The 284216-nt window shown below is 51.8% G+C and overlaps 3 protein-coding genes and 1 long non-coding RNA gene across 27 annotated transcripts; 2 read left to right on the forward strand and 2 right to left on the reverse strand.

Annotated features, from left to right (window-relative positions):
* Window positions 1–12920: 12920 nt before the first annotated feature.
* DISP1 (dispatched RND transporter family member 1) lies at window positions 12921–198842 on the forward strand. 16 transcript variants are annotated; one of them, XM_042976974.1, is made up of 11 exons: window positions 12921–13035; window positions 34945–35106; window positions 45014–45091; window positions 46024–46156; window positions 146350–146815; window positions 179388–179417; window positions 185006–185129; window positions 185867–185994; window positions 186655–186752; window positions 188856–188953; window positions 195331–198842. In XM_042976974.1, exons 5-11 carry the CDS (start codon window positions 146367–146369, stop codon window positions 198817–198819), a joined length of 4416 nt encoding a protein of 1471 aa, XP_042832908.1. In that variant the 5' UTR covers window positions 12921–13035; window positions 34945–35106; window positions 45014–45091; window positions 46024–46156; window positions 146350–146366; the 3' UTR covers window positions 198820–198842. The 16 variants fall into 16 exon arrangements, with proteins under 16 accessions (XP_042832908.1, XP_042832910.1, XP_042832907.1 ...); XM_042976976.1 differs by having other exon boundaries at window positions 45018–45091; XM_042976973.1 differs by lacking the exons at window positions 45014–45091; window positions 46024–46156 and adding exons at window positions 79600–79636; window positions 82810–82961.
* LOC122236027 lies at window positions 175982–195834 on the reverse strand. 2 transcript variants are annotated; one of them, XR_006214232.1, is made up of 6 exons: window positions 195748–195834; window positions 189795–189954; window positions 186547–186684; window positions 176736–176833; window positions 176558–176605; window positions 175982–176263 (listed from the first exon to the last, which is right to left on the reverse strand). It is a non-coding gene; the product is annotated as an uncharacterized LOC122236027 (long non-coding RNA). The 2 variants fall into 2 exon arrangements; XR_006214233.1 differs by lacking the exon at window positions 176558–176605.
* A 33062-nt stretch (window positions 198843–231904) lies between the features above and the next one.
* LOC122236002 (proline-rich protein HaeIII subfamily 1-like) lies at window positions 231905–234242 on the forward strand. Its single transcript, XM_042976844.1, has 2 exons — window positions 231905–232288; window positions 233778–234242. Exons 1-2 carry the CDS (start codon window positions 231905–231907, stop codon window positions 234240–234242), a joined length of 849 nt encoding a protein of 282 aa, XP_042832778.1.
* Window positions 234243–239940: 5698 nt separating this feature from the next.
* TLR5 (toll like receptor 5) lies at window positions 239941–256190 on the reverse strand. Of its 8 annotated transcripts, none has more exons than XM_042975754.1 (7): window positions 254566–256097; window positions 249750–249886; window positions 249236–249328; window positions 248319–248484; window positions 247758–247881; window positions 244124–244198; window positions 239941–243857 (listed from the first exon to the last, which is right to left on the reverse strand). In XM_042975754.1, the coding sequence occupies exon 7, from the start codon at window positions 243484–243486 to the stop codon at window positions 240667–240669; it is 2820 nt and encodes a 939-aa protein (XP_042831688.1). In that variant the 5' UTR covers window positions 243487–243857; window positions 244124–244198; window positions 247758–247881; window positions 248319–248484; window positions 249236–249328; window positions 249750–249886; window positions 254566–256097; the 3' UTR covers window positions 239941–240666. The 8 variants fall into 8 exon arrangements, with proteins under 8 accessions (XP_042831688.1, XP_042831686.1, XP_042831687.1 ...); XM_042975752.1 differs by having other exon boundaries at window positions 247758–247886; XM_042975753.1 differs by lacking the exon at window positions 249236–249328 and having other exon boundaries at window positions 247758–247886.
* Between the last annotated feature and the right edge of the window lie 28026 nt (window positions 256191–284216).

A 284216-nucleotide genomic window follows, 5' to 3' on the forward strand; every position in this document is an offset into this window, starting at 1 on the left:
ATCATGACCTCAGCTGAAATCAAAACTCAGACGTCTAACTGAGCCACCCAGGAGCCCCAAAGCCATAGGTTTTCAATTTACAGAAGTAGGGCTTTAGGTTTAATGGGGATAATCAGGAGAAGCTGACTCTCCAACCTTTCTGAGTCTTCAAATGTGGTTTATATGGATCTAGATGAGGTTTGGATGAAACGGGCACACTGGCCGTGAGCAAACCTATAGGATCTAAGTACTGAGGAGCGAACCCGGAGGGGCTGAATGGGAACCACTAACTACAAGTCTAACATTTTCTGCCCTCTGGAAATGCGGCCTCTCTTCCGGAGGTGATTTTCCCCTTTTCCCGAGGTCTGCCTTCACCTTCAAACCCGAGGGAGCCCAGAGAACAGCTTCAGAAATCCCCCCCCTCATTCTCAATCACAAACAAGTGGTTTCACCCCTAAACGTTCTCCTCTTCTCCCCTGCTGGCTAAACCTTTATTTTAAAACTGTAATTACAATATCTCTCAGAAATGTCAAGAACTCAAGCATGAGTAATCCTGGAGTTCAACAGGAACAGAGGCCGTATTGCTCTATTGGGCTCGTAACACGGTCGTCTTCGTGTAAACTGAAGCTGGGAGACCCTGTGCTCGTCAACTCGGGGGAATTCTGCCGCACAGTGAAAACGTGAACCACAGTTACGTCCGACGGTGTCAGCGAATCTCACGGACCTGACGTCGAACGCAAGAAGCTGCTCACAGAGTCCGTGCTATACTATTTCATTATTACCAAGTTCGAGAATAGGCAAAGGGAATCTCCCGTGACGGTGAGGTTTACATGAGCAGATTCACGTAAAGTCCTCGGAAAGTGAACGACTGGAAATCAATCCGTAAGCGTGAGCCACTTTTGTTAGAATGAGAGACGTTCAGTGAAACCTCTCTGAAATGAGTGATGCTCCTTAAACGGTCTTAATGAGGAGCCTGAAGGTAACCTTGTGGGAGAACTGCACAGGAGCCTCACTGAGGAACTCGGCTCTGGGAAGCAGGACCCCTGGACTTGCAGGCAGAGGTGAGGTCAGGAGGGAAATGGGCTCCCGGAAGGGCAGGAGGCAGAGGGGTCGGGAGAACAACAGGAACCATCGCATGGCTCGGGCAAGGGGTGGGACGGGGGTGGTAGCAAGTTATTTCTGAGAGGAGTGGGACGGAAGGAGCAGAAAAGCTTGTAGCAGAAGCTCCAGAGAGGGATTTCGGGGACACCCACGCCCCGAATAAGTAAAATCTAGGGTCGGGACTTGTTATAGCTTCAGAAAGCCACATCCTTGCTTTGGAAACAGCTCCAGGAAAAGCCCCCCAGCCTGTTCCAACCAGATCCCTCCCTCTTGAGATTCAGGAACGGCCCTGGGCCTCTGCTCCCTTATTTTCCTGAGGCATCTTCACGCCCCAGCCTCGCTTCGTGTTCTCCAGGAAGAATGCACACATGCTCAGGAGTGTTGAATTTGTTTCAAAACTTTGGAACATTTCTTTCTACTTACTGCTCTTTCCCGCCTACTCTCCTTTTACTCGGGAATTTTCTGATCCAAAGAGACTTAAAGAGTGGCTTGGGAGTTGATAGCAGATGTTATCAAGAAGGCTTTGATACTGGTTTTTAAAGTACTATTTTCTTCAGATTTATCTTTCCATACATAAATGTAAAAGTGTCTCCGTAAAGTGCCCCACTGCACTTATAGACTATCATTCTCAAATTAATGGACAATCATAATGAAAAAGTAATTAGAACCCTCTGTAATTATCACGGCACCATTAAGTTCTTCACGCCTCAAGATTGTTCTACATGAGAATGAGGGTTTCAACGGCGTGGCTCATCACACAGTTGCACAGATGCTATTTGATGTTCTCACCCTGATTGTGTTTCCTTCTTCCTCACCCCCAGATAAAAGAAGTATGATGCAGGAAAGACATGAGCACAGAGGATCGAGTATAAACTATTCACGAATTTTTTCAAAAGAAAGAACTAATTCAAATTATGTTTTGGTAGTAGAAAAGGGGACGCTTAGGCAAAACTTGCGGACTCGTTGGCATTCCTCTAGATAAATAGGTGAAGCCTGGATCTTTCACTCCGCAAACCACGAAAATCGCTAGGGTGAGGAGACACACTGGGTTGGCTCCAACAGTGTGTGTTTCTGAGAAGCCGTCTCACAAAACCTGACCCCAGTGAACTCCTGAGCCATTCATCACAAAGACTTTAAAAACATAGGGTATACTTTGTCTCTGATATATTGGGTCAACTTTGTCTATATAGTTACGGTTTTGTATGATAAGACCCAAACGGAGAGATTTCCACGAGCACACTAAAATTGTATGCAAAATCGTGCGTGTACATGCATGTGCGCGCTTTGTCTTGTGGGGATGGATGTATATCCTTCATCACGTTCTCAAAAGGAGCCACAACTGAAATAAGGTTAAGAATCACTGACCTCCGGGTGAGGTTCAGAAAAACAAGACAAACCAAACCAAAACAAACCCGGAGAGCCCAAGAGCAAAGCCCACAGTTCACACAAAGACAGTCACAGGGTGGGTGGAGGGGAGCACACAATAAAGGTGCTGAAGCATTAAACTAGCAAATAGCTGTGCAGCCGTCAGTCCCCACCAGACCCCGTCAGTCCCCACCAGTCAGGGTTTGCATATTGTGGATGCTCTGAGCTCAGTTTGCCAGAATTGATTTTTTCGAGTCAGGCTCCCAAATCATTCGGGTCAAGACTGTCCTCCCAAGCCCTTGGAGAAAGGGAGAAAGCCCGCGTGGACCGCAGGTGGGGAAACAGTCCAGCCAGGAGGGAAAGGTTGCTGGGGGGACGTGGCCTGGAACAATGCCGGGCTTAAACCTTATGGAGGCATGAGACAGGGCACCCATTGTTTAGACGGATCATTTCAAGCCTTTTCAGTTTGTGGTGTGCCTAGAGGCCGTCCTTCCCAAGTGGCACCTTTTCTTGAGGGATGGGTCTCAGGAACCTGGAGGGGTGAGGGGAGGAGAAGGATTCACCTCCCCCTGGGCTTACCTCCCCCTGGATTCACCTCCCCCTAGATTCACCCCCCACCGCCCTGGATTCACCTCCCCCCCGGACTCATCTGCCCTGGATTCACCTCCCCCTGGATTCACCTCCCCCTAGATTCACCTCCCCCTGGACTCACCTCCCCCTGGATTCACCTCCCCTTGGACTCACCTCCCCCTGGATTCACCTCCCCCTGGACTCACCTCCCCCTGGATTCACCTCCCCCTGGGCTCACCTCCCTCTTGGCTCACCTCTCCCTGGACTCACCTGCCCCTAGATTCACCTCCCCCTGGATTCACCTCCCTCTGGACTCACCTGCCCCTGGACTCACTTCCCCCTGGTTTCACCTCCCCCTGGACTCACCTCCCCCTAGATTCACCTCTCCCTGGACTTACCTGCCCCTAGATTCACCTCCCCCTGGACTCATCTCCCCCTGGACTCACTTCCCCCTGGTTTCACCTCCCCCTGGACTCACCTCCCCCTAGATTCACCTCTCCCTGGACTCACCTGCCCCTAGATTCACCTCCCCCTGGACTCATCTCCCCCTGGACTTACCACCCCTGGACTCACCACCCCCTGGACTCACCTCCCCCTGGACTCACTTCCCCCTGGTTTCACCTCCCCCTGGACTCACCTCCCCCTAGATTCACCTCTCCCTGGACTCACCTGCCCCTAGATTCACCTCCCCCTGGACTCATCTCCCCCTGGACTCACCACCCCCTGGACTCACCACCCCCTGGACTCACCTCCCCCTGGACTCACCTCCCCTTGGACTCACCTGCCCCTGGATTCACCTCCCCCTGGACTCACCTCCCCCTAGATTCACCTCCCCCTGGACTCACCTCCCCCTAGCACCTCACTGCTGATTATCTCTTGTTTCTGGTTCTCCTGGCATTTTCGTAGCCCTGAACTTGGAGCACTCGCCTCTCTTCTCCCACCACCTTATCCTTCTTCCTCCGAGTTTGACTTTTGTAGTAAGAGGAATAGGTTACATTTGCATTTTTCAGACCCCTTTGGAGGAACGACCCTTGCGTGAAACACTAGTGTATTGAGCTTCCCTGATGTGAACTTGTACAAAACTAATCATCTTGAGGACCAACCTCTAGTACGTGCTGTGTATTTATACATGTTTGTAGCATAATTTTTTAAAAAGTAGTAGGATGAACTGACAACATTGGGGTCCAATTAGAGTTTATTTGCATCACAAGTGACCTGGCCCAAAGGCTCACCTACTGTCAAGCGAGCAGTAGGCAACAGCGGCAGGTGAAGGCAGCAGGTGGTGAAGGTGACAGGTGAAGGCAGCAGGTGAACAAGGCGGCAGGTGAACAAGGCGGCAGGTGAAGGTCTCTACGCCTCTGTCCGTTCTGAGTTGCTCTTACTCGATCAGTTCATTTACTTGTTCATTAACTGAACACATAGTAGGCACCGGAGTCCTCTTTTTGGGGTATATTTCCTGCCTTCCAGGGATGGAAGGTTCCTGTAAGGAGAGACAAGTATGTAACTGTGTGAGGTGGTGCACAAGGGGGCTATTGGCTCATCAGGTATGAAGTCTCCCATTGGCCTAGAGGACATGAGTCGTTTCCTCTCTATGAAGTCACATCTGGGAGGGGCTTGAGGGTCGAGTAGGGATGTGTGGTGGAGGGAGAGGCAGAAGGAGAACATTCCAGTGCCGAGAAAAACACATGAAGACACTCAATAAGAAAAGACTGGGAAGACAGTGGTGCTAGAAAGTCCATCCCTCGGAACCTTCTAGCAAGGAAGTAGATTTTGTCAGAGGGGTGAGGAGACAGGTAATGATGGGTAGAAGTAGAGAGGGAAAAAGTGGAGGGTGAGTCTGCAAAGATAGCTGGAGGTTCCTAGTAGGAAAACCCATATCTGCTACAGAATTGCATTTTATCCCCAAAGCAACATGAGGATAACAGCGTTTTCAAGTGTAGCAATGATGGCCATCACATGTTTCATTTTGTCCTAAGTACTTGTCTACATTAACTTATTTAGACCTTATACCAATTTTATGAGATAGGTACTATCGTCCCCATTTTAAGATAATGAAACCAAAGCACAGAGAGGTTAACCAAATTACGAGGCCACACAGCTAGTAAGTGATGAAGCTGTGTGAATTAGTTAAGAGAGATTTGGACAAATACCGGAGAGCAATGTGCTGTGTGTCCCAAGCTAGTGGCAAGGAATCCAGTCTGGAGGATGTTATGGCAATCCAAAAAAGGGATCTTGTGTCGAGACAGAGCTAAGATGTAAAAGTGCATCAAAAGTATTCTGTGTGGGGGCACCTTGGGCTCAGTAGGTTAGCACTCGACTTTGGCTCAGGTCATGGTCTTGCGGTTCATGGATGGAGCCTCACGTCAGGCTCTGTGCGGACAGCTCGAAGACTGGAGCCTGCCCCCTCTCTCTCTCTGCCCCTCTCCTGTTGTGCTCTCTCTCTTTGTCTGTCTCAAAAATAAATAAACATTTAAAAAAAGCATTCTGTGTCAAAATCCTGCCTCTCATCTGCTTGTTACCGGATCCAAAGCAGTCTGAGTTTTCCAGGATGACTTTATCATAGATTAAAGCTTTGATAAAGAATGTCGACTGAACCTGGGTGAGCATCGACTCTTGATTTTGGCTCAGGTCATGATCCCAGGGTCATGGGATGGAGCCCCGAATTGGGCTCCTTGCTGAGTGTGGACCCTGCTCAAGATTCTCTCTCTCTCTCTCTCTCTCTCTCTCCCGCAGCCCCACTCCCTGGCTCGCGCACACTCTCTCTAAAAAAATAAAATAGTAAAATAAAAAAATAAAGTGGGGTGTGGTATTTCCTTAGTGCGTGAATATAAAAGAAAAGATGTTCTTTTATAGGGGTTCAGGCAGGGGTGCTGCTCACAAGGAGACCTTGCATTTGCTCTGCCGAAGAAGGTGGCTTTCTGAGAGCTTAATGAGCAAGTTGGGGTTGGATGTCACGCCTTCAGGCACTGGTCTCAATTTACTTAGCTGGTGCATAGAGAGGATGTTTTTGCCTTATTCGTTCGACAAACCTTGTTTGGGCACTGTCACCTGCTGGGATTGTGCTGAGTGCTTGCAATGGGAGCCAAATAAAACGTGGTTGGTGACTTCAGGAAAGTTCTCTCTGGCCCCTTTATCAGTCAAGCTCCAGCCAGGAATAAGAGGCAACACCAGTTATCCTAACGAAGAGGAATTTGTGCAGGGGGTTGGTTTCCTGGGCGATGGGCATCTGGGGAGGCAAGGGAGGCATGGCTGGGAAACCAGGCAACACGAGTGAAGCACGAGGCCGGGGAGCAGGGTCGAACCTGGGAACCCGTCCCAACAGCCATTCCCAAGGCGAAGGGTCACCCCAGGTGATGCGACAGAGGAGGAGGCAAGTCCCGTCAGCCTCCAGGCTGCAGTCTTCCCTCATGACCCCTGCGATGCCCCCGGTGGGGGCGGGGGGGGGGCAGTGTGCAGAGGGGAAGAGTCTGCAGGGCTGAGGCGGGGAGACAGAAAGGCCAGCAAATCAGTCATTCTGGAAGAGAGTCCAGTCTGGGTCCCGTCTTGATGATTGTAATCGAAACCCTACCACTGCCCCCATTCTTTTATCTTGCCTTATTTTTTCCTAGAATATTTATCATGGTGGAAAATAAACATGTCACGTCATAACAAATAAACATTTGTCATCATGTTGCAATTTCACATATTCATTTATTGCTTTCTTGTTTATTTTTTGCCCCCCCCCCCTTGGAACACAAAATCCTCCTGGGTGGGAATTGTTGTCTCTTGTTTCCCCACGGGCCGGGAGCAGTCGATGCCATCCGGATGGCTGTTGAACGAACACGGGAATGAGGGGACGCTTAGTTGAGGAAGAATAAGAAGGTTGTGTGGGGCAAAAGGCTAATAAAACTAGTAAGAAAAGACTCCTAAGGAAAGTGCTGTGTCTGTCGAGATACCTGATCGCTCTCCCACGTAGGAAGGAGCAGCCGCAGGAAGAAAATGCAGGAGGTGTGTCGCAAACAGTATCTACAAGGTGAGCCCAGGTGCCAGAGCGGGATCGGGGCCGGGGACAGGACACCTGCCAGCGACTCCACATCGAGGCCTTGGACATTGTAGGTACACAGGTTTCTGGCCAGGCCAGCGGCACGGTCTCATAAACCGTGCGCGCTTGGGTTTGTTGGAGCGAACGATGAAGAAGGTGTGAAGGGGGAGGGCTCGGCGGAGGCCACCCCTCTTTGTAAATGCAGGGCCAGTGTTCCGTTTGCCAGAGATCCTTCCAACATTCTTTGGGCCACACTCCGCTAATACGAAAATTCTACCCGACTGCCACGAGGAAAAAAGAGTAAAAGATACAGAACACGACTCAAAAAAAAAAAAAAAAAAAAAAAGAAAAGAAAAAAACAACAACAGCCCGCTACAGAAAAGTACTTTGAAAGTACCTGCGGTGAAGCGAGCAGTGTGGCCCAACGGCACCTCCTGCTTTGTTCTCAGGTAAAATCCCAGACCCCTGCACCTGTAAGTTATTCCCCACAAGCATGTGGACATCATCTCAGCCTCTCTGATTCAGTCCTACGCATTGTCCATTTAATTTTTTAAATGTTTTCATTTATTTTTGAGACAGAGACAGAGCGTGAGCAGGGGAGGGGCAGAGAGAGAGGGAGACACAGAATCCGAAGCAGGCTCCGGGCTCTGAGCTGTCGGCACAGAGCCCAACGCGGGGCTCGAACCCATGAATGGTGAGATCATGACCTGAGCTGAAGTCGGACGCTCAGCCGGCTGAGCCCCCCAGGCGCCCCTCCATTTAATTTTTAACAAAACCCTTCGCACATCTGTGGTCTTGCTTTCTGTTTCTGTTTCTCATCGTAACACGTCAAGGAAAGTGTACAAAGACGCATAGTGTCGACACAGTATATTGACAGTCCAAAGTTCTATGCATACTTCTGTAGGAGGAAAAAGTTGTATTGCTGTATTTAAGGAACCTTTCTTTTAGAAAGGTTTACGGAACGTTGCTTATGTGCAATGGGGTTGCCAGATTTAGTAAATAAAAATACAGGATGCTCAGTTAAATTTGAACTTCAGATCAACAGTCAATACTTTCTTACTAGAACTACGTCCCATGCAACGTTTGCGATGTACTCGTGATGTAGGTGGGCCAGGTCCCAGGACCCAGAGGGGACCCCACAGGACCAGCCAAGAGGGTCCGTGGCTGCGTGCGGGATGGAAATCAGATGCCAGCCAGGAGGCAATGAGGGCAGAATCTACCGAATAACGCCAAGTGGTGTGAGTACAGTAGGCAGAGCGTCTGGGAGACTCAGATGGAAGGGAGTCTCCCCACCACTTGGGGTTGGGGGTTCATACTGGAAAGGGGTCCAGGGTAAATGTTCTTTCAGGAATCCAGGGTGGGGTCCAATCGAAAGCAAGTGGCAGGTGAACAGCAGGTGTTGTAACATAAATCACTGAAGCCGGGGGGGGGGTACTGATGCCAGTGTCAGCCGAGTTTGACAGACACAGAGCTGGAACAGGCTTGGGGGCCGGTCTCTTACGTTATCAGGTGTCGGGGGCCTAGGACGAAACACAGAGAACGATGAAGTTCTTACTCCCCCCCTTGGGGTGGGAACACAGCTTTTTCGGTTTACTCAGATACAAGGTGAAATATGGCGCATGAGTAAGTGGGGCCTCGCAGAGAAACAGATGGAGCCCGTCGTTCAGCTTCCCTACCTTATTTGTACTGAAAATAATAGGACATTCCAAGTTTACTGGGCAGCCTGTGTTTTATGTGGCAACTCAATATTTGCAATGTGGTCTGTCTCAGGATAGAAACACAGAAGAATCAGAACAAACTCTAGGCTTCTGCCACGCCTACTCAAGGCAGATATAACCGCCCTGTACTGTGCTTGATTTCAAATGTTTTTAAGAGTGTGCTAACTGCACAGGAAGTGACTTCTTACTAACTAATGAGGATCCTGTTACAGGGAAGGCGTATTCCTTCTCTTTAAGGCTTACATCCACTGTTTTTACAGGTTAAGTTTTGCCTTGACCTTCCCAGCCTGTAGTTAATTTCTTCATAGGAAATTAAGTTTGTATCACCGAGACTCAGAGCTGAAAATTCATTTTATTGTTTACCTGGTGGTTAGATTTGCAAGTCGGGAGCAGTGCTGTGTGTCTATTTCAGTTACCCAACCTTGAATGAAACCTGTATTCAAGAGGAAAGGCTTGCTTTCCGGCCCCTGTTGAGGTTTAGCAGGTGAAGCTTTCTCTGGCCTGAGCATTTCTGCTTAGCGGTGATGTTAGGAGGAAAACACGGGGAGGCTCGCGCACCAATCAGGTGTGTGGATTGCTCGCTGGTTTTGCAGAAAGACAAACAAGGTTTGGCATTTGCAGTTACGAACTTGTATACAAGCCCTTCAGAACACACCCACACAAACCGTTCAGTTAAGGAGTACCACGCCAAATTTCCCTTTTGTTTTACAGGTGGAATTTCACTGGTGTAGGCCTTAAAGAGGTCTGAAATAGAAGTATCTGATTATTATACGACGTGTCCCTGTGGAAATCGCATTTCATTTGAATTCCACAAGAGAAAAGAGGTGAACAGACCCTATGTTACTTCTACTCGCAAGTGTTTACTTGCAGAGGATATGAACCCATGTTGAACATATTTCCATGGGATGCAACACGGACAAACCTACCCTGAAAGTGGATTTAGGGGAGGTGGGGGAAATGGAGAGATGCTGTTTCACGGGTGTTGAGTTTCAGCCTGGGGAGATGAGCAAGTTCTGGGGAGGGACGGGAGTGATGGGTATACGCACCGCAGTGTGCGTTTGGACGTAGCCAAAATGGCAAATTTTATGTTTTATATATTTTGCCACAATAACGAATTAGACCAGAATACCAAAAGTTACATTTTTAAGTATTCTGGGTAACCTGAAACATTTCTGGGGCGGCTACCCTTTTAGGAAGAAAGCGCCACCTTAAATGTAGTTAGGAGTCATCTTTCCCGTTCAGTGATACTGTTGGATCATAGGAGATTGAGATCTTCACAAAAGCACCTTGCATACGGGGCCTTGCAGCAGTTGGGAATTATTAACTGGAGAGCCCTGGCTGACCTTAACTACCACTCAGTACATGATCTTTAATTAATGTAACTCTACACTAAGTGGTTAGCGTTCCAAGGAACATGCTGCCGTGACTGCCTCCAAGTAGACTGGTTCACTGTGCCACGTGACTACATTAGTGTGTGTCCAAACGGTGGAAGGCACACTTGTGGACCTGCGGCTGCCGCGGCCCTTGGTGATGCTGGTTGTTTACATTTATGTTTATGAACAAATAAGGATAAGGAAAACACCCAGGTATGAATGGGAGTGTAGAAAGTGTAAGTAAACTTTTAAACTAACCCTATTAGCTCTGCTAATTAACCCACTTATCTGTCGGAGCCAGGTGGTGAGTAAGGAGGGAACAAAAAGTATTTTTCCTTAAAACGTTTTCTCCCAGGTCTGAATACAACTACACAGCGGTCATGATTTTGCAAAGGCTGATGCCGAAGGCCAGGTGGCGGGTGGGAGGGAGCTCAGCAGCACACTGGGGGGCCTCACGGGGGTCTGGGGGGGTACCGCACTCCCTCCACACCAGAAAAATTGGGGAGCCCACTGGGAGGGAGATCAATAGTCCTGTCTCTGGGACCACTGAACTCCATCCAGGTGGACTCTCTTCCTCGCCTGTGCCTGACAAGGAATTTGGAATAGGCCATTTCCCAAGTCTCCTTCCAGATTTATATGCTGATTATACAATTTGCCCCACCCGCCAGCCCCATAATAACCGAGGCAGTTTTCCTGATGGGACCGGGCAGCAGTGGCCCTCCTGTCCTTGGCCTGGAAGGACATGCTGACTCCAGAGCTCTGGTGACAAGAGATGGAGGCTGTAGAGTGAGCGGGGGACTAGTGTCTTAGGGAGTGGTGTCGTTTCACTGGGAACAGGAACCGACTACAACTAACCCAAGTAACACGGGGACTTTACCGGAAGGACACAGAATTTTCAGAATTTAAGGACAGGAAGTTGAGCTGGACCCCACAAGGGACTGGAAATCCAATGCTGGAAAGCTGGGCACAAAGATGGAACACCGCTCCGAGAACTCGGTCTTCCCTTCTCCCCTCTTTCCTCTGGCATCTCCTGCTTTCGTTCCACCAGCTCCAACACCCTGCTCATGCCTAGAACCTAATTCCAGGTTTACAGGGCATTTCTACCTCAACATGAAAGAGACCAACTGCAGCTCCACTGGTGACCAAAACCCATGCTGCAGAGACTCTCAGCTGTTTGGGTTTGAGACAGATCGACTTCAGTTTGCTACGCCAGTGAGTATGGAGCACGTGGCTCAGTGTCCACTCAGCAGGGGCTCTGGGAGCAGATGCCCTTGAACAAGGACGTGCTATGCACACGCTCCTCAAGCTTACTTCGGCTGCAAGCAGAAGCCTTCCCTGGCTCGTCAAGCAAAAGAATGTTTTGGAAATACACAGGGATTATCACCTGTAATCAAAGGAGGCAGGGCAGGTCCTGGTCCTCAGCAAACGGTGTCAACAGACCTTTTCTTTAGGGTACAGCCATTTATGTGACTGTTCTAAGGGCTACCTTCTGTGTTTTCCTGTGCCGTATGTTAAATTCCTGGAGGTGCGGGAAGACCACGAAGGGCCTGGTTTAGGATGTGTCCATTTCTGGACTCATCTGTTTTACAGGGACATGACCAACCTGTCCCACTTTTCCTAGGACCATCCCAGTGTTTTAAGTGCCACAATTCTAGTGTCCTGGGATCCCCCTCAGTCCTGGGCAAACCAGGACACTTGGTCACCTGAGAACATGGTCACTTGTACATGGTATATGGTCCTTTGAGGGGACCTCTCTATTTATTAGGGGCATTTCTACCACAAGCAAACAATTGTGGCGAGCTATATGGAAACATTTCATGACATTTCGCGGAGTGCCTGTTACACTCTACTTCTTGATGGGGGGGTGGTGCACGCATGTGTGTACACACACAAACACACGCGCGCACACACGCTCTTCCCAGTCTCTCAAGGCCACACCTCTCCACTACATGATTTGGTGATGTCACGCACCACCACAAAGCGACTGCTAACCTCCCCAACGTGGGCAAGCGGGAAGCCGCACCCTTCTACTGGGTGCAGGGCTGACGTCGTGCCCTGAAGGCACAGACTGTCTACATGTTGTCCATTCTTCCTTCTCTGCTGTTGACAATCCTATCTGTACCTCTCACAACATAACCCCAGAGCGAGAGAAAAAAATTGTCAAGCCTTTTCTTCCTAAAGAGGAAAGGGGGGACTTGGCGCGCAAGAAAGTATTCATTAAACGCTAGCAGCAAGCAAAACAGCCGTAGAGGTAACCGTCCTCATCCCTGTGGCTGGTAACGAAGCCTCATTACCATTCTAAGGGCTCAGTATTGGTTGGGGCGATCCGCCCAATGCGGTGATATGAGGGGTAAGAGCCCTGCTGGTCCCCCCTTAAAGGCCTTGATCACTGTTTTGGCGTCCCCGATGCAGCCCCCCCATCCCCGCGGCGCCCCGATGCAGCCCCCCGGCTCCCCCGTGCGGCCGGGCTCTCTCCGACGCCCCTCTCTCCCGCAGGCCCTCCCGCCTCCTCCGGTCTCCAGCGCGCGCTCGTCGCTCCCGACCGTCTCTCCGAGAAGGGGGGTGGGAGGGACTTGCGCCTCCCGTCCCGCAGCGCCGGTCCCTCTTCCCGCCCGCCCGCCCGCCCGCGTCACCTTCCACCCCGCAAAGCGGAGCTCCGCGTCTGGGCCCCGCGGGGCCCCACCGCCGCCACCGGCCCACCGGCCGGCGGCCCCGAGGACCCCGCGCCCCTGCCCGCGGCCTGGGGGCGGGACTTCCGGTCCCGCGCGCGTACGCCTTCCGGCGCCAGGCGGAAGCCGGCTCCGGGTCCGCGTTGGGGCCGGAGCGTCCCGGACGCCGGTCTCCTCAGTGGACGCGTCTTGGCCACGCCGCCGCCGCCGCCGCCGCCGCCGCGCGACGGGGAGACCGGGTAGGGCCGGGGGGGCCGGGGGGACCGGGGGGACCGGGGCGCCCCGCGCGGGCGGAGGGCGACCGAGCATGGTCGGGGCCGCGGGAGGGGTGCCGTGAGGGGCGGGGGGCGCGGGTGGGAGGGGTCGGGGCGCCCAGCCGCGTAGCCTCGCCGCGGGTGCGTGCTGCCTTCCGGATGTGTGTGTGGGTTGGAGGGACATCGGACGCTCCGGGGACACTCGAGGTCTCCCTTCAGCCGAGTCCCCTTCGGGCTGCACTTCTTTGTCACAGGAATTTAGCAGCCCTTCCTCCGGTCGGGGGCTCGGACCCCAGGCCCCACGTACAGTCGCCCACGCCCCCGACTGAGCCAGCAGGCGCCCGCGGACCGTACTGCTGTCAGGCTGACCGCAGTTCTCGTTCTGGAACCCTCCGTGGCGCCAGAGTTTAGCTTGTGCTGCTTCCACTGCCCCGAGCGACCTCGTCAGCACGCTTGGAGCTGCGGAGAGGATCGCAGGGAGCTGTGCCTGCGCTTGTACTGGAGCCCCTGTGCGTTAGTGACTCGGTTTACCCAGTGAGGACAGTCTAGGTGCGGGTGCAGCCAGTTACACCCAGTCCCTAGGGTTTGGGTTAGTGACTCGGTTTACCCAGTGAGGACAGTCTAGGTGCGGTTTTAGCGGATTACACCCAGTCCCTAGGATACGGGTTAGTGACTCCGTTTACTCAGTGAGGACGCTCCAGGTGCGGGTGCAGCCGATTACACCCAGTCCCTAGGGTCCGGGTTAGTGACTCGGTTTACCCAGTGAGAACAATCTAGGTGCGGGTGCAGCCGATTACACCCAGTCCCTAGGGTTTGGGTTAGTGACTCAGTTTACCCAGTGAAGACCCTCCAGATGCTGGTGGAGTGGATTACATCCAGACCCTAGGGTTTGGGTGAGTGACTCAGTTTACCCAGTGAGGACAGTCTAGGTGTGGGTGCAGTGGACTATACCCAGTCCCTAGGATATGGGTTTAGTGACTCAGTTTACCCAGTGAGGAAAGTCTAGGTGTGGGTGCAGCCAGTTATACCCAGTCCCTAGGGTTCGGGTTAGTGACTCGGTTTACCCAGTGAGGACAGTCTAGGTGTGGGTGCAGCTGATTACACCCAGTCCCTAGGGTTCGGGTTAGTGACTCGGTTTACCCAGTGAGGACAGTCTAGGTGCGGGTGCAGCCGATTACACCCAGTCCCTAGGGTTCGGGTGAGTGACTCCGTTTACCCAGCGAGGACCCTCCAGATGTGGGTGGAGTGGATTACACCAGACCCTAGGGTTCGGGTTGGTGACTCGGTTTACCCAGTGAGGACAGTCTAGGTGCGGGTGCAGCCGATTACACCCAGTCCCTAGGGTTGGCTACCACAAGGCCACAGACTGTTGAGTGTTCCCGGAACCGTGGTGTCTCACTCACAGTAAACACAGGTGGTGTCTCTAGTGGCCAGGGAGGGGCGTGTCGGCTTATTTTGTCATTACTGCAGCTCATGCTGAGTATTCTCCTCATTGTCTACACTGCATGTGATTTTTATTGGCTGCGCTTCCTAAGGACATCGTACAGCCTCTCACTTAGGTGTAATTAGAGACTCCGACCTGAAAAGGCGAATTGGGTTTTGCCACAAACTGGGCACCCAGCAGGGCAGTCCTCGCGCTGTCACTGTTGGAGGGGACAGCGCCTTCCTCCCCTTGGGTGCTAGACTGCGTCGGTGCAGGTTGCCCGGAGACCAGGTTCTGTGGTCTGACTTGCACTAAGTGAACTAGAACGTTCTGTGTTTGTTGGTGCCTCAGTGTATTGGCTGACTTGTAAATCCCTCACCGCCCCCCCCCCCCCCCCCCCCGGCTTTATCAGGTGTAATTGACAGACAAGAACTGTGTGTATTCTAGGCGCACCGTGTGGTATACACATTTTGATGTACATTGTGACATGATGGTCACAATGAAGCTGATGACACATAGTGACCAGTACCTAGCCGTCTTAAGATCTACCTCGTCCAGATCTCAGATCACAGTGTTAGTAACGCTTGTGAACTCTTGATGGACTTGAAAATTTGTACTTGAGTTGGGTGTAATCTCCTTATATTTAGGGACATAGCTGATATTTACAGGTGGAGAGCAGTGTCTAGAAATAAACAGTGCTTCAACATGTAATTAAGTATAGTGGGTAATTTCTCAACTAGAAAATGGTAAAATGGCCTGATCTTTATAGTTATTGTGTTGATTGCTGTGCGGATTTCTCTATATATCTTCATTTAATCTGTTTCTTTAAGTTAGACAGTGTTCCTTTTCTGATAAGGCTTGTTCCGAATTGTCCATAAAATCTTGGTTTAAGAAATGTATTCCTCCCCCTTTCGCTTGGTTTTTGGGAGATAAAACAGTTGGGGAAGTATGCAGGTCTTTAGACTTTAGTTTGCGGTTGAGGAAGTGCTTGTTTTTGAAACACAAGAGCCCGCCCTCTCTGGCAACTGTCTAGTTATATGTCTGAATGATATGTTTGAAATTGGATTGCTGTGTGTTCTGGATAATCTCTGGGATTTTTCTTTGTTCTAATCGTTGAGTAAAATTTTAAGTTTTCTGTAGATGAACCCAAGTGTTGTTCTGTAGGATTGTGATACGTTTTACACTTTAACCAATAGTGGAAATTTTAACAGGGCTGGGCAAATTACTAGTTATTCTTAACAGATTTATTACTTATTTTTGTTTCTGCGATGGCAAAATGCGTAGCTGTGTGACGGGAGAACTACTAAGACAGTGATGGCCCGGGCTGTTTTTATTTTCACGTATTTACACATTGCTTTCCATAGTCACCTGTTTGTAATATGTGCAGTAATTTGCTATATTGGGATTTTGGGCTCTGTGCTCCCTGACTGTCAACTTTATAATTACATAGTCCGCTCTCTGTTACCCGTATACCCCATTACAAGGGCACCCCCTGCCGTTTGATGGTATTGATGAAAGGACAGTGTTGATCTGCAGACCTACTGTCCAGCTGCAGGGCCTGTGACGCATGCTGGCTGTCACCAAGATTAGCTGAGGCATCGTCAGCCTCTTCTTTTAGTAGGACTTTCTGCCCTTTCTGTGCTGCTGAGTGAGACCTTTTCTCTCAGTGACTGAGATGACGTTGGCCTCAGCCAAAAGGGCTGTCGGTATAGCCTAGTTCGTTCTGCTGACCTTGATCCCATAAATCTTGGCAAATTTTTTGCCCTCCTGACATGCAGTTATGGCTGTGAACCATTTGTTTACGTTGTTATTGTTTGAAAAACAGTTTAAATACTAAATCATGATTGGATTATATAACTGGACTACACTTACTTTTGCTTGGAGCGAGGCATCACATTAAATTCTACAGGAACCATTCTATTGAAGTGATACAGTTGCAAATACTACAGAAAATACACTGATTGTCATTACTCTTTGTTCTTGTTATGAGTTTTGTTTGTTGGTTTGTTTTAGCTTGAGATCCTCATGAAAAGAAAAACTGTCCAGTAGGAGATGGGGGGGAGGGGATGTTAGGAGGTGATGGTGGGGGCTTTCTGCAGTGGTTGTATCTCACGGTGTTTACAGTTATCAGTGCTTGGTGGTAATAAAAAGAAGAAAGACGTAGTTGGCTTTATCATTGTTTTAAAATACCTTACAGACAGTGCTCTCCTTTACTGCCTGCGGGGCGTAGAGAGAGAAATTCCTCCTGCCGCTCCCACCTGCCTGGGAGAGAACGACCTGGCAAAGGCTCTTGAAGTTGGAAAGTTTACGTGGTCACTGGGAATCGTGGAGAGGCTTGAGGGAAGGATTGAAATGTGAATAAAGAAACAAACATTGAGGTTTATTTTAGCATTGGTATTTTTCGTGGACATTGACGGGAACACTGCGCATGCAAGAAGACCGAGCACCGTGTACGAGTGACCTCGTCTTAGTTAAAGCGGAGATGATAGGGCCGACCCGGGAAGTGATGCATTGTCAGGTTCTAGACTTTCCCACAAGAACTAGTGACCACACAGATAAGAAGTATCGGAGTCGACACCGAACATTTCAGACCTAGGCGGTGACTATTGACTTGGTCTTTCCTTCCTGACAAACAGTTACTGGTTCCAGTTTGCTCGGTGCTCCAGCTGGAAAGTACCTTGGGAGATACTCTGACGGCACTCCTTGGAGCGAGGTGAATGTTGACCAGCCACGGCAGGTGGGCTTCAACTTCCAGACCTCTGTAGCCTCTGCAGGCTCTTATCATCCTGACAGGGCTTGTAATGCCCGTGTCAGCCTGTGCTTGTGACTTAACACGTTTTCATTTGATCTCAGAATAAGCCGGTCAGCTTGCGTCCATTCAAGTCACCTCTTTTTTTTTTTTTCCTCTTGGTGGATCGGAGTTTTCTTTCACACCTGCCGGCTCAGAGGAGATCCTTCTCCAGAGATCTGAGCCCTGAGCACCGCATGGGGGACAGTGTATCGTGCGTTACTTCCGCATTCCTCACTAGTAGTAATTTGGCGCCCAAGGCAAGCAGGGCGGGAGGAAGAACCCGGAAGAGGAGTGTCTAAGCTAGGAACTAGAGTCCTGTTAGTCCCGTCCTCTTATGGTGCAGAACTTTACTTAATTTTCCCAACATTCCCCCCTTGGAGGCTTTTTTAAAAACATCTTTTTTAGTAGGCATCACCCCTTAGCTCTAGGGGTTGGTACTCTCGGACGGCTAAGATGCGTGTTGCAGTTTCCAGGTGATGTTGAGGGACCTGGTCAGGGTTTGTGTAGTGTCCGCCACAAATGCAGGCCCGTTGTCACTGTGTATGGTTGAGGGCAGACCAAACCGAGGCATCATTTCACGTAGAAGAGCTTTGGCCACCTCACGACTTCGCACCGTCCTGGTCGGGAAGGCCTTGACCCATCCTCAGTACGCGCAGATTATTACGAGGAGGTACCTGAATCCTTTGCTTGGTTTTATATCTGTCAAGTCCACCTCCAAGTCTTGGAAAGGGGCGGGTTTCTGGTAACCGTCAGACCAGGTTTAGGGAGGATATGGTTTGCATATTTAGAGATTGATGAATTAACCAGGCCCCAAGTACATAATAAAGCACGAAAGTCTTTATCTGTTGATGGGTCTACAGTGAGAATAGTCTTGGCATGCAGTGGTTGGGGGGAATCCATCCCATTTTCTAGTTGTTTAAATAATCATATGCCCACGGGGTCTTATTATTATCCCCACAGAAGATTGTCTGTACATGAAGTACTGTGACAATTTTTCTGAAGTTTACCTCAAGTTGTGTAGGTTAGGCAAACAACAAACATTTAAAGGCAGTCGGAGCTAGAATTTAACATCCATAACTGTGCGCTGTTGAAACATAGTTTTTCTCTCTAAAAACCCTCATTTCCAGAGATGGCCAAATCAAGACCAATGCGTTTGTAGAACAAGTCACGTCTTAAGAAACCTGGCCTAATTATTTACATAAGCTCAGCAAGAATAGTGATTGATGCTGAGGATCTGTTCAAGTTTGCTTTCCTGGAACCTTTTATAAGGAAACTCCAGATTGAACTTTTAGTAGCCTCTCCAGGCCAGAAGCCAAGCCAAATACTTGCCATCAGACAGGCCTGCAATACCTGTGGAACTGGGTGAATTCCTCTTCACAAGGTCCCCAAGATATCCTGAGGTTCCTGCACCTGCCAGGAAGTGACCTTCTTTACTGCTGGGAACTGTGTAAGCAAGGTATCCGGCCAACATTTCCAAGGGCCTTTATGAAGTCAACTCTTAATCTGTAGTCCTTAGTTATCAAAAAAAGCAGAACAGCATCCTTTTTAGGAACACTTAACCTGTTCTGTAATCAATGCCTTGTTAACCCCTCGGGTAAGACTGTCTTTGTACTTTTAGGATCCCTGTACTTTCCGTTTAGGATCCCTGCTTGAAAAGGACTTCCTCCCTGGTCTGTTCACGCAGCTTTATGTTGGTTGATGTTTCAAGAGTCTAGGTTTTTCATAACCCTTTTTTAAGGGGGTGAGCAAAGCTTAGAAGAGTCTGACTGATGTAGAATAATAACTGGTAATTTATGTATAAATATTTACAGAGTGCTTTTCTTATATCGTCATTTGGTCCTGAGGCAGGATTGAATGTCAGGGACAGAAACCCTGAGCTTCAGGAAGGTTAGGTGACCAGCCCGGTGATGTCTTCTGGAATGGGGTGCTGGACCTGGGGTGCAATCCCAGGTCTTTATGTGGACTCACCCGTTCAATTGCGTCTCAACTCTTGGGCCCTTATACATCAGGTATTTTTAAATGTATCTTGGAGCCCCTTTGGCTTTCTCATTTCTTCTCCCTTGTCACCAAACTAACTTGTCTCCGGGGAAATAAGTTGCTGACTCAGCTTAATTGTTCTCTTCTGCAATTAAAGTGCTATCATCGCGGGATTAGCGTGAACCTGTAGCAGTCATGTAATGCAGTCTTCTGCCTGATCTGGATACTCTCATAACCCTTTCCTTCCCAGAGTATTTATGGCCCTTGCAGGAATACTTAGAGTAACAAGGTGTTCACTTTCTGGTGCAGCCTTGGTTCATTGTTGGGTTATTCTTTTCCTTGTAACAGGTCCAAATTGCCTGTTGTGGTTTTTATTTATTTATTTTTTTTAATTTATTTTTTTTAATTTTTTTTAACGTTTATTTATTTTTTTGAGACAGAGAGAGACAGAGCATGAACAGGGGAGGAGCAGAGAGAGAGGGAGACACAGAATCCGAAACAGGCTCCAGGCTCTGAGCGGTCAGCACAGAGCCCAACGCGGGGCTCGAACTCACGGACCGTGAGATCATGACCTGAGCCGAAGTCGGACGCTTAACCGACCAAGCCACCCAGGCGCCCGCCTGTTGTGGTTTTTATGTTTTAGTTATATCATCCAGAGCAACACTAAAAATCTGTTTTCTCTTTGCAGTGTAAAATTTTGTCATATATTTAAGGATAACTGTCTCTTCTCCAGGTTAAATAATGCCAATACCTACATGCGCTACTGTCCCGATCATCTTATTCTGGCTCCACTAGGTTGTCAGTATCTTGAAAATATGGCTTCCCTAATTGTTTACACTATTTTATTTTATTTTTAAAATGTTTACTTAGTTTTGAGAGAGAGAGAGACAGAAAGAGAACAAGTGGGGGAGGGACAGAGAGAGAGGGAGGCACGGAATCTGAAGCAGGCTCCATGCTCTGAACTGCCAGCTCAGAGCTCGATGCGGGGCTTGAACCCACGAACTGTGAGATCATGACCTGAACCAGAGTCAGACACTTAACTGACTGAGCCATCCAGGGGCCCCTGTCCACACTATTTTATTTTATTTATTTGTTTCTTTTTTTAATTTTTTTTTTTTTTAACGTTTATTTTATTTTTTAGACAGAGAGAGACAGAGCATGAATGGGGGAGGGTCAGAGAGAGGGAGACACAGAATCTGAAACAGGTTCCAGGCTCTGAGCTGTCAGCACAGAGCCCGACGCGGGGCTCGAACTCATGGACTGTGAGATCGTGACCTGAGCCGAAGTCAGACACTCAACCGACCAAGCCACCCAGGCGCCCCTGTCCACACTATTTTAGATGTCTGATCAAGGCAGCAAATATGGGGGCTTTTCCTTCCTGTAGGGTGGACACCTACTGTCATATTATTGCACATTCAATACTATTGAGGTTTAAAATTACATTCACATTTAAGCAGACGCATCTAGCTCTTATATTAAGCATTTGGTAAACCACAGCTCCCAAAATTATATGGGAAATCTGTTAATCTGCTCTCTCTACCTGTACAGCTGGTTTTTGAACTCATCTACAAGACTTTACGTTTATTCCTGTTAACTTTGATCCTGGCTGGGTTTCAGAAGCTCAGCATTTCAGCTTGTAGTGATCTGTTTTTGTTCCGTTTTCTAGCACACTTATCCTTTTCAGCTTTTATGTTTATAATGCTTATCCCTTAAAGCTTGGTTGAGTCAGGGCTGGCTTTCATTATAGCTAAGTAGCTAATGCTCCTTGTGAGGCTTTGCGGCAGATCACCTACGGGTAATTTTATACCAGGTTTTCCGTGGAGAAGTGTGACAAGTGATAGTTCTCTGGATCTGGTACCCTTATTCCCTGGAAGACCCTAGAATTACTTATAGGCCAACCCAGAGTTGTGTCGGATTTTCCGCTCCCCACCACTCACTTTCACACGCATGTCTCCAAAGAATAGAGAAAACCAATTGCTGGAATTGTGTTCCTAGGCACCTGGCTCTCTCCTACCCCTCCAGACTGGATGTTACCACTTAAACCTAGAATAGTTGAAACCTTGATTCAAAGAAAGCCTCTGGGACCTGCCATTTCTTATGTTAATGATTTTGCTTGAAGTTCATCTTTCAACTATGTATGAACTCTTACCCAGCTGCCATGAGCTGTAAAAAAGATTTAAAAAAAAGATTTATAGAGGGAAATGATAATAAATGTTCTTGGAAACTACACTTGCCCGTGGCCTCAGTCCATTATTGTAATCGAGATATACAGTTATATCTATGGGTTATGTGGAGATCGACATAGATTGTATGTAGAGATTATTTTCATTTTTAGTCAATGTGAAACCTTCAAATCCCAAACTAGTAATCTCTCATAGACAGCGTTTTTAAGCTTTAGTTCAAATCTTAGTTTTTTATCTCCATACTTTTAACATTACGGTGGCTTATAGCTAAGTCTGGATTTGAGGAAAGTCTATCAGTTGTGAGATTAATTCTGTATGTATTAGATGGCATATGGGGAGTGAGACATGAAATAACTGAGTTTTTATTGAGTCAGCAACAGGACGGCAGAGGAGTGGCTCAGGATGCCTGGCTTCTAGAAGTGGCTATGCTGCTCATGCACTGTGGCCGGGCGAGGGGCCTGTTCCGGTAACGGGGTAGGTACATCCCTCTCAGCCTCCGTTGCTTAATTCCTACTGTGGTAAGTCCTTTTCTGAAGCTAGACATGGCTGTGATCTGTGGCCTCCGGGCCCCTTTCCATCTCTGATATTCTGGAGCTGTCCGGTCCCGTAGTGACCCATCACAGGTGGCCACACGGAACCTCACTGCACGTGCCCAGATGCCACATGTGGCCGTGGTTATCACACCAGAGGGTGTGGGTAAGTGTCCTGGTGGACGCTGTTCTAGAGCCTGCCCTGTGTAAAGCCAGGGACAGATCCCAGTAGCACAATTTAATGTGGAAAATGGGCTCTTTAGGAGAGTCTGTGTCTGGTGCACAAGGGCAGTTGCCTCAGTGACGGCTGGGTTCTTTCATTGACACGTAATCACTGCCGGGTGCCTTCACCAGCAGGTGCGAGTGGTTGCACAGACAGACACAGTGTGCTGGAGGGTTTAGACGTCCTACGCACTTGGTTTGCACAGCCCTTTCTTGTATCTGTCATACCACAGAGGACAGGGGACTCGGGAACTGCCCCTCTGTTGTGAGATCTCTGTTTCTGTGAAATGGCTTCGGAGGGCCAGTGACAGCTGCTTTTGAACAAATGCATTACATCTGTGTCCAGAGTGTGGACAAGAGTGCTGTCTGTGTTAGGGGAATTTGGCTAAACAGGTATCTTTAGACCAGTGATTTTTAACCTGTCAGATCCAACACTCTATTTTTATAACAGGTATTTTACAGTTCCTCCTTTACCATCCTGAAATGAATTCATAGGCATACTGTAACTACTTACAAATCTGATGGCAAAGAAATGAACACAATTTCTAACTATGATGTAAAGGAGGAATAAAAATAAAATCATTAAAAAATGATTTAAAATATTTTTAATACGCGTGTGTTCGATACATTCCAGATGGTCAGCGTTTTGTGTCTGTGTCTAGAATTACTGTGGATGAGACGGTTACAAATGCACACTTGTGCGGGTGGGTTGTACTTAACGTATGTGCTGCCATTGAGGTGATTTTCCAAAATGGCGAATAATTTGGTAAAATGCAGAGGATAGTTAGGTATGGTCTTGCCTTGGCTTCAAAGCAGTTTTATTTTGGGAAAATTTGGTGATTATTAAAAGTGTGAAAAAGATAATTTGTATTTTTTTTAATGTTTTTATTTATTTTTGAGACAGAGACAGAGCATGAGCAGTGGAGAGAGGGAGACACAGAATCTGAAGCAGGCTCTAGGCTCTGAGCTGTCAGCACAGAGTCTGATGGGGGGCTCGAACCCACGGACTGTGAGATCATGACCTGAGCTGAAGTCGGACGTGTAACTGACTGAGCCACCCAGGCACCCCAAGATAATTTGTATTTTTATGTTACGTGGTGTTACACTCGAGGCTTAGGTAATTTAGACATGCTTTGCATCCACATGTATTTCTGGTGGGTTATTAAAAACGCAGAGGGACGCCTGGGTGGCTGAGTCGGTGGAGCGTCCGACTCTTGATTTTGGCTCAGGTCATGACCCTGGGGTCGTAGGATTGAGTCCTGAGTCGGGCTTTGTGCTGGGATTCTCTCTCTCTTCCTCTGTCCCTGTCCCCCACTTGCGCATGCTCTCTCTTAAAAAAAAAAAAAAAGACAAAGTCCAGCGTCAGTATTAAAGAATATTGTGATTTATTAGTCATACCTGCCATAGATAGAATGAGGACGTCTGGGTAGGACTTGCCGTGTATTCCGCCTCTGTTCAGTGGATCCTGATACCTCCCCCGCAGGGGCTTTGGAAAGATGCTGGAGAGGGTTTTGGTTGTCATAGTGATGGGTGTAGGTGTGTGTAGTCAGCACTTAAGATTTGGGAACCAGGGATGCTTTGGACAGCTGTACACAATGGGAGAATATCCCGTCCAAAAATCTTGCTGTCCTCATTGAGGAACACTGTCCAGCTTGGAGAAGAGTCTAATTATGGTAACCGTTCTGCGCAGGATGGTCACTGGGACTTAAACAGAGACCAGATCTCTCTTTGTTGGGGATGTTGTTATGGGTATCTTGACATTGAGTGGGGTATGGTACCATGTGGTCTTCAGGGTTTTTTCTGGCTCTGTGATTGCCTGAGTTAAGTCAGGGGTCAGGAGACTGCACCCCTCAGGCTAAGTATGTCCTGTTGTAGTAAATAAAGTTTTATTAGAACACAGTTCTGCTCATTCATTTATATATTGTCATTGGCTGCTTTGGGGCTACAGTGGCAGAGTCAGGTAGTTGCCGTGGAGATGTTTTGGCCTGCAAAGCCTGAATGCTGCTGGCCTCTTTACAGGAAAAGTTTCTAGATATAGCACGTATCAGGAATGTTTTTTGAATGACACTAGTGTGTGAATTGATGTTACTAAGTATGTGATTCTTAGATCTTTAGTAGTTTTCTGTGTGTAGTGATTCTGAAGTCTTTTCTGTGTCCCTGTAGCACTGAAGACTAGCCACGAGACAGACCGACAGTAAAACTTGGAGCAGAATTCTCTGCTTGAATTTGCAGATGTCACTAAGTAGTCTAAGGTCTGTGCCAATTTCGTGTGGCTCTTCAGCTTTGGGATTGGGCTCTTCGTTGATTTCCTCACAGTGGTGATATACGAACTGGTAGTTAGGAAATACTTTCAAAGCCAGGACAATGAGAAAAAAGTTGCATCTCACAATCTTATGAAATCAGCTCTGGAGCTTAAAAATTCCATGTAGGGAACGTCACTGTTCTTTCCCCTCCTATGGATTTTAATAAAGAAAAGTTGGCATTGTGCAGAAGGTACTAACAAAATAACCTTCTGAGCACTTAAAATATTAAAATACTTTAATATTTTACAAGAAACAGACATCTGTTAACCCTAACTTAAAAAAGACAAAAAAGGGGCACCTGGGTGGCTTAGTCGATTGAGTGTCCGAGTATGGCTCAGGTCATGATCTCATGGTTCACGGGTTTGATCCCTGCGTCGGGCTCTGTGCTGACAGCTCGGAGCCTGGAGCCTGCTTCTGATTCTATGTCTCCCTCTCTCTCTGCCCCTCCCTGCTCACATTCTGTCTCTCTCTCAAAAATAAACATTAAAAAAACAAGCAAGAAAGAAAAATAAATACCTGTTTGAGTCTTTTGGTATGTTGGTATATATTAGGGTTCTCCAGAGAAACAGCCAATATGGTGTATGTGTGTGTGTGTTTTAAAAGAGATTTATTTTGAGGAATTGGCTCGTGAAATTGTGGGGATTAATAAATCCAAAATTTGTAGGGCACACTAACAGGCTGGAAGGTCGGGCAGGAGTTGGTGCTAAAGTTTTGAGGCAGAATTCTTTTTTCTCTGAGAAACCTGTTTTTGTTCTCAGAGCCTACAACTGCTTACATGAGTCCCACCCACACAATCCAGGGTAATCTCCTTTATTTGAAGTCAATTTAGATATTAGTCACATCTACAAAATACTTGAACTGCAACCCTAGATTCATGTTTGATTAACTTAGCTGTATCCCAACCAAGTTGACCCAAGACCAGCTATCAGTACTACAAACACATTTTGGTACATTAAAATATGTGGTGTATAAAGTATTACATAGTGAGTACTAATTAAGGACGTGTCTATATTTGTAGACCAGTAGTCTCTAAGGGATTACCTGGGTCTTCATTCATGTGTCAAATAAAGACTAAAAAATGGGCAATTTAATCAACCTTTGAAATTTGAAAGTTCTCTCTTTTGTGTGTGTGGTTTTTGTATGTTGTGTATTTAAATGTAGGGTGCCTTGAATAATTTAAAAATTTTATAGCAATTTTTTTTGTTTTTTAATAAGTTAATGTTGTTGCTAACTCTTTTGTATAAAAAATTCTTAGAGTTGGCAATTAGTTTTGAGCTTTTTAGTCAAATTCTCGTCATTTGTGGTTGGGAAACTGGTCCCAGGAAGATGGAGTGACTTTGCCCAGGTAACACGGTGAATAAAAGAACCATCTTTAGAAGCCAGATCTGGTTTCCAATCCAGTGCCCTTTCTACTGAGAGTGATTACAGTTTAAGTGATGCTAGTTAAGGGGTTTTCTGAAGAGGGGGTGATTTTGAGTGTGTACTTCAGGGACTGAGTATGAACTGATAGTTACCAGAACGGAGGCGACACTCAGGCCGTTCTCGGGCCCTGGGGGGAGGGTGGGTGGAGAGAAGTGGGTGTGTCATAAGGGGTGTACAGGCGGACCCCAAATCCACGAAGGGCACTGTGCTACCCGTGAGGCTCGGAGAGGTTTTACACGTACGAGCTAGCCATTGGTTGGTTCACAGGGGATATTCCAGAGGACCTTGAAGTAGAGAGAACATGTGGCCTGAAAGACCTCACTGAGGGAGCTTTCCTTCGCGAGGACCGTCAGAGAGCAGAGGAACAGGGAGCTGTGGGGACCCTGCTCCTCTCTGTAAGGGGCGCAGGGCAGGGACTTGCAAGTCCCCTGGAAGGGAATTTGAAGGGTTCCACGGGGCATAGAGAAGACGTTGGAGGGTGTAAATGGATTCTTGAGAAGGCTGCCAGGTTTGAGGCATAGCCTGAGTTTACTTCCTTACCTGCAAAATGAGCATAATAATTCCCAGTGCACTAAGTCGTTAGAGGGAGTGAAGGAGGTGATGTATGTAGCGCTTATTAGCACAATGCCCGGCACGTAGGCCTCCAGAGTGATAGCTTTTTTATACTACGTCATGGCAGCTGCCTGAGGGTCTTATCAGGAGGTGTTGCTGGAGTGAGGTCCTTTTTTTCATTCCCCTTTCGCTCATCCTAGCTACTCCATGCCACCCTGCAGTTCTGCAGTGTGGGTTCTTCAGGCAGGTGCACGTCCCTGACTACGCGGAGTACTTTCTTACCGCTGCCGCACTCCTACGCACTTTGTGGGGGGGTTGCCTTTCAGTTGCAAGTTTAATTTCATCAAATTGAAAAGATGCACTTAAATATGGCACTGTTCCCAATTAATTTTACTTTTTTTTTTTTTTTTTTTTTTTTTTTTTGCACTTTGGAATATAACTACAAAGATAACAGTTGGAAAAGGGGAACGAAAGTCCAGGATTTTGAAGTAACTTCTCCCTTTCCTCTTCAAAGGGTCATTTCCTTCAGGTTGTAAGTAAAAAACAAAATGAAGTATGTATATCTTTTAATGTTTATTTATTTTTGAGAGAGACAGAGACAGAATGCGAGTCGGTTAGGGGCAGAGAGAGAGAGGGAGACACAGAATCGCAAGCAGGCTCCAGGCTCTGAGCTGTCAGCACAGAGCCCGGCGCGGGGCTCGAACTCAAGAACCGTGAGATCGTGACCTGAGCTGAAGTCAGATGCTTAACCAGCTGAGCCACCCAGGCGCTCCAAAATGGAAATATTTCAGTGGATGCCAACTCCAAAAAGAAGGGACTTAAAAGACATTTTCTGTGGTATTTGCTTCTTAAGATACAAAAGCACTTCAGGATATAGACTCAGCAGTAATTAAATAACAGATTTGTTTCATTGTATGGGATCAAATATGAGATTACTAGATCTGAGGCATAGCGTATCTGCCCCAACTTTATTGCGTAATTATTTCTGAACTGGACCTGGGAACATTTCACTGTATTCAGAACATTGGTAGGATTTGCTTTTGACTCCGAGAAACTTGATGTGTTTAGTTAAAATTTCAAGCAGCCTTTGTGACATTTGAAGATCTGTTGATAAGGGCTCTCTGCAACCCGTGGGGCTGGAAGAGAGCTCTCAGCACAGGTTTGTGGCTGGGTTTAAATTTAAGTTGAGAAATTTGCGTGTGTCTACATTCACAAGCAAAAAGAGTTTGGGGGCGCCTGGGTGGCTCCGTCGGTTAAGTGTCTGACTTCGGCTCAGGTCATGATCTCGCAGTTTGTGACTTCAAGCCCAGGTTCGGGCTCTGTGCTGACAGCTCGGAGCCTGGAGCCTGCTTCGGATTCTGTGTCTCCCTCTCTGTCTGCCTCTCCCCCACTCATTCTCTGTCTCTCTTTCTTTCAAAAATACATAAAACGTTAAAAAAAAAAAAGTTTGGAAAAGTTGAAAGAGATCCTTAGGGGAGGGAAGTACAGTTGAAAAAGTTTCTTTGGGGGCTCCTGGGTGGCTCAGTTGGTTAAGCGTCTGACTCTTGGTTTCCGTTCAGGTCGTGATCTCATGGTTCGTGAGTTCGAGCCCTGCATCAGACTCCATGCTGTCAGTGCAGAGCCTGTTTGGGATTCTCTCTCTCCCTCTCCCTCTCTCTCTGTCTCTCTTTCTTTTTTTCTCTCTCTCTTCCCCCTTCCCTCTCCCTCTCTCTCTGGCCGTCCCCTGGTCATACCCTCCGCCTCTCTCCAAATAAATGAATAAACTTGAAAAAAGTTTCTTTTTAGCAACCTCTAACTGCTTTTTTAAAAAACGACGCAATTAAATGAACATTAATTTTTTAATGACGGATGTTCTGTAGTTTGATCATAAGGTTGAACAGTTTTGTATTTTCAGGCCCCAGTGTTTCAGCTTGTGTGGTGTCCGGTGTCAAAGTCCTAGGGTAGTTATGTGTTGTAGTCTCTAGTGGCACCTGATTTTCAGCGAGATGCGCTGGTAATTCTCACCCTAAAGAGCCGGAGTGGTCTGTGGACCATCGTGTTTGCTCCAGAGCCGCTGACGGGCACTGTCCTGCTGTCCCCTCCTCTCCCTGCTCCGTCGTCCCCTCCCTTGTGGCGCATCCCCTCTCACAGGCGCCGCACGTGTCAGCGTCACCCCGTTGCTCTAATTGTGTCCCTTAACCTCTCCCCCAGACCTCCGTTTCCCTCGTAACCGGCAGCTCATCTGTAATTGTTTGATGATGTTAATTCAGAGGAAAGTGTGGAATGACTGACCGGTCTACTTATTATATGCAATTGTATAAACCGTGTGTTTTAAACTGGAATTTGTAGAACCAAACAAAAACCTGTCAATCCAAAGTGTTAGTAAGTGGTTTAATACATAGAGACGGCTTCTTTACCTTGTTTCTTCAGACTTCCTTTTTTTGGATTCCCAGTTGCTCAGAGAACACACTTCTTCCCCGGAGGGGTGGAGGAGAGGAGACAGAATCATGGGGGGAGACAGACCTTTTCCAACTTGACGGATCGGTGGAGTTGCTCCTTGACTTTCTTCTGCAGGTGCTTCCTCTGTAATCTCACTACAGCTCGTTTTGCAGGTTCCTGTCTTCACCTTGCCCTGTGGTGGGTTCTCCTGCTTTCCATGTTATCAACTCACACCCTCTCCCATGAAGCTTAGGCTCTCACTTTGCTTTTTAGAACCATGCTGCTGAGTTCTGTTGACACAATTAACTTTTTCCATCAAGGAGTGAAGGTCACCACTAAATGCGTTCCTCTTGTTGAGAATGTCTCTACTAATACTGGCTTCTATTTATTGATCGTATACTGTATGCCAGGCACTGTCCCAGCCGTTTACTGTACATTGTATTCGGGCCTCACGACAACCTTATTTATGGTAGATACTTATATTTCCTTTGTATAGGTGAGGAAACCAAAGTTTGGAGAGATTAAATAATTTAAGTTTGTAACACTTGAAAACGGTGAAGCGAATTCTAAAGCCTGTCTGCTTTGGATTGTACAGTTTTCCTCTGTGTTTTCAAAGCGCCTTCAATTCCGGGTCTACCCTAAAGCACTTTCTGTGAGAGCGTGAACAGCATGTTGGTTCTAGAGCTCTTTTTAATATTCACGCGCTCGTAGTAGTGTTTAGGATCCACATGTTCCGCTTTAAACTTCCCTGAAATGCAGTCAGTGTATTATGGACAAGGGTGGTCTGTTATTATCGTAGCTTCTGGCACAAAGTAGGAAGTGCTTACAAAATATTTGCTGCGTGGGTGAAAACAGTGACAGACCGAGAGGTGGCATTAGTGTGGGGGGCTACTCACAGAAGAATTCATTTCCTTTGGAATGTGAAGCAGGAACTTTTCTCCCATTGCAGCATGCTGCAGGGCAGGGCCGGAATCCAGGCTTTGATTAACATCACCCAGGCTCTCTTTGGTTGTGTAGCTTTACAACCACAAGTTACTGCCAGCTGAAAAGGACGGTGGGGAGTGATGATGAATGCATTTCCATTTGCTGCAAAGAAAATTTTAGACAGTTTCACTCATTTTAAACCGAGATAAAAAGGCCGCTTTGAAACGAAGAGTAAATTAATGGTTACCGAGTAAGTGGTTATCAGATTCCTTCTCCAGATGTCACCTCAGGTGGTGCTGCCCGTGGTCATCGGTCATCATCGCTGCCAGGTCACAATTGCGTCTCAGATAGTTTCTGCCCTGGGAGTGGGGGGTGATGGGAGAATTCCGGGGTTCTTAAGGGTCTTTTCTTTCCATCCCCGAGTTGTAGGTTTTAGATCTAGGTGTTACTTTCCCTGAGACTGCTTAGGGTTTCTTAGGCCATCAAGGTCAAATGCAAACCAGACTTTTGGAATTATCTGCCATGGGTCCTCATGCCCCTGGAACGTATTACACAAACGAACGAAACTGTTTTGAGTAGGCTCGCATCTCCGATTCCCACCCCCAGCTGCTAAGGCTGTGAGGGGGGCATATTGAATTGTGGTTGCAGAGTAATTGGTGGTTCTTGATTATTTTTGACTTTATTAAGTTTTTAAAAAAATTTTTTTAACGTTTATTTATTTTTGAGACAGAGAGAGACAGAGCATGAATGGTCTGAGAGCAGAGCATGAAGGTCAGAGAGAGAGGGAGACACAGAATCTGAAACAGGCTCCAGGCTCTGAGCTGTCAGCACACAGCCCGACGCGGGGCTCGAACTCACGGACCGCGAGATCCGGACCTGAGCCGAAGTCGGACGCCCAACCGATTGAGCCACCCAGGCGCCCCAGACTTTATTACCATTTTTTATGGTTGCCTTTCTTTTTTTTTTTTTTTTTTTTTTTTTTTTTTAATTTATTTTTGGGACAGAGAGAGACAGAGCATGAACGGGGGAGGGGCAGAGAGAGAGGGAGACACAGAATCGGAAACAGGCTCCAGGCTCCGAGCCATCAGCCCAGAGCCTGACGCGGGGCTCGAACTCACGGACCGCGAGATCGTGACCTGGCTGAAGTCGGACGCTTAACCGACTGCGCCACCCAGGCGCCCCTATGGTTGCCTTTCAAGATCACTGCGGCAGTATATTACAGAAAAATTTCATTAGTCCCTTAATACTGTAACCTGATTGTTAGTAATAAGATCTCTGGGCTCAGGTGAGCAGGTCAGTGGTCACTGGTATGCTTTAATAATTATTAATGATTTCATTTGTGGCTGTTTGGTATTGGATGTGGTTGTGTTGGCTGAATGCTGTATGATGGGCATTAGGATTACCTGCACCTATCAGGGAGCGAGTAACTGAAATGTAATTTCTTTAATTAACAAGTGCGCAGCGTGCTTTTCGATGCTTCTAGTAGTGCCGTAGTGTAAAATAAGAGAAACGGGATTCCGTGGCTAGCTATTAAATGAGCTAGAATCATTAAGTGTTTACTATATGCCGATTCTCGTGCTCAGGACTTTGTGTCTGTTCTTTCGAATTTAACCCTTCTGCAGGCCTGTTAAGGGCTATCATGCCAGCCTCACAGTTAGGGACACTGAGGTCTGTGGAAGGGACGTAGACTGCCCGTGTGGCACAGTAACTGGACCTGGGATTTGGACCTGGGCACCCCGACCTCAGGGCCGTAGCCCTTGGCTGCTGTGCTGCGCATCAAGCCCGGAGGCCTTGCTGTGTGTGGAATACAGCTCCCTTGAGGGTTTCACTCCTGAGGTCCACCACGTACGTCATTTCCTGTTGGAGCGTGTGTATACATGCAGGGTTTTCCATTTCTGTTCTAATGAAACTTTCATCTTTAGTTTCAGTGGTTGCCAGTTGGTTTCTTGCAAAACATTTTCGGCTTTTAGCGTTTAAAAAGATTTTTTTGTAATCTTTATTTATTTTTGAGAGAGTGAGAGAGAGACAGTGAGAGCAGGGGAGGAACAGAGAGAGGGGGAGACACAGAATCGGAAGCAGGCTCCAGGCTGAGCTGTCGGCACAGAGCCCGACGCGGGGCTCGAACCCACGAACCGTGAGATCATGACCCGAGCCGAAGTTGGACACTTAACCGACGGAGCCACCCAGGTGCCCCCAGCTTTTACCATTTTTATTCAGGTGAGAGGATTGGGTCACCTTGCCGACTGCCACGTGTGCTTCAAAGTCGGGGGTAGTCAGACCTTTATACTGGTAGAAACAAAAACCTTAAAGCATTCATACTTTATTTTGGGTCATGTTATAATTTGGGGGGCAGAATTGCCTTGAAGTTTATCTTAGACAGTTACGGAAATTAATTTCTGTTCTTTAAAATGTACAGATGGGGAAGTTCTGGAAGCATCCTGTGAAGAAGACAAAAAATCCACTCAGAATTTAAAATTGGCCATGGAGGGGGCGCCTGGGTGGCACCTGGGTGGCTCAGTCAGTTGAGTGTCCAGCTTCGGCTCAGGTCATGATCTCAGGGTTCACAGGCTCGAGCCCCTCATCGGGCTCTGTGCTGACAGCCTGGAGCCTGGAGCCTGCTTCCGATTCTAGGTGTCTCTCTCTCTCTCTGCCCCTCCCCTGCTCGTGTTCTGTTTCTCTCTCAAAAATAAATGTTAAAAAATTAAAAAATTAATAAAATTGGCCATGGACAGTTTAAAAAGGGGGTGTGGAAAGAGCAGGGATAATCCATATGTGGGCTGTTGAACTCAAGGAGTCTCACGTTATTTTGTCCTAGAGTCAACCTTTATAACACTATTATTGGGAAATACTTGACTTACTTATCTTTTTCTGAACACTCTGATTTTTGGAGCACAGTTTCTAAATTCACAAAATAATCTTTATACAACAAGATGTTATTGTATTTTGGGATTATATGCTCATTCTGAATTTTAACAAATTTTAACTAGCTGAAATGAGTTTTATATCTTTGAGGTGATATAATTAAAAAAATTTTTTTCCTTTTTTTTTAAATTCCAGAAAGGTGGGGGTCGGACAGGTCGGTAGGTATCTAAGAAAGCAGCTACTGGGTTTTCTTTATCATATACGAAGTGTTAGCCTTGCATTTTGCTACGAAAGGGGCATTCGCTTCAGCTTGAACTTCATCTTTCTTGCGAAAACCTATACATGTAAGCACGCTTTTGGAACAGTAAACAGCTTGAGCTACTGTATATGCTATAGTTTTATTTGGAATCTTTTTAGCTGAATAAGGAAGGAGTATAGTTGACTGTACCAGCTGTGGTATTCGTGATAAAAATGATCCGATCTAGCCGCCTGCAACAGTGACCTGCTTGGTGGTGAACACACTCGAGGGTCATGAAAAGCAGGAAGGGAACCGGCTTGGGGCCGGGTATCAGGTACTCCAGTGTTAACTCAGATCCTGGGCTAGAAGCTTTGTATTATTATCTCTTTTTAAAGATGAGGAAACTGGAATTTGAGAAGCGGATGGCTTGTGTTTGTGGAGAGAACTGCCAGGTGCAGAGCTAGGGTTCCACCCTGGGCCCCCCACCTGGGGCTCTGACTCCGAGGCCTGGATGCTCTGTCCGGTCCTGTGCTGTCTTCTCTCTTCGTTCCACTTTCACGCTTTGACCTCCGCTGGAAGGTTTTCTTTCCGTTTCTTTTCTTTTACTGGTTATCCTAAGGAAGTTAAGGACAGTAGGATCAGCCTCTTTCTGATACACACTGCTTTATTGGCATTACAGTTCTGGGACTTGATCTTTTAACCCCAGAAAATGACATAGTGTTTAGATTTACCCATGTGCATTTATCTTTTTTTCTTTTTTCTTTTTTTTCCTTCTGACCATTCCTTCGTGTGTATCAACAGTAAGATGAATTGTTTTTTAACGCATCTCCCCTTTAGGGCTTTATGTGGGAGGGTTTCTGCTCTGCACCTGGCATACACCCACCGGTTTGCCTCCTGTGACCTTTTCCTCTAGCTTCTCCTCTCCCCTCTTCAAGTTCTATTTCCCCTCTTCAAGTTCTGTGCGGATGCGCATAGGACATGCTGGTTTCAGAACTAACTCACCTCTAGGTTTGTGCTTTCTTAACCATTTCCGCCTTGGAACATGTCTCTTGCTTTATAGCTAGCTCTGCCCTACGTTTTAAAAAGAATTTTGAGGGGCACCTGGGTGGCGCAGTCGGTTAAGCGTCCGACTTCAGCCAGGTCACGATCTCGCGGTCCGTGAGTTCGAGCCCCGCGTCAGGCTCTGGGCTGATGGCTCAGAACCTGGAGCCTGTTTCCGATTCTGTGTCTCCCTCTCTCTCTGCCCCTCCCCCGTTCATGCTCTGTCTCTCTCTGTCCCAAAAATAAATAAAAAAACATTGAAAAAAAAATTTAAAAAGAATTTTGAGATCTGTAAGACAGCATCTCTGGGCGCTCTGCAGCCATCAGGTTTATACTGCCAGAACTAGAAGTCCGCCTTGTCATTGTGCTTGTCTGGAGTGTTTTGCACCAAACCTGGGGGTGGGGGAGGACTTGCATACCCATTCTTACTAACTAGCAAAACTCTTTCATTGAGAATCATAGGAAATAACTTGTGAGCCAGCCACGCACCCTGGAAATGACTGGTTTGAAGGAGAATGATGGGGTTTAGGACGCGCTTCCCCAAAGTACGGCACCTTGGCATGTTGGATATTTTAAGCTGAAGGAATTTGAGGAATGGCAGGTGCAGGCAGGACTTTCTGACCTTCCCCCGAAACAGGTCATAGACCCTCACACGAGGGGTGCCCTCCCTGTGCCCAGAGGAGAGGAGCACCCTTCTGTCTGAGGGTGAGGGATGCCAAGGGGAATTGAATGAACAGTCTTTGCTAAGATTCCCCAGTTTACTATTCCTAGCTTTTATCTTCCTTTGTCTTATCGTGTTTTTCCATGATTGTTTTCGTCATACCCAGTATGAAAAGTTAGGTTTAACCATTTCTTTGGTCTTAATTTCCTTACAAAGGCTCCTCTGTCACATAAAACTTATGTTTAAAACAAATAATATGCCTTTCTTTGTTAATCTGTCTTTTGTCACAGAGACCCAGCCAAAAATTTAGAAGAGTAGAGAGAAAAGATATTTTTCCTCCCTTGCAGTTTCTGGTGACCATGAGGGGCTGGCTGGGACCCTGCTCACTCCAGAGTCTGCAGACGGGATCTTGGGAGAACTGGCCAAAGTCCATGAAAGGCTGGAATTCTTGCCGCGGCCAGCTGTCTCACATCTTCGTGTAGTGCCTGGTCTACGCCAGAGAGAAAACGGTAAGCGCTTATCTTTGTCCCTTCTGTTCCAAATTCAGACTAGCAGGGGGGAAACGGTTGTAGAAACTAGATGTTTGAATTGTGACTCTTGTGGATTTGATTCTGGGCAGCCATTTGTTGACCCTTTCCCTCCAGGGACTCCCCCACACTCTTGCTGTCCTGGTCCTCCTGTGTGTCTCATCTCTCGCCCTGAAAGCTTGGCATGGCTTTCCACCACGGGGCGTGCAGGTTATACACTTGTGTGTGTAGGGCTCAGTTGTCAGGCTGGGGTCCCCAGGAGCGTGGCTGGACACAACTGTGAGTTGCACCCCATTTGTGGCTAATCCTGCCCCCCGCCCCCCCCAAACTGGTGCCACCTGTCAGGCGTGTTGTCAGAGTCTCTTCTTGGCTGTTTCTGGCTCTGGATGGTGGGAGGATTCCTCTGCACCCTCGTTGGGAAGCTGGTTGTGTCCGTGTCTGAGCCGTAAAAGGCTCATTGGTTTTAAGTCATAAAAGGCTTATTATCAGTTTGGAATCACTTGAAACAGGTGCAGCTTTGGTTTAAAAAAAAAAAGTCTGGGTGGGGGCAGTTCATGACTGTCAGGGGTATTTATTGTCTGTCCTGTCTGAAACCTGGTAAGATATTTTAAAGGAGATCTTTAAAAAAAATACATGGTCAGAAGTTGCCCTCCTTGGAAGCTGATTTTTTTTTTCTTTTTAAGTCGGCCCTTCTCTCTGATCCTGCTCCTCCCGTGGGAGCTTCTAACCCTTCTCCAGCTCCTGCCCACTGTGTGTCACCAGCCCCCTCTATGTCCCTTTGCGTCGGCGCGGTTTTGCCGAGGATAATTTGGAATGTCATTGGCTTCTTTAGGACACTTAGAATGGCAAACTGCTCCTCTGAGACATCTGTCTGCCTGTGGCTTCTCCTCCTCTGTCTTCCTCTTGCTCCCTTGATCCTCCATTCAGTCCCCTGGGTCCCTCAACAGGTAACCCCCCCCGCCCCCAGCCCCTATCTCATCCGTCCTTCTGTCCATGCTGCCAGACCTCTTTCCACTCCAGCTCCACAGACGCTTGAACTTCAGACTTCCTAGCATTATCAGGCTGAGAAGAAAAAAGGCCAGTTGGAAACTGATGTAATATTTTATCTGCTCAGATGCGCAGTGGAGACTGCGCTAAACGTCTCTTCAGTCACTTGTGTAAAATGCAGCTTACAGCCCTCATAAGATTACGAGTCAGGGCAAACAAAACTCCTCTAAGCCTTCTCCAAAAATATTAGTCAAAGCATTAGCCCTCATCGTGAGGAGGTAACCCCCAATTTACCCTCTTTGTCACAAACACAATTCAGATAAAAATATAAAATGGATAAAAACCAGTGAGTTTGTTTTATTATGTTTTACGGACACATCGCTAAAATTTTATTTTTTTAAATTTTAGAGAGAGAGTGTGTGTGAGCAGGGGAGAGGGGCAGAGGGAGAGGGAGAGAGAGAATTTTTTTTTTTTAATTAAAAAAATTTTTTTTAAATTTATTTTTGAGACAGAGAGAGACAGAGCATGAGCAGGGGAGGGGCAGAGAGAGAGGGAGACACAGAATCTGAAACAGGCTCCAGGCTCTGAGCTGTCAGCACAGAGCCCGACGCAGGGCTCAAACTCATGACCGTGAGATCATGACCTGAGCTGAAGTCGGACGTTCAGCCAACTGAGCCACCCAGGCGCCCCGGGAGAGAGAGAGAATCTTAAGCAGGCCCCAGGCTGAGCCGATGCAGGGCTCTATCCCATGACCCTGGGATCATGACCTGAGCCGAAATCAAGAGTCAGATGTTTACCTGACTTAGCCACCCAGGTACCCCACCGCTAAAATTCTAGAGTGGAAGCTGTGAAATCTTTGTGTTTGTATGCATCTGTAGGTTATGTGTATGTGATATTTTTCTATCTCAGGAAAGTATTACCAGGTTCATTTATACAATCCCTTAAAGGAGGTCTTTCAAGTTGGCTTGGAGATAAATGAGCACTTACATAAATTCAAGTATTGCTACAACTCTGCTACAACTCTAAGGAATATAGAAACGGACCCAAGCCTTTTATTTTAAAGTTCACATGATCTGGGTTAACCTCTGGTAAATAAAGCTAGCTTTAAGATTGTTAATAAAATCAAAACAGATGAATCTTTAAGGTTGTCAGCCTTAAATATAATGCAGCCATACAGTTTTTTCCTACCTGGGTTTACTGGTCACATGAGCTTATGTTATCTCTACTAAATGCGTAAGATTATGAAAATATAAATCCAACCTAAGAACAAAAGGTACAATCAAAATAAATTGATATATGTCAAGGACAACAGTAAAATAAAAAAAAAAAAAAAGAAAGAAAGAAAGAAAGACGGGAGACATCAAGTATTTTTCATGCCTGCCTGATTTGTCCACAAGAAACATGACTTAAAATGATGGATAGTTTTATTTAATATCTCACAAAATTTTCATGATTAATTCAGGCATACTTGTTAAGAACAAGTGAATTAATGTAAGAGGGGTAAAAGTTTATGAGCTTTTTAAAAACAATCTTGTTGTATAATATGTGTACTTTTTAAAAAAAATTTTTTTAATGTTTATTTTTGAGGGAGAGAGAGAGGCAGAGCACAAGTGGGGAAGGGGCAGAGAGAGAGGAAGACACAGAATCCGAAGCAGGCTCCAGGCTCCGAGCTGTCAGCACAGAGCCCGACGCGGAGCTTGAACTCAGGAGCCAGGAGATCATGACCTGAGCAAAAGTCAGATGCTTAACCAACTGAGCCACCCAGGCTCCCCTGTCCACTTAAAAAGAGTTTCCAAAAATTTTTTGATAACTTGAAACATTAAAGCTATACTAAGTTAAATGATGGATATTCACTGAATATCTAGACCATTTCCAAATAAGATAAAGCACTGGAATACTAACTGCAGAACATAAATTTATGTACTTTTTGCTTCTTAAATTTTATAGAGAGACAAGAGATATTTGTGTCCGTCTATTTAGCAAACATGTCCTTTGTCACATCCAAAAGTTGTACTCAGAGGAAGCATATGCCTCTAGAAACTGAAGTAATGAATTCATCGATTTGCTAGTTTACTACAGGATGTTAGCATGTGGCAGACCGCTCATAATTGCCTGCTTCCTAGTTTTCACTGAAAATTAGGGTTACTGAGGGTTAAACATTCTTATAGATTGTGTAAATGAAACTACTAGAAATAATAAAGACAAAGAAGAAAAGTATGCAAACTATGCAAGGAAAATGTGTTTATGATAAGAAAAAGTATATAAGGTGTAAAGGATATATTTTTGTTAGGAGAGAAAGTAATTTGTCCTAACATAGGATATGGCTGGCTGTTCTAGAATAGAAAAATGAAAAGAGTAGGTAGATGAAAAATGAAAACTAGGTAGATGCATTTTTTAAAAGTTTGTAGAAGTGTTGAGGAAAAGGGATTTTATTGTGTTGTCAAGCTGCCAAGATTGAATAGCTTTATTTGTAAAGTAAAAGAAAAGATGAACCTTAATATCAGAAGTATACTGATGTAAAACTAGAATGATGAATTTTCTTGGCTTATTGGTGTGCTTTCATTAAGAAATTGTAAAAAGATTTTTTCTTTATGTTTTAAGTAATTTTCCTGGGGAACCAAAATTTTGTTATCAGAATGATTTCCTGGGCTTCATGTTGTGCTTATCAGGTCTTTGGTTACTTAAGAAAACCAAATCTTCTCAATATTAAAACAGCTAAGGGTTTTTTCACAACTGTGTTACCTTCTGTATCTGCCTTTGGGAACTTTTTGTCATTTTGGTTAAATAGATAATTAAGTATTAGAATGACCTATGGTGCTATTTGATCAAGCATTCAAATCTGTTGACGGTTTTGACCAGTTTTCCAAAATCCAATTCTAAATAAAGTCTTGGTGACTTAAACTGACTTGAGCTTTTAAAGAAAGACCCTGGGAAATCTCAAAGGATTTGTTTCTCACTTTGTAAAAGAGAGAGATGTTAAACTAATTGGGCTTATTTGCTGTATTAAACTGTGTTGCAAGTATTGTCAAATCAAGTGACGATAAGCTTTCTTTAGGTTATAATGTATGGATATGTGCTATTAATATAAATATTTCCGAATTGTATGAAGTTCATGGAAATTCATCAGTACTTTTGATGTTTATGAGGTGTTCCGCATCAGGTTATCAGTCATACTTCTGGTTATTATGTCACTGAAGTACAGTGCCTTGTCAGTTACGTCGGAATGACCTCATCAGACCTTTAACCAGGGCCATTTTACGGTCTTGTGTCGTGTACAGACTGGTGGTGGTGGTGTTTAACTCCTGATCCTTGTCTGAAAGTGTTTACAATCAGCTACAGGCCACAGTGCCCAGTGATGTCCTCCCATGAATGACTTTGAGACCATGCCAGTGGTCTGAGTAATTTTCCAAACTGATGAAGTTTGCGGGTTCCTAAAACTGCTGATCAAAGATCAACCAGAAAAAGCATTAATTACATGAGACTGAACTGCTGAGGAGAGTTATAATTTTTTTGACAACTTTTTGTTTGAAATGTTGCTCATTCTTTAATATTTGGTTTTTCTCTTAAACTGTCTGTTACTTACAGCAGTTTGGTAAAGTATACTTTTGTGAACGGAGATGAAACAATGACTTTTTCTCCCTCCCTGGTCCTTCCAGAACCCCGAGACTCTTACTGCCTTTTTATTTTCATGGCAATATCGTTATTTCCATAGGTCCTACAAGAATCTCTTTTCCTTGTAATAGGATGTCATTGAAAGCTTTGGTTATATTACCGATGTTGACTCGACTGTCATATTTGAGAATGATGTATACAATTAGATATGACCAGACGGTTTTAAGGAACTAAGATGGTCTTTGTGGAGCGGTGGTAATGAAACTCTCTTGGGGGAAAAACTGGCCTGGTATCTGGCTTGCAGGTTTCCCAGCCTTATAAGTGAGTAAGGAATGTCGCTTCCTGGGAGGCCCAGGAACCTTAAAATATTTTGGGACCCTTAGGAAGAGAGGAATTCAGCCAAATCTATAGGCAAAATATAGTGGCAGTTTCCTGGCTTGGCTTCCCAGCCATGAGAAACTTTGGAAGCTGAGAGTCCTTAAAAGTTGCAGCAAAGCAAACTTAAAAATTTCAGTCACTTTGACCACAGAACACAAATATTGTAGCTGCACTTGTGTAAATAATCAGGCCACTTATTGAGGCTAGGCTTATTTTGCAAACAAATACTTTCTTACCTTTGATAGAAATGGGAGTGACTAAAGAGAGAAAAATAGTATTTCAGGAGCTAACTGTAGTCGATTGAGTTGAGGGTTTTCATTAGGAAATTGTAAACTTTCTTAAAGTATCTATCTATAGAGTGGGCTGGATCCTGAGTTCTTCTGGTTTTCTCAGTACCTGGCTATAAGACTCCAAATTAACATTTCTAATTTTTTCCCTACCCTTTCGCTTTGGGACCATTCAGAACTAAAACTGTCCTTTTCTTGAACCCTGAAGCTGAGGCTAGCTGACCTGATGTGACCCAGCAGGTCATGTGTGAGCTCCCTTCCTGCCTGTAGCTGTGTGGGCCACTCGGGAAGTTCATGGGGTCACCTGATGGCCTCACACAGACATTCGAACTGCAAAGCCGGAGAATCTGTTGCAACGTCGCCCCTGTCCTCACTCCACCGTCTGAAAGATGCTTTGAGCCGAGCAGGTAGAATCTTACCTGACTGCCTTCTGGACTCAAAAACTGAGTTTATAGTTTGTTCTAACCATCTTTGTTTTCCTCCTGCTTCTAGGGAAACGTCCCTTCTTTTTTTTATTTTATTTTTTAACGTTTTATTTATTTTTGAGACAGGGAGAGACAGAGCATGAACAGGGGAGGGTCAGAGAGAGGGAGACACAGAATCTGAAACAGGCTCCAGGCTCTGAGCTGTCAGCACAGAGCCAACGCGGGGCTCGAACTCACGGACCGCGAGATCGTGACCTGAGCCGAAGTCGGCCGCTTAACTGACTGAGCCACGCAGGCGCCCCGGGAAACATCCCTTCTTAAATGCCTGATTGTTCACACCATACAGAGACCTAATTGGGGGGGGGGGGTGGGTACCTGCTCACACCTGCACTACCACCTCCTGAAACGAGACGCTGTTCACTGGGTCACTAGGTTAGAGGACAGTCAACCAGCTCGGTGTGTGGACTGTGAAACCTGCTGGGAAAGTTTCACACGGGAGAATGACAGGGTTCAGGACATGCTACCCCAGAATATGGCCCCTTGGCACGTTGAATTTTATAAACTGAAGGAATTCGAGAAATGGCACGTGCAGGGAGGACTGTTTGACCTTCCCTGAAGTGGGTCTAGACCCTCAAATGGGAGGTGCCCTCCCTGTGCCGGAGGAAAGGAGTACCCTTCTCTCCAAAGAGGGGGGACACCGAGAAGACTGTTTCCCCATTTACCCCTCTCAGCTCACATTCTTTTTTGTCCTATTGCATTTTTTTTTCATTTTCTCTTTACTTTTGATCAAACTTAGTATAAAAATTTAGTATAACTATTTCTTTGGTCTTCATTTCCTTATGAAGCTTCCTGTATCACATAAAGTTTGTATGAAGTAAATTTGTATGCTTTCTTTCGTGAATTTGTCTTTTCTTATAGAGACCTGTCTGAGAACTTAGAAAGGTAGAAGGGAAATGGATTTTCTCCCCTATAAGAACCACCAGATGACTTCCAAAAAAACTTTTGAATACTCCCCTTTCTGGAGGCTTTTTTTTTTTTAATTTTTTAAAATGTTTTATTTATTCTTGAGAGAGAGAGACAGAGCATGAGCGAGGGAGGGACAGAGAAAGAGAGGAACACAGAATCCGAAGCAGACTCCAGGCTCTGAGCTGTCAACACAGAGCCCGACATGGGGCTCGAACTCACGGGCCATGAGATCATGACCTGAGCCGAAGTCAGATGCTCAGCCAACTGAGCCACGCAGGTGCCCCCCCCCCCCCTTTTTAATTTATTTATTGTTTATTTTACATCCAAGTTAGTTAGCATATAGTGAAACAGTGATTTCAGGAGTAGATTCCTTAGTGCCCCTTCCCCATTTAGCCCATCCCCCCTCCCACAACCCCTCCAGCAACCCTCAGTTTGTTCTCCATATTTATGAGCCTCTTCTGTTTTGTCCCTGTACCTGTTTTTTATATTATTTTTGTTTCCCTTCCCTTATGTTCACCTGTTTTGTCTCTTAAAGTCCTCATGTGAGTGAAGTCATATGATTTTTGTCTTTCTCTGACTAATTTCACTTAGCATAATACCCTCCAGTTCCATCCACGTAGTTGCAAATGGCAAGATTTCGTTCTTTTTGATTGCTGAGTAATACTCCATTGTATATATGTACCATATTTTCTTTATCCATTCATCTGTTGATGGACATTTGGGCTCTTTCCATACTTTGGCTGTTGTTGATAGTGCTGCTGTAAACATTGGGGTGCATGTGTCCCTGTATCCCTTGGATAAATACCTAGTAGTGCCAGTTGCTGGGTCATAGGGTAGTTCTATTTTTAATTTTTTGTGGAACCTCCGTACTGTTTTCCAGAGTGGTTACACCAGTTTGCATTCTGTCTGGAGGCTCACTTTGACTATACTTTTGAGGAAGAAAGAAAAGTCTGAAAACAGATTTCTTTTTAACATTTACTTATTTTGAAGGGGGGAGGGGCAGAGAGAGAGGAGAGAGAGGGAATCCTAAGCAGGCCCCACACTGTCAGCGTGGAGCCCGACACGGGGCTCAATCCCATGAGATCATGAGATCATGAGCTGAGCTGAAACCAAGAATCGGATGGTGAACTGAGTGAGCCACCCAGGTGACCCCAAAAGGAGGAATATTAAGTAAGTCCTTCTGGACTGTCTACCTTTTTGTTGAGGGACATTTCACGGACTCTAGTCCCGGGTTAACAGTATTTAATAGTGGGGTGTCCCCCCACTAGGCTGTAGGACCATTTTTCTACATTTGCAAACTGTGAGCAGGGCCCGGGGGGAGGGGGAGGATTGGCCCGAGGAGGGGTTGGAGGACGGGTTCGGGCTGGGGCCTTGCCGGGCCTTGTTCTGGAGAGCTGATGCCCCTTTCGCTGCTCCCTGCTTTCCTCGGGTGGACACGGCTCTGCCACGACCCACACTACGGTATGAAGCATGGAATTCACTTCGCATGCCCCGGGTGGGCTCTGAATCCACCTGACGGCATCCAGATTCATGTTTCCTCCGTGACCGTGGGTGCGGTGGAAGTGGAGCCGGACGACGTGGGCCTGACTCTTGGCCTGTCCTCTGATTTGCGGCTCTCTGAGCAAGTAGTTGTCAATCTTTCTCTTCAGTGAAGGGATTCCTCCTGCCGGTGGCTGTCGCAGCGAGGCCTGAAGGCGAGGCCGAGGGAGCCACAGAGCTGTGCGTGGCAGGCGCGAGGCTCGGAGGCGGGCAGGCGGTGTGCCGCGGTGCCCTTAACGCCGGTCCTGAGCGGGACCTTTTGTTACGCGCGCTTATCTCCTTTTGTTCATTTCGGAGTTTAAGAACTTTTAATCATTTTCTTGCTGTTTAACCCTTGTCCTCGGAAGTTTGGGTGTTTCTTCTCCATCTGAGAAAAGACTGTGAACAAAGCATGGCACCCGACCCTGTAGCGGGATGGATAGGCTAACTCTCGGGGGCTCATCGCTGCAGGAAGAGGCCGGAGGCTCGCTCTGGGCTCTCTGAGTTCTCTATCTGCCTCCAGTGAAAAGGAATGAGGTAATAGATGGGAATCTGGAGGACGCAGATGCGGAAACGAGGGATGTGGGGGTAGCAGTTGGGCAAACAGGAACGCAGACTTGGCGGTTGAATGGCGAATTCAGAAAAGGAGTTTGGTCTGGGTCCGAGGAAAGATAACGTAGACGTGATGGCGTGCGTGGGCCTCTCCGTTGAGACGTCTTGTCAGAGCCAGGTAGCGTACCCCTAACGTGTCCTGCAGGCCGCCTGCTTTCCAGATGCTACGCTGTTTGTGTCGCGTACGTAAGTCCACATTCATATACGCAGAGATGGTAGTTAGGACTTTATGGTTGAAGGTAATGCCCATATCCTTCTCTTTAATAAGCAAAATATATCCTTTAAGTTCATTTTTCTGAAAGTATTTGACTCTTCTCTTGGTAAGATTACATATGAGTTACTGATATTGGGCAAGTTACTCAATTCCTCCCTCCCCCCCCCTTTTTTTTTAAGTTTATTCATTTTGGGAGAGAGAGCATAAGCAGGGGAGGGACAGAGAGAGGGAGAGAGAGAATCCCAAGCAGGCTCTGTGCTGTCAACGCAAAGCCTGATGCAGGGGCTCGAACTCATAAACTGTGAGCTCATGACCCAAGCTGAAATCAAGAGTCAGACGCTCCCTGACTGAGCCACCCAGGTGTCCCCGAGTTACTCAACTTCTGGTGAATGTTCACTGTTTTTTTATCAGCGGCAAAAATAAAATGTTGCGGGGTTGTTGAGTTGAAAAATCATATGTTAAAAGTACTGGGTACTGGGGCGCCTGGGTGGCTCAGTCGGTTGAGCGTCGTCCGACATCAGCTCAGGTTATGATCTCATCGTCCATGGGTTTGAGCCCCGCGTCGAGCTCTGTGCTGACAGCTCGGAGGCCGCTTCCCTGCTTCCCTGTCTCTCTCTCTCTCTCTCTGTCCCTCCTCCACTCATGCTCTGTCTCTGTCTCTCAAAAATTAATAAACATTAAAAAAAAATAAAAAAAAGTACTGGGTACAGTGGCAGCATTAACAGGAACCAGTTAATGGTGGGTATTAATTTTTATCTAGTAAAAGTGTTCATGTGTAACTATTTGTGTGTCATTGAGAATAAGTTCCTTTGATATGAGCATTCCACATTCCAATCTTGTGGGTTTCAGTGTTTGTTTTTAGACTAAATATCTGTTATGCTCTTTCATAGATAGATTTCCGAGAGTGCAGACCCTGCATTCTGCTGGGTTGTACGCCCGTTGTCAGAAGCAGCTTCACTGAACAAAAGGTGATTTCAGATTTTGAAAGGGTCACTTATTCTTGAATTTTACTTGGGTTATATTTGGATCCTTGACCAAGGTGATGAATAATCTTCTCAAACCAAGTTGGAGTCGTCGGGACCATGAGATACGCCGGTCGTGATGTATTCTCCCTGTACCGGAGTCATCGTCTCCTCCCTCCATCGTTGGTGATACAACTGAAGTGAGCGTTCCAGCTCTGATCGCCACTACTGCGCTCAATGAAATGGACGGTGGGAATAAGTTGTTGCCTTGCAAACATTTAAAAACCTGTTCTGTACTTCAAAAATCTGTTTCATTTTCAGTAAATGTACTGAAGTGGTAATGTCTGAGCGGACTTTCAGATCCACTTGGGACCAGAACTTTGTTCTCATGTGGAAGGAAAAATTTCTTAAACCGTTCAACACATGGGGATGACTAATTACAACAAGACAAAGCTTGCCTTCCCTGGAACATGGAACAGCATAGTGGAAAGAGCCCAGGGAGGGAACCCAGTGGACGACCTCTACTTGCCCTTGTTTTCACTAACTGGCTGGAGGACCTTAAAAGCCACACTTTTGATTTCTGAGTTTTTGTTATTATTAGTGTAAAATGAGGGGTTCGGAATTAGATACTGAGAGTGCCTTCCATACCTAGATAGATGTGGATAGATGTTTATTACAGGGATTGCCTCACGCGGTTATACAGGTTGACAGGTCCCACAAGCTGCCGTCTGTAAACCGTAACCGGTGAGGACACTTGATAGTGTCCTCAAGTCTAAGTCTGAAGGCCTGGGGATCCGGGAGGATGTTGATGGTTAAGTCCTCATAGGAGTCCAGAGGCCTGGGGACCGGGAGCGCCAGCGCCTGAAGGCAGGCAGATGGATGACCTAGGTCAAACACAGGGTGAATTCACCCTTCCTCTGCCTTTCTGTTCTGTTCAGGCTCTCAAAGGATTGGATAATGCCCACCCACATCGGCAAAAAGAAAACGGAAAAGACCACAGTCTTGTTTTACTCAGTTCACCAATTCAAATGCTCTTCCAGAAATGCCGTCACTGACACGCCCAGAGATAAGGTTTTACCAGCTGTCTGGACATCTCTTAGTCCCCTGAACCTGACACATAAAATTAGCCATCACAAGTGCACCCCTTGTCAACTTGGCACTTGTACGCATCTCCTCAGAGATCTCTGGTGTTGCTGTATTTGTGCATATTAATACATGTGAGCAAAGAATTTCGCTTCATATGGACGTTTGCTCACTGTATGTACGTAGACATGTAAACACAATTATAACAAGGTCAGGAAATACTCATGACCATTGCAGACTTATTTCTGTGCTTGGTCACGTGGTCATAGCTGATATTTATACCCTTCTTCTATTGCCCATTCTCTGTACCCTTCAGCAAGTGGCTCAGCTCGTTGCGGTTCTTTACCTAATGGAGTGGCCCAAACCTTCATTCCTGAAGGATCTGGAGCGTTCGTAGTGCCACCTGGATTGCGTTGTAGTTTTCCATTGATCTCAATTACGGCACTACTAAGGGATAGCCTAGGGGATGTCCTGTATGCCAGACATGCTTTTACCTCCACTGTGGGTAGTAGTCCCTTTTCTCCTAGAGTGTGTGGATCAGTCACCCCAGCCGACACCACAGCTCCCTTCCTTGCCCAAAGGAAAGGGACCCAGAGTGGCCAAGTGGCAGTCTTAATTCCCAGTTCAACAGAACCGTGTCTACGGGTGCATGGTATTTCTCCCTTTAGAACTAGGGCCTCTAGGTCAGCAGAGCATAAAGTCATGAGAACAGGAAACAAAATGTATGCTAGTAAGTCAGTAGGGGTAATAGTGGTATTGTGTCCATTTCTACCTGTGGATTCCTGGACCCCCGCACCCATGAATCCTGGTATCAGGGAAGGGATCCCGATTATTGGATGCTGATTCAGAATGTGGACAGTCTTCTGGTGACCCTTGTCGGCACCCTGCACGGTGTTGCCAGTACCTAGCTGGCCCTGTAACCAAGTCTTCAAAACGCCATTCCACTGTTGTAGTGGAAAGCTAGCGCCTTCAGGGTGGTATGGAACTTGGGAAGACCTGTGAATTCCAAGAACGTGGGCCCATTGGTGGCATTTCTTTTGCCATGACGTGGGTTCCTTGATCAAAAGCAATGCTGTGTGGAATACCATGACAATGGATAAGGTATTTTATAAGTCCACAGATGGTAGTTTTGGCAGAAGCATTGTGGTTAAAGAGGGCAAGTCAGTATCCAGGGTGTTTATCCCAGGAGGGCGTGGATTTGTAAACTGGCTTCAGTCCGGGAATCGGAATCGACTGGGGGACTGTGGCTCTGTTTGTTAGTTTTTCAAAGATAACCACTGTTTACATAGGGGAAAAAAAAATTGTGTGTATGGGCACACAGAGACATGTAAAATTGATTCTGCTTTATTTCCTGCTTTTCTTATTTAATATGTTGTAAAAATTTTTTCTGTGCTGAGTCAAAGGGTGCTATTTATTCTCCAACATCCACTTTCCATTCTCCCTTTACTAATAGAATCCTCCTTTTTTTTTTTTTTAAGTGATTGTCAGTAATTTTTACTTTCTATTTTTATTTTTGGTGAAAAAACTCCTCTACTGGTTTTTTTTTTTTTTTTTTAATTTAAATCCAAGTTAGTTAACATGGTGTAATGATGGTTTCAGGAATAGAATTTAGTGATTCATCACTTACATACAACACCCAGTGCTCATCCCAAGTGTCCTCCTTAATGCCCATCCCCCATTTAGCCCTTCCCACCCCACCAGCAACCCTGTTTGTTCTCTGTATTTAAGAGTCTCTTACAGTTTGTCCCCCTCCCTGTTATTATCTTATTTTTGCTTCCCTTCCCCTATGTTCATCTGTCTTGTGTCTTAAATTCCACATGTGAGTGAAGTCATAGGATATTTGTCTTTCTGACTGACTTCACTTAGCACAACATACTCTAGTTCCATCCACGTTGTTGAAAATAGCAAGGTTTCATTCTATTTGATCGACCATGGCTCTGTTTTCGTGTTTTGACTTAGACTTTTGTCCACTCGACCTAGATCTTTTTGGCTTAAACAGATCGGGTAGAATTGTATGTGTTTCACTTCTAGCACCCCATAGTTAAGTGGCCAGTGCCCTAGGTCTGTGTGGATCTTGCTGTTCTGATGGCCATTCTGGCTGCTGTCCGTTGTGGTCACTACACCAACCACACCCTCCCCCCTTGTCTTTGGCTGCTGAGTGAGAGCTACCACTGGCAGCTGCCTCTCTGGGATCCAGTTACTTCCATTGCATTTAGGTTTTCCAGTTGAGGTGGTTGTGGTTCCAAGTGCAAGGAAGGTCTGGCCAATGGAGGAGAGCAATTAATGGAGCTCTTCAAGGATGCTGGGGCCCTCCCTCACGAATTGATTTCTCCAAGTATTGGTGAAAATTATGCCTTCTGGATCCACCCACACTGCGTGAGCTATCTTAAATGACATTCCCACTCTAACATTCCAATCTCCTTAAGCCTTTGAATCCCTTCCTTTGCATTAAACCAAGGGAGGTTGGGCATTTTCCGTCTGCTCACAGCAGGTTATCTTTTGATCCACCTTTCAGGTCAACCAGCCCTTGGAGCCTTTCTGACTCCCTGAGCTGCAACATTAAAAGCAGAATTTCTTTGTGAGCCCATATCAATAAATTCAGCCTGATCCAACCCTCTGTTTCTTAAATTTCCATTTTCATACATGTTCCCTGGATTTCTGTTTGTATAAATGAGAAAACCCAAGTAGTTGTTTTAAAATGTAGCACACTTCCTCTTGAGTCATACTTTGTACCTCACCTTTAGGGATCTGTTGGGACTGGAGTCTAGTTATAGGTCTAGAAACAAAGAGGTGGTGATGGTGAGCCCTGAGGAGAATCAGCATTGTCTTGCATGACAGCTGCCTCTGGGGATTAGGTAGTGAGTTAATCTCCTCACACGGAGATGGGAAGGTCCACGCTGCTGTGGGTGGGGAAGCCACTACTTCCGGACACCCAAGACTGTTTGGTTAGATCCAATCCAGTTGTGCTGTATTTCGCAAGAAATTTTAAAGTATATATGCATTCCTCTTGTCGCTTAGCATGATTTAGTAGAATTAGGAACTAGAGACAGAATATACAGTTGAACCCTAGCTTAATAATTATTAGCCGTGGGGCCTTTGGCAGATAGCTCTCTCAATTCCCTCGTTTAAAGCGTAGCTGTGATAACCCCTACCTGTGACCATGATTGCGAAGTGTACCTTAGTAGCCGTTGTTCTCCCCTTTGAGAATAGACTTCTCAGTCCAGTGTTAGCCAGCCCACGGGCACCCGGCTCTGGCTGCCTTCCCCTGCGAGTGGCACCTGGATAGGGCCCTGTGACTAGGTTTGGGGCATTGGGATTTGAAAGGCAGAATTGTGGGCAACTTTTGGGTTCTCTTAAGGACATATTTGCCCTGGATGCCCTCATTTCCTGTTTCTCTTTGGCTGGGAAATGACAAGAATTGAAGCAGCAGTCTTGGATCCAGCGACAGATACGACGGAGGAAGACAACGGAACCGGCTGTCTGCCCCAGGCTCCTTGGAGCAGAGCTGCTCACTCCTTCGCTTTTGAACCGTTACATGAGAGAGAAAGAAACCTGTCTTATTTAATCCCCTGCATTTCTACATGTCTTTGTTACAGGTCCTTGCATTCCGCCTGGTGGCCTAAACAAAACACCACCTTAAAGAGTCGTAGGGTACCTACTGAATGTCAGAAAATATTTGCAAATCATATATGTGATAAGGGACTAATATCCAAATATATAAAGAACTTCTGCAACCCAATGGCAAAAAGCAGTGTGATTGGAAAATGGGCAGAGGGGCTGAAAAGACATTTTTCCAAAGAAGACATCATCCAGATGGCCCACAGGTGCTTGAAAAGATGCTCAACGTCACTCATCATCAGGGATGCAAATCAAAACCACAGTGAGGTACCACCTCACACCTGTTAGCATGGCCGTCCTCCAGAAGACAAGCGGTAAGTTGGTGAGGATGTGGAGAAAAGGGAACCCTCATGCACTGTTGGTGGGACTGTAGGTTTTTTCATGTTTCTACACGTAAGTGTTACTTTTTTTTTAATGTATTATTGGGGGGGCTGTAAATTTGTGCTGCCACTGTGGAAAACAGTAAGGAATTTCCTCAAAAAATTGAAAATAGAGCTACTGTACAATCCAGCAATTCCACTTCTGGGTATTTATCTGAAGAAAATGAAAGCACTAATCCAAAAGGTGTCTGTACCCCCATGGTCGTCGCAGCGTTATTTATAGTGGCCAAGATGTAGAAGCAACCTAAGTGTCCATCGATGGAGAAGTAAAGAAAATACGATTCTGTGTGCGTGTGTGTATAAAAACTGCTCAGCCATGGAAACGAAATCTTGCCATTTGCAACAACACTAATAGATGCTGAGAGCATCGTGCTAAGTGGAATAAGTCCGACAGAAAAAGATAAATACCATACGATCTCACATGTGGATCGAACAATGAAAACCTGAGCTCGTGGATATAGGGACCACATCGGTGGTTGTCTGAGGCCAGGGGTGAGGGTGGGCAAAATGGGTGAAGGGGGTCAAAAGATACAAATTTCCGGTTATTAGTAAGTCATGGGATGCAATGTGGGGCATGGTGATGATAGCTAATGATCCCTGCGTTGCGTATTGGAAAGTACTTAGGAGAGTGGGTCAGTCCTCTTAAAAAAAGAATTTTGTCACTCTGGGGTATTGGAAATTGACTGGGCTTACTTGTCGTGGTGATCATTTTGCAGTATATACAAGTATCGCATCAGTGTGTCGTTCACCTGAAACTAATACCAGGTATACTTCAGTAGAAGAAACACTTGTGAAAACTGGAGATGAGAAATGTCCTGGTTTAGTATGTAACACATAGCAAGTGCTCTGTTAGTGTTACCTACTGTTAAATAGTTACTTTCTACCTGTTGTGGGTGGGGCGCAACGCTAAATCAAAGGTCATAAAAATGGTTTCTGTTGTTAGTGGATTTAAGAATATTAAGAGCAAGGATTATTTCAATTAAAAATGTATGTAAAATAGCTAATAGCAACTAGTGACAGAACAAAACTTGTAACGTTCATAATCGTAACAGAAATATACTTTATCTGGAATGAAACAATAAGACGTGGGCAAGAGGACCCATATGAGAAAAACTGACGATTTAAGACATAAAAGACCGTGGAAATGTATGGAGAGATATTTTGTGTTACTTAATGTTATAAAAGGTTTCTCACAAAGGTTTAGAGGTTTACTGTTAAAAGGTCAAACAATGAAGTCAAGCCTATAAAATAGATGCGGGTCCTCGCCTACCCTTTTTCGCCACTAGGTTGGTATCTGCAGAGGCGGCTGGTTTGAATTCTCTCAGCGGTTTCTTCTGATACTTACCTCTGTATTTTTGTTTTATCTCTTCTCTTTCTCTGTCTGTCTAGAGAGTGTTCACAGGCGTGTGTGTTTGCGCACAAGTAGGGGAGGGGCAGAGAAAGAGGAAGAGAGAATCCCAAGCAGGCTCTGGGCTCAAACCCACAAACCGAGAGATCATGACCTGAGCTGAAATCAAGAGTGGGATGCTTAACCCCCTGAGGCCCCCAGGCGCCCCTCAATATTATTTATGATGCCATTTCTTATTTTTTTTACTTGTCTTTTCACTTTTTAATGAGGTGAATGAAGATTTGCTCTTTTATACCTTGCTTCTCAATTATTTCCCTCTTCCCCTCAACATTGCTCCCCTGTAACAGGTACACGATTTTTCGTTGGTCAGTGACTTCATTATTATAATTGCGTATTATCTGTAGCTGAGACACAAAGTGATTGTGATTATATTCACTTTTCCCCATAACTTGTTTTTCTTGGAGTTTAATTTTCCCGTGCTGTCTTTTTAATGATTTATTCTCCCCTTTCTCTTTTCTAGAATTTCTGTAGTCTGATATTGGATCTCCTGGATTTTGATCTTCTAATTTTCTTTTTTCTGTCTTCCTCTCTTTCTGGTGTCTGGGAGATCCCCTCTGCTTTATCTTCCAGTCTTACTATTGTATGTATATTTAATTTCCTGCTCCCATTTTAAAATTCTAAAAGCTTTTTCTTATTGAGTAAACATCCCTTTCAATAGGCCCCATTACTGTTTTATGGATACACTTTCAACTCTCTGAAGATGCAGATTTCAGTTAAAAGAAACAACCCAACAATTTCTTTGGGTAGTGATTACTTCTTTTTCATTTGTTTTTCCATTTCATTTGGTTTCTTTATTTCATGTGGAAGAATTCTTCACTGGTTCCTCAAATGCTTAGCTAATATTAACAGTCTTAGCGGAAGCTCTGTGCACGGGTTTCACTCTAGGGCTGTTTAGTTGAAGACCAGATTTATTTTATTGACACATCTCTGCCTTTTTTTTCCTTCAAGTTTTTATTGAAATTCTAGTTAGCTAACATATAGTGTGATACTGTTTTCAGGAGTCGAATTCAGTGATTCATCACTTAACACATAACACTGAGTGTTCATCCCGACAAGTGCCCTCCTTAATGCCCATCCCCCACCCACCTCCCTCCATCAGCCCTCAGTTTGGTCTCTATTTGTAAAGCGTCTCTTATGGTTTCTTTCCCCCACTCTCTCTTTTTCCTCCCTTTACATACATTCATCTGTTCTATTTCTTAAATTCCACATATGAATGAAGTCATATGGTACTTCTCTTTCTCTGACAGATTTCGCTTAGCAGAATACGCTCTAGTTCCGTCCACATAGTTGCAAATGGCAAGGTTTCATTCTTTTTCATCACCAAGTAGCATTCCATTGTATGTATATACCGCGTCTTCCTTATCCATCACCCGTCGATGGACGTTTGGGTTCTTTCCATGGTTTGGCTGTCGTTGATAACAACACTGTAGACATCGGGGTGCATGTGCCCCTTTGAATCTGTATTTTTGTGTTTTTTGTGTGAATATCTCGTAGTGCAATTGCTGGCTCGTAGGCTAGTTCTCTTTTTAATTTTTTGAGGAACCTCCATACTGTTTTCCAGAGTGGCTGCACCAGTTTGCATTCCCACCAGCAGCGCAAAAGAGATCCTCTCTCTCCGCATCGTCGCCAACATCTGTTGTTGCCTGAGTTGCTGATTTTAGCCATTCTGACAGGTGTGAGGTGCTGTCTCATGGTGGTTTTGATCTGTATTTCCCTGATGATGACACAGCTCTGACTCTTAATGTCTGTGGTCTTTTCTGACTTTTCTTCGCGAAGAGGAACCCTTCTGCCTCCTGCTGAGGGAGTGCCCCTGTTTCTGGCAGTTGAGTAGGGGAGAGAGCTGGGGGGAGGGAGACTCACGTCTCAGTATATAACTTGCATTCGCTCTCCCTGCGATCCTACCCTCACACCCTGCGCCTGCAGTGCCTCAGTGCGGAGTCTGGCACGCTCCGTCTTTTTCCCCAGAGAGTAGACTGCTCTGTCTCCTGCCTGAGCAAGTCAGTTGGAGAGTTGGAGGCCGCATGGAGCGCCTGTCTCATGCAGACTTCGTGTTCCTCCTCCTTTAGCCCCACCCGCAGCTGCCCCTGTTCCCGGGCCTTTCTGAGTGCCGCCTTCGTGCTGCCTCCCCTTAACTACACAGTTAGGGTTCAACTGTCGCTGTTCTGCTACGGCAGAAGCTACTCACTCACCTCTCCTTCCATCTTCCAAAATTTTCTTAATGTCTTTGGTCTATAACCACTTCTAGTCTTTATCCTTAGTGTTTCATACTTAAAAAAAAAAAGTCTTTATTGTCGTTTGAGTGGAGTTTTGGGAGTAAGTGGAAATAAATGCATGTATTCAAGTCACTATTTTAACCAGAAATCTTTGAGTTTTCACAAGAGTAGACTTTAGACTTGCACGAAAACAGAAGGACTGTTAAGATGAGGTGGTTTGACGCTCAGTGGACCATCTCCGGAGGCAAACCTCATTTACAAGTGTCCCGTTCTCCCTGTGGCTCCAGGATCTTCTCTCTTTTCCGCAGTTTGTGGCAGATACAGGGCCTCCGATGGTGGGAACACTCACTTTTCCTGCTCCCGGAGATGACAGTCTTACGACCCCTGAAAATCTCCCGTGTCAGCCATACCCTTGTGTTGCTTCCTACGCCATTTCTGAAAGATACCCTAATAATTTCTAGTTTAAAACTTGTATTCAGTCTAAATCAGTGGAATTTTAGTAATAAATCACCTAGAACGTTGGCTTTTACCATGTCTATCAGAATGCTTCTAGCTGCAAATAACAGAAAGCCCAGCTAGCCGAAGGGGTTGGAGAGTTTGGGGCTCCTGGGTGGCTCATTCGGGTTAAGCGTCCAACTCTTGGTTTCGGCCCAGGTCGTGAATCACAGTTCATGAGTTTGAACCCCACGTCGGGTTCTGTGGTGACGGTACGGAGCCTGCTTGGATTCTCTCTCTCTTTCTCTCTCTGCCCCTCCTCCACTTACCCACGCACACACACTCTCTCTCAAAATAAATAAGTAAACTTAAAAAAAAAAAAAACAAAACCAAAGGGGGTTTATTCTGTTTACTTAACTGGAAAGTTTAGAGATAGGTCAGTCTTCATTGCTATTTGGTCAAGACTCTTACTCTCTTTCTCTGCGTTTCTCTCAGCTCTGCTCTGATCTGCATGTTGACTTTTAGGCTGGCTCCCCTCATGGTTACAGAATGGCTGCGACAGCTCCAGGTGTCATGTTTCATACACACCATGCAGAGGAAGGGAAAGGTTCTTTCCCAGAAGTACCAGAAGACATTGCCACACCTCGGGGTGGGGACAGGGGGCAGGAATTATACCAATTTATCTCGCGTCACACCCCATTTCTAGAATGAGGGTGGTTATACTCCCCCAAAACATACAGGTTATGGGAGGCAGGAGTAATACTCAAAATATCAGAATAGGGGGCGTGGATGTTGGGAAGGCTATCACAGTATCCATTACTGTGCTTGTTTTTAATATCTCTGCTTTGATCACCAAGGACATAACTGTCTTTATATTTACATCCTTACACTTTTTGTAAGTTGTTCTCCCCTCATTCAGATCCCATTGATCTTATGTGTTAACAAACCATCATTGTCTTTATCCTTCAGGCTTTTCCTTACAATTTTTTTTTTTTCTAATCTGCAGTTTAACCCACTGTGTGCATTTAAAAAATACTTCAGTGCTTATGAAATTCTTCTTCTCCACCCCCTTAATGTTCACCTGGCCTTTTTGGTATTGTCTTTTTGTTGGCCCTCAAAGTTTTATAATGACTTTTGTTCTTAATAAATTTAAGCATGCTTTATAATTTCTATCTCTACTATTATCTGAAATGTTTTGTTGTCTAATTGTTATTTTTTACTTCTGCTCTTTCCCTCATGATGGATTAGTTCTTCATGTGCTTTGCAACTTTGGGTTGTGAGCTCATCTTCAGTAAGGCTTTAATTGTTGGAATTCTGCAGGTCCTGAGTAGTTATACATTTGTTTCTGCCAGGTCAGTCAGAGATCACTCTTGAGAAGTTTCTGAGCCTTGGATTTCTTGGGTCATGCAGGTAGTGTAAATTTGAACTTCAAGTCTTTGTGAAGGCTATCTCAGTGTAGATTTTGGGTTTTGTTTTGTTTTTTGTTCACCTAGAACCCGGGCCAAGGTAGCTAAGTTTCCTTGATGGGGAAATTGGTTTTATGACGGCATTTTATTCTGATTCCCTGTCTCTCAGGGTTAAGTGCTCCTTTCCAGCTACTTGATAGGTGTTAAAATTCAAGCCTCTTGGTTATTGAAACTGGTGAACCCCTGCCCCAACCACGAGTTCATGCTTGCTGCTGTCGTTTCCCGTTCCTGCCTGGTTCTGGCCTCTCAGTTTTAATTTCTTACTGTGCGCTTGAGGAATGTTTATTTAATCCAGCACTTTTGAATGTTTAAGTTCGTCTTAGGTCTGATTCTCCAGGGAATAGAGATTTGAGGCAGAGATTTGCATGCAGGGGGTGTTTTGGACATTTCTCTTGGCAACATGCTTGTAGGGAGGTGAGGGCTTGTGAGGCGAGATGGGATGGATGGAAGAGCTAGTGGGGGAAGAGCTAATAGGGAGAGGGAGGAGCTAATGGGGAGTGGGTGGAGCTAATGGGGAGGGAGGAGCTAGTGGGGAGAGGGAGGAGCTAATGGGGAGGGAGGAGCTAATGGGGAGTGGGTGGAGCTAACGGGGAGGGAGGAGCTAGTGGGGAGTGGGTGGAGCTAATGGGGGAGGGAGGAGCTAGTGAGGAGAGGGAGGAGCTAATGGGGAGAGAGGAGCTAATGGGGAGAGGGAGGGGCTAGCGGGGGAGGGAGGAGCTAATGGGGAGAGGGAGGAGTTAACCGGAGTGCAGCTGCAGCCCTTACTTGAGCCGGTCCCTTGGGCAGCTTCGAGACCTAGGGATTATGTGCACGCTGGTTCGGGCCAGGTCTTTGTAGCTCTGGGAACCCAGCTCCCTAACGGTTTCCGACGGTCAGCCCCCACTGAGCTGCTCGCCTGTACCGGTTCCCTTCTTGTGTGTACGTTCCCCGCAGCTCCGGGAAATGCAGCGCCCTCTGGGCCCTGCGGTGGCCAGCAGCTTGTGCAGCGTCCCCTGGTACCTGCTCCCTGGCCCTGCCCTTCCCTCATTCACTGTCTGCCACAGCAGCTCTGGCATTTCTCCTTCACATGTTGAGGAGTCTCCACTTCCCCACCTTTCGAGACTGTGTCGGTAGTGTCCTAATGTTTCCAGGATCCTCCTCGGGGTTACATCCTATGTGGGGGGCAGTGCCCCCGGCTAGATGAGCTCAACCCGACGGCTGAGTCCGTCCCCCTGGATCCGCATCCCCAGGGGTGGGTCCTGCACATACTCCTCTGGCCCCTGCAGCTCCTTCGGCCCGCGGGCCTTTCCTCCTGGCAGGCTCAGTGCTTGCTGAGCGCTGGTCTTTGCGATCGGCTTGGAGGCCAGGAGGAGTACAGTGTCCCGGAGGCCACGGTTTGTCTGCTAAGGTAAAATCCTCTGCGTCATCCTCAGGCAGGGAAGGTGCTAATTCTGCAGGATCGAGAGCTCCTGGGCGTCTGGAGACAGGACTTTGAGTGTATCCCCCACATGTCTTTGTCCTAGTCTCGGTTGCATGCCTGCCTCGTCAGAGTCTTGACTTGAGGCAGCTCAGCTGCTCTGTGGTTTGTCCCTGGCCCAAGCTTCAGTTGTCGGTTGTCAGAGATGACAGGTCTGCCTGTGCCGCCAAGGAGGCCCTTTGACTTTGGCGCTTCACCCTCAGCTGGTGATCCATCACACGCAGCCTTGTGCGATCTTGACTCCCAGCAAGAGCCCTGTGATTCCAGAGTCCTTGCGGTGACCGCTTTCTCTGACGTCTCGGGCCGGAGATGTGTCTGCACGCCCCTTCGTCTGGCGTTTCAGCCCACATCACCGCGGGTGAAAGTGTTAGCGACTGTCCTACAGCCTGCGTGGGGCTAATGGTTCTGCATCTCCCCCTAGTGAAGGGGGCTTGGGGTGAGAGCAGCTCCCGGACCGACTTCTGGCTGGGAGCCAAGGGTGGCTGATGTTTCCGGCCGCTGGGGGTTAGTCCTTAGGGGCAGGATCCAGCAGTGGACCCACAGCATCCCCTGCAGAAGAGCCTCAGGTGCCCTAGTGCACAGTACTGCCAGAAAGAAAGGCCAGCTAAAGCACGGACGACAGAAGTTCTTACGTGGACTCCTTCCTAATATGTAGCACGTTTGGATGTGATTTCTGGAAGTCATTCAGTTCTCATTTTAGCCAGGAATTTCATTTTCAAAGAAGTGTATAAGTCATTAATCGTTTCACTGAAATGAGAGGTGATTTTGAGATAAACCTAGGCATTATGGATTTATTACTTTAAAGGATAGATGCACTTTTTGGTGATGGTGATGTAATTTCTACTTTTAGGAAGTTTTATAATAGGGTGTCAGATTGCCAACTCATAAAAAACAAAACAAAACAAACAAAACTTGAAGAGCCAAGTCCTGCAGCTTAAAATACTGACATTCATGAAAAAGAACACATACTCAAAGCTAATAGATCTCTCTAATTTTTGGGGGTGACTGGGTGGCTCAGTTGGTTAAGTGTCCAAGTTCGGCTCAGGTCATGATCTCACAGTCTGTGGGTTCGAGCCCCGCATCCGGCTCTGTGCTGGCAGCTCAGAGCCTGGAGCTTGCTTCCGATTCTGTGTCTCCCTCTCTCTCTGCCCTTCCCCTGCTCACAGTGTGTGTGTGTGTGTGTGTGTGTGTGTGTGTGTGTGTGTGTGTCTTAAAAAAAAAAAACATTAAAAAAAATCATCTCTAACTTTTTAAAGTTTTATTGAGATCTATTTCACATACCATAGCCATGCACATCTTGCAAGTATATAGTTCAGTGATTTTTAGTATATTCACAGATGGTTGTGCAAGCATCACATCTAATGTTAGACAATTTTAACATCCCCCCAAGAGAAACCCCGTACCCATTAGGAGTCACTGCTTCTACCCTTCCCTCCTGCCTCTGCACTCGGCAACTACTGATCTACTTTCTTTGTGGATTTGCCCGTTCAGGACATTTCACATCCATGGAATCCTACAGTATGAGGCCTTCTGTGACTGGTTTCTTTCAGTCAAAGCTAATATGTTTTCATTCCAGTCTACGTTAAGATTAGGACTAATTCTCTTTCTTAGAATAGGGGAGACTCAGAACGCTGCAGAACAAAGCTGAGACTTCCAAAACCATGTCTACCTACTTGGTGCCACTGGGCTCTGTCAGCTGGGGCTTGGTGAGGAGTTTCTAGTCGGTCGCAACCATAGTATATCACTGAGGTCGCTGCATTTCAGTAGGTTGGTGAAGTTGTTTCAGTGGTTTGTTTAATTTATTCGCTGATTCATTCGTTCACTCATCCATTCGAATTCACTTCGTGGACCGACGGGAATGAGACACGTGGATCTCACCGTGCTCTCAGGAAGGACTGCCTTCCAGCAGGTGGTGTTTTTGACTTTAAAAAGCAATAGCCCAGGGTTTTTTCTTAGAGAAATCTAATGGCGTGGCCCCTGTCTTCTACTGTCTGGCTGTAAGAGGAGTGCCGTGCCCATCACCACCATAGTTGCTATCTTCGTGCTGCTTTTTGACTGCTCGCGGTGTGTTGGACGCCGTGCTAAGTGTGCAACGTGAATTACTCCTTATCAGTCTAGCGGTCGTGTCAGGTGAGTGCTGCCACCCCATCATAGAGACGAGGAAAGTGAAGCCCGGACAGTGAGTGGCTTGTCAGGACCACCGAGTGGCACTCAGACTCACACGTGTGCCCCTCAGTGTTCGTGCAGTTCTAGGTGGCTGCTTCCTGACTACTGTTTTATACCCTGTAAGATTAGTGCTAACCCGACGTTGGAAACAGAGCAGTGCAATGTGTTGGTCATGACTCAGATGACATCTTCACGAAAGTCTGTGGAAATGTAGCTGGGTGCCCTACAGCTCCACAGCAGTGTTCCTACTTAACATCGTACCTAAAGAGCCACAGAGTGGTAGCGTCGTCTGTCTGTCTTTTTTTAAAATGAGCTTCATACCAGCGCAGACCCCTAGCGCGGGGCTTGAACTCAAGGCCCCGAGATCAAGACCTGAGTGCAGGTAAAGAGTTGGACACTTAACCGACTGAGTCACCCACGTGCCTCGTGTCTGTCTTTTTTATGAGCCGACGTCTGTTGGGTGTTTATTATGTACCGGCCTCTACGCTGAAGGCATTATCTCATTTGAACCTTAAAACAACCTGTGCGATAGCAACTTTTAGTATCGTCGTTTTCAGATGAAACAGTTGAGGCTTTGACAAGTTAAGATGCTTCTCTTAAGATACCCTATATTACGGGTGTCTTGGTGGTTCGGTGGGTTAAATGTCCGACTCTTGATTCTGGCTCAGCTCATAATCTTGTGGTGGTGAGATCGAGCCTGGCATCAGGCTCCACATAAGCATGGAGCCTTCTTAAGATACCGCTCACTCACGCATGCTCTCTGTCTCTCAAAAAAAACCCCTAAGGTATCTAACTGAGAAAAGACAGAGCTGGGATTTGAACCCATACGTTAACATTCTGGTACTGAAGCCTGCACTCTTAATGCTGTGCTGCCTCTCTGTCTTCCAGCATTCCTAGTCATCATCTTTAATTGTCTTTGGTGAACTTGGTCTTTCCTTCCGTTCTTGTGCTCTTTCTGCTTAGTGATGATCTTTATCTTGCCGCTGGTCTTGTCTTTTCAATTTTGATAGAATGATGAATGGATCCAAGTCATTTATAAGAGTTGATTAATTGTATTTTAGTAAGAAAATTTGAAAGCAGATGCTTGATTAAGCCATTGAAAAAGAGTTGATTACAAATTTTCTCCATTGCAAAAGTAGTACTTTCACTATAAGCAAAGGGGAAAAAGGCTTTAAACCTATTAGTATAGTTTTTTCCTTTAACTTTTTAATTTTCATTTTTAAATGCTTTTTATCCCTAATTATCATATGAAAGTAATTACCATCCTAAAGAAATTTTAGGGGCACCTGGTGTGGGGGGCTCAGTTGGTTGAGCATCCAACTCTTGGTTTTGGCTCAGGTCATGATCTCATGGTTTGTGAGTTCAAGTCCCGCTTGGGCTCTGTGCTGACAGCGTGGAGCCTGCTTGGGATTCTGTCCCTTTCCCTCTCTCTCTGCCCTTCCCCTGCTCATGTTCGCACTCTCTCTCTCAAAAATAAATAAATAAACTTTAAAAAACAAGAAATTTTAAATGTCAGCAAATATGTAGAAGGAAGTTAAGTGGCTGCTGCATTACGAATGGTACTGTGTGGGGGCGCCTGAGGGGCTCAGTCAGTTGAGCGTCCGACTTCGGCTCAGGTCATGATCTCACAGCTCGTGGGTTCAAGCCTCATGTTGGGCTCTGTGCTGACAGCTCAGAGCCTGGAGGCTGCTTCGGATTCTGTGTCTCCCTCTCTCTCTACGCCCCTCCCCCACTCATGATCTGCCTCCCTCTCTCCCTCTCAAAAATAAATAAATAGACATTAAAAAAAACTGTACTGTGTACATGTAAAATACCAAAGGTAAAACTTGGTTTACCTTTAAATATGATGTCAGGAAAGAGCACATGTTAATGTAGTTTCTTGTTAATTCAGGTAACCTGTGGCTCTTCGGGGAAGAGCCACCCGGAGGCAGAGGTCTGCATGAGAAGCAGGCTTCTGACCTGGGCTGTTGCGTGCAGAGCACATGTCCTATTCTTACTGGTCCCTTCCAGAATCGGAGCATTATTGCCCCTTGGCGTGCATGTGCCATGAAGACCTTCTCTTTCCCTCCTCCCTTCCCCCCCGAATACAAGTCACACTTTTCCTTAGTACTTGTGATTATGTTCAGCAGGTTTCCTGGCATACTTGTGGCTGTTCTAATATTCAGTAATATTTTCTTAAGGAAACCCCTTCTCTGGAATTTTGGAATGCAGTTCTATGCCTCTGTTTTTTACCCTCCTGTGAACATTTTCTGATAAGTATTTCATTGGAAAGGCTGGTAGGCACTTCTGTTCCTCTTTTAACCTTTTCTAGGCTAAGTAAATGTTTTTGCCGAAAACATAAAAAAATTATAATAATTGATGTCTTCCCTTTTTCCCGCTGAAATAAATCATGTGTGTTTTAGATACATTGGATTTAAAAATGTACAGCTTGGAGCATCTTCGGTTAAAATTTTGGAAGGTCTAGTTAGAGCTGAGTACATCTTTTTTGCCTGTAAGATACAGAAACAAGAAACAATTTAATCTACATAGGAGGGTGACTATTCATAATATGAAAGGATACTGAGTGTATTGCTGAGATTACGGGGAATCCCAGTGTATTGCTGGGAATACTGAGTGTATTACTGGGTAATAACAAGTGAGCCTGACTAGGGAAAAATGTCTAAAAAGACATCTTAGATGATAACAAAACGTAGAGAAACAGTGATCTGGAGTGCAGACCCGTCTAGTGTTGTGTCTCGTATATATGGACCCATCTCTTTGGAATAACCATTATCTTTTAGTTCCTGTGCATTTTTATATTCTGGATGCGAACCTACTTTAAATGGCAACATATTTGCTATTGAGTACAAAACACTGCAGTTTAATTTGCATGGCATATATAGATTCCATCCCCCAAGTCTGCATTAATTGTGTGATTAAAATATTTAGTTCTCAACAGTCTTAAAATTTGTTTTTCTGTTTTATAAGATACCTACTCTACTTGTCAATTAAAAATCACTACAGATTTTTTTCCCTTTCTATTTAATAGACTTACTGTTTAGAGCAGTTTTAGGTTTATAGAGTAATTGAGCAGAAAGCATGGGGAATTTTGATATAACCCCGTCCTCCTTTTATTAACATCTTCCATTAGTGTATGATTAATGAATGTTGATAAGTTGCTATTAACTAATGTCCAGGTGTACATTAGGACTCATTCTTTATATCGTACAGTTTTCAATTGTGACAAATGTAGGTCGTACCCACGATTATCAAATATCCACCATTACAGTTCATGACTTTGTGAAAGATAGTTTTACTGCTTTAAAAATCCCCTGTGGAATAATGTTAAATGGAAATAAGTCCTTTTTCTTACCTTCCTTCCCAGTCTGACTCTAAGAAACTATTGTTGATATTTTCTTGTGTGCTTCAGTGACACAATGAAAGAATGAATTTTTGATCTTGCCCATACGATACAGGTAGATACCTCGTATTTTCCAGCGGCAGCAGTGTAAACACTCTTGAAGCCGCTTGAAGAAAGGGATTGTGGGTGACTGAGGAGCTGGTCCCGCGCATCTGTTAGCGATGGTGTCCAAGAAGGAGGCCGTAAGCTGGCATGTCTGACTTGGCACTGAGGCTGGTGTGGCTACTGAATGTCACAGCATGTCATTTAAGATGTGAGGGTTATTGGACACGTAATAACATACTATTAGCTAGAAGATGAAGACAGTGCTCTGACATGTAAACATGTACTGTGTTCATTTCGTGAATACCTTTGTCTCGGTAGAAAAACTTTTACTAATATTCAACAGTAGTTCCTCATTCCTGGCATTTTAAACTTTTAAGAAGCTTCCATTTATCATGTGATTAAATGCTTGTCAAAAACAGATATGTTATATTTTTGAAATATGGAGCTTGAAAAAAAATATACCTCAGTCTAGGAAGTTGTGAGGATGTTTTATGAAAAACATCAGGCATTACTTTAAGCTTTTGCACAAAATTATCAGAATATTTGCCATGGAAGAGTATTTCTGGAGATTTCTGCATGATAAATTCTTGATAGATATGTGTTAATTTTTAAAACATTTAAAAATATTTATTTTTGAGAGAGAGAAAGAGAGAGCACAAGCGGGGAAGGGGCAGAGAGAGAGGGAGACACGGAATCCGAAGCAGGCTCCGGGCTCTGAGCTGTCAGCACAGAGCCCCATGTGGGGCTCGAACTCAGAACCGGGAGATCATGACCTGAGCTGACGTTGGATGCCTAACCGACCGAGCTGCCCAAGCTCCCCTTGATATTTTTTAAATATCATAATTAGTTATTGTTTAATTGACCTGGTTGACTTTCAAAACTAATTGTGAAAGAAATAGAACTTAGTGATAATGCAAGTCAATAAATGGGGTTTTTGCTGTTTTTCTGTCATTCCACTGAGTGGAAAGTAGCATATATTTTATTAGAAAGCCAAGTGATGAGCTTATTTGCCTTGACTTTTTGTATTTTTCTTACCTTTCGTATGCATCGTTGAATTATTCTGGTTGTGTGCACTTTTGATGAATCATTTAATTTACGCTCACGTTCACCGCGGCATTATTTGCCGTAGTCAGAAGGTGGGGGCTACTCACGGGTGTCCATGGAAGGATGACGGATGAACGGAATGTGTAAGCATACAGTGGAATATCACTCAGCTTTAAAGAGGAAGGAAACTCTGACGCCTGCTTCAGCAAGGATGAACCTTGAGCCTTGAGGACATGAAATGCTGAGTGAGACGCTAAGTGAAATAAGCCAGTCCCGAGCAGGGAAGTAGGAGGTATCTAGAGTGGTCAGAGTCACAGAGAGTAGAGTGAGTGGTGGCTGTGAGGGGCTGGTGGGGGGGGGGGGGGAGGGAGGTGCTGTTTACTGGGTGCAGAGATTCAGTGTTGCAAGATGAACGTTGGTTGTACACAGAGTGAATTCATTTAACGCTTTGCACTGTACACTTAAAAATGGCTAATGAGGGGCGCCTGGGTGGCCCAGTCGGTTGAGTGTCCGACTTCAGCTCAGGTCGCGATCTCACGGTTCGTGAGTTCGAGCCCCGCGTCGGGCTCTGGGCTGATGGCTCAGAGCCTGGAGTCTGCTTCCGATTCTGTGTCTCCCTCTCTCTCTGCCTCTCCCCCATCCATGCTCTGTCTCTCTCTGTGTCAAAAATAAATAAACATTAAAAAAAATTAAAAAAAAAAAAGGCTAATGATGTAAATTTTATATATGTATTTTTCCACAATTAAAAATTTTAAAAAATCCATTGAAAGGTAAACGTATGCAACTAAATTTGTCCAGTGGAGTGGTTTAGCAAGGAATGGAGAAGTCTAGAAGTCTGAGGGACTTTTCCTAAGAACGTACTATCTGATTTCCTAAATATTTGTAAACATAGTGCTGGTTTCAACTGCTGAGACAGGTGCAGAGGGAGAGAAGTGTTTGGGTAATTACTGTCTGCAGGAAAGGGTTATGGACGTCAAGCTTTTTAAAATTTCTGTATAAAAGTTTTCTTTTAAAAACCAGCTCACCCTTTATTTGTGTTGGCTGAAGTTTTGTGTGCCTGGTGCATACTTGAATAATCTAATCTAGAGATTATAAGGTGAGGGAGATCCACGTGGCCAAGTTAGAATGATGGACGTGCATCGTAATGTTACATGTCAGCCGACCCACCGCAGAAACGGGAGGGGGTAAGGAGGTGTACATCTGCCTCAGAAAAGAGGCAAGTCGCACCCTTCAAATTATCCGTATTAATTTTTCTCAGTGTTGAGCAAATTACTTTTTTAAAAATTTTTAATGTTTATTTATTTTGAGAGAGAGACAGAGCACGAGGTCGGGGGGCGGGGGGGGGGGGTGGGCAGGAGAGAGGGAAGCACAGAATCCGAAGGAGGCTTCAGGCTCCAAGCTGTCAGCACAGAGCCCGGACGTGGGGCTTGAACTCAGGAACCATGAGGTCATGACCTGAGCCCAAGTCAGTTGCTTAACCGACTGAGCCACCCAGGCACCCCTCAATCAAATTGTTTGATAACAGAAAAGAGAACCTTTCAGTTTAGCTGTCAAAGCCGGGCTGTCGTTTCCGATGTGCTTTATTTAATTAACTACTGAGTCCGGAGCAGAAGTGAAGAGAAGTGGTTACATGTGCTTGTCCATCCAGATCACCAGCTGTCAACTTTCATTTGTGACACGTCTAGAAAGTTCTTAATGGACAGTTACAACAAATCCACATATCTGTGTATAGTTATACCATTTAGCTAGATACTATATACATATAGCTTGTTATCTTCAAAGTTTTGATACAAGCCAGAGTGAGCAGAGTGCCCAAGGAATCTCGGGCTAAAGATTTGATCTGTCTGTCTTTGTGACTCTGGCACCTCCCACACTGCTGGGCATATGAGAAGCTATTAATACATGTTTGAATGAATGAACGAGTAAATTAATGGATATGTACCAGTCTGCAAATTGGTATACATCTTTTCATCTACAAATCCTTCTGTTCTGGATATAATGTTTCCTTTGCTTTCCCTGGGTGTTTGACTCCTTCTTTTTAAAAGATTAGTAAGCTTTATTTCAAGTAATATTCTCTTATAATAGGACTCAATCACAAATAAACAAAACCATACTTAACAAACATTTATATAGTGCTTACTATGTGCCCGGTACTCTTGTTCATTCGTCATGTTCTTCTCGTGAAAACCTTACGAGGTGGCTGTTGATATTCCTCCACTCGCATGGGGAAACTGAGGCACAGACAAGTTAGGTGACTTGCTCAGAGTTGCCAGCTAGTGAGTGTCTCAGCAGGATCTGCACCAAGTCTGATTTCCAGAGTCTGTGTTTCACCACCACACGGGGCACGCTGTTTCTCACAAATACCAGCTCTAAAAACCATGTCCATCTCCCCAGAAGGCCGCCCATACTAGTGGGGCTTATCTTATTTATGGTAAACTTTTGTTAAGATAGAAATTTTCTAATGGTGACATTCACTCTCTTTTACTGTCAAGCTATGTGATGAATATGTTGTTATTTAAAAGGTTATGTTTATTGTCACCACAGGCCGTGTATCGATAGTGGTAAATGGGCATAACTTCCGAACGAAGTGGGGCATATGCAGCTTCTGGGGTGCTTTGCCTTTCCGCTGGTAAGGTGTTCCTTCTGTCCGCAGCACGTCTGAGGTGTCAGAAGGCACGACAGTCGTCGGATCGGAAGGACTGGATTTGTAGACCTCTGGCTGCCCTTGTGACATCTGTGCTGGTTACCCGATGAATTTTGAACCTAGGAACGCCCTTGGCCTGCTGTAGCCTAGGGACCTGAGGAATTGGACTGTCCGTGCGCCCCCGACTAATTCCGTGGTCTGGGAGAGCCCCCCTGAAGACGTGCACGCTAGTCTGGCTGGAGTGTGATGTCACACAAATCAAGGCACTCCATGCACATTCTGTTTATGGTTACAGGCAGCCCTTCCTTAAAAGCCCTTGGCGATATTAGTATTTTAGTTGTTTAAAGTCCCCATTAGCCTGAATTTTTAAAAGTGAAATGTCTGATTCACTGTGGCATCTATTAAACACAACCTGTCATTAAAAGAAAAAGAAGGACTCATCTGTAGCTGTAGGTACAGCAGAAGGGTTCAAGCTGTAGGTACAGCACAAGGCTTGATGTGGACAGAGCATCGTTTGTCTTTTCAGGTGTTACTGTTTTAGGGGAAGAGTCATAACTATGTTTTTTTATTTGAAAGAGAGAGCGTGCACGAGCAGGGGAGGGGCAGAGGGAGAGAGAATCTTAAGCAGGCTTCACGCTCAGTGCAGACCCTGAAGCGGGGCGCGATCCTGCGATCCTGGGGCCAAAATCAAGACTTGGATGCTCAACTGACTGAGCCACCCACATGCCCCACTATGTATCTTGTTTAAACTTTATGCCTTCCCTCTTTCCCCACATAACCAGTACCTTTAAAAAGACAGTACCTTGCAGAAATTGCATTATGTTAGAGATTGAAAACAGCAACCAAGAGTGACTGTTGTCTGTAAATCTCAGTATTTGCCAGAGTATTCTGAGGGACTCTGATTTTGGGAGATGCCCTTCTGCGATATGGTATGGACTCCCAAACTGGGGAAGAGTTGCGTAAATACCGTCCCTGCCAGTGTACACAGATGCACGGGTCAACGCATGTTTTGAGGAGCCACGGTATATATTAATAAGTTAATGATGCTGAGAAGGCCTGTAGTGAGAACTGGCTTAGCTTTTCTGGACTCCGCATTTCCCACATTTGTTTGAACACAGAACCCTTTTCCACCAAATATCCGTTGGTTGTCTCGTGCCCTTCATAGTCCACAGACTGAAATAATGCGGCACCGTATAGCAGTGTAGCCATATGTTATTTTGATGAGGTTTCAGAAGAATGGTCCAATCGAAAATCTGCCATTATTGTTTCATCCCTAGTTAATAAATTGATTTCAGAGAATAACACTTAGAAATTGTAGAAATTTAAGACGTAATGAATTTTCTTTGAATTTATATACTGTAGTTCCTTGCATTGGTAGACATGTGATTTACAAAAGACGATCTCTCTACTTGATTAATAGTGACAGAATGATTAACCCCATTAATTCCAACTATTGGGGGAATTTATGCAAATCCAAGATAATGTAAAAAATATATATAGAATGTTTTTTAAGTAATTGTGGTTTGTCACTGTAAATACTTTATCTCAAACTATATTAACAAGATATTCCCAAATGGAAGATTCTGGGTGGAAATTCTTTAAAAAAATTTTTTTTTAATGTTTATTTACTTTTGAGACACACACACACACACACACACACACACACACACACACACAGTGCGAGTAGGGGAGGGGCAGAGAGAGAGGGAGACACAGAATCTGAAGCAGGCTCCAGGCTCTGAGCTGTCAGCACAGAGTCTGATGTGGGGCTCGAACCCACGGACCATGAGATCATGACCTGAGCTGACATTGGACGCTTAACCGACTGAGCCACCCAGGTGCCCCGGAAATTCTTTAAAGCATAAATAACAGTGACTGATAATTAGTTCAGGTGCAAATATATAGATACTTCCAAAATACTTGAGATTATTTTAGCACATTTCTTTCAAAAGCTTTAGCTTTTATTACATGAGTCTTATGTGTGCTATTTGCTTGCTGAATCCTTTCTTTGTAGATTGATCTGTTACAAATTCTTAATATGGCATATCTCATAAAATTTTAGTTATTTAGTGAGCTGTATCCTAATTGAGAGTAGAGTGAAACATGGAAATAAGGCAAAAGAGAGGTCGTATTTAATGATGAAGAAGGGAAAATTTTGAGCAGTGATAAAAATAACAAAGGGGCACCTGGGTGGCTCAGTCAGTTAAGCGTCTGACTTCGGCTCAGGTCATGATCTCACGGTTCGTGAATTTGAGCCCCGCGTCGGGCTCTGTGCTGACGGCTCAGAGCCTGGAGCCCGCTTTGGATTCTGTGTCTCCCTCTCTCTCTGCCCCTCCTCCACTCACACTCTGTCTCTCCCAGAAACTAAGTAAACATTAAAAAATAAAATAAAATAAAATAAACAAGAACCCAAGACTTGACTGTTACAGCTAAAAGGAATGATTAGTAATTGCTGAATCAAAAAGAAAGGCATCTGTGCTTTTTTACAAAAGGTCCTGTTTCTTTTTTACAAAAGTCCAGACTGAATGGCAAGAAGTATTAAAGTCACAACAGAATGAAAAAACGAGAAAAAGAAAAATGAAAAGATGCTGAAATTATTTATGGAGGTTGTAGCAACCATGATGGTAGGATGTGAAGGAGGTCTGAAAGCAGGGGCCCTGCCAAGAAGACTCAGCATCGAGAGACACAGAAGCAGAAACAAGGCAGACACGTGTGTCACCGTCAGGACGGCCACTCCACATGCCGGTGGGTCACACACTGTTGAAGTGTGTGCGGAGGCTTTAAGAGACACGTGTGGACTGGCAGTCGTCCCTAAAGTGCAAGGTGTTCATCTCTAGAATATTCCAGAGTAGTCAGTTCTCTGTTCTTTGTTTCTGTAATTTTAAAATAGCATTTACATGGGTCAACCAGGCAATTAGGGAAGAAATTAAAAAATGTATGGAAACAAACGAAAATGAAAATACAACAATCCAAACGCTTTGGGATGCAGCGAAGGCAGTCCTGAGAGGAAAATACATTGCAATCCAGGCCTATCTCAAGAAACAAGAAAAATCCCCAATACAAAATCTAACAGCACACCTAAAGGAAATAGAAGCAGAACAGCAAAGGCACCCTAAACCCAGCAGAAGAAGAGAAATAATAAAGATCAGAGCAGAAATAAACAATACAGAATCTAGAAAAATTGTAGAGCAGATCAATGAAACCAAGAGCTGGTTTTTTGAAAAAATAAACAAAATTGATAAACCTCTAGCCAGTCTTCTCAAAAAGAAAAGGGAGATGACCCAAATAGATAAAATCATGAATGAAAATGGAATTATTACAACCAATCCCTCAGAAATACAAGCAATTATCAGGGAATACTATGAAAAATTATCTGCCAACAAACTGGACAACCTGGAACAAATGGACAAATTCCTCAGCACCCACACACTTCCAAAACTCAAACAGCAAGAAAAGGAAAACTTGAACAGACCCATAACCAGCGAAGAAATTGGATCAGTTACCAAAAATCTCCCAACAAATAAGATTCCAGGACCAGATGGCTTCCCTGGGGAATTCTACCAGACATTTAAAGCAGAGATAATACCTATCCTTCTCAGGCTATTCCAAAAAATAGAAAGGGAAAGAAGACTTCCAGACTCATTCTGTGAAGCCAGTATTACTTTGATTCCTAAACCAGACAGAGACCCAGTAAAAAAAGAGAACTACAGGCCAGTATCCCTGATGAATATGGATAAAATAGCATTTACACGTTTGTTTCTAAAATCTTGTCATATCAGTGGTTCTTACCAGGCTTTAAGAAACCTGGTATGTTGAGATATCCTTTAACTGTGTTTTACATCTTGGGTAGTTTATATTCCTCTGTAGGGTAAGAAAGCATAGTGAAGCATGTCTTTGATGAGGGAAATCCAGGTGAAGGTTGAGTGGCTTATACAAAGAGTGAGGGAAGGAGGCTTTCAAGAGCGGGAGTTTGGTGTTTTTACAGGGAAAATAGGATCGCTGATTGAGCAGGCTTTCTGAGTGTAACTTTCTTATGTTTGATTCTCCACTTAAGTATTAAATCTTTCAAGTATTGTCTGTATCACACTGACTAATCTGCCTGTCGTTATATAATGGATAGCCGATCTGGCCTTTTAAGAAAATCCTTGATGTATTAGGTCGTTAAAACAAATTCTAACATTTGGTGCTCATTAGTGTTGTAACCGAAACAAAAACATTTTAATGGTTGATCCCAGAGTATTTTGAAGTTAGTGTAAGTTTGCTGGAAAGGTATTTAAGCTGAAGTATCAATTACAAACGGGCCATGAGCCAAGTTTCAAAGCTGTTTCTAAGTAAGACATTGAGTTTTTAGAATGCAAAAAATAAAGTATGTGGCACTGCGCCATGTGGCAAGGAAGTAGAATGGAACAGTTACAGTGGGATTTGTATTGATGATAGTGATTTTGAAACAATTGGATTCAATTAAAAATAAAATTAAAGTTTTTAGTTTATTAACTTGTTTTTTGGCTTATTATTTTGTTCCGGATCCACATTGTAGAATGTTGCTCATACAGAATAAAATGTCATTAACTCCAAATAGGTTTGAGTAATTCTGTTTTGTTTTTTTTTTAATTTTACAGAGAGAGAAAGAGAGTGAGTGGGGGAGGGGCAGAGGGAGAGAGAATCCCAAGCAGGCACCACGCTCCGTGCAGAGCCCGACATGGGGCTCGATGCCACGAGCCTGGGATCATGACCTGAGCGGAAATCCAGAGTCGTATACGCAACCGACTGAGCTACCCAGGCGCCCCAGTTTGAATAATTTTTGTGATCACCCGAGTGATACTTCTGTAATTTTCTGTTGTTTCTTGAGCCTGTTTTGGGGCAAGTGTTGCCTTCTGCCAGCCAGTAAGAGTTACGGAGAGAGTAAGAGCGGTGCCCTGTGGGTGGAGCCGCGATGTGTACGAGAGGGTCTCCCGCACTGGTGGTGACACCGAGGTGGTGGGCACGGGAGAGAGATGCGGGCTTTGCAGGTCAGCAGACCCCTCCCTCGGGCGCTCCCTCCGTGTTCGTCGCCTCCGGCCTCCTGCTTTCCTGCTCTTCTGTTTTCTCCCCTTCCCTTGTCCGGTGGCCGCCGGGCCGAGCCCTGATCCTCCTTCTGTGGGCCTGTGTCTCTGCCTCACGGCTCCTGGCGGCTCTTTGGTGCCTTCGGGGCGGGAGGACCCTGGACTTGCACAGGAGATGCTGTGAAGATGCGTCTTTTAAGGGAGGGTTTCCACCCTTCTTTCCCAGCGTTTCCAAGGGCTCCAGGGGCTCTCCCTTCCCCGCTGACTGTTGGGCCCCTTTCCATCTGCCCCTCAGGCGTCAGAGGACCTCTCTGGACCCAGACGGTGCCCGCCACTCTGTTCTCTGCGCTCAGAGGGCCGGGACACCTGCACCATAGAGTCGTAGAAGGAACTTCAGGGTTCCCTGGTAGCACATTGACTGTTACGTTCCCGTGTGTGCTTCAATACCTGATGCAACAGATTTGCTTTTAAAAATTTTACTGGTTTTAGGGATACAGCATGCGTTCCGTGTTATTTTCCCCATTTCAAATATTCCTAACAGGTGGCCAGCTCAAGTTAAAACAAAATAGATGCCTCTCATTTTAATGGTATCTTTTCCAACTCGGAAACAAAGCATTCGTTGTTTTAGAAACTAATGGTGCAGTGGAAGAACAGTGTATTTGGAATCACTTATAAATTCATTAGAAAAAAAATTCAGATTAACAGCATTTTGGGTTTCTAATTAAGCCTTTGAAGGCAAGCATGTCAACTATAAGAAAACAGTAACGTAGACTTCTAGTATATTCTTTTCTAGTTGGCCAAAGACCCAAAGTTATCTTCTGGGCTAAAATTGTCATTCACATGAATCGTAATGATAGCGTGGAAAAGTTGGACTCCTTCAGGAGAAGGAGACCCCCACCTAACACAGCCTTCACACAGCTTACTGTGCGTCAAGAGTCTAGAGAAGGACAATGCTCCTTTCATCTCTGCGTGGATAATTCTGACCTCAAAAATAAAATGGCCATTTTCAAGGATCCTAATTCTGCTGGCAAGTAGTCAGACCAGATTAATAAACACAAATCCCCCCGACCCCCCTTTTTAGAAAATACTGGTGATCAATCCTGGCTTAGTTAACAGAGTGCGAGATTCACGCTTAACAAAGTCAAATTAACCGAGTGTGGCACGTGCTAGCTCTGGGATGTGATAGTGAACACGGCACTGAAGGTCCTTGCCCTTGAGAAACACACACACATATATGTGTATGTGTGTGTGCGTGTCCTACATGTGTCCGTATACAAACAGTGTGCAGTGCTGTAGAATGAACGGGGCCTGAGGAGAGGGGAATTTTGGCCTTAAAACGCCATCTACAGTTAGCCATTTGGCAGAAAAAGTAGAGTCCTTTGTCTGGTCTTGATGATTAATGTGTTTTCTGCGTTTTAATAATAAAGTTGGTGGCGGGCCATGATCTGTGGCTGTTCGGAAAAGAGTCTTAGTCCAACAATATTTGTGCCTCGAAACAGAAAACTTTCCCTGGAGGTGAAAATCTGCAGATACGTACACCCTGCAGGGGCGAGGCCGTGACCGTGTGCTTCTCGGGCCCCTATTTCCCTGACTGAGGCCCCGGGGGCTGGGGTCCCAGAGGCTGTCCCTGCGGAGCCTGAACCTGGTCCCTGAACCTGGTCCCTTGGCGCCGTGCGGACATGGCCAGTCTAGCCTGAGTTCTGGTGATGACATGGGGGCTTCAGTTCACCAAGGAGGGTCCTGTTGTCCAACCAAAGTTTTCCGATTCACTGTTTTTCCTGCCCTGCCCATTCCTCTTTTCTTTGTATTCAGCTCATACTTCGCCTACCCAGAAGGCTGTGCTTTGAAGCCTGAGCATTAGCGGGTAAATACGGATACGGATGCGGAACTGCCTTCACCGGACAGGATTTTGGGGAGTGGGAGAGTGGCTTCTCCAGATCAGTAGCAAATCTGTGTCCTGGGGACCGAGGCGGTTCAGTCTAAGTCATTTTCAGATTGGTCTGGGGGACTTGGGGGCCCCTCGGAGGGCCCTGGGGGTGCCTGTGGGAGTCGGTTTGCAAAGGCAAACCCCTTCAGCAGGGAGCCTGCAGAGCCACACAGAGAACCTGAAAACAGCAAATTCTTGCTTGTCATGGACCCTTCCTGAGTCAGAGCGTGAGTGCCAGCTCAAGAGTCCCTTGTGGGCGACCTTCCCATCCGGGTTTCCGTGTTCCATTCTGCCCTGCCAACGCTCCTGGGCCCTTCTCACTCACGCCCGTCTGTGGAAAGCAGGGAAAGGAAGCGGAACCGTGAGGTCCACACGGTGGGGGCGACGTAAGTCCTGTTGGAAATGCTGGGTTGAAGCAGCTCATTACCGTTCGAAAGACATTCTTCAGTTTTCTAACCAAAGGAAAAACTGCATTATCTTCATTATAGATGGAAGTCACAACACGCCGAACTACTTGGAAAGCCGCATGTTTTAGCCAGTAATGAGTCTTAACCTTTACGAGATCAGCACATGGAAATGGTTAGTGGGCGCCAGCAGAGAAACGCGGGTCACATGCCCTTCGGTCAGGGGCCAAGTCCTCGTCACTCCAGGCATTCAGAGTTTTGCAGTTCATCTTCCTAGGTTGCTAAGTGCTTTTCATGCCTCATGACACAAAGAGTTGACTAGCTTGCTTTTGCAGTGTGAAACGCTTCCTTTTAAAATTTCTAAACATGCTTTTCTCCTTACTTTTAAGATATTTTGATTCATTCAGATTTTGCATAATATTAAGAATAGCAGAATTTATAAGCTATAAGCATGTGTGATTTGAATGCTTCCTACCTAATGGGACTGGAATTTTTCTCCAATTATGGGACAGGGAGACCATCGTTCCCCAGTTGCCAAAACAGAATGCAGCTGGCTGCAGGAGGGCTGAGCTAGCAGAACATTTAATATTTTGAAAAATGTGTCCTGGGGGAAAAGACTTTCTGTTCAGAAAGATACTGAATTATTTAGCTGGGCAGCTGCAGGGTGTGAATATTTTGAGCGCCATTGCTGTCATTTATTTTTTATTGGGTTCAAATGGAAAAACTGAAAACCGTATTCAGACGCGTAGCCTTTCACTCGATGGCGTGTAGACGTCCGGCTGCAGCTGCCTGCGCTCCTGTGATCTGCACGGGCACATTCCACTGCGAGTGCATCAGTGTTTAATTTTCAAAATTCTCGGCAAATAGCAGAGCTGCAGCCAGGAATTCCTCCACTGAGATTCCTTCCGGCCCAGATGAAACTGATAATTCCCGGCTGGGTTGCTGTCATTCATCACTAATCCAGGTATGGCTGCTTGCTGTGTTTAATTTTCTTTTTTCTGAACCCAAAGGCACTGCTGGCTTGCGTTTCCCATGAGACGGCGGCGGTGATGTGCCTGGAATTCCAGCCCCCGGAGGTGGTGGCTTTTCTAGACGGACGTAGCTGGCCTTTGCGTGGGGCTGACGGACGTGAGCTTGCTGCTAGACACAGAACCATGCGCGACGGGCTCATGGTAGGGTCTTCAAGAAAAGCAGGACTGTATCAGGGACCTGCCTCTAAGTTTCTGAAGTTGGTGTCATGGAAAGCAGCTGTTTCCTACCACAGGGTATCTGTTGATGCCACTTGCCATTTGGGAACAGGATGTTGAATTGGATGGACAGTAGGTTTTAATGTTTATTGTATAGGTCTTGTAAAACAAAACAATAACAGTACTTTGGGAAGCATTCAAAATGTTATCGGCACTTAACATCCTATGAAAAGCAGGTCAGAATGTATTCATTTTGCATTTTAAACTGTTTTAATGAACACTTAAAAGCAGTATGTACAGGATAAAAATCACGGAATTTGGAAGTGGACAGTTCTGGCTTTATCTCAGCTGGCCCCGTGCCCTTACGCTAGTGACGTATGACCTCCGAGTCTTGGTCTTACGTACAAACTAGGAGAGCAGATTACAGAGTTGGTGTGAGGGTTAACACTGTCGTAGGTATGGAGGGCCTACGTAGGCCTCGAGCATGTTGGTACCCGACAAAGGGTACGTTGTATGTCTGTTAGGAATTCTCTATCTCTACGGCCCACCCATCCACTTGCCCACCTACTTGCCTCTCTATGTATTTATATTTATCTTCTAGACCTTTTTCGGGCTTCCCCTTTTTTGTTAATCCAGCCATATTTTGCCGAAATTTAAAATATGAAAATACTCCACATGATGGATAAATGTATGGAAACAAAAGGTTCGCTGGTGGTCTCCCAAGAGACTTCTAAGGTCACATTATCTCAGTGTGACTTTCAGTCTGCTGGTGCTTCAGCCTCCTAAGAGCAGGTATCTCTCCTGCGGAGACTTTATCAAGGTCACAGACCCGTGTATGTACGGTCACCGCCTGTGGACGGGGGTCTGTGGTGGATGAGCCTTCGAAGTAGCCAACATGGGAACGGTGAGCTGAGAAGCCGTCATCATCAGGGCTTTTCTTGGTGAGCAAGGGAGTGTGAAAAAACGAGATAGTTGTGGGAATCAGGTATTTAGCAACACAGGTGAATGTGGTAGACTGGCCACGTGCTCTGTTTTCTGCCTGGACTGAGATCTCAGGGAGTTGACTGTAACGGGGCGGAGAGGTGACAACCGTAGAAGAAACTCGAGCGGGGCTTTGGAGGCCTGGACCATGGAGGGACCAGCGCTGGCCGACTCAGCAGAGCAGAGAAGACGGAACAGGGTGGAAGCAGGTAAGAAGCAAGCAGTTGAAGAGCAGAGCCTGGGAAGGCACAGACGTGAAGCGCAGACGTGCTGTGGGAGCCGAGAACAGAAGTATTTGAAAATCGGATGAGCAGGGGTAGGGTTCCTGGGCTCCTGTCTCTGCTCCTGCGGCCAGGTGACTGCCGTTCCCCACGCTAGCAGAGGACTGGAGGTGTGTTTTCTAGAACCTTCAGTTGCGGACACGGTTAAGGACAGGGGTGAATGCTGTTACAGGTGCTGGGTGTGGATTAGTGATCTAAACAGACCAGAACATCTCTGTTCCTGTGCGAGGAGTCGGACAATAAACAGTAATGCAGTGAAGTGATAATAGGAAGTCGTGAGTGCTGGGGGGGAAGGGCTGTAGTTCGAGACAAGGGTCCTTCGAGGACCAGGAAGGGGCAGGCAGCTGTGGGGACAGCGGGGCGCGCTGTCCCAGGCGGAGCAACAGGCGTCACAAAGGCCCTGGGATGGAAGGGAGGCTGAAGGAGTGAGGAGGTGACTCGTCCGGAGGAGAGTGAGATAGGAGGTCAGGCATACCGAGGGGACACGTGACAGGCAGTGGCGATGACGTGGGGCCTTGCCGACTGTCCTAAGGACTTGCTTTTTCTCAGAATGAGTTTGAGTACCAGGGTCTGACTTGCTCTAACAGAATCGGGTCGGAGTGAGCACTCGGCCCACAGCCGGCTGCCAGGTCATTCCCACCCCTCTCCCTCCACCCCCACCCACCAGGCGGACACACAGCAGAACGGGGGTCTCTCTCTAGGGGACAGAAACAGCTGGAGAGAGAGCAGGGTCCCCAGTGGAAATCCGCTCGTCAGGAAGTTCTGCCGTCCCCGCATGGACGTTGTTGGTCTCTGCTGTCTCACCCTTAACGCACACAGAGGACACAGGGGAGGGGGAGGAGAGCCTCTCCCAGGAAAGAGGCCAAAACAGACAGGATTAAGAAAAGCATGTCAGAAGGACAGAAACAATAAAGGAGCAATAGCCCTTTCAAAGAAACTAGTTAAAATCCTCAGAGATAAGAGCAGACACTGTACCTGGGGAACAGCAGGTGCTCTTGGGTATTGAAAGATTATCAGTTCCGTGGACAGGCTGGGACAGGGTGGGACATAACGTAGGGGTCAGTCCAAGGGGAGGCGGGCAATCAAATGGGAATGGCGGGAACAGCAGGTGTAGCTACAGGAACCTGGCCTGGCCTTTGCGGGGCAGGCGGGGGCCCAGGGCAGCTGGGGTGGGGGGCGGGGACTGATGTCTAGACTCTAAGTCGACAAGGTTGGGAGTTGTTCACCGTCCAGCGTGTACGCGTCCCACCTGGAGGTGTTTTCACTGAATCATCCTCGGGTTGAGAAGATGCATAGAAAAGAGGCTGCAAATTAGAAGGAAACATGGTTTCAGGAAAGGAATGTGATGGCCATTCTGGAAGGGATGCCCCTGGGAATGATGGTTAGGGGCTAGTTAGTCCTAACAACCAGGCACTCAGTGCTAGTGCGGCGGACGGGTGTGATGTAAGTGTCCCGAGCAGGGCGGGACGCCTCGGATGCCTGCGTCCGCGTCGTCGCGTGCAACTTGAAAGTTCATGCTTGAAATAGAAAAACGTAGAAAGCACAGGGCGCCCGGCTGGCTCAGTGGGGGGATCTCAGGGTTGTGGGCTCCAGCCCCACGATGGGTGTGAAGCCTACTTAAAAAAAATGTAGAAAGCAGTAATGAGCATGTGATCTGCAAACCGCGACGGAGAAGGTGTAGCTGAAGAAAGGAGGGGCGGGGGCCACTTTTCTCCCCATTTAGTGCCTTGTAGAGCTACTTTTAAGACTGTAAATAGGCTGTTTTGATAAAAATAAAGATTAAATTTCAGATATTTATTTTGATTTATTTTTTAAAAATTTTTTTTAATGTTTATTTTTGATAGAGAAAGAAAGACAGAGCATGAGCAGGGGAGGGGCAGAGAGAGAGGGAGACACAGAATCGGAAGCAGGCTCCGGGCTCTGAGCTGTCAGCACAGAGCCCAACGCGGGGCTCGAACTCCCAGACCGCGAGATCACGACCTGAGCCCAAGTTGGGCGCTCAACCGACTGAGCCACCCAGGCGCCCCTGAATTTCAGATATTTAAAGGAACCCGGCTACATCCTTTTCTGCAGTAAGGCCACATTGGTCACCAGAGTGTGGCTGTCCCTGGGCTAATGGGCCTGCCCTGTGGGACAGCCCATCTCTTTTTTCTCGGCCCGTGGTTGACGTCCTGTTTTCTGAATTAACACGTTTCTTCAGAGATGTTAGTACAGCTGGTCAAGTCACAGCCGAGTGGCTGGGAAGGTTCTGCGTCTACGTTCTTGTGTGTTTTGTGGTGACTTTGCCTTTTAATCCCGGGGACCCTGTCACCACTGACTTGGAAGCCAACGATGGCTATTTCATCGTTACCCCAAGTGCTGGTAACACCTTCCACTGTAGAGAAGCCTGCTGACGGTCTGTCGTTCCGGCCATTTACGTATTCTAGGCCCGAAATCCTGCAACTTCGGGGGTGGGTTGTTTTGTTTACTGTTCGGCTCTGTCACGAACGTGCCCGTCGTAGACCCTCAGGTGCATGAGTCAGGAAGAGCAGATTACGTAGTGTTTGAGAGCGTGGCTTCTCAAGTAGGTCAGCCTGGGTTTGAATCCCATCCCCGGCCCTCCTGGCTGCTGGCTCAGCCGCCTCCTGGAGCTGGTGTCCTTGTCTGTGTGGAGCAGGGACCCGTGCCAGAGACTGTCCACGGTGCGTGTCTGCCTGATCGTGGGGCTGCCGCGGCCCCGTGCTCCGTCCTTCCGCCGCCCCCCCCGCTTATGAAGTAGGAGTCAGCCCTGTGGGCCCACGGCTCGAGTGCGCTTCTTCAGCTCCCGTCTTTGGACGTGTTCTCACTCTTGGCCTCCAGTCGATGCCAGTCAACACACGTTTCTCCGTCTCACCGTCTGTTGTTCCTGGGCTTCGTCTTACTGTTCTTTCAAAGTCCGTTTGCCACGCTGAATGAGTAACGTGGCGTTTAAAAGTAATATTTGTCTGGTGGGACGCGTGGCTCGCTCAGAGGGGCGTGCGGCTCTAGATCTCAGGGTGGTGAGTTCGAGCCCCACGTCGGGTATAGAGCTTACTTAAAATCTTAAAAAGAATAATATACAGTGTTAATAAAGCCATACGCCCTGAATCTCTAGTAATGTTATTATAATATAGATCACGTTACAACAAATATTTTTAAAGCAAAAATTCTGCTTCTTGGGTGATAGGTTTATTTATTTTAGGAATGTTTATTATTTAACTTCTAGTATAGTGGGAAAATGTTCATGTCCTTCACAATACATTTTCCCTATGAGGTCTTTTGACTGCATTCAAAGAGAGTGGTAATAAGATCATGTTATAATTTGTTTTTCTGAAAGGTTGAGCAACCCTTTCAAGACTGAGATGTCCTCAAAGGTAGGAATCTGTGTTCTATGTATCTTTGTCCACTGACGTTTAGTAAAGTCCTAAGTGTTAACTGAGTGATCACATTCTTGAGTGGATTAACTGTAGTGTTTTGTTTATAACTTTTTATTTTGATATAATTTTGAACTTAAAGAAGAATCATAAAATTAGTACAAGGAAATGCCACATACCGTTTACCTAGATTTACCATCTTGTTTCCTCTTTCTTTTTTTTTGTTTTTATTTATTTATTTATTTGTTTGTTTATTTATTTATTTATTTATATTTTATTTTCTAGATTTACCAATTATTTAGCACCGCTTACTTATTTATACGTGCATAACGTTTTCTGAACATTTGAGGATAAGTTGCCAACACCATGCCCCTTTACCCCTGTGTCCTTCCATGCGTGGTTCCTAAGGACACATTCTGTCATAAAACACAGCACACATACCAAAATCTGGAAATCTGACCTGGATATAATACTGTTTGCTCGTCTGCGGTCCACATCCAGATTTGCCCTCTGTCTCGAGTATGACATCCAGTCCAGGGCCACACGTTGCATGGCAGTTTCCTGTCTCCTTGAATCAAATCTGGAACAGTCCTGGAGTCTTCTTCACTTTCTTGACCTTAATTTACATATTTTGAGGAGGAGAGGTCATTTATTCTGTAGAATTGACCTCGATTTGGGTTTGTCTAGTGTGTTCTCATGATGAGATTGAAGTGTCGTCATTTTGGGGGGAAAGCCACGGGACGGTGTCGTGCCTTCTACATCCTGTCGGTAGGCGGGCGATGTCGGTACGAGTGTTACTGACTTACCCACCAAGTTTCTCCACTGTAAACTTACCGTTTTCCTATTGTAGTTAATATGTAATTTGTGGAGAGATAGTTTGAAGTTCTTAGTGTCTTCTTCCTCCTCAGACTTTCACTCCCTCCTTCTAGACTTCCATATTTATTAGTTGGTATTATGCTCTAAGAAAGAGCTTCCTTTTCTTCCTTTTTAAAATTTATATTCGTTCAAACTCATAGATTCTTACTGTATTCAAGGAATTATATTCCTTACTGTCATTAATTATTTTGATGCTTGAATTATTCCAGCTTTGGGCTGTGGGGGCCCCAGCTACAAACTGCCCCTCTGTCCTTTGGATATGTTTCCATAATTCTTCAAGGATTTCTTACTTTTGGTGGAACAAGATGTTGTAAGTTCTTCATGTACTTCTTTGCACCAGCCCCGGACACAGCCTTTCCTAGGGTGCTTTGGTTCCTTTTTGTGGAGAATGGTATTTTGAAACCAAGATCTGGGTGTGCACATTGCTACTAATGTGTTGTTTGTTCTAGACCCTGTTAGGTCTCAGATCTGTCAGACTGAGTCAGGAAGTATGTGTATGTGTCTATGCCCCCGTCTCTGTCTGAGTTCAAGCTCTACATGTAAGTGAAGGATTCACATCCCTCCACTTCACATTCAGCAGCCCAGGATTCATTCCAGTCTCCAGCAGTGGGAAACATGGCTCAAGACAATGTTTTGTGTCCCTAGTATCTTGTCAAAGCCTTGGCATTAGGTGGTAAATCCATGTTTTAAGGATGTGGATGAATGAATGAGTCAATAAAATAGTTACGGCGTTATCTCTAGGTATATCCTCACTGCTGGACCAATATTTGGCGTGAGGTGCATGTTAAATAAAACTGTGTTGAACAAGTGGTTCAAGTGGTTCTTTCCCCTCCAGTATCTTCATGTTTTATTTTCAAACCACATGAGAATAGGACTCCATATAAGTATTCTTGTTTTTCTACCATTTAAAGCTTGAATCCAGATAAATTATTCAGTTAATATGAACAGTCTTTTTCCAATAAGAAAAAGTCATAAATAAAAATAAAATTGCTCTGGAAGAAAAACAGTTCTTTTGGGACGTCTGGGTGGCTCAGTTGGTTGAGCATCCGACTTTGGCTCAGGTCACAGTCTTGCGGTTCGTGAGTTCGAGCCCCGCATCTGGCTCTGTGCTGACAGCTCGGAGCCTGGAGCCTGCTTCGGATTCTGTGTCTCCCTCTCTCTCTGCCCCTCCCCTGCTCACGCTCTGCGTGTCTCTCTGTCTCAAAAATGAATAACTGTTAAATTTTTTCTTTAAGACAAACAGTTCTTTTGTTTGAAAAACCTGAGATTTGGGCAGCATCATTGAAAAGGTTTCCATTTGTCTAATTAATAGAAATTGTGGCTTTCAGAGTTTGGCACATTTTTCACATTTGTCAGCTCTGGCGACACGAAATGTGTTCTTCGTCTGAATTCTCTTCCTATGCCGCTGCTGTCAGACAAAAAGAATTTCCATGTCACTGCTGCTTGTTACTGAGCTGCTATAAAAAAGGATGCTTGACGATAACTTATGAGTAAGTGATTAGAGATTTCTGGTAACCTTCAGATTGCTGCCAAATTACATTAACTGTGAGTAATCTGGGGGGAAAAGCAGTCTCATTCACCTATGCCCTCAAAGGTTATAGATTTACAATTTCAGACAGCCGTTAATGACGTTCCCTTTTGAAGTGCATTTTTTTCCCTTAAACCTCAGGAAATACGGTCTGCTTTTCTCTCCATATGATTAAAACTAATAATTCCTTGCTCATAAGTTCATATTTTATCCCTTGAAACTTGTTTTGAAAACTGCTTTATCCTTTTCTGTGTTTGATTTTTCTGTTTACCCAAACTATATTAAATGTGGCATGTGCATTATAACTTCTAGTGTTGAATTGACTGTGGAATTTCTAATGAGTCGTAATACCAGAAAGTAGGAAAGAAACAAGGGGGTGAGTTTTATGTCAGGAAGTCTCTTCCATACACTTGCCTGGGAATTGATTATTTTTTTTTGTTTTAAAGAAGTTTTCTTCCAGGGTACCTGGGTGGCTCAGTTGGTTAAGCGTCCGACTTCAGCTCAGGTCATGATCACACGGTTCGTGGGTTTGAGCCCCACGTCGGGCTCTGTGCTGACAGCTCGGAGCCTGGAGCCTGCTTCAGATTCTGTGTCTCCCTCTCTCTCTGTTCCTTCCCTGCTCTCACTCTGTCTCTCTCTCTCAAAAATAAATAAACATTAAAAAAATTTTTTTTAATTAAAAAAAAAAGTTTTCTTCCAACATTTTCTTTAACCCTTTATAGAAACATTTAAGTTTTTTGTTTGTTTCATGTTTACACATTTATTTAAGTTTTCCACGCTGATCGGGAATGCTGGGAGTCTGCATCTTCTGAAACTAAGAAAAATCAAGACAGTTAAACAGCTCAGTCTTGAAAGCCCTTCCTGCTTGAAGAAAAATGAAATCGCAGTTTACATAGTCTTTTCTGAGATTAAATTTTGAAGGTAAAGTTTTATGGATTTCTGTCTTTTAAGTATAGACATGCAAAGCTAAAATCCCAAAATTGTTGCTTAGAAAATACTTAGTGGGTGGTGAGGGCTCTCCAGAGCCTGTTCTGGTTGGTCTCTATAAATAGAAATTGCTAAAGCATAGGGGCGCCTGGGGGCTCAGTAGGTTAAGCTTCCGACTTGGGCTCAGGTCAGGATCTCACTGTTCCTGGGTTCGAGCCCCGAATCAGGCTCTGTGCTGACAGCTTGGAGCCTGGAACCTGCTTCAGATTCTGTATCTCCCTTTCTCCCTGCCCTTCCCCAGCTCATGCTCTGTCTGTCTGTCTCTCTCTCAAAAATAAACATTAAAAAAAATTAAATATATAAAAGAAATCACCTAGGCATCAGCCCACAGTACTGATGCACACAGGAACGCGGTACTCCCTATTAGAGGCAGGTGCACTTGGCGAATTTCCAAAAATGCCTTTGCACTTTTAGCCAAAGTTACTTTTTTGTTTTCTCTTTGAATTTGCACCTGGGGGCCCCCTGCTGGATTTATGGTAATGCCTTCTCTCCTCCAAGGAGCAGACCAGGAGCCAGAGCCACATGTCCGTGGGCGGGGTTAGTGCAGGGAAGGGCCCCGTGCTCACCCCAGTGAATCTGTGTCCGGCTCCACCTGCCCAGCTCCTCCGTGTCTTGGAAGTGGAGGACTGGAGGGAGGACCGAGCAGAGGGGCTGAGGACTGGAGGGAGGACTAAACAGAGGTGGGGAGGGTGGGAGGGGATGAGCAGAAGGACAGAAGACTGGAGGGAGGGATGAGCAGAGGGGTGGAGGACCGGGGGGGAAGATTGACCAGAGCAGGGGAGGACTGGAGGGAGGACTGACAAGAGGGGTGGAGGACTAGAGGGAGGACAGAGCAGAGGGGCTGAGGACTGGAGGGAGGATGGAACAGGGGCGGAGGACTGGCAGGGAGGACTGAGCAGAGGGACGGGGGACTGGAGGGAGGGCCGAGCAGAAGGGCTGAGGACTGGAGGGAGGACTGTATGGGGGGGAGGACTAGAGGGAGGACTGCGCAGAGGGGCAGAGGACTTGAGGGAGGACTAAACAGAGGTGGGGAGGATGGGAGAGGATGAGCAGAGGGACAGAAGACTGGAGGGAGGGATGAGCAGAGGGGTGGAGGGCTGAGGGGGAAGATTGGCCAGAGGGGGTGAGGACTGGAGGGAGGACTGCGCAGAGAGGCAGAGGACGGGGGTAGGGGGGAGGACTAAGCCGAGGTGGGGAGGACTGAACAGAGAGGGGGAGGACTGGAGGGAGGACTGAGCAGAGAGGCAGAGGACGGGGGTAAGGGGGAGGACTAAGCCGAGGTGGAGAGGACTGAACAGAGAGGGGGAGGACTGGAGGGAGGACTGAGCAGAGGGGCGGAGGACTGGGGGGAGGGCTGAGCAGAGGGGCAGAGGACGGGGGGGAGGACTAAGCCGAGGTGGGGAGGACTGAACAGAGAGGGGGAGGACTGGAGGGAGGACTGAGCAGAGGGGCGGAGGACTGGGGGGAGGGCTGAGCAGAGGGGCAGAGGACGGGGGGGGGGGAGGACTAAGCCGAGGTGGGGAGGACTGAACAGAGAGGGGGAGGACTGGAGGGAGGACTGAGCAGAGGGGCGGAGGACTGGGGGGAGGGCTGAGCAGAGGGGCAGAGGACGGGGGGGGGGGGAGGACTAAGCCGAGGTGGAGAGGACTGAACAGAGAGGGGGAGGGCTGGAGGGAGGACTGAGCAGAGGGGCGGAGGACTGGGGGGAGGGCTGAGCAGAGGGGCAGAGGACGGGGGGGGAGGACTAAGCCGAGGTGGGGAGGACTGAACAGAGAGGGGGAGGACTGGAGGGAGGACTGAGCAGAGGGGCGGAGGACAGGGGGGAGGGCTGAGCAGAGGGGCAGAGGACGGGGGGGGGGGGGAGGACTAAGCCGAGGTGGGGAGGACTGAACAGAGAGGGGGAGGACTGGAGGGAGGACTGAGCAGAGGGGCGGAGGACGGGGGGAGGGCTGAGCAGAGGGGCCAGTGCGGTCTTGGTCCAGGTTGGCAGCCTGCAGGGTGGAACACTGGGCCGTGTTCTCCCCTCACTCTCTGCAGACGCGCTTCCACCCTAGCGGTGGTGGCTTTTGTCTTCACCCCTTTCTTTCATAGGGTTGTGTGGCCCCCGAGGTGTGGGGTCCCTGCACGTATTTGGGGTTCGTTCTGTATTTCCTTCTGTTGTGCGTGTTTTGGAGCCCGAGATCAAGCAGATTAAAATGCAGGTACATGTTCACATCACTCGGGACTGCACGGTGATTGTGGCTGGGGAGGAACTAACTCCTTGTCACCTCCCCTGTAGACCAGCCGCAGGGCCCTGCTTCTGCGGGTTCCCTAAACACTAGTATCCTTTTCTGTCTTGCGAACGCACCAGGGTGTTCGGGGAAAATGACACATGAATCTTTTAACAAATATATTAAAATGTAACTTAATTAAGTCCAATTATGGGGCAGGCCGGTTTGAATCAGAAAACCATCTGGGGTGCAGAACTGTAGGCCGAGGCAGTGTGGGCACAGGGTGGTGGCAGTGGGGGCGGCTGCCGGTCCCGGCACTGGGTTGCGGGGGGCGCGGGGAGCCTGGGCCTCAGGGCGTCGCTCCTGCATCTGTAACCTAGGGACAGCACAGGGCCCACCTGGCACACTGTTCACGTTTGATAAAGATCGTTTAATAAATGAGTGACCCTAAAGCTTTGGGGTTCCTTTTTATAAATGAAGAACCTTAATCTAGAAATGGAATGGCTGAGGTGGAAATGGGGCCACGTTTCTCCGTAGCCTTTCAACAGTTAGTACACTTTTTTTTTAAATGTAAGTTCTAGTTAGTGAACATACAGTGTAGTGTTGGTTTCAGGAGTAGAACCCAGTGGTTCATCACTTAGATGACACCAGTGCTGGTCCCAACACATGCCCCCCTTGGTGCCCATCCCCCATGCAGCCCACCCCCCACCCACCTCCCTTGTGGCAACCCTCAGTTTGTTCTCTGTGTTTAAGTCTCACGGTTTGCCTCCTTTGCTGTTTTCATCTTATTTTACTTTCCCTTCCCCTGTGTTCATCTGTTGTGTTTCTCAAATTCCACATGAGTGAAATCATGTATTTGTCTTTCTCCAACTTATTTCGCTTAGCATCATATACTCTAGTTCCATCCACATTGTTGCAAATAACAAAATTTCATTCTTTTTCATCGCCAAGTAGTATTCCTTTACACACACACACACACACACACACACACACACACACACACACCACATGTTTATCCATTCATTAGTTGATGGACATTTGGGCTCCTTCCATAATTTGGCTATGGCGATAATGCTGCTATAAACATTGGGGTGCATGTGGCCCTTCCAATTAGCATTTTTGTACGCTCTGGATAAATACCTAGTAGTGCAATTTCTGGGTTGTAGGGTAGTTCTATTTTTAATTTCCTGAGGAACCTCCACACTGTTTTCCAGAGCGGCTGCACCGGTTTGCATTCCCACCAGCAGCGCACGAGGGTTCCCCTTTCTCCGCATCCTCGCCAATATCTAGTGTTGCCTGAGTTGTTAATTTTAGCCATTCTGACACATGAAAAGATGCTCAACATCACTCATCATCAAGGAAATACCAATCAAAACCACGGTGAGATATACTTTTAAAACAAAGTTTCTTTATTTTGAGAGGGGGTGGGGCAGAGAGAGAGGGAAAGAGAGAATCCCAAGCAGGGATTCTCCACACCGTCAGTGCAGAGCCTGATGTGGGGACCGAACTCACGAACCACGAGATCATGACCTGAGCTGAAATCAAGAGTTGGATGCTTAACCAACTGAGCCACCCAGGCTCAGCCACTTACTACGCTTTTTAAAACATTCATTTTATTATTTTCAAGATCTGTAGTAATTGGAACTGAGCCAAATATGTATACTATGCGATTTTTAGTTACACTGCTTCCATAAAATGACCATTACAGTTGTGATTAGCATATTATTTATAAATAGGTAATTATAATGATGTTATGGAAGTACTTAAACATTTTGCTTTCTTGAGTGGTTAAAATATTTTTTCTTTCAATATTTTTGCACTGTTTAATTTGTTAGTAAACCCTTTTGTGGAAGTTATTCAAAAGTTCTTTTAGTAAGTTATCCTCTCTGGACTGTCATAAAGTCTGCATTCATTGAGCAATATAGAATCGTTGATTCAGTGTGAACAGACTAGACATTGTCCAGCTCAAGCAGTTCCTTATTTAGAGGAGGAAACCCATCCAAGTAGTGATGTCACTTCTCAGGGTCCTGTAGGTGCTTCACGTCAGAACTGCACCTAGAGCCTGGGGGCTGTGGTTCCCTGTCCCGTGTGCCTTTCTTGTAAACCCTAGACCTCTGACTACCAGGTGACCTAAGCTAGTGTCTTGACGTGCAGCTTACCTGGGCGGTGCATTGGATGTGTCAGAATAGGAGACGTTGAGGGGCAGCCGTACACGTTAAAGTGGTTTAGCAAAGCAGCTTTTCTCTCCCTGCTCGTGCTCACGGTGTGTGTCTGTCGCAGAGGGTTGACGAGAGGGAGCCTACGGGGAAAGGGTCGGGGGTCGGCGGACACTTGAGGAGGGGGACGTACCCATCAAGAGAAGGGCGGGTGAAAAGCGCGGGGCATAAAGGAGGCTGCGTCCACACCGAGCAGTTCCGCGGGCCCGAGAGAGATGGCGTGAGCTCTGCGTCTGCGGACGAAAGGCATCACCGGGACGGCAGTGAGTATGTGCGGTGCAGAGCAGTATGTGTCACGTTCTCAAAAATGAGAGAGGACCCTGCTCGTGTGTGTTATACGTTACATGGAACACGTCTCTACGTATGAGGAATGTGGGCTTACAGGCACACGTAGAACACGTACGCGTGGGCTGTGTGTGAGATGTTTCTGTAGGTGATGTGAACGAGCCCGGAGGGGTAGTCAGGCTGTGAGCACCGATTGTCTCGGGGAGTGGGATTTGGAAACATTGGTAACTGTTTCTTTGTTTATGGTTATGTTGCTTACCTCCTTACGAGAAGCATCTATTACTTTTGCTATTCACAATACCTAACAAATACAAATTAAAATCAGCCGATAGCATTGGTGTATTTATGATGCTTTAAAATACGGGATACTTCATGAATTTGTATGCCGTCTGTATGCAGGGGCCATGGAACCCCAAGTTTAGCGTATGAGCTGCTGGAGCAGAGTTGTTGTTGGTAGTGGGTTTTTGGTTTGTTTGTTTGTTTTTTTTTTAATCGAAGTCAGCTAGTGCGCTTTCCCATCGAAGAAATACCCAGATTACCTGACTCCTGACTGGCTGACTTGGATGGTTTCTAATGCGCTAAAATTCTTCAGTAACAGCATATTCAGAAAGGAACATCGTGAGGATAATTTTCAGATGTGCTTTCCCCTACGATCAAAGTTTCCAAATGCTTATATTCTTGATTCTAAGCATTTTCGTCTTATTTTACTTCATAATCTGTTGTATTTAGCAATAAGCTGATTACTATAGTATATTTACTAATGAAAGATGAATATTGTTTCCATGTGAAACCAAGGCTAATAAATTCTAACACCCATGATTCAATTAAGACTCAAACCTTCCTTTTGTCAAGAAACGAATTGCATGATGGAATTGCAATTTTTATTTAGAAAGAGAACAAAATAAACTGTTTGCATTTTGCAGATTTCCTTAAATTCTAAGACCCTGAGTCTTCAACACCCCATCTAAGTGCAGATACCCTTGTAATTTTCCAACACCAGGGACGCCTCAGGTCCTAAGATGTTTGTTTTAAATCACAGTTACTAATAAAAGAAAGATATTTTTGAATGTAAATATTTTCTGGACGTTTGTTAGTCATAGGTTTTATGTAGTACTAACACAGCCATTATTGACATAAAACTTAAAAACTAGTCAATTTTAAAACTCCCGAGAAAAATACCAGGAACAATTTGAGTGTATTTGGGACAGAGAAAACAAAATACTAATGCTTTTCTTGGCTAAGGTCTGTGTGCTATCATCGGTTGGTCTCGTGGCAGACTTTCATTTTTTCATTAAAGTAGCACAAAATTAGTATCTTAGAAGACCACGAGAGTGTAACCAAGACCTGATTCAAGCAAGCATGTCAACAGGGGTTCTTTCTCTCCAAGGAGCTAGTAAAGCCTGTGGAAACTGTGACCGGCTGATCTAGAAGCTCATAACTTTAAGGGTTAGTTGATTTTGGCTATAAAAGAACCAAATGAATTACACAGGGTGGAACAAATACAGAGAAAAACACAGAGGTCTCGTCTTCTCCTTGGTCTTTGTACCTTTTGAGATGCAAGTAACTAAATTCACACAGTAGCTTTTCAGATGAAGTTGTTACAAGAGCCCTTCATCCCGCTGCTGCCCGCGGTGAACACAGCTCTGAGTGAGGGCTCGACCATCAAAACCATCACTGTGGTTTCCTGGTTTTGCGGAGGGTGCGGTGGAAATAGAAAGGGGGGGAGAGAATCCTGGGCTTTTTATGGGGTGGGCTGCTGGGGCATTTATTTAGCTTTGGGCCTTGCACTCATGGAGGGCCTTAAATTTACCTTTTTTGCATGATCTCCAACTAAGGGTGTGTGTGTAGATGTCTGTTTTTTTTTTGTCTCTGTGTTGAAAATATTAAAATATAGAATGTACGTCACTCTAAGTCTCTTTTGACGCCCCCACCCCCTCCATATCCGTGGAGCCTAAAAACAGTATGAGTTTCGTGTGGCTTCTTAAAGGGCCAAAGACTATTTAAGCAGGAAATAGCGTCAGAAAACAGTTGTTAGATGCTTGTTATTGTGAATTAAAATGAAGGGCTCTTGATGTCGCATTTTAAGATACGTTCATGATGCTGAAGTTGCCTGGAAGAAAAAAAATATGTGAACATAGCCAGGAGAATTCTGAAAAGGAAAGTCACCTGTCCGTCTGACGTGGTCTGTCAGAGAGCAGAAGGGGATAATGACCTCTTAGGTTGTCGTGAGAATGAAAAGGTATTTTTTACTTAAAATTCTTAGGATAGTGTCTGAAAGAGAACAAACGTTTAATGAATTTCCTGGTTTAGGTACTTGCTTTATTTCATAAACCTTTATCACTTGCTCCGTGTCTGTGGGGAGGTCGATCGGTGATGATGGGGCAGGAGTGGAGTAGATAATGTGATGTAGATGTTTCATCTTTAATAGAGTCCAAGTCAAGCAGGTTCCCGCACGTTGGTGAGCAGTTTTGCCCACGGACCCTTCTTGCCGGCGACCTCACTTCTTAGTAGTGCAAGAGTTGGGGGCGCCGACTTCCCACACAGTCGGAAGTTTGTGTATAACTTGTGACAACAAAAAACTTGACTACTAATAGTTGACCGGAAGCCTTACCAGTAACTTGTCAATTAACACATATTTTGTATATGTGTTGTATACTGTACTCTTACAATAAAGTAAGCTAGAGAGAAGAAACTATGACTGAGAACATCGTAAGGAACAGGAAATGTCCTCACGGTTCTGGCCCCGTAAGGCACCTGTGTGTGAGCGGACCCGTGCAGTTCAGACCCGTGTCGTTCAAGGTCAGCTGTACGCTGGAGAATCGTCTCCGCGTGTTGAGGAGACAGACGCGAGGAAGTCCATTAGGGCGCGGGCGTAGTTGTAAAACACCAAAACTCCTGACTGTCCAGCAGAGCTGTGTGTGAGCTAGGTCTCAGAAGCAGCAGCGAGCGGACGTTTCGGACCGGCGGACGTGATGGGACGGCACTTACAGAAGGTCTGAGGGAGCGCAGAACAGCTCACCTGTTGTGTATGGACGCACGCGGCGGCCTGGCGTAAGACGTGCTTGGGAATGAAAACCCTGGTTCAGGAGAGCGGTCACCTCTTCGGAGCGAAGAAAGGGAATGGGGTCCCAGTCTGTTCTGTTCCGCAGGGGAACCCACTGCCTGTAATAGTTCATGAAGAAAAACGGGCAGGAAGACAACATTCAGACATTTTCATAAAGCTGGGAGGCGAGGGCAGGGCCACGCGCCGTGTTAGTCTGTCTCTCTCCTTGGTTTGAAACGTTTCCCATGCACACGAATGAGGTAAGTATGTGGAGATCCTGTAAAAGCAGGAGAGGGAGAGAGAGTGTGGCCTCTGGAGGCAGAGACGCTGGTTTTTCCTCTCTGTGCTGGTGGCTTTACCTCTCCGAGCTCGTGACCTCATCTCTAAAACAGGGACGGGGCGCCTCGGTGACTCCGTCGCTTAAGCCTCTCACTCTTGGTTTTGGCCCAGGTCATGATCTCACGGTTCATGACTTTGAGCCCCAGGTCGGACTCTGTGCTGACAGCACAGAGCCTGCTTGGGATTCTGTCTCCCTGTCGCTCCCCGCCCCTGCCCCTCCCCCCCCCTCCCCCCTCAAAATAAATACGTAAACACTAAAAAAAATTAAATAGGGGTAATAATATCTCTATGATACTTTGTTAGGAATTAAGAGCTTACCTAAAGTGCCTTTTATAACTGTTGGTGCAGAAGTTCCAACAGCTGGGAATAAATACTGTCGGAGCAACAGCGGACATTGTCCGTGCCCTCACGTAACTTTAGAGTCTGGTGGCGGAGACAGAGGGTCAGCTATCAGTCAGACACGTGTAAGTGACACCTGTAATCTGTGTCTTAAGGACAAGTGCAAGGCACTGTGATTCCCTTCTTCCCTGAGACATGCCTGAGGGCTGGGCTTTGAAGAAAAAGCAGGAGCTCAGTGCAGAAGACGGGACAGAGGGGTCCAGCCCGAAGGAACAGCCCGGAAGTGCTGCAGGAGGGCGCAAGGCCAGTAGGAGTTCCCGAGAGGAGGCCGAGGAGGCCGGGGGTGGAGTGGAAGTCCCAGGGGAAGGGCCGGTGCCCAACAGGACTGAAGACCAGGCACGGCCGGCTCTGCAGCGCTCTGAACGCTCCGTTGGGTAACTTGGGGTGTGAGGAGGGCAGTCAGTGAGGACACTGGTAGACCGGAGTCCCTTAACATCAGGGTGAGCAGAAGAAGCTCTGGGAGGACGGCTCGGAAGCAGCTGTAAACATGGGACGTTGTCAGGAAGTCCTACAAATTGGTAGCTGGGTGGCCCAGAAGAGTCCGTTTAGGTCGTTGCTTCAAACGAGACGAGAATTCAGAGGCAGAAGCTGCATCCACAAACCAGTGGGTAGTCTTTCTCATCATCCATGTGATCGGAAAAGAGTTCTGGTCCTCTGTTAGTGCTTTTTGCCGGTAGCTGTTCACCTTGAAGGTCACCATCTTTAAACACAGTAAGAGTGCTTTGCTGCATAGATTCTTCAGTTTACGCTGTTCTGCAGACAACGAAGTTAAAGCCTAAAATGGATAGTAAAAAATACCAAGGAACTTAACGGTATTTTGAATGGGTTCCTTTAGGTATAACCACCGTTGCCAAAATAACCAGTGATAGGCCCACCTGTTCTCACCGCCAGACGAAATGTTTAATACATTAATGTTTTAAGTGTTTTCCACACATTAATGAGTTAAACAGACACCTGCTGAGGGTTTACTAGTCTGCCCAAAGCTCCACGCCGTGCGTCCAGTGGTGGGTGATCAGTAAATGACTTTGTCGGTGCGGTGGACCTGCTCCCCTTGGTTTCTGAGGCATTTCAGGGGCCTCTTCCAGCAACGAAGGGGCGGCCAGAAATAGAGCAGAAGGAGAGAAGGTGGGGGCCTGGGCTTCAGACACTGGTTATTAAAAGAAGTAAATCTCATTCCTCATCGTCCCATTTAAAGGGTGCTAAGGAACCAACTCAGTCTGAAAACCAGGGGGAAAGGAAAGAACCAAGGACTTCAAGTGTAAGTTAAAAAAAAAGACAAAACAACAACCAGAGAAGTACAACGAGCAACATTTTTAAATAAACGTTTACCATAAAATTCTGTTATGGGAATGGACCTTTATATAACTGGTTCCCTGTTGATGGAGAATTTGTTCCTGTTTTCTCCTTCTCTTCCTCCTCCTCCTTGAATCCACAGACGGTACTTGTTTCTGTTATTTTGATGAACTTTAGGTTAGTCACAGGGTAAACTGTGGCAATGGGACTTCTGGGTTAGAAGGTATTTTTAAAGGTGTAATAAAGATATTAATAAACCCCACCGTGTTGTCCTCTGGAAAGGTCACCCCACCTTGTCACCCCACACACCTTTATATAAATATAAATAAAAATATCTCTTTGTCTTTTTTTTTAATGTTTATATTTATTTTTGAGACAGAGACAGAGCATGAGTGGGGGAGGGGCAGATCGAGAGGAAGACACAGAAACTGAAGCAGGCTCCAGGCTGTCAGCACAGAGCCCGACGCAGGGCTTGAACTCTTCAACCGTGAGATCGTGACCTCAGCCGAAGTCGGACACTCATCCAACTGAGCCACCCAGGCGCCCCAGGGGTGTTGCAGTCTTAAAGCTAGCCTAGGTGAAGGTTGAAGCAGCATCAGAGTGCTGTGATCTGAATGTAATTTAGTTTTGAGTAAATTAATTCGTATTAATTTTTTTTAACTTCATATTTTTTGGCTAATGCTTTTTATTCATTTCTAATCAGGAGTCTTTAAATTTAATGCTTTGGTTGGTCCAAGGTGCACTGGGCTTCCGTTATACTTATGGACATGTGGCTTCACAAGGAGGCACAGTGGGTGTTACAGGAAGGTCTCGGGCAGGAGCTGGCTATATGGTGTGCCCCGATCTTCTCAGCACAGAAACCCCAGAGGAGAGGTGGGGTTTATAATGAGCGCTACAGCACGTTACGGATAAAGCGTTTTTGTAGACTCCACAGTCATGTGGAAATACAACGTTACACTTCTTATAAGTTTACTTACTTTTGAAAGCAAAACCTTTAATTAAATGTTCTTTTTAAAAACTTGTTTTTTCCTTTTCCTAAAATTTTTTTTTTAACGTTTGTTTTTGAGACAGAGAGAGACAGAGCATGAATGGGGGAGGGTCAGAGAGAGAAGGAGACACAGAATCTGAAACAGGCTCCAGGCTCTGAGCTGTCAGCACAGAGCCCGACGTGGGGCTCGAACTCACAGGGTGTGAGATCATGACCTGAGCTGAAGTTGGACGCTCAACCGACTGAGCCACCCAGGTGCCCCTAAAAAAATTTTTTTTAATGTTTATTCATTTTTTTTTTTTTTTTTTTGAGAGAGAGAGTGAGACAAAGTGTAAGTGGGGGAGGGGCAGAGAGAGAGGGAGACACAGAATCCGAAGCAGGCTCCGGGCTCTGAGCTGTCAGCACAGAGCCCGACACGGGGCTTGAACTCACAGACCCTGAGATCATGACCTGAGCCGAAGTCAGACTCTTAACTGACTGAGCCACCCAGGTGCCCCTGGAACAGATTTTTGAGTGAGCACCTTCATAAATGCTTATGTGTGTTTGTGTATTCAACCTGTGCACATGGAATGAGAATGTTTGGACAAATTAAAACATTTAAGAAGGCAGTTAACTCGGTTCGTGGGTTCGAGCCTAATGTCGGGCTCTGTGCTGACAGCTTGGAGCCTGGACCCTGCTTTGGATTCCGCGTCTCCCTCTCTCTCTGCCCCTCCCCCACTCACGTGCTGTCTCCGTCTCTCAAAAATAAAATAAACATTAAAAAAAATGAGAAAAAAAAAAAGAAGGCAGTTAAAAAGGAAATTTTGACAGGTGCTTGGCTGGCCCTGTCAGCAGAGCATGGGACTCTTGATCGCGGGGTTGTGAGTTCAAGCGCCACACTGTGTATAGAGATTGCTTAAAAATAAAATCTTAAAAGAAGAAAAAAGAAGTTTTGAGGTGAGGACTTTAACAATTAGCATTTAGAAAAACAGCAAATACATTCTTTTCTATAGAATTAGAATCTTGGCAAATCTTTAAAGGAGCTTTGCTACGTGAACATACGAGGAACCTGTCTGATTTCTTTCTGAGACTGATGTGGAGAAGTTTCAGGATTTCTTAATGTTTTCCATTATGATCTCTTTACCACATGTGTTCATATTGTGAGATAAAAAACTTGTACATTGCAAATCACATAAGATTGCAAATAAATATTATAACATTTTCCTCATCTTTCACGATTTAGCCTCTAAATTTAATTCCTCCTTGCAGGCGTGTGAATTTTCCTTTACTACTAGATGGCTATTCCAGTCACCTGCAGCACAAAGGAGCTTTTTCTCTCTCTAGTGTCGTATCCTGGGAACGGCAGGAATTTGGAAGAACCCTGCAACAGAGGCAGAAGGAGCAGATTTGAGTTTCGTGGGGTTTTGTCTTGCCTGCATTACATTTAAAAGTATCTTTGTCCAGAGAGGGAAGAAGAAATACTGCAGATTTGCAGGTTAATGTAACGGGACTAAAGTCTTCTCTTTGTAACTTTGTGAATGGAGAAGAATATTCTCTGTATGTTTCCTTTCTTCTAGTTTTAAAACTTCCTAAATATTTCACTTTTAGGCCGTTTCCCACTTGTCTGATTTGGTTTTGCGTGGAATTTGAGAACAGAGAAGACATTTTGTGGAATCATATAAACTTATCTTCCTGTGAGAGGTCACACCTGCCGCAAACAAACGATGCCACAACTGAGAACGTGTTAGACGCCAGCATAGGGTATCTGTAAATATTCAGAAGTTAATACATGGGGAGAAGTTAAAAATGTTATTAGAGAAGAGAAAAAGGATACACTTTTCACAAGACTTTTTCAGAAAGAATGTTGAGGTCTGTCACATGTAAAGACTTCAGTAAGATTCTGATCGGACCAGCCTTTAGGAAAGGTCTGTGTATCCGTATAGCAAAAAAGACTTGTGGGATAGTACCATGAACTAAAGAAAGGCGCGTTAAAATAGGACAGGAGAGTAATTTCATGTTGTTTTCTGAAGAAGATAAGGCCCGGTACTCGTCAGGTTGAGGGGTGCAGAGCACAGCTTGATCGTGTAATTCTAAAAGTACACTTGTAAACGTACCTTAAGTACATTCCTACCCTCCGACCCGGTCGTTCGAAGCATAAACATTTATGATAAGAAAATAATTTAAAAGACTTAAATACAGTTGCAGCAGAAACCAAGGGTGTACATACGTACAGAGCTTTTTATAGAAACGTTACGTTTTCCAGAATAAAGACCCTGTGTTTGTGGCGCAGGGATGGACGATCACCAGAGTCCCGTGCCGTGGCTGCTCAGCCGTACGTGTGCACAGGTCTGTTAATTGTGCATGGGTAGTTGTACATCTGCTTGCGAGAGGCAGTCAAGGCTCCGGAAATGTGCGCCCTGTAGGGTTTCGGTTCTGTGTTCACACGAGGAGACTGGGCAGTCTGCTGGTTTCACTTACAAGTAGGCAGACACAGAGTACGTGGATGGCACAGCCGTGGAGGCAGTCCCACTTTGTGTGGAGGGGGGGACTCTGACCGTGGGGGAAGCCTCCCCTCCAGAGTGGAGCTCTGTGAAGGCGGGGACCCGTCCTGCCTTCCGCATCTCGGCGTTGCCGTCGAGGACCTGCTCTCAGCAAATGATCAGTGTTTCGTCTGGTACCCTTTTGTCTAAATTCTGGTTGCTGATTCAGGCTTCTAAACCCCTGTTAGGTGACCGCATCAGAATCACTCGAGCCCAATTCTGGGGCACCTGGGTGGCTCAGTCGGTTAAGCGTCCGACTTCGGCTCAGGTCACGATCTCGCGGTCCGTGAGTTCGAGCCCCGCGTCGGGCTCTGTGCTGACAGCTCGGAGCCTGGACCCTGCTTCCGATTCTGTGTCTCCCTCTCTCTCTGTTCCTCCCCCGCTCACGCTCTCTCTCTCTCTCTCAAAAATAAATAAACATTAAAAAAATTTTTTTTTAAAATAACAACTTCCTAGGTCTCCGTTCCCTGGAATTCTTATTCCTTCGTGTGGGCCTTTATTTCTCCAAGTTTTTATTTCAAAATAATTTTAAACCTTCAGAGAACTCAGAGAGTTCCCCTTGACTCTTCACCCAGCTTTTCTTCCTGTAACCCGATGAGACTGTAGCCCAACTGTTAAAACAAGGAAACGAACACTATCACGATACTATTAACTGATCTCTAAGCCTTGTTTGAATTCTGCCAGTTTTCCCATTTATATCCTTTCTGTGGCCCAGGGTCTGATCTAGGATCCCACGCTGCACTGAATGGTCTTGCTTTCCTGGTCTCTTGCAACATGTGCTCATAGCTCTTCAGTTTCTTTCTTCCGCAACCTTGGTAATTTTGAAGAGCGAGTTTTAGTTTCTTGGTCAGTGTCCCTCAATTTGGGCACGTGTGGTGTTTTCTCATGACTGTATTGAGCTTATGCCACAGGAGAGAGCTGTGCACGTGTCAGTACATCACATCAGGGGGTGTATGATGTCAGTAAGTCTTGTTACCGATGGTATTAACTTTGATTACTTAATGTTTCTGCACAGCGATTTTACTCTGTAAAGTAACTATTTTTTTCCTTTGTTACTCAGCATCTCGTGAGGAGATCTTTGCAAATACCCTGTTTCTCAACAAAAATTACCTCGAGGCGGAAGTACCATAGTAACCCTTGCTGCATTCAGGAGCATCAGTGATTCGGCTTTCAAATACCCTGCTCTTCTCATCAGGGTTGGGACTCTTCTGTGCAACAAGCGTCACTATGGAATTGGCTTGATTTTCTATTTTTACTGCTCCGTCTACTTTCAGTAGTTGGGAAGCCACCGTAAGAACTGCCCCTTTCCCTCACTTACTTGTTTATATTCCTGTGTCCCCGCGAGTATTTGTTTTGTGGGTTTCCGTCCATCGCCGTCCCTTGCTCACCTTCCTGCTGGGAGCTCCTGTCTTCTTTCCATATTTCCTTAAAAAGAATTTTTTTTAACATTTATTTATTTATTTTTGGGACAGAGAGAGACAGAGCATGGACGGGGGAGGGGCAGAGAGAGAGGGAGGCACAGAATCGGAAGCGGGCTCCGGGCTCCGGGCCGTCAGCCCAGAGCCCGACGCGGGGCCCGGACTCACGGACCGCGAGATCGTGACCTGAGCCGAAGTCGGGCGCTTAACCGGCTGAGCCACCCAGGCGCCCCTCCACATTTCCTTTTTTTTCTAGCACGTACATGCTTTGAATCATCACAAGATATTCCAGGCTCCAGGCTCGTCTTAGTTTTACCTGCAGTGGCTCTCAAGTTCCAAGGGTCCCGGGTTTCTTTTACCAGAAGATGGTGTTAGAAAGCAAGGTCGGGGGCCGAACGTGCTCCTTGCTGCTGGGGTGTTAGTGCTTGGAGGCCCTTGGCGTGCACAGGGCTAGTAAGCACACATGCGTGTGCCAGCACGTCTGCGTGCACACATCTGTTTCTGTACCTGTTGAGATACACGTATCTCTCTCTGTGTATATTTACACACACACAACCGTGAGTTTGTGAGTTCTTATCTCTGACTCAGATCCAGTAGGACACGGTTCTTCCTAACCTTCCCCCTTCTCTTACTTGTGACCCTTTTCTCCGGCAGCGAGAAACTTGGCTCCCACTGTCTGTAATATATTTTACTTGTTCACACCGTGTGTACACAAAGAGCAGTGACTCTACCTGGAGGCAGTTTTGTCCCCAGAGGGCCATTTGGCAATGTATAGAGACATTTTCAGTCTTCACAACTCAGGTGGGGGAGTCTAATGGCGTCTAGTGAGTAGGGGACCGCCTGCACGCACAGGACAGGACGAAGAATGAAATGGACCACAGTGCCAGCAGTGCCGATGTTGAGAAACCTTGAACGTCAAGTAGTTTCGGAATGGCCGTTTACCCCTGTGAAAAATAAATTCACTGGGGCGCCTGGGGGACTCCATTGGTTAAGCTTCTTTCTGACCATTGGTTTCGGCTCAGGTCATGATCTCACGGTTCGTGAGTTTCAGCCACACGTGGGGCTCTGTGTTGACAGTGCAGAGCCTGCTTGGGATTCTCTCTCCCTCCCTCTCCCTCCCTCCCTCCCTCCCTCCCTTTCTCTCTCTCTCTGCCTTTCCCTGCTCATGTGCATGCTTTCTCTCTCCCTCTCAAAACAAAAACACAAAAAACAAACAAAAAAAACTTATAAAAATGAATATACTAAGTAGCATATAGTATTTGTGTAGTTATTTTTTCTTTCGTCTTACAGCGTTTATTCCAAACAGTGTCATCCAGAGTTTACTTGGGTTCGTTCCTTCCCCCACTTCCTTTAGTATGGTTGTTACTCACTTAGGATACAGTTAGGGTCACGGTTACTGTTTGTAACCGTGGGTTACAACCGTTGGGGTTTCACTGATTGAATATGTGAAACGTCACGGTTCTAAAAGAGCAGTACACAAAGATCCGCTCCCAAGGTGGGAATCTGTTTCCACAATCTGGGTCCCCAGATGATTCCGATACTCACCTTGTTCAGAACCGACGGTGTAGCTTATGGGCTTTGAAGTCAGACCTGAATTTAAACCCAGTCTCTTACCAGGTATGTAATGTCGGGTAGGTCCCTTTCCACCTCTGAGCCTGTACTTCCAAGGGTTGTTGTGACGATATGAAAACATACATGCAGTGTTCGTCACAATGCCTGCACACGGCACCCAGGTGAGAGCTGATCTCGTTCTTGCACGTATCCATTTAACAAGCAAGTTGTGTTGCTGCTGTGTCCTGAGGCCCCATACTGCTTCCTCATGAGGCCGAATAACGAAGACGCTGTTCGTGCCTTTGAGTAGTTCACCTTCTAGGGAGGTTCTTGGCGGTTTTGCAGAAGGTACAATGGCCATTTCCTACATTGATGTGCGATATAAGAGACTAGGATAGTAATAAATCATGATTTTATGGAAGCTTGTCCCTAGAAAGCCTCACTGGTGCAGACTGTGTGTGCACTTGTCTGGTGAGCTATCGTGGTAAGAAACAACAATCTAGAGACACAGGTAGTATGCGTCTCAGACTCTGTCAGATAGAAGACATTCCAGGCTTCTAAGGATGTCTAGATACCAGGCCATTTGAGTGAAGTTGAATTCTCTAGTGAGTGTCTGTAGTCCGATGTTTAGCGTTCTTAGATACCAGGCATTCAAGTGATTTTTTAATGGGTGCTTTTCAATTTCATTATGTGTACAGATCATCTGGGGATTTAGTTAAAAAGCAGAATCAGAGTCGGTAGATGTGGACGGGGGCCTGGGAATCTGCGCTTATACCAAGCTCCCGGCAGATGTAGTTGGCCGTGGGTCCCACGTTGAGTCATGAGAGTTACTGCACGACTTTGAAATTGTATTTTCTGGCTTTCGGTCCTAGTTCTTGTACTTACTAGACATGCGCCTGTTAGGAGTGGTTAATTTCACTCTGCATGTTGTATGATGTTATTAGCTATCGAACTCAACACATGTAACAATTAACATTTTAAATTAACGTGAAGACAAGCCTCCAACAACTAATTGGTAGAATCGACAGACGAGCGTCATAATTTGGTGTTGCAGCTAAGGATGTCCTTCTTCCATTTGATCTACATTTTATCTGTGAGACTTCCCCCCCCCCCCACCCCCATTGTGACAGCCACTGACACGGATACCTAAATAAACGAAAATTAGGACCAGAGTTTTGTTTTGTTTTGTTTTGTTTTGTTTTGTTTTGTTTAAGTAAGCTCTACGCCCAACGTGGGGCTTGAACTCACGACCTGACAGCAAGAATTGCCTGCTCTACTGACTGAGCCGGCCAGGTGCCCCAGGACCAGAAGTTTTAAAAAATATATACGTATGTTAACACTGCTCTCACTATATTCATATATAAATAATAAATAAAAAATGTTTTAGTGGAACAGTTTTTGAACTACCAATAAATGAAAGAGAATAATGTATTATTTACATTATCCTGTTAAATTTTCTGATTTGTTTTTTCTTAATTAATTTTTTGGTATAGAAGTACATCTCTGTAATTTATATTGTAAATCGAGGGTATGTGCTCAAGGGTACTTTACCCATAAAGGGTGGAAGAAGAAAGTTTAGATTTCACTGCTATGGAGCAGAGAAGAAATGGCTTTCTTTTGAAAAAACACTGAGGGCAGATGTTAATGGTTTGCCACTCGAACTAAATGAAGCTCTCCTTAGGGTGTTTGCAGGGTATCTGACACTGAGAGACTGTGATTCCCTTGATGTAGCGTAGCTGGAATTGGGGGCCCTTCACTTGGAAGTAAATGTTTGTGGTGACACAGCGTCCCTCCCCTCCCCGAAACAGAGGGCAAGGGACCCTAGAATTGAGGTGACCGGCTAGTTTATTACATTAAGTAAATGGAGTTGACCTAGTCCCGGTTCGTGAGGGTTCTAAGGGTCTTCGGAAGAAAGCAGTTGTTAGAGGTGAGCGTACACGGATTAGCCTGCCTGCTTGGGGCCCCGCTTTTCTCGGTCTTTGAGCCCGAGTGCCCAGACTTTGCGCTCCGTGGCACCTTTGACACTCTTAAAATTGGTGGAGGATCTCAAGGAGCTTCTGTTTATATGAGTTACAGCCATCAGTCGTTAACCACAGCAGGAATTAAAACAGAATTTTAAAATATTCATGAATTCATTAAAAAGATCAAACTATTGCATGTTAACATAAATAACATATTTCATGAAAAATAACTGTATTTCCCAAAAGAAAAATTAGAAGAGTGGCATTATTGTACATTGTTTACAAATCTCTTTAATGTCTGGTTCACTAGAAGACAGTGGATTTTTCTCTCTGCTTTTACACTCATTCCACTCCCTCTGTCACAATATGGCGCATCGTGTAGCCTCTGGAAAACTCTGTTGGACACTCATGACCCATGAAGAGGGGACCGACATCACGTAGATCTGACACCTTGCTGCACCCTGGAGGGGCCTGTGGGAACCCAGGTTTCCCTTCATCCTGGGCTAAGGAGGGAGTCGCTGTGGCTGTTTGTGGCCTGCACAGGGCCAGGGACTGGGTCTGCCTCCCTGGAGAGGCTCGGCGGGGAGCTTGGTGGGGGCGCGGCTAGGGGTGCCTTCCGGGTGCCCCATGTCCTGTTTCGGTCTCCCGGGCCGTTACAGGTCTCAAATCAAGCTTCGTGGCGCTCTGACAGCCCACAAGCCGCCTGGGTGTGTATCTGCTGAGTCCAGTAAACTCTTCTGGATGAGCCTATTCCAGGTTCACTGAGAAATCAATTAAATGCATAGAATTTGCTCAGTTTCTAGTTTTTCTCTTATAAATTATTCGTATCTGTTCTTTTTGTTAGTCAACATTAGCTGGAAAGACAAATGGAAGTTTTATTATTAATGCAAGACCTTGAAATGATCATACAAAATTGATACACTTGTTTTTTGTTGTGATATATAGGCCCTTGGATGAGTTTTGTTAAAGATATATATACACGGTAATATCTTCTGCAATGAAATTACTCCTAATATGTTGCGGAATTAAATATATCCCGTTTTATGCCACGTCATGTGGAGTCCGCCTGGTATTTCATAAAGAGTACCGTGATGTTCTGGTGTTCTGCCCAGTGAAGAGGTTTGAAAACCCTGCAGAGGGCGACCTGGGAGGCGACGTTTAGGCGAGAGCTGCTGCGTGCGATGTAGCACCCGGAGCCCCCGCCATCGTGGCCGTGGGGACACGGGGCAGAGACTCGGCGATCCCTCTCCGGCCCGCTGATGGGGCTGACACTCAGGCTCCTCTCGTGTCTCCCCTCCATGGTTTCCTGATGCTGATGGCAGACGGGGCGGGGGCAGGGACCCTGAGTATTGGCTGCCGGGAGACGGGGAGCCCAGCGGCGGGGACAGCTGCCACAGCTGACCGTTAGCACTTGTTTCGTTGGCTGACGATTCAGGCCCCGGCGCGTTCAGGAAATGTGTGCGGACCTACCGTGTGCTTTAGAATCACGTCGAAGAAATCGACACACTAAAGCTGGGGTTCAGAGGAAGCTGCACCGACTGTAAGAAGACCGTGTTTGCATCTCCCTGGTAAATAAAACCTGCCTTTCTTCCTCCGGGAGGATTAACTAGCCAGGAGGCTGCTCTTTGAAGCTGCTGGACTTGCACAGGCCCGGCCGGCAGCCCAGAGGTGGAGGAAGCCGGTGTACTTTGATGTCAGAGCTGATTTCAGACCATCTTAGGTTGCGTTTTCTTTGAAGCACCGTGACTCTAGGCGACCTCTGCGCACGTAGGGCCAATCAGTTGACCTAGAAAAGCCTAGAAAGAAAAGGCCTTTGCCGAAAGGGAGTTGAAAATAGCTACAGGTTATTTGAAATATCATGTTTACTTAAAGAGTTTTGAGAGAGATTATTTGGAGTTAATCTAGTTTCCCTAAAAGCACGAGATTAGTTGTTCAGAATGATTTCTTGTGGGAAGTTATGATTGGATGTGATGCGTCCCTTGGAATTCTCTGGGCTCCGGCAGATCCGACTTGCAGATATTTCTGGGAGGGGCCTGTTTAGGGTTGGGTGCACAGCTGCATAAACACAGAGTGTTTTAAATAAAGGGTTTTGAGTCGGAAGAAATAAACACAGAGGCTGAAGGTTCGGTTCAGAGATACGGAGTTACCAAGTTTCTTTTCCCTGATGTCAAGTTAATGGGAAATTGGAAACCGAGAGCTGGTCTGTGTTACCCTCCTACACCTTAAAACGTTGCTTGTCAGGACAGGCACATTTTTAAAATACTTGTTTGAATACCTGAATTATAAGCCTTATTTTCCTGCCAGCTTGTCACCCTTCTGAATGGTTGTTCTGATTACACAGCATCTGGACACTTCTCAACCAGTTGGGATTAAAAGAAGCTGGTCAAAGTGTTTTCTTCTCCCTTTGCTCTTAACGTCCACAGGCCCGGGTACTTTCTGGTTTCAGGCATGATAGTTTCTTGAACTAAGTATTTATAAATATCACACTGCTTTTTTTAAAAAAACTTTAATCTTTTTTTAAAATTTATTTAAACTAAAAACAACAACTACGTTGCTCCTACCCTCTACTCCCTCTCCCCACCCCGCCACCCCTGGCCCCTACCAATCTATTCTGTGTACCTTTGAGCTTGGGGTGTCTGTTTTAGATTCTACAATAAGAGAGATCATACGGTGTTTCTGTTTCTCTGTCTGACTTATTTCAGTTAGCATAACGCCCTCACAGCCCATCCATGTTGTTGCAGATCACGAGGTTTCATACTTTTTTATGGCTGAGTAACATTCCATATTACATGTATACACACACACACACACACACACACACACACACACGCCACATCTCTATCCAGTCGTCGGTCAGTGGACACGTGGGCGGTCGTAAATTGTGCTACAGTGAACATGGGGGGTGCAGATATCTTTTCAAGTTAGCCTTTTCATGTTCTTCAGATGAGTACCCAGAAGTGGGATTGCTGGGTCATAGGGTAGTTCTGTTGTTAACTTTCTGAGGACCCTCCACAGTGTTTTCCAGAGCGGCCGCACCCGTGTGCATTGCCACCAACGGTGCACGGGGGGTCCCCTTTCTCCGCAGCCTCGCCAGCACCTGTTGTTTCCCGGGTTGTTGATCTTGGCCATGCTGGCGGGCGTGAGGTGGTATCTATCTCATCGTGGCTTTGATTGGCGTCTCCCTCATGATGAGTGACGTTGAGCATCTTTTCGTGTGTCTGTTGCCATCTGTGTGTCCTGTGTGGAAACATGGCTATTCGGGTTGTCTGCCCATTTTAAAACCACATTTTTTTTTTTCTGTTGAATTGTGTGCGTTCTTTACATATTTTGAATATTAGGCCCTTAGCAGATGCATGGTTTGCAAATATCTTCTCCCACTCAGTAGGCTGCCTTTTCGTTTTGTGGACGGTTCCCTTTGCTTTATTACTTAAAAATACCACGTTGCTGTTGTGTTTAATGTTTTCATGCTCAAAATAATGATGTCTCTGAGGATGGAAACAGAGCATTTTCCTAACTTAGCAGGTGGGAGTGGGGCTCAGAGGTCACAGTAGGGGAGGAGTGACCCTGCTCTGGCCCTTCTTCAGCCACTGCTCCTGCTTCCGCAGGGACTCTCCGGGGGGCTGGGCTGCTTGGTCTTTGAAATGTCGGTTATGGAACTCACAGCTGCGGGAGCGGAGGGTCAGCAAAGTGGGTCAGAGTGGGTCCGGTCTGCCTGAGGGTCAGCAGCAAGCCGGCTTTTCATACCCGTCGTTTCATTCGAGACCATCCCCATCCTCAGCTTTCTGGACCGACCCCAGGCAGCGACCCGCTGCGAAGAGACGTGTGCGCAGCGGAGGGAGGCCGCCGGCAGTGTCTGCTTTAGGGTGAGCCTCGCACGTGACGTGCCGGCCGCTACGTCGTGTGAGCGAGACGGAGCCATTGTCTCCGTGGACGTGCACCGTATGCACACGTGTGTGGAACACACCGTCTTCTCAAGAGTACACGGTTTCTTTCTTGAGAGACAGGGCGGGGGAGGGGCAGAGAGAGAGGGAGACACAATCCGAAGCAGCTCCAGGCTCCGAGCTGTCAGCGCAGAGCCCGACGCGGGGCTGGAACCCACGAACCGTGAGATCGTGACCTGAGCCAAAGTCAGCCAGCTGAGCCACCCAGGCTCCCCTAAAAATGTTTTTCTTAATGTTGCCAGCATTACCTCAGCAATATGTAATATTCAAAGGAAGACAGTTTTCACTGTTGACAATCTTGAAAAAAAATTCTTAACTTCTATTTTGCTGTTTCAGAGCAGAAACCTTAAGGAACAAACTATTGAGAAGTTTTGTACCTGCGAATCTAAATCATTTTGAAATCAGTCATAACTGAGAGCTGTGCATTTTGAGTTCTTTTGTTGAGAAGTACTCTTTTTTTTTAATTTTTTAATGTTTATTTTTGAGGGAGAGAGAGAGAGAGAGAGAGCTCAAGCAGGGGAGGGGCAGAGAGAGAGAGAGAAAGGGAGACACAGAATCCGAAGCAGGCTCCAGGCTCTGAGCTGTCAGCGCTTGACTCATGAACTCCGAGATCATGACCTGAGCCGAAGTCGGGCACTTAACCGGCTGAACCACCCAGGTCCCCTGTTGGCAAATCTTCTTAAATATTAAATATCAGCTGGAAAACAGAAGTAAATGATGAATAGTGTATTATTACTAAAAGAGATTTCCTTTAGTATGTAGAAGATTACAATCTGCAGACTTTTTTTTTTTTTTTTTTAATTTTTTTTTCAACGTTTTTTATTTATTTTTGGGACAGAGAGAGACAGAGCATGAACGGGGGAGGGGCAGAGAGAGAGGGAGACACAGAATCAGAAACAGGCTCCAGGCTCCGAGCCATCAGCCCAGAGCCCGACTCGGGGCTCGAACTCACGGACCGCGAGATCGTGACCTGGCTGAAGTCGGACGCTTAACCGACTGCGCCACCCAGGCGCCCCAACAATCTGCAGACTTTTACCATTTTTAACTGATTATAGCTTCCTTATAAGGAACTGCCCATCATTGTTAAACAGGCTCATTTATTCAGCCTATGTAATTGTCCACTTCGTTCTTCATGACCGACTTTTTGTTACGTTTTGCGCTGGAGACACAATCAGAAGTGAGTGGAACACACATCTCTTACTGTTTATCGCCTGTTCATTTAACAGATAATTCTCGAACACCAGCCGTGCACCTGGCGCTGTTCTGCAGGCTGGGGTCGTGGTCCGTGGAGGAAGAAGCAGTCAGTAAATAATGGGTGCTGAAGCTGATTCCAGAGAGGGATCAGTGCTTCACAGATGGGGAGGGCTAATCTGCTAGATCTTTTGGGCTGCTCTGCGTCACAGAAGATGCTGGTACAACTCATCACACACATAAATATGATAAATGCCGAGCAGGAAAAGTAGAGTCGTGTGAGACTGTGTAAGTGAGGAGGTGGGGACTAGTCCATTCCAGGGAGACGGGAGAGATTCCTGGGGGAGGTCACATTTGAGCTCGGATTTGAATGTTGGCTAGGTGTGCTGGTCTCCAGGGGCCGCCACATCAAGGCCACAGACCGGGTGGCGTAAACAATACGGAATTATTGCCTTACAGTCTGGAGACTGCAAGTCTGGGATGAGGGCCCTCTCTTCAGCTTCTAGTGATTTGCTGGCAGTCCTTAGGGTTTCTGGCTTGTACACTCGTCACCCTATCTCCACCTTCATCCTTACACGGGCATTCTCCCTGTGCTGTTCTGTGTCCAAGCTTCCCCTTTTATAAGGATACCAGTCGTATGACCTCATCCTGAGAAATTACTCTGTATTGGCCCTGTTTCCAAATGAAGTCACATTCTGGGGTGTTGCGGGTTAGGGCTTCAGTATATACATTTGGGGGACACGGTTTAAACCACAACAGGAGTTTGCGGAATGAAGAGGGAGGGGAAACCTTTTTGTCAGGAAGGAAGGACAGCACGTGAGGGTCTTGTGTTGCAAAGAAGCGTGGCTCACTTAAGGACGGACTGGGGAGCACATGCAGTGAGGTGGCCCCAGAACATTCTGAAGGTGGGACAGGTATGGAGGCCACGTGGGCCCAGAGGATGGCCTGAAGGAAAATTTCCAGGTGGCAACATCCAGTAGACAGAAGTTTGTGCGTGTCGATCAGGAGAGAGGCTGAGGCTCCAGAGAAGGACTTGGGCTCGGGGCGTTTGGGGTCAGACTTGGCTAAACTCAGGAACAGTGTCTCCGACGGGAGGGCTGGGATGGTGTGAGGAAGGTGTTGGAACAAGAAGCCCACGAAATGGCAGAGAGCGACATGAGGTAGAAACACCTGGTTGCAGGGGCGTCTGACGCTTGGTTTTGGCTCAGGTCACGATCTCATGGTTTGTGGGTTCGAGCCCCACATCAGGCTCTTTGCCGACAGCGCGGATCCTGCTTGTGATTCTCTCTCTCTCTCTCTCTCTCTCTCTCTCTCTCTCTCTCTCAAAAATAAATACTTAAACTTAAAAAAAGAAAAAGAAAGAAATACCTGGCTGGAACGCTGCTCAGAAAACCGAGTTCGAGGGGCGCCTGGGTGGCGCAGTCGGTTAAGCGTCCGACTTCAGCCAGGTCACGATCTCGCGGTCCGTGAGTTCGAGCCCCGCGTCAGGCTCTGGGCTGATGGCTCGGAGCCTGGAGCCTGTTTCCGATTCTGTGTCTCCCTCTCTCTCTGCCCGTCCCCCGTTCATGCTCTGTCTCTCTCTGTCCCAAAAATAAATAAAAAACGTTGAAAAAAAAATTAAAAAAAAAAATAAATAAAATAAAATTTAAAAAGAAAAAAAAAGAAAACCGAGTTCGAGGTGTGCCGGGAAGGAGGGACTGGCCGGTGGGGTCAGATGCCAGGCGGAGGTCGAGTCGGGCAGCTGAGAAGAGATTTGACGTCAAAGGCCCGCCCGTGTAGGAGGTGAGAGTGGAAACCAGGCTTTTGTGTGTTGGGGACGGAAGAGAAGATGGCGAGGCGGAAGGAGTACAAGTGAGTGTGTGTGTAAAGTGCACATTTGCACACTTGCACAGAGAAATATTGAGGCCTGCGGGCAGTGGGCCGGGGGGGGGGGGGGGGAGGGGGGGCAGGGGCACGGACCCGCGAGGCCAGACGGTGCTGTGGGAAGGCGAGCAGATGGGCAGTGCTGGGAGGTGGAGACGCGGAACAGAGGCGGTTGTCTCTTCCCGCTTCCCCGGGTGGAGAAATCGGGAGAACGGACAACACTCTCACCCTGCCGCCAGCAGGTTAGCAGCCGGCCGAGGCGCTGGTGCCACGGGTCCAGCTGACCGCAGGCCCCGAACCGGAGCAGGAAACGTGGGCCCCGGCGGCGTGCCCGGGGCGCGTTCCCGGGACGCGGACGGGAGCGCGCAGCGAGCGGGGCGCGCGGTCGTGCGGCTGGGGCGCGCGTTCCCGCGTGTGGTCAGCCGCGGCTGTTGTCGGCGGAGCAAACAAGGGTAACAAGCGCGCTCGCGTAGTGGACTTGGCCTGAGTCCAGTGGGGGGGGGTTCCAGGAGAGAACAAATGTTCGCAGCCAAGTGCGTTCGCAAGCGGACAGTCTGGACGTGCCATTCTCTCTGTAGCAGATTCAAACGTTACGTTATTGGAACACCACCTGAGTGTGCGTGCTGCGGGTTTCCAGGGCTTGGCACTTGCTACAGGCTCCGATTACTGTGACTTGATTACTGTAAATGCTCTCGGGGAACAGATGCAGGAAGGTGTGCGTGTGGCTGTGGAACACTCCGACGGGGGATGGAATCCGATCTACAGAGTCAGTTAGCAAAGCAAGGTCGACCTTACCGGCAAGGCCAAAGCCAGGGCAAGCAGACAAAATAATTTCACTGTTAAAAAAGGAAACGGATGTGGAATTTAAGAAACAAAACAAGTGAACAACAAAAAAAAAAGGTAATCCAAGAAACTGTCTTTTGTTCTGTTTATTTTTGAGAGAGAGAGAGCACACAAGCAGGGGAGAGGCAGGGAGAGAGGGAGACACAGAATGTGAAGCAGGCTCCAGGCTCTGAGCGGTCAGCACAGAGCCCGATGCGGGCTCGAACTCACAGACCAGGAGATCATGACCTGAGCCGAAGTCGGACACTTAACCGACTGAGCCACCCAGGTCCCCCAGAAACAGACTCTTAGCTATAGAGAACACACTGCTGGTCACCACAGGGGAGGGGGTGGGGGGACGGGAGTGAAGGCGTGCACCTGTTGTGATGAGCATGGTTGACGTGTGGACGTGTTGGATCACTGTGTGGTACGTCCAAAACTAGTATTACACCGTATGTCAGCTACCTGAAATTTTAAGAAAACAAAAAAGGAAACGGGTTTAAATGAAGCAAAATGTACCCAAATGCCCAACTTAGAGATTACACCATGTGTGCAAAATGAAGGGAATGTTTCTATATCTGGATCATTTGTCATGAAACAAAGGTCAAGACCGTCACGGTTTTGTGTATTTTGAAATTTTCATTAAAAAAAAATGACTTGAAAAAATGGGCACCTGGGTGGCTCATGAGGTCAGTTAAGCTCAGGTCATGATCTCACGGTTTGTGAGTTGACAGCTCAGCCTGGAGCCTGCTTCTGCTTCTGTGTTTCCCCTCTCTCTGCCCCTCCCCCACTGGCACTCTGGATTGTGACGGGCCAAGCGTGCTATGGTTGGAGACGGCTGACCACGGAGGAGCCTGAGGGAGCAGGGTCCAGTTGAAGGCCAGGGGAAGCACTTCGGGGAAATTGTGAAAGGGTTAATGATGAGCCTTCACAGAGTGAGTCCCCTTGGCTTATATTATTATTTTAAAAGTAAGTGATCATTTTTAAATACTGAAATACACACTCTTGCCATTTTTCTCAGTCTGTTACTATCCCTTTTTGAAAGGTTGCTGGGAATAGCCCTCGTTCTGACTCCTTAGCCCCAGATGGAGGAAATCATGTACAGTTCGCCTCTTTAAAAGAGCACGACTGATGGAGACAAACAGATAAATAGAATAGAATACAGAGTCCAGAAATAGATCCACACACATATATGGCCAGCTGATTTTTCAACAAAAGCGCCAGAGTCATTCCATGGAGAAAGACTAGTCTTTTCAACCTCTTGCGATGCTGGACTAAGTGGATCTCTTGGGGGGTGGGGGGTGGGTTGGACAACCCTTGACCTCTGCCTCACAGCAAATACCAACGTTTTTTGAAAGTAGATCGTAGACCTAAATGTTATAAAACCTAAAACCAAAACTTACAGAACGAAACATAGTCTTTGTGAACTTAGAGTAGGCAAAGATTTTTGTCTTAGTCCATTCAAGCTTCTGTAACAAAGCAGGGCAGATTGGGGTGGCTTATCAACAGATTTTCTCACCGTCCTGGAAGCTGGAAGACCAAGGTCAGGGTGCAGGTGGGGTCGAGCTGTCTTCTGGTGATGAAATTTTCATTGTGTCCTTATGTGGCAGAAGGGGCCAGTGTTCTCCCTGGGCTCGCTTGTGTAAGGGCACTGATCCCATTCACGAGGGCCTTGTCCACATGACCTGATCACCTCCTAAGGGCCCACCTCCTGGTGTCATTACATTAGGATTTAACATATGAATTTGGGGGGAGCGGACACAAACATTCAGACCATAACAACTTCCTAGGACAAAGAAAACCACTATTCATATGATTAAAAAAAAGTTTTGATAATTTGGACTTAAGACTGTATACGTTTCTGCCTTCAAAAGTTATTATTTAAAAAATGAAAAAAACAGGGCATAAAGTGAGGCAACGTCTGCTTGTATCTAGAATATTTAAAGAACGTTAAGAATACAATAATAAGACAATTTAAAAAAAATGGGCAGACTTGAAAAGTCACTTCAGTTATTTAAAGTTCACAATGAGGGGGAGCCTGGCTAGCTCAGTTTGTGCAGCGTGTGACTCTTGATCTTGGGGTTGTAAGTTCGAGCCCTACGTTGGGTGTGGAGATTACTTAAAAATGAAATCTAAAAAATAAAATAAAATTCACAGCAAGATATAGGCTCCAGAATGGCTGACGTTAAAAAGACCGGAGAGAAAGCAGAACAGGGGGGACGTTTTCGATGGGAGAGTACACACAGCATAACCACTTGCAAAATAGGCAGTTCCTTAGTAAACACACGTCGTTCCATCCCTACACATTTACCCAAAAGAGGTGAAAACGTGTGTCCACAGAAAGACTTGTTCATGAATGTTCCTATCAGCGTTATTTGTGAGAGACAAAAGCTGGCAACAATGGAAATGTCTGTCAGGAGGAGAATGAACACATTGTGAGTAGTCGTGCAGCACAGCCCTCCTCAGCAGTGACAGTTAAGTGCGGACAGATCTCCAGACGTCTATTGAATGAAGGAGACTCAGCACAGAGGATGTTTTCTATGGATCCATTTGCCAAGTTCTAGAACAGGGAAGAGTAATCTGTGAATGAAGGAATTACATCAGTGGCTGCCTGGAGTGGAATAGAGTTGGGGGATTGGCTATAAAGGGTGTAAGAAATAATAGTCTGTAGCTTGATCTTGATAGTAGTTACGAAGACATGTCCACCCGTTTGTCAGAACCCATTGAACTTTATGCTTGAAATTTATACATTTTATTGAGTGTAAATTATACTTCAATAAAGTTGTTTAGAACTAAGAACATGAAATTGTGTTTTAAATAATTAAACTATTGGTAGCGTCTAGTTTTATGTATTTGTTAAGAAGAATTTGCTTAAATTTATGAGGAGTTGTCCTGTATTTCTAGGGTGTTGTATTAAACCTTCAAGGAGGCAGTTCACTGAATAGTTTAACTTCGCACCTGATAGTTCTGGTGAGACACAGAAATTGAGGGCTGCCCCGTTCTCTCCAGGAAACACTTCCCGACATTTGCGGCCTTCGCTTTCAGCGGACTGGTTTCTGTATTTAACACATGGACCAGTTTTATTATTATATTACTTTTCTGTGTTTTCAGAGGCTGAAGTACTTGGTGTCTTAAACTACATGCACATGCCTTAAAAAACATGAATGTGCTCATTTTGGATTTACGTTCCAGAAAGTATTTCCTGTCTCATCTGAGTCCCAAGAACAAACCTTCCCTGTGTGTCTTCACTCCATGGTGCACGGTTACTGTCATGTTTCTCTTCTGCTTTGTGTCTGGATGTCTTGCACATGGATTGTTGACATCTGATTTTCACTAGCCTAGTACTTTGGGGAAGAAACATAAGCTTTCTTATTAAATGGTCTTTCTTGTAAAGTCCTGCTCACTTTCTTGGGGGTTGGTTATCACTTAGGGTTCATGGAGGAAATTTAACTGCAGGGATATCAGCATTGTTTTGAATGGAGAAAGTCTGCAGTAGTTGATGTATTAAAAGTTTAAGCTGGTATTAAAATGTCTTTTTTGGAAGTTCTAAGGGCCATTATTTTTATGTATTTATTATTTTAGAGAGAGAGGGTGAGTGGGGGAGAGGGGCAGAGGGAAAGAGAATCCCAAGCAGGCTGCATGCTTTCAGCACAGAGCCTGATGCAGGGCTTGATCCCACAGCCCTGGGATCATGACCTGAGCTGAAATCAAGAGTCAGACACTCAACAGACTGAGCCCCCCAGGAGGGATGTTATTTTTAAAAGATTGAGCTCACAGGGCAGTTGAGGGAGGGACACCATTACTGAAGTATCAACTTTGTGTTTATGTGGCATAGATTGTTCTTGAAAGAGGAAAAGTGATTTTGTTGAAAAACAAATGCAAATTATTAGCTAGCTTATAGTTCTTTTTTTTTTTAATGTTTATATATTTTTGAGGGGGAGCAGGGGAGGGGCAGAGAGAGAGGGAGACACAGAATCCGAAGCAGGCTCCAGGCTCTGAGCTGTCAGCACAGAGCCCGACACGGGGCTCGAACCCACAAACCGTGAGACCATGACCTGAGCTGGTCAAGAGTCAGATGCTTAACTGACTGAGCCACCCAGGTGTCCCAGAAATTATGTTTAATACAGTCTTTCCACGTCATTGTGCTGTCTCCTGAAATTTTCAACCTGTTGATTTAGGGAGAAAAATCAAGAAAACAGAGTCTCAGATTCTAACGGCCAGAGGATATTTAAAACAGTTTTAAAAGTTACTTGTTTTCTTTCAGTATCTGCCTGAGAAAATCAGACCGTGTCTTCTTAGCTGATGAATTATCATCTGTGATTTCTGCATTGTGGGCATTTAATCCAATTTCTATGTTGATCAAATTTTCAGTGATAAAATCTCCATTTTACTTATGTTCTCATCACAAAGGGTGAGGGCCTTATTTTATATTATCTGGTTTAAAGGAGTAAGATTATTTAACTAGAGCAAGAATGCATTTAATGTAGGTACTACATAGAGATGTCTGTTGCCTTAGTTCAGTTTTTCACACCTGAAAGTTTTCTGACTTGAAGAGTTCGGATAATTTTACTATGAAGTTTCATAACAAGTACAATATATGCTGTCTCGTTAGGTAAATTAGTAAGACTAAAGCAAGTAAAATCTAGGCAGTGTGGTTCCTAAGACCCCAACAGGGCCCACGTGTTAGATAACATACGTCACCTTGCAAACGCTAACCCTCAGGGTGGACACAGACTCCACAGTGGTTGGGTCTGGACTCTGGGCTCACGTGCCTGCGTTTAAAAGTCGATCCTAAAAAAAAATAAAAATAAAAATAAAAAATAAATTAAAAAAAAGTCGATTCTGCTGCGTTGTCATTGTGCACCTGGGGGATGACTTTTGTAAACTTCTTCTCGCGTTCGTGACATGAAGGTCATCATGGGACTTCTTCCGGGAAGCGTGAGGAGTAAACAAGGCCTTATTTATTGAACCGTTACTGACGTCATCCATACACGGTCACATGATGCGGGTCGTTTGGCTGTGCATGTGAGTAGATGAGACATAAAGAGGAAGTCTGGTTGGAGAGTTGTCTTCACTTCCACCAGACCCTTCATGTGTTGTCTTTCTTGGTTTCTGTTTTCTTTCTTCTGTTGGAGACCCTACTGAGTAATGAACTAACCGGAACATGGGAAGTGGTGTCCTTCACCAGGTTTGCAAACTGGATGGTAGGTAACTGCGTAGTCTGTCTGGAAAGCTGAAACTTGACTGTAGTTACACTTCAGATGAAAACAATGACCCAAGTGACCCAGAACTTCATGTAAAAAAAAATACTGTTTGTTCTAGCAGTTTCAGTTTCCTAGCAAACTTGAGAGGGAGGTAGAGAGACCTCCCGTATGCCCCCACCCCGACCGGGCACAGCCTCCCCGACTGTGGACACTCCTCCCCAGATGGGACAGTGGACGCACCCGCACTGACACATCGTCACCTAGAGGCCACGGTCGTGTACGCCGGGGCCCGTTCTTGGAGTTGGACACGTGCATGTCCGTCATTAGAGTGTCACAGAGTGTTCTCACTGCCCCCCAAGACCTCTGTGTTTCACCCCCTGCCTCCTCGACCGCTGATCCTTTTACTGTCTCCATCGTGTTTCCTTTTCCAAACGTCCTACGGTTGGAAGTCTACAGTGTGTAGCCTTTCAGCCTGGCTTCTTCGACGCAGCGCCTTCCATGCCTTTTCGTGGCCCGAAAGGTCGTTTCTTTTTAGTGCCGAACAACGTCCCCTTGTCTGCAGGGGCCGCACGCACGTCATTCATCCATCCATCTACTGAAACACGTCTTGGTTCCTTCCAGAAGAGGCTTTTAAGGCAGGGTAATAACTCACTTGAAGAGTTAGATGGGTATGGAAGTAGTGAGCCATGGTCTCAAGTGGGATCTCACCTGTGATCCGAGCCAAGCTGAAGTTGGGGGTTTTGTCTGGGAATCAGAGCATTCGCTCAAGGGAGGTTTTATATTTGTCTTGTTATGTTTAAAATGGAGGAAGTGGGGCGCCTGGGTGGCTCGGTCGGTTAGGCGTCCGACTTCGGCTCAGGTCATGATCTCGCGGTCTGTGAGTTCGAGCCCCTCATCGGGCTCTGTGCTGACAGCTCAGAGCCTGGAGCCTGTTTCGGATTCTCTGTCTCCCTCTCTCCCTACCCCTCCCCTGTTCATGCTCTGTCTCTCTCTGTCTCAAAAATAAAATTAAAAAAATAAAAATAAATAAAATGGAGGAAGTAACAGCGTATTTGTGAACGAATGGGAACGACCCAGCAGAGAGGGAGAAGTTCCCGAGGGTCTTCGGCAGCGCTCTGTGCCGGTGAGAGGAAGGTAGCTCGCACGCAAGCGTCCGGTTAGTTTTAGGCATGAGGACGGCTTATCTGTAGAAGCAGGGGGGACGTCAGAGAGCTGACCTGCGCGCAGGCGCCGGGGGGCGGGGGCCGCGGGCCGCGATGTCGCTGCCGATCGCTTGTTACTCCCAGTAAACTAGAAACCGAGGCTGGGGACCCACCGTGAGGGTCGGGGAGGGTTTGCGCGAGGTTGGAAGAGCCCGGGCTCCGGAAGAAAAGAAGGAGATGCCAACAATGACGAGAGACAAAGTAGGTGTCCTTCCTGAGACCGACGGCGGACACTTGCTAACAGACGCCGAGGGCTGTGGGAGAACCGTTCCTCCAGAGCACGGAGCGAGACCATTGCAGAGCAGACGTGAGGCCTGCGGAGAGCTGCGGACGCCGAGCACGTGTGCTCTCCCGCGATTTGTGCCAGAAGAGCCGCGGCACCGTTCGCTTCCGCTGGCAGGAAAGGGAGCCCGGATGCAAATACCAGAGGCAAGAGTCAACACGGGCAAAGAAATGGGCGAACATCCTGGTCTATTTAAATTAGCGTTGGTGGTAACAAGTAAATATTGAAACGTAACATTGTACACTTGAGCGTATCTGCTAATAAGGGAAGAATTTGGAGCACGTGTGTTAACATCACAAGCTGCTTAAGGTCCGGCGCGGTCCTTCCGGGACGAGCGAGGACAGGCAAGCCCCGTGAGCTCCTCTCCCTTCGGCGGCCTTGGCGGTTGGTCAGCGTGGGGAGATCTTAGGTGTGGCGTGACCTTAGCTGCACTGTGTGAAGTTAGAAGGCGCCAGAGACATTTGGCATTGCCTTCCCAGTATTCTCAACATTAATCCTCTAAATGTTAGACTTATCGGGTGCCAGAGACGTTCCCAGGCTGGGACGTTTGCTCAGAGGCTGGGGAGGGAGCCGCTCCCGTGCCTCGGAAAACCCGTGTCCGGGCGCCCCGCGGGCCAGACCGCAGTGTGAATAAACATCGAGTTTGTGCTTGAATGCAGCTCTCGTTGTCCTTGTCCCCTTCGCTGTGTGTGTTCAGATCGAGCGCCACCTGGCATACGCACTGCTGTGTGTATGGTTCAGGTCCTTCCACGGAAACGGAAGGTCTGCCTCTTTTCTTCCCCTGGTCAGGAAGGGTGAGGCCGGTGGGTGTTGGGCCCCAGCTGGAAAGGGCTCTCATGCCCTTTATTGAGGGTTGCACATCTGTAGAAATCACATGAAACGTAGAAGGTACGGGGGGGGGTGGGGGGGGGGTTTGCAATCCGAAAGTGAAAAGTAATCTCCAAGACGGAAGTTGCTGAATTTTTAGGTAGAAACTACAGTTTTGTTGGAGCTCCCCAAAAGCCGTGCTTTTGAGAGATCTTCGTAAGAAGTCGTGCCTCACCGAGCCGTTTTGTTCTGAACGTACCAGGTACGTACGCTGTGTGTACCCTAGCTTGTAGAGTTTATCAGGTGATGCGTTACGTTACCATTCTTGATGTGCAAAAGGCTAGAAGTTTCCTTCTTAGACACTTTGTATTGCATTTAGAAAGGGTCCTTTATTTTTGGTTATTCAGGGACTTAGTTGTACCTAATAAAGTGATTCCTAGTTGTTTGATTATATTATTGGAACATTTCACCTCTTTATAATGATATTTTACTAGAAAAACAAAACATACTCATGTTGCAAGTGATGTGTGCTGGTAATGCACATCAGATTATTTAAGACTCATGTTACTGTTTAGATGAAGATTTAATTGTTAATATATCTAAAATAAAGGAATTAAGTAGCTACCATAAACCCTTTTAGGGATAAGTTGGGGCATAAAAATACAAAAATAAGTTGTATTGGGGCGCCTGGGTGGCTCATCGGTTAAGACCAGACTTCGGCTCAGGTAGTGATCTCACGGTTCGTGAATTCAAGCCCCATGTCGGGCTCTGTGCTGACAGCTTGGAGCCTGGAGCCTGCTTCCGATTCTGTGTCTCCCTTTCTCTCTGCCCCTCCCTCGCTCGTGCTCTGTCTGTCTCTCCCTGTCAAAAATAAATAAACATTAAAAAATTTTTTAATTAAAAAAACGTTGTATTACAACATATGAAATGTTCTGTTGGGTTAATATTTTATGTTGTACAGATAGTTAAATCGTCTAAGAAATATTTTTTCCCTTCGCTGGTAATGCCAAACCAGGCTAGTCTGGGATACATATTACTGATGCTCAGAGTAGAAAGTCTACACCTGTGGTAAAAGAACACGGCATGGTAAATATGTTTACACAGCTGTGTGGTAATGTCACTTATTACGGGGCACACTTACAGAATCATGTAATGAGCCTCATTTTCATGCAGCCATTAACTCTGGCGTAGCAATGCTAATTAAAGAATAACTTCGTGTTTCAAATGCAGACTATATAAACAACATACAGCATCACTTTAGCTATCCACAAGCTCTGACTACATAAATTTGATCATGAGTAGATGTTGGCTGACTCCTGAGGAAATAGAGACTTTCTGTAAGACTATTTCTTATTTACAATTTATGCTTTCATTGCATACTCTGCCTGCTCTCAGGACCAGACTGAGTTTCCATTAAACTTTATTGCATTCACATGGGCTCTTCTGTCATGCTTTCATAAAATTATAAAATTGACTTAATTGGGTCTATGTGAAAGCTTCCTTTATCATTAATAATTCCATTTATTCCACGGACTTATTAGTTTTGGATAACTTGAATGACTTCATTAAGATTTGCCCTAGAATATGAATATTATTTAAAAATTAAGCACGAGTAAAAGCAAATTTAAAAATGTGCTCATAGGACTTTGTGAATTAAAAAATACATATTTGATTCAAAAGAGTAAATTGTTCCCACTGAATATATATCGCTGTGTTATTATCTGTAAAAATACATCATCTGGAGAATTTAACAGGCAGTGAGTGGTTTCATCCTTTTGTCTAACTTTTGAGCTGTTTTGTGCCGTGAAACTCCAGAAATACCCAGATGGGAGGCTTATTTTCCGTGCTCGAATATTTTCGTTTCCTTCTATCTGGAGAGAATACCCAGCATCCGTTTGTAATTACTGAAGCCTACTAGTGAGACTACAGATCTGTTTAGCCTGTACATGGTGGAATCTTTATTATTCCCTCAACTCTTTCAAGAACCCTTTAAAATGGATACGAAGTTATAAGAAGGCCAGGAAAGAGACTGTAGCAATACACTATGTATCTCTTTCCACTCCTGGAAAACCCATTCAGAATGCTTTGGGAGAACTTATTTCTTGCTTGTGTAAACAATTTAACTTCTAAGATGGATGGTGTGAGGTTAGTTATGGAAGGTTTTGACCTCAGTTAGTTTTCACAGCACTAAGCATGGTGACTAACATATCCCAGGTACCTCTAAATATTTATTGACTTCGTGAATAAATAAGGGTTGGTAAAATATTGACTATTTATTGGCACATCAGGGAACCTTCTAGCAGAGTGAGAGCCGAGGTGGCCAGAGTGTAAAAGGGTTTGCCTGGTTGGGAAAGAGAGGAGTTTGGAACAGATGACCAGAAGCTAACCAGAAGCTTGTTAGAAACACACATCCCTAAATCACACTCTCCTGGTGAGGAGTAGAAGCCTGTGTTCCAAACGGGCCATCCAGGGATTATGGGATCGGTAGGCTCATTAGGGAACAGTCGAGGATCAGGAATTCTTTTTTTTTTTTTTTTTAAGTTTGTTTGTTTATTTATTTATTTTGACAGACAGAGAGAGAGACAGCCCAAGGAGGGGAGGGGCAGGATGGAAAGTGAGGGAGAGAGAATCCCAAGCAAGCTCCACGCTGTCAGCTCAGAGCCCAACGCGGGGCTCGAACTCCCGAACTGTGAGATCATGACCTGAGCTGAAACCAAGATTTGGACGCTTAACTGACTGAGCCACCAGGCGCCCTTCTCAAGAATTCTTTCTTGACTGTTTGCTCCAAACCCAAACATCTCCACATCAGAAGTGTTGTGTGATGCCCAGAGAGTTAAATGGATGTCAGTTGGATATCCTAAAGCATTATTTATTTTGAAATCAGTAATCTAATAAATTTAATTTCTCGATACCAAAAATATTTCAATGTAAAATAAATGGAAGCCTTTTCCAAAATCAAAGACCGTTTTCTCGGTGCTAAAGACCTCTGAAGAGTTTTTATTCTTTGACCTTTTCTCTTTCTTTTCTTTCTTTTTCCTTTTTTTTTTTTTTTTTTTTTTTGAGAATTCCCGGGGATTATTAATTACTCTTCTTTTTGTGGTGTTAATATACCACACGTTGCAGATACACTGTGTCTCGATGGCCTCACATTGGTTGGAAACCCTGTTTTCCCTCATAGTATTCCCCTCCTACAAAAAGGTTCTTGGGATGCGTCACATCTGAGAATGATGTGGGCTAAACCAGTTTGAGTCGATTCCTGTTAATTTCAGTTTCCAATCCAAGATAGATAGATTTTCCTTAGGGCTGTGTCTCCAGTGATCCCTTACGTGTAGAGAACGAAGAAGTCAGGAGGAGACGGGTCAGGAACTGTGCTTAGCGTTTTACACTCGTCAGTTTGCTCCTGTTCTTAGAACTTGTAACTGTTTCAAGCTCACTATGAATTATACAGGGTGTTGTTCTGTTCATTCGGCTGGCGTAGGCATGGCTGGTTTTAATCAAGCGAGTAAAACGTGTATGCCACAGGATTGTGTTAACGCTCTCCTATTAGGATTCCAGATTCCATGGACATATTTGGACACAATCACACTTACTTGTGCTTACCTTGTGAGAGCTATTTATCGAAACCCCATTCTGTAGTAGGCCCCGTGCTGGTGGACCGGAGAGCCCCGGCCAGCAGGCACAATAGGCCTTGTTTTGGGCCCCGTCCTCCACGTGCCAATGACAGAGCGCAAAAGAGAAAACCGAAATGACGCGGCCAGCCTCAAAATCAAGACAAACACCTCAAAGACCGTAAGGTGATCAGCGATGGGAAGTCGTGAGTGGGACCGGAACTGTGAGCTGGCCAGTCTCCCGGCCAGGAGCAGGAAGGTGCTAGACTGCTCCTTGGCTGCTGCACGGGGGCCAGGCTGGGCCGGGCTCACTGCTCGCAGGAACGAGTGGAAGCAAGGGTCCTCCCCCGCCCCCACTGCCCCCCCCCCCCCACCGGACGCTGAGTGGTTCTGCCCGTGTGCTGGGCACATGGTGTTGGAAGTTGTGAACCAGGGGAAGAACGTGGGGGTTAACACAGAGTTGAGTGACCAGAGACGAGGCCCATGGTCCGCTGGCTGCACTGTGCCTGACGCCCCCACAGAACTGGAGCTTTACCCGTGCTGTTATCTGCTGCGGAGCAAATACGTGAGCGGTATCAGGCTGGCAGAGGAGATACGTGCAGGCGACCGTGTGAGCACACGTCGGGGGAGGAAGGAAGGAGACAAGGAAGCCAGGCCAAAACAACAATACCTCCCGTGAAACTGGCCCTGCAGAGCTGATGGCCAGAGCTCGCGTTAAGGGGCATGTCCCCCAGCCGCGCGCTCGAGATTGCAAGAGAAGTCTGGGATAGCACCCCCCGCGTGTCTTCCAGAACTGATGCAAGACGGGAGCCCGCGGGTCAGCGGTGCATTCCAGGCGCAAGCGGTAAATACGGGCGCACTCGCGTCTTGGACCTCCGTAGGACTGCGCCAGACCTGAGGAGCAGATCTTACGGCGACCGGGGGGAAGAGCCCCCGCTGAGAGGGGAGGCCGTGAACGGACTGGTCATCGGCAGCACGGATGCCAGGAGGCGGGGAAGTGATAACCGGGCGGCACTGAGGAGGAGGAACGGTGCGTAGAGTTTGTGCCCTCCTGAGCTGTTACTCCAGGGTGAGAACAAAATTCAGAAAATTTACAGTCTGTAAAATAAGAGTGTTCACCGTCCCCACAACCCCCCAGAGGAGATAGTAAAAAATGGAATCAACAAGAAGAAAGGTTATCCCGGAGAGGATTACGTGGGTGGATTAGGAAATAATACTGGGGTGGATGAAGTCGGTCAGAGCGCAGGACCGCTTCCTGGTCTCTGAAGCGTGTGGACAGGATGCGTGAGTCGAATCGCTCCAGCATAAAAGCCCCAGCTCTCGCAGCATGGCACTTGTCCCGAGCAGGTGTGGATGCTCGTCGCTGGGCAGAGAAAGGGGACGAGGCTGTGAGTCGGTCGTCTGGGGAGAGAGAGGAGGAGATTCGGCCGCGCCCAGCTCCGCTGGCGTCCCGCTCCACGGCAGTGGTGAAACTCGGGACTCGCGCTGAGGGTGGTTCGGCCGTGGGGGCTCTTTGGGTTGTTTGGAGCCCTTCTCACGGCGTGCGAGTGCCTCTGCACCAAGAGAAGTGCGATGGCGCCTTCTTAGCTGACTTTTTTCCAGGCGGATCCTAGCGATTTGTCTGCTGTAAATGAGCGCGGTATATACCTTTCTTCAGAATTGAAGAGTGACTGGCTCAGGAGCTTTTTTCTGGCTTGCCTTTAATTCCGTGTTCCCAAGTTGTGTTTTCTTCTTTCCTCGTGATCGGGTAGTTTGAAAGCCTCCGTCTCTCTGTGTTATTGTAACTTGGGGGTAAAACCAGTTTCCCCGTTGTCCATCGGGTGACCTTGGACTGCCTAGGGATTAGTATAACCGAAGGGCACAGGCGTCGTCCCCAAACCCAAGGCTGCTGCCGTTTCTCCTGGGGTTGTCCAGAGGGTGTGTCTACACCAAGGAGCAAAGGGAGGGAGGTGGTTTGCGGGCAGTGCGTGCAGACGCGGCACCGGTAGAGCGAGGGCCGAGGGGGTGTCTGTCCTGCAGGTGGAAGACACCGTCCCCTGAGGACGGCAGGGGCGGGACCTCCCGCAGCCCCCGTGGGTCCCGGATTATAGCGGACGTGATGGGGCTGTGCGGAAACAACCTGGTTGGAATCTCGAGACCACGGTGCCGAGGGCCCTTTGTCGCACCTCTGCGGGGACTCTTAGGTCCGCCCAGTGTCACGGAGTTTCTTGTCCAGTAAGTTGTGGAAGCCGAGCTGACCGCTCCGTCAGATTACGGCGTGAAAACCGCGGGGTCCCTTCTGCCTCCCTGTGCCGTCCCCCCACTTGCGCTCCTGCTGCCCCCCGAAGCTTGAGCTCCGGCCTGCGGCCTCTCTGCCCGGCTCAGACTTCCCGCCTTCGTACCGTGGCCGCTGGCGCCCCCCACGTTCCTGGTACCGTCTAGGGCGGCCTGCCGTGTTGGCCCAGCCTTTCTTCTGAACTGTGTCCCCAGGCTCAAGAGACCGCAGGCGAGCAAAGCCAGGTGCCTAAAGTCCAGTACACTCTTGTCGCACCTGCCTGGTAACTTGAGGGTTCGCCCGAGCGTGTAAGCCAGAAAGACAGCCGAGGCACGGGGACGCGGGTTCGCAAGGACTGACGCGTGCCGGGACGGGGACAAGCCGGATGCAGCCGTGACCTTGGACTCTGACGTCTGCAGGACTCAGCCCGCGCAGCTGGATGTTTAAAGCAGGAATGCTGAAAAGTACTGTGCTTCAGACTTGCAACTGTACTTTAAAGTTGCAGAATAAAGTAGAAAGTGGTGATTGGAACTTAGTGCATCGCAGAGATTTATTTCCATGCTGTGAAAAGTGCTGCCCCTCCCCCCCCCCCATCTCCTTGGTAGAAACCGGTATTCTCTTAGAAGGGTTACCTAAGAAAAGGTCAGAACTAAAATATAAAATTGAGCCTAGATCATTTTATAAAATGTTAAAGAACTAAACAGATAACGGATTAAGTTTATTTTTCATGAATAAAACAATGAGCTTTCACATATCATGAAAGCTCTGATATATGAAATTTCTGATATATGAAATTTCAACTGGAGGTGTTACTGTCATACGCCTAGCGTCCAGTGTGAACTTCTAAGTTAGCTTATTGGAAAAGGTAGCTCGTTCACAAAATATTAAAACTACTCCAAGTATATTTAAAAAGAAAATTTTTGTTAATGTTTATTCATTTTTGAGAGACAGAGACAGAGCATGAGCGGGGAAGGGGCAGAGAGAGAGGGAGACACAGAATCCGAAGCAGGTTCTAGGCTCCGAGCGGTCAGCACAGAGCCCGACGCGGGGCTCGAACTCACAGACGGCAAGATTATGACCTTGAGCCGAAGTCAGACGCTCGACCGACTGAGCCACCCAGGCAGGAGTCCTCCCAAGTATATTTTTTATCTGCTCAGCAATATGATTTTACCCTGGGGGCTTTTTTTTCTCTTTTCCTTTGCTTTTGTTATTTAACCTTTTGTCTTAAAAACGAAGTCACAGTTACTAGCATTAAACAGCGAAAGGGTACATGAGGAATAAAATAGGAATCTGTTACGAGCACTTGTCCTTGAGATAACTTTCATAAACTTGAGATTTATACATACACTCCTGTCCGCTGCTGAGCCAAGTGGGGAGAACGTGTCTTGTTCCTACCTTTGTGCTTCATTTTTAAAAAGAGTGAGCTAAGCAACATGCTGGTCAGGTCAAGGTCTGCTTGTATGACCAATGCTACCGCGTGCTCCCCTCAGCCAGGCCAGAGACCCAAAGAAAGTCGTTAAAATCTTCAGGCTTTGCCGTGTTTGAAGTTAGTCTCGATCAAAGGCACTAGGACTTAGGTTTTTAACAGGAACTTTTTAAAAAATAGAAGCTATTGAGGGAGACTTGTGCACATGCACGTTGAGCTTCTCAAATACAGTGCCGGGACCCCAAAATGCAGGTGTGCTGCTAGGTACAGATTTACTTGCCTTTTGAAATCTGCTACACCAACGGCGTATTAGTTTCATTCTTTGAAGCTGGGATCAGAAGAAAAGTTTTCTTGTGTCCCCGTGAAGTCCGTGCATTATTATTATTTTAGATCCAGGTGTCGTCAGACCAGCTTGAGGGGCTTTGCTGCAGAGACAAGGCGTGAGTGCCAGGACCTCCTGGTTCTGTTTTCTCCCCTCTGCTTCTTCCTCCCTTGCTGTCTTGAGAAGGACACATGCTTGTCACGGAGAATAAGCTCTGTAAATGCCACCTCCCCCAGGAGAGAATGCTGAGAGAGCTTGTGAAATTTAGTCTTGGACAATGTCAAAAATGCGAGGAACTTAAGATCGTAATAGCAAAGGCTCAGCATCTTTTTCTTTTTTTTTTTTTAAGCAATCTCTACACCCAGCATGGGGCTCGAACTCATGACCTCTAGATCAAGAGTCGCACGCACCTCAAGACCGAGCCTTGTCCATGTGCTCCTGGCTTCGTAGGATCTGAGCCCACCTGGCCACTGTCTCGGAGCCCCGGTCACCAAATGTCAGTGCCAGCGGTAGCCATCGTTGCAAATATAGCCAGAGATTAGGAAAAGCAGTTAGTCTCAAAAGTTAGGCCTCTCTGACCCAACTGAAAAGTACGTTTTAGCTTTATGCAAAATGAGGGGTTGTTGTAGAGAGCTGTGACACATTTCCACTTGTTTCTGTGGGGGGTTCTGAGCTTGATCCTTGGTGCTGGGTTGGACTCCTTGCCAGGCCGGCAGGGTGTGGATGGTGTTAGACATTCCACCGGCCCAGGAAGGACAGAGCCCCTGCTCGGCCTCGTATCCCACAGGGGTGGCGACGGGGAGGGGCTGTGTGACTGCTGTGCCTGGGAATGCGGCTTGGGGATATGGGGGGGGGAGGGTACTGAGGAATTCCTGATCGTGACAAGCTATCCAGGGAGGTGAGGACTGTTCAGGGACCGAACAAGGCAGACGCCTAACTCAGGAGCGAAGGAAATCACCCCTGGTTTCATTTCCCCAGTTCCCAAATTTTTTCTTCTTCTTTTCATTCTCCTCTGACAGCTGTTTGCAGATCTGAATACTGGGTATTACTAATGACATCGTGAGGGTACTTCTTTTCTGTTTCCTTTTAAGGCCGAGATCCTGTTGTGGTAGCCGGTTGTTAACATAAGTCACAACTCTGGTACAGTAAATAAAGTGTGTCCCTTATTTTGTTGTGGCTGCTTTGCAATCAAAGTGACCAACTGCCTGTCTCTGGTGTTTCTTTGCAGATGCAGTGTTTGAACCCAGGCTTGTCACATGTTTGTCCTGGTAATTTTCCTTACACCATTAGCTCGTGAGTTTTGTTGTCAAGGAATAGAAATGCTTATATCTGCTTTAAGTATTTTCCCCACCACATTTTTGTCAAAAGTTTTGTGGCCTGAGAGCCTGGGACAGGTTTAGAGGGTGGTGGGTTTCGCTTCTGTAAAGATGCTTCAGGTTAAGGCCGCTGCGAGGTTCCTCTGTCCCCCAGTCACCGCACTCCGAGTCTCGCGTGGATGCCTCCGTCACGGCATGCACGTGGCGGCTTGGGGTGGGCATCGAGACACCCGCCTTGTGGCGCCCGCACCTCCTCAGCCCCAGGGCCGCGCTCTTACAGCCCATACGCAGGAGGTCCATTCTGGGTGACAGCTCAGAAGGGTCCCCCTTCAGGGACAGTAATGGCCAGTGGAGCCTGCTTCCGCTCCACCTGTGAGGTTTGCAACGAAGGATGGCTTGTTCTTCGGGACCCTCGTGGTGGAGCCCCCCCAGCCGCGACGGGTTATGTTTCAGTGTTTTTGGGGTGGCTGGCGATTGCCGAGCTTAGGGACATGCTGTATTTGCTGTGTTAAGATACCCTCTGCCTTCCGCTGGCCCTGGTTTCTGATGTATCCCAGTTACAGATGCGTTCTTCCAGCCAGACCTCTGTTTGGAGTCTGACAACACAGCATTTTAAGAGAAGCCTGAGTAAGATATTCTGGTGTATCGCATATCTTGCATTCTGACACGAATAAATATCCTTGCTTTTTCACTTGTTATCACCTCGTTTCTCAAATCTAGGGCCATCTCACATCTCTGTTTCACAATTACTACGTTCTGAGGCCAGACGTGGTAGGAGTTTCACGATTTGGGACTCTTTGAACTTCTAAATAACTAATGAGCGTGTTTTCCACATAGAAAATTACTCCCACTACATTCGTGAAATACCAAACCCTAACGATGTCTTCCTTCTTAGGGTTTGGGTAGCGTAAGAGTCTTTTCTTGCCAAAAATAACATTACCACATATTACAAAAAGTGTAAATAAATAGGACTAGAATGTTTGCTTACTGTCTTCTGTGGAACTTCATTTTACATCAGAGACAGCGATGTGTCGTCACGTCACTTCATCGAAGCCTGGAGCAGTGGTGACGGGCGTTTGTATGCAGGTGACACGTGTATTTTCCCACAAAGTCTGACTTTTGGAAAATTAACTTGCGTGTATTTTATTTCATGACATAAGGAAAGTACGTGTAACTTTCTCCATAAATATCAGAGGTCTGACTTCGAGAAGATTTCAGTTTATTAGTCATAATTCCGCTCTTAGCGTATGCACGGCACATCCGTTTAGATGTGTTTAAGGTTTGGTACCAGTGCCCCAGTCTTACTCTGATGAGGTTCACAGTGGGGGTCTTCGTTCTAGGAGCCCATCTCGTAACGGGAGCATCTCCTGTAAAATAAAATCTCTTATTGTGAAATCCTGTGTTGCAAATCAGAAACATTTGCTCTCCAGAGCCCAGGGCCGCATTATGCTTTCCTTTAAATCATCATGTGGGACAAGATTGTATTCTTACATGATCTACAGCCTAGTTATTTTGTCACGGCTGAAATGTTCCAGCTTGTTTAGATAGAAAACTAGCACATCTGGGCCTCCTGTCCTGGTCTGACATAACACATTCTCCCTGCTCTGAGCGGTCGAGGGCTCTCCTGAAGCTCGCGACCAGACGGAATGTTTGCCAGAGTTCCCACCCGAAGCCCGTAACAGACTAACCTCCTGGACTTGGGTTTTAAAATTTGAAGAAGGTGCTGTAACTTTTGGTTAGGTTAAGGAAGGCTCAAATTTTTGTCTATATTGAGTATTGCGTTGTCAGATTTTCTTTTCTTTTTCTTTTTTTTTGGTCCACAGGAAAATAGGAGGGTACCTTTTCTCTGCAAGTTGCTAATCTCTGTGTGTTTTGCTTTAAAATAGCTTCTGGGGCGCCTGGCTGGCTCATCAGTTAAGCATCCGACTCTTGATTTCCGCTCAGGTCATGATCTCACAGTTTGTGAGTTCGAGTCCCGTGTTGGGCTCTGTGTGGAGCCTGCTTAGTATTCTCTCTCTCCCTCTTTCTGCACCCCCTCCCCCCATCTCTCAAAATGAATAAACGAACTTAAAAATACAGCTTCTGATCTTCAGTAAAATTTTTAGAAGTGTTTAGATTAATAAGTAAATTTTATTCCTGATGACCAAATTCCTTTCTGGATTATTGGTAAAGTGGATATAGTTTACTGGTTTTTCATCAAATCAAGCAAAGGATGTAATGAATAAAATCTAAGATTTCCCAGATCCACTCCTTTCCAGGACTCTATTACTATGCTAGCATAAGATGGCAGTTAGGCAGAAGGTCTGTTGTCTATTAAGTTTAATGGCTCACCGTGAGAGAAAACTTTTATTTATGTTCATTGTTTAAGAATATTTATGCCAATGCCAAGGAAAAGCCTACCCTCAGAAGCCAAACAAAAATAAACTTTTAAAGAACCTCCGAAGATAAGCTTGCATGCGTATCGTTACTGGAGTGACCTCTGCTGGTTTGAATAAAAGTGTGAAAAGCCAGTCCTGATACTTCCCGTTATTCAGGAGTTTACTACCCAGAATTGACAAGCAGACAGTAGGTCCACACACACAGTTATACTTAAAATGTGCTGGGTATTGGCCGTGGTTTCTTTCCCACGACCACAGAGGAAGTGGGCCTTGGGGCCCGTGGAAATCAGCAACAAAGTAGGATGTGTTTACCGAAACCACATTTATTCAGCTTAACAAATAGTGATGTAACAAAGTAATGATGCGACAGTGACAAATTGTAAAACAGTTTTTTTTCCAACAAATATTTGTCAGGTGCTTGCTATGTACTGGACCTTCCTGATGGGCATAAAATGATAATAATAGAGTCTGTGGGGTCAAGTGTAGGTTAAGGGGGTAAAAGAGGTGTAAAAACAACTGAGATAAGAAACTAACACGAGCTAAGTGCTGTGAGAGACTTGGCGGAGGCCGGGGCTTCTGGCCTGGGTAATCCAGGAAGACTTCGTGGAGGCGGAGTCATGTGATGTCGAGAGTAGATGGGACGAGGCCATTGGAAAGCTGGGCAGAGGCTGCTGCGGGGAAGGAAGGGTGGTCACTGAGACGCAAGGGCGCGTGCGGGGCCGCGGACGAGGTGATGGAGCTGAGACGGCGCAGCCGGAGAGGAAGGTGCGGCTGCGGCCCCAGGACAGGTGACCGAGGGTGGACGGCGTGGCGGGCTTCCGGGGAGATGTGGGGCAATCTGGGGCTCACGTGACTGAGAGGGTAAACGCACGGGAAATGAGACGTCGCTTGGGGTTGAGACATGATTATACGGCAGGCCCCGCCCCTCGCGGCGAGGCTCCTACTGACGGGCGGCCGGAGGGTCACACGGCCTGGCCCCTGTCCCCAGGCACCTGGCGCCTGTCCCCTGGCACGTGGCCCATGGCACCTGTCCCTGCGCGGGCGTGTCCCCTGGAGCCTGGCCCCTGTCCCCGGGCACCTGTCCCCCTCACCCATCCGCACAGGGAGGAGGGAGGCGGGACGGTGAGGCGTTTGGAGAGGGGGCTGTGTGAGGGCTTATTACTGGGGGTTGTGGCCTCCTCTCCGCCTCATCCTGGTTCCTGCCGTTCACCCCCACCTCGTGCCCCTTTGTAAAGGAGCCTCATCGGGGGCGTGTCTGTGCGGGAAGAACAGTACTGGGGTTCCTCCTGTCTGCTGACTGATTCCCACGCCACTGGGGGTCTCGACTGCGCCCCCCGCCGACAAGGGGGGACCAGTGTATTGAGTTTCTTGAGTCTGAGCTGCTGGCAGAACACAGGGCTGACAGGAGCCGTGGGTGTTGCCAAATTTTAGAATAAGAGAATTACGAAGGTGCCCCGAGAAAATGGACTCGGGGGCCCCAGAAGGCAGAGGACGTTAGAGTAGTGGAGACAGAGCTAAGAGAAGAGTCTTGCAGGGACTTTAGGAGGTGAAGAAAGTGAATATTGACTGACATAGGACCATCAGCTTCCATTTCTGAAGGAACGGTTTCTTTAGATGGTGGGTAAGCCTGAGAAGGAGCAAGAAGGGTGGCCCGGCAAGGAGGGCGCAGACGTCCCGCCAAGGAGGGGGCAGACGTCCCGCCTAGGAGGGGGCAGACGTCCCGCCAGGGAGGGGGCAGATGTCCCGCCTAGGAGGGGGCAGACGTCCCGCCAGGGAGGGGCAGGGATGGGTTTCTCGGGGTAATTTATGGGATCAACGACTCTAGAACCTTTGTTTGTGTTTCTTGCAGCCGCGACCTCAATGAGGTGGGATTGGCCGCTTTAATAAACTAAATCGAAGTCCTGTTCAGATGATCCAGGAATTTAAAATACCTTTATTTTCTTTTTAATTCTGTATTTCTTTTTTGGAGATTTTTCGGTACTACAGTGTTCGGCCTAACATATGACATGAAGCCCACCGGCCTGTGATTTCGAGACGAGTGTTTTAACATGTTTTCTTGAGTTAATGCTTCTCTCCCTGTTTCTCCCCAAGATGGGTTGTTTTCTGTGTAAATTTAGAAGAGATGAGCATAGAAGTTCCCTTCCTACCTTGAGGAGCTCATACGCTGTCTTATTTTTTTCCCGCGTTTACAATGATTTTATTTTTGAAGTGTCGTTGACATACAGTATGAGTTTCACAGGTACAAGGCAGTGACAGTCGTCCAGTGTCTGTGCTGTGGTGGCTCAGCACCTGGGTCTCAGACCAGCAGCATGGACACCCCTTGGGGTAGGTTCTCAGGCTCCAGCCCCCAGGCCAGACCAGACCCACAGTGGGGAAGCAGTAGCCGCCCTCTTGCCAGCCTTCCTGGCTCTGACACAGGCGACTTTGAGGACCGCTGGTCTCATGGCCACGACTTCCTACTTCCCCTAAAATTCCTTTTATTGAGATAAAATCCATATTCCATAAAATTCACCATTTCAAGTGTACGAGTCAGCGGTTTGTGGAGTACGGGAAAGGCCGTGCGCCATCACCTCTCTTGAACCCCAGGACGTGTTTATCACCAAGAAGAAACTCTGCCCGGTGGTCGTCGCCCCGGCCCCTCGTGCACTTTCTGTCCCTGTAGATCGAGAGCCCGGGACGTTTCACAGACATGGAGCCACAGGGCGCGTGACCTTTCGTGTCGGGCTGTCACTTAGCGCTGCGTCTTTTTACAGCCGAGCGACGCTCCCTCGTGTGCGTGCGTCCCGTCCGTGCGCCACTCGACGGGCCCCTGAGCTGTCTGTCCCCTCGCTGTTGTGAATGACGCTGCTGCGGACGACCCCAAGCGGGTTTCGTTCCCTTGCTTGTAAAGGTGTCTGTGCTCCATAGGGCCACACAAACACCCAAGTCAGGGAAGTGCGGGGTCAGGCGCCTCTGAGCCTTGGCCCTGTTTTGGGCAACGAGTCGGTCCATGAGCTGTGTGGGGCGTGTTTCTGTTGCAAGACCCCCTCATCCAACCCACACCGTTGACTCACTGACGTCGGGCTCACACGCAGCGGCCCTGTGTCTGCATTTCTCCGAAAAGCACAGCGCGCTGCTCTCCGGGGCCGCTTTAGACGTTGGCACTGCTGGGGCCCCCGGGGGTTCCGTCGGCTAAGCGTCCGACTCTCCGTGAGTTCAAGCCCCGCATCGGACTCCACGCTGAGCACAGAGCCTGCCTGGGATTCTTTCTCTCCCTCTTCCTGCCCCTTCTCTGCTCTATCTCTCAAAATAAATAAACTTAAAAAAAATTTTAAATGGTGACATTGCTAACAAAAAGCACAGAAACGTGAACAGCGTGGCGCTAAATAGAGAAAAGAACGCTCGTGGCAGTACGCAAGGCGGGCGTCCCCTGTTTGGTTCACGGGGGGACACGCATGTTGCAGGACTCTGTGCGTCGGAAGTACCGTGAAAGCACCGCCAGGACCGTATGCGGTTACAAGTCAGCTTGACAGAGGAGGTGAATTTGCAAATGTGGGACCAGGGACACGGACGACCCGCTGTGCTTGGCACGCTGCTGCTGTCAGTGGTGACTCTGCTTAGTTTGTTGGCACATGGCGGGACCCTTTCCTTCCTTCCTCCCTCCCCCCTTCCTCCCTCCCCCTGCTTCCCCCCTGCCTTCCCCCTTCTCCCTTCCTCCTGTCCCCTCCCTTCCTTCCCCCCTCCATCCTCCCTCCCTTCCCCCTTCCCCCCTCCTCCCTCCCTCCTCCCTTCCCCCCTGCCTCCCCCCTTCTTCCCTTCCTCCTTCTCCCTCCCTTCCTTCCCCCTCTGTTCCTTCCTCCCTTCCCCCCTGCCTCCCCAATTCTTCCCTTCCTCCTTCTCCCTCCCTTCCTTCCCCCTCCGTTCCTTCCTCCCTTCCCCCCTGCCTCCCCCCTTCTTCCCTTCCTCCTTCTCCCTCCCTTCCTTCCCCCTCCGTTCCTTCCTCCCTCCCTCCCTTCCCCCTTCCCCCCTTCCTCCCTCCCCCTCCCTTCCTTCCCCCTCCTTTCCTTCCTCCCTCCCCACCTTCCCCTTTCTCCCCCCTTCCTCCCTCCCTTCCCTCCTCCCTTCTTTCCCATTAAGCCATCTTAATGGATGTGAAATGGTATGTCATGCTTTTATTTCACACTTCCATAATTATTAGTGATGTGGAGCAACTTCCCATGTGCATGTTAACCACTCATACGTTTTCTTTGGAAAATGTCTATTCCAAAATTGCGACTACTTTTAGATTATATTATTTGCCTTTTTATTGTTGTTGTTAAGTTTTTCTACACTGTGGTTACTAGCCTCTCAGATACGTGATTTGCACGTATTTTCCCCTCCTCTGTGGGTTGTCTTTTCATTTTCTTGATAATGTTCTTTGAGGCACTAAAGTTTCATCATTTTAATGAAGTCCAATTTTATCTGTTTTTTTCTTTGATTACTCGTGCTTTTGGTGTTAATTTCTTTAATTTTGAAAGTGCCGTATTTATATAATTAATCAGTACAGCCTGTTGAGAGAGTCGTTTACACATTTTTAATTGGAGACGTCTGAAGAAGAGTTGGAGTTCACGTTTCAGTAGGGTTATCACTTGTTTGCCAGTGGATGTAAATGAAGTATTTGTTTGCAGATACCAGATATTTAAAAGGTTTTTACAGTGTGGTCGTGGAATTTAAAATAATGGCATCATCAGGGCCACAAATTTATAAAAAGTAGCGTCCGATTCATTTAACAAACTGCTGTTTTGTTTAGGAAAATTGAAGGGAAACACACAACTGCTTGAAACATGACTTTCCTCTATTTATTAAAGAAGATCCTGCCTCTTTTAAAAACCACGGACTTTCCGCCCTAAAAGCTGGGTCTCAAGAACTATTTGTGAAAGAACGCAAGAATCCCAGAACTTGGAAATAAACACTGTTGGTGTTTATTTGTGTTCGTTTAGATGAAGTAGCCGGCCCTCGGAGTCAGAAAACTGAATCCATAGCAACTGAAGTCAGCCTCAGCAAGCAAATAATATCAGCTAGCATGGCTTTAATCCACTAAGTAACGTTCAGTCGGAAAGATCAAAGGAAGTTACAACCAAAAACAGCCCTTGTTAACAGTTTCCCGGTAGAAGCAGGAAAAGGCTAGAAATCACACGTCGCCTCATATCCTGGCTCGCTGACCCCGTGCTCCAGCCGTCAGCAGTGCTGGGACCCTGCCCCTAGGGGCCGAGGACGAGGACGAGAAAACTCTCCCGCCCTGGCCCTGTAGGAAGCCAGGGCTGCAAGTGCACCCCTGACGCAGCGCCGCCCCGGGTCTGGAGCCCAGAGCCCAGAGCCGGGTTCAGAGCCGGGTTCAGAGCCAGCTGCTGCGCTCACCCGCCCGCGACCACGCTCAGCCGGGAAGGAACGTTTCTTCTTTCCGTGAAGGTAATGCATTTGCTCCTGCTTCCGTTCCTGTGAATTTGTTGTTTTGAGAGTTTATTTAAAAACCGAACTTTTTGGTCTGTGCTTCTAGGATTGGATTAAAACTTCGGCTCATAGGTTTGTTTTTCAGTGTAAACCCTGAATGGCACATTAAGGCATTAAAATCTTAGGAGGTTTATTTGAACTGGAGTCTAGCGCTGTAAGGTAAGGTTAGCCGTTTCTTGGGTTTATTAAAATGTGCTTTCTTTAGTAAGTGTGGGGGGGGAGCCTCGGACTTAGAGTAGTTTGTGTGCTTTCATACTTTGGGAGTCTTCGTAGGCTCCGTCTGAAGGAGAGAATTTTGAAAATACGTGCTTCTCTCATTATTAGCTGGTATGAAAATAGAACCCTGGGACTTACCTTAATCACTTTTGTGAATTGAGTAGTGTAAAAAGATGGTAATGTTTTAGCATCTTCCAACCTATAAAAATAGAAGTTTGGTGAAGATACCTACTTGGGATCGAAGCTTCCACAGCAAGATTAATTCTTAGCAGTGTTCATCTGAAATACACAGGCTGGTTACACCTTCAAGTTGTTTTGAGTCGATTACATTTATTTATTTATTTTTTTGCATTGTATGCATTTTAATTGGGGCAGTGGCCACTACGTTGTAGCTGGACTTACTGGTCAAAGTGGGAATCGTAATGTGTTGGCCATATTTACCTTTTTTCCTTTTCTGTTGAATATAGTTGACCTACAACACTGTGTGTTAGTTTGGCACATTTATATGCTGCGGCCATGAATACCGTTCTGGTGTTGAGTGCTTCTATCACAGTACATACTTACCCTTTCTTTTCAGTGTTGGGTGCTTAGATCTTAGTGACTCAGCAGGTTCGAGGACTGCATGCGTCACACGGCATTAGATCTCTGGCTGGTGTCTTGCCCCCGGCAGGTTTGTGCCCTGAATCAACAGCGGCCTTCACCTTTGCTTAAAATGAGGATGGAGAGTTTATATGCCACTGGCAGGAATATTCACGCTATTTTAGTCTGTGACATAGTTGTATGTCTGGTGGGAAAGGGTAAATTTTGAAGAAACTAGGCACAGAAAAGTTTTGTGAAAACTGAGGTATTTCATGTAAATCATTGACTGTAAATGAGCCTCTCAGTGATCATGCAAGAAAGTGGGGTCTCTTTTTACAGTTTGGTAACATTTCCTCTAACAGGTATTCTTGTTGAAATACGTCCTTTTTACACACAAGAGGGGTCTTTTAGGTCATACTGTTTAATATTTTTTTAACTTATTTATTTTTGAGACAGAGACAGAGCATGAGCAGAGGAGGGGCAGAGAGAGAAGGAGACACAAAATCCGAAGCAGGTTCCAGGCTCTGAGCTGTCAGCACAGAGCCCGACGTGGGGCTCGAACTCACAGACCTTACCAAACAAACACCTTTCTTTCTTCTTCTTCTTCTCCTCCTCCTCCTCCTCCTCCTCCTCCTCCTTCTTAGTGTTTATTTTTCAGAGAGAGAGAGCATGAGCAGGGGAGGGGCAGAAAGCGAGGGAGACACAGAATCCGAAGCAGGTTCCAGGCTCCGAGTGCTCAGCACAGAGCCTGACATGGGGCTCAAACTCACAGACCTTACCAAACAAACACCTTTCTTTCTTTTCTTTTCTTTTCTTTTCTTTTCTTTCTTTTCTTTGTTTCTTTGTTTCTTTGTTTCTTTCTTTCTTTCTTCTTCTAATGTTTGTTTGTTTGTTTGTTTATTTATTTATTTATTTATTTATTTATTTATTTATTTATTTATGAGAGAGAGAGCATGAGCAGGGGAGGGGCAGAAAGCGAGGGAGACACAGAACCTGAAGCAGCTCCAGGTTCCGAGCCGTCAGCACAGAGCCCGACGCGGGGCTCGAATTCACAAACCGCGAGATCATGACCAGAACCCAAGTCCGACATTTAACCGACTGAGCCACCCAGGCTCCCCGTAGCTCATAGTATTTATAATTAAGAAAGCTGTAGTTCTCTTTGAAGCCTCAGAAGTCACTGACTATGTAAATAATCTCCAGTTGTGGCTGGTGCATTGACTACCGTCCGTGGCTTTCTGTCTGCTGACACATTTCTGCTTCTTAAAGTGTTACAGCAAAGAGTCTTTTATCGTCGTGTCATTTATTTTTGAACTTTGCGTCTCTAACAGACTAAATGCTTTTGTTGCTACTCTTGAATATTGGAGTATTTTATTAGATTACACTTTATCTGTAACTTTTGTTTTAGCGTACAGACATAGGCAGGGTATTTTTGCGTATTTTCTGTGGCTCGGGTAGCTGACATCTTAGATGTGAATTACAGGATCGTGAGCATGAAGTTTACACCGATGGTGAAAAATGCTTGTGTCTGACGTGACTGACACACAGCACAGCTCAGGGAACACTTGTTACCTTCGCCTCTTCTGGAAGAGGCTGTGTGTCACAGCACTGATGCTCTGAGTGTTTTAACCTGATCCCACGTCCAGACTTGATGCTGAGCCGACCAACCCCTGTGGGCGACCGCGTGCAGCCGCGTGCCAGGGCCTTGCACACCCATCCTGTGTGTGAGCGTGTTGGCCGGCCCAGGGGTGGGGGTGGGGAGGGGCAGCTCGCCCGTCACCCCGAGTGCGGCCTGTGGCCTTGGCACACAGGCTCTGTGAATGCCGCCTGTTGTTTAAGATGGAAAGGCCCGATCACACCCCAGCTGGGAAATAAACGTGGGTGTCGAGGGCGGGACGGACGAGCTGCCTGGCCTGCCGGCCGTCTTGGGGAAAACACAGAACAAAGCATCTGAAGCAGGACTTAGAGATGCAGGACTGGGAAGAGGGGTGCCTTACTTCTGTCCTTTGTTGTTCTAATCCCCAGCAAGCGGGCTCAGTCCAGGTGCACCTATGCAGGCTCCGAGAAAAACAGTCACGGTGAACACAGGAGGCGCTTAATACATGCTTGCTAAATAAGGACGACGTTCGCCTGTTCAACTGGAAGACACAATTTGATGACCTCTGCGGGCAGACAAGGGTCCCGCACCGCCGGTCAGTGTGGTTTCAGGTCGTCTGCTACATGTGGGTGGGCAGGTAGGGGTCACGAGCATCCGCAGTGACCGTGGGAGCAGAGACAGAGAGGGTTTATGAGACTCGCACCCAGGCTCTCACCAAGACTGAACCCGTGGGTCCAGTGAGGAAGAAGAAAGTGCTTGTGAAGGTGATGTTTTCCTAAGCTCGAGGTAGATCTCAGGGCCCTTTAAGCGAAAGGGTGTCTTCAGTTGTGTTTGTGCAGATACGCGGAGGGGTGGCTGCGTAGACTGACGGGTACCCTGGAGACGCTGTTTGCTGGACAATGAGGCAGAGCCGTTTGGGGAGCGGCTTGGGAAGTTAGATCTGCTGCTTCTCAAACTTCACAAAACAGCAGGGCTGGAGCCCGCTCTCAGACCCTTGGGTGTGTGGGGATTTGTGGGGAAGGCGCGGGTCAGGGTAAGAGCTCCGTGAAAAAAACATATGCCACCTTCAAAACCAAACAAGCTCGAGTCCTTGTTGGTGATCGAGCTCGGTTTTTGACGTTACGGAAGACGTTTCACATCCCCTCACATTCTTTCGCCTCCCGGGATGTGGGAGTAGAATTCCCTTGGTTTGATTTATCTCAGAGACGTGTTTCCCCTGGAGGCCGGCTGCCGAGTTTTGAGTTTCTGAGATGTGTGAGGTGTTAAAACACTCCTGGTGTCTTCAGGCTTCCTTGTGATGTGCTGGGCACGTCTGGAAGGCTCGGGGACAGACTCCTGCTCTGCCTGGGAAGAGCCAGGGGCACAGACAGGTTGCTCCGGTGTGAGGTTGCCCGTTTTGCGATCTTACCCGAGGCAGTGGTTTCAGAGGAAATCTTACGGCCTGAACATGGCCCTGTCTCATGGGGAGGGTCTTGCTTGTCACCAGAGCGTTGTGGAATTCTCACTGGGCCGGACGTGAGGGGAGACGCGGGCCCGGGGTCTGTGGGTGTCTGAGCCACGGATTGGAGCGTTGAAGAGCTTAACATGCAATCAGAAATCTTTTCATTCCTTTCTTTCTTTCTTTCTTTCTTTCTTTCTTTCTTTCTTTCTTCTTTCTTTCTTTCTTTCTTTCTGGCACAGAACTTCAGGGAACATGCTCTTTTAATACAGGGGTTTGGGACTTCATTTCAAAGATTGACAAGGGGTCAGGGGACATAATTTTTCTTTTGGGTTAAATAAACTCATTAGTCAGATTGGCTGGATCCTGACCTCAGTCACAGGATCCAGAAGTAACTGTGATGCCTAGTTCCACTTTCTCACATGGAGGCATGTGAACGCTGCCCATGTGACTGTTCACTGAGGCTCTCTCCCTACCGCACCGTTGCCCCCACGCTTATAACTTCAAAAATACCCTTTTCATCGTTACAGAGAGAAATAAAGACCATGAGAACGTTCCGAAGCTCGTCCCATGTGAAGGACCTGTTCTGCATGCTGTTTGCAATGCGGCAACATTTTGCTTAAGAAACACTTAAGCAGTATTTTCTGAAAGATGGATCCCTTTAGTGGCGCTTGCCCGCTGTTATAACTTGATGGGCGTCGGTTGTACAAATTCTCAATCTGTGGGTCTCAGCCCTAGCCACACACTGGGATCATCTGAGGAGCTTTTAAAAAACGCTGATGACCGCAGTCCATTACAACTTGAATTAAATCAGAGAACCTGTGGGGCCAGGGCCCTGGGTCTGAAGGGTTTTATATTACTGAGATGGTTCTAATGTACAGAAAAGGTGGAGACCATTGGAACAGACTCGTAACTTCGTGAACATCTGTTGTATTTATTACAGTCGCTTCACGATTTGGAGCGTAGTCTAGGTGAACTGAATGTCGTGGCTGGCTCCTGGGTTACGATGGCCGCTCATTGGAGGGCTTTCCAGAATTTTTTTGAAAGACGATTGACTGATACTAATAACTGTGGAAAACCCCTCTGGGTTTATTTTCCATGTTCTTAGTTACACCCGTGAGTTCATCTGACATTGAAACTCAAAGATACAAGAAGCCTTTCTTCAGGCCGTAAGTGCATGTGGGGCCGGCGCTGTATGGGGAGTATGGGGAGATGTGGCGGGTGTTGTGTGGGCTGATAATTTTTGTGGATGAATGTGGAAGACAGATGTCTGAAGAGTGTCCTAATAACTTCAGCACAGCAGTAGTGTTCTCGACATACAGATTTAGAAACATAAGTGTTCATGGTGATAAGGTGTTCTTAGCTCTCACGTATCCCAGACTATAAAGAGAAGCTTCATTTTACGCTTCTCCTCCCAGGTAGGTCTGTTACCAAAGGCACACTCCACACAGAACAAAGGAGCACAGTGAGATTAGAAAGCCTGCCACCTGCCCACCCGTGCGGGGCTCGCATCTGACAACAGGACTGCTTTCCACATTCGGGGTTTTCTGATTTGCTGGGGCACTGTAAGATCTTCCTTGAGTTATTTAACTTTTATACTCTTTGTTGTAAATCTGGGAGGGAAAATTATGAGGCCGTTTTTTTCCTCCATTTCGTTAAGCTGTTTGTAAATACCGTGAACAGCTTCTGTAAAACTGGAACACTTAACATTTACGGTTCGTTGATGTCTTTATCAGTGTCGATTGTGTGTATTGAAAGAGGTTATATAAAAAAGATTTCATTTTCAGAGGTGGTGTTTCTTAACATAAGTCAAAACCACCTTCTTGATAATATACATTTAATAGACCGACAGTTGAGCTTTCGTGGTAAAAGAATAGTGATCTGCGACTCTCAGATTTGCCGGGACTCAGTCTGTTGGCTTCCTCATGGTGTGTGGGGGGCAGGGCACGTGGACAGGTGCCCAGATGTTTGCCCCGGATTGTGCAGGACATGACTGCTAATGTATTGCCGTTTATGAGGAAGGGGAATGATAACAATACCGAGAATTCTCTGTAACTCGTGAAGTCCCCACAGGGCAGTAAGTACAGACACTGCTAAGCCGTCTTATTGAAGGAGAGTTTATCGGTAGAAAGTTCACGAACTCAAACAAAAATAAGACAGTTTAATTTGTCTCAGAAGAAGAGAAGATCATATTCCCTTAGGTAAGACCATTCTTTTCAGTTCCTTAACACTGGTTCTTTGATTAAAGATACAGATTTTGCTGTCAGGTCACAATTATGTTTTCATCGTCCAAACCCTCCATGTCAACAAAGATTGGCTCCTGGCTGGCTTTTCAGGTTTGCATAACATGATGCACGAGTGGAAGGCACTTCTGAATTCAGTGGAAGAGGCCTCTGACGCTCTTGGATGCTGAACTGTACCTTTCAAAACTGTCTTGGGAAATAGTGAATTCAGAGGCTGGTTTTCACGCAGACCTTCACACTGAATTTTGTACCAGCAGCCTCTGGCGGTCCCGGAAGAGCTCGTTGAACTTGGCGCTGGCCCGGAGGCATCTTGAGGTAGCGGGAGAGCCTCACTTTCAGAGGCAGCCTGGTCTGAGGCTGGATCCCAGTCGTGTGATTTACGTGAGTTAGTACTTCAGTACTTTGGCCCTCAGTTTTCTCTGTGATATCTGCTCAGGTATCGTGAGGAAAGTGCTTGACATAGTGAGATGAGGAAATCACCTTTAATAGCCTTTTGGGGGGACATATCCCTGGAGACAAAACCTGGCCGACACCCTTCCAAACGGACCCGCTACAGACGAGCTCTGCAGTCGTTCCTCGTCAGTGACTGTTTGCTCCCTGGCCACGGCTCTAAGGGCTAAGGGGTCGACTTGCTGCCCCTGCTCAGGGACGAGGCCATCATTTGGGGGAAGCATCGAGCAGTGTGAGAGGAACCATTTCATGTGAATGCAAATTTGATGAGTAATGGATACAAGTGCTCCCCAGACTGGATGCCTAAGGCCTCGTGTGCAGAGGGGCCCCCGGCGTGTCTGTCGCCCATCTACTAAACCTGCCAGCACGTGAGAGAAGAAGATCGTCTCACGCATTGAACTGGGCCCAGGACTTCAATCCACATTCAGGAGTCGCACCAGAACGGTTAAAAGCTGATTGGCTCGGGGCACCTGGGTGGCTCAGTCGGTTAAGCATCCGACTTCGGCTCAGGTCACGATCTCATGGTCTGTGAGTCCGAGCCCCGTGTCGGGCTCTGGGCTGATGGCTCAGAGCCTGGAGCCTGCTTTGGATTCTGTGTCTCCCTCTCTCTCTGCCCCTCCCCCATTCATGCTCTGTCTCTCTCTGTCTCAAAAATAAAACGTTAAAAAAAATTTTTTTTAAAGCTGATTGGCTATTTCTGTGCACATAACAGTTTACGGGTTGTGAGACAAGCCATACTTGGTCACCAACTCGAGCCTCTCGTGTTAACTGTGTTACTTTCCTCCGCCTTAGTCGGAACGGCAGGCCTTCCTTTCTCCGTCTCTGCTGTCGTTCCCCCGCTTGCTGGCTCCGTGCTGCTTTAATTGTGCGTATTCTGCCCCAGCCGCGGCCTGGCTCTCCGGCAGCCTCCGCGCCTGGTTTGCCGCACGCACGGTGTCCCAGCGGCCGGCGTGTGGGCACGTGTTGGAGACCTGCGGCCTCACTCCAGGTGGGCGCGTTCAGAATCCGCATGTCAGCAACGTCCGCCCGTGATCCTTCTGCGTGAGAAGCACTGGGGTAGAGTTTTGTGTTTCACTTAGCGAGGCTGCTCTGGGGAGCACCGCCCTTCCCAAACAGCCGGCCGCGGACAGCATGGGATCGTGCTCGCGTTCGCGTCTCGCCACTCGCTGGGACGTTTGCTCTCCTGAACCTGACGAAGCAAAGGGTTGTCCTAGAGCACATTGTGGGAGCTGGTGGGGTGTCGTTTACAGAGAGCCCTCAAACCCCTGACGTCGGGCTTCCTAGCCGAACCCCCAGACTCTGTGTGTGCCGTTGCGGCTGGAGCAAAACGGAGGGGTGACGCCTGCCACGCCGTTCCGAGCGTCGAGTCAAGTGGGATCGTGTGTGTGACAGTTCGGGGAAAGCTGTGACATTCCCACCTGGTTAGTGGCCACGTGGTCCCTGTGGTGATTGGGGCGGGTGTGCAGGGTGCCTGGCATGACATTCGGATTCTAGCTTGCAGCTTTGGGACCACGGAGCACACCCCCGGGTGCAAGCGGCTGTTGCGAGGTTTTCACAGTGGCCCTTCCCGTGCGTTTGTGCTCCGGTGGCCACCTGATAGCTCGACGGCATCCTTTATGGCCGTGACGTTTAATATGTTGGCATCACTGTGATTACACAGTAGTATATCCACTGAGCTGCTGTTTTGTGTTTTAACGTGGTCATTTATACCTACTATAAAAATACGTAAAGCATGTATCGTATTTAGTTACATTAATGATACGTGTCATGTAAAACATGTATCGTATTTAGTTACATTAATGATACGTGTGTGTAAAGCATGTATCGTATTTAGTTACATTAATGATACGTGTCCTGTGATTGTGTCTTATGTTACTTAAAGGTGTACGTTTTCTGAGTCCCAGACCAGGTTAAGGAGGTAATCGTGCGATCCCTGTAATCACATAAACTCCAATGCCTCTCCTCCCTGCGTTGAAACACAGACTAAAGAAGGGTCTGCCTGGGGCACCGCGCTCTTGGTTCCTAGGTGGCTTTGGCCCAACAAGTGTGTATGTTTCCAGAGATGGGGGAGGTATGATGAGATACGTTGAAACCTTTCTCTCAATACTTTGTACTCACCTGTTCTTACTCCTTAGCCTCGTTTTCATTTCTTCATCCAGTTATTCAATGCATTGTGCAGGGTGTTATCATGAGACAGCAGGTACGCATCAGAAGGTAAACAATTGAAAATGCCTGGGCGGCTCAGCCGGTGGCACACCCGACTCTTGGTTTCGGCTCAGGTCGTGTGTGATCCCGGGGTTCTGGGACCCGCCCCGCATCGAGCCCCGTGTTGGGCTCTGCGCTCAGCATGGAGCCTGCTTGGGGCTCTCTCTCCCTCTCCTTCTGCCCCTCCCCTGCTCACGTGCACTACCTCCCTCTAGATAAAAAAGTAAAATGAGATCAAATAGGTAAAATGCATCCAGTGTATTGGTTTAGTTATCTCTTAAGGTAAAATAACTTTGCTTCTGTTTTTACATTTTAATGATAACTACCTTTTGTTCATTATTAGTGACTGTGCTAGAGACTTTATATGCTGTTTTATTAGGATTTTACCACCATAAAGAAGACAGGCTGACAGTAAAAGTTGTACGCGGTACAGAAAGTGAGATGTGGAGTCTTCTCCACCCTTTCAGAATTCGCAGTCCAGCTCTCCAGCGGGAAGACCTTTTCTTAGGTCCTTCTGGAAACTATCTGTGTATCCTAATCATATGTGTATCTCCCTCCCTTTTTAACGAAATGGGTAGAGTCATACCGTATAGGCTGTTCTGTGGGTAGGCTTTATTTGTGTCAAGATGTACTTTGGACTTCTTTCCATCGTATACCCTGATCTAGCTCGTTCTTTTTTTAATCGTGCAGAATGCCCAAGGTGCAGATACGACAGAATCTGAATCTGTTACTGAGGGTATTTTAGAGTGCTTCCAGTTTTCACTGGCAGACGGTGGTGCAGTCTGTAACAACCTTACCTGTACGTCTGTCTTTACACATTGTTCAAGTGTGTCCAAAAGAGAACTTCCTAGTACTATTGTGGGTCAGAGGGTGAGGGTGTTTAAAATTCTCATTAGCATTTCAAATTTAACTCTAAGAACCAAGGCTTAGAGACTGTAAGGGTGTAAATCATTTGACCCAGGTTCTCCAGGGTAGAAACTGGTAGGGTCAGCTTTCAAACTTAGATCCACTCACACCGTTTCTTCTAAGCTACAGATGTCTTCAGCTGTTGTTTTAAAGCATAATTTTGGCTTTAAAGCCAGGAAGCATTATTCCTTATCTTTTTATATTCTTAACGCTCAATCCAGCAATTATGATAATTCTTCCATTATAAATACACAGCCCTTTACGGTTTTGTGTATTGATTTTATATCCTGCAACTATACTGAATTCATTTATTCTAACTTACTATTTTTTTTTTTTTTTTTGTATAATCTTTCAGTTTTCTATATATGGCATGTCACCTGTACATAGTGACAGTTTTACTTCCGTTCTGATTTGGACGCCTTTCTTTCTTTTTCTTGCCTAACTGCTGTGGCCGGGACTTCCAAGACTGTGTTAGAAGGGGTGACATTAGACCCCCCTCCTTTTGTTCCTGATGAAGGAAAAGCTTTCAGCCTTTCACCACGGAGTGTGGTGTTAGCTGTGGGCTTGTCATATGTGCCTTCTACGTTGAGATGTGTTCCCTCTGTACCTGCTTTCTTGAGAGTTTTTATCTAGGTGGATGTTGGATTTTGTCAAAAGCCTTTTCTACACCTGCTGGGACGACTGTATGATTCTTACCCTCCAGCGGGTGGTGGTGGTGGGTCATGTTGTCTGACTCGTGAGTGTTGGACCCTCTTGTATCCCTGGAATAAATCCCACTTGATCACGACGTGTGATCCTTTTAACGTGTTGTCGAATTCAGTCTGCTAATATTTTATTGAGGATTTTTGCATCCACGTTCGTCAGGGACGTTGGCCTGTAGTTCTCTTTCCTTGCGGTGCCTGGTCTGGTTTTGCTGTCGGGAGAACACTGGCCTCGTAAGACGGCTGTGGACGTGTCCTTCCTCCTCTAGCCCTTAATGATTTTCAACACATTTTTATTTGCTTGTCATGGTCCTAGGACAGACATGGGCATCGGTTGTTATCCTGATTAATACATGTGAAGACCCGAGGCTCAAAGAAAAGAGAAATTAAAATTTAAAAAGTAATCAGAAGACAGTCCTTGGCCAAAGGCCGCGTGGCCCCCCAAGTGCCAGTGCACGCAAGACAACGATGCTGGTAGACAAGTGAACCGAGGGCTTGGGACTGGTGGCTTTGAATGTATTGAAACTGGCGTGTTATGTTCATGAACAACAGGAAAATACACTGAAACTTCTGTCCGTGCGACCCCACGCCGGTGCCTCAGGCTTCCTCTTGGCTGGGTCCGCGTGCTGTGGCCCCGAGGAGAATGGGCCGTGACCGTGAGGTGGTTGTTCGCAGGCGCCCACCGTATTTGACCCCAAACTGGCTTTAAACTTCACCGGAAGTACTGCTTCACCGCTTTTACGATCGCGTGTACATTTGTCACCATAGTGTCATCTTACCATGTTGGCTCTTCCTCTGTCCCATCAGCTTTCCTGTTAGCTCTCTCGGTCTTCGGCTCAGACCAAGTTTTTTTCTCATCTGTCTCAGTGTTAAAGAAAGATCTTTCCCTCTGTGGACATAGGTTCATGCTTGACTTCAGATCAAACGTTTGCTGTCTTCCCGACCACCTGAATTCCTATACGAATGCATCTACCAAACTTAATTCATAGACATTTCTTAGAATAATTTCTTTTCTGTTTTTGCTCATAATTATTTTTTACTTGAAATTCACAGCTTATTTATAAGGTCAATTTGATCGTTCCTGTTTTATGATTAAAGAGACTGAATCATAGAACGTTCACATGACTTACTTCAAATACAAGCCAGTCAGAGTTCAAATTATTCTTTATTTCCACCAGTTTTTAACTTCCCATCAGAAGACGTCTCCAAGTTAAGGAACAGGTTATGTTCCAAAACTTCATTTGTAAGTCGGATATTTGGCACTGGACTGCATTTTACCAAAGTGGGGGACGTGTTCCAAGGGCGATGAGGCCCCCGCTGCCCTTCAGAGATCTCTTTAGCTCTTATGTAAGGAGCACATGAGGCATTTGCAGCAAAAATAAGAGAAAATGATCATTGTGATTCTGGTCACAAAGTTCTCCGTCTTGGGAGAAGCATCCGATTAGAAGATGGGGAAACAGGTGGAATCGGAGAGTCCGCGGGGGCGTCAGGCCACGGGGAGGGCTGTCACAGGCCGTGACGTTCTGTCTGAAGCCCAGTTTCTTGTTAAACCGAGGATTTGGGTTGTTGTTAGATAGTTGGCATGGCATGACTCCCCCGCCAGCTGTGATTAGTAGCATCTGTAGGATTGATGGAAAAATAGACTCTGAGGATAGTAACACCCCTGATGGAAAAAACAACCCAAAAAACCAGAGAAGGTGTCCCCTTTGATCCCCTGGCTGGAGGGGAGGGAGGTCTTGGGTCCCCAGGAGCGGGGGCTGCTGTGCTGGGTCCTGCAGAGAACGTGAGCGTCCTGGGCGGAGTTTGTCCCAAGAGTGTCCGTTGCCGGGAGCACGGATCTCACACAGCCAGGCCGCTGTGTGCTCCGGCAGACCCACGAGCATCGGAGGGTTCAGTCGGCTTTGAAAAAAGTCTTGCGCCCCTTCGACGTCCTCTGATGTAGGTCTTACTGATTCTGCAATATCTGCATCAGCTTTTTTGTTGTTGTTATGGCAAAAGGGGGGATACATTCTTCAGCAAAAGGAAATTGAGGTGACAGAACCTCCCTGAGGTGGCCTCGGGGTGAGACCCTGCCTCCAGGTGGCCTTGGGGTTTGACCCCGCCTCCAGGTGGCCTCGGGGTTTGACCCCGCCTCCAGGTGGCCTGTGATCATGAATTGAGCCAAAAGCTTAACCAGCAGAGCCTCCCGGGCACCCTGACATAAGGTGTTCTTAAGATTATTCAAATTATTCTAACTTGCACCACTTGCTGCCCTCAGGGTGGCCCTTCATTTTGTCCGTAACACCTGCATCCTCGCACCGATGCCTGGTGGAGGGTTCAGGGGCGATGTGGGTGCCCCTCCCATCCCTCCTGCACGGTTCTGACTGCTCCCCCATACTTCCCTTGGGGACGGGGATGGTACTGGGATGGGACGGCAATGGGGACGGGGACTGGACCGGGATGGGGATGGGACAGGGACGGGATGGGGACAGTGACTGGACGGGGACTGGGTGGGATGGGGACGGGACGGGGACAGGACTGGGGGAGCAGCGGGTCTGCAAACAGAAGTGGGAGGTGCAGGCGGGACACACGGAGCATCCCGGTCCCCGTGCAGGTGCCACCGCGTTGCCCCCACCCTCTCCACCCTGTAGATAGCCTCCCGCCCGGCCGTCACTGGACATTGTTGTGTCACTTCTGTCGTAGGGCCGAGAAGCTGGAGCATGGCCGTGAGCAGCGGGAACCGCGATGTCGTGCTCCTGAGCAGTGGCGGCCCCGGCGCCCTCACGACCTGCAACGGGGACCTCGCCGCCCACCAGCTCTCCGCAGAAGCACCCGGAACAAAAGTGTGCGTGAACGGATGCCCACGGGTCAACGGCTCGGCGAAGTCATCCCGTCTGGCCGCCGACGTCCCGCAGCGAGCGCCTGCCATGTGCCGCTGCCCCGCGCACCCGCCCTGCCCCCCGCCGGCCACCCCAGAGCCCCAGCCTGACCCTGGCCTGGGCCCCTGCTGCCCACGGCCGCACTCTGACTTCCCGGCACCCCCCTGTCCACACCGCACGCCCGCCTACCAGCCTGCCTGCCGCCTGCAGCCGGCCTGCTTCTGCCCGCACCGCCCGTGGCCCGGCCACTTCCCACACCAGCCCGGGCCACAGCACACGGCCAGCATCAGGTGAGTGTCCGGCTCCCCAGAAGCGGGGACACGTGTGTCAGAGAAGGGGGACCAGTGCAGCCGAGATACGCTGTACCGATCCCATCTGCCCAGTTCCCACCCAGACCCTCCCTTACTTCCTGCCTGCGGGACGGTTCCCCGTTCCCCGTGGCCCTGGCCTCCAGAGGTCAGTCGAGTTTGTGTTGTTCGACATTTCTGCCTCCTTGTGGGGGACACGTTTGTAATGTGGCTGCCCAAACGTGACCAGCCTTTATGACAGAGAACCAGGAAACGGCTTCCTCCTGCTCCCTGCGTTCGTGTGCTTGGGGTGTGTGCAGAGCCGACCTCCCCGCGCGTGCGGGTGGGACCCACACGTGTGCAGCACAGAAGTTTGAAAGCTACGCGTTGGGAAGCATTCGGGGTCCGGCGGACTGGAAAGCCGCAGGCACGTTGGGTGTCCTTGCCGGCTCCCCCAGTCCCGGCCGGGTTTGTCCCGCGGGCACCGCAGGCGAGCGACGTCAGTGTATTGGGTGAATGTCCAGTGGGTGCAGAAACCAGGTATCCGCCCCAGTTTTAGGTGATGAGTTTTACAGGAGCAGGAGAGCGCTCTCCTTGGCTGACGCGCGTCTCGTTTACCTGCGGGGGGACCATCCGTCTGGCGCGCAGTTTGATGAGCGCGGACGCGCGCGTGTGGTCCACACCTCGGCCCGCTTGGAACGTTTCTTTCTGGGGGTGACCGGGGAAGGCCCCTCCTGCCGCCGTCTGGCTCCCGCTCTGCGTTGGTTCCGCCTGCTCGGGGGCTCTTGGGACTGGAGCCCTGCAGGGTGTGTGACTTCGCATCGGGCAGTTGGAGCCCAGCACGGTGTTGTCAAGGCTCCTCGAGTGGCCAAGTGCATTGGTTTCCCTTTTTGCTGTGGAGCAGCCGCCCCTGTCTGCGTGCGGCACATTCGCTCTTGCTTAAAGAGTCTGTACAGACTTGCAGGTACAAGTCCCAGCACGGAGACTATAGCTGGCAGTACTGTATCATGTGTTTGACTTTTGTGTGTTTTTTTAAGATTTTTATTTTTAAGTAATCTCTACCCCCACCGTGGGGCTCAAACTCACAACCCCAAGATCAAGAGTCACACGCTCCCCAGACTGAGCCAGCCGGGCACCCATGAATTGCCTATTTGACAGTTGCTAGTAGAGTATATCTTAAAAATTCTCACGGCAAGAAAAAACTTCCACGACTCTGTGGTGACAGATGATAACTAGACTCTTTGGGGTGCTGGTTTCACAGAGTGTACAAATATCAAATTAATTCATTTTGGCATTCACCAGAGCCCTTTCCCCGGGTGGGGTGGGAGGGGCTCGCGGAAGCCACGTCCCGGGCGTGTCCTCTCAGCATCGTGTGGTGTGACCAGCTTTCCGCTTTGAGTTAAACGGTGTAAGTAGTTGACTTCCAAGTCGTGTGGCCGTCGATACTGACGCTTTAGAATCAGCAGTTACGTGGTTGCAAGGTGTGAGGGGAAACAGTTGTACGTTTTGAGGCTGCTCCCTCCTTTAAAAAACTTCAGGGAATGTCAAAGCCGCGAGCAGGGAACCGATTCTCTTCATATGGCAGGTGTGCCAATATGTTCAGGACCGAACATACCTCAAAAACTTACTTTTAAAGAGAGACTCCGGTGTGCATGGAGCTTGAAGCAGAATGGCGCTAAAAAAAAAAAGATTAAGATGCGGTATTTGTCCATCGAGACAAGTTACAGAAAAAAGCGTGGACTGTTACGGGAGAAACCTCATAGTTAGGATTTTTTTCTCAAGAGTTTGAGCGTCCTGGTGAACTGTTTGTGACAGACGTAGCGTCTTCAAAGATGCGTGTAAAGGCGGGTCTGTTTCCAGGTCTGTTGGTGACACACTTTATCGTAAAACCCGTGCAGCCAGACAGAGCTCCAGACAGAGCTCCTTCCTTATTCCGTCCGTACGCTTGCTAATATGTATCATTGGCAGTTTTTCCTGAGTGCTTCCCCGTGCGGGGCCTCAAGGATGTCGTTCTGAACAAGGCGAGACCTCACGGAGCCGTAGGGCGGTGGGAAGGGACACGGGAGAGCAAACTGGCAGCCGTGGCGTTGCGAGGCGTGGGCGGCCGTGCGGACACGGGCACGGCTTGTCCGGCGTCTTGCCCAAAGCTGGGAGCCCAGCTGCCGCCCCGCTCGGTGTGCCTGGGGCCGGGAGGAGGGGAGCGTGGCAGTGAGAGGGGCGGGGCCCTGAGCCCCACCCCTGGGGCCTTGCAGGGCACAGGAAGGCCATCTCTGCATTTCGTCTGCGGCCTGTGGGCAGGCATCATAGATTCGTGTGTGTGCGTAGACCTTTTTGTTGCAGAAAGTATACCCGGCGTGCGGTCGGTCACCGTAGCCGCTTTAATGGGCACCGCTCAGTAGGAGCACGTACACCCGCACCGCTGTGAAATCACCACCACCATCCGCCTCCGGAACATTCTTCATCTTCCAAACTGAAAATCCGTACCCACAGAATGCTGGCTCCCCTGGTCGCCCCCCCAGCGCCTGGCAGCCGCCGTCCTGCTCCCCGTCCTGGACGTGGACGCAGCCGCTGGCACCTTGTATGCGGTCACACGGTATTTGTTTGTCCTTCCGTGACTGCTTTCAGTCCACGTGGTGCCCCCAGGGTTCATCCAGCTTGGAGCGGGTGTCACAGTTCCCTTTGCAGAGCTGGGTGACTTCCCACGGCATGCACAGACGTTGTGCGTGCCCACGCATCTGGTGACGGCCACGTGGCCTGCTTCCCCCTTTTTTCTCCTGCGGATGAGGCTGCCGTGAACCTGGGTGGACAAACACCTATTTGAATTACTGCTTTTAATTCCCTGGGGGCACATTCCCAGAAGTGGAGCTGCTGACTCAGGTGGTAATTCTGTACTTAACATTTTGAGGAACCACCAAACTGCCCCCTCAGCTGCCGTGCTGTTCTGTTCCCCCCAGCAGCGCACACTCTTGACAACACGTTACTTTGCAGTAGCCGTCCTAACGGGTGTGATATTATGGGGTCTTAAGCATAAAAGATACGCAGTCACATTTGCATTTTAGAGAAGCCCATGGCCTGCATTGTGGGGGGTGGACTGACGTGGACGGGAACACTCCCGGCATGGACTGACGTGGGCCGGCACTGTCATGGACGGGAACACCACCGGCGTGGACTGACGTGGGCTGGCACTGTCATGGACGGGAACACCACCGGCATGGATGGGGACACCACCAGCGTGGACTGACGTGGGCCGGCACTGTCGTGGACGGGAACACCACCAGCATGGATGGGGACACCACAGGCATGGACTGACATGGGCCGGCACTGTCGTGGACGGGAACACCACCGGTGTGGACTGATGTGGGCCGGCACTGTCGTGGACGGGAACACCACCGGCATGGACTTATGTGGGCCGGCACTGTTGTGGATGGGAACACCACTGGCATGGACTGACGTGGGCCGGCACTGTTGTGGACGGGAACACCACCGGCATGGACTTACGTGGGCCGGCACTGTTGTGGACAGGAACACCACCGGCATGGACTTATGTGGGCCGGCACTGTTATGGATGGGAACACCACCGGCATGGACTGACGTGGGTCAGCACTGTCGTGGATGCAGGAACACCCCCGGCATGGACTGACGTGGGCTGGCACTGTCGTGGACGGGAACACCACTGGCATGGACTGATGTGGGCCAGCACTGTTGTGGATGGGAACACCACCAGCATAGATGGGAACATCACTGGCATGGATGGGAACACCCCCGGCATGGACTGACGTGGGCCGGCACTGTCGTGGATGCAGGAACACCCCCGGCATGGACTGACGTGGGCTGGCACTGTTGTGGACAGTAACACCACCGGCATGGACTGATGTGGGCCAGCGCTGTTGTGGATGGGAACACCACCAGCATAGATTGGAACATCACTGGCATGGATGGGAACATCACTGGCATGGATGGGAGCACCCCGGCATGGACTGACATGGGCCGGCACTGTCGTGGACAGGAACACCCCCTGCATGGACTGACATGGGTCAGCACTGTCGTGGACGTGGGAACACCACCAGCATGGATGGGGACACCACCGGCGTGGACTGACATGGGCCGGCACTGTCGTGGACGGGAACACCACCGGCGTGGACTGACATGGGTCAGCACTGTCGTGGACGTGGGAACGCCACCAGCATGGATGGGGACACCACCGGCGTGGACTGACGTGGGCCGGCACTGTCGTGGACGGGAACACCCCCCGCATGGACTGACATGGGTCAGCACTGTCGTGGACGTGGGAACACCACCAGCATGGATGGGGACACCACCAGCGTGGACTGACGTGGGCCGGCACTGTCGTGGACGGGAACACCACCGGCGTGGACTGACATGGGTCAGCACTGTCGTGGACGTGGGAACGCCACCAGCATGGATGGGGACACCACCGGCGTGGACTGACGTGGGCCGGCACTGTCGTGGACGGGAACACCCCCCGCGTGGACTGACATGGGTCAGCACTGTCGTGGACGTGGGAACACCACCAGCATGGATGGGGACACCACCGGCGTGGACTGACGTGGGCCGGCACTGTCGTGGACGGGAACACCACCGGCGTGGACTGACGTGGGCCGGCACTGTCGTGGACGGGAACACCACCGGCATGGATGGGGACACCACCGGCACAGACTGATGTGGGTCGGCACTGTCGTTGGCAGGAGGACCACCAGAATACCTGTTGCAGTATTTCCGGTAAAAGTGGAATTTAGAGAAAGTTTCATGCTAAAAGGGTTTACAAGGGAGAAGCTACAGGATTTGGTGAACGATTGGATACGGAGGCAGGAAGGGAAGAAGAATCATGGCTGGTGTTCAGTTTCACGGCCAGAGCAGCTGGGCGGGTGGGTGGTGAGACCGTTCGCTCCAGCGGGAGCAGCTGGAAGGAAGCAGAGCCGAGCGGCGTTGGCCGTGGCGCATGACCTCCCTGCCCCATGAGGCAGCAGCACTGCTGGGGGTCGTCTTCAGAAGAGGACTGAAGCCCTTGGCCTGGGCCCGGCACGTCCTGACTTGCCTAGCTGTGCTCCAGGTGAGGCGTCGTGTCTCTCAAACCAGGGAGACTCCCAGGAAGCGAGCGGAGGCGTGGCAGTAGCTCCTGTGTCGGCGACAGTGCACAGGACGTCCTCGCTGAGAAATTCTGAAAGTGAGGCTGCCGCGTGGTGCTCCGTGCCTGCACTCGTACCCTGCCCGGCGTGGGAAAGCCGTGGGAGCGGCGGTTCTGGCCGCCAGTCTGTACCGTGAACTTGCACTCGGAATCTCTTCGGTTTCCTTTTGTGGTTTATGCATGTTGCTTTTTTATTGATTGTCTCAAATACTCCGGAGTTCTCAGCTAGGGTCGTGGATGTATCCGTGACTTGGTAAGGGCAGACGTGCCCACAGGCCTTCGAAGGGGGTCCTCGAGGCTGCCGGGCCTGCAGTAGCCACGTGTGCGGACGGGAAGTCACGTGCTCTCTGCACCCAGGCCACAGATGGGCCCGCCTGTGGGTGTGTGTTCTGTGTTGTAGGTTTTATTTGTTTATAAAACATGTAAACCATGGAGAATGTTCTCAACACGCAGTCAGGGAGAAACTGTAACTTTATCCTGGCCCCTCTGTTGGCATCTGTCCCTTTCCTTACTTTCTGGAAAAAGGTAGGTTCTGTTTTCTCCCTTCTTGGCGCTTTAGGCTCTAACACGTCTTTCTGAAGATTCATTGTATCAGTCACCTGCATGAACTTTGTTGCTTTGTGACATTATCTGTTACCGTCTTGATTGATAAAATCACTGCCAGGATCACAGTATACCCTATTTTAATCCCGTCTATCACCAGATATCAAGTAGCTTACAAAGAACTCACTTTAAAGCTTCCAGTTCACTTGAGGGTTCCCACCGGCATACCCACGGTCTGGCCATTAATTCACGTGTCTGATGGGGAACACCCAGGAATTCAGCAAGGCAGGAAGTAAGGTCTTCCTACCAAGAGACAAGGCCTCCACCCAGCTGGGCATCAGAATCACAGTAAATGAGATAATAATGATGTCCCCTTTCCACTAGCGAAAAATACAGAACTCTGGGCCATCAGAGGAGGGCAGGGGGCCTGTGGGTTGATGGGCCAAGGGCTTGCACGGCCCTCGAAGGGTGACCATCCAGGCCGCGGTGTCGGGACTGGAGGGAAGGGGCGAGGGGAGTGCGTGCAAACCTGAAAGCGTGTTTGAGAAGGAGAAAAGGGGTCGCGTGCATGGTGACATGAGGGCGGCTCCTGATGGGACATTCTGAGCACGGCCCGGCGGTCTGTTCTTTCTCCTCCGGCGTCTGGAAAATGCCTCTCTGGAGCCTGTCACACTGCGTGGCTTGAAGGAAGTGTGGGATCTTCTTGCCGCTTGGAAGGGTGGTGGTGTTAGGACACGATTAATGAGTTGCGCACCCGCAAAGAGCAGACAGATCCTTAGTCCCAACTACACTTGCCTTGTGGTTCGGTCCTCGCACAGGCCTGTTCGTTGCTGTGGCAGAGGGCTCTGCGGATGCCTGGCCTGCCACAGACTCAGGTTCGTGGCCAGATGCAGCCTCACCTCCCTGGTTTCGTGGGCGGATGGTGACTCTGAGGGTCCCCCGGGCCCCGGAGGCAGGAGAGGGGTCTCAGCGTGGAGGAGACCGTCCCTGCCTGTACGTGCCCTGTGACGTTTGTATCTGTGTCTCTTCCTGCAGCCCCCGTGACTTTTCTGGTCCCTCTCAGAGGGACCCCTCAGCCACTGCTTCTTTTCCACTCTTTTTTCTCCAAAAAGCAAGAAACGAGAACTCGTGTTACGTTAAGAGGTTCTACCACCTGAAGTCTTGCTTTGTGTCGGTGTATTTTGGTGTCCTGGGGTCGGATTACAGCTGTGAGCGTTGTCACCCCACTGTCTTCCTTTGATGCGCGCGCCCAGCAGTGACCCACCCTTTCTGCCTTCCTGAGCCCCGGCAATTGAGTGATTTCGATTCAGCTGGGAAATTTGGGACAGAAACCACCGGAACGCTTCATCCAATGTGGCATGAATCTGGCATTGACACACCCCAGGGTCTGTGATTTGCTCAAATCACTACACTCAAACCGTGGCTCTTCTAAGATGTTGGAGCAGTGAGTGGAGAAGTCAGCATTCAGCAAGGATTAGTGAGTGCTCAGGGTTAAGTGCCGAACACGGGTAAAAACTGCACAGGTGCGAGGTGGTGTGGACAGGGTGAGACCCTGGGCAGACTCTGGGTGGGTCGTCCACCGTGTTCTCTGAGGCACGGAAGTTGAACATCATGTATCTGTTCACGTGTTAGTACAGAAGCGGAACCAGACTATAGTTTTGTAAGTTGTGCCCTCCTGTTCTCTCTCGCCGACCAAACGTTACTAACAGCCTCATAGTCCTGATTTACGGATATTCACAGTTACAGATGTTTACGAATGTCCACTTTTACGGATGTAGACTGTGGGGCTGCTGGGCGGCAGGAAGGAGCGGTCACGCTGCATCCTTCAGGCGTGTGCTGTGCACGGTTCTTCGGTCCACTGGGCACCGTTCACGGGCTCGGGACCCACGGGTGCCAGTGGCTCCCACGCTGGCCACGTCCGTCCTGGCAGCAAGACTTCCTGACAAGGCTGTCTCTTCGCGGCAGCAAATTGGAGCTCCAGGGACGAGAGGAACGGCGGTAGTTGACATTCCGTCCACGTAATCCCAGCTCAGGGGGGTCCGACTGCTTGTATCTTGTGTGGCAGAGAAACGTCAGAAGGTGACCTGAGCGTCGAAAGCCGTAAAGACCCGTGGCAGGTCAGTATCTTCCAGGGGCCCCCGTTACGTCCCGCAGAAGCCTCGGCCACGTTGTGGACACCTGTGGATGGCGGATTTGCTCTGTAGCTGCTGCTGTCTTCTTAGCAGAGCTAATGACTCGGACACCGAGTATCCCTCGGCCGTGGGGACGCGGCCTGTGGAGGTGCCACTGACTCGACCTCACGACTGCATTTTCCTGCCACCTCTGTCTCGTGCAGCGCAGGTCTGCGACGGCGAGCACGGCTTCCTAGGACTGCACCTGTGCTCACCCGTCCTCACCCCTCCTCACCTGTCCTCACCCCTCCACGCTTGTCCCCACCCGTCCACACCCGTCCACACCCGTCCTCACCCCTCCACACCCCTCCACACCCCTCCTCACCCCTCCACACCCGTCCCCACCCGTCCACACCCGTCCACACCCGTCCACACCCGTCCTCACCCCTCCTCACCCCTCCACACCCTCCACACCCGTCCTCACCCCTCCTCACCCCTCCTCACTTGTCCTCACCCCTCCTCACCCCTCCACACTCGTCCTCACTGTCCTCACCCCTCCTCACCCCTCCACACCCATCCACACCCGTCCACACCTGTCCTCACCCCTCCACACCCCTCCACACCCCTCCACACCCGTCCTCAACCCTCCTCACCCGTCCTCACCCCTCCTCACCCCTCCTCACTCGTCCTCACCCCTCCTCACCCCTCCTCACCCGTCCTCACCCCTCCTCACCCCTCCACACCCGTCCTCACTGTCCTCACCTGTCCGAGTCCTGGTGCCACCGCATGCTGGCTTTGTGTCCCTGGTAAATCCACCTTAGCCGTAGTTTCCGTCGTCTCTGCAGACATGGGAATAACTGTGGCCCTTCACACAGCACCTGGAGTCAGTCTTCCTGTTCTGGTTCGTTCCTTTTATTTTCTCCCCAGTATAGCTGTTGTTCACTCTGCCGGTATCGTTTCAGAAATCAAGCTGTCGGTGAATCTGGGTTGAAATAAATGCATGCTGTGTTCCTTTTCACTCTGGTGTATATAAATCGAGCATTTCATCCCGCCGACCCCACCCCCACCCCGAGAACAGCAGATGGTCACTGAGTTGCTGTCTGGACGAGGGGACGATGTTGAGAATAAGTGGTCCGTCCTGCCCCAGAGACCCGGGGCCGCTCCCCTGACTCGCATGGAATCGGAGTTCTGGTTAACTTGAGAAGTCTGGTTCAATTTAATCTCGACCTCACTGAAACCAAGGTTTATTTTTGCGTTCCTTAAAGTAGTCAGAAGTAACTTTTAAAACAGGATAGCGTTTGTAAGGTCTAAAATGTTCCGAGCTCGGCTGCCAGCGTCCGTCAGTTTGGCAGTCAGGTGGCGTGAGGGCCTACTTTCCAGCAAGACTTCCTTGGGGACTTGTGTGTCTTACAAATGAACTGATCTCACAGGGTGCTGTGTGCTCTGGAATGCACACTTCGGAATTTGGACCTCGGTCGTCTTTTACTTTCGCAGTAAATGTCAGCAAACAAAGCTCTCTCTGTGTTCTGTAGACCTCGCACGACATTTGGAATGAAGCAAGTATGTTCCTTCCCCACCTCCTTTCCATATCGCTGTGAGTCGCTTGGCAGATGCTAGAGAGTGCAGAACAGGAAAGAAACGGATCAAATTTTCTCCTTTTCCTTTTGGCTAAAGAAAGTGTATAAAGAAAGGTAAGTCATTCGGCCAACAGCAGACCCTGATGAGAGGCGTCGTTCCGGATCAGTTCTGCCTCATTTTCAGGAAGACCGCCATCGTTTGTCGACTGCACCTTGTCATGGGATAGAGATGATGAGTGCCAAAACACGCGCTCTCGGAGCGCAGGGTCAGAGTTTAGAGGGCCACGCGAATCCCCGAGAGGGACACAGACGCACAGGGCTCGCGGCCGGGGATGTGAGAGCGGGAGGCCTGGAGGAGGTAGGAGTGGGGGCGCGTGGGGGGCGGCACTCAGCCTCCTTTGTCTGGAAAAGGCCCCTGAGGAGGCGTGACAGCACGTTGTGTCCAGTGCGTGCGTCTCACGGGCTCTGGAACCCTGGGCGCTGCGGTTGTTAAGCTCTGGATGCCCAACATTGTGTAACCACAAAAGAACTTACTATCCAAGGATGCATACACAGCATTTACATTCTTCTCACACCTTTGACCCATCGATCTTTCCCTGGGCTTGTGGAACCATTTTTTGGCATGACTGTGTATCTCCAGGGCCTAGCGAGGTGCCTGGCCCTTAGTAAATGCTCAGAAATTAATTGTTCAATGAGCTAATAAGTAATTGAGACCCACCAAGTCCTTCCGTGCAGAGCATAATTTTGTGATGTGATAATTTGATAATGAAAACCAGGAGCCATTGGTCTGATGCAGTAAAGATATTTCCCAAATGGTGGGAGAAGACTCAGGAAGTTTTATTTCCCTAAAAACACTCTTATTACTGTGATTTGGGGGGATACTGCCTTCTGTTCTTTAAATCTCCCCCCAAATGCATTGGTTTCCGACTTTAAAAAACGAATCACAGACTCCTTCATGAAGAGCAATGGCAGGGATTGTAGAGGGCCAGCCCCTCCCGTAGAGCCCAGGCTGCTTTCCTACTTGAGGGGGGTGGGGGGCAGGGAGACAGCCAGGAATAACCTGTTTGCTCAGCCCCGGCCACCTCCAGGATATTTGCACGCCTAGTAAGAGTGACTTTATAAGCAATCAGCAGATTATAAAACTGGTGGGTGAACCATAAATCCTGGAAAAGAGTTGGGGCTTTTCTTTGTTCACATGCATTTCATGAGTTTGGAAAGCAGAATCAAATCCAGGCCAGATTTGATACCTTATTCTGTGTGGATTTGTTGACTTAGGTGGTTCTGCTAGGTCAGTTTCTTTGTCCATTTGAATGGCACAGGGCTTCGGTCACTGCCAAGTAGTTTGAGATTTCACGCATGATGCTGCAGAGCTGCGAGCGGTCTGCTGTTTCTGAGCGCTGTGTTGTGTGTCTGGTAAGAAGCAAGGGGGGACAGTTAGCACATTCATTCCTTCAGACCCTGTTTGTGTGTCTGTGGTCTCCTGCGCCCGCCCACCTCCCCCTCCCGAGACACCGCTTTCGTTACGCCTCTCCGCTCCGGCTCAGGGCTCCTGTGCACCGTCCCCACCCTCCTTGACCTGGCGTTGGGGTCCCGGTGAGGGAGGGAGTGTGTTTTGGGGGGAAGGAAGGGTAGTTCAGGGAAGAAGAATCTCCCAGCCCCGACGGGAATGGGGTGACAGAGCCCAGTGAGTGAGATTACCGTAACAGGTTGTTCAGTTCAGCCGTTGCAATAGAAATGTGATTAGTGATGGACTGTGTCTTTGTTTCCGCTTATATGTAATTGAGACTTAGATAATCTCTGTGGTCCCAGCTAAGTATTCTGGGTCTTTATTTTTCTAGGAATTTGCCTGGGACATTTTAGCTGCAGCCATTGACCACCAAATGACCACCAGAAAATAAAACTGCTTTGTTGTAAAGCGGCCCCTAGGAGAGAGGCACTCAAATGTGTTACTTGATGTTAAAACGTCCCCTCTCACACAGCGTTAAACCCTACATGGAGCTCCACGTCGTGAGGGGCTTTTTTCTGGTTTTACTTCTTATCCTCTCTGTCTGCTTCCGAGGCACATTCTATGCGAGTGGCTTTAGTGCCTGGAGAGTGTTTTGGCTTGAGGATTTCAGACCTCATTCCAGCATTCCATGCTCTTAAGTTAGTTAAGTTGAATAAGATTTTTCTGGCTTTCGGTGAGCTTTTCTTGGATCTCTTATTAGTGATTATGATTCACATCTTACTAAGAAAAGAATATTCTACCCTCCTCTTTAGGGTCTTCGGGGCAGGGCTTCCGGCAATGGTCTGCATGGAAAGGCTTGAGTTTTAGGGCAAGTGCTTTATAATTTAGTGTGACTTGAAACGTAACACGCGGGGCCGTTTGCTTCCTGACCTCCAACTGAATCGTGCAGATGTAGCTTCACGGGCTGAGGAACACTGTTTTCTTTGAACCAAAACTACTTTTCAGCTGTTTCCAACTAGTTTTAATTAACTGATTGTCCTTTTCAGTGGCCTGGTGTCAGGTCCTCTTTGAAAACAGAAAGCATTCCTGCATTCCTCTCTCGGGGTGTGCATTGCATGGGACCAGAGGCGTGTGGTACTGTGACCTTAGTCACTGCCCCTCCCCTTCCCCCGTACAAGTGGCAGGGAGAAAATGGATTTGAAAAGGAAATTTCCCACGCCCTGCTTCCCTCACCCTTTGGTGAGCAGCCCAGGAGCCCCCTTCTCACTATGTGACTAGCGGCACCTTAGGAGACAATCCGTAACAGAAGAGGAAGCACCCCTCTTCGTCGTCACCCAGTTTTTAATTTTTTTTTTTTAATGTTTTGATTTATTTTTGACAGAGAGAGAGACAGGGCATGAGCAGGGGAGGGGCAGACAGAGAGGGAGACACGGAATCCGAAGCAGGCTCCAGGCTCTGAGCTGTCTGCGCAGAGCCCGACATGGGGCTCGAACCCACGGACCGCGAGATCGTGACCTGAGCCAAGGTCGGACGCTTAACTGACCGAGCCACCCAGGCGCCCCTCCCAGCTTTTAGAACACAGTTCCTTTCTTGTTTACTGAAATGACTGGGGAGAAAACAGCATCATTTCTTGCTTGCTTCTCAGGCCCAGGCTCTTCTAATAAAAGAGAAACTTCTTTTTAGTTTAAATTGGAACATGAGCTGTTACGTGAAAGTCTGGTTGGTTCCAGCTTTACGGGGCTTTGAGTCTGAGTGGAACAGAGAATCCCGAGTATCATGCACAAAACACGTTTCTCTGGGAACATCACATAGATATGCCTCCCTGGGTCCCCAGGCTCGCTTGCTGGTGGAGGTCACCGTTTTCACTCTTCCTCATCCCGCTCGACAGACGTCCTGGTGTCGTGTTTTTCTTTCGCCAGCAAGTTTTGGTTAAGTTGGTGTCAGGATTTTTAAATACGTTCAAAATGCACATTTCTGTCCTGGTGTCCTGCATCGTTTACTCCCATCTCTGCAAAATTCTTTATTTTTTTAATGTTTATTCATCTTTTGAGAGAGAGACAGAGACAGAGAGAGAGACAGAATGAGAATGAATAGGGGAGGGGCAGAGAGAGAGGGAGACAGAATCCAAAGCAGCTCCAGGCTCTGAGCTGTCAGCACAGAGCCCGACGCGGAGCCTGAACTCACAAACTGCGAGATCATGACAAGAGCCGAAGTCGGACGCTCAACCGACTGAGCCACCCGGGCGCCCCATCTCTGCAAAATTCTTAGTATCTCCAGGGGAAAGCTGCAAATACGTAACGGCGCTGGGATTTCCCCAGCTGATCAGTCGCCACCAGATGCTCCCCTGGGCTTCAAAGTGGGCAGGAATGAAAGACCGCAAAGGAGATTCAGCAAGAGAATTGCCAGAATCCACAGACGTTCTGCAGTCTGTCCGTTTCGAAAAGCATGCTTTATTTTCTCTTTGTTTTCGTGCTTTATTTCTGACGTTTCCTGCCGCTGTAAAGGGAATACAAACTTGTATGCTGAAAGTAGAGGCATTCCTAACTGAGGGTAGAACTGGTCATAATCCAGTGTCCACATATATCCAGGCATAAATTCGACATGGTTTTAAATAAGATTTTAGTGTCACATAGTTTGCAAGCTAACTATTTTATTTTTCATCAGTTAAAATAACTAGCCTAAGACCTTCTGTTTAAAAATCATGGTATAAGAGGAAAGCACTTCTTTGTTGTTGTGAATTAATTCTCTGAAGTGTAGGGCACACTCGTGTACTTACGGGTGCGGCCCAAGGTGTGCACACGGAGAGAGGTGACGTGTCTGCCCCTGTGTCGCTCGCAGATGTGGGCTCTGAGTAGAAATACGATCAGCTAACGGCTTCCGTGTTCATGATGCACTTGACTATGTCTGCTCGTGAGCACGGTTAAGAATATTTGGTTTTCCGTCAGCATCGCAGTTTAGATTATATAACGTGTAAGTTACTTTTCATTCTGCTGTCCCGTGAATATCTCCTTTATGTAATTTCGTAACAAAGTGACCTTTCTAAGAATTTTAATAGGAAGTTTTATCACTGCTACGGTATTCTCAAGTATTCCAAAATAATGAAAAGTAACAAGCGAATGCATGATTCAAATTCCTTCTCAGCTATGCAGTGGGGCTCGGCTGCACACTGTACCTGTGTCTTTGGTGAAGAAAACGGGTTTTAATGGTGTGAAGTCTCAAGTTTATAGCAGCAGTATTAGTGGTTTTATCGAACCCTTCCTGCGTACCAGACGTTGTGCTGCTGTATTTCAGACGCGCTCTCTGATTTGATCTTGAAAACAGCCCAGGGAATCCAGAGCCGTCACCTGTCTCCACTTACAGGTGGAGAAAACCACGGATTTTACGAGAGCAGGTGGTTACAAGTGGTGGGCCTGGGGTTGGGTGCTGGTCCCGGAGCAGAGCTTCCCCTCACGCCCCTGCTTCCCCGACCTCAGAGGACGCTCTCGGTGTCAGCAGCTGGCTCGTAGCCTGGACAGCACACGTCACACCCGGGTCCGAGACGCGCAGACGGTGGGGCTGCGGGCGGCCTCCTCACGCCTGCAGCGTGGACCCTGAGGGGTTCCCGCCCGATCGCCCCACTGTCTGCGCGTGTCCTCGCTGCGTTTACAGTGTGGCCGGAGGCGCCGGTGCCGCCAAGGAGATCTCGCATGTTTTCAGGGCAACGTCCTGATGGGATCTTCTGCTTCGGGGGTCAGGCCGCGCCCGGCTCTGCCGTGCCCCGGGGGATGCGGGCCTTCCCCACGCTTCCCGCACGTGCGCCTCGCTCTCCGGTTCGCCAGAGGCGACTTCGCTCCACCCCCGGGACGCGGGCGGCGCGCCTGCCGCTTTGGGCGCCTACAGTGCAGACGCCGCATCTGAATCCGGCCGCTGCCCCCGGTGACCTGGCACGTGGAGAGGGTCGCTTACCCTTTCTGAGCCTCTCAGGACAGTCATCGGAATTGCAAATGTGCTAACGTGGCAGGTGCTTAGTAAATGTAGACTGTTAGTAGTATTTTTTTTATTTTTTAAATAGTTATTTTTGGGAGACAGAGAGACAGAGCATAAGCAGGGGAGGAAACAGAGAGAGAGGGAGACACAGAATCTGAAGCAGGACCCAGACTCCCAGCTGTCAGCACAGAGCCCGACGCGGGGCTCGAACTCACAAGCCGGGAGATTGTGACCTGGGCCGAAGTCAGACGCTCACCGACTGAGCCCCCCGGGCGCCCCGACTGTTTGCAGTATTTTTAATCCACACTTCACGCCTTCAGTCTGCACAACCTGCAGTCTCTTACCCTCCCCCGCTTCCTGGCGACACACAGGTCCCTGACCTCCTTGACAAGCTCGTCTCATTTCTTCTCCTAAGCTCTGTGGCTCACGGTTCCCGTTCACCACCCGGCCTTGTCCTTTCTGCATCCACAGCCCTCTGCTTTCCTTCCCCCCCGTATCCTGTGACCGCTCTGCCCCCGCACTGTTGACGGCCCGTCTTCACTCCTTCCCAGCACCATTGTCTCTCCAGACCTTGTGTTTTCCGTACCCCTCCCAGCTGTTTAGAACTTCAGATCCCCATTTCCTGCCCGTATTTCCCATGTAATGGGTGTCCCTGTGTTCACGGTAGCAGGACACCTGCCTGTAAATATTGTGCCAAACAGAGTATCAGAGGAGAGCACTTTGAAGCCTTCAGCAGAGCCCGTGCACCTGTGTTCATGGTACCCGAGTAAACATGGCTGTTGAGTAGTGAGACACTGCTGACTCCGGCAAGATCGTGAATTTTAGAAGAAAGTAAAACATGAGGAAGCAGAACAATATGGACTTAAAAAAATTTTCTTTTACCATTTATTTATCATTGAGAGACAGAGACAGAGCACGAGCACGGGATGGACGGAGAGAGGGGGAGACACAGAATCCGAAGCAGGCTCCAGGCTCCAAGGCATCAGCACAGAGCCTGACGCGGGGCTCGAACTCACAAACCGGGAGATCATGACCTGAGCCGAAGTCAGACGCTTTCCCGACTGAGCCACCCAGGCGCCCCTCAGTATGGATTTTTTTAAATGACCTGCTCAAAAGTGACGTAATGACAGAAAACCTAACCAAGAATAACCCTCGTCAGTGAGATTGTGTTGGTCGTCAGAGGCCTTTTATAGGTAATACACGATCTCTCTGTGTAAGTCATTGGGACAGATACTTCTAAAACTTTGGGAGAAAAGACCAGTGAAGGCTCATCTGTGAGCCACCCATTTAAATGTTACACTGTTTTCCTCAATTTGAGCCAATCTGAATCTTATTCTAAGTTCCTCCTTTAACTTCTCTCTTTGGCCGTCTTGAAAAAGACGGCCCCTTGGGCACAACTTAACCTGTGGCGACAGAGCCCGAACGTGGTTTACCTCCGGGGGCAGGATACGGTCACTGATGGGAACGGGCTCGGGCGAGCCCTCTGGGGTGCCGGAAGCACCCTGTGTCCTGACTGTGTGCACGTGTGAGAGAGCCCATCAGGTGGAGAGCTCACTCTGCGTGCCTCTCACGGAGGTGCTGCTGGCCCCGCAGTGCTGTACCTGAATGACGCCGTGGACTTGGGAAGCGAAAATCTCCTTCCCTGGCTGTGGCTCGTCCACGTACGTCCGGAAGGCAGGGACGCCACTCAGGAGTTTGTATGATCCTGGTTGTGCGCCGGGAGGACGGTGTGGGGCCGGCGGGCTCCTGGGCCGGGAGAGTTCGGCGACCGTCCAGCCCCTCCCTGAGGCACCACCTTGCTGTGTGTGCGCAGAACTGCGTTTTCCAAACCGCTTACTCAACCGCTGCATTTTCACTTTGGAACCTGGAGCCTGGAACGTAGAGGCTTTGGTGACGGGATCGCATTCTTGCCACTTCTGCTTTGCCCCCCGGCGTCTCTGTCAGCCTCCCGTCCCCCTGCTTTGGTGCTTGGGAGCAGAAGCCAGGCCTCCCGCTTCCTACTGCTGAACAAGTACGTGGTGAGTTGGAGGTTTTAGGGTGGAGAGGAGAAGGCGAAAGACGATTTAATAAGGCTGAGGAAATGAAGGGCCGTCCTTGGGCCGACAGTCCTATGCATCTTGTCTGTCCGTCTGCCAAAGGTCTCGTGATAGAAGCAAGCCAAGATTATAAAAAGATTTAAGTTTTCCGTATGGAAGAGCCAGGATTTCGGGGCCAGGAAGAAGGAACAGAGAGGGTGTTTTTGACATTTCTGACACAAGGGAGTCTGCATATGTAAGCCTTTTCTCCCAGAATACCTCCTCTGATGGCAGAGGTCAGGTTCTGGGCCACATACTGTGCTCAGCTGACTTGGACGGAATGTGAGCTGGCTTTGTAAGAAACACCCCCACACGAGGAAAGCCTGTGGGAGTCTTGCTGAAATACCACCTTTGGGGCTCATGCTCTTGTCCTGTTGGCAAGTTGCTCTGAATGAGCCGGAGAGCTTTTGCAACCTCCTTCAGGCACTTTGTCACCAGGACGTGCACGTCCCTGCAGAGCTGAGGTTCTCATATCGGGAGGGGTCCTCGTGTCGGGTTCTGTGTGCCCCCTCGTTCTTTAAAGGTAATAGGATTTGCCAGGTGCGTTCCGTCCTGGGACTGGTCTGTCCTGAAGGCCGGTCAACCCAAACAGTGTGATTCTGTGGGAAGAATTGGATCCGTGGACCCACCAGGACAGAGGAAACCGAGCTCACTAACAACTTAGAACCTGCCGATAATTCGGTGGGCTCCTGACCTCCACCTGGCTCCCATTCTCAAACGGGCCCAAATGTTTGCTCCTTCTGACAAAAACCCAGAGGGACTGGGAGGTGCTCCCAGCCCAGCATCCGTGCATGGCTGACGGCGTGGGCGCGGCTCGCCCAGGCTCCGTCACCGCTGTCCTGCCTGGGCCTAGAAGGACCGGACTCAGAGGCCACGCGTGTCACCCGGACAACCCACGTGAGCAGCTGTGCTGATGGTGCCCGTCACAGCCTGTTCCGGGACGGGGTCGGGCGCGTCAGCCGTCCCCACGGTGCCAGGTGCCACGTTTTATGAAAGTGAACGTTTAGACCAGAGTTTCCCCCTGAAAACGGCTTTGCAGCAGACGATGCCGCGAAGTAACAGGGCCGGCCTCGGTTACTCAGAGGAGTCGGGAAGAAAACCGGCCTCGGGGTCGTTGGTACAAGTAGTTACAGAAATTACAGAGGAAAATTATAATACAGGAGTTCTAAGGTGTGTGTCCAGAAAAATCGTGTTAAAAACACACCACAAATCGGGGAAATATGTGACGTTTAAAGCCGGAGTCAGGTTCTCATAAGGGAGTGTGAGCACACGCAAACACACGAGAGACAAAGCCGTGTGTTGTGCGATTACGAGCGCATGTGCTAAATTAGGACAAATGTGGCGGTACCTTTCACGGCTGCTAAAAGTCACGTTTTCGGAAGATTCGAGTTATGTGGAGCGAGCTCATGGCCCGCGCTGATGACACTTTATGCGTCCAGTGTGCTGATTTAGACACAAAGGGGAAAAATACTGGAAGGAAACAGATCAAAAAGAATATAGAAGGTAGATCTTTGTGGTGAGACTGCGGATGATTGTGTTTCCTGCACAGTTTTCTGCGTTTTCAGGCTTGAAACCGACGGACGTGTTCATTTTATCATCGGAAAACAAAAACAACGTGAAAACAGAAAATCTGTCTCCTCCTCAAAGCTTTGCTCCTCCTCCAAAAGTTAAAGTTCCTATGTAGGATTGGACAAAACTTAGTAAGTGAAAAAGCCCATCAAAGCTATATGTTTTAGGTAAAAAAAAGAAGGTTTTAGGCAGCCTCTCATGGCTGTGGGTGGGAGGTGGTGGGGAGCACTCCGGCGTGTCTGCTCTGGCGACACCGTGAGGCTGGTGGCCAGGGGCCTGCCGTCACCCTGTGACACGGGCCATGTCTCCACGCCCCTCCGAAGCCAACGCGGGGAGACTCCCCCCAAGCCCTGTAGCAGTTTTATCATTAAGCCATTTATTAAGCCATTAGAAAAAGTCCCTGTCACTATTAACATGAAGGGTTGGCATTATTGTTCAAAGGATTTTTAAAGTTTACCTATTATTGGGGGAGACGGGGAGAGAGAATGATTGGGGGGCAGAGAGAGAGAGAGAATGAGTGGGGGGGAAGAGAGAGAATGAGTGGGGGGGGCAGAGAGAGAGAGAATGAGTGGGGAGGGGCAGAGAGAGAGAATGAGTGGGGAGGGGCAGAGAGAGAATGAGTGGGGAGGGGCAGAGAGAGAGAAAGAGTGGGGGGGCAGAGAGAGAGAGAAAGAGTGGGGGGGCAGAGAGAGAATGAGTGGGGAGGGGCAGAGAGAGAGAGAATGAGTGGGGGAGACAGGAGAGAGAATGACTGGGGGGCAGAGAGAGAGAGAATGAGTAGGGGGGCAGAGAGAGAGAATGAGTGGGGAGGGGCAGAGAGAGAATGAGTGGGGAGGGGCAGAGAGAGAGAGAGAATGAGTGGGGGGGCAGAGAGAATGGGGGGGGCAGAGAGAAAGAATGAGTGGGGAGGGGCAGAGAGAGAGAATGAGTGGGGGGGGCAGAGAGAGAGAATGAGTGGGGGGGGCAGAGAGAGAATGAGTGGGGGGGGCAGAGAGAGAGAATGAGTGGGGGGGCAGAGAGAGAGAATGAGTGGGGAGGAGCAGAGAGCGAGAATGAGTGGGGAGGGGCAGAGAGAGAGAGAACGAGTGGGGGGCAGAGAGAGAGACAGAGAATGAGTGCAGGGGGCAGAGAGAGAGAATGAGTGGGGGGGCAGAGAGAGAAAGAATGAGTGCAGGGGGCAGAGAGAGAGAGAGAGAGAGAGAATCCCACAGAGCCTGACACGGGGCTTGAACTCGTGAGATCGTGACCTGAGCCAAAATCAAGATTTGGGCACTCAACTGACTGAGCCGCCTAGGTGCCCCCAAACTGTCTTAAAACGTTGGTTCTTACCCACACTTCGGAGGCTCATTTGTGTTGATTATTCGCATGATGTATTCCCACCCCGAGTATTGATTAGGGGAGCCTGGCTTTTCGGCTGTCGCCGTGGCGTGGCGTCACAACATGCAGGTGGCGATTTGAATTACCTGAGACTCCACAGAGTGCAGTATGAGTTCACAGCTGGAAAGGACCTAAGAAATAATTTAGCCCAGCTCTCTTTATCGTACAGATGAAGACATTACAGCCGAGGTGTCGGGGCCCAAGGTTGACGCTGTTGGCAACAGGCTCTCTTAACCTCTAGCCCTGGGTGTCTTGGTACGTTGTCCTCAGGATAAGCTGTTCCGTGGTGTTTGGGTGTCTTTGGCACAGAGCCTACGCCACCGTGAACCCACGTAGCGGCACTGGTGCCAGAGCTGGTGGCCCTCGCTGCCGCCTGAGAACAGGTGGGTCCCGCCTTGCTGGGGCTTTCCTCATTTTTCCTCAGAAAATTTTTCTCATTTGTTCTCAGTTGAATTCTTTTAAGCTTAGTTGATTCTTTTAACCTTGGACTTTTGGCTGAGAAGAAAACTCTTTTCGTCAGTATTATTGTTATAAAAACGGAGCTTGTTCAAGTTTTGCTTTTGATCTTTATTTATTAGGTCTTTGGCAGTTGAGTTACATCAATTTAATTAAAAAAAAATTTTTTTAATGTTTATTTATTCTTGAGACAGAGACAGAGCGTGAACAGGGGAGGGGCAGAGAGAGAGGGAGACACAGAATCCGAAACAGGCTCCAGGCTCTGAGCTGTCAACACAGAGCCCGACCTGGGGCTCAAACCCACGAACCGTGAGATCATGACCTGAGCCGAAGTCAGAGACTCAACCGACTGAGCCACCCAAGTGCCCCACATCAACTTAATTTTTAAGCAGCTAAAGGATAAATATGAGCAAATTTAGTTAAGGAAGAAAACTCAGGTTCACTCTACATTTTTTTTAAAATTTTTTAACGTTTATTCATTATTGAGAGACAGAGAGACACAGAGCGTGAGCAGGGGAGGGACAGAGAGAGGGGGAGACGCAGAATCCGAAGCAGGCTCCAGGCTCCGAGCTGTCAGCACAGAGCCCGACGCGGGGCCCAAACCCACAAACTGCGAGACCATGACCTGAGCCGAAGTCGGCCGCCCCACCAGCTGAGGCACCCAGGCGCCCACACTCTACGTTGTTCTTAAAAGCAGAACTAAAGAGTTTCTGTGGATGTTGAGGGACTAGCCTGTCCTCCTGGACAGCAGCCGCACGACGTTGGTTACACTGTTGTGATTCCTTTTGATACTGGGGATTTTTACTGTTTTTGGAACTCCTGTCAAAGGTTTGGGCTTTTCTGTAACACCCTCAAACTTGTGACCTACTGAGTAATTTTGTAGGGCAAAATAATTGAAAATGTGTGGGAAATGAATTTAAGAAAGGTTAATGAGGTTTCTTGTCATTTCGAGCTCAAACAACAGTTTTGACATTGAACCGAATGTGGACGTTCACTAAAAACTGGAAGCCAGAAGAGCTTGGAGGAGAAGGAAACCAGCCCGTTTGTGAAGGAGGAGTTTGCTTCGGTCTCTGGTGCGAGGGGGGCCTCGTCCGAGCAGTAACCCCGGCAGGGGTGGCTTCACTGAGGTTATAGTGGACACACATACCCTTGTTTCTATCATCTGTATACTCTATAGCAAAAATGCAAGATGCTTTTCCTTTTTTTTTAGATAAGATCTATAAAATTTCGAAAGTGAAAAATTAGATAAAAACAGGGAGGGGGACAAACCGCAAGAGACTCTTAAATACAGCGAACAAACTGAGGGTTGATGGGGGTGGGGGTGGGCATTGAGGAGGGTGCTTGTTGGGACGAGCTCTGGGTGTTATACGTAGGAGATGAATCACTGGCTTCTACTCCTGAAGCCGTATTACGCTATGTGTTAACTAACTTAGAGGTAAATGAAGTGGAAAAAAATTTTTTAAAAAGTGAGAAGTGTTTATACGTCTTTCTTATCTAAATGACAGTAATGAGATATATATTTGTTGAATCAGTCTTAATGTAAGTCTCAAAAATGTGCTTCTAAAGCTGTGCCCCCAACCTCCAGACCGATCTTTTGGACAGCCTCTCTGTGGTACCATCCAAATTATCACTGACTTCACTCAGCTGAAGGCATCATTATATAAAGATACGTTAAATGTAGTTTTAGGTGTTTCTAATTGTACCTGAAGTACATCACTAGACGTAAATATTGAACAACAGTGAGTGTGGAAATGCGGTATAAGGTACCTACGTAGGATATATCAACCTGGTTTATTCAGTATTTCACCATTTTTCTGGTCATACCCTATATATTTATAAAGTACGTACTAATAATTTTTACTCCCATATTCATAAGATTCTCAGAGGTTTTCTGAATCATTAAAGGAAGATCGAAGTCATTCTGTTTTCCCTTCAGCGTCATATGTGTAAACCCCCTGCACTGGCTCCCAACCTGGGCTGCCATCCACTCACCTGCTCCTGCCACCAGATCATTCGTCCTCGGATAGAGTTTATATCCACCACGTCCCGTGTCCTAGGATAGAGTTTGTATCTACCATGTCCCCTGTCCTGGGATAGAGGTTGCACCTACCACATCCCGTGTCCTGGGATAGAGTTTGTATCTACCACGTCCCGTGTCCTGGGATAGAGGTTGCAACTGCCACTTCCTGTGTCCTGGGATAGAGTTTGCACCCTACTGCGTCCCGTGTCCTGGGATAGAGGTTGCACCTACCACATCCCGTGTCCTGGGATAGAGTTTGTATCTACCACGTCCCGTGTCCTGGGATAGAGGTTGCACCTACCACATCCCGTGTCCTGGGATAGAGTTTGTATCTACCACGTCCCGTGTCCTGGGATAGAGGTTGCAACTGCCACTTCCTGTGTCCTGGGATAGAGTTTGCACCCTACTGCGTCCCGTGTCCTGGGATAGAGGTTGCAACTGCCACTTCCTGTGTCCTGGGATAGAGTTTGCACCCTACTGCGTCCCGTGTCCTGGGATAGAGGTTGCACCTACCACATCCCGTGTCCTGGGATAGTTTGCACCCTACCGCGTCCCATGTCCTGGGATAGAGGTTGCACCTACCACATCCCGTGTCCTGGGATAGAGTTTGTATCTACCACGTCCCGTATCCTGGGATAGAGGTTGCACCTACCACATCCCGTGTCCTGGGATAGTTTGCACCCTACCGCGTCCCGTGTCCTGGGATAGAGGTTGCACCTACTACATCCTGTGTCCTGGGATAGAGGTTGCGTTTTACCACATCCTGCTTCCCCATGCTGCAGCCCCTGTTCTGGGGACATTGCTTAGTCTGCTCGGGAAGGTGTCTTGTATGATGTGTGTTTCCTCTCCCTCTGCCTCTGTCTGTCTGAACCCTGCCTGCCCCCCAGACCTCGCTCGAGCTCTGCTTCTCATGTCAAGTTCAGCACTAATCTTAGGATTACTATCTCCTCACATCCGCTCCCTGTCCCCTGACCACTTAATGTTTGCACTACGCCTTGAAGTTCTGATTATTTTCTTGTATTATTCTCTAATCATTTTTGTCTGGCAGGGAGGGGGGGTCACAGTTTCCTGGCACACTGCCCAGAGCAGTGGCCCTGGCTCTGACTCCACAGGTCCTGCTCTGAGGCCTCCTGAACCTGATCCCTGGTCAGGAGCCCAGAGCTAGCAACTCCAAAAATGATGGTGAAATTGCTTGTAGTCACTTAAACTGTGCAGTAAATATTTGAATCAAGCAGAATTAACTATAGATTTTGGATGAAATGGATTTTGTTCTTTAAAAAGAGTGGCACCTGGGTGGCTCGGTCGGTTAAGCATCCCACTTTGGCTCAGGTCATGATCTCGTGGTTTGGGTTTGAGCCCCACGTCGGGCTCTGTGCTGACGGCTTGGAGCCTGGAGCCTGCTTCGGATTCTGGGTCTCCCTCTCTCTCTCTCTCTGCCCCTCCCCCACTTGTGCTCTGTCCCTCTCTGTCTCTCAGAAATAAATAACTGCAAAGAAAATTTTTTTTCAATAAATAAAATAAAAATGGTGATCTGTGGATAGTGTTACTTCTTTTTATCTAGTTGATAGGATTCTGTATCAGTGAGAGAAATTTTCAATTTCTTGACTTGAGTCACACGTACCTACATGAGTACATATGCAATTTCCCTTTATAAAAATTCTTTCACTTCTTTTTAATTATACAGCTAATTCATGAATACGTTCTCACGAATTCAAAAATACAAAGTAAAACGTATCCTTGATTCTTTCCCCCGCAGTAAACAGGGCTATCGATTTGCCATGTTCCCCTCCACATTTTTAAAACACATTTACACATTTTGCATTTAGTTTTTCCTATAAGTACAGTGTGAATTGTTGTGAAAGTCCTCACTTGGTTTGCCTGGGTGTTCTTCCTGTATCAGTGTGTGTGCATGTGTGTGCACTCCCTGCACGGGGTTGCACCTATGGGGCACCAGCGTCTACCCAACCTTCTGTTAGCAGGTGCGCACGTCAGCTGCCGTCAGCTCGCTGCAGACCACCCCTCCGTAAGCATCCTGGCCTGCGCTCTCTTGCTCTGAAATGAGGCCTTCCCACTCCGCCTCCTTTCTGTTTACAAGCAGGATCTCGTGGCACCAACACCCACCCCTCCCGATCGTGGCCAGAAAACGCAGGATCAAGTCGGCAAATGTGCCTTTGAGACCTCTCCATTGACTTGCTCTGTGATCCTGGACCTTCCTCTCTGTTTCGTAAAAACAAAGATTAAATGAGATAATGTTCAGGGTTCCTAACAGTCTCTCATTCTACCTAGGCCTACGTGCGTGATGCCATTTATTTTTATTATATTCAGCTGGTAGTGCCATTTGCCTCTTCTGAAGGGACCCGGGAAGGTTTGCAGCGCTTGTGAATTATAGGGCCCTTGTCTCCTGATAGCCTTCTTTTTTTTTTTTTTTTTTTTTTTTTAATTTTTTTTTCAACGTTTTTTTTTTAATTTTTTATTTTTGAGACAGAGAGAGACAGAGCATGAACGGGGGAGGGGCAGAGAGAGAGGGAGACACAGAATCGGAAACAGGCTCCAGGCTCCGAGCCATCAGCCCAGAGCCTGACGCAGGGCTCGAACTCACGGACCACGAGATCGTGACCTGGCTGAAGTCGGATGCTTAACCGACTGCGCCACCCAGGCGCCCCTCCTGATAGCCTTCTTAAATGAGGTTTGACTGCATCTGCAGATGAACGGGGAGTGAGTGGTGGGGGTGCCGTTCTTGTTTTGGGCAAGTGCTCCCCGGTTTGCAGAAACCTGCCACCCTGCCAGCTCGTCTGTGGCTCTTTCTCGTTTCTCGCAAACGCTGGGAAATGGAAGGTCTTGTCCAGGGTCACCAGCTGACGATCTCCGGTCCCAGATTTCCTTCACATCTTTCTGCCACCAGGTTCCCTACTTTGCTGTAGACAATTTCCTCATCCTCAAGTATTTATTTAAAATACGCCCCGGAAGGGGCGCCTGGGTGGCTCAGTCGGTTGAGTGGCCGACTTCGGTTCAGGTCATGATCTCGTGGTCCGTGAGTTCGAGCCCCGCGTCGGGCTCTGTGCTGACAGCTCAGAGCCTGGAGCCTGTTTCAGATTCTGTGTCTCCCTCTCTCTGACCCTCCCCTGTTCATGCTCTGTCTCTCTCTGTCTCAAAAATGAATAAACATTAAAAAAAAATTTTTTTAATAAATAAATAAAATAAAATACGCCCCGGAAAAGTGTGGAGGTTCCTCAAAAAATTAAAAATAGAACTACCCTACGACCCAGCAACAGCACTGCTAGGAATTTACCCAAGGGATACAGGAGTGCTGATGCATAGGGGCACTTGTACCCCAATGTTTCTAGCAGCACTTTCAACAACAGCCAAACTATGGAAAGAGCCTAAATGTCCATCACCTGACAAATGGATACAGAAGATGTGGTTTATATATGCAATGGAATACTACTTGGCAACGAGGAAGAATGAAATCCTGCCATTTGCAGCAACGTGGATAGAACTGGAGGGTATTATGCTGAGTGAAATAAGGCAGAGAAGGACAGATAATCATATGATTTCACTCATGTGGAACTTGAGTAACAGTAGACCATGGGGGAGGGGAAGGGGAAAAAATAGTTACAAACAGAGAGGGAGGGAGGCAAACCACAAGAGACTCTTAAATACTGAGAACAAACTGAGGGTGGATGGGGGGTGGCGGAGGGGAAAGTGGGTGATGGGCATTGAGGAGGGCACCTGTTGGGGTGAACACTGGGTGTTGTATGGAAACAATGAACCATGGGAATCTACCCCAAAACCAAGAGCACACTGTATGTTAGCCAATATGAGAATGATATTTTTTTAAAAAAAGGGAAAAATATGCTACATATCCTCTTTAACATTTACAAAGTGCTTGCTGTTTGTTAGATGCTCTGTAATGTTAGTCCTCCTCCGCCGGCCCTTTCGCCGCCCGCCTGGTGTATTTTGTACTTGTGTGTAGTCCCAGGGTGCGTGGGACGGACGTGCACTTGGTCACGTCCACTGAGCCTTCAGGAGATCCATCACCCAGGCAGCTGTGGGTGTTACCCCGTGGCACAGACCTTACACGTCAGCTCTGGTCCATGAAAGGTCAGCGCTGAACTGAAAAGGTGTTATTTGCACACTGCCCTTTTACAAAAAGGCACAATCCAGTGGGACTATTGAGACAAAATGTGCTACTTTAAAGGGCACTTTCTTACTGACATTTGGTTATTGTCATGAAGCAGAAAGTATATTTCCTTCAAGGGTTTTAATTGTTCAGAAATGCGCAAAGCTATATAAATGTTAACCAGATTTCTGGTGGTCATTTTTCATGTATACAAATATGGAATCATTAGGTTGCGCTCCTGAAATTAACATAATATTATGTCCGTTTTACCTCAGTTAAAAAAAAAAAAAAAAAAGTGGAACAGAATGGAAAGCCCAGAAATAAACCCAGGCTTGTAGGGTCTATTTCCAACAGAGGAGGCGAGAGTATACAACGGGAAAGAGTCTCTTTGACAAATCATGTTGGGAAAACTGGACAGCGACATGAGAATGAAACCACTGTCTTACACCGTATGCAAAAATAGACTCAAAATGAATTAAAGACCTAAAAGTGAGACTTGAAACCATAAACATCCCGAAAGAACACATGAGCTGGAAACTCTCTGACATCTGCCTTAGCAACACTTTTCTAGATACGTCCCCCGAGGCAAGGGATACAAAAGCAAAAATAAACTATTAGGATTACACCAAAATAACAAGCCTTTTTTTTTTTTTTTTTTTGCTGCCCCTCCCCATAAAAAAGCATTTGCACAGTGAAGGAAACTGTCAACAGAATGACAAGGCAACTTACTGAATGGGAGAAGATATTCACAAATGTGGCCTCTGATAAAGGGTTCGTGTCCAAAATACATGAAGAACATCCAGAGGGCCAACAGACACATGAAAAGATGCTCAGGGAAATACAGATCAAAACCGCCATGAGATACCACCTCACACCTGTCAGGATGGCCAGAAACAACACAAGAAACCACAGGTGTTGGCAAGATGCAGGGAGAAAGGAACCCTCGTGCACGGTTGGTGGGAATGCAGACTGGTGCAGCCACTGTGGAAAACAGTGTGGAGGTTCCTCAAAAAGTTAAAAATAGAACTACCCTAGTAGTAATCACACTACTGGGTATTTACCCAAAGCAAATGAAAACACTAATTTGAAGGGATGTGTGGACCCCTGTGTTTATGGCAGCGTCATCTACAGTAGCCAGGGTCTGGAAGCAGCCCGAGTGACCGCTGACAGACGAGTGGATGAAGAAGTGGTAATGGGGCACCTGGCTGGCTCAGTCAGTAGAGCACGTGCCTTTTTTTTTTTTTTTTTAAGATTTTTTAAATTTTTAAGTAGTCTCTACACTGAACGTGGGGCTTGAAGTCACAACCCCGAGATCAAAAGTCACATGTTCTTCCAACCGAGCCTCGCCAGGTGCCCCAAACATGCGACTCTTGATCTCGGGGTCGTGTATTCAGGCCCCACATTGGGCGTGGAGATTATTTAAATAAAGAAAATACTGCAGTTTAAAAAAAAATAATTTGAAGAAAGATGTGGTATGTAGAAACGTGCACGTGCACACTAGAATATCACTCGGCCATAATAAGGGTGAGAGCCTGCCATTTACAACAACGTGGATGGACCAGAGGGTATAATGCTCAGTGAAATAAATCAGAGAAAGACAAATACCGTATGGTTTTGTGGACTCTAAAACACAACAAACAAAGGCAGAAACAGGGCAGAAACCGATCCATCGACCCGGAGAACACACGTGGTTGCTGGAGGGGAGGGGTGCAGGGAGAGGGGGTCCGGGGAGGACAGTCACAGCACGGGGAGCACGGCCAGCGGTGCTGTCACAGTGACGAGTGGTGACGACGGCGGCTCCGCTCGTGTGACCACAGCATCACGTGCACACTGCAGGTTCTACCGTTCACGGTTCCTGCTCGTTTCCCCCTCCCTACGGCCTCCCACTCTCTCCTCAGACATTACTAAGAGAGCTAAAAGGTGAGGGAAACAAGGAAACACCATGTGTAGCCTCTCCACATTTTCTTCTGTTTCTTGTTAACTTTTCTCTCATACTTTTTTTTCTGTTACCTTTTTTTTTTTTTTCAACGTTTTTTATTTATTTTTGGGACAGAGAGAGACAGAGCGAGACAGAGCATGAACAGGGGAGGGGCAGAGAGAGGGGGAGACACAGAATCGGAAACAGGCTCCAGGCTCCGAGCCATCAGCCCAGAGCCCGACGCGGGGCTCGAACTCACGGACCGCGAGATCGTGACCTGGCTGAAGTCGGACGCTTAACCGACTGCGCCACCCAGGCGCCCCTCTGTTACCTTTTTTAAAAACTTCCCTTGCCTCTCCGCTTCAACCCCATTATGGTGATCACCATGCTCTGCACCCATTGGCCTCCCCTGTGGGAACGTTGTGCCCTTGACCGAGGGCTGTGCACACAGCACGGTTCGCTGGCCACGGGATCCTGGAGCCCAGGCTCTCGCGGCTGCGCCTGTTCTCAGGGGTCAGGTGCGGGGACGGCTTACGGCTCGTTACCGGTACCCGACCCGAGTTGTAAGTGCTTCTTAAGCAGATGGGAGCCTCGTCCCGTAGCAATGTCACTGTCCCCCACTTGTGTGCAGAAACCCTTTCTCCCGCGGGAGAGGGAGGGACCCCAGCTAGCCCTCTGGGAATTGTGCCCAGCCCCCAGTGCATCCTTGTGACCGTGTCACCGAGCAAATGCCACCTGCCTTGGGGTGTTACTCAGTTAAAAAAGGCTGAAAACCTAACCAAAGAACAGGCAGAGGTACTATGTTTGGTTTGGGCGTGCGTTTGACCACGTGGTATTAACCGGTGAATGAACTCTGGAAAAAGACTTTCACTCTGTAAAAGAGACTAGATTTGTTTTTAGCAGTTGTCATTTATCAACCCAAGGCCGAGTTTAGGTGAAAAATCGTCCTGCAGGCTCTATTGGAGATTAAAAGCAGCAAATCGGAAAGATGTCGCCAGGGGGGTAAGATCGCCCCCGGTGGATGAAGTGTCACGGGCGCTTCCGCGACCACAGTGCAGCTCCGACGGGTCCCATCTCCACCTGTAGGTGTATTTCGGGCGTTTCTGACATCTGACTGTCGTGTCCCCTAAGGTAAAAGGTTCAGAGGGATTTTGTGGCTTCCCTGGAGGTTACTTGGTAGTAACCCCAAGTTTTCTTTTTCAACAGATGTGACAATCTCCACTTATTCTCCCAAATTTAACACAAAATGAAGTCTTTATGCAAGCAGAAAGACAGTGATGAGTCTGGTTGTTTCAGCCCCTAAGGAATAAACTAGTCATAGACCCATGAATTTATCTGTTTAAAAAAAAGTCAGTGGGGTGGGTAGGAGGAAAGAGAATATTTACGTTTGTTACAACCCACAACATAGCTAAGAAAATACCATGTCTTCCCAGCTTCTCCAGGTTGTGGCTCCGAGGTCACTTCAGACCTAAAGACACAAAGTCTAGTTGGTTCTCATGGAAATTCAGGAGGTGGTTTTGACAGTGTAGGACCTAAAAACGGGGTGAAACGTTAAGGTTTTGAGTACAAGTTATGTGATTTGCTCCTTTGTTTGGCACCTTGCTCTCCCGCTCTGTCTGTAGGTTTTCTCTCCAAGCTCATGAGTCATGAGTAGCTTCATCGCTGGTGTTCAGGCAGCACGTTCTTTAAAGACGGTCTGTGGAGGCACGAGAAATCCTGACTTGTACACTTTAAATGGATCATATGTATGGTTTGGGGATTATATCTCAATAAAACTTACATTGAAATATATATATATGGGGGTGTCTCGGTGGCCCAGTTGGTTAGGCATCTGACTTGGGCTCAGGTCATGATCTCACTGTCCGAGGGTTCGAGCCCCACGTCGGGCTCTGTGCTGACAGCTCAGGGCCTGGAGCCTGTTTCGGATTCTGTGTCTCCCTCTCTCTCTGACCCTCCCCCGTTCATGCTCTGTCTCTCTCTGTCTCAAAAATAAATAAACGTTAAAAAAAATTTTTTTTAAAGAAAAAATATATATAATTATATTGAGTATATAGTATTTTGAGTTTGGGGTAGATTTACCCCCAAAATTAAATGTTCTTCATTCCTCCTTAGGTAGTAACCATTTTACTTTTTTTAAAGCAGGCTTCATGCCCAGCATGGGGCCCAATGCAACCCCGACATGGAGACCTGAGCTGAGCTCAGGAGTCAGACACCTAACTGATTGAGCCCCCCGGGTGCCCCGAGTAGTAACCAGCTCAGCGGCGTGGCTCCTGGCCCCCGGCCATGTGTGCAGGGGGTCCGAGGCCACGCTCCACAGCATCCACGCGCCTCTGTGCCTCGCGGCTGACGAGCGCGCCCACCAAACCCAAGCTGTGCCTGTCTTTGTCCTTGTGTCCTCTAATTCAATTTTTAAAGAATCCATTTACATATAGGTTCTAAAAAGAAAGGCTTGTTTTTGTGAAATGCAAATGGGAAAAGATCAGATAAAGGTAAATTATTACAAAATTTACCTTTTGTAATTTTGGGCGTGTAATACCTGGGCATGAGAGAAACAATTGTGGAAGATTTGAGGGGAAATCATCAGAAGTTAGGTGTGTGCGTACAAGCCAGAGCCCCCAGACCGGAGGAGCCCAGAGGGTGGGAGACAGAGTTTGTGTTTCCTCAAAGCACAGGAAGCTCGCACAAGATTTTGGTCTAGGAGAGGGTGCCCAGCCAGGAAATTCACTCATTTATCCAACAGACAGGTACGTACCTTAAGTTAGCGTATCGGGTATCGAACGTTCTGATGTCATGACCCCTTTATGCTTTCAGAAATCATCAAGGGTCCCAAAGAGCTTTTATATATTCAGGTTATATCCGATACGACCACACTGGAATTAAAACTTTTAAAATGTTAATCGATGGGGCACTTGGGGGCTCAGTTGGTTAAGGATCCAACTCTTGATTTTGGCTCAGATCATGAGCTCACAGTTTGTGGGTTCGAGCCCCACGTCTCGGGCTCTGCGCTGACAGCTTGGAGCCTGCTTGGGGTTCTCTCTCTCTCTCTCTCTCTCTCTCTCTCTCTCTCTCCCCCTCTCTCTCTCTCTCCCTCTCTCCCTCTCTCCCTCTCTCTCTCTCTCTCTCTCCCTCTCTCTCTGCCCTGCCCCCCACTCGCTCAATAAATAAACATTAAAATAATAAAATATTAATTGTTAACTCATTTTTAAAAATTTTTTTTTAACGTTTATTTTATTTTTGAGACAGGGAGAGACAGCATGAACAGGGGAGGGTCAGAGAGAGAGGGAGACACAGAATCTGAAACAGGCTCCAGGCTCCGAGCCGTCAGCACAGAGCCCGATGCGGGGCTCGAACTCACGGACCGTGAGATCGTGACCTGAGCCGAAGTCGGACGCTCAACCGACTGAGCCACCCAGGCGCCCCAATTGTTAACTCATTTAAAAATACCAGTAATAAGCTCTTTACATGTTAGCACAACATTTGTTATGAAAAATCATTCTAGTTTCCGAACCAAAGAACAATTTAATGAGGCGAGTAAATCTGTCTGGTGTCTTCTAACTGAAGACACGGGACTCTCACGTCTGCCTCTGCAGTCTGTGCGCTGCGCTGTGCTGTTTGGTGAGACACGCGAAGTCAAGAGACCCGGCCGTGTGCCCTCATCCAGTCGGAACAGGGCCTCCCCTCGGGCCCGGGGAGGGTCTCAGGAGCCCCCACCGTGAGAGCCGCTGTGCGCGGGAGTGCGACAGCACTGGTGAATTTTGTTGGCTCACCGAATGTTGACTGAGCGCTTACCATGGAAAAAGTTAGTGTGGGAGGAATGGAGTGCGCGGGGGTTGAGACCACGTCCGGTTTGGGGCTCTCCAGACGCCTGGTCCACGCGTCTCGGGGCAGGGAGTGGGTGGCAGAGGCCGGGAGGGAGGAGCCGACAGGTGCTAAGCGGATGCAAGGAAACTGACGGACGGAAGAGACGCTCCTGTCTTGGGGGAGTAGAGGGCTGCTGGTACGAGAAGGTGCCGGGGCCTGGAAGAGCCGGGCGGCAGTGTGGGCGCAGGCTCGGACCCCTGGGCACAGGCGCCATGACCCTGACCCCTGCGGGGTGCGGACCATCCTGGCCCCGGCCCCGGCAGCCACTGGGTCGCCCTCCCCTCGCCCCACCTCCGCCACCCCCCAGCAGCCCGAACGGACGAGATGCCGCGAGCACACCTTTGTTACGATGCCACGTTTCTGATTGGTTTTCCTTTGCTTTTTTTCAGACCATGCAGACCTTTCAAGTTACCAAAAAGGTAAAGTGATCTGATCATCTTATTAAGTAGTAAAGTGACTGCATGCCCTTCCCTGCAGTGTTTTCTTCACACTGCTTCGGCCTCCCTCATTCATATTTTTCTGAAGGAAAAGTAAATTTCCCCTGAGCTGGCTGCCGGAGCGATCCTCCCTCTCCAGAACTGGTGTCCATCTCAAGGTTTAGATTCCGTTTGTGGTGAATCGTTTATATTGGCCGAGGTGCCTCTCATTCCTTCGTGGTCTTCCTTGTCTTGGAGAAAGACTGTTCTGCCCTGACCGGGGCTTGTGGCACTTGATTTCAGGCGGGTTGTCTGTGTTTGCTGCTAAAAATGTCACCGTATTCAAATGGAGGTGGTATTTGAGGTGGAAACTTTGAAGGTTTGTCTTTTCAGTAGAAAAGCAAAATTTTAGGTGGAACGTTGTTTCTGCAAAAAAGCCAAAGCCTTGGTGGTCCCACGTGGCAGACTGGTGCATCGTGGGAAACCAAGTGATCTCTGCAGTGCACCCGCGAGAGGAACCAAGGCCCTGATAACCGAAGCCTGGTCAGGGGGCCTGATCCTCTCTTTCAAGCGCAATTACTACATAAATTTTAATTAGGAAATTCCCTTTCCATCTAAAAATTATTTATTTTTTGAAATTGTGGTAAAATATACACGGCATAAAATCTACCATTTTAACCACGTTTAAGTGCACGGCTTCGTTGCGTTAAAGTCCACGTTATTGCGCAACCGTGGCCACCGCCACGTCCAGAGCTGCTTCCGTCCTGCAGGGCGGAAACAGTGGCTCCCCATCTGCCCTCCCCCAGTGCTCTAGTCTCCATCTCTGTGAACCGGGCCAGCCGTCCCCTCCTGTGAGTGGAATCACACAGAGTTCGTCCTGCCGAGACTGGCTGACCTCACTCAACGTGCTGCCCTCCAGGTTTGTCCGGTGCTAACAGGTGTCAGAATTTCCCTCCTTTCTAAGGCCGAGTGATATTCCATTGTATGCGTATACACTTTTTGTTCCCTTTTGCAGACAGAATTGTGGCAGAAGATAAAGGAAAGAAGTTATACAAGTAAATATGACATGTCTGGAGAATGAATTTCCAGTTTTCCACAAATAAGAAAGCCCTTTCTAAGGATTTTTGCATTTTGAAAAGATTCATACATATTTTTCCTGTTACTAGATTGGTATTTTGAAAAGTCCTAATTTCTTCTTTTCAGCGTATACGCATACAAATACAACTTTTTCAGAAAAGCCTTTCCTGATTCCCTTCCCCACTGTAGCTGGAAGTCATCTCTGCTGAATTCACAAAACGTTCATCTGTATCCCTCTAAAAACACGTGTTTCTCTACCTGGTTTTGTATTTGTCAAGTTGTCTGATTTTCGGTATCAGGTTCCAAGTTCCTTAAGGGTGAGATTCGTGTCTGCCGTGTGTATTCCCAGATGCCCGTGCCCTTGGTCTGTGATGCTACCTGTGCACTGAATTTATTTCTTCCCAACAAAGAAAGAGTTCTGTGTCCTCTTTGCTCCCACTAAACTAATAGCTGATGCCGTGGGAAAAATTATGATTAATAACGTTTTGATCCTAACCCCAAGGACAAGAGGGATACGGAGCAGTTACTAAGGGAACTGGAAGGGGAGACACCAAGGAGAAAGAGATTTTCCGGAAGAAAGGGTAACTGCTCAGTTCAGGGAGGCCAAGGACCCGGACTAGTTCGCAGTTTCGGCAGGTTCAGAAGAGTCACGGGAACAAAGCCAGGCTGAGGGACTCAGGGTTGGGTGTTCCGTCGGGGGGAGGCCTGTGTCCAGGGCGCTCATGTTCTCTGCTCAGGGTAAGGGGAGAAAGGAGAGACTGTTCCCAGAGAGCCGGCGGGGGGGGAAGGGGCAGGCAGAGGAAGGCATCTTTGTGAGCTGAGAGAGGAAAGTGCCCTGTGGAGGCCCTGTTGTGGGAGGACGGGCCCCACGGTGTCGCCAGCATCCGAGGCCCTGTTGGGGGAGCACAGGCCCCGTGGTGTTGCCGAGCAGCGGAGGCCCCATTATGGGAGGACGGGCCCCACGGTGTCACCAGCATAAGTTACCCTGTGAGGCTTTTGCTCATTTGTTCGGACCGATGGGAAATACCTGCTCTTCCCCGGAGAAGCCCACTAACACAGTGGCTGACGTCTGGGAGTGTGGTGAGGGTCGCTTGTGAAGACTGCAGGGAGGCCTGTCTGTCCAGGGCACAGTTCAGCCACGGACACGTGTGGGTGGCCCTGCCCTGCGGCGTCCCCCTCCCGTCCTGTAGCAGGGGCGCGTGCCCTCTGACTCTCAGCCCTCCTGGGAAGGTGCCGTGAGCTCTTGCGCACGGCGCCCGGGCATCGCTGGGGCCTCACGCGGGGCCTGCTGGGCAGGGGACAGACGCGGGTGTTATATGCAGAGCCCCAGAATCCGGGCAGACGTGAGACGCTATCCCGTGCCACGCAGGAGGACGCGCTGTAGTGGCACCAGGGGTCCTTTGACGGGTCTTCTCCTGAGCACGCGTGACGTGCTTCAGAAACGTGACGTGCGGGTGCTTTGTTCTTGTAGTTAGAACATAGACCTTGAACCCAGACTCACCAGGACTGCAGTTAGTGGAGAATGTAGCAGTGACACTTCTGGGCCATATTTAATTTCCTTTCCTGCTGAAATTATCCTGCTTTGTTAGGCTTTTATCTTAACATTACAACCACCGTCTGGGCTTCCGACTGTACGTGAAGCTTCTGTTTCCCGTGTGGTGTCCACAGCCCCTCGGACTCCAGCACAGACCCTGACACCAACGTGGGATAGAGGAGAAACGCTCGTCGGGGTGTAATTTCCCCAGAAGAGTCGGGTCTTCTCCCCACGGAGCTCGCGGCACATGAGCAGTGGTCCCTGGGCAGGGCGGGCACGTGAAGCGTGTGCCGTGTCGGCGGGGAGCGCTCCGGGACGCCGGGAGGGCGCAGGTGGGAGTCACGGGTGCCGTGTGGCGTCCGCGCGCAGTCAGCGCGATACCTGATGTGGGACGGTGCTGCGGGATCCGAACCAGACGTCGCCACCGGGAAGGGTCCAGACCCCATGTTCTCACGGGAAGAGTCCAGACGTGGTCACGGGCAAGGGTCCGAGCCAGATGTTCTCACAGGGAGGGGTCTGAACCAGATGTTGTCCCGGGGAAGGGAAACCGTTGCTGAGGAGGGTTTTAAGACCGCGGTGCCTGTGTGTGCAGGTTTTTCAAGAACGCAAAACAAAGAGTCAGCCTACGGGTAAAGTAGCCCGCAGTGTGGACGCCAAGCACTTGGGGTGCCCACCACCTGCGTCGACGGCGTGTTTGTAGGTGGCAGCGAACAACTGCTGGTGATTTGAGAGAAGAATGAGCCACTTAACGTCAAGTCTGGGCTCTTCCCACTTCCCAGGGCTGGTATTTTCAAGGTCTAAACGTAAAGGACCCTTTTTAAGTCTGAATCCGTGAACAGAAAGTCTCAAATGTGCTGTTGACACAGGACCCAGTTCCGGAGATCTAAGTTTGCATTTGGTGGAGCTGGAGATAAACGTCCGGGTCCTCGGCACCGGGGGTATTCTCGAAACGGCGTTCGCGCTTGGACAGCCGCAGTCCGCGTCTGTGACTCGGTGGTTTCATCACATCCAGAATTAGGTTCACAAGCCCGTTCCGTGGTACCTCGCATTAATTTTACTTTAGTGAGTTTTTAAATCCAGAATTTGGAGGCTCGAGAACAGCGTTCAGAATCAGAGGCCTGTGGACCTGTGTGGTTTTGCATCATGAAATTAACTGTTCGTGTGACTTGGGAATTTAATTTAAAATGTGAATTTGGGGGAGCCACATTCTACTCTGCCAAGGAGACTTATTCCCTTGTGCTCAGAGCGAGAGGTGACACCACGGTGGTTAGGAGGCCCGACTCAAACCAGACTCTGGGGCTCCCATTTGTCACCTTTTTGTGAACTATAAGTGACACATGACATTAAATTAGCGTCAGGCGCACAACGTAATGACCCAATACTTGTAGATACTGTGAGGTGATGACAATAGTCGGTCCGGCTGGTATCCGCCACCACACGGACTTACAGGACTTTCTTTTCTTGTGATGAGGTCTCTTAGGATCTGCTCTGACGGCGGCTCCCAGTTGCGCACACAGCGTCACTGACCACGGTCACTGTGCTGCGACACACCCCCGGGCTGACGTACTTTGTAGCTGGGCTGGTGTCGTGACTCTGGACAGTTGTGTAAGTTGCTCGTGCCTCACTGCGTCTCATAAAGCTGAAGACTTAAGTGAGGCGCTACAGGTAGAGCCTGAGAACAACTAGTGCTCCTCGTAAGGAGGTGGTGACCTTGAGGACCGCGGGGCTGAGAATCGCCCGGGGCGGTGCTCCCTTGAAGCGTAATTATGTTGTATTTTGATTTCCTTGTTAAAATGTAATTTGAAGTCAGTCCCCCCAGAAGGCCAGACCCATGGGGTCGAGTGATGGGAATGTGAACATGAGCCAACGGCGTCTTCCTTCAGAGTGACGTTTGCAGCCGCCAGCTTCGTGAAACCACTGGCCTGGTTTTGAGGAAATAACCCACAAATACCTGAGTAAGGAGCCAGAAATAGCCATCGGCACGGCCAAGGGAGCTAACATTGTTGAGGATTTGAGGGTAACTGTCCATAAGTGAAATGCTTCTTTTTTCTCTCTTGCCAACCTCAAGTTCAACCTCAAGTTGGCAAGATACGTCTTGAATTTTAGAAAATTCCATTCAGTCAACTTCTGTTGAGCACAGAGTTCACGTGAGATCTGCAGATGTCAGGACGGGGAGGCCCAGGGTCCTACGGAAGGGAGGGGCGCCTGGAGGACATGGCTCTGGTGGCAGTTTGGTGACAGGAGGGGAGACGGAGGCCAGGCTGCCACGGCTACACGGTGAAGAGAGGGCACTGATGCTACACTAACTGAGTGAAGAAAATGCACATCTCGCCCTCGTGGGGCTCAGTCTGACACATTCATTATAGTTTTCGCTGGAAGGACAGCAGCAGGTGTGTGGGGAGGTTTGGGGTTGGTTATTATTTTTTTTAACGTTTATTTTTGAGAGACAAAGAGACACAGAGCATGAGCAGGGGAGGGGCAGAGAGAGAGGGAGACATGGAATCCGAAGCAGGCTCCAGGCTCCAGGCTCTGGGCTCCGAGCTGTCGGCACAGAGCCCGACGCGGGGCTCGAACCCACAGACCATGAGATCGTGACCTGAGCCGAAGTCGGACGCTCAACCGACTGAGCCCCCCAGGCGCCCCTGGCTTGGTTATTCTTGAGACATGGGTACGTGAGCCTGTTTGTGGGCTGAACTCTTTTCTAAGAGCTGACAGAGCACAGGATGGAGAGAAACGGGTCTGGAGATGGGGGCTGGGTCCTCTGCCCCGCCACACCTCCTTCCACTCAGGCGTGTGGACCGTAGCTGGTCTCCCGAGGAGCAGACGGGCGTCTGAAGTGCCGTGTGTCTTCTCCCACCGCATCTGTCCCTGACACACTCCCGGACCAGGTCTGAACCAGGAGGATTTCACAGACGCTGTCTTCGGCAGGGAGCCCTCTTGCCGCTCCTAAGCGGCCTCCTGTGTCCTCTCTGCTCCACAGTTATGCGTCCCTGATCGCCGACTGGCCCGTCGTGGTCCTGGGCATGTGTACCGCGTTCATCGTCGTCTGTGCCCTGGTCGGGGTTTTAGTGCCCGAGCTGCCCGACTTCTCCGACCCACTGCTGGTAAGGAAAACGGCCACTTGAACTTCTTTCGCCCAAAATGACCTCGGAAAATTCAGTATTTTAATGCATGTTACATTATGTAATTATGACCCGTTTTAAAACCTCGAGCTGTCGGTAGGGGTGCAGCTCTCCTTCTGAAGAGTAAACTTGTGCCATCGTGGTTTCAGGCTCTTAAAAGGTCAAGGAACCCACTCACCATTACAAATCTGGAAATTTTGCTTCTTGGCTCCCACATTTAAGCCAAAAATCAATAAAATGGAGAATCTGCATTCTATAAAAGTATTTTTGTGAAGTCGTTAGGACTGAATGTCTCTTCTTTCCACCCGGAAGGAGTTAGAGGAACTTCAGTATTACTAAGAGAGAGCAGGGTCTGTTTTTAAGGAAATGTTCCTGTAAAACACTAACGTGCATGACATAATCTGATGCGACCGTAAGTTTTCATAACATCAAAGTGTTTGCTGGATGCTTAGGTATGAACTGGAAAGAGAACCTTCAGATACGACTTTGCCTTGTTGCCGAGACAGCGAACGCAGCAGAGAACCGACCCCACTGCCTCATCGTGGCGAGCAGTGGCTGCCGTCATGTCGGGCCACCCTTTCGGTGCCATCGGCCACGGGGCAGCGGTGGGGAGGGCCTGGGGAGGGCCTGCACGTCTGTGGACGTGGCTCTCCCGCTCCTAGAACTACACCGAGCCTACGTGACGTACACTAATGAGACTTTGTGATATTTTGTCTCAGGGCTTTGAACCAAGAGGGACTACGATAGGCCAGAGACTGGTCACGTGGAATAACATGGTGAAAAACACGGGATACAAAGCGACATTAGCAAACTACCCTTTTAAGTATGCAGATGAACAAGCCAAGAGGTAATTATTCGTTAACTTTTACACAGAACATTGCTTAACGAATTCCACTTTTAAGCAGTATCTGAGCAAAATGATTAGATACAAACGTGTGGCTCAAAATCTTTGCCACTGGGTTTGTTGGCATTCTCACTGTCTTTTAAGATGTTGTTGCATTCGAGTGGAAAGTGAGGGTTTGGGTTTTTTCTTTTACAGGAGTGAGGAAGTGAATGTTGCTTGCTTACATTAATGCTAAATTTCAAGTGCTACATAGGCTGTGACTCAGGATACACCGTTACCAGTACACTTACTGGCCTCGAAATAGTCCTTTATTTGTAAATTCTTTTTTTTTTTTTTAACATTTATTCATTTTTGAGACAGGGAGAGACAGAGCACGAGTGGGGGAGGGGCAGAGAGCGAGGGAGACACAGAATCTGAAGCAGCTCCAGGCTCTGAGCTGTCAGCACAGATCCCGACACGGGGCTCGAACCCACAAACCATAAGATCACGACCTGAGCCGAAGTCGGCCGCCTAACCGACTGAGCCCCCCCAGGCGCCCCTGCACATTCTTATTACCGCAAGTCCTCCATTGGCCGTCACACGGCGTTGTGCCAGCGTGGTCGACCGCCTTCCCCGCACGGTCACCAGCACGTCCCTGCCTCTCACGTTGTCCTTCCTTTTCAGCCACCGGGACGACAGGTGGTCCGATGATCACTATGAACGAGAGAAAAGAGAGGTCGACTGGGACTTCCACAGGGACAGCTTTTTCTGCGACGTTCCGAGTGAGTGGCCTCGCAGGTGAACAGCCCCTCGGGCCTCCCGGTGTTCGAGACGAGTGTGGTTAGACCGAGTCGGGGAGGAGGATGTGGGGGAGCTGAAGCCGTTTTCCTGCTCTGGGCCGGCCAACCACTAACCTGAACGTATTCACCTACAGTAAAAATCAATGAGAGATTATTGCATAATTCCATTCCGTTTTACGGAAGATAAAACATCTAGTAAAATTCTTGACCTGGTTGCCCCAAATTTCAAGTCCTCTTAAATTTCTTATATTATTGAAAAAATACTTTCAGTCAAGTAATAAGTACATATCTTTGGATTGAGCCCTGAAATGCTCTACGTCATGAGAAAGCGTCTATCGACAGCTTCTCTGCGCCTTGCTGGGAACTAGAGATAGAAGGATGCACGGAATACCGTCCCACGGGGCTGACCCATAACGTGCGCGCGGCAGGCTGCGGGACGTGTCCGGGTCGTAGCCACTTGGCTGCACAGACCGTGGCCTGGAAGAAACGTGAGAGCTTCCCTGAGGTCAGGAACCCACACGTTCGTGTAGAACCGCCAGGTGTTTGAACGCGGGCAGCAGATTCACTAACAGCTTCTCCCCGCGAGCGAGGGGCCTGCCTGGAAGAGCCCGGTCAGCCCTGGAGAGCGGGCGTGAGCACAGAGCTCTGCTTTCTCCTTCAGTGAACACGGACCCCAAAGCCCTTCCGAATTCGGCTTTTTTTTCCCTGTTGACACTCCCCCTAAAGCGTGTATTTTCCTGTCTCGTTAGAGAACTAGAGGACCTCGCTGATCTTGTCCAGCCTGAGGGTCTGTACTTTGGAAGCTGTTTCACAGCACAGTAACCGAGAGATGGAAAGAAGGAGACCAGGGAGGCTTCTGTCCTGGTCCCAGGGAGGAACTCGTGTGTTGTTTTCTGCGTCTTATTAGAAAAGCCGAAGTCTGGTCAGTCGACTGTCCTGGCTGGTTCCTCTAGGTCAGGTGGTGCTATGTGTTTCTGACTAACCAGGACAGACATCAGCAGACTCACGAGATGTGGCCCCTCTTTGTCAGCAGCCCACACACTACACTTGTGCCCCCGGTACGGCCCCACCTGGAGGAAAGCCGGCCGGCTCCCTGGAGGAGGTGTTTGTTTCCAGGGGCTCATTTTGCTCTTCAAAACCAATCAACATAAGATAATGGCCATCTGATGAAGAGTTTACTAAAGAAAACTTCATAATCATGAATAAAAGCTCACGTAGTAAAGCTTTATTTACAAATTTGCAGATTGGTCTTCTTTTTCAGCACGGTTACACATTTCAGATAATGTAGTGAATCCACTCTGTTTTACTGAATGAAGTTCTAATGACTGAGGAGGCAGGAACAGCCCTTACCTAGTGCTGTTTTTCCTTTAATTCTTGCAACTGGGAGAGACGTGCTTCCAGATCAGGAGCCCAGGCTCAGAGAAGCTGCTCATCCGGAGAGCTGGGACCTGGTCACACCAGGTCTGCCGCCAGGGCCGTGCTCCGTCCAGTCTGTCCCGCAGCCGGACTATTCAGAAACACACTCTGTGTTAGTGAGATGTTCCCAGTGTTCATTCTCAACTCTGGTGTAGCAGGGAGACTGCGGACCCGGCTGGAACGCAGCGTATGTCGGCGATCCTGGGCAGCCCGTGGTACCCGATTGACTGTTTTTAGCACTCTTAAGTTGATCGCCTGGCATCTGTCGTCCCTGGTTCGAAGCCACGGAGAACACCCACGCTTGATGTTCAGCACAGCCTTCCAGGGATTTGTACGCTATTGTGGTGACTTGTTTTGAAATTAAGAGGGAGGCGCGCAATTAATTTCGTGCGGAGAGTTCTTACAGATTGCTCGTCCGAATCATAGTCTGATCAGAAATAGGTTTGTTCTATGACTCCTACGATTTTTAAGATGTAGTGAGTAGACAAAGGCTTTGAACCAAAATAATATTATAACATTGTTTGCTTTCTTTTTTTACATTTTTCTCCTGGAAAATGGGGAAAGGATCCCCTGCTGTTACTGACTTGTGTTTTCCCATTCGAGCTATTCCTGAAAGCGGAGTCTGATGGGCAGTTATGACCTTTTTCTTTTCTTTTTTCATGTCACCAGGCGACCGGTACTCCAGAGTGGTGTTTACGGCAGCTGGAGGGGAGACCCTGTGGAGTTTACCTGCGATTAAATCCATGTGCAATATAGACAATGCAAGGGTATGTAAAGCAAAACTGAAATTCATTTGCAGCAAATAAGATTAGATTTTTGAAAGTCCTTTCCCTGCTGACGTGGTAACCGCTGTAACGTAAGTGTTCCTGGTGCCTGAGTCCCGGGGACCACCCGCCAGAGGCCGGCGCCCCACACTCTTACCTCCTCGGATGCAGGTGCCTCTGCGCCCCCATGTTCTTCAATAAAGAACTCTTTCTTTCCTACCCCTGTTCTCTGTCCAGTCTTTTGTCTTAATTTCACAGCATGTTTCCTTTCTGTGGTCGTGCTGTGTCTTTCCTAAGCCACTTCTGTTGTTGCCTACTGAGGCGGCTGTCCGCGGCCTAACCAGGCAGTCAACCAGCGGGTCTTTGGGGCAGATTCAGGGCACAGGCTAGGGAAGGGGACATCGAGGCATGTGGGTGTGTAGATGGCGAGCGCTCTCCAGTCCAGGGTGCCCTGAACTCTAAACCCCTTGAGGACAGAGGATACAACACACGAAGCCCTCTGCTCTTGGTCTCTGGAGCCGAAAGATGTCAGCCCCAGAAAACGTGGGGTCGGCCCCCAGGCTCTGGAAGGGCTGTCAGCTCTGTGTGCTCAGAGGCAGATTCTCCGAGTCGAGACCGCCTTCGGGGCCACTCGTGCACCCGTCCCAGCAGCAGGGAAGGCGCTCACCGGTCTCCTAGCGTAACTCTTAACTTAGCCCGAAGTCCCTGCTTTGCTGGAAACCTGATCACGTGTCTCCTAAGAGCGAGCCTGACGCCCCAGCACCCTGGCCACGGGGCTTCTCAGGGAAGCAGACAGGGCTCTTGGGGGCCACAGGGCCAGCGCCCACCATGCTGACTCACGTACCTTCTGCGAACTGAGTGGCTCGCCCAGGTCACCTCTGGGCCCCATGACTCTCCTCCTCATCCTGAAAGACTGTGCATCTCCTGCTGGTCGGGCCACCAGGGTTTTCTGTGAGGGCCATCTTCTGTCTGCCCGGCTCCAACAGACCAAAGTCACTGGCCACCTACAAACAAACCGAAGTGTCTTAATCAGCAGTCAGTTTTTGTTTGCCTTATTTTCTTCTCTTCTACAGCTCTCAGTTCATTATTCGGAAACTGTGGACGAGTCACAGCCCGTCTCATATGGAAAGTTAACTCTCAAGGAGTAAACGCGCACAGCCCTGTTTAGCATGTGCGAGACATCGCCCCCCCCACCCCCAGCAGCCCTGCCACCGTGGCGCCCGTGGCTCCTGTTCACACATGGCTGTGTGGTAACCACGCTCACGGGAGAGCAGTGCCGCGACTCCACGGCTTCCGGTCCTTCCTTTCCCACCTTTGCTGTTGACCTTTTAACTCTCCCTCCCCAAAGACTCTGAAGAGACTGAATTCACGCAGCTGATTCATAGCTGGTGTTTGTTGGGTTTTGTTGGATTTGTCAGGACGTGTTCCAGACACTGGACTGTTTCCTTAAGTCCTTGTGATAATGTCGTGAATTAAATCCTACTATTGGCCTGTCTTGTGGATGGGGAAAGTCCGTGCAGGTGGTCAGCGGCAGGTGTGGGATCTGAGCCCAGCCTGACGTTAGTCTCTGTTTCCCGCCATGCATCATGCTGCAGAAGACAACCACCCCTCTTCTGTTTTGTCTTGTGTTATCACACACGCCCTCTCCCACCGAAACGATCCTCACAGAGCCCTCGTGGCCTAGAAAGTACCTTTTTTTTTACAAGAGCAACAGCCGATCCTGTGAGCACTGATGGGCTCTGAACGGACCCAGAGGCCCAAGGCCCGTACGCAGTGCTGTGGCACCACGGGAGTGGACGCTATTTCGTGTACGTGTGGGTGTGTGTCAGACTCTCTCAGACGATAAACGCCAGCAGGACTAGGCAGCTCACAAAAAGGCTAATGTAACAGAACTGAAGGGACAGGAACGGTGCGATCAGTACGCGGTGGCACGGCCGTGAGCCGCACTCCTCCCTCCTCCCTCCCTGGCACCCAGAGCAAAACAGAACTCGCAATTGGTGACAAAAGTCAGGTAAATAGGGCAGCAAATGTGTTTTAGAAGACGGTCCCCTTCCCCTCGTACTAATACGGGGAGCACCATCCCCGTGGCCTCCGTAGAAGAAGTATGGCGTCCATCAGAGTCCTTAAGTACCACCATGCTTACGGGACGCACAGTATTCAGTTGGAGCGGATTTCTAAACCGTGCCTCAGGCTGGCAGCGGGAGAATGTTCCGGCAAAAGCAATTTCTGCAGGGGATTAAAGCAGTAAAATCTAAATACGTGGCTTCCCAGTGGTTTGGCCTGATGCATGTGCAACAGACTGTTGAAGGAACGGTGTGCCCTCTTGTCTGTTTCCCAGCATACTCTGGTTATCAGGACCAGATGGCCGTGAGTTCGAGTTTGCAATTCCTGCGAGAATGTGGCAAGCATCTAGTCTTCTGAAAATCTGAGGAGCAGGCCCAAGACGTGCGTCTGCAGGAATGGTCAAGCCAGTTACAGATCACAATGACAAATGATAAATAGGGGGTCGAGGCCCCAGAATTCCTACCTCCTAGAGCAGGTTGTAATTTTCCTTGTTAAATGCTGTTTTTAACAGTGGCACACACAGCCTCTGCAGTGAGTACAGAACGGTAAACCTTCCTCGCAGAGATCGTGCATTCCCTGACACCCGATGTAGTAACTGTCGCCTAGCAGCTCAGTCTGCAGGTGACTACCGTACCCTTTCCGGGTCTCCCGGGTCGAGACCCTTTGCAGAGCCTTATTTGTCCTGGTCGTGATTCACGCAAACTGTGCACACGCCGCTTGTCAGCCTCTCCCTCCTCCTTCCCTCACCCCCACCCCCGCCCTTGTGCTCAAGCAGCCATCAAGCTGGATGGGACCCACACCAAGGGGTACTGAGCAAGAGGGCTTAACGGCGGGTGCGATGACTGGAAAATGGCTGGTAATCGGGGTGAAGGCTCAGCGAGGCCACACGTGTCCCTTGTCATCTGCTTGTGTTTGCAGCGCACTGAGCTCAAACCCCAGATTCCCTTGAAGTTATATGCCCCTGGTGCTCAGGATTCCGATGGGCCTTGGTTTCCAAAGCGAGTGGCTCATGTTTCTGATGCTGCCGTGTACCGCCTGACACAATGCTGGTTTGCTCAGCGGACTCCCCGGATCTTCATTACCCTTTTCTGCCTTGACATCCCAAGGGACGCGCTGGCAGACAGCCATTAGACCCAGCGGAGTGTTTCCCGGGTCCTGACTCTGCTGGAAACCCTTTACCCTGATTCTTAGTCTTTGCCCATCATGGAACTTAGCACTCAAGCAACCAGCTTGTCAAAGAGTTGTGAAATTTAGTGCCTAACACCCTGTTTACCGGGTAAGTTTTGTGGACACATGAGCCCCCCTGCAGCTTAGTGGACTCCAGAAATGTGTGGTACTTGTGTTACAGAGGACAGCGGGGCCCTGCTGTGCCTCGTCTCCCTGGGTCCCTTGAGCTTTTAGTACAAGAGGGGTGTCACGTGGGAGAAGAGTGGATAAGACCCCGTACTGATCGTCATTCTTCTCTCAGCCTCTTAAAGTGTCTCCGGCTTAGCCAATAGCTTTACAAGTTAAGGCACCATTGAAAACTCTGCCAGTGTCTTCTTTTTCTCTCTTCTGTTGCTTCCTCCCATTCTAAGTCAGCCTCACCCCTGCTCCTCTCTGGAAATGGGTGTGTGCGCAGACCTGTTATAGCCATGGAAGCAAAATGACTCCCTAAAACATCCCGTCTGTGACTGACGAGAACAGAAAGGCCACCTGCTCTTAAATTACAAGAAATTACTTTCACTGAAAGTTCCCAGTTTGAGAACTTAAAAGATTTTGAAATCATTCCTGCGAATCTCTTTCTGAAAACCTGCTTTCTACGTGAAGATCGCCTGCTTGTGATCTCTTTAAGCCCCATAGCATGACGAACGCCTGTGGGTCTCGCCATCCCTGTCATGAACAACCAAGCCCTTCAGACGTGGGTGCCCCCTCTGCAGGTTCACACAGACGCTTACACATCCCTGCTGCTTCCCCTGTTGAATTATAGTGACTTGAGCTTTTTATTTCTCTGCCTCACTGTGCGTAACTCAAGGGCAAGGATTGCTGTACCTTACTCTTCATGTGTAGGTTCTCAGTAAGTATTGTTTTTATTTTGAGTGGATGGGTGGATGGACGGGTGGCTTAGTGGATGGGTGGGTGGGTAGGTAGATGGGTGGATGGATGGGGTGGTGAGTGCATGGACAGATGGATGGGCGGGTAGGTAGATAGGTGGGTAGATGGACAAATGGGTGGGGTGGGTAGGTAGATGGGTGGACAGATGTGTGGGTGGGTGGATGGGTGGACGGATGGGTGGGTGGATGAGTAGATGGATGGACATACAGGTGGATGGACAGATGGAGGGGAACATAGGGCCTTACTCCCCGAAAGCCTAAACATTCTCTTGGGCTCCAACCCTTTAGATTCAAGGTGCTGGCATCCAACTTGGAGTAAAGAGTATCAGTCACAACATCTTTCCTCTGTCCTTTCTAATCCTGTCAGGGTCCTCAAAAACTGTGGAAGGTTGTACATCAGCCAGCACCACCTTTGGATTTGAGGGCTGGTCTCCAAGGGCCCCACTGGCATGTGTTTTTGATAACAGCCATCAAAATACGACTGTCTTTAGTCTGCATTTATGTTGTCTAACTTTGTAATCTCTGGTCAGGCACATACACACAAACCCTGCTGTTACTTGAAAAGGTTATTGAAGGTTATTTTTTGCCTAGTTTTAGCTGGCAACTCTATTTCCTTTCTCTCTGGCATGTGGTTATTTCAACAACTACACGTCTGTTCCTCTCAGCTGACGGCGCTCTTCATAATGGATGCATTTTCCTCCATCTGAAACTCAGACGTCGGGGCTACGTTACCTTTCTCCTGAGTCACCAGGCCGACTCCAGGGACTGGTGTGATACTTCTCTATGGGGCAAAGCTGGTTATCTGCCATGAAAACCAGAGAGACGTGATCCCAGGGCTTCCCCTGTGTTAGCATATGTGAACGTTTTTACCTACAAAGAATTAAATACTAATCATACCGGTTTATAAAATGTCAGATAATTATGGCTCTCTGGAAATGAGCTTAAAAATTAAGCCTTTGTTAAAATAACCAGTTTAGTATGCCTGAATCATAACCCTTTGGGCTCATTTTTCTTCACCTTCAATAGAGTAGTCTTTAAAATTTTTTAATTATGGAAAATTTCAAATGTATACAGAAGCAGACAATGAATCCCCATGGTGGGTCACCTGGCTCTGATGCTTGGGATACACGTGCAGTGTTTCCTCTACACCCACCTGCCAGGACTGGTCCCGCTCAGGGGTCTCGACAGCCAGGGGCGTGGGAAGCCGGTTCTTGGATGAGTCTAAGTACCAAAGACGCGATCTGTCCCCACGTTCCCTTTGCAAAGATACTTCAGCGTATGACTGATTAAGCGTAAAGGTGGAGTCGTTTAATCCCAGTAGAAGAAACAGTCACACCCTCCTTGAACTTTGGAGTTTCCTCCCTGGAACAGCCTTTGATAAACCCAGATGAGTGGGCCACCTTCCGAAGAGAAGTCTCTGGCAGGCCCAAGAGAAGGGGGATATTTCCTAAACTGGCTCTCGGGAGGGGGCCACTCATGTAATTTGCAGGTTTGGGCGGTGGTGGGACAGTGTTCTAAATGAGGCGCTGTCCACACTAAATCCAGAACTGTCGTGCTTTCCCCAAACCCCAAAAGGAGTTTTATCCAACTTGAATAAGCCTTTAAGGATGTGGAAGAAATCAACTCCTGCTTATTTGTCTCATTAACTGTACACCTAGATTTTTAAAAAATCGGAAATGTGGGATATTTTAACTGAGGACCATTGCTCCTGACGTCACCAGGGTCACTTCCGGGCTCGCTGACGGTTTTCTGGGGAATACCGTCTTGGCTTCCAGCCAAGCTGGCTGAGCTGCAGCTCCCTGTCACCAGAGGTTTCATGCCGACGACCAGAAGTTTTAGGCAGAGCCGCCAATTTGTCCCTCTGTCAACTGGACAGCTGCTGTCTGTTCTCTGAATTAATCCCGCAGGCGTGTATACGTAAGCCGCGTGGCCCATCCTTCTTGTTGCCTTGTAAAGAGACTCCGAAGGCCTGCGTCCTAAAAAGGCGCTGACTTTGTCTCCTTCAAACCAACCCGCTGGTGGTTTCGCGCTTGCGTGTCCGTGCGCCGGGCAGTTTGCTGCCCCCTCCCCCGCCCCGCCCGCAGCGCGGGCCTGGGGGACGTCCACCTCGTCCCAGGAGGAGGTTAACTAGCCCCCACGACGCCCCCGCCCCTGCAGGCCGCCTTAACTCGGACCTTGGAGGGAAGCGGTTCTAAACGCCGGTCTCCGCGTCTCTCTCTGCAGATCAGAGCCCACCCGCACTTCGGGGACCTGTGCCAGAGGACCACGGCCGCGTCCTGCTGCCCCAGCTGGACGCTGGGGAACTACGTCGCCATCCTCAACAACCGGTCGTCCTGCCAGAAGATCGTCGAGCGAGACGTCGCCCACACCCTGAAGCTGCTGCGGGCCTGCGCCAGGCACTACCACAACGGCTCGCTCGGGCCCGACTGCTGGGACGCGGCGGCCAGGAGGAAGGGCCAGCTCAAGTGCACGGGCGTGCCGCGCAAGTGCACCAAGTACAACGCCGTGTACCAGATCCTGCACTACCTGGTGGACAAAGACTTCGTGGCCCCAAAGGCCGCCGACCCCGCCGCGCCCGCGCTGAGGTACAGCATGCTCTTCTCCCCCACCGAGAAAGGGGAGAGCATGATGGACATCTACCTGGACAACTTCGTGGCCTGGAACGGCTCCGACGGCGTCACCAGCGTGGCCGGCATCGAGTTCGGCCTCAAGCACAGCCTGTTCCAGGACCACCTCCTGACGGACACGGCGTACCCGGCCATCGCCGTCCTGCTGGTGCTGCTGGTCATGTGCGCCTACACGCGGTCCCTGTTCATCACCCTCATGACCGTGTTTGCCGTCATCAGCTCCCTGATCGTCTCCTACTTCCTCTACCGCGTGGTGTTCAGCTTCGAGTTCTTCCCGTTCATGAACCTCACCGCGCTCGTCATCCTGGTCGGCATCGGCGCAGACGACGCGTTCGTCCTGTGTGACGTCTGGAGCCACGCCAAGGGCGACAAGCCCCACGCGGGGACGGCGGAGACGGTGGGCGTCACCCTGCAGCACGCGGCGCTGTCCATGTTCGTCACCAGCTTCACCACGGCCGCCGCCTTCTACGCCAACTACGTGAGCAACATCACCGCCATCCGCTGCTTCGGCGTCTACGCGGGCACGGCGGTCCTGGTGAACTACGTGCTGATGGTCACGTGGCTTCCGGCCGTCGTCGTCCTGCACGAGCGGTACCTCCTCAACCTCTTCAGCGGCTTCCGGAAGCCGCAGCAGCAGTACGTCAGCAAGAGCTGCTGGGCGGCGGCTCGCCGGAAGTGCCGCCGGCTGCTGTTCGCCGTCTCCGAAGCCTCGCGAGTTTTCTTCGAGAAGGTGTTGCCGTGCGTGGTCATCAAGTTTCGCTACGTCTGGCTGTTCTGGTTCCTGGCCCTGACCGTGGGCGGGGCCTACGTCGTGTGCGTGAACCCCAAGATGAAGCTCCCGTCCCTGGAGCTGAACGAGTTCCAGCTCTTCCGGGCCTCGCACCCCTTCGAGCGCTACGACGCCGAGTACAAGAAGCTCTTCATGTTTGAGCGCGTGCACCGCGGGGAGGAGCTGCACATGCCCATCACGGTGGTCTGGGGCGTGTCCCCGGAGGACAACGGCGACCCCCTGAACCCCAAGAGCAAAGGGAAGCTGGCCCTGGATGGCAGCTTTAACATCGCCAGCCCTGCCTCCCAGGTCTGGATCTTGCACTTCTGTCAAAAGCTGAGAAACCAGACTTTCTTTCACCAGACGGATGAGCAGGATTTCACGAGCTGCTTCATCGAGACGTTCAAGCAGTGGATGGAAAACCAGGACTGTGACGAGCCGGCCCTGTACCTCTGCTGCAGGCGCTGGAGTTTCCCCTACAAGCAGGAGATCTTTGAGCTGTGCATCAAGAGGGCCATCATGGAGCTGGAACGGAGCACGGGGTACCACCTGGACAGCAAGACGCCGGGGCCGAGGTTTGACATCAACGACACCATCAGGGCCGTCGTGCTCGAGTTCCAGAGCACCTACCTGTTCACGCTGGCTTACGAGAAGATGCACCAGTTTTACAAGGAGGTGGACGCGTGGATCTCCAGGGAGCTGAGCTCGGCCCCCGAGGGCCTCAGCAACGGCTGGTTTGTCAGCAACCTGGAGTTCTACGACCTGCAGGACAGCCTCTCGGACGGCACCCTCATCGCCATGGGGCTGTCCGTGGCCGTGGCGTTCAGCGTGATGCTGCTCACCACCTTGAACGTCTTCATCAGCCTCTTCGCCATCGTCTCGATCACGGGAACCATATTTGTCACCGTGGGCTCTCTCGTCCTGCTGGGCTGGGAGCTGAACGTCCTGGAGTCGGTGACCATCTCCGTGGCGGTCGGTCTGTCTGTGGACTTCGCCGTCCACTACGGGGTCGCTTACCGCCTGGCCCCGGATGCCGACCGGGAGGGGAAGGTGATCTTCTCCCTGAGTCGCATGGGCTCCGCGATGGCCATGGCCGCTCTGACCACCTTTGTGGCCGGGGCCATGATGATGCCGTCCACGGTTCTGGCATACACCCAGCTGGGCACCTTCATGATGCTCATCATGTGTGTCAGCTGGGCTTTCGCCACCTTCTTCTTCCAGTGCCTGTGCCGCTGCCTCGGGCCCCAGGGCGCCTGCGGTCAGATTCCTTTACCTGGGAGACTCCAGTGTGGCGCCTTCTCCCACGCCGTGTCCACGAGCCCCGGGGACAAGGGACAAAGCAAAACACACACCGTGAATGCGTATCATTTAGATCCCAGGGCCCCCAAATCCGAAATGGGGCATGAGTTTTATGAGTTAGAGCCCCTGGCGTCCCGCAGCGGCAGCGCCTCCGAGGAGACCCACATCTGCTCCGAGTTTACCGACGGCCCCGCGAGGAACTTCGGGATGCCGGTGCGTGCCGCGTACAGCAGAGGCCCCGGGGGCGATGGCGGCGGTGCCCCGTTCCCGCCCCCTCTCGAGCAGCACGCCGTGTGTCACTTCTTCTCTCTGAGTCAGACATGCACTTGTCCAGATGCCTACGGACACCTGACGCCTGGCCCACATGCCGGCCAGCAGGCGGGTGACGGCCTGTGTCCCCAGTGCGTTGCCCCCGCCGGCAGCCTCGTGCACGTGCAGAAGGGCGCACACCAGGCCCCCGAAGGCTTCATGTGCACCATCCCGCACGTCCATCACTGTCCCTGCCTGCAGGGCGGAGCGAGGCCGCCGGGACCGCAGAATCCTCTGCCCACGAGCTTTGTCCTGCACCCCGTGCAGCACATTCAGGCCCCAGAGAAGACCCGCACTCACGGTCTCCCGAGCGTGGGGCACGTTCCCCCGACGGTGGGGCCGTCGGCCTGTGTCTGCAGAAGCCCTGGGTCCCCACGAAAAGCGCACTGTGATCCTGAGAACAGCCAAAGGGGGCTTGCTAGGAACAGAGACGTCGGGCACGTGGAGGGCGGTGGAGGGGCCAGGAACCAGGGCTCGGGTCCAGGGGGCCAGACGGACAAGACAGACAGGAACACAGGGCTGTGCTTGTCACAGGATCTGGAACAGTCCGGTCAGAATGAACCACACTTTGTGTTTAACCGTCTAATGGGGGACGCGCAGCCCGGGTCCCGCCCAGAGGGCGACTCTGCAGACAGTGAGGCCAGTGAGCCCCCTGCGTTCACGCACTCGGAACTTTCTGGTGAAAGTTTGTTGATAAAAACACTCTAATAAATACAGTGCTAAATTCAGAACTGATGCCTTTCAGTTGTTCCTTTGAAATGGAGGTAAAACCCGTAAGTGTGGAAAGGGAGCCCAAAGATGGCAGGAACAAGTTGCACTTTGTCAAAAGTCATGGAATATTTTTATATTTTTTATGAGAAACAACAAACTCACGTTTCTAAGGAGCGTTGTCTTGATTATTGGATTTTATATTTTCAAACAGTACAAAGTTCATAAAGTTTTTTACCTTTATACCCGGCCTGACGAGCGCCTGTCCGAGTCTCTGCCGCCCCGTAGCCGCGAGCCACAGAGCGAGGGTCTGAGGTGCCCGGAAACGCAGGTCTCCCGGCAACAAGGTTCCCCCCAGTACCCTGATCTGGGCGTTTGGTTGCCCCGCGTAAATCCTGATTTTATTAGAGCCACCTCGGCTGGGGTCCAGGGACTACACGACAGTGAGGCCTCCCTTATTAATGGTGCATTCTGCCCGTCTGCATGAGTAGACTTTCCGTGAGGCCAATAACTTGTTTACATCCAAATGGGGGACTTCACAGTAGCCACAATGTACGATTGTTCCCTTATTACGCCTGCTAACCCGGGGGTGGGGGCTGCGTCCGCATCAGGCCACGTGTCCGGCCCGGAGAGCACATGATAGGGCGCATTTGACTGACGCAGGTAAGACGGACCACGGCCCCTCGAAGCTTTCAGGGTGAGGGGGCTTCTCCCGTGAAGTGCCCCCCTCCCATCTGCCTCCAGCTGGGTCCTCTGAAGAGAGCCCGGGGAGGTGCCTTAAATACCGCGTTCTTTCCCGAAGCCGTATCGCTCATTTTCTGGGAATAGTTGTCCAGATCGGCTCTGAACGGTATTCCGGGGCCTGAAAAACGCTGTCGGGAGTCGGGAGGGACCTATGGTTCGCTGTACACGGCACACAGGTCCGTTAAGTAGCTTTCCAGCTCCTTCGTCACTTGTGTGACGAGGGGCTCACTACCGACTCCCATGGCTGCCCCCAGGTCTGGTCCCGTAGCTCTTCTCCCATCTGGTCCTCCTTCTGCTCTCTGAAGTGAGAACAGTCTCTGATCCTTCTGCCGCACGGTGTCCCTAAAGACGTCCTCCACGGACACATCCCTCCACTGCCCCCCCGCCAGACACCAGCTGCCCAGTCGTGGCCTCTGCACAGTCTCTGCCACATGTGGGCCCCGGGGCTGCGGGTCCAGCTTTCCACCGCGTCGCCTCATTGCCCTGAACCCTGAGTGTGGTGGGTTCACCTCCGGACTCTGGGCTTTGAGCTATGTTTTCATGAAGGAATTTCTTTAAGAATTTGTTAGCTGGGACTAGAAAGCTTTTTTTAAAGTCGTTACTGGGCGGCGAAGGGCCCCTATTTCTAGTTTTGTCTCAACAGAAATTTCATCCACTGTCCAGTGCAGAGAAGAGGTCAAAGTACGCGTGGGGAAAAGAGCCCTTTCCCTGGGAAGTGTTTGCACACCGTCCGTTACCACAACACCACGTACCTTCAGCTGAGAGCCCACGTTCCCAAATTTGTCCCTGACATTTTCCCTCCGAGCTCACTTCTTAAATCTCAACTTGATTGGAAAGTGCAGTGGGCCGAAAGCACAAAGTTTTTCAGAGAAGAGCTGCGTTGATTGAAATAAGCCGCCCCTCATCCGCGTATGTTCCTCTCTCCTGTGAGTCACCGTAAAACGTCCTGCCTCCCGAAACGATATTCTCTAAAGTTGCACTTCGCTGTTGTGATAGTAAGTTTCATCGTGGTACTCTGTGCTGCAGCCATAATCATTCTAAACTTTGAAACTACTGCAACGGGTGATTCGAAGACTAGCGTTACAGGCGGGGTCTTGCAGAAGATTAGGAAGGGGTCCTGATTCACTCGCCTCACATGGAAACCGCCTCCCCACCTCCCAGCAGCTGTGACACTTTCTGAATGAGATACAAGCAAGCAATGGCCGAACACAATTGTCTTTTCTCTTTAACAAGGAGAGTCATTTTAGAAGAAAAAAGTTAAGTCTCTGTTAAAAACAACATCTGAAGATTCAATTGGACATTTTTTCATAAGGTTCAGACACAGCCATGAACATAGAAATGTGTTGAAGTCATGAGGCCATCTTTTTTTTTTTTTTAATGCAGAAGAAACTGTAATGTTCAAATACGCTTTATGGATCATGGATCTTTCCAGAATGTTCGCTGGCATTTAGTTGATTTCCAATTTTATAGTAATCTACAATGTCTTTTTGTAAAACAGCCACTTTCTTTAATGTTTGGTTTTGTACACTATGAGGTTTCAGATCTTTCTTAAATATATGAAAAAAAAAGGAATGAGTATCCATGGTTGATTAGTAGAATCTTGTGCCTTTTGTCCTTAACGATGTTTTAACTGCCCAAATTTTGGGGTTTTCATGAAGAAAAACAAAACCAAGAGAGTAACTTGTGTTCTCATAAGGTTTGGAGAGCACAGCGTGTGCACACGGGAGCAGCCGAGCAAATGACCGGGGGCAGCACAGGTCCATCCACGTGAAGGCAGTGGCGGTGGCTTGCTGTCAGGGACGGGCGTCCATGGCGCATCAGCTTGGCCCTCCTGAGACCTGGGACGGTTTACGGTTCGGGCAGGGCGGACAGCAAAGCCGTGACCTCTTTCATTCAGAAGGCTCTTCCCTTCCGGCCTGGACTTTCTCCAAGGGCTTTGATCTTGGTAACCTCGAGAGCCGTCAACTTTTAACCTGAGTAAGAAGGTAAGTGGTGGCAGGAGCTCTGTCAGGGGACGTCCAGTGGTGAGCGGCCCCACCCTGTGACTTCGGTGACGAGGGGGCCGCGCTTCCTGTGCTCAGATCAAGCAGAACAGCTAAGCTGCGATGTGTTCTCAGTGGTTTGTACTGAGGGGGTGGGGGGCAAACTATGGAACATTCTCGTGTGGTTGCAGATCTATCACACGGTCCAGGCGGCGAATGTCAGGCAGGGGACCTTCCCCACCAGACTGACAGACCACACGGCGCTTGCTTGTCTGTCCCAGGGTAAGCGGAGGCTAGAGAAGCAAACTTTGAGACTGAATTCAGTCCCTCCTCTAAATCACTGTGACTTAGAAAACATGTAGGGACAGATCTTGCTCTGGAAACAAAAACTGATTTTTCTCATCTGTGGGTTGATAGCTACAAACCCCGCGGGTTGCAGAGCTCATCCTGAATCTGGAGCCCCTTCGGGCAGGAGGGAAGACCAGTTCTTTGTGTTTTGCTGCCGTATTTGGGTCTGGGAGAATCGGGCGATGGTCCTGAGTGACCACAGGAAACCGCCCTGGTCGTTTGCGTCGGGTCCCTCTGGCACCGGTGCTAACAACTGCCTGATTCTCTGTCTCCCTCACTAGACCGAGTCCTTGAGAGATGGAGCCCCTACGGCAGCTCACAGGAAAAGAGCCTCACTGAAAGCCATGCGCGCAGGGCACGGGGAGGGAGTCCGAGGAGGGGGAGCCCTGCCTTTAGGAAAGCTTCAGTCCGTAAGGAGCAGAGCTGACGCCCCCAAGAAAAAGAAATTTGCAAAACAGATAACTGAACAAGAAGACATCTGTTCAAGTGGAGACGTGAAGGTGTTGGGACGAGGGTCCAAGTGCCTCGTGAATATTAGGATTGCCTGGGATGAAGGAGCAAGGCCTTAACCAAAGATGGAGGGAAGATTCACCTTCGGAATCTATAAACCAAAGCCGGCGACGCCCTCCCCCCTCAGGGCGGCAGGGACTCGACGAGGCACACTACCTGCACAGGTGCCGCCCCAGCCGTGGTCACTCCGTCCTCTCGGGAGCACGGTCTGCGGGCTGTCAGCTGGCTCTGTGTCACGGACGCCATCTGTGCACGTGCCGGTGTGGTAGCAGGTGCACGTGGTGTGGAGAACGTGCGCACACGGTGTCTCCAGTGTGGGTATTTCGGCAAACACTTCAAAGTAACAAAGACTTTATCCCTCTCCAGTCAGTCTCCCTGTGTTTTCAGTAAGCTGCATTTGCTTATGTTCTAGAAGTTGCATCAGTGGTTTCATCCACTATACTCTTGGGGTCACCTGTACGTGATTCTCATTTAATTTTTTAAAAATTTTTATTTCTTTCATTTTGGAGAGAGAGGGAGCAAGGGAGGGGGGCAGAGGAAAAGAGAGAGAGAATCCCAAGCAGGCTCCACACTGTCAGCACGGAGCCTGACACGGGGCTCAACCCCATGACCCTAGGATCATGCCCCGAGCCAACTGACTGAGCCCCCCAGGCGCCCCTGTGCTCCTCACTTAAATTACATGACCTGTACTGTGAGAGGTCTGCCAGGTGCAGATTGGGTGATGAGTGGTGGACGTAAGCTGGGTGGAAATCTCTGTTCACAGATGATGAAATCAAGGTTGAGGGACTTAACCTGGTCACTCAGTTGACCGGTGCCAAGCTAGGAGCCCAGAGTTTTTTCTATGACATAAACCCCCCAAAATAAAGTCATTAGAAACATGGTTAATGATCCCTTGATATTGTGTGGAGTTTAGCAGTCTAGGATGCCTCATGACACAATTACATATTAGCGTGTTAATCTTTGTTTAGTTCTTAGTCAAGGTAGATGCACAGTTTTCTAGTTTCCTATGTGCTATTTACATATATGGGCACTGCTGCATGATGTATGTGTGTCGTATTCATTCTGAGGGCCTCAGGATGCCCAGGGATTGAAAAGCAACATCCATGACCCACAGTGGTTTTTCTGCAATGATCTGAACTGAAGATGAATCTTTCAGAAAATGGACACGATTTCCAGAATATACATTTTATTTTTTAAATCTCCATGGGGCACCCGGGTGGCTCAGTCGGTTGAGTATCCGACTCTGGCTCAGGTTATGATCTTGCTGTTCGTGAGTTCAAGCCCCACGTCAGACACTGTGCTGACAGCTCAGAGCCTGGAGCCTGCTTCCGATTCTGTGTCTCCCTCTCTCTCTGCCCCTCCCCTGCTCATGCTCTCTCTCTCTCTCTCTCTCTCAAAAATAAATAAACATTAAAATTTTTTTAATCTCCTAATGTAGAGTTTTCACTAATGCAGACTGACTGTCCCTTGATTGATCTGCCATCCACGTGTGGATTCACTTATTTATGCAGCAGACACTGCTGAGCTTGGCCCTGAACCATCTGCAGGTGGAGGTGCCTTGCCTCCCAAGAGCCCAGAGTAGTTAGATCATCACAAAGGACAAAGGACTACCTGCAAGAAAACCAGTTTTACATCTACAACAGACAAGGGATTAGTACCTCTACCATACAAATCTAAAAGAAAAGGTCACCCAGTCAGAAAATGGGCAAATGGCATGAACAGGCACTCTGCAGAAGGAGTACAGGGCAATCTACCCACTAGGTGACATGCCATCTTAACCTAACAGATGGGCCAGAACTGAAGACTGAGGACAATGAGGGAAAGAGGCACTGTTTTGGATGAGTGAAAATCAATACAATATGTCAAAATGGCAGTTTTAACAACACGGTGAATGTTTATAGTCTGTGATACAAGAGTCCCGTTTTAGGACCCATTCCTCTGGAAATGCCAGTGAGAGAGAGTCGGACACATGTGTGGGGATGTTGGTGACAAGAACTTGAAAATAACCTGATGTTTGCCAGTGGACCCATGGTTCAGTAACACTATGGGATACTGTGTGTCACCCTTAACATAGTGATGCAGGTATTTATAAGCTGACCTGGGAAGATACCCATGGTTTCCTGTTAAGTGGGGGAAAAAAAGAGTTTCGAATAAAATATTTACAGTGATACACATGAAACTTGTAGCAGAGGCTCCCTGTGGGTAGTGGAGTCCAGTGAGAGACTGATTACCAAACAAGGGAGTGATTTTACATTACTTACATAATTGCCCAATGTGCCTGGAATATAGGTGGTTTTTACTTTATTTGTTTTAAATATTGTTTAAATTATTTAAATAATAATTTAGCAGTTTAGCAGAAACTAAATCGTTTAGCACAGTTTAGCAGAAAGGCTCTACTCGAGGTGGAAGAGAGGAAGGGAAGGGGTGAGGAATCCTAAGTGTTGATGTCCGCCCATGTGGCCCTGTTTCACCCACCAGTCATCCAACCCTTAACAACTGTTGAAGTCGGCAGCGTGACCTGACTTTATAGTGTGCAAACTGAGGGCAAGAAAGATTGGGAAATGCAGCAGCAGAGCCGGGGCGTCCCTCGGGGTCCCAGATCCAGTGCACCTATCTGGGTAGGTGTTGGGGGCAGCAGCTGGGGAAAACAAAAGCAAGAGTTCGTGGCCATTAACAGCTGAGAATCGTTACTCGATACAGAAAGGCTGCAAAAAAGTGACAGAACCAACAAGTCACAACAAAATCAAAATCCTTTGTTCTACAGACTTCTTCAGATGCCCTAAACTGAAAGGTTGAACAGGGGCTTCTGCAGAACCAGGAAATGCAGACGTGAGCCTTGAAAGGGGAATCTGTGTGAGCCGGGCTTTGTCCAAACTTAACAGCCTGTTAGCATAGTTAGAAAACTTCTCACCGTGGTGAACCTGCTTTCCCGCCATCACATCCAGAAGCCCTGCTTACCTTGAGGCTGCCGGCACCAGCTCTGCCAGCCCCGTGGACCCACGTCCGACTCGGGGTGAAGGTTTTCATGCCAGCAGGGACGGGCCCACGCAGCTGCTCCTGGGTGTGAGGACGCCAGGAGCTCCTGTACCAGAGTGACTCCAGTGAGGCGCCCGAGTTGTTCTGGAAGCTCAGAGCCTGAGTCTCCGGCGGCATTTCAGTGAGTTTCCTGATGTCCCACTAGGAATCCTGTGCTGTGAACACCACTAGGATAGATTCTGTCCTCTGCAGCTCAGAGCCTTGCTCAACACAACACGAGGACCCTGCGGGGAGGGGGACGTTATGTCACAGTCTCCGCCTCAGGGAAGGGATGGAGAAAGCAGCAAGGGACAGGCAGGCACACCAGTGCCTCGGCTAAGACCTCGTCTCCACGACTTCCTGCCACGTTTAGGATTTTCCCTGGGGTTTGGGGTTCTACCCAGAAGTTGCAATTTATAACTACTGTTCTAAAATGTTCTAGTAACCATGTCTGGGCCTCACAGCCTCTGAAACTTCCACTTTCCCAGCTAACGGTGCAAACAGCTCCATCAAAATGCACAGTGGACAGGGTGGACGGGGGCTGTGCCCAACCCCCCAGTGGCTTCCTCGGGAGCCAGCCCACCTGGAGAAGAGGGCCATGGACCCAAGGGCACGTGGAGGAACCAGAAAACGTGTCGAGTCCTTCGATTTCCTTAAGGGAAGGTGATCTGATAACCCAAGAGCTGGGGAATAGCACCATCGGGCAGAAGTCGCCGGACCTCGATGGCTCTCTGTCCACGTGGGTAATGGCATGGACTCGGAGGTCTGACGTGGAGAGAACATTCCAGGTGTTGTGCATGAAGGGAGACAGATTCCCGTCCACCGGGGAGGAGGCGGGAGGGAGCGCCCAGCCAGGCTGCTGGGAGGTTAGGGCTGGGCCTGGGGTGGGGTGAACACACCGGGGGCCAACTCGTGGGCAGACGCTGCTCTGGATCTGCGCCCTCTTTGGAGTTAGAGGCGGCGTTGTGTTTCCTTATGTGATGAGCAAACTTTCTTTCATTAAACCAAAAAAAAGACAGAGACCAGCAGTTTGATGTTGGGGGGGAAGTGTCCCTGTCCCAGAGGGGACAGGCCCCTCAGTCTGGGCTCTGCAGGTCTGGGTCACAGGAGGAAGAGGGTTAGGTCTTCTGAACCAACAGCGCATGATCATCTCGGAGCCACAGAAAGGACGGTGTCCTTTTTTGTCCAGAGTTGGCTGGACAACCAGATGCTCACAGAATGACCTTCGTTGGCCCGTGATCCCGGCGGAGGCCCCAGGAGCAGCGAGGCCGCGTCAGTGGGCAGTGGCCTGTCCAGGTGACCAAGTAAAGACCAGGCAGGAATCCACCGGAACCCTTCTCAGTCCCTGACTGACCACTTGTCTGCAGCCCAGCAGGGAGGCCTTTCCACACCCCGGGCCTGTGGGCATGTCCCCCCACCAGGGTGTCCTGTCCAGTCTCTGCGGGGACGGCTTCGCAAGATTCTCCCAACAGCTTTGTTTCCTGGCTGTGGCAGGATGGTCTCTCGTTTCCTCCCCATGAAGCTCAGACGTGGCCATGGGACTTGAACATGGGTAGAGGTGACGAGGCCTGCACACGATTCCCCTCCAGTGAGCGGCCTCTCGGTGGTAAAAGTGGCCTGGACGGTGGGTGAGGCCACTAGCCCCGATGAGCCTCGGCCCAGAGCAGCACAGACCCCAGTCCTGACGTGGCAGCGAGAGGCCGTGGTGGCTCCGAGTCCCTGTCCTGGAAAACGCTCGTGCACCAATGCTGCCCCACTCCTGAGCACCAGCCGTGCTTTTAGGGGGTGGGGGGCGGGGGAAGGTCTGCCAAGTTGGGTTTGGGGCTGAGCGTCTGTGGGGAGCTCTCAGAGGGTCTGGGGAGAGACAGTCGCAGACTGTCGGGCTGTCGGTGGGACATCGATGCCACTGGGGACCTGAGATCCGAGGCCGGGAGGGGCGGATGGCACGGCCGGGGGCCCAGAGCCCTGCAGGGGTCGGATGCAGCAGGCAGGACAGAGGTGCCTGTCCTGTGTCCGTGGACACAGAGCTCTGACCTCGAGAAGATCCAAGTGCCACTAATACCTGGAGAACCTGCACACGAAACGACGATTTTTAAGTTTCCTTAGCGGTTTTCCTGAGCAACCTTCCTGGGATAGCCTGTGGTTTGGTCCCCCCCACACACCCCTTCCCCGAGGGAGGGCTCACGTCTGCTTTGGGCCCAGAGGTGCTGCCTTCTTGCCGCTGGTTCCCAGAGTCTTTCCTGGCATCTGACGGAGCTGGACAAGGTCGGGGTCAGCTTGGTCCTGGAGGCAGGCTCTGCGCCACATCCACGCGGAAACTTACAATGCGTGGAGAGCTCTCCAGGGCCGCACGGCCACCCCGGGGGGACCAGCCCAGGCGCCCAGGCCGGAGGGGACACGGGCTGCTGGGAGAGGCAGGTGGACATCCGTGCCCGGCGTCAGGGCCGGCCCTGGGACAGAGTCTGCCCTCGCTCGGCCTTCAGCGCCTGCGGGGAGACCAGTCACCGAGTCGTGTAGGTGACAGGTGTTCTGTGGGGAAGGCTCCAGGCGCCCTCCAGGTTCCGCTGGCTGGATTTTCTCTTTTGTCCCCGGAGCTTCCGTGTTTAAGCAAACACACAACGGGAAGGAATGCCCACTTTACAGACACGTGATCTCGTGTTCACGCCGCAAAGCCACACTGCTTACGCGGTGACTCTCTCGCCTCCCGTCCTCGGGGCTAAACCGAGGCCGCGCAGGTGCCCGGGCGGTGGGGCCGGGAGACGGACGGCTGGTCGGAATCCGGGGCCGGGGTGGGGTGGGGGGCTGTCTCCGGTGGGTTTCCCGGTGTTTCTGGCCAGGAGCAGAGCATGGTGCGTGGGGGTGCAGGTGTCTGTCATTTGTGGTCACCTTGGACACCTCACGCCTGCTGCTGGGGTCGCCAGTTTCCCAGAAGCTAAAGGGGGGTGTGAGCCTCTTGGCCTGTGAGAAGGGGTGGGCACGCCATGGACGTGGAGCGTTTCAGGACAGACTGTGTCCCCTCGGAAGGGAATTGAAGTCCTTCCCCGCCCCCCGGAACCAGACTCTGTTTGGAGATAGTGGACACGGGATCACGGTGGAGTCCAGTGGGACGTGGGGCGGAGGGGGGGCGGGGGGCACAGGCGGGGGACGCAGCGTGGGGGCTGCGGCCTGGGGGTGCTGTCAGGCAGGGGGACCTGCCGGCTGGAGGCCTGTGGCCTGGGGGCCTGTCGGGCTGAGGGGGGCTGCGGGCTGGAGGGGCTGTCAGGCTGGGGGACCTGCCAGCTGGGGGCCTGTGGCCTGGGGGGCCTGTCAGGCTTGGGGGGGGGGCCTGTGGCCTGGGGGACCTGCCGGCTGGGGGCCTATGGTCTGGGGGGGCCTGTCGGGCTTGGGGGGGGCCTGGGGCCTGGGGGACCTGCCACCTGGGGGCCTGTGGCCTGGGGGGGACCTGTCGGGCTTGGGGGTGGGGGCTGTGGGCTGGGGGGGGCTGTCAGGCTGGGGGACCTGCCGACTGGGGACCTGTGGCCTGGGGGGGGCCTGTCAGGCTGGGGGACCTGCTGGCTGGGGGCTTGTGGCCTGGGGGGCCTGTCAGGCTTGGTGGGGGGGCCTGTGGCCTGGGGACCTGCCGGCTGGGGGCCTGTGGTCTGGGGGGGGCCTGTCGGGCTTGGGGGGGCCTGGGGCCTGGGAGACCTGCCGGCTGGGGGCCTGTGGTCTGGGGGGCCTGTCGGGCTTGGGGGGGGCCTGGGGCCTGGGGGACCTGCCACCTGGGGGCCTGTGGCCTGGGGGGGGCCTGTCGGGCTTGGGGGTGGGGGCTGTGGGCTGGGGGGGGCCTGTCAGGCTGGGGGACCTGCCGACTGGGGACCTGTGGCCTGGGGGGGGCCTGTCAGGCTGGGGGAGGCTGTCAGGCTGGGGGACCTGCCGGCTGGGGGCTTGTGGCCTGGGGGGCCTGTCAGGCTTGGGGGAGGCCTGTGGCCTGGGGGACCTGCCGGCTGGGGGCCTGTGGTCTGGGGGGGCATGTCGGGCTTGGGGGGGGCTGTGGGCTGGGGGGGCTGTCAGGCTGGGGGACCTGCCAGCTGGGGGCCTGTGGCCTGGGGGGGCCTGTCAGGCTGGGGGAGGCTGTCAGGCTGGGGGACCTGCCGGCTGGGGGCTTGTGGCCTGGGGGGGCCTGTCAGGCTTGGGGGGAGGCCTGGGGGACCTGCCGGCTGGGGGCCTGTGGTCTGGGGGGGGCTGTCGGGCTTGGGGGGGGCCTGGGGCCTGGGGGACCTGCCACCTGGGGGCCTGTGGCCTGGGGGGGGCCTGTCGGGCTTGGGGGTGGGGGCTGTGGGCTGGGGGGGGCTGTCAGGCTGGGGGACCTGCCGACTGGGGACCTGTGGCCTGGGGGGGCCTGTCAGGCTGGGGGAGGCTGTCAGGCTGGGGGACCTGCCGGCTGGGGGCTTGTGGCCTGGGGGGCCTGTCAGGCTTGGTGGGAGGCCTGTGGCCTGGGGGACCTGCCGGCTGGGGGCCTGTGGTCTGGGGGGGCATGTCGGGCTTGGGGGGGGCTGTGGGCTGGGGGGGCTGTCAGGCTGGGGGACCTGCCAGCTGGGGGCCTGTGGCCTGGGGGGCCTGTCGGGCTGGGGGGGGGCTGCGGGCTGGAGGGGCTGTCAGGCTGGGGGACCTGCCGCCTGGGGGCCTGTGGCCTGGGGGGCCTTTCGGGCTTGGGGGGGTGCTGCGGGCTGGGGGGGCTGTCAGGCTGTGGGGGGGCGGGGCTGCAGGCTGGGGGGCCTGTCGGGCTGGGGGGGGTGCTGCGGGCTGGAGGGGCTGTCAGGCTGCGGGGGGGCGGGGCTGCAGGCTGGGGGGCCTGTCGGGCTTGGGGGGGTGCTGAGGGCTGGGGTGCCTGCCGGCTGGGGGGCTGGTCCCACTCCCTCTGCTTACAGCCATTCCCGCCGCAGCCCATCCCGTCCAGGGCCTGGCACGGGGCTGCGTGGCACAGGGAGGGCTCCCGGGGCCTGGAACCTCCAGGACACTGACTCTATCCAGGAAAATGCAAGTGTTTTTTTCTGGGTTGCCACTTGGGAACACCTACGTGTGGGGCTGATTTATGACTGCGTCAACACAAACACGGCTCCTGAGCCCGACGCCCGAGAAGGCCCCAGTCAGTCTCCCCGCCCTTCGTTCCCACAGGCAGCCCAGGCGCCCTGGCTCCCGTGTCGCTGACCCGCCGGCCTCCCCGTCTGGCCCTCCCCGCAGCTCAGGGCCAGACACATCAGTGCCAGGCACCCGCCACCGTCCCGCCCTGCCCGTGGGACTCCCTTGTCCCCGGCTCTCTTACCACCTAGTTATTACGGCAGTGGGTGTGGGCTTCGATCCCAGGAGGCTCTGGGGGCGTCGGTGGCTAACCCCACAGAGACGCACAGGCCGGGGGCCCAGCCGACCGTGAGCACGGGGCCAGGACGAGGGTGGGCATCGCGGATCAGCCTCCTCGGCACGGAGCGGGGGCCCCGGAGGGAGAGGCCACCCCAGGTCCCACCTCCAGCCAGCCTTTCCTGCCAGATTTCTGCGAAACACCTGCGAGGCGTCAGACAGAGTCTGCTTCCCCTCGGGTCACGGGGTCATCGTTCGCCGTCCTAGGACAAGGGGGCGCTGGGCCCAGACCCCCACCCTGTTGCCACGGGAGGGAGGGGAAGGAGGCTTGTCTGTTCACGCTCTTGTGGGGTCTTTTGAGGAACAGAATTTCTTGATTTCAGTGAAGCCTCGTTTCTCCAACTTTGTGGTTGAACCGTCTGTGTCTAATTCAAGAGATCTCTGCTTGCTCCAAGGTCACGGAGATATTCCGCCGTGGTTTTTTCTGGCCGTGTTATTCTTTTTTGGTTTTTTCCTGACATGAGGTCTGGGGTTGGTCTGGAGTTAACTTTTATGCAGAGTTTCCTCATGGACGCGGGGCCAGCTGACCAGACCTTCTCCCTGCCCAAGTCGCCGCCCTGGGACCGCGTGCAGTCGACTCCACTCTGAGCCCTGGGTCTCCGTGTCTGTCCTTCCGCTCGCTCTCCCACATGGCTCTCCTTCAAGACTTGTCTGATCAATCCGGGCCCAGTGGGATTCCACACAAACAAAAAACTGTTCTCAAACAAAAAAAAAACCTGCGGGGGTTCTGAGTATGATGATAGATCTCTCTAGGGAGCATCCGAGTTCTAAATGCCGAGTCTTGTTCACGAACCGTGTATGTCTGTCTGTCTGCCACGTGAACACTCAGCACAGACTCTCTCCCATCCTTCGTCCGGCTGCTTCCTGGACACCCGATCCTTGCTGATGTCATTGTAAATGACGCTGAGAGATTCTCCCTAATTCTCTCGCGTGTAGAAATACACCTAATTTTTGTATGTTGACCTTCGTCCATGACCTTATTAATCCAAATTGTTTATAGAGTATTTTGGACTTTCTGCACGCGCAGCCACACCGTCCGCTGACGGCGACAGCTTTACTCTCTGTCCAATCTCTCCCCCTTCCCTCCCTCCCTCCCTTCCTTCTTCAGGGACAAAGTTAAATAGAAGCGGTGACAGTTGGCATCCCTGCCTCGTTTTCATTAGCAATGGCCAGAGGTGCTTTGACCACGAGGGTACTTCCCGGGTGCACACAGCCCAGCTCCCCAGCACGGAGCCCACATTGGTCCTACAAATACCACAGTGGTGTCTTCACGGCGTTGGCCTCGGGCTCCCGACGGGAAGGAAAGGACAGACACCATGACCCCGGCAGAAATGGGGAGACGACGGAACCGGGACCAGAACTGACACCCTCTGTGCAGCCCCCTGGGCCAGGCTGTCCTGAGACCCCACGTGGGCGGGACGGGGCTGGCATTATGCTTGGCTTTGGGCCTAAAAGTTCAGTTTTGTGACCAGAACTTCCGAGTTGAAACGGTCCTGTTTTGTGACACTTGAGATTCTCCTGTGGCCCCAGGAGGATTGGGACCCCCGTCGCAGGCTGGAGCCCTCAGGTCGGGGCCGGGCGTTCACGGTGATTTTCTCAGATCCGCTGAGGGCTTCTGGGTGATCCTGGGCTGGGCACGGAGGAAACTCATTCCTGCTGGAATAGCGCGCACTCTTTAACAGTTGGCTTACGAGATTTGATAAACATCAGACATCGCATCGTTGGTGTCGTTCCCAAGCGTCTCCAGCAGCCCCGTTCGTGATGACGGCTGCTGCTGACCTGAGGGAAGCTGGGCCTGTGCGCGTGACTTCTGTCCCTTTCTGGAAAACGGAGAGAGGGTCAAGCATTCGCCTTGCCAACGCCGGCTCCACCTTCCCTGTCCCCATAACTCTGCCAGGACCGCGTGCCGCCTGCCCTCCCCTCCCAGGGCCACCTGCCGCGCTGACCTCCGCGCCCCCGCTGGCCCTGCTCGCCCCAGCACGCACCCCTGCCTGGAGTGCTGCCTCCGGCACCAACAGGTCCTCCTCCTTCTCCAGAGCCCCCGCCACATCACATCAGCCACCACTTTGCTGAAGCAGCCCCTCGAACCACCTCGTTCGGCCCCTCGCATCACAGGGCTCGTATTCGTCTGTTGTGTAGATCGTCGGGCGTCACACTCCTTGAGGTCAGGGACCCGCCTGTTGGTTGGGACTCTGTGTCCAGCGCAGGGCATAAGGCAGGTGCCCGAGGCGTACGGGTCGATGAGCAGACCAGCAGTCGTGGGGATGTCCGGGCCCCGGCGGTTCCCAGTCCTGCCCTGGGCGGGGACACAGGAGGTGGCAGGTGTCCTGGGGGAAGGCAGAGGTGAGCCCCGAGACCCCGGGAAGGTCAGCAGACCGCGGCTCTGCTGGGGGAGGAAGCCCCGCTGTCTTGTCATAGCTGTGGCTTCGGCTCCTTATCACAGGTGGTCGTGTCTCATTCACCTTTGTAACCTCAGCACTGACTTCAGGGCCTGCCACGGAGACCACACTCCAGAAATCTTCCCCGAGGGAGTAAATGATGGACTGAACGATCAGTTGGTGTTTCCCAGGCGGTACCGGTCTTTCGGGCCGCCTGCCCGTAAGCAGACATAGAAGCAGACGAGAGTCCACGGGGGGGTCGACGTGGCCCCTGTGGCAGGTCCCCGGCAGCTCTGCAGTCTGGCCTGAGCTCTGAATGCACGAGCGGGGACAGGCACGGTCGGGACAGGGCTGCGGAATGTGGGCGGTCTGTGTGCAGGACACAGGAGGAGAAGGGGTGATGCCCGGGGGGCTCCTGCCTGGGCGGGCCGGTTAGACTCGCCGCAGAGGGCAGCACCAGACACGGCCCCCTGGCTTTGCCCCGAAGGGCCGGGTGGCTGGGCGGCCAGTGGCCGGGGGACGTCTGCCTCTTCAGACGCCACAGCCCCTCTGTCTGCCCTCCGCTCCTGGGAGAGCCGCCCCCCATCAGCCTTTCACCCAGACTTGGACAGAGGCTTCCTTTGTGGAGTCTCAGTGCCGAACGTGTTTGGTTTGAAGGCAGTCTCCGCTCACCTCCAGAGAGCCCGGCCATTTCCTGGAGCCTCCTTGACCCTCCATTTTCTCCCCTTTGAGTGGAGATGTGGATTCCTAAGCCTTGCAGACACTCTGCAGTGTGGACACCGGGCCGACGGCCCAATCCTGGGAGGCCGTTCATCCCTTTACTGCTGGTGTCATTACTGTGCCTGACAAGTGTGTCCCGAGTGACAGCAGCATGAATATATCTGTTCTCCGAGGTTCCGAGGCTCAGAATCCCGACAGGTAAGGAGTGCGAACAGCGACCTTCCCAGTACGACGGGAACACACCCTCGGGCCTCCGGAGGGTGGGTGGCTCTCCCCTCCCCTCCACCCCAGCAGCCGTAGGTGTGGACTGTGGCCTGGCTTGTCCTCAGGGTCTCAGGCCTGGGGCCACTTGTGACCTGGACAGTGAGTCAGTGGGCGAGGCCGGTGCCCCTCCTGCCCCGTGTCCCACCGAGTGCCCCGAACGGGCCTGGTTTGTCCTGACTCCTGCCCGGCCCCCACCCGCTGCCTGCGGCTCATCTCCACAGCTGGCTGCCAGGGTCAGACCGTCACCCCTTGCCTACAACTCTCAACACTGAAATGAACAGGAGTCAGTTCTCGGGTCCTGCACCGAAACTCCTGCTCTCCGAGTCACTACCGAAGGTCACCTGCGCCCCACCTGAACCTCCGTTCCGGCAGCAGAGGCACCTGCTTGTCCGGGACGGGCACGGCCCAGTCCTGGGGCACACGGTGCGGTGCTCCCGCCGGACAGGACACGTCTTCCCGGTTTCCGGGCCACCTCCTTGGGGGCCTCTGAGGCTGGGGACAAGCTGTGGATGCAGGAGCCCCTCGGCCTCGTTCCAGTCCTGCCCTGTGGAGCAGCGTCTGAGGAAAGAAGCAGGACCCCCCACTCACCTCTTGCTGGATGAGCATGTGCAGTGTGGGCTCAGTCGGCAGGGGGTGGGGCTCAAGGGAGAAGAGGGTGGGGTCCCAGGGAGACAGGGAGTGGGGTCTCGGGGAGGTTGGGGGAGGGGGTCCCGGGGAGGCAGAGGGTGGGGTCCCGGGGAGGCAGGGGGATGGGGTCCCGGGGAAGGATTCTGGGGGTGGGGGGGAGGTGTTCTGGAGATGTGGGGGATGGGGCTCCAGGGAGATGGGGATGGAGTCCCAGGGAGGCAGGGGGATGGGGTCCCGGGGAGGCAGGGGGTGGAGTCTCCATGCTGATGTTTTCTTAAGAGACCATTTACCCCTAGAGTCTGGCCAAGGCTCAGGCACCAGCTGAAATCCGCACTTGCCGGATCGGGTGGACTTGGAAACGGGGCCACGCGGCCTGTCCGCAGATTCACCTGTTTGTGGCTCAGGCTTTCGGCTGAAATTTTATGTCTTAGAGCAAGTTACTTGTAGAAACCTCTCTCTGTTGAGTTAATGGAGACTGGAAGTAATTGAATTAAGACACTTTTATTGAGACTCGAACAGTGACACCGATTAACCTGATTGCCTTGTCTTCCCTGCTTTTAAGTCACTGAAAGCTTCTCTTTTAATTAACCTTCTGGGCTTTTTCAAAGCTCTAAGCCAGGATTTATGAGGCTTTGCTCATAAACAAAAACCGCCTGAGTCCCCGCGGGGTAGATGCCAGATGGTGTCTGAGCGGGTCCAGTCCGTCAGAGGGTGAAGGCCCGGGGTTTGTGCACATGAGTATTACCTACAGTAGGCGTGTGTCCTCTTTCCTCAGGGTCAGGACACCACTGTGACCAGTTTATGGAGGTACCAAGTGACAAAGAGCAATGAGCTTAGGAAAGGCCCCCAGGGGACTCCTCTCAATGACTGTGACAGGTCCCTCGTCTGGCTCCCAGTCTCATAAGCCCAGAAATGTGCTGTCGGCACAGCCAGAACGGCTCTGTTTCTTGGAGCAGACTCATATTAACCAAACTCACAGAGGCTGATGTATAGACCAGAGTTAAATCCTTAACTACGGAGGGGTGTGCTGAGTTCTCTCCCTGTAGCTAGGCCACGTGGGAAGGTAAGTGATCATCGTAAGGTGGTCTTTAAGTTTGGAAGCAGAGTCAATGGCTGTGCCCTTGAAGGTTTCATGGCATCACGCTAGGTCGGAAGGAGGGGAAAGCTTCGATTATGAGTACTGCTTGGCGGCTCCCCAAGAAGGTAGGGCCACTTGATTTATTTTTCATCTGAGCACTTAGCCCACAGTGGGTGCTCAAGAAACTCTTGTTGAATCAACAAATATGTCCCAAGAGGGCGATGCAGATCTGAACCGCTGGCCTGGCAGTGATTAGGGAGGGCCGTATAGACAAAGTGGGTGAAGGGCGTGTAGACAGAGAGGGAGGGCAGTAAGGAAGAGGTCTCGAGCGGTCATGAAAATTAGTCCTGGACAGCTTGGAACGAGACGTGTGGGTCGGCCGGGCCATTCAGCATCCGTACGTGTGGCCCCCAAAGATGGTACAATCACGAGAAGCTGGTGGTTGGGGTACAGAGGGCTGGTTGCCCCCAACCCAGATGGCTTGAAAGGAGGCGGCGGTGTGGCCGAGGTGGGCAAGGTCGGCCCAGCACCGGGTGACAGTATAACCCGCACGCCACTGACGCTCAACCGTGTGGTGCTCAGAGCCCAGAAACCGGACTCCCCGGCTGCCGGCCGGCACCGCTGGGCCCGTTCGCCAGGCGTCTGGCTCTACCACATCCAGTAGAGGCGAGGGCCTCCTGTCTTCCTGCAGATGACGGTTTCAGAGACGAATGTGTCCTTCCTGACCCTTAGAAGGTTTTCCTCAGCAAGCAGCTGGGTGCTCTGAGATTGAGCCTCAGTTTTCCGAGCCCTTGAAAGCAGAGGCAAAGAGGCGTATCCCAAGAATCGTTAAAATTGTCTTTACCCGGGGTGCCTGGGAGACTCAGGCTGGTAAGCGTCTGACTTCGGCTCAGGTCTTGATCTCGCGGTCTCTGAGTTCGAGCCCCGCGTGGGGCTCTGTGCGGACAGCTCGGAGCCTGGAGCTGCTTCCGATTCTGTGTCTCCCTCTCTCACTGCCCCTCCCCTGCTTGCTCGCTCTCTCTCTAAAATAAATAAAAAACATCTTTAAAATTTGTTAAGAAGAGTTTAAACAAAAGGTCTGTATCTGGCTCCGAAGGGTGAGGCCGGCTGACCGATTCCTGGCTGTGGTCAGCGTCACACCAGCGTGTGAGTCTCGAGCGCCTCTTCCTTGCCCTGGGGACAAGCGCGGGTGACATGAACGAGGCCGAGCCCGGCGGCCTGGACGGTCGGTGGCTTCTGTTCACTGACAAAAGGCTCTCCGTCTCCACGGGAGGATTTTACACTGAAAAGGTCGGAGGCTCGAGGGTCGCCGGAAGAAGGGGTAAATTGGGAGAAGCGAGTCCGGGTTGAAGGTGAGGCTGTCAGCACCGATAAGCGCCTTCTCTGCAAGCGTCCTGCTCAGGGTCACACGCTCCAGGTGGGACCTGAAGCCGCCCCGGCAGCTGCTGAAGCTCCACGCCAGGCCCCACAGCCACCTCACGGGTGGCCCGATGGCTTCTGGGCCCGTCGAGACCACCTGAATCCCCCTGGCAGTGTTGTCCGAGGGCCTAGCGATGACAGGGTTATAGCCACATACACACAGCTGACGCTCGGTGCTCTGACACACAGCTGATGTTCGTGTTGCCAGCGGCCCGTGCAGAAGTGCCCCTCTTCTCCCCGAGGACAAGGCGTGTGGGCTGCTGAGCACCGTTGCATTTGGTGAGCACTCATTCTTCAGCATCTGCTGAAGGGACTGTCGCCTTCAGGAAAGATGCTTCTGGATTCCTGCACTCTGGCCCGGGGCCTCGTGCTACAGCAGCCCCTCCTAAGCCCTGCCTTCCCATCAGTGAAAGTTCTTCCGTAAATCCCTCTAGCTCAGTGGGTTTGAGTCTGTTTATCCTAAGAGACAGAGAGAGAGAGAATCACACTGTCAGCACAGAGCCTGATGCGGGGCTTGAACTCAGGAACTGTGAGATCATGACCTGAGCCGAGATCAAGAGTCTGACGCCCAAATGACTGAGCCACCCAGGTGCCCCCCAGCTCAGTGGTCTCTAGCTGGGGGCACTTTTGTCCCCCGAGGGGGTGTTTGGCAATGTCTGGACAGTTTTGGTTGTTTTACTGGCCTCTGGTCAGTAGAAGCCAAAGATGAGACGGGTGTCCTGCAACACACAGAAGCCCCAGACGAGGGGTATCTGCCCCAGACGGGGGTATCTGCCCCGAGATGATGGTTATCTGTCCCAGACGAGGGGTAACTGCCCCCAGACGAGGGGTATCTGCCCCAGATGAGGGGTATCTGCCCCAGATGACAGTTATCTGCCCCAGATGAGGGGTAACTGCCCCCAGACGAGGGTTATCTGCCCCAGATGAGGGGTATCTGCCCCAGACGAGGGGTATCTGCCCCCAGACGAGGGGTATCTGCCCCAGACGATGGTTATCTGCCCCAGACGACAGGTATCTGCCCCAGACGAGGGGTATCTGCCCCCAGACGAGGGGTATCTGACCCAGACGACGGTTATCTGACCCAGACGACAGGTATCTGCCCCAGACGAGGGGTATCTGCCCCCAGATGAGGGGTATCTGACCCAGACGACGGTTATCTGACCCAGACGACGGTTATCTGCCCCAGACAAGGGGTATCTGCCCCAGACGGGGGGTATCTGCCCCGAGATGATGGTTATCTGCCCCAGATGAGGGGTATCTGCCCCAGATGACAGTTATCTGCCCCAGACGAGGGTTATCTGCCCCAGATGAGGGGTATCTGCCCCAGACGAGGGGTATCTGCCCTGAGATGATGGTTATCTGCCTCCAGACGAGGGGTATCTGCCCCAGACGAGGGGTATCTGCCTCAGATGAGGGGTATCTGCCCCAGACGAGGGGTATCTGCCCTGAGATGATGGTTATCTGCCCCCAGATGAGGGGTATCTGCCCCAGACGAGGGGTATCTGCCCCCAGATGAGGGCTTTCTGCCCCCAGATGAGAGGTATCTGCCCCCAGACGAGGGATATCTGCCCCAGACGAGGGGTATCTGCCCCAGACGAGGGGTCTCTGCCCCAGACGAGGGATATCTGCCCCAGACGAGGGGTATCTGCCCCAGACGAGGGGTCTCTGCCCCCAGATGAGGGATATCTGCCCCCAGACGAGGGATATCTGCCCCAGATGAGGGGTATCTGCCCCAGACGAGGGGTATCTGCCCCCAGACGAGGGTTATCTGCCCCAGACGAGGGGTATCTGCCCCAGATGAGGGGTATCTGCCCCCAGACGAGGGGTATCTGCCCCAGATGAGGGGTATCTGCCCCCAGACGAGGGGTATCTGTCCCAGATGAGGGTTATCGACCCCCAGATGAGGGGTATCTGCCCCCAGGCCAGGGGTATCTGGACCCAGACAAGGATTCGAGAATACTGAGCTTTGCTAATCAATGATTCTTGCCATTCACAGATCAGTCAGGTGAGCCTGGGGTCACTCGAATGCATGGTTTCTGTTCGTGTGGTGTGCACGGGGACTCTGCCGTTAGACGTCCCTGACTTGGCTGCAGGGACCCGACGAGAGTGGGTCACCCACAGCAGCCGCGTCCCGGGAGGGAGCACAGGTTCTCCCTCATGTCTTTCCCTTGTCGGGACTTCCAGAATTAAAGCAGGAATGGGAGGAACGTGAGGACGGCACACTTATCTCCGTCAGCGGGTGGCAGACTTTTGTCCCTAAGGCTTGGCGGAAGGGATGGTTTGCTGGGAGCCACCCATTCTCTCCCCGTGTCCTCTGTGTCTGAGGACGGGCAGCTGCGACTGGCCCCCTCCCTCCCTCGCTCCCTCCACCTTCGCCAAGCACCTGCTCCGGGCCACCGGCTCTGTCCCACACGCCGGCGGGGGAACTGGCGCCCTTGGAAACCGCGCGCCCGCCGGGAGCCGGGTCACAGAGCGTCACGGGCAGTTTACCTTTACAGTCACTTTATTTTGCCCTAACATCAGCTAAGAGACCCTGCGGTTGAGGGATCGCGCCTTAGCTCCCTGCACGGGGCCTCTGCGGCTGCCCGCGCTGCCCCGCGGCCAGCCTGGGAAAGCCAGCCTCGCGGAGTCTGGGGACGCAGAGGACGGGGACTTGTGGGGGGCAGAGGAAAGTGCCAAGGCCCGGCCAGTTCCTCCCAGGCTTGTAAAATTCCAGGGCCGAGTCCAAGCTCCCGAAATAGAAGCGGACAGAGAGCAAACTTCCTGGCTTCGGAAGGGCCGCTGGTGTGTTGAATGAGGTTGTTGGGTCTGGGAGGTTGGTGTGCGTGGGCGGATGGGGGGAGGGCCGGGCGGCCACGACCTGGGGGAAGGACACCACGTAGCCCCAGGAGCGGCTAGGGCCCCACACCCTCTGGCTGGTCACTTCTTTCTTTAGAAAGAGGCAGTTTGTTTTCCGCAGTCCCCGGAAGGAGCAAATGACAACGTGGCCATGGGACAACGTGGCCGTGGGCCGTGCAGGGCCCGCTGACACGTCTGTACCGCGGGGCGGGGTGTGGGTGCTGCGTGTCTGCGGGCAGCTGGCAGCGGGAGGCGCGTGCCCGCTTCATGCCTCTGCCATGAGCACAGCACATCCTCGTTAAGAGGCAGCAGCAGCCTAAGATTTATGGCTCAACAATTAGCCTTCACACGCGTGTATTTTTTTGCTCACGATCTGTTGAGTTGAGTGAACGCTGTTTTTGATGTCTTAGTGGCCTTTCGTGAAGGCTTCGGGCACCGTTAGATAAAAACGAGCGTCAGATTAAAAAACAAGACAGCCCTGCAGAACCAACGTACTCGCCGTGGGCAGGCGGGAGACACGGACCCAGACCCACTGGGCACCGGCCAGATTTGAAAATCCCGGTGTGAGCTTGGGACACACGCTTCCTGCCACTGTGCCTCGGTCTCCCTCTTTGTTAGCCCTTCCATAGACGCGGTTGGAGCTGTAACGCCCGAGAGAATTTCGACACAGCAGTCACACCCACAAAACCTCCGTGCGTGACCCTGACGCCCAGGAAGCGGCCCCTGGTGTGCAGCGAGAATTCCCTCCAGCGCACAACCTAACCTCCGTTGACGGGTCCCTCTGTCCCACCGAGGGGCTGGGCGGGGCCCGGGCGTGCCTGATCCCGGAACCACGCATATTCTCCCCGGGTTCCTGTGGCAGGTGTCGACCCGTCCGGCTGTGCCTGCCGCGGGGCTGCCTGAGGACGGGCACCGTGCCAGGCAGACCTGAGGCGAGGGTTTCGCCGGGGGGGCCGTCAGCTCACGAGGAGATCGAGCCGGGCCACCTGCACATCGCCCCGTGAAATCCCTTCTCCTGTCCCTTGTCCCTTGGTGATGCAACCACTGTCTTCTCAGGATTAAGTGGCGCTGGCACCTTCAGCCTCTGTCTCTTCAAAGTGACTCAAGTGTTCCGGGCTGGGGCCTGATGGGCCACGTGCACCTGCGAGCTGGGTGCTCCCTCCCTCTTAGCGTCAAGGACGCTGAGCCCAAGGCCCGCCAGCTGGCAGGGGCTGGGAGCACTACCCCCCCCCCAGCCCTGCAGGTCCCCTCGGCCCACCGGCGTCCCCGAGGGATCCCCTCCCTGGCCAAGTCTTCCCAGAGCCCCAGCCGCCCACAGCGGGGCACGCGCGACTATTATCGTTCCTTGAGTCTCAACTTCCTCTTACCTGATGTGATGTCCGAACGGGAAAGTCACCCTCCCTACGTGGAGACGGGCGGCTGTCAGAAGCGGTTGGCTGGCGGGGCTCCCCTCATCCCTCCCCCTCCTCCTGTCTCCCGGCTGCTTTGCCCTCTTGAAGACGAGAGGGAAAGCCCCATAAAAGCCCCTGAGAAAGGGAGCACGTCCCCCGCGGGCGGGAAGTGGACACCTCTGCAGCCCGACGGGCCCCCTCCCAGGAGCCCCTCCCTTCCATCTCGCGGCGCGGGCCCTTCGCACCGACGCACGGACCCCGAGCGCCCAGCGCCGCCGGCGGGGGGCAGGGGGTGGAGGGCGGTCACAGTCCCGGCGCCTCACGGCCTCTGTCCGCACTCGGGCCTCGCGCGGTGTCTGCCCGCCACGGTCACGGGCGAGGGGCTGGCGGGAACAAGGCCTCCAGCCCGGCACCCACCTTCTGGCTTCCTGGGAGGTCAAGACCCTTCCCCACATCTGCACGTCACGAAAGTAACTCGTATTTCATTTAACTTCTCACTTGCGGAGCGACTATTGTGCAAAACCTTCCCCCACGGGAGGGGCCCTGAGTCTGTGTCCTGAGGAACACCACGTGCGTAGGGCGGGAAGGACCAGGGACACAGGGCGGGGAGGACGAGGGACACAGGGCGGGAAGGACTAGGGTGGGGAGGACCAAGGACACAGAGCGGGAAGGACGGACACGGGGCAGGGAGGACGAGGGACACAGGGCAGGGAGGACTAGGGTGGGGAGGACCAGGGACACAGGGCGGGGAGGACGAGGGACAGAGGGCGGGGAGGACTAGGATGGGGAGGACCAGGGACACATGGCAGGGAGGACTAGGGTGGGGAGGACCAGGGACACAGGGCAGGGAGGACTAGGGTGGGGAGGACCAGAGACACAGGGCATGAAGGACTAGGGTGGGGAGGACTAGGAACACAGGGCAGGGAGGATCAGGGACACAGGGCAGGAAGGACCAGGGACACAGGGCAGGAAGGACTAGGGTGGGGAGGACCAAGGGACACAGGGCGGGGAAGATGAGGGACACAGGGTGAGGAGGACCAGGGACACAGGGCAGGAAGGACCAGGGACACAGGGCAGGGAGGACCATGTGGATACAGAGCTAAGCAGAACACAAAGGCCAGGGTGCAGGGAGAAGTGGGTCCCAGAGTCTCTCAGCCCTGACGGCCGCCCCCCCTCCCCAGCAGCAGGATCTGGCTCCAGGGGGCAGGGTCCAGGGACCCACACAGTCGTGTCCCCATCGGGCTGTCCCGGCTGCTGCCAGATGCCCGTTTCTCCCTCCAGAAGACCCCCAAAATGCCAGCCCCACAGCAAAGCTGTACGGGGCCGAGGGGAGCAGGCAGGGTATTCACGAGACCGGCAGGAAGCCTGGGCTCCATCCATCAAGGCCGGTCTGTGAGCTCACTCGGATGCCCCCCTGCTCCTGATTCTCCATCAGGGCTGGGCGGCTGCGGTGGGGTGGGATGGGGACCGGGCTGGGAGACGGGGGGACAGCAGGACAAGGACGGGGACTGGGTTGTGGTGGCCAGCAAGGGTGGAGTGGAGGCCTCTGTCTGGACCCTCACCACTTGGGGCAGAGACGTTGCAGAGTCAGTGGGGGCCGTCCCCAGATGCTGCTGAGAGGGGGGACCAGCGTCCCCAGATGCTGCTGAGCGGGGGGGGCCAGCGTCCCCAGATGCCGCTGAGCGGGGGGGCCAGTGTCCTCAGATGCCGCTGAGTGGGGGGGCCAGAGTCCCCAGATGCTGCTGAGCGGGGGGGCTAGCATCCCCAGATGCTGCTGAGTGGGGGGGCCAGTGTCCCCAGATGCCGCTGAGCGGGGGGGCCAGAGTCCCCAGATGCCGCTGAGCGGGGGGGCCAGCGTCCCCAGATGCTGCTGAGCGGGGGGACAAGCGTCTCCAGATGCTGCTGAGCGGGGGGGCCAGTGTTCCCAGATGCCGCTGAGCGGGGGGGCCAGCGTCCCCAGATGCCGCTGAGCGGGGGGGCCAGCGTCCCCAGATGCCGCTGAGCGGGGGGGCCAGCGTCCCCAATGCTGCTGAGCGGGGGGACAAGTGTCCTCAGATGCCGCTGAGCGGGGGGGCCAGAGTCCCCAGATGCCGCTGAGCGGGGGGGGGCCAGCGTCCTCAGATGCCGCTGAGCGGGGGGGGCCAGCGTCCCCAGATGCCGCTGAGCGGGGGGGGCCAGCGTCCCCAGATGCCGCTGAGCGGGGGGGGCCAGCGTCCCCAGATGCCGCTGAGCGGGGGGGGCAGCGTCCCCAGATGCCGCTGAGCGGGGGGGGGCCAGCGTCCCCAGATGCCGCTGAGCGGGGGGGGCCAGCGTCCCCAGATGCCGCTGAGCGGGGGGGGCCAGCGTCCCCAGATGCCGCTGAGCGGGGGGGCCAGCGTCCCCAGATGCCGCTGAGCGGGGGGGGCCAGAGTCCCCAGATGCCGCTGAGCGGGGGGGCCAGTGTCCTCAGATGCCGCTGAGCGGGGGGGCCAGAGTCCCCAGATGCTGCTGAGCGGGGGGGCTAGCATCCCCAGATGCTGCTGAGTGGGGGGGCCAGTGTCCCCAGATGCCGCTGAGCGGGGGGGCCAGAGTCCCCAGATGCTGCTGAGCGGGGGGGCCAGCGTCCCCAGATGCTGCTGAGCGGGGGGACAAGCGTCTCCAGATGCTGCTGAGCGGGGGGGCCAGTGTTCCCAGATGCCGCTGAGCGGGGGGGCCAGCGTCCCCAGATGCCGCTGAGCGGGGGGGCCAGCGTCCCCAGATGCTGCTGAGCGGGGGGGCCAGCGTCCCCAGATGCTGCTGAGCGGGGGGACAAGTGTCCTCAGATGCCGCTGAGCGGGGGGGCCAGAGTCCCCAGATGCCGCTGAGCGGGGGGGGCCAGCGTCCTCAGATGCCGCTGAGCGGGGGGGGCCAGCGTCCCCAGATGCCGCTGAGCGGGGGGGGCCAGCGTCCCCAGATGCCGCTGAGCGGGGGGGCCAGCGTCCCCAGATGCCGCTGAGCGGGGGGGGCCAGCGTCCCCAGATGCCGCTGAGCGGGGGGGGCCAGCGTCCCCAGATGCCGCTGAGCGGGGGGGGCCAGCGTCCCCAGATGCCGCTGAGCGGGGGGGGCCAGCGTCCCCAGATGCCGCTGAGCGGGGGGGCCAGCGTCCCCAGATGCCGCTGAGCGGGGGGGGCCAGAGTCCCCAGATGCCGCTGAGCAGGGGGGGCCAGAGTCCCCAGATGCCGCTGAGCGGGGGGGGCCAGAGTCCCCAGATGCCGCTGAGCAGGGGGGGGCCAGCGTCCCCAGATGCCGCTGAGCGGGGGGGCCAGAGTCCCCAGATGCCGCTGAGCGGGGGGGCCAGTGTCCCCAGATGCTGCAGAGTGGGGGGGCCAGAGTCCCCAGATGCTGCTGAGCGGGGGGGCTAGCATCCCCAGATGCTGCTGAGCGGGGGGGCCAGTATCCCCAGATGCCGCTGAGCGGGGGGGCCAGAGTCCCCAGATGCCGCTGAGCGGGGGGGGCCAGCGTCCCCAGATGCTGCTGAGCGGGGGGGCCAGCGTCCCCAGATCTGCTGAGTGGGGGGGCCAGAGTCCCCAGATGCTGTAGAGTCGGGGGGGGGGGGGCATCCCCATAGGCAGAGTGGAAACCTCTTTCAAGGTCTGGTACCAGCGCAGTCGCTTTGGCTCCAGGTTGGCCCAGGCGAGCCCCGAGCCGGGAGAAGGAGAGAGCAGGGGGCAGGTGTGGGCGTTTAGGGGACCGGGTACACCCCATCAAGGGCCACCAGGCCCTGCCCCGGGAGGGGGGACACGTCTGCTCCTCCACGTGGCGGTGCAGCCCACGGAGCCCAGCCCTCCGCCCTCCGGCGACTTGGAGGCACGAGGGTGGCGGGCGCTGTGCCCCAGAAGCTGCCGGGCCGCCCTGCCCCTCACGTCCGGGTCACCCCGCCCACGGGGGGGAGCATTAGGAGCCTCACGGGGGTGCACTCCCGGAGGTCGCAGAGGCGGCTCTCACGTGGATGTGAGGATGCAGAATGGGCTTCTCAGCCACGCCGCAGCCGGCTTCTAAGGGCTCCTGTCCCCACCTGCGTCAGGCAGCAGCTAGATTGTCCCTGCCGGGGGCGCGGGGGGGAGGCGCGCAGGACGAGTCCCCGCGGCCAAGGGTGATGGACACCTTGACGCTCCATCCGCGGCAGAGCCCCAGTCGCTGACACTTATCGCTGTGCGAGTCCCAGCAGTCCTCATTTGGGGGGACAATCGCTGGTCACCACTGAGGACCGGGGGCTGGCAGGCGGAACCCGACCTCGGGCACCGGGTTAACAGTGGATGTGTGTGTGCACACGGAGTGAGTGTGGCATGTCTTGCGTGTGCATTATTTGGCTCCTGGAGGAGGCGCCCGTGCGGACAAGACCTGATGGCACTCTGTGTCCTCGAGGCGGGACCTGAGATGCCCTGGGGGCACAGGAGGGAAGCTGTGGAACCTGGTTTCCCCGGGCGGAGGTCCTGCAGCGCCACCTGGGGGCGGTGAGGGGGGCAGCCGCGGCTCCTGCGGGGTCAGCCCTGTGGCCTCGGTCACCACGGGGCAGGGCGGACACGGCTCCTGGGAGGCGGGGTCTGTGCGGACCCCAAGGTCTGGGCCTCGGCAGGTGAGGAGCCAGCCGTGCAGACGGGCTCTATCCTGGCCACCGCCCTCCAGTGCGTTGCGTCCCCTCTGCAGCACCCAGAGGATGAGGCCGGGCAGGGTCTCCAGCGGGAGGGGGCCCCGGGGGAGCGACACGGGGGCCCTGGTCCAGGGAGGGGGCCCCGGGGGAGCGACACAGGGCCCCTGGTCCAGGAGAGGGTGGGACACAGGGGCAGCGAGCTCCGTAGCGGGATTCGCCCCTAGATTCCAGGCCCAGCCTCCCCCACGATATCTGTCTCGGGGCCCTCACTTGGCGGGTCCCCTCTGCGCGGTGGCGGCCAGGGCTCTGGGGCAGCCGCCAGCACGGCAGAGGTTCGTGTCCCGCAGAGCGGAGGCGGGAGGTGTGGGATCCGGGGGGGGCTGGGGTGGGGGGGGTCCTCCAGAGGCTGCGGCCGATGGTGTTCCAGGCCTGTCTCGGGGCCGCCGTGTGGCCGCCCACTCGCGGTGTCCCCTCCCACGACACCCCCTGCACGCGTGTGTGTCTGCACACGTCCCCTCACAGGGACACCAGCCAAGGTCACACGAGGAGCAGGGACATGGAGATTTTGCTGGGGACACAGGTGAGCCCCCAACAAGATGCAGCTGCTGGGCTTTTCCCTGTTGGGTCTGGAATCCCAGAGCCGGAGGGAGCGGGCGTTCTTGGCGGAAGATGCTGGAAGCTTGAGGAGCAATGTGCAGATGGGGGGGGGGGTGGGGGACGGGGCAGGACGAACCGCCATTCGGGGTACAGAGACCCTGACCCGCGAGCTGGGGGCCACATGGGGCTGGGGGCGGATTCCGCTGTTCCTCTCCGTCTCCCGGGGAACCTGTGAGGATTCCCTGGCTCGCCTGGAGGCTGGGGTTAGATCGGTGTCACGGGGTCGCCCACTTCCCTCGAGGGCACGCACCTGCACGGACGGCCTTGCGAGGACCCGGCGGGCGGTGAGCAGCTGGCAGGCGGCCTCCCCTAGCGCCCGGCAGCCTGGCTCCCGGCTCCTCTGCCCCATTCCTTGGCACTTAATCCCTGTACCTCACACGGCAGGCGCTCGAAGCCGCTTCCGGAGGCCCGGCCCCTTGCGGTCCCTTGCGTCGGCCCCGCCCAGTGGCATCCACACACCGTGCGCCCAGGGCGCGCAGGCGGGGACTGTGACCACACCTGGCCCTTCCTCAGTTTCGCGGGGACACCCAGGGTCCTCGGAAGACGCCCCCTCTCGAGATCCCACGTGCCCGGCCTTGCTGGTCCTTCCCGGCCCAGGGGTAGCTGAGGCCAGACCCCGGGCACCAGGGGAGGGCTCCGCAACCCCTCACCCCAAGTTGCTGTCATCACACGGCGCCCTGGGCCAGAGCGGAGCCGTTCTTCGATGGGGGATGGGCTGTTTGAACTTCCAGGTGAGTTTCCGGGGCCCACATCCGCGGGCGCCCTCACTCCTTCCGTGGGCTTGACACGCAGGCTCCCCGGCCCGGGACGTCCCTGTTCGCGCCTTCAGACGCAGGCTTAAGACGCCCACCTCCGTCCAGAAACGCCCTTGCCCTGGTCTCCAGAGCCGGCTAAGGTGTCCGCGGGGGCTCGCGTCACTGAGGGCAGCTCAGGGGTGTCTCACTTTGCCATCGCGCTGCGGGGCCATAAACGCTGCTTTCTCTCCGCGTTTCCTTCCTCTTTTCAGGCTTGTTTTCAGTGAAAAGAGATGGCAGTTGGCAACGTCCCCGAAGCTTTTTAGTGGGGATCCCACAGTGTGGGTCTGCGTGAATTCCGGGGAGGAAACGTTGCCTCTGCAGGCTCCGAGGCAGGGTTTCAAACCCTTGTGATGTCCGTCGCCAGTCCCCTTTGAGCCAGCGGGGCTCGCCTCTTCCAAGACGTCAGCCCCGGCCTCGCCAAGCTGGGGCTTCGCGGCTCCGCCGATGGCGAGCCGTGAGAGTGTGAGACTAGGCCAGCGTTCCTTCCTCCCTCTCTTTTAAAGGGGGGAGCGCGTGTTCCCACATCCCGTCAGTCACGCTGCAGCAAGTTCAGCTCACTTCTCCCCCCAGAAGATTCGCGTCAGGGCCGACCCGGGGTGTGCAGCGCAAGTGTTTCCATGGGAGTTAAGTGCAGCGAGCGAGGACGGAGCTGGCGGGAGAAAGAACTCCTCCGTGTCGGCGGCGCCCGTCACGCCGCCGACGGTTCCCCCCACGTTAAGAAGCGAACGTTTCTTTCCGTTACGCGTCCACACGGCTCAGTCTTCCCGACCGAGGCTTTAAACGAGATCAGGCCGCGCTCGCGTGCACGCACTGTATTCTTTGAAGACGCTTATGAAGAGAGTTTCCCGAAGACGCCGGAAGCGAGGAGCCGGCGGGGCCAGGAGCACATCTGTGTGCCGAACGGCGTGGGGAGAGAGGCGTCCAGGTGAGCCCGCCCGAACGCTCTTTCTGCCACAGGGGAGCAGCGAGCTCCGGAAAGACTGAGTTTCTTCTGAGCTCGGGGGCGTCCGGCGGCCTCGGGACAGCTAGGCGTGTCCCGCCCTCCTCCCCGCACCGTGCATTTGCTCCCAGATCAGTCTGCGCCTGCCTTCTTACCCACCCCACCGGGCAGCCCCCCTTTCTCCCTGGGCCTCTGCTCTCGCCTCCCTACTAGGTGCGCCACGGGCACATCAACACCCTCAAGGCTCCTCTATGCTTCAGCAGAACCAAAACCTGCACCACACGCCCCCCCTAAACACCTGTCTTTTCTGCCCTCCATAGCCGAGCAGTCTCCACTTGCTGTCTCCACTCTCCGGCACTAGTCATTTCCCAAAAAAAAAACGCCATCTGGGTCCCGACACCGCTCTGAGGGCATCAGTGACCTCCACGTAGCCAACGCTAGCCCCCTTTTCGTGGGATTGCCACATAGTTTTTGACAATGACCATCTCTGTGTCCACCCACCCATCCATCCATCCTTCCTTCCACCACCTACCCAACCATCTACGCATTCGTCCTTCCACCCACCCTTCCTTCCTTCCTTCCTTCCTTCCTTCCTTCCTTCCTTCCTTCCATCACCTACCCAACCATCTACGCATTCGTCCTTCACCCACCCTTCCTTCCTTCCTTCCTTCCTTCCTTCCTTCCTTCCACCACCTACCCAACCATCTACGCATTCGTCCTTCCACCCACCCTTCCTTCCTTCCTTCCTTCCTTCCTTCCTTCCTTCCTTCCACCACCTACCCAACCATCTACGCATTCGTCCTTCCACCCACCCTTCCTTCCTTCCTTCCTTCCTTCCTTCCTTCCTTCCACCACCTACCCAACCATCTACGCATTCGTCCTTCCACCCACCCTTCCTTCCTTCCTTCCTTCCTTCCTTCCTTCCTTCCTTCCTTCCACCACCTACCCAACCATCTACGCATTCGTCCTTCCACCCACCCTTCCTTCCTTCCTTCCTTCCTTCCTTCCTTCCACCACCTACCCAACCATCTACGCATTCGTCCTTCACCCACCCTTCCTTCCTTCCTTCCTTCCTTCCTTCCTTCCACCACCTACCCAACCATCTACGCATTCGTCCTTCACCCACCCTTCCTTCCTTCCTTCCTTCCTTCCTTCCTTCCTTCCACCACCTACCCAACCATCTACCCACCCATCTTTCTATCCGCCCAGCCATCCATCCACCCGTTCACCGGCCACAGGGTTGTCTGATGTATTTCTACTTTTGGAGCCAGTCTCCTGGCTTCTGTGCTCCTGCTCTCTCCTGGTCCATCCCTGCCTCTCTGGTCCCTCCTCCTGGTGTCCTTTCTCCAGGACCTCTCTTCTTCTACTGGCCACTTAAATATTCGTGTCTTCCACATCTCCGTCCTTGACCCTCATTCTCCACACTCTTCCACTCTTTGCCTCAACTCCTCCCGTGGTATTGATGATGCCCAAAGCAGTACCTCCAGCTGAGTCTCTTTCCAAATCTCCAGAAGCTACCCCCTCAGCCCTTCTGGCTCAGGGCCTTTGACTTTAAGGTGTCATCTTACCCGCCTCCTACTCTTCACTGTGTGATCAATGAACCCTGGGCACGTCCTGGACCCCTTCCTCTCCTGTGGGTCAACTTCGAGTCTCTCCCTGGACCCTCTAACAGCCCTCTTGAGCCTTGACAGAAGAAGTCCAGCGTTCCCGTGAGAAAGTCAAGGCTTCCCCGGCTCCGCCTCCAATCCACTCACCCCAGCCTGCCAGCTTCTCACTGACCCCCGCTGTAGCCCCTTTGCTTTGAAGCACTAACGGCCGACATGTCGTGAGTGCCTACCGTGTAGCAGGTGTGGAGACAAGCCCCTTGTAGGAGCCATCTCACTGAATTGTCACAAACCCTGTGAGCTGGGCACGGGTATCGTCCCAGTTTCACAGATGGGAGCACTGAGGCCCACAGCGGTTTGGCTCGCCCCCCCCCCCACCCCGCCCCGAGCCCCAGCCCAGGTCAGAACTGTGGGGTCGCACTTGCGGGGGCCTCGTCTTCTTTGCCCCCATCTCTTTCTGCCCGAGTGCCTAAAAATATAATTAGACATTTTAAAAAGCCTATTAACTAAAATCGTCTGCCCTCAGGTTGTGTTTTTCAAACCCACCGTCCTCACTGCAACGGCAGTATTTCTTCAAAGTACTGATCTGACCCTGGGCCCTCTGGCTTAAGACCCTTCAGTGATGTCCCTCTGTTCTTAGGACAAATCCAAGGTCATGACCGTTTCTCCTGCACCCGCCCCCCTCCGCAGTCCCGGACGCACATTCACCTCTGTGCTCCGGCCTGCACCCCCGCCCCTCTTTCTGTCCCTGACACACATCTCTCGTGGGTCCCAGACAGGCCCGTGCCGACCCGCGAGCAGAGATGAGACAGACAGGCTGCAGGAGCCCTGCTCTCAGGCGTGTGTGGGCACGGGGGTGGGGAGACCACTGTGCGGCAGTGGACAAGCATCCCGGGGAAGGGGACGCCCTCCTGGGTCCCGTGCGGGTTCCCCAGAGGCTCTGCAGGTGGCTACCCTGCTCTCTTTGTCTCCGAGGCCCCCACCGCGCCCCCCTGATCCTCCCCTGCCCCCCCCCCCGCCCGCCCAGGGCGCTCAGGCGCAGGGGATCCCCCTCCAGGACGCCTGTTACATCGCAGGAACAGCCGTAGAAGCCCAGGCACGAATGCTGAGGTCTACCCTAAACGCAGTGAGGTCCCATCTAGGAATTTTAAGCTGGAGGGAGACAGGATGGGGTCTGTGGCCGGAAGGTCCCGGGCTGCTGTGCGGAGGAGGGAGGAGGACAGAGGGGCGCCCGGCACAGTGCCCGGGGCATGCTGGGTGTCCCAGGGGGCTGACAAGGACCGAGGCCTGGGGCCCCTTCTAGGGCTCCCAGAGCACGTGCTCTGCAGTGTGGCCACGGGACTTCCAGAAGCTCCCAGGGGATCCCACTGTCCAGCCCAGGCCGAGGACAGCAGGTGAGAGCGGCGGCCCTCACCCCACAGCCCCCGGGGGACGTGCAGAAGAAGAAGCCGGCTCCTACCCGCAGGGGCCCTGAAGCAGGCGCCGGGACAGGGCCTGGCGTGGGGCTTTTGCAAAGTCCTGCAGGTGGCTGAATTGTGGGAGCAGGGCTGAGAGCCACCGAGTGATCCAGGTGAGTGAACCAGGCAGGGATGGTGGGGACAGTGAGGACAGCAGAGACGGCGGGGACAGCAGGGACTGTGGGGACAGCGGGGACACTGGGGACGGCAGGGATGGTGGGGACCGCAGGGACAGCGGGGACGGTGGGGACAGTGGGCAGTAGGGTCAGAGATCGTTAGGAGGCAGCACGGATGGAGCCTGATGATGATGGCGATGACGGCTTGGGAGGGTGTGACCCCAGCCAGGGGGCGAAGGGCGCAGGACACCCCACTTACGCCACTTTGGCCGACTCGCTCCTTTGAGGTGCGGGGACCCGAGAGCCAGCGGATGCAGGGCAAGGCTCCTCCGAACATCCCTTGTCCGCCTGGGGACAGATCCCCCGAGGGGACCGCAGGCTTCACAGACCCCGGGCGCCTCACCCACGAGGGAGCACCCCCCGCAGGAGGGGACAGGTGTCACGCCACAGGCTTGTCACAGATCACAGGGCTCATTCATCTGCCTCCAAATCGTTTACCCCCCCTGAACCTGCACCCCCATCTCCCAAAGGGTGAGGCCCGAACTCCGTGCGCCCTCGGGAGTGACTGCCCGTCCCTGCACGTGAGTGCTGCCCGTCTATAGCGTGTGCTTGGTCTTCCTTGCCAGTCTCTTATACCCGGGGTCTCCACCAGGCGCTCAGAAGGGCGGAGGGACATCAGGGGCAAGCGGCAGTCCCTCCAGCCTGGGGTCCACCTCCTGGCCCTCGCCCCCGCCACGTCCTGCAGCCCCAGCAGCTGAGACACGCCGAGCCCGGCCGGGCGTGAAGTACCAGGGCCCGGGGCTGTCTGCTCTCGTGAATCAAGCACCGGGTCTCCTGGTACCTGTGAGACCAGGGACCCCCTCCTGGGGAGGGGGGGGGCGCCTGGGCCCCGAGACACCGTGAGCGTTGCCCAGAAGAGGAACTGGATGGAGCCCCAGGATGCGGGAGCAGACCACGCGGTGTGGCGATGCGTCACAAGGCAGCGGCTTGACTCCCGCGTTCTGTTTTCGTGTAACGTTGAACAGCCAGGATGCTTGCACGATCGTCACCACTCCCGTGGCAAGTGCTAAAGATGTCTCAGCGGCCTGTCGAGTAGAGGGCGGCGAACGGCATCTTAGACACGGTGGCGTTATTTCACTTTTGTGTTTACAACCGGCTCAGAAATTCGTTGGGAAAGACGGTCCGGTGGCCAAGCACGCTGTCATCTGGCTTCACCGAGATAATGACAAATCCACGCACTCAGCGGGTCCCTTGTGAGCTGGGATTGTGGCGGGTCCGCTCGCGAGAAACTGCTCTTACCTAAGAAGCGTCGTGGAGAAGGGGGCCCCGGATGACCGCAGGGCTCCGGGGAGGCTCACGGCCACGGCGCGCGGGCTTTGACGAGAAGGGAGATCTGAGCCAGCGGGGCTGCAGTTTGGGGGCGTCACCGGGCAGCCGCGGGGGCTCTTGTGGTGGAGACCGTGAGCGATCCGGGGAGGCCGGGCAAGGAGGTCCTACACCCCGCCTCCTAGTGTCTTTCTCTTTTCTTTTTTCTTTTCTTTTCTTTTCTTTTCTTTTCTTTTCTTTTCTTTTTTTAGACAGAGAGCAAGAGCAGGGGAGAGGGGCAGAGGGAGAGAGAGAGAATCTCAGCTGAAAATGGGGCTCGATCCCACGAACCCTGAGATCATGACCTGAGCTGAAATCAGGCGCCGGATGCTTGACCGACTGAGCCCCCCGGGCACCCGCCTGCTGTTTTCTTTAGGGCTGAGCTGTGTGTGGGGTACACCCAGCCTGCAGCACCAACGTCAGTCTTTACGCATACGACTGCCTGAATGTAGCTCACACACACGCACACAAATACACCACGAGAGCCTGCCTGCTTTGCAAAGCCCATCGCACAAGACTGCACCCAACAGCCGCTGGCCATCGGTACGACAGACCCCAGGGCCACGAGGGACCCCACCGCTGCTGCCCCTCGGAGCTGGCTGCTGAGACCAGACCTAGACAGGAAGCCCCTCTACCCCTCCGGGTGGGGGCCCCCAGCCAGTGTCAGGGAGGGTCGGTCCGCTGATCCAGGACTTTCCCTCCCAGGAACCTGTTCAAGCACCACCCCAGCCGGCCTGTTCCTCGCCAGCACCATCCGGTGGTCGCGCCCTCCTCCCCGTCAGCCCCGTCGCCGACCTCCCCCCAGGTCGGGGGAAGCGTCCAGTCTCGTCCCACCACGAGCAAGCCCGGCTGTCGGCCGGCGGGCCAGCCAGGACCGCCCGCGCCCGGCCACCCTGCGCCTCCCCGGCCTCCGTGTACCGGCTCCCTCGGGCCGCTGTCAAACTGGGTGGCTTCCACCGCACGCTTTTGTGGCCTCGGTCCGGAGGCTGGACGCCACAGCACGGTGGTGGCAGTGACTCGGGTCCCTCCCAGGCCGGGACGATCCGTGTCAGTATCTCCCCAGCCTCGGGCGCGATGCCGAGGCCTCTGCCCGCAGGCGTGTCTGTGTCCGAAGCCCCCTTACCGGTGCTGGACCAGCGCCCACCCGGTCCCGGTGCCGCGTCACCCTGACCACGGGATCCCCTTCGGAGTCCCACTCCGCACCTGTCATCCGGTGAGCCCTGGCCCAGGCGACGCTCGCGCTGACGGGCTGGGCCAGAGCTGTGTCACGGCACCTACACCCGCGGGTGGCCTCCGTCACTAGCAGTTACTGCTGTTAATGCCTAACTCCTACGTGAGGCCTTTCCGCGGGCGCGTCTGCAGAGACAGGCAGTCACATCAGGTTCAGGCGTCCGCTGGGCCGTGTGGACGCACCCCCGCAGACAAGGGACGAGTCCCGTAACCCCATCTGCAAGAACCCTGCCCCCAAGTGAGGTCACGCTCTGAGGTTCTGGCGTGGGGCCCGAGTCACGAGACGCCATCCAACCTACAGCCTCCGGAACTCACGGTCCTGTCTCCTCTGAGCTGCCGAGAAGCCCTCAGGTCCACCCGCCTGCCCCGGCCTCCCCGGTGTCCCCGGGTGGCCGCGACAATGCTGCTGGCGGGAGCAAAGGACAAGGCGAGTCCCACACAGAGAGCAGCCCCAGGGGGGACCCGACGGGCGTTTCAACAGCGACGGAGAAGCAGAGTCCCAAGAGCCGGGAGTGGACCACTAAGAGCTGAGCGGCGTGCTGGCCCTCTCTGGGTGGGAGAGGGGACAGTGGTGCGGTGACTGGGGCAGGGCCGGGGCCTGCCTGCTCACGCCTGTGCCCGGGAGGAGGCCGGTGCCCGTAGCCTCAGGAGGAAAGAAACTCCTGTGGGCAGACGCAGCCCAGGTGCTCAGCGGAGTGGCCTTTACTGCAGCCCCGGACCGTGGCTCCCGGAGGTCCGGGCTCTTGGGAGAAAAGGGACGACGCGTCAGGGCCCTGCGTGGCGCCCGGGAGTGCTGTGGGGAACCACAGATATAAACAGAAGACGAGAACGCCTCTAGACAAAAATAAAGAGGAACAGCCTCTGACCTCGGGGCAGGAGAACGTTTCTCAGGCCACAAGGGCGCCAGACGTAACGTGAATTGGTAGATTGGCTTCATCAACACAAAAAGCCTCTGCTCGTTGGAGACACTGCGAACAAAACCAGGAGGCCAGCTGTCACCTGGGACAGACACGAGCCACTCACACGCGTGTATGACCGCCGCACAGAGAACACTTGTAGGAAGCCACGCGCTTAGGATGGGCGCAAGAAGGCGTGGACAGACCCCGGGTGACAGAAGGCAGGTGAACGGGTAACCCGCACGGGGGAAGGTGTCCAACACCAGGGCCAGGGGGGACACGCAGGTGGAAAAGGCCGGGATGCCGAGTCACGCCCTGTGGAAAGGCTGACCACCCGGTGCGGGCGGCGGGAGCCTCACACCGTGACAGCCGTGGTCGCCGTTGCGGAAACAGCCCGGTTCTCTCGGTGACAACGGGCCCCGACAGGAGACGGGATAAATAAACGGTGGCGAGTCCATGGACCGTGCTGGACGAGCCCACAGGAGGAGCTCGAGGAGTCTGAACAACGAGCTGTAAGTGAAAGAAGCCGGACGCAGGTCAGCTGAGTGACTCCATTTGTGCGAGGCTCTAGAAGCTAGAACAGGAGCATCCGTGTGCACGGGAACCAGTGGCCCCCAAGCTGGGGCAGGGGCGGGGTGGGCGGGCACCCTTTCAGGGTGATGAGGGGGAGGGGCTCTACGTCCTGACCACGGAAGACGTTCCCCGGGTCCATCCAGGTGTGTGCCGAGGACCTGCTTACGTGTTAGAAAGAGAACAGCTCACAGATTTCCTTCTCCGATTCCCAGGGGCATGGCCGAGACCTCCCAAGGGACCAGCTTCAAAAAAAAAATTTTTAAGTTTATTTTTGAGAGAGTTATATTTTGAGAGAGAGAGACACACACACACACACACACACACACACACACACAGAGTGCAAGTGGGGGAGGGGCAGAGAGAGAGGGAGACACAGAATCCGAAGCAGGCTCCAGGCTCCGAGCTGTCAGCACAGAGCCCGACGCGGGGCTCGAACCCACGGACCGTGAAATTGTGACCTGAGCCGAAGTCAGACACTTAACCACCTGGGCCACCCAGGCACACCAACAAGGGGCCGGTTTTACCCCAGAGTCGAGGGACAGCGGCAGTCCTGGAAAGCTGGTGGCCAGCCTGTGCCACGTGGCTTCCTCTCCGAGTACCTACCGCCCGGCGGTGACACACAGCCGGGACCATTTTGTGCCGGGACCATGCTACTTGCTTCCACACACCTTTAATTGGGGTGGGGGGTTGGAATCCACAAGAACAACGACCCAGACCCGGCGCTCCAAGCAGCTGGACCACGCGGCTAGAGAGGACTCGCCCGCTCCCCGAGCAGGAGGCGCTGTGTGGCCACCTCCGCCTTGGGCTCACCTGGGGGCCGTGCCTGCACCAGCCAGTGACCCCCGACACCAGCTCCCTCCTCTCTGACACCTTCTTTAGAGGCACCGGTGGTGACTCCTGGTCCCCTCTCTGAAAGGGTCTTTGTTTTTGCACGGACCAGCACACAAACACCAGTGACTTCTTTTGGCAAATCTCCCCAGGTCTGACCTGTGGGCCTGGAGGACGCTGGCCCTGTAGCAGCAGGGAAGAGCCAGAGCCGGCCACGGCCAAGGTCACTGGAAAAACCACGAAAGCAGCCTCAAGTATCAGGCCCGAAAGGCCGCTGAACATCGGACACAGGTCAGGGCAGCAGGCCGACTCCGCCAGGACACCTGCTTCCTGGTGGGGGGGGGTGGGCTGGGCCCCAATGAGACATGATGTCATGAAGTCTTATCACGTCTCAGGGAGGCGACCTTCCCAGGGAGGGGAGGGGAGGGGAGGTGTCCGGCTGGAAAAGAAACACCATTTCCAGCCTGTTGGATCAGGTCCCGAAGTCAGGAACAAAGCCTCCTTGTCCTGCTCACCCAGACCATGCTGCCGAGAGAGTGTAGCAAATTCCTTCCACGGTCTGTCCATAAAATAAAAATGTCTAATTTCTCAAAAGGTCTACCTAAGTGGACGTGACTGTGGCCACGGAGAAATAAAGTCTTTAATTGCTAAGTGAAACAGATGAAAAGTTTCTTTAATTTTAAGAAAGATAAAATTGAGCAAAACGTTATATGCACCATTTCCCATGTATACTGGTCTGCTGAAATGATGTTGTTTTTCTGCGTGGGTGGCTTAATCTTAAAATTCCAGTTAATTCTATTTTCTCTGTCTTCTGCCAAAGACAGAACTTAGATTCCATTTCATGTACGTGTATTGATTACTCATTCCCATCTGCGTTAGATTATAATCGGTCGTAACGTAAACGTGGTCTCCCTCCTGTGGTCCTCCGTGTGGCTCTCCGACGCCCTCAGGTAGGTTTTAAAGCCGGTTTCCCAGCTCCTCTCGACACCCCCGGTGGAAGAATCCAGAGGAACCCCCACAGACAAGCACCGTTAATGTGTCGAGTTCTTCCTTCCGGCACCTCCAGATCTGTCAACACACGTCAGAATGCTCCTTCTTGATCTGACCTTGGGACACTTTGTACCCATTGGCAGCGACGGGCGCTTACCCGTCCTACCCGCCTCTCCTTTCTCCCCACTGTGTTCTTCCGTAATTCCAAACGTTCTGCCACCTCTATTTCACGTTACGTCAGGACTATGTGAATGTCGTCCGTTGCAGATTCACGTGGTTGGGAGGGAACTTCCAAAGTCAAGTGTATTGGGAGTGATGAGTGGGATTCCCTTCCAAGTCTCAGCTGCCCCCAACAATGTCCTGGATTTTCCAGAATAGTCTTGAAAACAGCAAGGTGTCACCATTGTGAGACTGGCTGTGGCCCCTCCCACCTGGGATGGACCCCGGGGACCCTCCATGGTCAGCGATTCGGGAAGCGGGATGTCCTGGCCCGGCAAGGAGCCCAGCGCCCACGTCCCGCCGGCCTCATGAAGCGAGACTTGGGACACTGGCCGCGAACAGAATTCCAAGTGTTGGCTCTGCTGATGGGAGGGAAGGCGAATGAGGGGCATATAAGAAAGTTTCGGGTCTTTGCCAGAAAAGAGAAATTCGGGAATAAATTAGAGTGGCCTGTGGGTTCATGGAGGCCGGGACGTCTGATGTAAATGGGTCCCCCATAAACTGACAGAAATGCCCAAAGGTGCTTTTTGAATGTGTTTCATCAGGAGAATTACTGCTGTTTGTGTTTTGAGCACGAGGATTAGAAGAGGTGGGATGGACGCCCTCACGTCCGATGCTGTCTGTACCCAACCTACCGTCCCTACAAATACACTTGCTTTGTCTTTCTACGGGCCTGCGTTTGGCCTGGAAATAGTCATGGTGACAGGCACCCAAAGCAAGGGGGCACCTGGGGCAGCGCTGCCCCAGGACAAGGGAGCGCCCCGCCCAGCCAGCCTGTTCCTATGGGCCGTCCAGATGAGGGACAGGGTCAGGGCCGTGCAGCCACGTTCCTGCAGCCAGCCCGTGGGGCAGGAAGACTGTCCCGAGACGCCGGCCTTTGACCGTCTTCTGGATCCCTGGTGGGGACTGTCACGGCAGCAACGTCTCACCGTGATGCCTGTTTCACTGCATTTCCTAGTCCTGGGTCAAGAGAGGCTTCTCACCCTGTCTTCCTTCCCACCTTCCCACCCCTCATCCCTCCCACCGCCCCATCCCTCCAACCAACCTCTCCATCCCGTCATTCTAGCCCAACCCCAGGCTGCTCACTGAGGCTGACTGTCCCCCCACCCCCACCCCCAGGGGCCCCAGCCATGCTGCAGGGTCTGAAACGAGCCTCAGGCTGGAAACCCCCCGCCCCCACTCAGCACCTGCTCTGGCAGACCTCCCCTCCCCCAGGAGCCAACATGGACACCAGGGATGCCGGCCCACCGGGCCTTCATTCGGCACGTACTATGGGCCAGGCACCGCAGGGGCTTAGGAGACCATGATGAATGACACAAGGTCCCTGCCCTCGGGGCAGTCCAGGCACAGCACAGTGCTACGTATCAGTGACACAAATGTGTCGGGTTACAAGGAACGGGCAGTTGTGCTAGGAGATTCACCAGGCAGATTGGGATGAGGACGGAGAGAAGGAATTCCTTCCTGACACCGTATGTGCTCTGTGCCGGCCAGGGTGGGGTGGGACACAGGAGAAAGGTCCCCCCTGGAGCCTGCAGTCAGAGTGGGGAGCAGCCGACAGGCTCCCAGCTCTCGGAGAAAGTAGAAAGTGCTGGTCTTAGAAGAACAGGTGAGGTGCCAAGAGTCTGCACAAAAGGGAGGCCCACCAGGGGGCTGGGAGAACATTCCAGAAGGAAGAGGTGGACTGTGGGATGTGTGTTCTGGAGGAGTCAGGGCAGGGGCACAGAGACAGGAGGGTGAGCGCCGAGCCCAGGCCTAGGGGCCCCTGGATTTGGGGGAGGAGGTGTGCGAAACCCCGGGGTGACTTTGGCACACCTTCCCTGGTTTTCTTTACACCTTCGCAGAAAAACGTTCCTGTATTAAAATCAACATGGATGGGGCGCCTGGGTGGCTCAGTCGGTTAAGCGTCCGACTTCGGCTCAGGTCATGATCTCACAGTCTGTGGGTTCGAGCTCCGCATCAGGCTCTGTGCTGGCAGCTCACAGCCTGGAGCCTGCTTCGGATTCTGTGTCTCCCTCTCTCTCTGCCCCTCCCGTGCTCATGCTCTGTCTCTTTCTGTCACAAAAATAAATAAAAACATTAAAAAAAATTTTTTTAATAAAAAAAAAATAAAATCAACATGGAAAAAGACAGAATGCAAAATGTATATAGATTTCTTTTGAGGTAAAAAAATACAATCTCAAGGAAGTTTCGACTGCCAGCAAAGGTGCCCCCGAGTGTGCGTCCCTGTGGCTGACAGGGCGACCAAGGAAAGGTTTGAGAAGCCTGACATCCTTGGTAGATACGAGCATGCCCACGGACGAGAGACCAGGCCCAGAGAGGGCACATCAGGCACTCTGGGTCACACAGCCCACGGGAGCAGAATCAGGACTCAGACCAGGATGTGGGCCTTGCTCTCCCTGCAGCCGCCGAACGGCTGATGAGTTGGAGGAAATAAGGCTGAGAAAGAACGTTCATGGCCCACAGAGGTGAGACCTCGAGGGTCAGAACAGGAAGTGTGGTATGGCCCCAAGACATCTAGCGATTCTCGTCCCGGCCTCCTCGGGGTCACCCCTACCCGGAGATGAGGCGTGACCCGTACCCAGCAACGGCACTGTTCCCACGAGGCGGAGGAAACCCGCCTCTTCGTCCGTGTGCTCATTTAGTGTTGTTCTGCAGGGACGGCCTGAGTGCTGGGGAAGGGTCTCCCGGTGCCCGTCCCGCGACCGGGGCACGCCCTGTGGTCGGCACAACGGGAGAAAACAGTACTCCCCTCCATGGTGGGGTCAGGGAGACCGGGCATCGTGTTGGCACGAAAACCAACAGCCTGTCGTGTTCCTAGTAGGAAAGACAAGCTACGAGAAAGGACCCCAAACGGTAGCTTAGCGCAGATGCAGAGCTGTCTGTGGCTTGGGATTAGCGGATGAGGAGACGCTCGCCACGGTCTGCAGCTGAATGTCGCCGTCTCTCTTCGTTCCCTTTTCTTTCTTTAGAAGGTGCTGAGAGAGTTTATTAAGAAACCAGTCGACATCCTGGACGTCTTCGGGCCACCTCAAATACTGCCGCTTCCGCACGAATCCCCTGAGAGACTGATGCTTCATCAGCTGGTACTGGGACAGGGAGCCCACGACCACCAGGATGAGGGCACCGTCGAGGTCAGACACACAGCGGCTCTGGGCGTAACTGAAGGCTTCGAGGCACCAGCCGTCTCGGAGGAAGTGCCTGCTCACGAGACAGACCACCTTCCTGCTGCCCCACACGGCGTCCTGGATGTTGGCGATGTGGTCTTGCCCCGGGACAAAGTCTCTCTCCTCGAAGCACAGGTTGAATCTGTTGTGGTCGCTGTACTGAGCATCTAGGTGCTTGAGCAAAGCGTTTTGCACCCACTCAAAGTCCTTGTTGCTGAAGCACAGATACGCGTCGTATTTGTACACGTCTGACCCGCTGCCCTTGGCGTGGTCCGTGGACAGCAGTCTGCAGGCTGCCTTGTAGCAGAGGAAACAAAGCCCCCGGAACTTGGCGACCGTGAGGACGGCCGTGAGGAACAGAGTCACGGTAACACTGGATAAAACGAAAAGGGACAACTTCAGGGACTTTAAGACTTCCTCTTCGTCACAACCCTCCATGGACACAGAGGAGAGGGAGGTCCCAGCAAGCGAGGCGGGGTACATGCAGAGGACGTCTGCATGAGACCCAAGCACAGTGACGTTGGTCTGGTTGAGCCAGCTGATGAAGGGACGGAGTTCACACTCACAGATGAACTTGTTGTACGTTATGTCCACGGCACTGAGGCCCGCAAACAGATCGGGGTCGGGGGACAGGAGCTGGTTTCTGGACACGTCCAGGACTTCCAAATTCGCAGGCAAGTCTCCGGGAGAAAGAACGGTCAGCCTGTTGGAGCTGAGGCTGAGACCCCTCAGTGCGGTCAGGTCGCTAAATACTCCTGGCGGAAGGGAATTCAGGTAGTTGTTATTTAGATACAGGACCTGGAGCTGGGAGAGCCCCTTAAAAACATCCCAGCAGAAGCCGGTTTCCCAGGCCAGCTGCAACATATTTCCTCCAAGGAAAAGCTTCTCCAGGCTGAGGCTCCCCGCTGGGGCATGAGCTGGGTTGCAAGAAGAAAGGCGGTTTTGATTCAGAATGAGGATCTGGAGGTGAGGGACCCGGAGAAGGAAGTAGAGACTGTCCAGGTCTTCTAGCCTGTTCTCTGACAAGTGGATGAAGTTGGCGGTAAGCCTTACGTTCGGCAAGGTCACCAGTTTATTGCTGCCCAAGAAGATAGTAGGGATGCTCGGGATGAAAGAAATGGTTTTAAGGGCATTATCGCGGAGATCCAAGGTCTGTAATGTCTTCAGGGATTTGAACGTCTGGTCCTGAATGATCCCAATGTGGTTGTTTTGAAGGTCAATATAGGCTACCTCAGGCAGTCCACCGAAATCAGAATTATAAAGCTCGCCCAGAAGGTTATGTGACATGTTGAGAACCTGCAGGCTGTCGAGTCCATAAAACGCTTCCCCTGCAATCTTGTTTATCTTGTTGTGGGCGAGGTTCAGGACCTTCAAGTGCCTGAGAGACTCAAAGAGCCGAAAGTTCAGAGAGAAGATAAAGCCGTGTGAGAGATCCAGACGTGCCACTGAGCTCCTGGCCAGGCCGGCAAATGTGCTCCGGTCAGGGTCCCGGATGTTACGGAAGCCAAACCCAGCCCCCATGATGTGGTAGGCGAGAACCAGAGAGGAGGTCTGGCTCCCATTGATGGCCCTGCTGAAGTTCCCCGTGACGTCCACGGTCCAGCCGTTGTGAGAAACATCCAGGGTTTCCAGCACCATGTCTCTGAACGGGTTCATACACTTGGCCCAGTCCATGGGGACCCTGTTGTACAAGCCATTGGTGGCGAGGCTTAAGAAGGAGAGCGTCTTCCCTTGGAGGGGCTTGAGCTCCTGTTCACATACGATGGGTATCTGGTTGAGGGAAAAATCGATAGACTTCAAGGAATTCAACTCCCGGAACGAAGGATGAAGGTGAAGGCTACGAATCTGATTTTTGGACAGGTCCAGGCGAGTCAAAGACTCCAGATTTCGGAAATAACCGTCTCTTAATACGGCATCGGAGAGAGCACAGAAGAAGAGTCGAAGTTCAAGCAGGTGGGGCAGCCCCTGGAAAGCGTCGAGATGCAGGAAATGCATGTGGCTCCCGCCCAGGTCCAAGACTCTAAGATTGGGCAGGTTTCGGAAGGCCTCTCTGTCAATACGCAAGGGGGTATACTGAGTCCCGAGCTCCAGCAGCCCCAGCTGCTCCAGGAAGGGAAATGAGGAGGCAGTGACAGTCTCGATGTAGTTGAAGCTTAGCAGGAGGATCTCCGTGGTGCCAGGCACCCAGGGCACCTGGGTGAGGTTGCAGAATCGGTACAAGGCTAGCCGACCGTCCGAGGAGCAGGAAGAAATCGCCAGCACAGGACTGGCCACGAGCACTACTCCGAAGACAAGGTCAAGGGGGTCTCCCGTGATCCCGCGGAGAAGACGGGAAAATGAAGACACAGCCGACCGAGCTCCAGGCATGGCGCGCGGGCCCCTGGGACATGGGGGCTCCCGCACGACCTGCCTGCTGCCGAGACCCTTTGTGGGTGCGGCTGTGGGGGGGTGGGCCTGCAAGGTAAGCACTATTCCAAGTCCTTCAGAAACATGGTCTTTGCAGTGACGGTTCATTAGTTCACGCAGTCGCTTACTCAAGGTCTGCGCAGGCAGTGGGAGAAAGCCGCAGGTGGAGACATGTCTGCACGTCCCCTGGGCCCGTTCCCAGCCAGCCGGCTCCTCAGTCCTCCGTCCACAGCCGGGCTGCCTCAGCGCACAAGCAGGGGTACTTTATGCCATTGTCCACAAAGCATCACAGGATGGGTCTAATGCGGACGAACCGGGCGCCCCTGCCAGCCGGCCCGCAGGGCTGTGTGGATGCTCGGCGGCACAGCTGCGTCTGGCTGGTGTTCCCAGTGCGGGGCTGTGGGGTCCGAGGAAACGCGGGGGGATCGGCCCTCGGAGCCCCCGCGTCTGGTGCCCGCGGCCCATTCAACGGGCTCTCACTGTAACGTCAGAAGTAAGGAGAGACTGATGCGGCTCAGGGGCCAGGAGGAGGGACAGGGAGAGGGGAGGGGAGGGGGGAAAGGGAGGGGTGGGAAAGTGGGAGGAGAGAAGAAGGGGGAGGGGGAGGGGGAAGGAGGGGCAAGGGGGGAGGGGAGGAGGAGCGGGGGGGGGGGGGGAGAAGGAAGGGTGGGCGGGAGAGGAGAAGGAGGGATGGGGAGGGGGGAGAAGGAGGGGTGGGGCAGGGGGAGGGGGGAGAAGGAGGCACCTGCCGTAAGCCTTAGTCCGTGGCTCTGCTGGTGTTTTGCTCCGTGTGGGGGCTGGTTTCCATGGAAACCCGAGGCTGTGACACACAGATTAGAGCAAATCACAAGGAGGCATCGACTCCGAGTTGACCCCAAGCATCAAAACCGGGCATTTAATAATCACTGGGAAGTCGTCGGCGATAATGTTGACCCAATCTGATCATTTTTCACCATTGCTGCCCAAGGCCTGAGGCGGCAGCCGCATGTCCCCCACACCTTCCAGGGTGGGTCGCCCTCCTGGCGGCCTGGGGACTCTGCTGTCCCCTCCCTGCACAGAGCCCTGGGGACGACGGCCACAAGGACTTCTGTGCTCCAGCTCTGTCTCCCCAACAACTTCCTCGGCAAGTATGTGGGGAGTGTCCACTAGGTGCTGGGCACCTTTCGGGACACGGGAGAGAAGACGAACTCACAAGCCATGACTGTCCTCATGGGCTCACGTGCTGGTGCAGGGAAGCAGCGGAGGGGGGACACCCAACAAAAGAAGGAAAAATGGAGACAGGGACCGCCAGGGCTGGGTGTTGGTTGCTACTTGGACAGTGGTCAGGAAAGCCCTCTCTGTTGACATCATGCCGAAGCAGAGGCCTGAAGGCAGGAGGGAAAAGGACAGGCCCGTATGTGCGGAGGGAGGAGCAGTCAGCACCAGTCCCGGGTGACCGGGAGTGCCAGCACGGCGCTCCTGGCTGCCTCTCCAAACTCTTTCCAACCTCAGGGCCTTGGCACATGCTGCGTCCTGTGCAGGAACGCTTTTCTCTCTGCTCCTCACATGGACACTTCCTCAGAGAGCCTCCCCCACACTATTTGCGGTAACTCCCCTGCCCCCAACTCGCTCAAACACACCTTGTTTATTCCTTGCAAGGCAACAATCACAAGCCCTTAATTATCTGGCGCAAACACTGGCTGACTTATCTGCCGTCTCCCTCCCTTACGAGGCCATATTCTCCATCAGCACAGCGAGGATGGAAGGATGCCCGCTGCTAAGAAGAAGAAATGCGAGGTTGAACGAGTATCGCTGCCAACAAGGGAACAACACTGATCTGTTTGGGGAACTTGGTCTCTGCTGAGGCAGAAACCATCACCCTGGGTGAGACTTCCCGTGCGGAACAGTGGCTCCCGATGGGGAAGCTGTCTCTGCGGGAGCGTCCTGTGAGCGTGCAGGTGTCCGGGCCACGACGCGCCCCGGGAAGCAGGGAGGCCACACGCACCTGGTCCTGCACAGGCGGAGCTGCTCAGCTCCAGGGACGATGACCCGCCGGGCGTCCCTGGAGGCTGAAACCATCTCAAAGTGACCTCAGACCCTGACTCTCTTCTGCAGGCCAACAAAGTATTTCCTTTTAAAGTTTACTTATTTATTTTGAGAGAGAGAGAGAGAAGAGAGAGCTCAATTAGAGGAGGGGCACAGAGAGAGAGAGAGTCCCAAGCAGGCTCTGCTCTGTCAGCACAGAGCCTGATGTGGGGCTCGATCCCACGACCCCAGGATCATGACCTGAGCCTAAATTGTTGGAGAAGCTGGAGAGGTGAATAAAGAACGCCAAAGATGGCCGATGGGGCTAAAACAAACTCTGGTCTCTAGCTTAGAGACCCTCCTCCGGGTTCTTCTTTCTTTCTTTGCTGTGGCTTGCGAAACCTACGCCCCCCCCCCCCAGATATGGAAGCTGATGACGATAAATTACCCTCTGCACTTGCATCTGGCGCTCAGATCTTTGGAGAAACGGTCTCCTCTGAGCCCGCCGGTGTTAAATAAATCTCCAGTCCACCAAGATCTCTGAGTGCCACTTGGGTTTTCCGCCAGCGTCCCAGCCTGGTTCCGTAACAAAATCAAGAGTTGGACGCTTAACTGACTGAGCCACCCCCACAAAGTATTCCTGGCACTGTTTCTATTCTGAGTTTTCCAGACACGGGATCTGACAAATCTAGGGAAGATCGTACCCTGCTCAGTTCGCAGCTGCAAACAAGGAGTTAGTCACCATTCCGGAAAAATCTCTTCCTAGTGACCTGGGTCTCCACGGGAGCCATGATCCGTGCCATCTGGGTGGACTTCCTGGGGACGGTGCGTGTGACCTCGTTTATGTGGCCCTCATTTCTAAATGTCAAAGGTAATAAAACTTTAAGAAATGTCTGTTGAATATTTTCTTCTCTTAAATCCAAACTTATTCCTTATAAGTGAGTGTGAGAGTCAAAATAACTCACTTTGCCTTCTAGCGTGAGGACATATTAGTTCCTCATCACTTACGTCCCCTTTCCTTTCCTCGTTACATTCCTGTCAGGGCGTTATATTGATTTCTTTAACGTCGTGTTTATAGATTAGATTATACCTATGCTTCAACTTCAAAATGGAAAAGCCGTCATTTAAACATTTGTTATAAAATGGGTGCTCTTCTGGGGCCCCTGGGGGCTCATGTGGTCATGATCCCAGGGTTCGTGGGTTCAAGCCCCACGACGGGCTCTGTGCTGGCAGTGTGGAGCCTGCTTGGGACTCTGTCTCTCTCTCTCTCTGTCCCTCCCCCCTCCCACTCTCTCTCTAAAATAAATAAAATGAAAAAAAATTTTAAACAAGGATGCTTTTCTTTTTTAAAAAAAAAACTTTAATGTTTTTTAAAATCTATTCTTGAGAGAGAGAGGGAGAGAGAGGGAGAGAGAGGGAGAGAGAGAGAGCGCGCGTGCACAAGCAGGGGAGGGGCAGAGAGAGAGGGAGACACAGAATCCAAAGCAGGCTCCGGGTTCCGAGCTGTCAGCACAGAGAGCAACGTGGGGCTCGAACCCAAGAACCGTGAGATCATGACCTGAGCCGAAGTCAGACACTTAACCAATGGAGCCCCCCAGGCGCCCCACAAGGATGCTTTTCTAAGCACTGTGGCCATAGCCTCTTCTCCCCACATTCACCACAAGCTCTGAGATGATTAAAGCCAGATATTCTTTGAATCCTATTTTTTCCACCCACATAGCGAGTGGTTGCCCCCCCCCCCCCGCCCCCGATGATCAGACCCATGCACACGGTGGGGAGGCCCTTGTCCTGGAAGATGGGACAGATGCAGGGGAGAATTATCAGAAAGAAAACAAACCAGTTGGGGCACATGTGGGCATCAGGCTCCTGGGAAGCCCCAGAGGTGAGCCCCAGCCCCGCCCACCTCGAAAGGGACAGCTCAGCAACAATGCTGTCCCTGCCATCCTGCTGCTGACACAACCAGCCGGCACCTGCATGGACGGGACGGGAGGCCGTCCCCGCAGGGCCCTAACTCTGAGCCCTGGGTTCACCCCGGGCCCACACAGACGCTGGGGGAAGGAGGTCTGTTGTTCTCAGGCAGCAGATTCTCAGATGTGCTTCAGGAGGAGAGCCGAGGGCGGGGGAGACACATGGTAGGGGGACGACCACACTCTGGGTTTTCTGTGACCTTCTTCCCATCTCCCAGCGGGAGGGGACAGGGACAGACGAGGTCCAGCCTCCCTGGCCAGACGAGCACCACACTCTACAGTCGTTCTTAAGTGTCGTGAGGTCACAGACAGACCCCTCTGAAACTCCGATAGCTCTGGTTTTGCCCTCCAAAAACGCACGTACGCATCACAAACCCAATTTTGCACCATTTCAGAGGGTTCACTGACCTTCCAAACTCCGCTCCTTCCAACCCGCGGCTTCACAGACAGCCCGGCCCGCTCCGCATCCCGGGACGCGGCTCAGAGCGCGAAGGGCCTGACGGCAAATACTTTCAGCTTTGCAGTCCAACCTCTGTTCTAGAACAGAAGAGAAACTCTGGTTCACAAGTGAGGATTTGCGGTGACTGTAAGATACACGCGTGCCGATACGGAACCACCGTATTTGCCGGGAAGATGCCACCTGGTCCCCAAGCTGCTGATTGATTCAACCATCAGAATGATTTCTCCTCTTACGTAACAGACAGAAATCCCTGCAGAGGCGCGTAGCTCAGAACAGCGGAGCTGAGCTTTCTAGTTTCACTTTTGTCTTTTTGCAGACAACCCCTCACCGCCCCGCGGTGTACCCGCCAGACCGGCCGCTCGACCCTGGATTTGCAGCAACGGGTGACAGAGGAGATGACAGAGGCAGTGCGGGGGGCAGGGCCCCTGGACAAACAGAATTGACGCAAAATTATCCGGGCTCATGTGGCATGACCAAGATACCATGCAGGCCGGCTTTCTACGACGTACAGCAAGGCAGGACTGAAGCGGACCTCCGAGCGGGGGGCCCCGGGACAGCGGAGCCGGGAGCCCACGCGGGGTGAAGAAAACAGGAACTCGCACTGGTGTCGGGCAGCGGGTGGAGCAGCGAGAACCAGGCTGTGAAGCTGCTTCAGGCCCGATCCAACCTCAGAACCTGGAGACCATCCACCGTCCTGGACCCACAGCCCCCTCCCCCCAGCCCCCCCAGTCCACCGTCCTGGACCCACAGCCCCGCCCCCGTCCACCATCCTGAACCCACAGCCCCTCCCCCGTCCACCATCCTGGACCCACAGCCCCTCCCCCGTCCACCATCCTGGACCCACAGCCCCTCCCCCGTCCACCATCCTGGACCCACAGCCCCCTCCCCCCCGTCCACAGCCACTCCCCACCCCAGTCCACCATCCTGGACCCACAGCCCCCTCCCCCCAGCCCCCCCAGTCCACCGTCCTGGACCCACAGCCCCTCCCCCGTCCACCATCCTGAACCCACAGCCCCTCCCCCCAGTCCACCGTCCTGGACCCACAGCCCCTCCCCCATCCACCATCCTGAACCCACAGCCCCTCCCCCCAGTCCACCGTCCTGAACCCACAGCCCCTCCCCCGTCCACCGTCCTGGACCCACAGCCCCTCCCCCGTCCACCGTCCTGGACCCACAGCCCCTCCCCCGTCCACAGCCCCTCCCCCCCATCCACCATCCTGGACCCACAGACCCCTACCGTCCTGGACCCACAGACCCCCACCGGTGTGACCTCAACGCAGTTGGTGGCCAATTCTGCAAGGTTCACCCCAGGGCACTGCCCCCCTGCCGGTCATGTCCCCCCTGCCCCTGCCCACTGACCTCCCAGCCCGTCCCCCACAGACACATGCACCCCTCATCCAGCTACCCCAGGGAGCCCGAAAGCACACCTCTGATCAGAAGCCTTCACTGGCTCCTTCTGCCCACGAAGGGAACAGGACTTCTGGGCCGTCCACTGTAGACTGTAGTCTACCCTGGAATGGCTGACCTTCCCACTTGACAGAGGGGATCCCAAGCCAACACCCCCTCCCGACCGCACCTGCAGTCTGGGCCTGTGCTCCAGAGGGAGGCCACCTGCTCAGAACTTGGCCTCCACCCAATTTCCCTCCTTAGGCTGGACCCCGGGGGGTGGGATGCTTCTGTCTGTATATCCAGCTCACCCTTCAGAGGCCACCTCGGAGGCCGGCAGTCCTCATACCCCCGGGGCACATTTTATCTCACCCTGATATTCTGTCCACACCTCCCAGACAGCGTTTTTATTAAACACTTTCCCCCTAGACTGCACGTCTCTTGAGGGAGGAGACCCTGTTTTTATTTGTGCAGTACTCCTGAGGTAGCACAGTTTAACACCCCAGTAATATTATCCCCACTAATATTCCGAAGGCTTATTTTCATCAGACTCACCTCCCAGTTCTAACACGGGGAGCTCCTAACACGTCCTTATTCTGGGGGCACAGACCCCCACTCCCCGGCTGGTCCAGGGCTCCCGTTCCTGAGACTCTAGGAGATTCATCACAATGACGAAGGTGGTCAGTGTTGATCTGGTGAGTCAAGATAAAGGGCTTTTGTTTTCTTAAAGGAGAAAAGCTAATTAAGGGGGAGAAACAGAAACTGTGATGCACATGTTTTTCTATGCCATATGGCAGTTTTCTTTGCAGAAGAATTTGAAGCTTTAGGCGTGTGTCCTACTGAGCAGAATTTCAACTAGAAAAGATCGAGACCATTTTGCAAATCAAGGCACGAGGGCCATCAGAGCCGCAGGGTCTTGAGAAGTCTAGGCCCAGCCTCTGGTTCAGAGGCCCAGTGTCTGGGCCAGTCAGATGCGGAGCTTTCTTCGTTGGGACTCCGGAGAGGGAAAGTCCACACTTTCACGATCCGGCGCATTTTTCTTCAAATCGCTGTGGGGAGGGAGCGTCTCCCCGGACCTAAGTCCCTTTTCATGTGACTTTGCCATGGTCATTCGGTGACGAAGGCTTCCGCCCAGGGTTGAGGACCAGCACTGTCTGCTCTATGGCAGATGGCCAAGTTCGCCATCAGAGTTTGACCTTCGGAGCAGCTCGCTGGCTAAATGAGGCCCGAGTCAGGGGACACTGGCTAGGAATCGTTAGGTCTCAGATTTAGGATGAGGGGTCCTACAGGCGGAGGAAGTGTTCAGGGTCGCGCACCCCTCCAGCTGGGCGCTAGGACTTGAATCCAGCTGCAGACTTAGTCGTCAGTTTGATCTTTTCCAAAAACTCAGAATGGAGTATACTGCACAGGGCCCAGCCCCTCGGAGGCATCCGGGACCACCTGCGGGTGCCGCTAAAACGCAATCTGGTCAGCAGGCGGGCGGGGACCTGACACTCTGGCTCTCCACAAGCCTCCAGGTGACCCTCACAGCTGAGTGGCAAGGCCCCGAGACCCGCCATCTGTCCACACTCACTGCTCAGGCTGCCTGTTCTCCTGGGATGAAGGTTGGGTAGGTGCTGCCCGGTCACTTCTGGGAAGGGGCCACGTTAATACGCTCACCCCAACTCTTCTCGACCCTGGCGGGTGAAGCACCAGATGGTTGCCAACGGGGATCCGCTGAGGGTCCCGAGGCCGGGGCTGGACACGACACGTGGGTTCCCTCGCTGCGCAGCTGAGGAAACAGGTGCGAGGGCCTTCCCGGTTCCAGGGCAGGCGCTTCTGCCGCCGACCGGCAGGGGGCGGCCGAGGGCGGGTCGGGACGCGGCCGCGGGGTGAGCGCAGGGCCCGGGGTGAGGGCTCGCCAGGGCCGCCGCTGGCATCATCCACCCCCCTCCCCGATGCTCTGCTCGCTCTGAGCTCTGCATCTGTTTTGCCCCGCACACCGTTTTGTTTGGGGGTGGGGGGGGGGAGGATGGGATCAAAATGAGGACTAAGTCTGCCCCTGAATTCGAGTCCTCGTTCCCAGTTGAATGGATGACCAGCCTCTCTGAGCACCAGTGGGGCCGTCTACACACACACAAGGGGGGACACTCCGGTGCCTGATCCAGAGTAATCGGTTCCTCACGCGCCACCCTCTGATGGTTCTTGTTGCTTAAGGACACAGACATCGTTAGTCCAGGCGCACCTCTCCAGGGATGCACTCCCTTTAGGAGCCACCAAAGGGGAACACTGAGAGGGACAGGGGATTTCCCAGCATGGTGTGGCCTCAGGAGCTTCCCTTTCCAGCACTCCTGGAAGTTAGGGAAAATCTTGCCGGATTGCCCTTAATATCTTCCGGTGGTGGTCCCCCCCCCCCGCCCCCCACCCCACCACACCAGCATCCAGAGGAACTGATATTCTGAAGAAGCCAGTGTGTCAAAAACCCAACAGCATGGTTTCTCTTCTGTTTATTATAAATTCTTTCGCACCGTTTTAAAACATCTGACTGGAAAAAAAATAATTTCACTTGGGTGATGATTAAAGACTAACAACACGCACCACACGCTTAAAATCCTCCAGAAAAGGGAGCTCTCCACGGACTGAATATCTCTACCTGATTTCAGCTTCGGGCGGCACCAATACTCTCAGAAAATTGACCTCGAGGCTCTGACAGCCTCCCCGACCACACCTCGGCCAAGCCTGCGAGCTGATGGCCCGGAGAGAGGGGCAACAGCCAGGTGCCAGAGCCCCGAGCCCCCCGAAGAGCCCGCCTTCGCCTCTCCAGGAAGTTATGACAACCTGGATTGTGATGTAAATGGAAGCAGTGGGGGGCGGCGGAGGCACAGTGAAGAAAATCCTTATTAAACTACGGACACGATGGAAATGAGAAGAGAGATTACAAGCACCAGAGAACCGTCCCGGGGAGGGTTGTACTCTGGGCTGAGCTAAGGAGAGCAAAAAGAGAAACCCCCCCGGGCTGATGAAACCAAGCCCACGCGGCAGCCGGCAGAGCCGCCCTGGGCGGGAGGTGAGGGAGGGAGTCAGGCTGGGAGGGGGGAGTCCTGCGTCTCCCAGGGGTGGAGGAGGAAGAGTTCACTCGCGGCACCAGGGACTTGGGAGCGGGGGCGGCCGGGGCTGCAAGCACATGTTCCTGCCTCGTGCTGGCGACTGGGGACCGGGCCCCAGGGAGGTTCCTGAGGGTGGAAACCGCCCTGGGCCAGCAGCCCCACACCCCTGCTCCATCCTGGGTGGGGCGCCGGGGCCAGAGGCCAACTTGCCGTGGGCGGGAACGTCCAAGACCACGGCCAAAGCCCCGGGCTGGGAGAGGGGAATCCTGGGGCCACCGTGGGGGCATCCTTGATGAGCTGAATTCCCCTTGTCCCGTCTCTGAATGTGCACACGTGAGTGTGACCTGGCGGCCAGGTACGTGGCCAGACTGTACCCGGAAATAGCTTGCTTCGGTTTCCCAAACAGGGATCAGATCTCTTATGAAACAGGCACAATCTCTTCACGGGGCCACTCTTTGCCGATGGCCAAATTCCTCAGACAGGAAGTACAAGGGGCGCCCGCTGCCTGGGCTCGGTTGGCCCCGTGGCCTCCTTCTGGGGCCCCGTCCTGAGCTCCCCTCCTCACCTATTCTTATCTGAATCTCCCCGTTTTCTCTTGTAGCACTGACAGCTTTGCTCCTATGTCTTCCTGAAATGCCTCCTCCCTCGTCCTCTTGTTTTCCCCGTTCCTTTTCCTTCCCCCCACCCCTGGCTTGCAGGTCACGTTTCACGAGTTGGACTGTCCCCACCACTCGTGCCCCCAGGATCTCTCTCCAGCCCTGAGAGAGGGAGAAGCACGGACGTGGGCGTCTCCTGGGGCCAGGGCCCCCCTCTCCTGACACCTGCCTGGCAGGTGGTGAGCCAGCCTTCTGGGAGACTCTCCTCCTGGGACTGAGCACCAAGTCCCAGCTCCTCTTTCCCAGATGTCTCTAGAGTTGTCCCTCCTTTTACATTCCCACCGCCCTGGTCAGTCTTCTGTCTGGCACACGCTTCCTGGGCACGGTCTCCCAGGGAGGGTGTTAGCCGCTGGGGCTTCACCAAGACAAACCCAATCTCTGCCTTCAGGGAGCTAACGTCCCGAGCCTGAAGGCAGCCACGGAGGGCAGGGGCTGATGTCGTTACGGGACCATACGTGGTGCCTCGAGGCAGAGGAGGACGCACCCCCAGCCCGAGGGCACCTCTAACTAGGGGTATAGACGCTGGCACCTAAGTCACAGGAGCGGTGAACCGTGGTGGGGGGGGGGGCAGTCCCGGCAGAGGCACCCAGGCACCATGTTCAAGGGAGAGGAGGGAGCCCGGGCCTGGAGCCCCCGCAGGTGGAGTCACTCAGAAGGTCCAAGTGTGAGCCTGTGGGCGCTGGTGGGGCGAGGATGGAGAGGGTATTCTGCAGCCAAGAAGGACGCGCCTGCCATCCCGGGGGCAGAGGGGGCTGCCGCGGGCCTTGAGGACTGCCACCACCTAACACTAGCCCCTCAAGGCCGCTGGGCTTTGGCTCCACCAGAGGTATCCAGTCTCAGGTTCCCAGTAATAACGCTTAGCCCACACCTTCCGCACCAGGTGGCTGAGGTGCTTCCTGTGCCCTGTATGTGCAACCAAGGATCATGTACCAAATGCCTGCTATGTGCCAGACACTAGCGCTGGCTCAGAGGGTCCCCAGCGAGTCGGACAAAGACCCCTCCCCCCAGCGGGCACTGCAGGGGACAAGAGCTCCAACGGAGGAGGGAGCAAGCAGTGGGCAAGGAGCAACGGAGGGCAGATGACGGGCTCCCCAACTCTGCCCTTGAGGAACTCATCAGAAGAGGGGCCATTTGAGATGCTTCTTAAAAGATGTAGAGGACTCCCCAACAGGGCATTCTGGGCAGGAGAGCGAGTGTAAGGAGAGTGAGGCATGCAAAATAGGCTCGGTAAGAACCTTCTGGAAGGTCAGTGTGTCGGGGAGGTCAGTGCGTCAGGGAGCATGAAGAGAGTGGCCAGAGCTGGAGAGGGAGGTGGGGGGTTGTGGGGAAATAGGTTTTACTCACATAAATGGGTTAGAAAAAAGCTTCAGGCAGAACGCCACCCCTGCGGGGCGAAATCGCCTGACGTTAGCTGGCGGGATATTGTACTGGGACTGTGAGAAACGTTATTTCACCTGCAGGAAATTACTTTCCTTCTGGAGCCAATATACTATTGTACTTTGATCACAAAATCCACTCACCCACCCCACCCCCCCGACCCTTTGCTTCTTACACACACAAGTTAATGATTACTGTCTGATTGTTCTCTCCACGTTCATGTGTGTAAGATCTTGTTTTCTTCACACTCACCCTGTGTGTAAGATCTTGAAAGCCCAATAAATGCGGAGAGGAAGCCCCTGTTCGGGGCTCTTGTCTCCTCCCGGACATTAGCCTCTCGTATTCAACGCTGCATCTGCTCTCTTGCTGGACAAACGAGAACTCCAGAGTCAAAGTCTGCGACAGGGGGTCTGGATCACAGCTGGTGGGCAGTGAGAGCCATTACGTATTCTAAGTCTTAGTATTACCCTCGGACCTCCTTCCACCTGCCTGTCCCAGTCTCTGGCTGCCGTTTCTAAATCCAGAGGACGACCGGTGACTCCCCAAAGCCCCATCTTTACCAGCCCACGCTGGCTGTCACCTTTGAACTAGCAGGTGATAGCACAGGACTTCACACTTAACTGCTCTCGTTTCCCAGATGCTGGTTTTGTCTTTCCACCTGAACCTGGGAGCCTCTGAGGGGCAGGGACAATGCCTCACACGAGCAGGTCCCACAGAGCAGAGCTCACAGGGGTTGGGATGCAAAGCCAGCAGTGGGAATCACCCTAACAGGAGGCCGTACGGAGGTCTGGATCTGCGGGCTGTCCACAAAACTAAGAGTGAAACACACATCCGGACCCAGTCACTGCACATCCCGGGGTTTTGTGCTGAGTCTGTGAGCAAGCAGAAGCACCCCAACAGGCCTATTCTGATTTCAACAGTCAGCAAACTGGCAGGCAAACCGACAAAGGAGGCCTCTGTGAGGCTGGACACAACTTCCCGAGAAGTCTTCCGAGAAGACAAAGCCAAAAACGAGCAGGGTCAGTTTTGCATTCAGAACATGCAATCAGTTTCTGCTTCTCTCAGAGCCGAGCCGCCAAGTGGGTGACCCAGTGACACCACTTAGGGTGGAAGGACCACTGAGGGTGACGTCCCCAGGGCACTGTGAAACAAGCGAGTGACCCTGTGACACCACCCGACCTCCACACAGGGCGTCCTATGGATTATTGCGTCCTTGCCCAGGAACAGTGTCTAGGGTGCCGTTCACGGGTCACCTGGCGCGGGGCAGGTGCGCTCAGAGCTGACCCACGGGAAAGAGCAAGCCCCTCGCCATGGTCCCGGCAGCCTGGCTTCCTGCGGCCGCGCACCCCTCACCCCGAGATGAGCCACACCGCCCTGCGAGGCTGTGCCGGCGGCGGTTTTCCAGGCGCCCTGCCTCTGCGCCCGCGTCTTCACAGGCGGATTGTTTACGACGTGAAGGCCGGCGGGGTAAACCGTGCCGCCTCCGCCGGGTCTGCGCCGGGTGCGCCGGGTGCCGGTGTTCGGGGGGGGCCCCCTTTTCCAGGGCCGGGAGGCCACGTGCCCCCTCCCAGGTGGGGACGAAAGCGAAAGTGAGAAAGCGACAGCTCTCCAAAGGTGGGGGCGCCCCGGCTTCCCCGTGTCCCGCCCCCAGGGCACCAGCCGGCCACGCGCCCAGTCCCCGTCCGGGGAGCAGAGCCGGAAGCCACCCGGGACGCCCCCGGGGGGTGGCGCCCGACCGCGCCAGCAGCCCGGGGTGGGACAGGGGTCCTCGTCGGCGGCGGGGCGCTTACCTCCGGGAAGGGCTCCCCGCGCCTCCCGCAGCTCCGCGCACTTCTCCACCCGCTCCTCCGCCCGGGTCCAGTCCCTCCCAGTACCCCGCCCACATGCCCCCGCCCCGCGAGGCCCCCGCCCGCATGCTCCTCCCTCCACCCTCCCCGCCTGGCCCCTCCCGGGCCCCTCCCACCTGCCAGATCAAGCCCCGCCCACGTGTCCCGGGCAGGCCCCGCCCCACTCACACGCCCCGCCCTCCACCCACGCACCGCCCACCTGCCCAGCCGCTCTCCGTCCGGGCCCCGCCCACCTGCCAGACGCTGCCCCCGCCGGTCCTAGTTCACAGAACAGGCCCCGCCCACCTCCTAGCCCCGCCCCCGACAGGCCCCGCCCCGAGGCTCGGGTCATCTCTTTAAGCTCTGTGACCAGTGGTACGACCTCCTGTTCCAACCTCGGGGGGCCCCCCCACACTCGCCCCCGAGACCCTGCGGCTGCAGGGACGAGGAAACATGTAGGGACACCTGTGCGCTTCGGGGCGGGTGACTGGGACGCGGTTGCTCAGTGCTTGGGGCGCCCTGGACTGGATCCGAGGGGAAGGGGCCGCCCCCGACTGTCCTTGGGGTCATCCAGGCCAGCGCGGCCCCTCCTCCCCACGCCATGCAGAGGAGACCTGGAGTAACTGTCCAGAGGCACAGCCGAGCCAGCAAAGAGGGGCCTGTGCCCCTGGACCCCCCCCCCCCCCGTGCAGGGTTCCTTACCCCCAGACCCCCACCTCGGACCCCCAATCCCCACCCCCGGTGCAGGGCTCCTTATCCCCAGACCCCCACCTCGGACCCCCACCCCCACACCCCCAGGCAGGGCTCCTTGCTCCCCGGACCTCCACCCCCGGATTCCCCCCATGCAGGGCTCCTTGCCCCCGCAAGCCCACGGTCATGATTTCATGTTTCATGGCCCACATGGGGGTCTGCACTGAGCCTGCTTGGGATCCTCTCTCTCTCTCTCTCTGTCTCTCTCTCTCTCTGCCCCTCCTCCATTCATGCTCCCTCTCTCTCAAAATAAATAATGTTCTTAAAAACCCTCACCCTCCATTCAGCAGCTGTATTAAGCTTCCACTACAGACCCAGTGCTTCCTCCAGGAATACAAATCCTGAGCTGACTTCCAGGGACAACTCAGAGCCCAGCAGGGAAGGTGCACGTGGACACAGATGGGTATAAATTTGATGAAGTGCAAGTCCCTGCATCCAGGGTCTGACGTCCTTGCGGCAACTAAGAAAATAGAGGCAACCTTGTCAGCCGGGCAGAGTGGCTGTGGGGAGGGCAGCGGTGGGGAGGGGGAGGGCAGAGTGGGCAGGGCAGCAACAGGGCAGGGGAGGGCCTTCCATTCAGGCAAGACAGCAGAGGGGAGGGCGCTGGCTCTGGGCCGGGGAACAGCAGAGGTACTGGGGACAGAAGGGAGGTGGCTCATTTGGAAAACTGCCTGGTTGTGTGAATGGAATGCATTTTGTGTGTGGTGGGGGCAGGAATCAGGGCGCAGGAGCCCACGCCCGCAGGAGTGTGGATGGTGCTCTGTCGGCCGGTGGGCACTGGAGACCCCCCAGATGGGGCAGGTGATGAGGGACAGCCCACCCCAGTCTGCACATCACAGTTACCCCTGACAGCAACGCGTGGAGTGAATGGGTGAGGGACAGGTGCTCAGTCAGGAGGCTCCTGCGATGGTCCAAGCAAAGATAACGATTGCAAATTAGAGCAGTGACATTCATTCATTTTAGCTAATGAGTGTCACTGTGCTTTCATGCGGCAAGCACCAGGCAGGTGGCAGGACCCTAACCACGCCGACCTTTATCAGCGCTCACCAGGTGTTCTGCTCTGTTCCCAGCACCAGGCCCGTGCGGACTGATCTAATCGTCACACGGCCTGTGAGTCAGGACCGTCGTCATCCCCTTCTACAAACGAGGAAACTCAAGGAGAGGAGGTTACGTTACTACGTTACTCCCAGGCGCTTACACAGCTAGTCAGTGACAGAGACAGGTTGGAACTCGGTAATTGGGCTCGAGGATCCTTAACCGTGACCCTGTACTGGGTATCATGATAACAAGCAACCTGCACAAGGTCGCCACCTCGTAGAACTCACACTCTGGTGCCGGAAGACAGACGGGGGCAAGGCTCAGGTTGTAGGATCCGAAAAACACGGTCCTCGCCGAGGAAAGAGCTGTCAATGCAATTCCACCCGGGCTCTGTGATGGGCGGTATGCCAGCCGCGGAATGAGGAAACGCGGGGTCCCAGCAGAGGGCGGACTTGGAGGGGAGGCTGAGGTCAGTTCGGGGTACACTGGTGTGTGCGGCCTGTGGGACGTGCAGGGGGTGTCACCCAGCAGACAGCCAAACCCGTACATCCACATACAAGACACCTGCCTGGAGAGGAGACCGGTCGGGAGGCATCAGGACAGAGGCGACAGCTCGGGACAGGGGTGAAGAACGGAGTCTGGACACCGACAGGGGAGGCCAAGGCCCAGGAAAGGATAGGAGTTTGTAACGGAAAAGACTTAAATTTAGTTATGATCAAATACCTCTGCTCATCCAAAGTGACCATTTAAAGAGCGAAAAGGCAAGAAAGAAAAACTGGGGAAGACGTTTGCGATTTGGAGCAAGAATCCAGGTCGTACGAAGAAGTCACACGATCGGGAAGAAAAGAGGAAGACAGAGGAAAGACCCAGGCGGTTGCTCAAAGAGAGGAAGTCGAAGACAACCAATAAACAAATGAGCGAAAAGGTGCCAAACGTCCTTAGCGTTCTGAGAAACGCCAATCAGAACCCTGACACATCACATACTCCACATGCACGGAGCCACAATAAAGAGTCTGACAATAACAAGTGTCAGTGTTACTGCGCAGTGACCCAAATCCGCCCATGCCGCCAGCGGAAATGCGAACGGCCGGGGGCGCTTGGGGAAGTGGGGCATGATCTTGGACGGCTGAAGACCCACGCGCCCTGAGACCCCGGCCTCCACGCCTGATCCGCGCGCGCCCCGGAGGCACACGTGGAGGTGACTAAGAAAGCACTGTCGGGCTATCCCTGGGACGGACGATGCCTGCAGTGGCTCCCAGGGACTCCCACCTCCCGCACTCCCGCCTCCTCCTTACCCCTCCTCTGGGTGTGCACCGGACCCAGTGACTTGCTTCTAGGTTACAAAATAACGAGATTTCCACACGTCCACACCTGCTCTCTGGCCCTGTCACCTCCTCTCCCAGGAAGCCGACTGCAGTGCGCCCGCTGCCCCGTGACCAGGCCCACGTGGCAGGGGTGCAGGGGGCCTCTTGCCACCAGCCGGAGAGGATCCGAAGTCCTAGTCCAACAGCCTGTGAGAAAGGAGTTTTGCCACCAACCCCTGAGTAAACGTGGAAGTGAATTCAGTCCAGTCGAACCTGGAGACGAGACCACAGCCCCGGTCAGCGTCTGGACTGCAGCCCGTGAGCAGCCGGAGCCAGGGGACCCGGGCGGGCCGTGCCCAGAGTCCGTGACACAATACGTGTTGTTGTTTCGAGACGCTACGTTTGGGGATAAGTGGTTACACAGAAAAAATAACCAGTATAGTCACCAAATTGGAAATAACCCGAACGTCCATCAACAGTAGGGTGGACAAGTAAACTGGACATCGATGAGGTCATGAAACGGAGCGTCCAATGTCGTCAAAAAGGAATGGACTGGAATTATATCCCACAACATGGCTAAAACGCAAAAACATATGTGAGCGAAAATAACATATAATGTAGACAGATCACGACCCAAGAGAGGAGATCGATGTTATTCCGTTTATATACCATTCAGAATTGGCGAGGCCACCTTGTGCTGTTTAGGTGGACATAGACAGGTGACAGGTAACCTACTTCGTAAGGTCAGACAGCATCTCTGTGGCAATCAGGGCGGCCCCGCTGGGGAGGAACGCCCGGGTCTTGCGGGCAGCGGTGGGGGGGGGGCGCTCCACCCTCGTCTGGGCCTGGGTGCTGGTCACAGAGGGTTCGAGGGCGATTGATGGGTGGTTACAACCCTCTGCTTCATGCGTGTGTCCTACACCTCACATAAGGGCTTGTAAGGGGGGAAGAATCAAAGAGACCGGACAGAAACTAGGAAAACCAAAGCCGTGGCCTGGATCTCAGAAGGTGGAGGGGCTCTGGGAGTGATCGCCACGGCGAGTAACGTCTTCCGAGTGGATGCGTGTGGCGGACGTGCTGGTGGGCGTCTGGCGAGGCCTGTGTGGGGTCCACACCTGGCGCACCGCCCCCTGCAGTGGGGGGACCCGTGACGACCTCGGGGTTCTCTCCCTCGGCCGGGTCATGTTCCCCACGCTTTGTCTTTGCGGACGGTGCAGGGCTTCACCCGCTGACCCTGAAGGCGCGAACACGTCCTCCCGCGCCCCCCCACCCCCCACACAGAGGCTGTCCTGTGTCCTCTGGGGCGTCGTCCCTGCTGCCAGTCCCAGTCTCTGGCCCGTCAGCGCTGCCGGGGCCAGGCCCCCCTCTCCTCCATCATCCGTGAACAGGCGGCCGTGAATCTCCGCTTGGCAGTGACGTGGGCTCCAGAGCCGGCCGGCCCCACGGGCAAAGCCCAGCTCTGGGACCTGGGATGAATTGCTGTCTTCCTAAACCCCCGGTTGCTAGTCTGTAAATGGGGAGAATAGGAGCCACCTTACCGGAGGAAAAAACAGCAGGTGGCCTGAAACCGCCCAGCCTGGCAGGTGGTGGCCCCCCCCCACCCTGTTGCCGTGGCGACAAGCCAGCGGCTCCACCAAAGACTCCTAGGGCACGTGGGGACACAGCTGGACGGGTTCTTGAGAAGTCAGGCCGTCACCGTCACCTCCCTCCGTCATAGTCACCTCCGCCAGCAGCTGACCCCTCCCCACTCCACTCAGGTCACGCTCCAGGGTCTTTCCACTACTGAGGTCTTCCCATGGCTTCTCCCTGTACCTGGAACACAGTGAAAACCCCTTTGTGCGGCCAACAAACTCCTGTCCCCTGCCCTTCCCACTGCCTTCCTGCCCTTGTCCCCAGGGCACCCCCTTCTGGACCGCCTTCCCCTTCAGACCAGCCTCTGCTCGGCTCAGAGGCCCCCCCCCACCGCCTCTCCCAGGCCTCCTGGTCAGACGTTACTCCCTCACTCACCCTGTCCCGTCTGAAGTCAGCTGTGTGTTCCCCGTGGGCTTGTTTAGTGCGCGAGCTCCCGGCTCACTCTAACCCCAGCCCACGGGTCGGTCGGCCGTGGCTGGTGTGAACATACCGGTAAGGGGAGGGGTCTCTCTGCGGCCTGACCCTCCCGACCTCCGCCCCGGCCTCTCGCCTCCAGCCCCGGTCAGACCCCAACCTGCTGTCTCCACGCCCCTCCTCTCCAATAGCGGCCCATGGCTCGTTGCACCTAAAATTATTCTTGATTTCATTTAAAACGATCTTTTCCATTTCAAAAGTGATTGTGGTTCGTCATCCGTCTAGTTATAATCGCTGCTAACACTCAGATGAGTTTCTTTCCAAGCTATTTGCTATGCAGTCGTCACACGGCAACTACAGAATTGTATGAATTTATTTTTAAGAAATAGTCTTTTTTCCTGATTGTAAAAGTGTACGCATTCACTGTAGAATATTACCAAAAATGAACATGTAAAGAAGAAAAATTACCCGGATTCTTGGACATTCTTACATTCTCTCTGGGCACACGCATGTATGTGCACACATAAGCACGCACATGCACGCACGCACACACATGCACACGTGCTCATGCACGTGCACGCACACACAAGCACGTGCACACAAACACACCCATGCCATACGTGGCATTTCATTGTAACCACAAGACAACTTCACCAGGAGAACTATTTTATGAAACACTTAGTTGGAAGACGGGAAGGAGAAGGCCACTGTTAGAAACGTGTCCACATTCCCGTCCGCGGCCTCTCTGCCCGGCCCAGGCCGTGGCATCCGGAGGGAAGAGCAGTGACAGCTATGGGGACAGACCCCGATGCCGGCCCTGCCTGAATTGAGCCCCACGTTCTGCGGCTTCCTGGGTGCAGAGCCTTGGATGAGTTATTTAACGTCTCTGTGCCTCACTTTTCCTCATCTGTAAAGTGGGGATAATAATAGTACCTGCCTCGCAGAGTTGGTTGTACTCACAAAGATGCTCAGAACGGCACACAAGTGTTAGCTAATACCAGACTCATAGAGCCCCCCCCACAATTCTTTCTATGTTTTGCAACAATTCAGTTACCACCTCCTTTTGCATTCCCCACTCAGCAAAACAAAAGCCACATGGGTGGGAAATTTACAACTACCACCTGTGTGCACGTGTGTGGTGTGTGTGCACGTGTGTGGTGTGTGTGCACTTGGGGCACCATGTGCCTGTGTGCGAGCATGTAGAAAGCAAACTTTCCACACAAGCAAATATCCCCCTGGAGGAAATACAGTTCATCTTTGTCTCATCTCCACTCTAGTCTCCTGAGCTCTCTTTATGTGTGTGCCTATGTGTGTGCGTATGTGTGTGCGTGTGTACACAACATAATCAGGGCCACACTGCTTATAATCTTTTTAAGGAATCATTGACATAAAAGAATATTCTCAGATGGAAGATGATACGAACAGAGGCGAGTAACATAACCTCTGCTTCCTGGTATTACTTTTAAAAACAAAAACAAAAATACTGTAGCACTCCAGATGTGGAAAAACCACTCGGAAAGTTCCTGGTATCGCGCAGCTGTATCTGCAAAGCGAAAAGATTCTCAAAGATTCTCAGTCGGGTAATTGTCCCCGCGAGCCCTGCAGGGTGTTCATCACTCACTGCTGCGGGCCCCCAGCCGCCGGAGCAGAACAGCAACATTGTTCTTTCAGGGCGGGTGAGCGTGGGAGAGGCACCGTAGCAAGCAGGGGTGATGCGGGGCGGGTGGCACTGGGAACCGTGCAGACGCAGGGGAGGAGAGGGTGCGGGGACTCGGCGTGGGCATGCTTTGCTCTGGGAAGCCATAATCCGACCGCATTACTAAAACTGGGATCCGGATCCACCAAGAGAGGACCCACAAATACACTTGTGTGATTTCATCCGTCTCCTCCAAATTTAGCTCTGGGTTCAATGGAACATATGCTTATGTAATTTTTTCCCATAAAAGTTATATTTTGCATGCCCATACATAAGAATATTTTTATACAGCTTCATATCACAAGCGATTCGGCTGGGAATAACATTCTTGCATTCTTACTTTCTTCAGTCACAGTGCTCTGGATGTAACTTAAGAAAAACAAAAACAAAAACAAAAACATTTAACATTGCCAAGAAGTCTGTAACTTCAAATCCATTCCTTTGCTGAAAATGCAAATTAAAAATTTCCCTTTTCTGGGAAGGGTGAGAGTTCTTTCTTGCATTTCTTTACAGTTGAAAACTACTTCCAAAAGATTCCTAGAAATGGGTCGAGTCATTGCTTTCGCCTGGAATCCAGACCATGCTTTTATACTTCCCACCCGGGCTGTGTTCTGTAACGATGGCCTTGATGTTTTCTTCTGTTTGCTGTTTTCTTCTGTTTTCTTCTCTGGGAACGGCCCCCTCCCCATGCTGGGGCTCCGTTCTCTTTTGTGTCTGCTCCTCGGGAAGGGAGACTCCGGACTGTCCCATCAGGCTCTGCCTCTCTCTCCTGGCTTTCGTGTCTTCGCTCCTTGCTTCTGGTTCCTGGGAGAGCTTCTCGCAGGGTCCTCATGCTGCTCAGTAGATCACAGTTACTTCTGTTCTTTTTTTATGAATTTTATGAAAATTCCCCATTACCGAGTGGGAGAGCTGCAGGTATAATACAGTGATCATCACTTAGATTCGATAGCTGTCAGTATTTTATTTGTCTGTAATATATACATATTTAAAATGCTGACCCGTCAGAAAATAAATTGCGAATATTATAACACGCCGCTTGAGGGACTTCGGGGACTCAGCATGCATCTTGTAAAAGCAAGACTTCTTCCTTCTGATCTCAATACTGCATCACACCTGAAAAACCTAACAATAGTTCCCTAATATCTAAGAGGCAGTCCGTGTTCAGACTTCCTCGATGTCCCCCAAAGGCTTTTCCCCCCCGGTTCAGCATATGATCAGAGCAGCAACCCACCCCCACCCCCCACTTCCTGGATGTTTCCGTGTTCGCTCTGTGCCTTCAGGATCTGTCTGTTTCCTCTTGGTGTATTTAGTTTCTTCCCTTGTCCCGAATTTGCTGCAAAGTGGAGCCAGGTTCGCAGGTGAACGTCTGTTGTCCACGATGCCAAGTGTGATCACCGTGTCAGGGCAGGAAGAATGGGGCCCTGTGTCGTGAGGACGAACATCCCCCCTGAGATTAGCAGGCGATCGTGGGGTGACGCTTGGCACCAATTTTTCTCACCGTGCCTACAAGACCTGTTGTAGACCGTTCTCCCTCTGGGAGGGCCGCATCCTTCCGTATCCTTTATAGAATGCCAGGTACCGTTTCTCAGCTTTGCTTTAGGCTTCATAGAAAACCGCCTGCAGAGATGGGGACCTTGTGCAAGTCCTCGGGGTGATGGCTGTCTCCCTGACCCTCCTGGAGGCGGCGGGGATCCACGCAGACGCGTGTGTGTCCACAGAGGGGCGCACGGCTCGTCAGGCCCCTCCCACTGTTCACTTACCTACCTGTCAGATTCCCTTCTCAGATTCTTCTCTGGGCACCAGATCCCGGGAGGAGCTCCGGCCCGATTCCCGCGTCTACCGGCCGTATACCTCTGTTCCCCTGGATGATGCGCGTCTTCTCCAGCCTGTTCTCTGATGTATAAAATACGGTGCTCGGAGCCACCGCTCCCGGGTGCTTCCTGACCTGTGTGCCTCCTTTCCCCCACCTCTCATGCCTGCCCCGTCGGCTTTGGAAGCAGAGTCTGTGAACAGGTGCATGAAGAGAGGGCTGGTGAGGGGTGGAGGGCTGGCCAGAGGGACCGCGGCTCCTTCCTGCTTCTAGTGCAGCTGCCGGGGGTCTGACCGCCCGGTTTTCCAGTTGATGCAGGTTTTGTGCTTTGGAATCCAGGCCCAGCAGTGGGGGGAGCGACGGGGCCCCTGTATCTGTGTTGAGACGGACAGTCTGTGTCTGCCTCTGGACTCCTCAGTCCAGGCTTATAAACCTTGTGGTCAGTAAGGGCGACAGACTGACTATTAGACCTAATTTTTAGTGAGGGCTCACCCCCTTCTCCGTCGCTATTTTAGTGGGAAGAGGGGAGAGTTATGTTAGTGGCTGACGTCCAGGCTACGCCGTCCGGCTGGCTGCAAGGGCCTTTGGAGTTGAGGCCCCTCCTGTTCCCGTTGGGACAAATCTGGCTCATTCCCGCCTTCATCTAGAACCCCCTCTCCCAGAACCCCTTCCTCCACCACCCTAACCCTTCAGGCGTCCTTAGCTCCTCCATACACACTTTCTTGACCGTTCAGTCCCCCACACGTCCCTTTTCCTGGGTCCCTGTAGCACGTGGTGTCTGAGCCCTCGTCCCACTCGACGTCCACACTGGCTTTTGCTTCGTGTCCACCAGCTTAGTCTGCGGACCAGCCCGAAGCCCTGATTTCTTCCCCTCTCAAAACACTAAGATGCGCCGGTTCCAGCAGGAAGCCCGACCGGAGGGCGGTGAATTCTCCTTCGGAAGAGGCTCCCCGACACGAGGACGCTGACGCACACTCGTCTCCTGCTTTGCTCCTGCCCCGCGGTGACGGAGGCCGTGCCCTCCTTGGCCGTCAGCGCCCAGCCGCTGCGAACAGGGATGAGCAGCCTCGTCAGAGCCCGAGACCCCTGCCGGGCCGTGCCTGCCGCGGGGGCTGTGGGAGCCACCACGGCTGGGTCGCCCGGGGCGAGAGGAGGGTTCAGTACCCGGTGCTGAGCATTTGCCCCTCGGACTCGTGTGTCAGCGGCCCGGGAGGGGAAACGGCAAACGATGAGCCACCTTAAAGATGGGGTGGGGTGGGGCTCCTGCCGCTAGTGGTGTTCCTCCTGTGACCCGCACGCTGTGTCCCCGCAGCTGCCACGGAAACCGTGTCCCCATCCGCCCCCGCACACCCTCCCCAGGCGCGCCGCTGGGAGACCTGGCAAGCCTCCGTTTCTGGAAGCATTGATTTAATCATCCGGAAAGTACAAAGAATAATGCCTTCCTGCCAAGACTGATGTGTTAGTCGGGGGGCGCGTGCAGAAGTGAGTGGGATCTGCTCCGGGGACACCCTGGGCCCTGGATCTGTGGGATTCACAGTGGGGACACCCCGGGCGCTGGGATCTGTGGGATTTGCTCCAGGGAGCTAGTCCGCTGGGTCAGGAAAACCGTAGAGGGAAAACTCCGGTCCTGGCGGTGCAAGTCTGGTCGGGGGGGGGGGGGGGCTCCCCTCGCGTGGAGACACGGCCCGGGACGTGCTGGACCTCACCACAGGCACTTGGGGAGCGCGCAGAAGTGAGGATTTGGAGGAAACAGCCCCCAGACGGAAGCTCAGCTCCATATTCCGGGACACAGCTCATCAGCTCCGCATTCACAAAGCCTCCCAGGACCCCTCGGCCTCCTCTTGCCTGGATGGACACAGGGTCCCCTCCCCAGACCTCAAAGGGACAAGCCGGTTCCCAGCGTGGGTGGAACAGACTCCTTCCACAGAGAAGGGCATCCTGGGCAAGACTCAGCGTTGCCTCCACACGTCCAGACCCCTGTGGTCCCCGGCGGTCCCCACCGTGCAGCGTGCGGACCTCAGGCTTTCTGTCTCCGGTCGCCCCGGCCGACCTGGCCCGTCGGCCGCCGTGGCCTGAGGCGCTGACCCTCAGGCCTAGCCCGGCGGGGAGGCTGGCTGGGCTCGCCGCCTCTCCTCCACACTGACCTTCACTTGGCGGGTCTCAGCGCTTCTGCTCGGAGCACCTCAGCCATACACACCCCAGACTCCGGCTGAAAGAGCCCATAAAGGGAAGCTAAGGATTTCTTAACCGAGGTATCAAACCCATGCGCCTTTAAGAGAAGAACGGATAAGGGATTTGACCCCACGCAGACAAAAATCTTCAGTTTTCGTGTACTCCCACGTCGTCGTAGGTAAGTGACCTCACAAGGAACGGCCGCGGTGACGCGCTAACGGTGCGCACTCCTGGGCAAAAGCCTGGTGTTCAGAACACGTAAGCAATGCCCACAGACCCGTAGATGGAGACAGATGGCACCTTAGAGAAACGGGCAGATTCCCAGGACGGGAAGCTTCGACGGCCAGTACGCTGATGCAAACGAACCCAGCCCCGGCAGCGATCGGGGGTCCCGCTAAAGCCATTGCGTCCTGGCTGGAAGAAAAGCCTCTTCCCCACCCTGACGTTTTCTTCAAGAAGGAAGAGTCCCCCCGATATTTAATATTTAATATCCGCAGCCCCTCGTGCTGCCCGGCTTCCTCTCTGTGGAGGTGGCCTGAGTGACCTGGTTGGCCCTTTGGCTCTGGTTTCTCCCCTGGGTGGAACTCACGTACACAGGCCCCTGAGTGCAAGGGGTCCACCCGGACCACACGATCCAGCCCCCCAGGCAGGTGTGGTTACGCCGGAGAGCGGGCCGTTCCGAGGCCAAGCACGCTCTTTCTGGCTCCCACACCATCGCGACTGCACTGCTGGTGACGGCAACGTTGGCCGTCCATCTGCTGAACGTCCTGTCCTATTTCCCGACTTGTTCACACCGGGCAAGCCGCGTAGTCCTACGGCCTACCCACCAACTGGCAAAAATGAAAACCAAAAAGCCCCAAAACCCAGCAGTTCCAGTGCAATGAGACCTCCAGGTTGGCCGATGGCCTGGGAGCCCAGTGGTTAGTCACTTGAGGGGGTGCAGGGCACAAACCCCCGACCTGGACCAGCACGCGGTGCAGGAATGGGGCCACGCCGCTTTGCGCCCGAGTCTGTGTGACAGCACGGGACGTTTCCGTTCTTAAAGGGCCCAGATGCCGACTGACCCAAGACCCTCAGACCCTCCGGTGAGCGTGTAAATTCTTAGTCTTTTCTGACAAATTTCACACTAGTTTGGGCTAGTGCTTCAAATCGACCACAGCATTTCCGTGTGGATGGGTCCCTGGCAGCCTTACAATTCTCGAAGAATGGGAGGAGGTGAGCCACAGAACAAAGGGATGTTGGTTAGGTTCATTACGGCACGTGGACAGCCTGGGGTGCATGTGGACTTCAAGGATGCTCGCGGAGAATATTCGAGTTCCCGAGATACAGATCTACGTCTGTACGTGGAGGAAAATAAATTAGCGTACTAAATATGTATAATTAGGGTCAAACAATCAGTATTTCTACCCTTTAGAGTTGTCCTTGAGAAAACAGAACTACTCAGAAGCGGAAATGAATGTGCTCGACAGAGGGCGTTTTCTGTGGGTGGTTGACTTCCGTCAGCATCAGTATGAGGAAGGTACGGCCGTCCCCGTGAGGGGACCTCGTGTGGGTACGGCCCCGACTCCCGCGTCCACAGCAAGCGCCAAGGCACCGATGGCTTGGAAAACCTTAAACCCCGAGGCGCCTGGGAGGCTCAGGCGTGTGAGCGTCCAACTCTCAATTTCGGCTCAAGCCACGATCTCGAGGTCATGGGATCGAGCCCCACGTCGGGCTCCAGGCTCAGCTTGAGATTCTCTCTCTCTCTGTCCCTCTCCCCTGCTTGCACTCTCTCTCCTTGTACCTCTCTAAAATAAAAAAGAAAAATGACAAAAAAAGAAAACCTTAAACCTCATCTCCCTCCCTGCTCTGAAATTTCAACAAACCAATGACTCAAGGAGTTGAGATGTTAACTTATAAAACATTATTAAATGGAAAAAAAACTCATGTTACAGCGTGTATATTAAGATCCCAATTTTACAAAACTAACAACACAGAACACCGTACCCTGCACATGAAGACACTGGATGTGGGTCGCCCGGAGAGGCTCACCCCGCTGTGCCCGCCGCTTCTGTCCTCGGGGCCGAGAGACGCTGTGGGGCCGGAGACACCGAACCAGAGGCCAGCGGAGCAGAGCACGGGTGCTGTGAGCGCGAAAGGGGCCTCACTTCGAACTCAGATGGTGTCCGTTCCCAGCGGGACCCAGGGCTCTCTCGGAGCCACCGGTAACAGTGACATCTAGCAGTGACATCTGAGCATAAGAGCGTTCACGCCGGAAAGAGCTTACTTAGCAAAATGGCGGGCCCGGAGCGAGGGCTTGGTGCGTGGGGTGTTTCATCTACTGTAGTTAGTTATTTGAATAATTTCTTGTCGGGTTGGCTAACCTACAGGTAGTCTCAGCTTCAGGAGTGGAACCCAGTGACTCGTCTCTTACCTACAGCACCCAGTGCTCGTCCCAGCAAGCGCCCTCCTCATGCCCATCCCCCACTTTCCCACCCCCCCCCCCCGTCACACCCCCATCAACCCCCAGTTTGTTCTCTGTATTTAAGAATCTCCTGTGGTTTGCCTCCCTCTCCCTCTCACGGCTTGCAGCTTATTTTTCCTTCCCTTCCCCTGTGTTCATCTAAGTTTCTCAAATTCCACCTATGAGTGAAATCACACCATATCTATCTTTCTCTGACTGACTTCACTGAACATAATGCCCTCCAGTCCCGTCCACGTTGTGGCAAACGGCAGGACGTCGAATATTCCAGGGCACGCAAACCACGTCTCTTTTTCTGTTCGTCAGTCGACGGGCACTTGGGCTCTTTTGGTGCTTTGGCTATGGCCCACAGTGCCGCCTAAACATTGGGGTGCGCGGGCCCCTCCGAATCAGCACGTTCGCACCTCTGGATGAACCCTAGCAGTGCGGTTGCTGGGCCGTGGGTACTTCTTTTCTGACCGTCGTCCTCAGGAACCTCCAGCCCGTTCTCCAGAGCGGCTGCGCCGGTGTGCATTCGGGGTGGGGTGTTTCAAGCTCGGCCTTATCGAGGCGTCATCCCCCCACAGTAAGGCGCGCCGGGCCTCCCCTCCACCACCGTAGGTGAGACGCGCCTTTTCTGTAGCTTCCTGTGCGCGGAATCCCGAGTACGCGCCTCTTTTGCTCGGCCCCGCGCTTCCGGACGCACCTGGGCCGCGGGCCGCGGTTCCCCAAGCCCGAGACCGGCGGCACCCCAAGTGTCCCTTGGTGGGCGGGTGGCGAAGAGAAGAGCCGTCCTGCCGCGTAGGACTGCTTTCGTCTGCCCGGGGGCTTGGCCGCCCCGGAGCCACGGTGCGATCTGCGGTGGATGTCTGGGGCCCCCAGCATCCGCTCCAGCCTCGGGGAGGGGGCGCAGGCCAAAGGTCAGCCACGCGGACTGTATGCTATGCGGTCAAGGCCCGGGAAGATGTCCTGACACGGAAGCTTGCGTGAGCCTCCGGGGAGGGTGATGTGGGGGCTCCGGGAAACTGAGTCTACAGGTTTGTAGGGATGAAGCCGTTGATGAGACCGCCTTTGCCTTGTAATTTACTGAGATGCGTAAACGGAGGGAGAGTCTATCATTAACCACGCGTCTTCTGTCGTGTCCCCAGTCCTCGGGCAGCCGGAGGGCCCGAGGAACGGCACACACACCCTGCCTGGGGGCAGGGGGTGGGGTGCTAGCCTGCGCTGGGCCCTCGGCTGCGTTTCGCTCCCTCATCGGCAGTGCTCTGTGCATTTGCTACACACTGATGCCAGAGGGTAACACATCCCCGAGGACGCCGAGACCTCACGTCCGAACGCCCCGAGGCCCTCCGGCGCCTTGGGTGGAAACTTCCGCTGGCTCTAATCTGGCATCACACAGATGGAGTTCTGAGTGCGGGCGTTTCTCGCTTCTGTGGGCTATGCCAGCAGACCACTGAGCCCGAGGACGGTCACGGGGACCCCGAGATCCGCAGCCAGACCGTCTGAGGCGAGGGCGACCCTGGGGGCCCCCAGGCGCGGTGGGGGCGGGCTCTTGGGGAGCGTCCCCCCGCCCCGACTTGGCGGTTTGGCAAACTGGTTGCGAAAGGGGCACACGTTGTGGTGCAAAGGGTGTTCAGTGACGGAAGAAGGAACCAGCTGCCCAAGGGTGGTCACAGCACTGAGCTCAGGACTGCGGTTTTTAAATGCAGCCATTCGGCAAATGCCCGGGGGCACGTGACCAGGCCAGGGGCTCCTGCACAGGAAATGCTGTGCTGAGACGGCAGGGAGGGAAGGAAGCCCGGCCTGGAGGGGAGAGGCACGCGCAGGGGAGGGGCCGGAGGACAGCGCTGGTGGGTAGAGCCAGCGGGAACTTGGACTCGGCCCGTGAGGCCGGAGGCCGAAGAGGTTTCAGAGCTGGAGGGAGGTGGCCGCAGATCTGGAAGGATTTACTGTCGCTCCAGAACGGGCCGGTTCCCAACAGAGAATAAGTGGGGTGGTTGGGAAAGTGTGTCTGCTCTTACAGAGCGGTCAGCCGTCAGTATAGACTGCGGGATGCAATGAAGTGGTTTTCTTTTTTTTTTTTTTTTTTTAATTTTTTTTTAACGTTTATTTATTTTTGAGACAGAGAGAGACAGAGCATGAACGGGGGAGGGGCAGAGAGAGAGGGAGACACAGAATCGGAAGCAGGCTCCAGGCTCCGAGCCGTCAGCCCAGAGCCCGACGCGGGGCTCGAACTCACGGACCGCGAGATCGTGCCCTGAGCTGAAGTCGGACGCTCAACCGACTGAGCCGCCCAGGCGCCCCATGAAGTGGTTTTCAAACCTCCGTGACGGTGACCCGTCTAAACACACCGCTCGCACCCACGCTCGTAAGCACGCAGATGACACGGCTCTTCCTCTTACTATGTGCAAACTTTCTATTCGATTCTGCTGTGTTCCGTTCTTCCTTTACTAAAAATTGTGGGTCATTAAGCAGTACATGTATTCCCTGGCTCAAGGCCGTGTCCTCTGACCCCGTGTCCTCTGACCCCCGTGTCCTCTGACCCCCGTGTCCTCTGACCCCCGTGCATCGCTGTGAGGTGACCGAGCTGGGAGGGACACAAGAGCAAGGAGGGGCCTCTCAGGACGTGGCCTCAGGCAATCCCGTTACCTCCCGCCCCTGCCCCTCTTCACATGGGCTGACCCCTCTCACCTCCTCGAGGCCTTCCAGGGTGAGGTCAAGATCACGAAGGTCCCCGGAGCTGCCGTGGGCTATCGGGGGAACGAGACCTCGTCCCTGCTTTTGCCCCTCTCCCCTCACCCCTTCCCACAGAGGATTATCACTGACGGAGCAGGTGAGGGTCGAGGTAGAGATAAAGCACGGAGCGCCCCACCCCCCCAGGCCCGGCAGGTGCTGCACATCTTAGATGCGTGGCCTCTAAACCTTATCAAATTGTCCTTAGCTGGAAATCATCATCCCCGTCTTACGGCTGAGGAAACACAGGTGCAAAGTGGGCAGAAACTTGCCCATGGCCACGGGATGGGACGAGGGTCAAAACCCAGATTGACGGCTCACTGGCCCGGCTCCCCCTGCCCCTCCTACCCCTCCTGCCCCCACGGTGGGTCCTCCGGTTCCCAGGACCTTAGCCACAGATGTCCCTGTGGTGACGTTCCGGGCCCTTCGTGTCACACAAGGCTGTAGGGGTCAATGCCTGGCATCCAAACCTTGTTTTCCAAAATTGTAATCATGGTAATTGTCAGCGCCCGGGCACCGGCTAAGCTTTGCACGTTCACCTGCCTTTGCAGGTGCTGACCTTACACCTCCTAACGAGGAGGGGAGTGAAAATCATGAGGCGGGGACACAAAGGAGCCCGTCCGAGGTCACACAGCCCACATCCCCGGAGCTAACCCTCAAGCCGCCGAACGCCGTGTGTTCAGGATTTGAGAAAGAAGAAACTGGAAAGTGGAAGAGACCAGTGTTCCCATCCAAGGGCATCCCGGATGCTCTCAAGGAAGCCCCAAGACCAGGGGAGAAGCGTGGACAGAGTGGGGCATCAGCGAAGCCGAGGCGGCAGCAGGACCAAGGCCCCAGTCCCCAGACGGGGGCATTGTTCTCAAAATGGCCAGCGTAGGGACGGCCTCACCGGCAGGAAGGCGGGAAGGTGGGGGGCTCTCGCTCAGGCAGGTGGGTTTTCCACAAGGACTTTGTCTTAATGCAGAGAAGCGTATGGGGGGCTCTGGCAGCTCGGGGGGCCGGCAGTGCATCTCGGGGCCACGGAGACCAGGGCTGAGCTGGACGGATGGGAGACGCTTGGTGAATAGCTCCGTCCTCCACACGCTGAAGCCCTCACCTCCAGCGCGATGGTGCGCGGACACGGGCCTGGGGAGGCGTCCAGGAGTAGATGGGGTCGCGGAGGTAGGTCCTCGTGAGGGATTTGTGGCTTTGTAAGAAGAGGAAGAGACGCAGAGAGCTCCCTGCCCGCCGGGGGGGCACGGGGAGGGGCGGCCGTCTGAAAGCCAGGAAGTGGCTCTGCCTGAGACCGGGCGATCTGGGGCGTCCAGCCTCCAGAACTGGGGGGACACCAAGCGGACTAGACCAGGCTGTAGGTGACTCTCAGGCCGCCCCAGCTCATGCAGCCGGGTCCCAGAGGACGCCGGACGCCTGAGACGCTGCAGCACAAGACTCACCGTGAGGCAAAGAGAGACACGTAGGTACGAAGGTTCCCCGTGCACACATTCGGCTCGAGGGCGTCCGTCCCCAGCACGCAGGCTCCCCCCACGTGCACACCCCTCTTCCTCAAGAAGAGGGGCCGCATCGGGATGGCGTAGAAGGAGTCTGCAGCCCGGGCAGGCTTCTCCAAGAGAGAAGTGACTGTGCCAAGTGGCATCATGTGAGTTGAGCTCCCAAACGAATCGTCTTGCCCCCTGGCCACGGCAGCCACGTGGGTAAGACACACCCAGCGCCGGGTCCCTTCTATCACTTGGACTCCCGCTGAGTGCAGCTTCTTGCTCTGGATGGTTCTGAAGCCACGCTTGGTCTGTGTCATCTGACCCAGCGCCTTCTCTCGCTTGTGCAAATATTTACCTTACATTCTCCCCCGCTGGCCGGGGGAAAGGTTTTACTAACGTGCGTGTTCCCCACGGCCCCTCTGCAGATGCACGTTTCCTCCGAAGCCCTGGGATTCCCGTACAGGGACAGACACGGTGACCAGCCCAGCTCTCCCTCACACCGGGAGCCCGTCGTTAAAGGAGCACAGCTTTTCCAGAGAACGTGCTTCCCACCCCTCGACACCTGCCCGAGCTGCCCAGATCCAGCCAGAGTGCTTTCATGTAACGTGAAGTGAGAGCTCCCCCCACACGGAGAACTTTAACATCCCCCGATGTACAGCTTTGCGAGGAGAAAGTGCAAATTGCGACTTAGAGTCGGTCCTGTTTCTGCACGGTGCATGCCGATGTAGATTACCCTTCCGCGAGGGCAGCGTAGCGATTCTTTCCTGCAGGTTAATGCCCTGCGTGAATGTGTTTCCCGGGAATGTTAGACAAATAGAGACCGTTAGCTACGTGGTTTCCCTTTCAGAGACCCAGCAGGCAAGACGTGGTCAGATGCCAGGTATCCAAGCACCAGCATGTCTGTGGGTCCCTGCAGCTGGTAGCCCGGCCTGGCCCCGCATATATGCGTCTGGGAGGTGAGAACGCGAGATGTGTGGCAGAGTTTGGTGGGGTTTAAATAGGTGCCTAAAGGTTCTGCTAAAGTACTGAATGAGTGCTGTGTGTGCGCGAGCGTGAACGTGTGTGTGCACGTGCATGAGTGTGTGTGCGTGAGCTATGTGTGCATGTGACCGCGTGAGCGTGTGTATGCATGTGTGTGAATGTGTGTACACCAAGAGCGTGTGAGTGAGCGTGTGCATGCGTGAGCGTGTGTGTGCGTGTGTGCACCAGCATGTGCGTCAGCATGTATGTGCATGTGTGCATGTGAACACATGTGTGTGCGTGAGTGTGTGTGCGCATGAGCGTGTGCGTGAGTGTGTGCTTCTGTTTCTGGGGAGACGGAACAGATCTACCCTTTGCTTCTTCTCCTTCCAAGGACAACAAGAAACTCTGGACAGTTTATATGAACACGCAAGAGAAGGTTCTGGAAGGTTCTGGGGCCTGGGCACGTGGCGGGGAGGCTCCCGGGACTCTGATTCGCATCTGTCCAGTATCCCAGGCCTGGATTGACAGAAAAGCAACAGGTGCACACAGCAAACCCCCAGGAGAGCCTCTCTCTGGGCAAAGGATGGGGGAAGACGCAGCCCAGCAGGACAGAGCCCTTGGACAAGAATCCTTCTCCTCCGAACACTCAGAAAAGGCCGTGGGTCCACCTCGACCCAGCAAAGGGGTGGTGGGGAGCATAGGAGGGCAGAGGCCCCACCAGCCCTGCTGAAATGGTGTCAGACCGAGACTTTCATCACTGCAGCCGGTCCCGCCGAAGTGTAAAGAGAGAGCACACAGAACTCTGGGTGTCCGTTCTCACCCCACCCCGTAACGAGGAGCCCTTCCCTCGGGGTCGGGGGGAGGCCTTGACTCCTACGTCCCCTGGCAGGACCACCTTCCCTCTGCCCCTCCAGCTAAAACACAGGGTTTTAAGATTCAGGGTCTAACAATTAAAAAACGTTCAGGTTTCGATCAAGAATCACTTGTCATGCCAAGAACCCAGAAGATCTCGGAATGAATGAAACAAGATTGTCAGAGCAATGGGCAGGGAGGGGGTTGGGGCAGTCCCAGCTCCGGCGTGGTGCAGGCCCCCGACCACAGTCAGAGACCATCCCCGCTCTGTCCGAGGACCACACTGGGTCCCCGACCACAGTCAGAGACCACCCTCACTCTGTCCTGAGACCCAGGCAAGCAGGGAAGGAAAACAGCCCCTGCCCCAGTGCCATGGCACCTTTGGGCCCCTGGCTCTCCTGCCTGGAGAGCCTACGCTGGCTTCGGTAAGGTGAATTCACCATGTTCTCTTTCGGCTGCTGGGCCCCGTGGGCTGGCGACCGCAGGTGCGGAGGTCCCCTGGGAGGCAGCGGGAGTGGGATTTCCAAAACACGGTTCTCTGTCGTTTTAAATTTCCTAACCACAAAAAATGTATGAGTTTCATACTGGTGCAGAGAAAATGGAAATATGATTTACGCTCACAACTTACGGACCCAGTTTCATAGATATTTGGTGCTTCTATCGTGAACTTGACAGGTTCGTATTATTTTCTCCCCTAAGAAGTTGTTGAGCGTGGATAGAAACTACTTAAACATGATAAAGGCTCATTGCTAAAACCCCAGATCAAACATTTTACTAAATGGAAAAATGCTGGAGTCATTTCTATTAATTCGGGAACAGGACCCAGGGCCTGCCACGGATCGACGCGGGGCCGGAGGCATTAACGGATCCTGGGAGACAGGAAAGCGAGCCCGGGGCAGTAACTGTGGAAGAGAAGAGAAAAATCTCTTTATGCACAGACGACTGTGAGCGTGCCTACACGGTGTATTAGATTTTAGTAAAATCGTAGAATTTAGCCAGGTAGGCGGGCACACACGCGGTTCCCATTCGCGACACAACAAAACCACACGGGGTCTCCGGCCACGTTTGACAAGAAAGATGTGCTGCACGGGCTCCTGCGGGTCCCACGGCGGCTCACGGCCTACTCACTACTACTCACGTCGCGGGTGGGTTCTGCTCGTGCAGCCCCCTGAGGTCGCAGCCGGCGGCCGGGAGAGGGGGGAGGCCACCATGTGACTGTGAAAGCCGTCCAGCTGAGCCCGGCCGACCCTCAGAACTTCCAGAGGGGACAGTGAAGACACCGTCAGCATTCAGAGCCACGGAGCTCAGGGCTGATCATAGTTGGGGCCTCGGCTCCGGCCGCTGAGCGCTCCGGCCAAGCCCCGAAATTCTGTCCGCGTCATCTCCCGGGGCAGGGGGGCAGGGGGGGACCACAACCGCCTCTGTGCCCAGCTCGGGGGTGGGGGGCCCGGCTGGGGGTGGCCCTCATCCTCCTTCCTGACAAGGCAGTGGGGCTCTGGTCCCGATGGTTCCCTCAACTCCGCGGACACCTGGGAGAGGACACTCGGGGACAAGGTCTGATGAACAGACTCCGACAAAGTGGCGACAGAGCTGAGGTGGGGTGGGGGGGAGGCGAGGAGAGGGCTGCTCTCCAGGGGCCCCACCAGGACGGGGTTTGAACCCTGTGAGCATCAGCACATCCCCGCGATTCAACACTAGAGGTGAGGGGGGTTTGCAGATTTTTCTTTTGAGGTAAATGTACTTACAATGAAATCGAGTTTTGCAAAAGGAGAACAGCGGTGTAAGCCAAACCCCCGTGAAGCGGGAGGACATTGCCACCAGCCCGGAACGTTCCTGCTGCCCGTCCTCGGTCGAACCTGCCACCCCCACCCCCGGAGGAACCCCTGTCCGGCTTCTCCACCGAAGGTTAGTTTCGTCCGTCCTGGAACTTCTAAGTGGAGTCGTGCATTTAAGGCTCCTTCCCCCGAGCACGTTTTCAAGATTCGTGCACGTGGAATGAATGATGTTGTAGGAGTCGTTCCTTCCTTTTCAGGGCTGAGGAGCCCCCACTGTGTGGACGTCCCGCCCTCCTCTTGACAGGCGGCCGGACCGCTTCCCAAATTTGGCTCCTGGGGACGACAGTGTGTACGTGGCCCGCTGAAGGTCGCACTGCGGCGAGGGCAGGGCCACGACCTGAACTCAGCGTGTCGGTCTGATGCCAGAGCCCAGAGGTCTTGGCTTCCCCGGCCGGGGGCTTCCGTGGCGCGTGCTCTGTGTGCTCTGGGCGGGTGCGCATCGGGGGTGGGGGGTCTGCACTGGGGCTCTGAGCCCTGCTTGCTGTAGGCCAGCGGGGTGACCTTGGGCACACAGCTGACCCTGCGTCAGCCTCCACTCCTGGGACCCGCCTGCTCCTCCGTACCGTCGGCACCTGCCTCGTCGCGTCCCCCGTCTCCGGTAGGAACCGCCAGGCGCTCACACAACCTCCACGAGCAAGGGCATCAGCCCTGGGGCCACGCTGGACCCGCGGCGACGGAGGCCAACACGGGGGTTGGGGGTGGGGACTCCCAGGCAGTGGGACTGAGCTCCCGGCGCTCCAGCGGTGACATCTCCAGAACAAACCCACGTGTCCCCTCTGCTCAGTCTCTCTTCGGCTTCGTTCTTCCCAAGCCGCCGTTCCCACGTCCTGGCGTCACCTGCCCGCACCGACCACCGGCAAACAAGCCTTGTTTCGGGCCGAGGAGGCACGTGCTGCGCACAGGCTGGCGGTAGGGGAAACGGAGAGCCAGTGCCGGGCTGGCGCTCGCGAGCTGGCATCTGTGAGCCCAGGTCAGTCGCTGTGCGGCCAGAAAGCACCAGACACAACAGGGGGCAGATGATGGGCCGGCACGACCCATGAGGCCTCAGGGCATTCGTGGCCCTGCAGTCCCACGGGGCCGTCAGGCTCAGGCGGTGTGATTCCTGCCCTGCCGTGGAAACCAGTGTGCCCGTCCCTCGTGGAATTGAAACCGCAGTCGGACGACACAGCGTCCCTTCGGGCGTCCCCTCGGGGGCACTACCCGCACCCTGCCCAGTCCCGCTTCGGGGGCGATGCCCGCACCCCCACCACCCAGTCCACCTCGGGCGTCCCCTCGGGGGTGATGCCCAACAGCAGCACCCGTCACAGCAGCCGCGTCCGTTGACGGATGATGGATAAACACAGTGTGGTGCAAACAGGCGACAGGGGATTACGTGGCTCACAGAGGAATTTCTGCCACTCGCTGCCACACGGACGAACGCGAAGGACGCCACGGGCGTCAGGGGACTTCCCGGGAGAGAGCACGTCTTCCGTCTCTGCCTGGGGTCTACAAGGCCCTGGGAGCGGGAACGCCACCCTCCGAGCTCCTGAGAAAGCCGGTGAGGAGGGGGCCTGCCGGGTGCCCCCGGCCCAACACCCGCTGTCTGTCAGGGGACGACCGGAGACGCTCAGTTGTTTGGGTCCGAGTCACGCGGGCGCTGGGGTCCTCGGATCACAGCGTGCAGGCTTCCCACTCCGGGGCGGGGACACGGCCCCTTCTGGGGGGGACAGGCTGACCTTGGGCATGTCTGACTTGCTGACAGAAACCAGAATTGGTCCCCAAACACTGCGGCGGTGCAGACGGACGCGGGCCACAAGAGCAGTTCCCAGCAGCACGTGCTCAGACAGCGTCCACCGTCGCCAGGTGGGAGACCCAGGGCTGGTGCCAGGGCACAGCTGGGACAGAGGCAGAACTGCCAGTCCAGGGTCCGGAGCGGGGGCCGGGAGGGCGCGAAGCTGGGAGAGGTCTCTGCAGGGGAGGGGGCTCGGCCACAGAGGACAGGAAGACCTCTGGTGACGTTTAAAGACGTTTAAAGACGGGAGTCAGCCCAGTGGAGGGGGAGGGGCACGCACTATGCCCTTGGGCCCAGGAGGGGGTTCGAGGGCCCAAGACACGAGGGTCTGGGAGCTGCGGGGCGAGGGGAGGGGCCAGAGCTGGGTCTGGCGGGGAGGGCCCCGTTGGCGTGTGGAGGAGACGGGCCGTGTCCCGGATAGGGTGCCCGAGCCCCGGAGGGTGTGAGGCTGGGAACGGGGGTGGGGGGGGGGGTGCGTTCCTGCCACCGGCCAGGAGCTTCTGCTCCTTGGAGGACGCCGACACTTGTCTGACCCGGACGCCTGGGGGTGTCTCTGCTGGGCACCCGTCCTGCCCCATTGGCTTCCAGCGCTGGCTCCCCCCACCCCCTCCCCCACCCAGCCGGCCCGGGGGGCGGAGCCTGTTGGACTGTGTTCCTGGGCCTCCCCGGGGGCCCAGAGCCAGACAGAGGCTCAGCCCCTGTAATGCGGATTCCGGGGTGGGGGGTGGGGTTCCGACCGGCCCGCACCTGACGAGCAGGCCTGCCTGGGGCAGCGTCCCCGTGACCCCACGTCTTCCGGGGCTTTGGGCTCGGACTAAGGGCTGGCGGGGTCAGGACGTCAGCTCACTGTGCTGGCCCCTCCTCCCCCTGCGGGCAGCAAATGGCTCTTTTACAGGAATTGCGGAGAACGCGTTTTTATTATACACGTGGAAGGCTGCACGAAGCCCTAAACATCTGGAGACGGCCGTCCACACACCATTTAAAATCGTCTGTGTCCCCAACAGGCAGGTGCTCCCCACCGGGGAATTTGGCTTGGATCTGGGACATCGGGGGGAGCCCCGGGGGCACGAGAGCCCACAGCAGGGAGGCTGGGCCCCGGGTCCCCCTCGTGCAGCAGGATGGGCACTGGCCTGAAGATGGGGACGTCCGTGAGGGGGGCTAAGAGGACGGGGTCAGCCAAGGGGCAGGAGGGGCTGGTCCAGGAAGGGTTCTGGGGTGCAAGGCTCCCGATGCCTCCCAACCAGAGGACAATGGGGTGCTGCGCTGAGGGCATTCCTTCCTGAGGCAGGAGCCCAGGGGCCCGTGCCATCGAGGGGCCGGCAAGGACATAGACGGGGACCCACGAGTCCCCAGAGGATGGCCTTTGTCCCGGGAGATGGGACTCCTTGGGGGGGGCGGGGAGGGGGTTGTTTTGTTTGCATCTTAGAAGGAGCTCCCAACAGGGTTGGAAGTAGGACAAAGGGACGCTGGGCAAGAGGCCGTCCTTCTGATCTGGACCCACCCGAGGACCCAGAGAAGAGCAGCTGGGTGCAGGCCTCCTGGGGGTAAGTGGCCGAGGAGGGACAGAACCTGGGTGTCCTCATTCCCACCCAGATGGCGGGGCTGTGAAGGGCCAGCACGGGGCCGGGAAGCTCCTCGCAGGGCAGAGCCGCCAGCACAGGGCGGGGTAACCGCCGAGCCCTCACAGACCCGGCCTCGGCGCCCCACACGCGGGGACGCCCCCAGCGCTGCATCTGTGGCCTCGGCCGGCAGCGCCAGCCCCCCAACTCTCTGAGTGCACCCCCACCCCCCAGCCGGCGCCGGGATTATAAATTCAGGTTTTCTTGTTTCAAACCTTGTGCTTTCTTCACTTGACCACAGGGCTTCTCTGGGGCTCACAAGACCCCCTGGGAGCCTCTCCAGATCTCGAGCTCACACCTGTCTCGGGCTTTAATCCCAGTCGGAGGGCAGCATCACGGGCTCCGCCCCATTCTTTCTAACCTCTCGCCGAATCTGGTGCTTCCCCGCTCACCGCCTGGGCCTCGAGCCAGGTTATAGCCAAGCCTGTGGCCGTGTCACCAAAGAAATACAGAGATTCTCACATCACGTTACAACGTTTACAGAAATCTCAGAATATTGTTCACACAGCCCTCCGCTGCTTTACGTTATGGTCGCGAAGACACCTGCCCTTATGCCTCGTTATTTAACTGCTGACCCAGAGAAACACGAAGCTGTTATACGTTAGTTCTAAAAATGTTTCGATGATTGTGCTCCCATACAATTCACCGGCTTAGTTTACGTTATGCATTTAAATATTCCCAGGGAGGCTCCCCACTCCTCAGATGACGGCAGGCGTCTGGGCGCGGATGGCCCCGATGCCCAGAGCAGGAGTGGCGAGTCAGAGCTCGCCTGGGTCAGCTTGGTGGGCCCCGTGGCATCACAGAACGTCTCCAAACCAGGGTTTCTCGCCTGGGCACTGCTGGCATTTGGGGCAACTCCGTGCGAGGGCCCCGTCCCGTGCATGTAGGTGTTGGCGGCATCCCTGGCCTCCCCCCACCCCGGATGCGAGTGGTGCCCCCGCCCCACAGCGGTGACACCCCAGGAGGTCTCCGGACACTGCCAAACATCCCCTGGGGTGCAAGACTCCTGGCTGAGGCCACCTGCTCGGTGCCCCGTGTGACCCCCGAGGGCTCTTTGAGGGCTCCCTGCAGTGACGCCTCTGGTCCGAGCTCTCAAGCAGTGAGACTGTTTGCAAAATCCTGTCTTCCTGTTAGTAAGTTCAGGGTCGAGAGGGGCTGGCGGCCTTCACCGTGGTAGGTGCAGGTGCAGAACAGGCAGGGGCCGGGACTGAGGGGAACCCGAAAGGCCAGGATGCTGGACCCCGCAGGGCAGGTGCTGTGGCTTCACCGACCTCAGAGGATCTCTAGTTTCTGTAAAAGCTGGAGGGCGGGTGTCAGGGTCACACTGCTGTCCCAGGTATTTGGTTCAGGGGGGACAGGAGACCAAGGGAGAACAGGAGACCGGGGGTGGACAGGAGACCAGGGGGGACAGGAGACCGGGGGGACAGGAGACTGGGGGGGGGACAGGAGACCGAGGGGACAGGAGACAGGGGGGACAGGAGACTGGGGGGGACAGGAGACCGGGGGGGACAGGAGACAGGGAGGGCAGGAGACCAAGGGGAACAGGAGACCGGGGGGACAGGAGACGGGGAGGACAGGAGACCAGGGGGAACAGGAGACCGGGGGGACAGGAGATGGGGGGGACAGGAGACCAGGGGAGACAGGAGACAGGGGGAACAGGAGACAGGGGGAACAGGAGACTGGGGAGGGACAGGAGACCAGGGGGAGTCAGGATACTGAGGGGAACAAGAGACCAGGAGGGACAGGAGACCGGGGGCGGGGGGACAGGAGGCCAGGGGGGACAGGAGACTGGGGGGGACAGGAGACCGGGGGGACAGGAGACCGGGAGGACAGGAGACAGGGGGGACAGGAGACTGGGGGGGACAGGAGACCAGGGGGACAGGAGACCGGGGGGACAGGAGACAGGGAGGACAGGAGACCAAGGGGAACAGGAGACCGGGGGGACAGGAGACCAGGGGGACAGGAGACGGGGAGGACAGGAGACCGGGGGGAACAGGAGACCGGGGGGACAGGAGACCAGGGGGACAGGAGACGGGGAGGACAGGAGACCGGGGGAACAGGAGACAGGGGGAACAGGAGACTGGGGAGGAACAGGAGACCAGGGGGGAGCAGGATACTGAGGGGAACAGGAGACCAGGAGGGACAGGAGACCGGGGGCGGGGGGACAGGAGGCCAGGGGGGACAGGAGACTGGGGGGGACAGGAGACCGGGGGGAGGACAGGAGACCGGGGGGACAGGAGACCGGGGGGGGGGGGGCGGGACAGGAGACCGGGGGGAGCAGGATACCGAGGGGGACAGGAGACCAGGAGGGACAGGATACCAGAGGGGAGCAGGAAACCAGGGGGACAGGAAACCAGGAGAAAGGGTGCATTTCTCAGCTCGTTGGGAGCACGGAGGAGGAAGGATGCTTGACCAAGTGCAGCCACCACGTTGGAGCGTCTACTCCGGGCCAGGCGCTGTGCCGTCACTGGATTCGGTCCTGACAAGACGCTGGGAGGCAGGTGCCATTCACAGCGTCCCCTGACCCATGAGGGACGTGAGGCCGAACGCCCGTGTTCCTGTTGCCTCCTGTGAGCGACTGGCCCCGGAAAACCCGAAGCTGACATTGCTACGTGCAGCTAGGGTCCTCGAGGACCGCGGGACGGAGCGCACGGCCAAAGTGGAGAAGGGGGTGTGGCCTGTGCGCGTAGGGGCGGAGCGCTGGGCTCCCCCCCCCCCCCCCCCCCCAGCACCCGGCTTAGCTACTGAACAGATGGCCCGTGAGCCCTGCACTCCTAGTGGTGGGAGACACAAACCGGTAAGTTCTTAAGACAACAAAGAACAAGTCAGGCCGGACTCACTTCATTCTTTTCTGTGGTTTTGCCCTTTGGAGGGTTTGGGGGAGGGGCGGGGATCTCGGGGTGAACGGGAGGGGCTCAGTGACCACAGAGGACTCACCATGACGTGCTGGGGGGAAAACAAGCAGCCTCCCGTCCCGGATCTCGGGGAGGAAGCCAACAGCCCGGAGCTGGCTGAGTTCAGTGACGAGGCCCACGGCCGACACATTCCTGGACGTCCACGCCAGGCCGGGCCCAGCCCGTCTACACGGACTCACTCAGTACCTCCAGAACCGGGCCTGACGTTCTCCAGACTCTACAGCTGCGGGGTCGCTAGCAGAGGACGGGGTCCCGTTTGGTGCCGGGAGTCCCCCTGCCGTGGGGAAAGGCAGCTGCTGGCGTGTGCGTGCAGGAGACGACCCCACTGTGCCCGCAGGCGCCCGTCTGTCCTCCACGCTTGGGACACGGAGTCTGTCAGACCCCAAATGGGATGTTGAGAGAGCCCGTGGGATGTTCCATCCCCGGCTGGGTTCGGGTGGCCGGGGAGGCGATCCTGGTCACAGCCTCGCTGGCCTCTCGCGTTCTCCGGCCCCAAGAGCCAAGAAGTGCGTGAAGTCTTTTCAAGTTTCTAGTTGTGCACGTGGGCCCTCTCTTGTCCCGTGGAAGCACAGACTTTCGTGCTTGCTGCTGAGTGAAAGGCCACATCCCATGTGACTCCAGCCAGGGGACTGTCCCAGAAGCAAAGCCACGGGACAGT

The sequence above is a fragment of the Panthera tigris genome, chromosome F3 (assembly GCF_018350195.1).
Source record: "Panthera tigris isolate Pti1 chromosome F3, P.tigris_Pti1_mat1.1, whole genome shotgun sequence".
Lineage (NCBI taxonomy): Eukaryota > Metazoa > Chordata > Mammalia > Carnivora > Felidae > Panthera > Panthera tigris.

Bases quoted from the DNA above. Each gene is read 5' to 3' on its own strand.
- DISP1 (XM_042976966.1), top strand. From the start codon at position 128,600: ATGGAGCTGAGACGGCGCAGCCGGAGAGGAAGGTGCGGCTGCGGCCCC. The intron at 179,418-185,005 runs GTAAAGTGATCT...TCTGCTCCACAG, and splicing joins CCTTTCAAGTTACCAAAAAG to TTATGCGTCCCTGATCGCCG. The intron at 185,130-185,866 runs GTAAGGAAAACG...ATTTTGTCTCAG, and splicing joins ACTTCTCCGACCCACTGCTG to GGCTTTGAACCAAGAGGGAC.
- LOC122236002 (XM_042976844.1), top strand. From the start codon at position 231,905: ATGACGGCTTGGGAGGGTGTGACCCCAGCCAGGGGGCGAAGGGCGCAG. The intron at 232,289-233,777 runs GTGAGTGCTGCC...TTTCCCTCCCAG, and splicing joins GTGACTGCCCGTCCCTGCAC to GAACCTGTTCAAGCACCACC.
- TLR5 (XM_042975751.1), bottom strand. From the start codon at position 243,486: ATGAACCGTCACTGCAAAGACCATGTTTCTGAAGGACTTGGAATAGTG.